This window comes from Pocillopora verrucosa, chromosome 8 (assembly GCF_036669915.1).
Source record: "Pocillopora verrucosa isolate sample1 chromosome 8, ASM3666991v2, whole genome shotgun sequence".
In the NCBI taxonomy this organism is placed as follows: Eukaryota; Metazoa; Cnidaria; class Anthozoa; order Scleractinia; family Pocilloporidae; genus Pocillopora; species Pocillopora verrucosa.
Genome location: NC_089319.1, coordinates 9,670,957 through 9,953,244, shown reverse-complemented (window position 1 = coordinate 9,953,244; position 282,288 = coordinate 9,670,957). Strand labels below are relative to the sequence as shown.

The 282,288-nt window shown below is 38.1% G+C and overlaps 29 protein-coding genes and 2 long non-coding RNA genes across 42 annotated transcripts in view; 20 read left to right on the top strand and 11 right to left on the bottom strand.

The window, feature by feature from the left end:
• Positions 1-7,426: 7,426 nt before the first annotated feature.
• On the top strand, positions 7,427-8,920 carry LOC136283079 (uncharacterized). The gene has a single exon (XM_066171292.1). The coding sequence runs from the start codon at positions 7,613-7,615 to the stop codon at positions 8,486-8,488; it is 876 nt and encodes a 291-aa protein (XP_066027389.1). The 5' UTR covers positions 7,427-7,612; the 3' UTR covers positions 8,489-8,920.
• A 4,162-nt stretch (positions 8,921-13,082) lies between these two features.
• On the bottom strand, positions 13,083-18,451 carry LOC131778954 (uncharacterized). Its single transcript, XR_010718513.1, has 5 exons — positions 18,318-18,451; positions 17,519-17,639; positions 15,021-15,118; positions 14,418-14,515; positions 13,083-13,845 (listed from the first exon to the last, which is right to left on the bottom strand). It is a non-coding gene; the product is annotated as an uncharacterized lncRNA (long non-coding RNA).
• A 5,864-nt stretch (positions 18,452-24,315) lies between these two features.
• LOC131778912 (uncharacterized) lies at positions 24,316-26,748 on the top strand. The gene has a single exon (XM_059095396.2). The coding sequence runs from the start codon at positions 24,683-24,685 to the stop codon at positions 25,583-25,585; it is 903 nt and encodes a 300-aa protein (XP_058951379.2). The 5' UTR covers positions 24,316-24,682; the 3' UTR covers positions 25,586-26,748.
• Positions 26,749-27,353: 605 nt separating this feature from the next.
• Positions 27,354-31,666, bottom strand: LOC131778888 (PIH1 domain-containing protein 1-like). Of its 3 annotated transcripts, none has more exons than XR_009339744.2 (5): positions 31,343-31,666; positions 30,905-31,159; positions 29,234-29,368; positions 28,339-28,482; positions 27,354-27,491 (listed from the first exon to the last, which is right to left on the bottom strand). XR_009339744.2 is itself a non-coding variant. In XM_059095369.2 (5 exons), exons 1-5 carry the CDS (start codon positions 31,650-31,652, stop codon positions 27,453-27,455), a joined length of 879 nt encoding a protein of 292 aa, XP_058951352.2. In that variant the 5' UTR covers positions 31,653-31,666; the 3' UTR covers positions 27,354-27,452. The 3 variants fall into 3 exon arrangements, 2 of the variants coding, with proteins under 2 accessions (XP_058951352.2, XP_058951353.2); XM_059095369.2 differs by having other exon boundaries at positions 29,238-29,368; XM_059095370.2 differs by having other exon boundaries at positions 29,238-29,365.
• A 67-nt stretch (positions 31,667-31,733) lies between these two features.
• On the top strand, positions 31,734-38,228 carry LOC131778974 (centriolar satellite-associated tubulin polyglutamylase complex regulator 1-like). The gene is made up of 10 exons (XM_059095467.2): positions 31,734-31,874; positions 31,989-32,017; positions 32,590-32,663; positions 33,095-33,225; positions 34,156-34,240; positions 34,531-34,616; positions 35,439-35,667; positions 36,168-36,277; positions 36,635-36,689; positions 37,597-38,228. The coding sequence occupies exons 1-10, from the start codon at positions 31,826-31,828 to the stop codon at positions 37,664-37,666; spliced, it is 918 nt and encodes a 305-aa protein (XP_058951450.2). The 5' UTR covers positions 31,734-31,825; the 3' UTR covers positions 37,667-38,228.
• Positions 38,229-38,430: 202 nt separating this feature from the next.
• On the bottom strand, positions 38,431-55,003 carry LOC131778892 (uncharacterized). Of its 2 annotated transcripts, none has more exons than XM_066171464.1 (5): positions 49,285-49,559; positions 45,966-46,937; positions 41,218-45,866; positions 39,957-40,090; positions 38,431-39,301 (listed from the first exon to the last, which is right to left on the bottom strand). In XM_066171464.1, exons 1-4 carry the CDS (start codon positions 49,346-49,348, stop codon positions 39,965-39,967), a joined length of 5,811 nt encoding a protein of 1,936 aa, XP_066027561.1. In that variant the 5' UTR covers positions 49,349-49,559; the 3' UTR covers positions 38,431-39,301; positions 39,957-39,964. The 2 variants fall into 2 exon arrangements, with proteins under 2 accessions (XP_066027561.1, XP_066027560.1); XM_066171463.1 differs by lacking the exon at positions 49,285-49,559 and adding an exon at positions 54,798-55,003 and having other exon boundaries at positions 38,432-39,301.
• A 4,679-nt stretch (positions 55,004-59,682) lies between these two features.
• LOC131779008 (uncharacterized) lies at positions 59,683-65,444 on the top strand. Of its 2 annotated transcripts, none has more exons than XM_059095522.2 (3): positions 59,683-59,848; positions 64,029-64,786; positions 65,228-65,444. In XM_059095522.2, the coding sequence occupies exons 1-3, from the start codon at positions 59,764-59,766 to the stop codon at positions 65,423-65,425; spliced, it is 1,041 nt and encodes a 346-aa protein (XP_058951505.2). In that variant the 5' UTR covers positions 59,683-59,763; the 3' UTR covers positions 65,426-65,444. The 2 variants fall into 2 exon arrangements, with proteins under 2 accessions (XP_058951505.2, XP_066027582.1); XM_066171485.1 differs by having other exon boundaries at positions 65,209-65,314.
• A 7,959-nt stretch (positions 65,445-73,403) lies between these two features.
• LOC136283137 (uncharacterized) lies at positions 73,404-77,995 on the top strand. Its single transcript, XM_066171480.1, has 3 exons — positions 73,404-73,558; positions 75,041-75,798; positions 76,242-77,995. The coding sequence occupies exons 1-3, from the start codon at positions 73,474-73,476 to the stop codon at positions 76,437-76,439; spliced, it is 1,041 nt and encodes a 346-aa protein (XP_066027577.1). The 5' UTR covers positions 73,404-73,473; the 3' UTR covers positions 76,440-77,995.
• A 3,694-nt stretch (positions 77,996-81,689) lies between these two features.
• LOC136282973 (protein rtoA-like) lies at positions 81,690-83,098 on the top strand. Its single transcript, XM_066171139.1, has 2 exons — positions 81,690-82,142; positions 83,021-83,098. The coding sequence occupies exons 1-2, from the start codon at positions 81,690-81,692 to the stop codon at positions 83,096-83,098; spliced, it is 531 nt and encodes a 176-aa protein (XP_066027236.1).
• Positions 83,099-86,171: 3,073 nt separating this feature from the next.
• Positions 86,172-90,877, top strand: LOC131779007 (uncharacterized). Its single transcript, XM_059095521.2, has 3 exons — positions 86,172-86,337; positions 87,830-88,587; positions 89,031-90,877. The coding sequence occupies exons 1-3, from the start codon at positions 86,253-86,255 to the stop codon at positions 89,226-89,228; spliced, it is 1,041 nt and encodes a 346-aa protein (XP_058951504.2). The 5' UTR covers positions 86,172-86,252; the 3' UTR covers positions 89,229-90,877.
• Positions 90,878-98,504: 7,627 nt separating this feature from the next.
• On the top strand, positions 98,505-103,268 carry LOC136283139 (uncharacterized). The gene is made up of 3 exons (XM_066171483.1): positions 98,505-98,690; positions 100,167-100,924; positions 101,368-103,268. The coding sequence occupies exons 1-3, from the start codon at positions 98,606-98,608 to the stop codon at positions 101,563-101,565; spliced, it is 1,041 nt and encodes a 346-aa protein (XP_066027580.1). The 5' UTR covers positions 98,505-98,605; the 3' UTR covers positions 101,566-103,268.
• A 3,545-nt stretch (positions 103,269-106,813) lies between these two features.
• Positions 106,814-108,222, top strand: LOC136282972 (protein rtoA-like). The gene is made up of 2 exons (XM_066171138.1): positions 106,814-107,266; positions 108,145-108,222. The coding sequence occupies exons 1-2, from the start codon at positions 106,814-106,816 to the stop codon at positions 108,220-108,222; spliced, it is 531 nt and encodes a 176-aa protein (XP_066027235.1).
• Positions 108,223-111,391: 3,169 nt separating this feature from the next.
• LOC136283140 (uncharacterized) lies at positions 111,392-116,120 on the top strand. The gene is made up of 3 exons (XM_066171484.1): positions 111,392-111,556; positions 113,058-113,815; positions 114,259-116,120. Exons 1-3 carry the CDS (start codon positions 111,472-111,474, stop codon positions 114,454-114,456), a joined length of 1,041 nt encoding a protein of 346 aa, XP_066027581.1. The 5' UTR covers positions 111,392-111,471; the 3' UTR covers positions 114,457-116,120.
• Positions 116,121-119,702: 3,582 nt separating this feature from the next.
• LOC136282971 (protein rtoA-like) lies at positions 119,703-121,112 on the top strand. Its single transcript, XM_066171137.1, has 2 exons — positions 119,703-120,155; positions 121,035-121,112. Exons 1-2 carry the CDS (start codon positions 119,703-119,705, stop codon positions 121,110-121,112), a joined length of 531 nt encoding a protein of 176 aa, XP_066027234.1.
• Positions 121,113-124,286: 3,174 nt separating this feature from the next.
• On the top strand, positions 124,287-127,351 carry LOC136283138 (uncharacterized). 2 transcript variants are annotated; one of them, XM_066171481.1, is made up of 3 exons: positions 124,287-124,446; positions 125,939-126,696; positions 127,140-127,351. In XM_066171481.1, the coding sequence occupies exons 1-3, from the start codon at positions 124,362-124,364 to the stop codon at positions 127,335-127,337; spliced, it is 1,041 nt and encodes a 346-aa protein (XP_066027578.1). In that variant the 5' UTR covers positions 124,287-124,361; the 3' UTR covers positions 127,338-127,351. The 2 variants fall into 2 exon arrangements, with proteins under 2 accessions (XP_066027578.1, XP_066027579.1); XM_066171482.1 differs by having other exon boundaries at positions 127,121-127,209.
• Positions 127,352-137,342: 9,991 nt separating this feature from the next.
• Positions 137,343-141,854, top strand: LOC136283136 (uncharacterized). Its single transcript, XM_066171479.1, has 3 exons — positions 137,343-137,508; positions 139,003-139,760; positions 140,204-141,854. Exons 1-3 carry the CDS (start codon positions 137,424-137,426, stop codon positions 140,399-140,401), a joined length of 1,041 nt encoding a protein of 346 aa, XP_066027576.1. The 5' UTR covers positions 137,343-137,423; the 3' UTR covers positions 140,402-141,854.
• Positions 141,855-142,290: 436 nt separating this feature from the next.
• On the bottom strand, positions 142,291-146,073 carry LOC131779006 (uncharacterized). The gene is made up of 5 exons (XM_059095520.2): positions 145,910-146,073; positions 145,316-145,498; positions 144,641-144,787; positions 143,662-143,940; positions 142,291-142,825 (listed from the first exon to the last, which is right to left on the bottom strand). The coding sequence occupies exons 1-5, from the start codon at positions 145,934-145,936 to the stop codon at positions 142,778-142,780; spliced, it is 684 nt and encodes a 227-aa protein (XP_058951503.2). The 5' UTR covers positions 145,937-146,073; the 3' UTR covers positions 142,291-142,777.
• Positions 146,074-146,584: 511 nt separating this feature from the next.
• On the bottom strand, positions 146,585-148,735 carry LOC136276807 (uncharacterized). The gene is made up of 2 exons (XM_066171486.1): positions 148,588-148,735; positions 146,585-147,258 (listed from the first exon to the last, which is right to left on the bottom strand). Exons 1-2 carry the CDS (start codon positions 148,634-148,636, stop codon positions 146,630-146,632), a joined length of 678 nt encoding a protein of 225 aa, XP_066027583.1. The 5' UTR covers positions 148,637-148,735; the 3' UTR covers positions 146,585-146,629.
• Positions 148,736-149,312: 577 nt separating this feature from the next.
• On the bottom strand, positions 149,313-157,956 carry LOC131778913 (uncharacterized). Its single transcript, XM_059095397.2, has 7 exons — positions 157,276-157,956; positions 155,464-155,610; positions 153,202-154,452; positions 152,274-152,916; positions 151,552-151,912; positions 151,388-151,436; positions 149,313-151,222 (listed from the first exon to the last, which is right to left on the bottom strand). The coding sequence occupies exons 1-7, from the start codon at positions 157,892-157,894 to the stop codon at positions 150,924-150,926; spliced, it is 3,369 nt and encodes a 1,122-aa protein (XP_058951380.2). The 5' UTR covers positions 157,895-157,956; the 3' UTR covers positions 149,313-150,923.
• Positions 157,957-159,473: 1,517 nt separating this feature from the next.
• On the bottom strand, positions 159,474-166,665 carry LOC136283134 (uncharacterized). The gene is made up of 7 exons (XM_066171465.1): positions 165,982-166,665; positions 165,255-165,389; positions 163,597-164,835; positions 162,766-163,408; positions 162,052-162,415; positions 161,730-161,778; positions 159,474-161,282 (listed from the first exon to the last, which is right to left on the bottom strand). The coding sequence occupies exons 1-7, from the start codon at positions 166,598-166,600 to the stop codon at positions 160,978-160,980; spliced, it is 3,354 nt and encodes a 1,117-aa protein (XP_066027562.1). The 5' UTR covers positions 166,601-166,665; the 3' UTR covers positions 159,474-160,977.
• A 1,004-nt stretch (positions 166,666-167,669) lies between these two features.
• LOC131778873 (uncharacterized) lies at positions 167,670-174,712 on the top strand. Of its 2 annotated transcripts, none has more exons than XM_059095351.2 (5): positions 167,670-168,033; positions 171,555-172,460; positions 172,870-173,321; positions 173,893-174,060; positions 174,464-174,712. In XM_059095351.2, exons 1-5 carry the CDS (start codon positions 167,943-167,945, stop codon positions 174,629-174,631), a joined length of 1,785 nt encoding a protein of 594 aa, XP_058951334.2. In that variant the 5' UTR covers positions 167,670-167,942; the 3' UTR covers positions 174,632-174,712. The 2 variants fall into 2 exon arrangements, with proteins under 2 accessions (XP_058951334.2, XP_066027572.1); XM_066171475.1 differs by having other exon boundaries at positions 172,867-173,321.
• A 1,619-nt stretch (positions 174,713-176,331) lies between these two features.
• On the bottom strand, positions 176,332-178,348 carry LOC136283142 (uncharacterized). Its single transcript, XR_010718587.1, has 2 exons — positions 178,225-178,348; positions 176,332-177,478 (listed from the first exon to the last, which is right to left on the bottom strand). It is a non-coding gene; the product is annotated as an uncharacterized lncRNA (long non-coding RNA).
• A 2,587-nt stretch (positions 178,349-180,935) lies between these two features.
• LOC131778870 (uncharacterized) lies at positions 180,936-189,897 on the top strand. 4 transcript variants are annotated; one of them, XM_066171472.1, is made up of 6 exons: positions 180,936-181,320; positions 182,700-184,184; positions 184,559-184,927; positions 185,924-185,964; positions 186,093-187,280; positions 187,565-189,897. In XM_066171472.1, exons 1-5 carry the CDS (start codon positions 181,230-181,232, stop codon positions 186,207-186,209), a joined length of 2,103 nt encoding a protein of 700 aa, XP_066027569.1. In that variant the 5' UTR covers positions 180,936-181,229; the 3' UTR covers positions 186,210-187,280; positions 187,565-189,897. The 4 variants fall into 4 exon arrangements, with proteins under 4 accessions (XP_066027569.1, XP_066027567.1, XP_066027568.1 ...); XM_066171470.1 differs by having other exon boundaries at positions 185,924-186,544; positions 187,113-187,280; XM_066171471.1 differs by adding an exon at positions 187,377-187,435 and having other exon boundaries at positions 185,924-187,280.
• Positions 189,898-193,982: 4,085 nt separating this feature from the next.
• On the top strand, positions 193,983-202,504 carry LOC136283135 (uncharacterized). 2 transcript variants are annotated; one of them, XM_066171473.1, is made up of 4 exons: positions 193,983-194,348; positions 195,728-197,209; positions 197,584-200,356; positions 200,763-202,504. In XM_066171473.1, the coding sequence occupies exons 1-3, from the start codon at positions 194,258-194,260 to the stop codon at positions 198,051-198,053; spliced, it is 2,043 nt and encodes a 680-aa protein (XP_066027570.1). In that variant the 5' UTR covers positions 193,983-194,257; the 3' UTR covers positions 198,054-200,356; positions 200,763-202,504. The 2 variants fall into 2 exon arrangements, with proteins under 2 accessions (XP_066027570.1, XP_066027571.1); XM_066171474.1 differs by lacking the exon at positions 200,763-202,504 and adding an exon at positions 200,453-200,519.
• A 465-nt stretch (positions 202,505-202,969) lies between these two features.
• Positions 202,970-211,759, bottom strand: LOC131778914 (fatty acyl-CoA reductase 2-like). Its single transcript, XM_066171487.1, has 5 exons — positions 211,642-211,759; positions 206,038-206,127; positions 205,675-205,747; positions 204,490-204,617; positions 202,970-203,771 (listed from the first exon to the last, which is right to left on the bottom strand). The coding sequence occupies exons 2-5, from the start codon at positions 206,067-206,069 to the stop codon at positions 203,612-203,614; spliced, it is 393 nt and encodes a 130-aa protein (XP_066027584.1). The 5' UTR covers positions 206,070-206,127; positions 211,642-211,759; the 3' UTR covers positions 202,970-203,611.
• On the top strand, positions 211,397-218,840 carry LOC131778875 (uncharacterized). Of its 2 annotated transcripts, XM_066171477.1 has the most exons (6): positions 211,397-211,776; positions 213,164-214,240; positions 214,650-215,018; positions 216,185-217,369; positions 217,466-217,532; positions 217,776-218,840. In XM_066171477.1, the coding sequence occupies exons 1-4, from the start codon at positions 211,686-211,688 to the stop codon at positions 216,298-216,300; spliced, it is 1,653 nt and encodes a 550-aa protein (XP_066027574.1). In that variant the 5' UTR covers positions 211,397-211,685; the 3' UTR covers positions 216,301-217,369; positions 217,466-217,532; positions 217,776-218,840. The 2 variants fall into 2 exon arrangements, with proteins under 2 accessions (XP_066027574.1, XP_066027575.1); XM_066171478.1 differs by lacking the exon at positions 217,466-217,532.
• LOC131778877 (fatty acyl-CoA reductase 1-like) lies at positions 218,380-229,042 on the bottom strand. The gene is made up of 15 exons (XM_059095356.2): positions 228,814-229,042; positions 226,792-227,076; positions 226,038-226,213; positions 225,785-225,857; positions 225,023-225,129; positions 224,656-224,833; positions 224,260-224,304; positions 223,604-223,722; positions 222,657-222,724; positions 222,373-222,454; positions 221,960-222,049; positions 221,598-221,670; positions 221,057-221,113; positions 220,391-220,518; positions 218,380-219,622 (listed from the first exon to the last, which is right to left on the bottom strand). Exons 2-15 carry the CDS (start codon positions 226,996-226,998, stop codon positions 219,463-219,465), a joined length of 1,563 nt encoding a protein of 520 aa, XP_058951339.2. The 5' UTR covers positions 226,999-227,076; positions 228,814-229,042; the 3' UTR covers positions 218,380-219,462.
• Positions 229,043-229,105: 63 nt separating this feature from the next.
• Positions 229,106-236,964, top strand: LOC131778880 (MOB kinase activator 2-like). The gene is made up of 5 exons (XM_059095357.2): positions 229,106-229,294; positions 231,900-232,057; positions 232,648-232,744; positions 233,203-233,336; positions 234,735-236,964. Exons 1-5 carry the CDS (start codon positions 229,278-229,280, stop codon positions 234,977-234,979), a joined length of 651 nt encoding a protein of 216 aa, XP_058951340.1. The 5' UTR covers positions 229,106-229,277; the 3' UTR covers positions 234,980-236,964.
• Positions 236,965-237,885: 921 nt separating this feature from the next.
• Positions 237,886-249,325, bottom strand: LOC131778876 (general transcription factor IIH subunit 1). Its single transcript, XM_059095355.2, has 16 exons — positions 249,168-249,325; positions 247,555-247,753; positions 245,882-245,978; positions 244,664-244,723; positions 244,408-244,501; positions 243,825-243,859; positions 243,025-243,145; positions 242,309-242,385; positions 242,074-242,186; positions 241,877-241,952; positions 241,424-241,546; positions 240,913-241,014; positions 240,380-240,470; positions 239,469-239,584; positions 238,902-238,988; positions 237,886-238,571 (listed from the first exon to the last, which is right to left on the bottom strand). Exons 1-16 carry the CDS (start codon positions 249,316-249,318, stop codon positions 238,476-238,478), a joined length of 1,638 nt encoding a protein of 545 aa, XP_058951338.2. The 5' UTR covers positions 249,319-249,325; the 3' UTR covers positions 237,886-238,475.
• A 2,905-nt stretch (positions 249,326-252,230) lies between these two features.
• On the top strand, positions 252,231-273,464 carry LOC131778871 (serine/threonine-protein kinase BRSK2). Its single transcript, XM_066171488.1, has 24 exons — positions 252,231-252,437; positions 252,529-252,623; positions 256,857-256,942; positions 258,187-258,265; positions 259,078-259,139; positions 259,641-259,725; positions 260,556-260,590; positions 260,735-260,768; positions 260,876-260,944; positions 261,712-261,759; positions 262,566-262,664; positions 262,780-262,814; positions 263,271-263,319; positions 263,808-263,920; positions 264,317-264,423; positions 264,840-264,904; positions 265,226-265,296; positions 266,081-266,271; positions 267,215-267,263; positions 267,759-267,825; positions 268,222-268,293; positions 268,931-268,997; positions 269,355-269,465; positions 270,804-273,464. The coding sequence occupies exons 1-24, from the start codon at positions 252,368-252,370 to the stop codon at positions 271,085-271,087; spliced, it is 2,043 nt and encodes a 680-aa protein (XP_066027585.1). The 5' UTR covers positions 252,231-252,367; the 3' UTR covers positions 271,088-273,464.
• A 1,399-nt stretch (positions 273,465-274,863) lies between these two features.
• Positions 274,864-282,288, top strand: part of LOC131778915 (streptococcal hemagglutinin-like) — a 15,228-nt gene continuing 7,803 nt past the window's right edge. Inside the window, exons 1-3 of the mRNA XM_066171462.1 lie at positions 274,864-274,896; positions 275,041-275,142; positions 277,127-282,288. The exon at positions 277,127-282,288 is cut by the window's right edge and continues 17 nt beyond it. Of these exons, the coding sequence (XP_066027559.1) occupies positions 277,160-282,288 (5,129 nt within the window). The 5' untranslated portion in view covers positions 274,864-274,896; positions 275,041-275,142; positions 277,127-277,159. The remainder of the gene's footprint in view (positions 274,897-275,040; positions 275,143-277,126) is intronic.

Here is a 282,288-nt window from a genome sequence, read left to right as displayed (position 1 = left end):
TATGTAGAGCGTCACACGGGTCCTTTTGGCGCACGAGGGCGTAGTCGAAGAGGTGCTAGTGTTTGGAGCGTGGGTACACGTAAGTTTGAGCATTAGTACACGTAAGTATGACTCTCAGAAGTCATTAACATATACATTCTCCCACTAATATCCACACATTATCCAGCGAAAAGGTAATGAGAATAGTCAAACTTATCAAGGAGAAGTTATTATCGTTATTTAAAACCAACTTCATAGAACTAACGTAAAAGGTACGCCGAATTTATCATAATGCATAAATTATGATCTTGTAGTTGTTTTAAAAATGTATTGGGCGAGAACGGCTATTAAGTTCTACTTCTGAATCAACAGGCGTGATTGCAATGCGATTTTGCATATTCATGAGAGTTTGATCAAAGCACTGTTTGGGCGTAATCATAAACTAAGAAAGAGTTGCTTGAAACACTTACAAATGCACGAGGCACACTATGGCCTGCCACTGTGCTATCCACAGCCTTAGAACGATTTGATGGAAACAGAGGGAACATTATGGTCCGATGTGCTTGAAACGTGAGGAGGGAGAGGTTTCGAATCCCACTTTCAGAAGATCATTGAATGATAATTTCATAACAAAACAAAAACTTCCACTTCCGGATTCATTTGCATGCTGGTAGGTGGACACAGACGTTCTGATTGACGGTACGTGAAAGATGTTTCTACGGTAACTGTGTCATAAATCATCACAACGAACCAATCATAATAATCCAAGGACAAGGCCATGCTTCGGTAATCTGGGCGCAGCCAACTGATTTTTCTTTCGTAACATCTTGTTGACCCGTCGGCATCGTTCTTTCACTGAGAGATCTCGTCATGACTTATTTGTGTTGGGTTTTGATTGGCTTTGCAATGATCTGCTTAATCTCCAACGTTTGCTCACAAGAGTGCAGCGACGATTTTCAGTGTGAAAAAGGAGAAGTATGCTGTAAAGACCAGTTTGACAAGGGAGTCTGTTTAGCATCTATACCTTGTCTTCAGAGGTGCAAAGATGACTCCGATTGTCCCTATGGAAAGACATGCTCCAGTCACCTGAGTGACGGCAAGAGTTTATGCTGGGAAACCACGGACGCCACGGACGCCTATCAACCTGAGCCGTTTACCTCAACAGGGGTTGATTTTCCCACCGATATTGAGCCCGTAACTTATGAATGGGATGGTCCTTACCATGATACAGATGATACGGACACAGAGTCTTCGGGCAGTGGAGCACTCTATGTGATCATAGTCTTCGCCGTTATAGCAAAATGTCTTCTTTGTTGTGGGTGCTGGAGGTTGAGATACCAAAGATCCTTTCAACAACGGAGGATGGTGACGCTCATTGTGGCTCATACGGAACAGACTGAAGCGCGTCCAAATACAGCTTCACCAGGTGCTACTTCCGAAAATGAAATGCAACCAGGGAATGCTTATTCTAATGCTGCGGTAGTCGATGTGAGTGATGTTGCTCCTCTTTTGCCATTCGATGCTCCGCCACCTTACAGCCCACCGACATTTGAGAAAAGCAAAAATGTCAATGAAGAACCAGCCAACGTGGTCGAAATGCAAACAGGAAGTTCCACTCCAAATCCGCGCTGCTGGGCTCCCTTCAAAGAGGAAGAAGTGTCTCTTCTCCCAACTATTTCTGGTACACAACCCGAAGGTGCAGAGGAGTTTAAGCAACACTGAGGAATGAAGACAACCAGTAAGAAAAAACGGCCGACGAGTTATGTCGAAGAAGTTTTCATGATGCACACCGGATGTGATATGGTTCAATGACTCTTTTTGAAACCATGCATTGATATCACTTTTGTGTTTTGTCCGATTATTGTAGCTCTTGTATTATTTATCTTTATTACGGTATTCTCAACCCATTAACAAAATTTACGACAATAAATTCAAGTTAATCTTTGCCATAACTTGTGGATTGTCCGATCCTCGTGATGTGGTAGTGCTCCTTGAGACCTACAATAGATCAACATGTGTAGAAAGTTCATATCAGAAATAAAACCAACGGCTTTCATGCAAAAATATCTTGCATATGAAATGATGCGTGAAGCTCATAGTGTTTGTTAACACGTTCGACAAACGCAGAAATTATCATATTTACTCATATTCGCTCGAACGAGGATATTTACATGAGGCGTCATGACGGAATGGTTTTCAATATTCTCGGGGAAGACCTTTTTTTTTTTAATTCACGAGCTCCTTTGTATGTAGGTATGATCAGACTCTACCGAAAATCATTCCGAGGCTTTGATAGGCATAAAACCTTTATATTTCGGTTTCTTTAACCAATATTGAAACTTTGAGTTTTACAACAACATCCTGTATGTAAATAACTTAATGTCTCGAAAGATGCAATGATTCGCCTTTATTGCGAGTTTCAAAGGATTCTGTTATGACCAGCATCTGTTGGCTTAGGCTCAGCTTTGCCTTGGTCTAGTTCTTCAACAGTATCAATAGACAAGCATGCCGTTACGATGAGTAGTGTGAAGGCAGGAATTTTACTGCAGAACCTGGTTTGACGAAGGTGTCTGTGTTGAGTCTTTCCGGAGAAAAGAGATATAAAGGCTTTAGGCTAGATTACGGTAAGCATGCTCATGATCATCGCTGTTTATTTGACAGTTAGTCCTGGGTTGTGGTTCCTGAGGTGGATCTGTGATAGACTTTATTGACAAATGTGGAGTGCGAGGCACATCAAACTGTTATGAAGAGGAGCAAATAAGGGCGAACCCCAACCCAGGACCAACCCAGTTGGTTCTGGGTTGTGGTTTCTGAGGTGGATCTGTGACAGACTTTATCGACAACTGTGGAGTGCGAGGTGCATCAAACCTTCATTACGACGAGCAAATAAGGGCGAAACTGCAACTACCATCCGCACAAGTTATTTTGTTGAAATGCAACCAGGAAAAATGAAATGCAACCAAGAAAAGGGGGTTCTACCCGTGTACCGTTTTCTGCAGCTCTATCCTATAATTCACTGAAATTCAAATGACAAGGAAAAGAAGACTTTCCACTAACAGCAGCAATCGCCGCTTAGTGATGTCGACTAATTCAAATGTATACGTTGTGCGTTGTGGTTTAATAACTGTATTGCATTAATTGATGTGACTGTCTCGTTTTATCCGGATGTTGTTAACGAGTGCTAATACATTTCTTGTAGTGATCCTTGCTTATGTTTGTCTTACAGATTTAAAAACACATTGAATAACTGAACTTTTTTTTTTTGCGAAGTAGTTTTTTTGGTGCGAAACCGATCCTAATGCCTAAATTGAGTGCACGTAAGTTTGACCCTCAGAAATGATTAATTCATACATTCTCCCATTAATATCCATACATTATCCAGCAAACAGGTAATGAGAATAGTCATACTTATCAAGGAGAAGTTATTATCGTTATCTAACACCAACTTCTCATAAATAACTTGAAGGAACGTCATATTTATCATAATGCATAAATTATGATCTTGCAGTTGTTGTAGACCGCTTTGATCCTGAAAAGTAAGTTCTACCTCTGAATCAACAAGCGTTTATTGCTATACGATTTTGCATATTCATGAGAGTTTGATCAATAATCATAAACTAAGAAAGAGTTACTTTTAGAGCATGCAAATGCATGAGACACACTATGGCCTGCCTCTGTGCTCTCCGTAGCCTTGTAAGGATTTGATGGTCTGCACTCTTCATTCTGCAATCTGCATTTTGTACTAACAGGTATCCGTGGCAGTTATTCGTACAACACAAACAATCGACTGCAAAATACCTGTGTGTGAGTTAATTCGACGTCTTCGTTCTTTTCTGCGTTAATACTCTTTTCTTTTGTAAAAATGTAGACATCACTTACAACGTTTCAATTAATCCACCCACACAAAGAAATAACTCTTGCATGCATAGTATGCCTATGTTTGTCCCATGTACTTGAAACGTCAAGAGAGAGAGAGGTTTGGAATCCCAAGTTATCAAGAACTGATAATTTTATGACAAAAAAAAAAACTTTCACCTCAGGGTTCATTTGACATACTGGTAGGTGGACACAGACGTTCTGATTGACGGAATGTTAGAGATGTTTCTCCGGCAACTATGTCGTAAATCATCTGACGAACCAATCATGGATATCCTAAGAGGAGGCCAAGGTTTGGTAATGCAGACAGAGCCAGTTGCTTTTTCTTTCGTAACATCTTGTAGATCTGTCGACATCGTTTTTCCAGAGATCTCGTCATGACTTGTTTGTGTTGGGTTGTGTTTAGCTTTGTCTTGATCTGCTTGATCACCAACGTTTTCTCACAAGAATGCAGCTACGATTTTCAGTGTGAAGAAGGAAAGGTGTGCTGCAAAGTCCACCAGTTGGACGAGGGATTCTGTTTAGAATCTACAGATTTAACATACGAGTATTGTCGTCAGCGGTGCAAAGATGACTCCGATTGTCCCTATGGGAAGACATGCTCCACTCCCCTGGGTGACAGCAAGAGCTTCTGCTGGGAAACGGACGCCACAGACGCCACAGACACCACGGACACCACGGACGCCTATCAACCTGAGCCATTTACCTCGCCGGAGGTTGATTTGCCCACCATTCCCGATGTTAAGCCAGTAACTTATGAATTGGATGGTCCTTACTATGATACAAATGATGCAGACACAGAGTCTTCAGGCAGTGGAACACTCTATCTGCTCTTAGTCTTTGCCGTTATAGCGAAATTTCTTCTTTGTTTTGGGTGCTGGAGGGTGAAATACGCAAGATACTTTCAACAACGGAGGATGGTGACGCTCATTGTGGCTCAAACGGAACAAACGGAAGCGCGCCAAAATACTGCTTCACCACGTGCTACTTGCGATAATGAAATGCAACCAGGGAATGTTTATTCTCATGCTGCGGTAGTCGATGTGGGTGATGTTACTCCTCCTTTGCCATTTGATGCTCCGCCGCCCTACAACTCTTCGACATTTGAGCAAAACAAAGATGTTAATGAAGAACCAGCCAACGCGGTCGAAATGCAAACAGGAAGTTCCACTTCAAATCCGCGCCGCTGGGCTCCCTTCAAAGAGGAAGAAGTGTCTCTTCTCCCAACTATTTCTGGTACACAACCCGAAGGTGCAGAGGAGTTTAAGCAACACTGAGGAATGAAGACAACCAGTAAGAAAAAACGGCCAACGAGTTTTGTCGAAGAAGTTTTCATGATGCACATCAAATGAGATACGGTTCGATGACTGTTTTTTAATCTATGCATTTATATCACTTTTGTGTTTTGTACGATTGTTGTAGCTCTTGTATTAATCACCTTTATTACGGTATTCTCAACCCATTAACTTCTTAAATACTCGGAAAAATATAGAGAAACATAATGATGTAAGATCGCACAGAAACTGAATTTTTATCTTTAGCCCTTTAACTCCTAAAAGTGACTAGCATATAAATCTCTCCTTACAGTGTTAAATCAAACATTAATATGACAAGAATAAAGGAAATGATCACCAACTTAAGAAGCTCTCGGTTGTTAAACAAATTATCCTTATCAGTACCTTAGAAAAAGTTTAGAGAACAGCATGGATATAATTTTCACACTGATGTGAGGGTGTATAGGGCCAAAAAAGTATTGCGTTGCATGCAAAGCTCGAGAGGTTCAATTGAAAAATAATTTCCGTCATTCTTTCCCTCCATTACTACTTAAACGGCAAACAAAAATAAAAAGTTTGGCAAAATTTACGACAATAAATTCAAGTTAATCTTTGCCATAACTCGTGGATTGTCCGAGTCTTGTGTTGTGGTAGTGCTCTTTGAGACCTACAATAGACGAACATGTCTAGAAAGTTGATATCAGAAATAAAACCAAAGGCTTTCATGCAAAAATATCTTGCATATGATTACCCTTATTCGCTCGACCGAGGTTGTTTACATGAGGCGTCATTATGCTTTGTCCAAGTGCCTTCATTGCTACTGTAGTGATCCAAATATCGCCTCATGACTCGCATGTTTTGACTTTCGCCTTGCTTAGACCTCGCAAACTGGTATCGCGTATTTTACCAGTGCGGTCTGTTCAAAAGAATGCAGCCACACGCTCAAATTTTAACGCTGTAGCTCTGTTTGAGCCACGTGACTTGAATTGATCAGCTATAAAAGCCGCATAAAAGAATTTTATTCCATATTCCTCGCGGCAGGAAATTAGTTTTTGGTTCGGTTTCCTAACATGGTTTTGAAGTAGACGGTATCAGCGATAGCGGAAGGCGTGCGTGCGGCGATTCGTACAGTACTGCTCAACTACACCATGCGTTTGCGTGATAAAATGTAACCAGGAACTACCCGCTAAAATATTACTGCTATAGACGCGGAAAACATATCGCTTCCTTTACCACTGAATGCATTGTCACCTCACAGTTTCCTAGAACTCGAGCGGAGAAGAAAAGATACGGAAGATCAACGAGATGTTATTGAAATGAAATGAGAAAGTTCTGTTGCCAGTGGTTGCGTATTTGTTTTTGTGAAGGAGGAAGATTGTCCATTTTTACCGTTTGTTGCTTCGCTACCCCAAAGTTCTGCGGGATTTGAATTGCAAAGATATGAAAATAACCAGGTGAAGTGATCATCTTATAGCGGTAGTGACGAAGAATTCCTTGAGTCAGAGCAAATGCCCTGTGACTAATTATAGCATTGATGTATAGATTCGGCCGTTGCATTTTCACCGATCATTACTGATGAGTGGCACACCATGAACTTCTAGTGCCAATGACTTCTATTCATCGCGAATCATATAAAATCATGTAGGAAAAACATTGATTCGAGCTTTTCTGAAACGATTACCTCTCTCTATAAATTCAGTTGTACTCTTTGAAGCTCTTTGGAGGTATTATTGTTCGGAAGTGTTCGCTAAGCGCATCGAAATTATGCTGATTCTATAGTGATTTATCATGCATCATAAGAGTCCTCGATCATAACTTAATACAAACAGAGCGCTTGTCAGTTCTCTCGCAGTATGTTCCTTTAACTTGTGCTCCACATGACAAAAGGTTGTATATCCCATAGTCAATGTTATATTTAACACTTTTGGTTCATTCATTTTTTTTCGGTTGAAAGACGACTTAAGAATAACAATGTATGCCATTCCCGCGGTGGTTTCAAAGAACTGCTCCCTTTTAAGTCCTAATGTAATTTTAAATGCAAGCAAATATCGAAAACAAAGGTACATTTACCCATGACAGTCAAAACGCAATTGTATCATACAATAATATCTAGAATGGTATACAAGGCTTAGTGTTTATCAGACGTATTTATATGTGGGAGACAAATGACGATCATCAACGTTTGAGGCAAAAATTGATTCATGTATAATGAACAGTCCCTCCACTCTCCTCCCCTCCACCGTGCCAGCGACAACGTCACTTCCGGGTCAGTGTAATGACGCGACCTTGCTTCAGATAGGCAGGATGTATTCACCGATAAATGAAAACAATGTTCCAAGTTTAGAACAGACACAATTGGCAACGAAACAATCACAATTAGTCTATATTGTTATAAAGCAGTGACTCTGTTGTTATAAAAAGGTTATTTACATTGTCACTCGTGCGCCCATCAGTGCAGAGATCGTTATCTCAAATATCACCTAATGGCTTACTTCAAGTTTTTCTCGTTAGCCTTGGCCTTCATCTGTTTTACTTCCACTGTCTTATCTCACTATTGCCACCACGATGGGGAATGTGAGGGAGTTAAAGTGTGCTGCGCAAAGGGTATGTGCACTTATTCGTGGCTTTGCGTCTGGTGTAAGGACGACTCCGATTGCTCTGGCGGGAAAAAATGCTCTTTAGATCTCAGTGATGACCGGAGTCTATGTATTAGTCCTCCAGTAACTCTGGCACCACCTCTCACTCCCTTTACGCGCGCAAAACCTTCAACAATGTCAGAAGAGCATGGACATGATGAAAATTGTTCCACAGACGACGATTGCCTGAGTTCTCATGTGTGCAGAGACGGAAAGTGTGTCCATCCCCAAGAGGACAAAAATCCTGTGAACCGTTCTCCGCTGATACTCGCAGCCTCGCTCATCGTCATTGCCATTTTAATGATTTTCATATTATGCTCATTTTTCTTGCACAAGAGACTCAAAAGAGTCCCACATGAAAGTCACACTGAAATCTCAGGGAATGAACGCCCGGCTGCAAACACAAATTATGAAACTAATGCTGCCCTGCGAGCGGGGGATGTGTTTGTTGATATACCGATGGAAGAAGTTTCTCCTCCGTTGCCGGCCGATGGGCCTCCTTCTTACAATTCCCTAAAATTCGAACAACAAGGACACGGAAGCGACGAAGGAGAACGTGTGAAAATGCAATCAGGAAGTTTTGCTTTTGATGGTGACACTGGCTGTGAAGCAGTGTCCCATCTTCCGTCTGAAGCACCACCACCTTACGACTCATTGGAATTTGAGCAACCAGGAGATGGAGAGAACGGCAAAGATACAGGACCAGATATTACTAAATTGTGACGGAAAACCTATGGAAAATTACCTAGTTCATGCATGCATCTATTTTTTGGCTTGAAATTTCAACGTCGATGAACGCTCAAGGAAATGAAATTGTTTCGAGTTTGTTTTTTGGATTTGTTCACGCGTTTCAATAAATTTTTAATCAATCACGAAATAATTATTTCAATAAGTAGGATTATTTATTTCCCTACAGTTTTTGAAGTTTCAGAATTCTTTCGGTGAAAATTCGTAACAAATTGTAATTTAAATATGATCCTTCTTATCTCTGCTAAAGCTCTCAGCCCGCGTGTATATAACATGTATGAAATAAATTTTTTAGCGGTTGCGCTTGTGAGCAACCGGGGTAAGGTAAATAACTGCTGATTATGTAAATTGGATATTCAAAGTTTATTCATAATTTAAAGGGAAGAAAAGGATTGAATAAACTTAATATTTTAAAAGAAATTTGCCCTGATTTCTTTCTGAGATGAGTTTGGTCGATTCAGTCTTTGCCAACCTTAATTATCAGCCCCCCCCCCTCCTCCCTCTAAAAACTAAAAAATAATAAAAATAATGAAAGGAAAAGTAAATTTAAAAACTCCAGAAAAAATATTGAAAGAAAAGGAAACGTTTCACTAAGGTGTCAACTCATTGCTTAAATGTTTTCTTCGTGCTGTTTGTGAATTTTGTTTTTGGAAAGAAAAGCTCTTTTCACACAGATCAGCATGGGTCTGTTAATTTGTCCTGATATTTTATAGTTAATGAGGTGACGAATTTTTATTTTTATCTTTTTTTTGCATCATCTGATATGGATTTTAAACTAAACAATCCGCCAAAGGTAACACAGAAAGCTAAAAAAATGAGTGTGATAATGGTCACAATGTTTAGCAAACTGCAATTTAAGCCTCGTGAGTGTTTTGGTCACTGACTAACGTTTGTTTCGATGATCACTGAATTGTTTTTATGAGTGTTTTCTACACTCATATTGCATATGGTTCCCTGTTAATCGAATACTCGTTTGAAACACGTATACGATTCATAGAGCGGCAAAATATTTACATCATATTGGCTGCACAAAGGAAAAATGGGAAATATCGTTACCCTATTTTCCAGTTTTGGCAGTGTTTCCTTGGCAATCGTGACGTATTGGTAGGCTATAAAATCAATTTCAAGTTTAATCTTAACGGTTAGGAACTTTTTCTATACTTTAAGTTTGTTGTTTTACGAATACGCCAACAAGTTGATGCATATTTGGTTGGTTTCGCTCGGGCTGATTTTTATCTCCTTCGCCTATAGTGTTCGAAGCTCAGAGAGATGTTATCACGATTGGGATTGTTCCCACTACGGTCATGAAGACGTTTGCTGTTCGTCAGGTTTCTGTAAGTTAAAAAAGTTTTGCGAGAGATGCTCTGGGGATCAGGATTGTTCGTCCGGGAAGAAATGTGTAGCAGATGGCCTCTGTTATGAGTCAGACTCGAATAACTACTACTGCGACGGCGAAAATGCCCGCTGTCTAGAAGGCCATGTGTGTGAGGACGGGAAGTGTGTATCTACCACTTCAAGACCTCCATTAATGGGAAGTAAACTGATTGAAACAGTAATAATCGTTTTTGTATCAGTGGTGTTAATGATATTCATAATTTATTGCCTTTACAAGAGAGATAAAAAACGGACTCGTGATCGGGTACTCGCGACGCGAAATGCCTGGCGAACAACTTTGGAAAGCCGGGAAAGTGTGGCAACAGCGCCAACTACTGTGACCGAAGTTGATATGCAAATAGCCGGAGCCGGGGTTTCGAATGGGGGTTTTGTGATCGATTTGGAACAAACTTCTCTTCCTTTGCCGCCGGATGCACCACCACCTTACAGTTCTCTAGAATTCCAGCAACAACGTGATGACAGCAATGATACAGAACAACCTCCACCGACTTACGACGAGGCTGTCAAGAATTGCGATCTTTAGCGATGATGGCCGATCAGTTTGCTGTTGATCTAAATTCGGCTGCGTGGAGTTTCACGAAATCGTTGCTTTTATTAATTAAGACGTAGCTGTTACACTTCCTGAGCTAGAACTTGACCACAAAAGAGCTATTTTTTTCCTATATTGCGTGGTCAAATTTTCAGTTGTTGATGTTTGAATCGAAACGACTGAAGCCACCAGATCGATTGTTACAAATAACGAATATTTTTCGTCTGATCCTGTTATGGCAAAGATGATGAATCCACAAAAACGGCGCAATTTAAATATACTGTTATACAAAGTAGACCGAAAAAGTCTATTTACGTAACTTTAAGTTGGGAAGGATTAGAGCTAAATCAGCACGTGATCACTTCAGGGCGACATACTGTGCGTAACTCTGTAGACTGTAAGAGAAGTATATATAAATCATTCAATCAGAATTGGTGTCGTGACTTAATTTCATTGCTCCCTTCCAAAACCAACTTTGTCCTTGACAATCAAAATAAAAATTTTTAAACAGGGCTTTTTGGCAAGAATTCGCGTGTTCACAGAAATTGCGTTACATTCACAAACCCCCTCCACCCACGCTATTTATTACGAAGTCTGTAAAATTTGTTCTCAGACTAATAGGTGAATTTTTTATAACAGTAAAAATGGGTTTAAAATTTGATAAGATCACTCGATTTTCACCCAGATTCATTCTACGATGTTAAGTTCGAACGCATTTCAACTCCTTGAAAAAGACACTACATCATATTCTAATCTTACTTGTGTTTCTATGGCAACAGTGACGTAATCGTGGAGAGATTACAAGGCAATTTCTATCGAGATACAACTCATTTCGTTCATTGTTTGTCACTCGAAAACGACTTTCCCGTTGTGCCATTGTAGGGGACGCTTCGTGTTCATGTATATTTGGTTGATTTCGCTTGGGTTGACTTTAATCTGCTCTACTTCCAACGTTAGTTCACAAAGATGTCATAACGATTGGGATTGTAAGAGCAGTCAGAAATGCTGTTTGGGCGACTGTGTTGACAAATTTCTCTACTGCCCCGAATGCAGAGTTGATAGTGATTGTCCATTTACATTTGAAACATGTGACTCTGGCTCCTGCAAACGTTCTGCCATTACTTTAGCCCCTTTTACAACCTGGAATCCGCCGTCAACAGACGAATGCACCTGGAATAGTGACTGTCCTTTAAATCATCACTGCAGCTATGAAAACCGTTGTGAGAGAAACTATAGCACTGGTAGTTCTAGTGGGAGCTTTTGGTCCGGAAGCAGAACGATTGGAATAATTTTCTTCGTCGCTGTTAGTGCAGTTCTTTCATGTTTGTACCACATGTGCAAACGAGCTCGCAAACCACCTAATCGCGCACCAGTGACGCGAAATGCACAGACGACATCAGGACCCTCCGTAAACGAAGCCACGCAAGTAGAAATGCACTCAGGGAGTGCTTTTTCTCACAATAACACTGTGATTGATTTCGAAGAAAACTCTTATCCTCCTCCTCCTCCTCCTCCTCCCCCTTTACCAGCCGATGGACCGCCGCCTTACAGTTCACTGGAATTACAGAGTCAAGGAAATCATGTAAACGAGCCTGAATTACCACCTCCACCAAGTTACGAAGAGGCTGTCAGGAATTCTTCGATGCCTTTGGTGTGACGAAGGGCTTATCCGGTGATGTTTGAAGATGAAATGAACAGCAAATCAAAGTAGTATGTGAATCAAGTTACACAAAGTAGTAATTATGTTCATGATTAAAAGCTTTAGTTGTGCTAGGGTATACGGAGGTGGGTTTGGGGGCTCGACACTCCTATATATGTCTAATCCTCGCGGGATAGTTAGTCTCCCCAGGACTGAATGTTTATAGTTCTGTGCAGCTTAGCTGTACAGTAGTTTTTAAGGCCTACATTTGAGCATGTGATATCACTACAAAGTAGTGTTCTAGTTAAAGCTCTCTTTCTGAAGAGTAGCTTTTTGTTGGGACAACGTTGATTGCAAGACAGGATGAGTCATGCAGAATTTAGTTTAGTACATAGGTGAATCACGCGGATTGACTGGGAAACATGAGTGGGTTCCAGAACCATTGCACAACAGCTTTTTATTTAAAGGAAGTAAGCTACTGAGCTCTCACAATTTTGGGTGAACTAGAGAAATCACAGAATTGGAAGTTCTTCTTAGTTTAGTAAACGAAGGTTTGGAAGACAGAAAAAAAGCAATTTCTAGTAAGAGTTCTTATAACTTGTCTCAAAAAACCTGATCGTTAATTAAGTTTTAGCCATGAAACTATCCAGGCGTCAATGATAAAATGGGTAACTTTTAGGCCCAGGCTTTAGTCTGAGTATCAGTTTTTATCAGTGGACATCCACAATTGATAACCTTAAATTTCAATTAATCTGGGTTTATTGGATCATCACACCATTTTCCATCGTCACTTTAATCAATTGCTTACCTTAGGGGTTGTTTGATGTTACCAAAAAGCCTTTGAAAATGTGTAGGATTATTTATCTTTTACATTGAAGCCTTTAGTCATAAAGAAATCAAAGTGCCTAGCAATTCTTCATTTAGATTTTTAAACTTATTTGAAAATGGAGCAACAGTCAATTAGGGCAGCTTTGTTTTTCATTATACAGAATTTGTAATGCTGATACTTATAGCAACTGAGCTGGTACTGTTCCATAAAAAGTATATCAGCAGCTATTTGCAAAGAAAATTATTTTTTTGTTCTTAAAATTTAGTGTTTGCACTAAAAAATTGAAGAGATGTGTATTTTTCTGTGATAATGTTGAGACTTGTATGACAAGTCTACCAGATGAAAGCCATGGCTTTCCATGAGGCCAAGTTATTCTAGCTAGAAGTTACTGCAATGGAGGCATTTCACAAACAGCCTTGGTCACTTAACACAATCACTATAAGCATTGTTATGTTAAAGGTACAACTGTATTGTTATTGACACATCTTGCAATGTATGTGGTATTCAGACTTTGTGTCACATACATCTTTAAGGAGGAAGCTGTGTCCACTTCCATGTAAATTTTGTCAGTTAATGGCAAAAGTTATTTTATTCATGTTACCCTTAACAATTTAAGTCTCAAAATGAGAAATAGAAGCAAAGGAAAACTATGGAAAATATGAATATAAATATTTTTTATAATAAACTTGCAGTTACAGAACAGATTTTCAATGTCTTGTCATCTTTAAGATATTAGACTGCAGAGTAAACAGCTTTGCATATATCTATCCATTTAAGGGTTGAATAAGGAGGTCATGGTCTGCTGGCAATACTTCTCTTTAGCTCTCCGAGCTATGTCCACTTGGGTACCAATGGTGAGAAGAAAACATTTTGGCCTCCATACTTGATCTGTGGGCAATGTTGCCTATGTGGCAGCCAGCATCTGGTGGTTGGGTAGCAATCTGTAATGTTTTAATTACTGTATTTTTATGGTTGAAAGTTACAACCCATACTGATCCTTTTTCCGTTTTGGTTACAAAGATTTGCCTATTTCTATTAGGTTATCCTTGTACTAAACCTTGAGTTGCCCTGTGAACCTTTTTTGTGGTGGCCAAAAATTTTACATCCGGTGAACATGTTATGATGTATGGTTGCCAATTTGGGACTTTGAAAAAAGCTCCTTATGGAGCTTTCTCTTTGTTTAACCCTTTACACTCTAACCATCAGTATACCTATTCTCTCTACTGTTATCAATACATTTCCTAGGGCACTGACAAGGAGAATTTTTTGAACAATCAGGAGTATCTTTGGCTGGTGATCATTTCTTTTAAGCTTGTGACCTTAATGAGTGATGCAGGGGTGGCTTGTAAGGAGAAATTAGATTCTAGTCACTAAGGGTCAAAGAGTGAATAAAATGAGACGGACATTAGCAATAAAATAACCTGGTATGGTTCCGAGTTAGCTGCTAAGGTAAAGATCCTCTTCTAAAATATTCTTGCTATGCCCCTGCTAACCATGATCAGACCATACTTGCCTTTTTTATCCTCTGGATAACTAGAAAGAGGCATCTTCCACTTGATTGACAGATTTTTGTAGTTCTTCTCCAGCATCATTCCCTACAGTGGATTCCTTCTATAAACATAAATGATGTACATGAGGGGAAGATTAGTTTTACAATCCAAGACATAGCTTGGGGAGGGTGAAGGTGGGGGAGTTCTCAAGGATGCATGTAACATCAGTGTCACCAAGGGGTGATAAATTAGTATTGGTAATAACATTTCACTTACAATTTGGTGTAAATAAGCACAAGTAAAATTTTCAAAGACAGCAAATTTGTGTGAGCCCATAGGGCATTAGCAATTTGTAGTCTTTGGAAAATTTACACGTGTTTATTTGTACCAAAGTGTACTAGAACTCTTGTTCTTACTAGAAGTAAAAAAAGGCTTCACAGAAAGTCAAGACAGTTCAAAACTTTGACAGCATGTGTGCTACATTTAATTTGCACCTGTGTTACAACTTTGCACTCTTGTTAGAACATCGCACCTGTGTTACATGAAAAATGCAATTGTTTTCAGCCAGTCTGACATGCAATATTTCTACATATATATTACTCTACTAATCAAAAAGCTTTTTATACCTTGAAGATGACTAGCAAGTGGCTGCCATGTCCTTCTTTGTTTCACCCTTTATATGCTCCATATGCTCCATACTCTCCTCCAGACATTTCCTAAGATGCTGATAAAGAGAATTTGTTTAACAATCAAGAGCTTCTTCAGTTGGTGATCATTTCCCTTAATCTGGTGACCTTAATGTGTGATTAGGGGGTGATACTGTAAGGAGAAATTAGCTACCAGTTACTTTTAGGGTCAGTGGGTGAAAATTGGTGTATACCACTGATGGGTTTCTGAAAAAAGAGAATCATCAGTGATTGAACCAAAGTTGCAAGTATTAATGTTAACTTGGTGTTTTTCTAGGATTGTTAAAATAGGATGCAAATCAGCAGGATCAGAATTTGGTCAGACTGATTTTTGTAATGGTTTCTGTTGAGGAGGAACATGCAACATGGGTCCGAGAAAAGTATAGACTGATAGAGTAGAATTGGTACCAGTCTCCCTCCAGCCTCCTTCTGTTACTACCCCAGCCACTTGGCCCCACTCTCTTTTTCCACCTCTCCTACCTCTGATCAACAGAGGGGCATTTTGTTGTGCATATTCTGTAAATTATTATTTTAGTTTGATGTGAGAAACCGCTAGCATGCGCCTGCATTGGTAATCAAGAAAGAAAAGAAGCAGAAAAATATGTCCGAAAAGAACAGTGGAGTATTTCAGAAAACCTTTCTTGTTCCCCTCTGTAACTTAGATGGAAGCAGCTAAGTCTTAAAATTATTGTGTGGTGTGTGGAAGGAAGTTATTTTCAAAAAGCAAAAGATTGTACAAACAACTTAGAGTCTTGTCTTGTGATTGTTTGGGCCATCAATGTAAATGATGTTATTTGTGGAGGATGCAAGAGGCCTGTTGAAGAGATCAAATGAATTGGATAGTTTACTTTAATTGTGTCATTGCTATCTCAAGTTAATGTTAATCATTTGAAGTACACACTTTCCTGTGAGCATTTGTACTGCTAGTGCTATGTACTTCCAATTTTAGCCAGAAATTAAAATTTACAGAAGTTAATGTTTTGTTTCAAAAGTTTTTTTGTCATGAATCACAACGTGCAGGGCTGATTACCAAAACAAAAAGGGTAAGTGTCAAGTAAATAAAGGTAAGACAATGTCAGTACTAGAGATACCATCGTTACATCAAAGAGCTTGTTAGAACTGGAGGAACAATTATGGATTATATCGGAGTAAGGAAAAGTCTCTTCAATCATTAGTCCTGGAAATATCATCAGATATGATCAATGATGTGGAGAAATTGTGAATTAAAACAACTACTAGTTTGAGCTTCCAGTGTAATACAAATAGTTAAATAAATCAATTATTTCCTAATAAAAATCATATTCATTTATCATTTCAATTGCACAACAAAATTGTATATACTTTTTGCAACCTTATCCTCCAACCCCTTAAATTACAAGAGTTAGGTGACAATTCGATGGTCTGAAAAAACTCTTATTACATGCCAAACAACAAAGAACCAGTAGGGCTAAAATTTAACAGTGAGGATAAAAAACAAAATATTTCCAAAACAAGGCGTGAAATTTAATTTTTTTTCTGATAGCCACTTAATTGGCTCCTAAATTCTTCAAAGTGATAGCCAACTAAAATAAAGCTGTTTGCCATTTCCAAAGACAAAAATAACCTTTTTTTATGCTGTCATTGTTCTAGAAATTAAGTTAGGGAAAAGATCTTTTATGTGCTTCAAAGTGGGCATTAGGATGGATAATATGCAACGTTCAAGCTCACCTAAATCCAAGATAGCATCTAGTTATTGATTGAGATGCATGTGCTGTGTTTTGGAAACCAAATTAGTGAGGAAGTTTGCCGCGGATTTATCTTTGAAAATCTTTTTTATTCACTATATCTCTAGGTAAGGTTATGATGAAACATTCTAGTTGCCAATTTGGCGACTAATTTTCAGGATTTGGTCACCAAAGTGAAAAATCTAGTCACATTGGCACCTGTATTAGGCATAATTCCATGCTCTGCAAAAGCCTCTTTTTTTTTTCCTGGGAGCAAGACTAAATGAGGTCTGATTAAACTAATGTGGAGAGGTTTGTTGATCTCTTTATGAAAATGGATGATTTAACATCTATCAGATTTTAGAGAAATGAGACTTAAGTCAAAAGGGGCTCGAACTTTGACATTGCACATTCTGCAATAATGGGCATCAGCTTGGATGCCTATTTGAGGAAATTTATAGTTTTCTAGCCAGGAGTTTGGCTGTGCCAATTTTAAGGCAAACAAATCATACATCAGTCACTTAAGCTCTCACTGGAAGCTCAAACACTCTTGACAATAATGACAATATTTCACTTGATCACTCCTCATATTCTTTTCCATTGAAATTTGGACAAAACTTTCAAAACTTTTATGGGTAATTTTATAGTTGCAAAAAAAGTATAGACACAAGTTGATATAGCATAAGCTAGTTGAGGCAAGTTGCTTGAAGAGAACAAAAAATTGATAATTTATACCAGTAGTAAGCTTCAGGTACTAATGACATTCTCTTGGATACCAGCTTGCCATAGTAAATGTCACACCAATCCATTCTGTCCATAGTACCAACTATTTGTAGTGGGGTCACTTCACATCTCCCTAAACAACAGAGAACATAAAAGTTAATTCCTATCATCAGTCTCAATTAGGAAATAATAATTAAAGGATAAAGACATTTTGGCAAAGTGAAATGCAAGTCAAATTAGTTTGAACACATTTTAACCTGAAATTCGCTTTTAAATACGACAGAAATACTGTAGTTAACATTCTAATGAAACAAGGAGTTCCAGCCCCTTGAGTAATTATCCATTTGTTATATCACTCGTCTCATAATAATATTTTAAGAACCAGAGAAAGTTTGATAATTTTAATGTGCGAGTTTCATAGTACAATTCGACTCAAAATCCATTTCGTATGGCAGAAGTATTCTACTGATATAAACAAGACAGAATGAAGCTGGCGCCATTCGTTTCGAATACCACATGAACATGAAGAAAACGGCGCCAGTTTAAACTCATGAGACAAAGCTCACGCATTTTTTGAGGTAAATGAACTGGTTAGACCGAAGGCTAAATAAATAAACAATGAACTGACAGAGGTGAGGGATTTGGGGGCCTTGTCAGCAATAAGTTCCACCGAAGTTTATCCTTTAGTTAGCACTTCAAGCCCAAAGAGGCAATAAGAAAAATTATCACCAAAACACAGAAACAAAATAAGATAAAACCGGAGATGATTGAGGCGAGACTATAACCGTTGTTAAGACACATGCTTACATACCATGTACAACAGATTTGGAGAGCAAAAAGGCCAAAGACAGTTGTGAGCCATGACTTGGAAAATTCGGCTCAACGTCGCAAAAACGAATTCGCCGAAAAGTTCGTCACTAAATGATAGCGAGGGTCCCATGGCCCCAATAGGGTCCTTTAATCCCGCTATCCTTAGGATTACGGGATTAAAGGTCAGTTCGCAATCCCAGGGGATTGACTAAGCCAGACAAGGCCTTTCGGTGGGAGAAGAATTCCTCAACCAGCAATGATCTGTTGAAGTCTTTGGTCACCGTGAGGCGTAAGTTTATCTTTTTTCACCAAAACGATGAAATCGTTAAATTTTAAAAGTTTTCAAAGATCTGCACGAATGACGTACCTCCTCAGGGCCTACGCAGCATATTTTTTAGTGGGGGCTAAAGGTGAACGCATAACCTTCATCCAGCAAAGTACGGGAACGAGGGAATGCTATGCATAAAGCTACAAAAGGTGGAGGCAATCACATAGCTCCATAACAAAGCAAGTATAGAACAATTAACTGAACCCAATTCTGCTGTTGAAGGGTTCTTCCGAAGCGGGAAACTCTTCCGAGGAAAAAATCAGCCTCACGTTCCTAAGATGGAATGTCACCATCATCACGTGCGGTCTCGACTTCCGGAAATGACTGATCCGATTCTTCATCACTGCTTGGGGAATCGTACTCTAATATCTCATCTTCCTCTTCTTCATGTTGCCCCTGTTTTCTTGCTTCCCCTCGATTTCAGAGCGTTCGAGGCTGACTGCTTCACCCGGCTGAATTTCTCTCTAACAGAGGTGAATTGCTCGGTCAGCAAGAAATCAAAGGTCACCATTACAGGACAGGCCAAGGCTCAGAACGTCCAGATATCACCGAGGGGTCGCAATGAAAACAGCAGCGTAGGGCAAAGGCCGTGTGCCTGGCATGTGCCCAGCTAACTCTGTCCTAATAACCTTTGTGCAGCTTTTTTAAGCCTTCCACGAAGGCGTTTTAGGGGGATCGCTTTTCATTTCTGCGTTTGGTGGGGAGAAGGGAATCGCGATCCCCTAAAAACGCCTGCGTGTGAGGCTAGGCTTTTTCGGACTTTGTCGTTGATCAATTTCTGTATAATTTCTCGTCAACGGACTTCCCGGTTCTCGGTTCGTTTAAGAAATTATTTTCCAAATCCCGCCCCTCGAAATCGTTGATTACCGTGATCTGAAACAATCCCGCTTTTCGCTCCCTCCCGGATCCCGGCCTATAAATAAGCCCAATCCCGGATCCCTAAAAACCTACTGGGGACCCTCAATACTGAGAAGAAAATAAAGAACACTTGATTTTCAGTCATACATACTGACTCAAACAGAAAAGCTACCAAGCCAGTATCATCAAAGATCATAGCAGGTTTGCAAACCCGAGGTTATCACATTTTCTTTGAAAGTGTTCATACCTCATAATTGTAAGCATATGCAAATTCGCGATGCCATTTATGAATTAAATTTTAAAAATATGAATTATCTTTGTCTCTCTTTCAAAAGTAAAGTGTCTCTGTTGGCAAATTAGTGTGAAAACAAGTAACTAAATAAAAAAATATTCAGTTGTCAACAGAGGCAAGTGTAGTTTAATGTCGTGAGTCGTCGGTAGAGGTCGTTGATGGCGGGTGCGGGTTGTGGGTAAAAAAAAAAAAAAAAAAAAGAAAGAAAAAAAAAGAAGGAAAGAAAAGAAAAGAAGAAAATGGTATTACAGTTTTAAAATTACAGTCAAGATCAGGGTCATGAGTATGAAATATTTCAAATCCACCAGTCCTCTCCCCCACCCTCACGGTCACCTCGCAGTCAGGCGGATCCACAGAACAAATGATGATCTCCAACCTTCCCCCCTCGCTCCTCTATTCCCCGAAAACGGCTGAACATGTTAGCGTAAACATCAGTGTATCAGTTGAGGATGTTCTTATAGAGCCACACGTATGTTCACGGTATCTGATCTTTTGATAAAGGGAACTTTCAGTCTAGCGCTGACTTCAGTAGTTAATGTCCTTTCGCCGGCTTTTCAGTCACGTCCCTACCGCCCGACGAAAATCATTACCCTTTGCAGCATTGGTTGATTGAATAAATGTTCTCAAGCGTTGCTAATTGTTCTTCTTATTAGCATTTAGTGACAATATCATTAACATACAACGAACGAATACGAATTCATAAGAGTTTATGTACTGCCGCGTGCTGGAGGAGCGCTGCATACCGGGAGCGATATCGGTCACGATATATTAAATTCTCAGAATTTAGGAAGTTTCCTTGATTTTCATGTCTTCGGCTGCTTTTATCAAATTTTTCATAGTCGTCGTCGCATCTAGAGCCTCGATTTCTATCGCTACTCCATGCTCTGAAGACAATGACTGTTATCTTTCTGGGGGAAGGAAGTGTTGCTTTGATAAATGCTCCCTCAGGAAATATTGTGGGAACAACTGCTTTAAAAATGATGACTGCGACATTTCAAAGCAAGAAAACTGCTTCAGTAACAAGTGCACAACGGACACCTTGCCACCTAAGCAATGTCATCACAGTTATGAATGCGATCCAGTGACGGAAATTTGCGTCGATGGAAAGTGCAAGGAAATGAGAAAAGAAAATGACGACACAGATGTGCCAAAATCGGGAAATACACGAACTCTGGTCGTTTCTCTGTTGCCTTTTATTATTCCAGCAGTCGTTGTAATACTTTTGGTGATTGGTGTGTGCTTCGCAAACCATAAGATCCGGTTGATTCGAACTAGAATGAACGAAGGGGCTCAAGATCATCACGAGCAGTCAACAGAAATGCCATCCGTGATACATTCGCTACAACCCCACTACCCTCTACCACGTGCACCACCCCTCCCCCCTTATGACATGTCAAGTGATGGGAAACTCCCATCGCAGGCTCCGCCGTCTTATGAAGACGTAATGAAGAATCGTTACAGTTAATGTAACAGCTACTTAAGGATGGAAGAGTGACAAGGGGAAGACAAAAAACTGACAAGTCGGAGTAATGTGCAGTATTTCTTCGTCGTGCCTTAGTGTACAAACCGTTGACAACTTTTGTGCCTCCAGTTGCGGTTTAAGTTGTTGCCATAGAACAGCCTGTGACATATAGTGCATCACTTGAAACCGATTGTTGCGGTCTTTCTTCGTTGTAACCTTACTAGTTAAATATGCAGTGTGAACTTGCCAGTATTTAAGATATTGTGCTGCCTTCTATGTTTGTCTGGAGTTAAGTAGCATCTGCCGATTTAAGACAGAAAAGGGAGTTATTTATTTAGCGCCAGTAGTCTAATGTTCGAAGGCGCTTAATGATATCAAAAATATCAGAGACTGTAAGCAAGCAACAGACCTGATCCACTGTAAACGTGTAAACAACATATCTCTTGGCTTAAGGGAAAAGCATCAACTTTCCTTTCAAAAACATGGTTTGACAAGAACTAGATTAAGGTAATCTAAGTACTCATGCCCGGATGTGCGGTACACCAGGGTGTGAAATATCAGCGAAGATTCCGATATAAACGAGTTAATAATTTCATTAGTGTTCAGTTCTGTCACGGAAATAGACATGGTGATGGAGAACGATGAATTATTCAGTACTTTTAAAGCTTTGGACAACCTTAATAATTTCTTTGTTGTTAATAATTTTCTTTTCCTTTGCCGTTTGAATTCCTGGTGAATTCGAACGTAGTGGCAGACTAGGGACGGTCCCGTTCTATTTTATGGCACAGTTTCACGGTAGGATTGGTCCCCTCCCTTCTGCCAGTCAAGAGATAATTTTTAATACAAGATCACTCTTTAATACAATCAAATCACTATTTACCAATTGCCAATCTGACACAATCCTGTTTTGCCCGTCTTAAGAAAAATTTTGATTTCCCGATTGATTGATTGATTGATTGATTGATTGATTGATCGATAACTAAATTTTTTCCCTTTACCGCATACCATGCGGAGATACGTGGGAAAATTATGTGCGTTAATTTAACAAAAACACACCCAAAGTTAAGAACCTTTCGAGTTATGGAGGCTGTGAAAAATGTATTTTCTATAGACGTTGAACCCTTTGTGACATGGTAAATGGTTCTCTCGGGGGGGGGGGGGGGCGGGGGCGGGTCCATACTTTGTCTTTCAATTTATTAACGTTTATTTCTGACAAAGGGGTTCACATGCATTTTAAGACCTTACCAACTGTGCTCTTGTTCTCTGCGTCGCTATTTATCATTGCTGACTAGTCTGGTTTCGGGCCTCTGCACCTCAACCTAGTTTTGCTTTAGCGCGGCACTGGCTTGGAAGAGATTAATCCCTTCAGGAAACACCTCGTTATTTTCTTGGAAACTTTTTTTGCCTCAACTCAACTCGAGATCAATCGTAAGATCTAAATCCACTTCACACCGTCTGCGATACATTCTCATATACCCAGTTTTAAGAATTTGGCATTGATCATTCCCTCTCTCCTTATCGCCTTTCTGTTTAAATCATATTTAAAATTAACTGTTTGGAGAAACCACTGTGCAGCAAGGAAAACTTTAAGTTCAAGAGTTGCTTCCGGTGACGTTGAACTGCAGTTAACATTCACTTCCTGTGTTTCCGAGAATCTGACTGCACTGTTAGTTTTCTGGGAATTTAGGGAATTGGGAATTCAATCACTGTTTATCAGTTCTAGATTTGTTTTCGATCCCAAAAGACCTGTCTGGTTAGAAATGAACGCTTGGTCGCTCTTGCTTGGTCTAGTGTTGATCTTTTGCGGTATCTGTGTGGCCTGCCGCGATAATTCACAATGCGTGAATGGCATATGTTGCTCAGGATATTGCTTTTGGGATGTTCAGTGCCCACGACTGTGTTCGGAAGACGCGAATTGTTCTGGTGGCGAGGAATGTATAGATTCGCTTTGTGGTCGACCAACACAGCCCACCAAGACTACATTTTACTCTCTTACTGACATCGTCTCCACTGAAAAACCGTATACACCTCCTTATGTATCGAATAGTTACAACAACAAGAACAACCAGAACTGTGTTTCGGATGGTAATTGCGTAGGAAGTGAAGCCTGTCAAGAAGGAAAATGTGTTCTCGTCGACAATCTCGAATCTACAGGAAAACGAAAGGGAAACAGGGGACTTATCATAACTATAATCGTTTTTGGAGTAGTAGCGACAATTATTTCAATTCTATATTTCTTGCGGGAAAGGAAAGTCAAGCGGCAATTACTCTTGCCTCGAGGCGGTCGAAGGGTAGTCAATACAGAGGGTGCAAAGACAAATGGAGCATCTCATCGAGCGGAAATTAACACTGCAACGGCAGCTTGTAATAGTGCGGCTGTTATTGAGATAGAGGGAATTACAGCTACTCAGCAACCACTTTTTCCTCCATCGTGTAGTTCAATGAAATTTGAGAGACACTTAGACGGACATGAGGAAAACAATGAAACACCAAGATAAAATGACGCATTTTATGGGTTTCAGCCCAAGCGCCAGGGAGAAATGTATATATATTTATAGTTTTTAAACGCATTTTAGTTTGCAGTTGTTTACATTAGACTATTCAAACTTAAATGCCTTAGGAATAAACTGATGTTTCATCGATGGATGTTATGCAACAGTCTGCTTGCAGACTGCCTTCTTCAGAATGAATGGAATAATTGTTGAGCGTGACCTGCCCGATGCCGGCAAGGTCTTGTTTTACTTAGATTTTTATACAGAGAGAAGAGAGAAAATAAAAGGCAGTATTTTTGTTACATGGAGCGTGATTTCAGGGCCTCATGCTACAAAAATTATATTACCCGCTCACCTGGTGGTGGTAAATTACAATAAATTATAAAGGTAGACTTATTAACCATGACTGCTGTTAGCAAACTGTACGGTCACGCAACGATGAAACACAAAAACATGGGTGGTGCAAAGTCCATGACTGAGGTCAGAGTCTCTATGACTAGGCAATTTAAAAAATGTCGTAAAATTAATCGTTTTAACAGTTATAGATGAACTATCTTCGTTTTTTTTAACTCCGATTTACCTCATTTTCATACTTAATTCAGCTCACAGACTCCCTGGGAAACTGGTAATTGCGATCGCGTGCCATTTCCGAGCCGTGACGTTTATTTCAGAAAACGTCCATAATCAGCATTGTTTTTTCGTAAAAACAAGGCTCGCGTTACACCAAAGCAAAATCTGTTGATATTCATAACAAACGCCTGCTTTCCGTCTATTTTCGTGAGCGTGCACCGATCTAGTCATGCTATCTCCACTGTGGAAGAAAGCCAAAGATCAATTTCAGGTAAACAAGATGAAATTTGAACCCTCGCGTGGCTGAAATTTTTTTGCTCCATCTATTGTGCTGATTTGCAGAAGATTCTTTTTTTAACTGTCAATGGCGAAGAAGAAACTTTATGGACTTAATTTGATACTGGTTCTTTCTGTTAGTTTTTTCGTGGAAATTTCTTGCTCGAAATGTTCAAAACGCGCCGACTGTACGGAAGGGAAGATTTGCTGTGTGACAGACTGCCGTGCGGAAAGTAATTGTTGGTGTTTGACAGACAAAACGTGTCATAAAGGAGAAAGTTGCCAACATTCTCGTTGTGTGCCGACTCAGAACTCTAGCGCAACTGTCAAACGTTGTTTTGTCGACGGCGATTGCCATGATAGACGCCAGAACTATTCTCTGTGTTGCCGAGACATGAGATGTTCCACAGCATGCTTTACATCAACTTCAACCTTAACTTCACCTTCGGGACCAAATCGCCGTTTACCTTGCAGAAATTCAAGGGAATGCTTGGACGGAGAACACTGCAGTAACGGAAACTGCGAAAGCACCTCAAACGTCATGTTAACAAAGGCGGGATTCCTTTCCGCTGCTATATTGACCGGATCAATTTTCCTTTTAATACTGTGTTGTTGTTTTGTTCGAGAAAGCAGGTACGCTAGACAAAGAGCCGATCGACAACGTCGGCGGTCGAGAAGGCGAAGTAATCGCGGGAGGCGACGGTCCTCTCATCATCCGCGCTCTAGATCTGGAACTACAGAGTTACGTTCCACAGCTATAGAAAATAGCGCGTTTAGTTTAGAAGACTGTCACTCTTGCGAAGCAGGGCTGGCTATACCACCCCCTGAATATTCTAGTGAGCGAACTGAGAGCACGGCGATTCATGATTTGGTTGAAGAATTACCACCGTCACCACCTCCCTACAGCACCCTTTCGTTTGATCTCCCTCCAACGTACGAAGAGGCACTTCAAACCGACGAGCCAAGAGGCTCCTTGACTGAAGTTGCATAGGAAGCTTTACATTGAGGTGACACTCCTGAACAGTTTGTTTGTAGGACAGATGCAGTCACATGAAAAGGGGTTTGTGTACAGCTAAGCACATGATGGAAAAATGTGAATGAGGCAAAACTCACTGCGTTAATGGGCTACTGTGTCAGGATTAGCAATATAGTAATCAAGTATGCCTAGTAACCCATTTGCGGTCCTTCTCTGAATGATGTTTTGTTAAAGATAAATGACAAATTCCGACCAGACTTGGCAAAATTGTGGACAGATTTAAAGGTTTAAAGAGGCCACTCAGCAGGCCGTGCACCCCATTTAATTTCCAGGGGTCTTCATTTTTTCTCTTCTGTAACCAACGCTTGAGTCATTTAAGCAAATATTTAGGTGTTTTTTCAGTATGAAAAAGGCTGAGCTGAGACATCACTGATTGGACCCTTTCTTTGTAAATTTTCTAGATCCACTCTTTAAATGAAGGTTAATCAGCCCAACAATTACAGGGTAGAGTGTAGCACCTTATTTTTCTATAGTTGTTTTGGAACAGGATCACCTGATAAGTTACTTTTTACTAAAATAGCAATTATCTGCATTAGGAGGCAGACCCATGCCCTCTTTGCTAACAACTGGGGTGGAAGACACTTAATCAGCAATTCATTGGAAATATTATCCAAATCTGACTATTCATTAGAGTACATAATCTTTTCAAAAGAAGGTTATATTCCAACAGTCTCCTTGATACTCTACCACTTCTTTTTGTGGTGTTAAAGTTTCCATCCTACACTCCAAATTATTTACAAAAATGATTGGGTGATTCAGCAGCTCACAAAGTGTATTCTTGAGTACTTCTGTTTGAATAGTCAGACAGCAGTGTATAAAATGACACCAGAAAATAAGTTCTAGCAAAGGTCTGTGAAGTATTTGTGTTTGGATCGTTGGACAGGGGTGTTTCTAGGAAATACAGCAAGCATTCAGCTTTAACCCTTTACGGCCTAACATCAGTATGCAGATTCTCCATACTGTTCTCCATACATTTCCTAAGGTACTGACAAAGAGAATTTGTTTAACAATCACAAGCTTATTAATTTGGTGATTATTTTCTTCTCTCATGACCCTAATGAGTGATTCAGGGGTGATATTGTAAGGAAAAAATAGATGCTGGTCACTCTTAAGGGTCAAAGGTTTGAAAAAGGTGTGTTCACTCTTCATCTCCAGCACCAGTTATCAGCACTTTCCTTCCACATGCCATATCAGGACAAATGTCATCAAACAGGTTCCAAGAGATAACAGATGTGTTGACTGGTATCTTGATATAAAGCCAAATTCTCCCAAGCATTTTGCATGAAATTGTATAGTGCCTGGAGGGGACATACTAATAATAGATATGGGGTTACTGGTGAAGGGTTAGGGAGTTCTGTTACATAGCAGAAATGTACACAGTCACTCGACACCTTGAAACATTAGGATCAATGCTGCACACAGCAGGCATGTTTAAGTGGTGGTGTTATGTTTCTCTAATTAACAAATGATCACTTACAGAAACATTGAAAATTATACAAAATACTTTTTTTACTTAAATATATTTTCTGTTAAAAAAACAAAACAAAAAAAAAACAAAGAACCTCTCACCATGTGATCATTCTGCCACACATTTGCACTCCACTCATTGACTGAACACCTAGCACGGGCTACTGGGTCATTACATAATCTCTCTCAGATATGAGGAACCATTGTACCCTAAACTGTTAATTTTTCATAAATTTAAATAATATTATAAGCATAAAATACATTTATGGTACAAAAAATTTAAGGATGCAATAAGAAAAGATAGCAACTTTAAATTATACATTTCTTAATGATAACAAATTGATTTACTTTGCTGTCAGCTGCTGCTGAGAACATGTAAAGTAAGAGTAAGAACCTGGGGAAAGAAATAAAACATGGCATAAATAAAAGAAAAAGTCCGCGTCACATATAAGGGAGGTGAGGTGACTTTATGATAGGTACATTGTGTTCAAACCCTACTTGGAACTTGTCTTCCTGTACACCGTAAACTCATTTTCAAGTAGGTAAATTTTAACCCTTTACAACCTACCATCAGTTTACATGTTCTCTATCCTGTTATCTATACAATTTCCTAGGGTGCTGATAAGGAGAATTTGTTTAACAATCAAGAGCTTCTCTTGTTAGTGATCATTTCCTTTATTCTCCTGACCTTAATGTGTGATTGCAAGGTGAAAATGGATGCTAGTCACTATCAGGTGTCAAAGGTCAAAGGGTTAAGAAGAAATAGAAATATTAACCAGGCCCTGGTTGTTCAAAGCTGGGTTAAGGTAACCCAGGGTTAGTGTGAAATTTGATTTCAGGTCTGAAAACTTTAAGGGAAATTCAGTTCAAATCTTTTTGCCTGCAATTTGATCATTGGATGTTCTAAAAAGAATAGTGAAAATTTTCCCCAAAACACTTTTGAACAAAGAAATAAAGAAAGCTGGATTAAAATTTAACTCTGGGTTAGAGCTAATCGGCCTTTGAACAACTGGGCCCAGGTGTTATGGATTGACACAACCCCAACAGAATTTTAGTCATGATGAACACAACAAAAAAGATGCAGATAACTGATTTTAAGATTGTGGAGCTAAAAAGGACTAATATGGCCTTATAATGCTAGGATATTTCTGATGTGCTAAGATGGAAAAAAGCAAACAGGCATCAATGAAACAGATGTAACAATAATGAGCCAAATAATATTATGATACAAGGTACCTAACCTTTGTTTTCCTGTTATACTGTGCCCCACATGTGTCATTATCAACATCAAAAGGTAAGTCAAGATCCAGTTGGTACTTGTCAGGATTGACTCTCAGGACTAATCTGTCTTCACCAACATCAAGAGTGGTGTCCTTGGTTGACTTCTGGATTGAATAGGAAAAATATGAAAAAGTTTCAAACAAAATGAAACAATATGAATGTACGCATTCATATCCATTTCTAACCACAACTCCATGAAAGCTCCAGGAAGGATACTGTAACAACAATATTTTGTTTCTATCTTTCAAGAAGAAAACCAGGATTTCTCTCCATCACAAAGAAAAAGCAGTTTCCTTGGACACATCAATTCCAGCTCAGCAGACAGATGGTCTTGCTTCTATTAGATCTCTTGAGGTGCCCAATCATAGGAGCAGGATGTTTACAAGCTATTTATTTATATGAGCAGTTTCCTTTGAAGGAAGTATTAATCTAAGCCTGTCTAGTTTTCATTTTTAAGCCTTCAAGACTAAAACTCACAAACACTGAATTCTTATAAGAAAGAATAAATACATGTAATACAAGCAAGTAGCTTAAACTAATCCCATGAAAAGGTTTAAAACTCACAAAATTTAATATTAACCCTTTCACTGCCAGAAGTGATCAGTATGTAGCCTCTCCCTACAATATTAATATATTATCCAGGAAACAGGTAATGAGAATACTCATCTTGATCTAACACCAAGTTTTGTTATTAGCTTACAAGGAAATGTGTAGCCGCTAGAGGGGAGAATTAACAATCAGATCTTGGGAGTTTAAGGGCTAAAAAGAGAACAAGAAACTTTCAACACCCCAAATAGTGCATCACATCACAGTTGTTTGTCATCTCCACCCTGATAAAAAGTTATTTGTCCTTACTCACAATTCCTGGGAGGTTAATCTCAATGACCAAAAACTCTGGTTTTCCATCTGGTGGCTCCCTTATTATATTATACTTTGGAGTCAAGGCACTTGATTTGGAGTCCTGTACTACCTCTATCATTTTAGGTTCTGCTAAGGAGGAAACAGAGATAAAAAGTTAATAAAGGTGCACCGCAGTACAGCATTTTTAATGTTTCTTAAGAATGATAAATAATTTTGAAAATTCACTCACTGTACAGATAGTTTGTGTATACTGTAAATCTAGTGTGGTTACTTCCATAACGTTAAAGTAACCACACTTGATCTATGGTATACACATTAGTGTCCAGGGAAATTGCGAGCAAGCCATAAAATAAATTAGTTTTTTTGGGTCAAAAAAAAAATTGATTATATGTACATGTAGTAGAAATTGAGGTACAATATGATGAGAGATGATTGATAGCACCAGCATTATTATCATCATCATCATCATCATCATTATTATTATTAATGGTAATAGGACTGAGTGGTGTCCAATTTGGTCTGAATCATACAAGTGATTACCAAAATCAAACAACCACCAAGTGGGAATCCGATTTGTTAATCATGAGCATGATTGCAGACAGAATTCAATGACATGAAGTCCTGTTACCAATCAACCATAAACATTACAATTTCCGAAAAAACAAAAATACATCTACATCCACAAATATTTTGAAAGGAAACGATTTCTTAAGTTAATACTTCCTCCATTTTGGAAATTCTCCAGGTTTTCTTAGGATAAATGGTTGTTGCTATGGTTATTGTGATCAAATCTGTGATTGGTGGATTTAGCTGAGTAGACTTGGTGTGATTGGCTCTAAAATACGTAGTGAAAAATAAAGCAGTACTATTATATAATCATATCCTCCCTGCTTTTATCATGATAACTATTATCATGAAATAATTATCTTGGGTATTTGCAACTCTTGATCTAGTTTTAAAATATCTTGTTATTAACCTCTTATTCTAAAGCTCAAAAATATTTTTCCATTTCTTGACATTTCTCCTTTTTATTAAGTCTTGTTCCTGTTTTAGACCAGACCCCAGCTTCTTCACTGCTGAGTTATTATTCCCTAACCTTTTCCCTAGCAGAACTACGAGAAGTAAAGTGTTGAGGGATTGGTTCATCTTAGCCTTGTGAGCCTGGTGGCCTTTAACCCTTTAATTCCCATGAGTAACCAAGACAGAATTCCTCGATACATTATCATACAAATTCAAGAAAACAAGTTAAGAGAATGAAAAAAAAATATAAACTAGGGGATTATTAGTTGATCCACTATCATATTTTCAGAACTAACATCGTAAGAATTGTGTGGCAGTCAGTAAGGAGAATTACCAATAAGATCTTGGGAGTGAAAGGGTTAACTGAGGTAGCTTGTCTCAGTTTCAAAAGAATAAAGGGCAAAATTTCTGCACAGCCCTATACTATTGTGAAACAAATCTGTTTTCCCAATGGCAATGTATTGTTTTTGTCATTGTTTTCTCTATCCAAGAACTGAATGCATAATGTAGTATGGGGCTGTGCGAAAACTTTACCGAATTAAGTAACAACAAGTATTGTACGCTGCTTGTGTAAAACTGGGTTAGACCACTTGCAAATCACTGGCCCAAAAGGTTTAAATAAAAAAACTTTGCTTCTTATACTACCTGGTTTTGTAAGTGGTTTTGTTTCACTTTCCATTTCCATTATTACTGGTTTACTTTTGCTCCTTATGCAATGGGGCTGAAGAACTCCCATGCATTTTTTGTTCTTCAGTACAGTCCATTTCCTTTCTAGTTCCATATCATATTTACTTTCAAGTCCCTCAAAAACAATTGTCAAGAAGAAGCTTTTGAAGAGTTCACTGTTTTGAATCTTGTTGTAAAACGTTGGATTTATAACCACATCATATGCTGTGCAACCTGAAATGAGCAAAAGAGTTCTAGAAACATCACAGTTAAAAAAAATAGTGAGTGGAGAGCGCTTGAGTATGCAAGTATGCGGATTGATTTATTAAAGTGGCACACAGCATCCACAACAACAGTAAATTAATATAAGACTACGCCTCTGTAAAGAAAAGAACATTCAAAACATAGGACCCTCACCTTGGCCACGATTATCAACTTCGACATGAGGTTCTCCAAGACTCATAGGTACACGATATTGAGTAGGGTCCTCAGATTCCAAAACTTCAACTAAAGTTTCCTCCGTTACATCTTTAGCTGGAGGAATTTTCTCTGAAGTACAAATATTGATAAAGACTTTCTCTTCTTTACTGTTTCGCAATTTCATAACAAATTGTGGAGTTGGTACAAATTCGTGCCTATCAGGAGATGCATTTTCTAGCTTTTTGGCTTCTTCTAACAACAGTTTCTTGTAGAATTCGTCTTCTAAGCTAACACCATCTTCCGCCATCTTTAATTACTCATTTCATTGCTGGCTCTCTTAGGCATGATTTTTGTTGGTACCGTCCGCTGTTTAGTATTGCAGGCCATCCAATATGGCGGGAAAAGGGGCTATTTGAACCTAAAATTCGCAAGTCTTGATGAAATATTTTTTTAAACCTGACAAAGTCGCTCCTTCATGAAATGTCCGATGAAAGTGACAGATTTTCCCTAACGGCTGAACAATATTTAGGTAAGGTAACTTGACAGACTACGCAACGCTATAATTGACAGATGTTTGTCCGATCCATGACAACTGGATAAACAATTTCTCTCGTCTGAGGTATAGGATATGTTTCTCTTTCAGCGAAGTACCACGTACTGACCTACCTTCAGGTAAGATATGCAGATGTATAGCGGAGGATGTGTTATGCAGATTGTAGGTTGCAAGGAGCAGAAAAGGGTTTTTGTGGGGTTTCATTACTTGTACAGCTGAGTCACAGTGAGTCTTCCCACTTCTTCACAAATGTTAAGGAGATTACGTTATTATTATTATTATTATTATTATTATTATTATTATTATTATTATTATACATTCAACTCACCATCTCTTGTTTGATTGGCTGAAAGCGTACAGTGAATTTTCAAAATCAGTGCCTAGGATGTCATCTAGCTGCAGATTGTACAATAATCATGTCGAGGTCACTCAAGGTCATGGGTAATCATCAAAGTGGTGGATATTTACCGAGTAGCTTTGAGGCTAGGCCAATCAATACCATCTTTTCTATTGATGTTTTCATCAAAGTATTATGTATTCAGTACAGGTCAGGGTCACAAGAATTTTAAATGGATGTTAAAATTGATATTCAATTTCTCTAGTAATTAGCTAGCACTATTACAAATGATTAGTGTTGAACTGTATTTTAATGTTTATTTTTCGTGATTTATGTTTTAATTGTATCTGACAGGATGCAGTTGCACAGCTACTGGAGCATAAAGAAGAGAATCCAAGGGTCATTCCAGCTCGATTTCTGAGTGATTAGTGAGTGGTTAATGAAATTCATTTATTTGTTGTATGATTTATTATCCATTTGTATAGTTATCATTGTTTTCATCATCATAATTTTCATTTTTATTTTTATTAATTAAGTAATAGCTGTGGTACTGTATTCAGGTGTTTGTTACTGAGATACTGGAATGCCTTAAGCACAGCCTTATTTTTTCTTTGGCTATGGTAACCTCTTGAGGTTGCATTATCATTTATTATTGCATTATCATTTATTTATTCAGCATGTTGTCATCAATTGGGGAATAGTGCTACTACTAAGAAAATAATCAATGAATCTTGTCTGCTGTCTGCTGAGGAACTTGATTGGTACAGAATTCTTTAAAGAAACTCCAGGTAGAGAAAGTTTTGTCCCTGCAAATCATTCTCTAGTGTCTAATGTATCTATCTACTGTCTTCTTTCATAGCTTCAGGAGTGTTGTGCAAGGGAATCACACTCTATTCAGGGAGTACAGTTATATCAAGAAGACACCTCACAATATTGCCTCTTTTATCAGAGTGTTTTGGAAATGTTTTAGACATATTGGAAGGAATGGAGGTATGATAGAAAAAAAAATTCAGAGCTTGCATGGAAATAATATTGAGTCTGTAAAAGTTGTTGTGTCGTTCTTGTTTTCCTTTTGATTTTAATTTGTTCCTTTTTTTGTGTATTGTCAGTCGTAGTTTAATTTGAAGATGGTGAATTAGTTCCTAATATAATTTAGCCTATATTATGAGTACTGTATTTCCTCAGTTAATCATCAGGCACATATTAAAAATTTTGACCAGTAGGAGGGGTGTTTGTTGAAGGGAGGGGTGTTTGTTGAAGGGAGGGGTGTTTGTTGAAGGGAGGGGTGTTTGTTGAAGGGAGGGGTGTTTGTTGAAGGGAGGGGTGTTTGTTGAAGGGAGGGGTGTTTGTTGAAGGGAGGGGTGTTTGTTGAAGGGAGGGGTGTTTGTTGAAGGGAGGGGTGTTTGTTGAAGGGAGGGGTGTTTGTTGAAGGGAGGGGTGTTTGTTGAAGGGAGGGGTGTTTGTTGAAGGGAGGGGTGTTTGTTGAAGGGAGGGGTGTTTGTTGAAGGGAGGGGTGTGCTTATTAAGACACTATTAACCTGAACTGATTCTACTTTAGTTGAATCCTTAAAAGATAGAAAGAAAGTTTCAACAGGAAAAAATTTTTCTTCTGTCTCTACCTCTTAAGAGAAGTGAAGGAGGAGGGGGCATTCATTTAGGGGGAGGGGGAGGTTGTTTGATATTGTGGTCTTGGGGGGGGAACCAATGTTCAGGGGAGGGCACTTATTCAAGGAAATGCTGTATTTAGTGTCAATAACAGTTATTCCTGGTGAGACTAAAGTTGATGGAAAACTCCTAAGACTAAGTATAAATAAACAAATTATTGAGAGAGCTTTCAGTGCCTGGTCTGCATGCACTACTCTGCAAACAAAAAGAAAATGGGCAAACATCTTAAAAGAGCTAATTTTTTATTGACCACAGATTTGTTATCTGCAAAGGAATATCATTCTCTAGTGTGCCTGTTGTGCCCTGATTTTCCATTTGAGCCAGTTCAGAAGACAGCAAGGTGGGTTATACATGGATCACTAGCATGCTGTTTTTTGTCACTCACTTTGGAACGATCCTTTAACCCTTTAACTCCCAAAAGTGATTAATATGTAAATTCTTCCTATAATGTTCATACGTTATCTAGCAAAAAGGTAATGAGAACGCTCAAACTTATCAGGTGGAAGTCTATATCTTGATCTAACACCCAATTCTTCCAACTAATTTACAAGGAAATGTGTAGCAGCTAGAGGGGAGAATTGATAATCATATCTTGGGAATTCAAGGGTTAAAACATCTGCCTTTTTTCAGGATTATTTTAATGGAAGATGCTATGGATTGTCTGATGTCATTTCCAGATTTTCTTTATGCTTTCCAAACACAGTTCTTTTATGAGGGTAAGTTAGCAAATAGTAATCTTGACTATTTCAGTCTGAAGAGGTGAAAATCTTATCACATGTTTGCAAATTAAAACTACAGCAAATTTGATTGTCTCAGAAGATGCCATTTACACACAAACCTAAACCAAAACTGAATTGCAATCTGGGTTAATTTGCTCTTACATTTGTTTAGCTTTAGTCCTCTGTAATAATTTCCCTAAATAGATATTATTCTCTATTTACCTTTGTCTTCATGGTGGTTTCATAACTTGAGTAATACATTTTTCTTTTTTTGAATAGTTTTTGCATTTGAATTTGTGTTTGCCATTTATTTTCGGCAAATCCCATCTAGTGGAAACATCACCTTGCTTTTCACCCTTTGTTATAATGGACTTCTTATGGGGCTTACATATGTGGAGGGGGGGGGGGGAGATCTGCAAGACTGCATTTGACCCTGTCTCTGGTAAAAAAGAAAAAAAGTAATTTTTTAGTAATGAATAAAACATTTTGGTACATGTTTAGCTCCAACATTCAATAAGATTCTGCTAAAGGTCATCGTACACTTAATCCTACTTATTCCTTTGATTCCAATTGAGCAATGCTTATGTATTTTGACATAATATGTTGAAAATTCATCCTCAAACCTCATTTACAGTTATTTTTGTCCAATCTTTTTCACCTTCTTCATTTCTTCACTTTGACATTCTTCTGATCTTTGTTTTTTGTGGAAATCTATCTTTCTTTTAAATGTTACTAGTCCATACCTCTAAAGAAAGGCTTGGAAGTAAAGTTGATGTTGATGTGCATAAATTCTTTTCTGACAAATAGTTTTTTTTACAGAGTTTATAGAGAAACTTCACAGCACTTATCAAGCCCTGATATCAGGTACTTATAGACCTGGTCAGATAGTGATAGTGCCAACACTGTCCAGGCCCACTCAGCACAAGACACAGCAGCCTGCACACACTGCACCAGATGCTACTCAGGTCAGTCCTGAGGATGGAGTGGAGGTTCATTCTTTCTTGGAGGCCATCCTTCAAATTATTCATACCAGCAATGGCTCCTTCAGGTATACTCTTTTCTAAACTGTTTCTTTATTCTCCCAGATCCATGGCAAATGTTTCAAATCTTTTTACTTGATGAGCAAGTTCCCAACTTTTATCATCTTTCTTAGTACATATGTGTATCTGTACCAGATGTCTTTGATATTTCTGATCTTAGCTACTGCTTTTCTGCCTCTACTTTTCTGTCAAAAAACATTACGCTATTGACATTGTTGATCCTGAAGAGTCTTTGTGGCTCAGTGGTAGAGCATTGGAGTGCAAATCTGAAGGTCCTCGTGGGGACTCAGAATTTTTCTTTGTCCCATGCTCGTGACAAGACGAAAAAACATCCTTCTATAAGTATGTCATTTGTCACTCTAAAGCCTTATACAGCTGTTTCAAATTGATTGCCTTACATTGGATTGACTTTTCCTGAAATCCAAAATAGAGCCTTGAGGCTCAATGATTTAAAAACTTTTTTCCTATTGTGAAGGAATTTACTGTAGTTTGAAAATCATTCTTTCAGTTGTCCACCTGTTGAGGTCATTAAGGAACTGTTATCGTCTGTTGAAAGAGTTACTTTTTATGGATTTCTTATTGGCCTTGCAAAACACCCTGGAGTCAATAACAATGTTGGTAAGAGGAACCACATGTCACTCTTTTAATGCAAAAAAGCCTTTTTATAAAAAGGAAGCCTGAGTGTAAATAGCCATTAGTATTGGAGTTCACTTTTATATATAAATAAGTTCTTATTTCTATGTGAAAGGAGCGATAGAAAGGCTTGCTTTATTTAAACACAGTAGGGTTTAAAGCTCAAAGCTTGTGGGGTCGTGCGATAACAAGGCTAAAGCTGATTTGGAAGTATACTTTTGGATTTATGTAGAATGATATTACAATGCTCCAAGCTGCAACCTTTATGGCCACTCTGGCCGGTACAGAAAATTATTTGACACTAACTTTAAATTATAACCCTATGTTCATTGTTGTTAACAGCAACCCTACCTGATAAATCAGCTATCATGGAAGAAACTGATCAGGAATTGAGCAGGTTTGATGTTAATTTTATGTTTGTGAATAGGGCATATTTTTATTGAATGTTAACTCTTTACACCCTAACATCAGTTTATGAGTTCTCTATACTATTCTCTTTATGTTCCCAATGGTACCCACAAGGAGAATTTACTTAATAATCAGGAGCTTCTTAACATTGTAATCATTACCTTTACTCTTATGACCTTGATGTTTGAACTAGGGGTGATACTGTTAGGAGAAATTAGATGTTTATCACTCCAAGGGTTTAAAGGGTTAAAGTACAAAGCCAAGGAATCACAAACCAGTTATAAAGAAAGAAAGTTTTAAACTTAGCAAATGAGAGCTCAGAGGAGAAACAAGCATCCAGCCCCAAGTTGCCATTTTTTAAATTTTGATCTTTAGTATTGGTGAAGAGTGTGGAGGCATGGTGGCCTCATGGTTAGTGTGCTTGACTCCGGATCGGGTGGTCTGGGTTCGAGCCCTGGCCAGGGTTATTGTGTTGTGTTCTTAGGCAAGACACTTTACTCTCACAGTGCTTCTCTTCACCCAGGTGTACAAATGGTTACCAGCAAATGTGTTGGGGGTAACCCTGCGATGGACTAGTATCCCATCCAGGGGAGAGTAGCAATACTCCTAGCCGCTTCATGCTAAGAAAACCGGAGTTAAGCACTGGCCCCATGGGCCACTTGAGCCTGTATAAAGGCTTAACTATTGGTGAAGAGAGTGTGGTTGGACTTAACTAGAGCAATCACAGAAAGATTTAAAGCCAAGCCAATGCATTCCTAGATTACTGTTGAGAGTTAAAAATAACCCCTAGTAGAGAATGAATTAATCAATAATAATTACTAGTTATGGTTAATTAATAACTATTTATTGATGATTAATTCATTGTCAGAATTAATTTCCTCAAATTATTTTAACAGTCCTTCAACCAGGCCAAAATCAGGCAGACCAAAAAGTGGAATTCCTAATACTACCAAGAAGGCTCTTTGAATTTGTGCATGATTAATTGGTTGATGCATATAATAGAAAAAAAAATGGACATGTAATTTCATGAACTGTAAGTATTGTATGTATCTTTTGTGTAAGATAGCTGAATATTTAGTGTGAGACCATACTTTTTGTGGTCCTGAATTAAAGCAATTTTAGCAATAAATAAATTTGGATTGTCAATTATCACAACTCTTCTTTAAGTGACAACCAATGTGTTCAACTTTAATCCGGAACTCTTTATTTTTATTTTTGTTACGTTATTGTATGATGGATCTTTGCTTTTGGAATAAAACAACAAAACAAAAAAAAACAGTTAAAGTTAAAATTGATTTTTTTCCTTAAGAATGTTAGTCTTTTAAGACTCTCTTTTATATCTAGCAAATGCAGTGACATGCGTACAATATGTATTCATTGGAGTCTAAATTCTTTGGACATAGGCACCTCTAACAAAGGACTATTTTTATCAACATTTGACTTCTAATATTATAAATATTTAATCTAGTTTTATCTGCTATTAGGTTTGCTTAATAAAAGCCCTAGTACCTAAAGGGTAGATCCTCGTGCTGGATATATAGGCGGAAAAATGTTTTAAATCATACTTTGGCCGTGAGTATGTGAGTAGCCTTGATGTAGCATTTTAAGGTCGACTAAACGGTACAGATGAATAATATTTGGTAAAAGCGAAGAAAAAGAAACATCGTAATCACCCCTTATTCCCACTATGGTCAATTCTTTTTCTTTTGTGAAGCTCTAATATATAAGAAAAAACGTGACAAAAACGGTTAGAGGTTCTTTATTAAGGCTATGCTGCGTTATATTTATCAATATTGTGCGCTATTTCTTGGGTATTCTTGCCCTTTTTTTTCTCACAAAAAAACAAGTCTTCAAAGACTCGCCAATATCCCTTGCTAACACTATGACGTACAAAACTTACTCCTATTAAATTGAGCAGAACTTCTCTAGATGAGACACCAACAAACTGCCTCCTATTTCAAAATTTGATCTTCACCATGTTAACATCAATGGTATTGATATTTGATCTAGTTTCATATTTTTTATATTAGTTCTAATGGGTTCTAATCGATGATTTATAAAAAAAAGGGATGTAATGTTTTTTATCGTTTCTTTAGCAAAGTTAACCTTTTTGTATTCCCTGATACAATTCCCCCCCCCTGGGGGGGATTTTTCTTCCAGTCAGTGACACTGTCCTTCTTTATCCTTCGTGACCTATGTAAATGCATGGAGCAAAGTCAAACAGAAGCCGGCATTGAACTGGAATTTTCGTTCAATCTCAATGTACGTGGTCAGTTTCCCTGTAATTTATCCACATTATATCCATTGTGGCCATCCTTCGTTGCAAATGCTAGGGAGAAATTACCAAATGGTGATGAATCTTGAAGGAACAAACTGTTCCCCTCACTCTGATTTTTTCTTTCTTAAGTGTCAGTCTTTTTTTCGGAATTAAAAGACATGCCGTCCTCTGTAACTTGTAGATTACTTGGGTCTCAAGTATAATGTTATTCACGGGCATTTTCCCTGCATCTGTACAATATCTCTAAAATGTGCATTGTGTTGTTCATCTTGAACGCGATATATCTCTTTTTCATTTCGTTTTCATTTTTGGCCATAGCTTATCTATAACAGAGAATGAAATCGGATTAATAATGTTACAGAGTACAAATATCCTGCGATACTGTACGGTTATTTGGACAGTTGGTTGTTTTGGACTGTTAAAAAAACCTGTTTAACCAGTCGGCTGCGCGCGCAACGCTTCTCTATCTGCTTTGCTTTTCCCGCCTTATGAGAAATGAGCCAAAAGAGTTACCAGAAAAAAAAGCAGTTGGATAATAAATAACTTATTGGACGTTTTGGAGCGTAGCATCGCTGAGTATTTGTACTCGTTGTTTGTATTTTAACAAGCCAGTAGGGCAAGTCAAAATACGGCACAACTTGTAAAAATACTCAGCGATACTACACACCAAAACGTCTAATAAGATACATGTAGCTGATAATAATCGTAGCTAGACTTCCTTTCGTCTCATGGGGTTGCTTTGGTTTCGCTTTTTCTTCGCTTAACCGCAAAGCGTCCCATGTTCCTTATAATCAAGCGTCGTTCACAACAACAGTTAAATGTCATCGACCATTAAATGAATGTTTGTTCTCTAGTAAGCATCTTGCCATTTCGTTTCAACGTTTTTACCAGCACTCAGTGCTCCAGGGTTAACTATTGAAATAAAAACTACTACGAAAAACTCTAAAAAAGCATGCAGAGAGTTCGTTGATTTTTCACCTTTTATTTTAGTCATCCTCTTGATGGTTCATGTTCGATTTTCCCACCTGAACTTCCTCCATCGCAATACCATAGTTCTCATATACGTCCAGAAATGCTAGGTTGTGGCTTCGTTTATTTCGCTTTCTACAAGCCTGAGAATAAAAAACAGAATTGATACAAGGAATTGTAATGTGGTAGTTTTATTATCCCGCTTTAAGATAATGGGATCGCCTAAACTTCGGGAGCTTTTCCTTGTCCAGTGCCATACGTTCCGATAGAGCTAGCCAAACAAGGTTACATGTATCTGGTTATATATTTTTATAGCTGTTTGAGATTATTTTAAACAATCTTACAATCTGTGCTTCATCAAACACTGTAGGTTATAAGCCGTATTTTCTTAACGCTGCTCTAGTTTTTGCTAATTTGGAAGCTATATATCGTTTCAGGGTAACCATAAGGGCGTTTCAAGGCAACGTCCGTCGTTTCCAAGGATCCTAGTCAACCTTTGCCGAGGTGCGTAGCTGTAGCAGGGCCGCTCGGTTACCTGTGACCCCACCACCCCTTTAAGAGATAACTCTTTTGTTATTCAAATGCCTGTAAAACATATGATCCAAGTGGCGAAAACGTGCTAATCTGAGGAATGAGCATAGCACGAATCTTATTTGATGCTTCACACTCAATTCATAAGTTTTTCTCTCGTATGGATACGAGCCCGATGCACAAGGTACAGATGCTGTATGGCCAATAAACGTAGGGCGCAGGGAATTCGTAACCGTGAATCTCCCTTTGAAAAATTTCTTTTTACGCTCCTAACCTCGCCCATAAGTTTGTTAACATACGGCAAACCACAAAAATATTACGATTATCGACGCAAATCGACGAGAAAGTAAATGCAAATAATTATAATACTGATAACGTTAAGAGGCGATGACACAATTTACGTGACCTGCGTAGTATACACAGGCAAGGATGGACAAGGATATGGAAGATCGAGAACCGTTATTTAGATAAAAGCCTTTAGATTTTGGCACAGAAAATGGTGGATTTCACGGGGCTAGTGTACCATACGTCACTGTTGATTGCGTCTCTGTTATTCCTTTTCCACCCTATTAGATTCTGCAAAAGGGATCTCCGATTTGGTAGATGCCTGACATCTGCTACTGAGGTCAGAAGATAGATGTTAAAATTATTTTTCTTTGGCTAGGCGGATTTAAAAAATAATTGAGCTCTTCTTTACTATTTTGAATATCAGCTCCCATCCATAATAACTTGATCTTACCAAAAATATAATCACAATTGCAAGCAGCACCATTACTCCCAAGACCGCAATCGCAACGAACAACCAGCTGGGCAACGTTTTTTCTTCATCCCCAGTTTGCTGTTTTGTGCTCGCCCTTTTCTCGACTTGAATCTCAGTAAAAGTGTAATCTCCTATCTCTCCTTTGTTACTTGCTTGTGTTAGTGTTTCTTTTACATCAGCGTTCGTCACCTTCGAATTTTCTTTCGTGATAACGTTAAATTCACATATAACACTACCTTGGCGGAAGGCTATGATTTCCACTCGAACAAACGAAGTTTTATAACTTTCTTCGAATACTCCAGTTAGTAGTTCACGTAGTTTTAAAGCTAAAGTTTTGAATTCCTTGCTAGAGGAGTCTCCAAGGTTATTGTTGTACACCTCGCCTTTTAATGTCGCTGTGACTACAAAAGCGATCTCTTTCTCAGCAGTTGGTTTTTCTGTCTCTGTGTCTACAATAACAACATTCGTTATTTCTAAGTCTCCAAGCTTTTCCCCGAGTGCGTTTCGAATCATTTCTTCCGTGGCGTTGGAAGCTCTGGAGACGACGACTGTTATCTGGCAGTTAATATTTTCACCTTCACTAAACCGTTCCACAATGGAGTAAGCAAATTCCCTGCCGATATTTTCTTCAAGTGCTTTATCAACTGAATTTTTTACTTTCTCTGAAAGAGATATAAATTCGTCTCCATGTTCTTTTTCATAATCCACGTTTGTGATTACAAACGTCACGGTAAATCGCTTTGTTGTTCCTGGATCAGGAGTAGTTGGCGGACTGATGGCTGTAGATGAAGTGATCAACGTTAGCTTTGTAGATGAGGGTGTTGGTGATAGGATAGAGAACACACTCTTGGACTCATGTGGTAAAGATGATGAAGTAGGAAGGACACGGCTTGAAACGGGAGTCCGAATGGTGGTCAACCTGATAGGACTTTTTTTAAAATCTTGGATCGAGGTGACTGTTTCCTGCGTTGAATCTGAGCTTGATGGACTAAATGTCAGTTGCAGCAAGGAACTTGAAATAATCAGAGATGACGAAGATGCAGATGTAGAATATGGGACAGTACTAGATTTTGAAGTCGACGAACTTGTTGTCTGCTCTAGTATGGAACTCGATGATGGCAAAAAAAGGGAAGATGTGGTGTAAGGCACACCACTTAAATCTGAACTTACAGAACTAATTGTTTGTTGTCGTGTAGAACTTGAGATTGTACTAGAGTTAGAACTCAATGAACTTGTTGTCTGCTGTGGCGTGAAACTTGAAATACTCGCTGATGACGAGGTAGGGGAAGATGTAAAATAAAGTACACTTCTAGAATCTGACGTTAATGAACTTTGTGTTATTGGCACCATGGAACTTGAAATCTTCGAAAGCGTCGATGTTGGAGAGGATGTGGAGGAAGGCAAACGTCTAGAATCAGAAGTTAATAGACTTGTTGTCAGTTGCAGTATGGAGCTTGAAATACTTGATGCTGATAAAGTTGGAAAAGATAAGAAATAAGGCGTACTACTTGATTCAGAACTTGATGTACTGTTTGTCTCTTCTAGTACAGAACTTGAAATACTCGAGGACAGCGAAGTAGGAGAAGATGTAGAATAAGTCGCACTACTTGAATCCAAACTTGATGTACTGTTTGTCTCTTCTAGTAGAGAACTTGAAATAGTCGATGATGACGAAGTAGGAAAAGATGTAGAATAAGTCGCACTACTTGAATCCAAACTTGATGTACTGTTTGTCTCTTCTAGTAGAGAACTTGAAATAGTCGATGATGACGAAGTAGGAAAAGATGTAGAATAAGGCGTACTACTTGAATCCAAACTTGATGTACTGTTTGTCTCTTCTAGTACAGAACTTGAAATAGTCGATGATAGCGAAGTAGGAAAAGATGTAGAATAAGGCGTACTACTTGAATCCAAACTTGATGTACTGTTTGTCTCTTGCAGTACAGAACTTGAAATAGTCGATGATGGCGAAGTAGGAAAAGATGTAGAATAAGGCGTACTACTTGAATCCAAACTTGATGTACTGTTTGTCTCTTGCAGTACAGAACTTGAAATAGTCGATGATGACGAAGTAGGAAAAGATGTAGAATAAGGCGTACTACTTGAATCCAAACTTGATGTACTGTTTGTCTCTTGCAGTACAGAACTTGAAATAGTCGATGATGGCGAAGTAGGAAAAGATGTAGAATAAGGCGTACTACTTGATTCAGAATTTGATGTACTGTTTGTCTCTTGCAGTACAGAACTTGAAATAGTCGATGATGGCGAAATAGGAAAAGATGTAGAATAAGGCGTACTACTTGATTCAGAATTTGATGTACTGTTTGTCTCTTCTAGTACAGAACTTGAAATAGTCGATGATAGCGAAGTAGGAAAAGATGTAGAGTAAGGCGTACTACTTGAATCCAAACTTGATGTACTGTTTGTCTCTTGCAGTACAGAACTTGAAATAGTCGATGATGACGAAGTAGGAAAAGATGTAGAATAAGGTGTACTACTTGAATCCAAACTTGATGTACTGTTTGTCTCTTGCAGTACAGAACTTGAAATAGTCGATGATGGCGAAGTAGGAAAAGATGTAGAATAAGGCGTACTACTTGATTCAGAACTTGATGTACTGTTTGTCTCTTGCAGTACAGAACTTGAAATAGTCGATGATGGCGAAGTAAGAAAAGATGTAGAATAAGGCGTACTACTTGAATCCAAACTTGATGTACTGTTTGTCTCTTGCAGTACAGAACTTGAAATAGTCGATGATGGCGAAGTAGGAAAAGATGTAGAATAAGGCGTACTACTTGAATCCAAACTTGATGGACTTGTTGTCTGGTGCACCATGGCACTTGAAATACCCGATGACCTCAAGGCTGGAGAAGATGTAGAGTAAGGCACACTGCTTGGAACAGGCAACGTCGATATGATTTTTGATGATGTAAGAAAAGTCGTGGTGTCCGATACTGACGATGAAGAACGTGAAGATTGTCTTGGTGATAAACTCGAAACATCCAACGGAGAGAAAGGTGAACATGAACTGTAATAAACCAAACTGCATAGAGAGGAAGATCTAGTGGACGATGTGGAATAATTCGCGCTGTTTGGGGCTGTTGTCAATGAAGTTTCGAGTTGTTCCGTGGTAGCTGAAAGGTTACCTGAATGTTGTGTTGTTGTACTGATTGATTGTTCGCTTATCAGGATGGAAGTTGAGACATTTGACAAAGCTGCGCATGCCAAGGAATTGCATAGAGAGGAAGATGTAGTGGACGATGTGGAATAATTCGCACTTCTTTGGGCTGTTGTCAATGAAGGTACGAGTTGTTCAGTCGTCGTAGTTGTAATATTACCAGAATGTAGTGTTGTTGTACTGTTCGATTGTTTCCGTATCATGGTAGAAGTTGAGACATTCGACAAGGCTGCGCATGCTAAAGAATACACGATAGTACATGAATATAATCCTGGCGTGGAAATAATCAGAGATGACGAAGATGCAGATGTAGAATTTGGGACAGTACTAGAATTTGAAGTCGACGAACTTGTTGTCTGCTCTAGTATGGAACTCGATGATGGCAAAATAAGAGAAGATGTGGTGTAAGGCATACTACTTAAATCTGAACTTACATAACTAGTTGTTTGTTGTAGTGTAGAACTTGAGATAGTACTAGAGTTGGAACTCAATGAACTTGTTGTCTGCTGTGGCGTGAAACTTGAAATACTCGCTGATGATGAGGTAGGGGAAGATGTAAAATATAGCACACTACGAGAATCTGACGTTAATGAACTTTGTGTTATTGGCACCATGGAACTCGAAATCTTCGAAAGCGTCGATGTTGGAGAGGATGTGGAGGAAGGCAAACTTCTAGAATCAGAAGTTAATAGACTTGTTGTCAGTTGCAGTATGGAGCTTGAAATACTTGATGCTGATAAAGTTGGAAAAGATACGAAATAAGGCGTACTACTTGATTCAGAACTTGATGTACTGTTTATCTCTTGTAGTACAGAACTTGAAATACTCGAAGATGGCGAAATAGGAGAAGATGTAGAATAAGGCGTACTACTTGAATCCAAACTTGATCTACTGTTTGTCTCTTCTAGTACAGGACTTGAAATACTCGAAGACGGCGAAGTAGGAAAAGATGTAGAATAAGGCGTACTACTTGAATCCAAACTTGATGTACTGTTTGTCTTTTGTAGTACAGAACTTGAAATAGTCGATGATGGCGAAGCTGGAGAAGATGTAGAATAAAGAGCACTACTTGAATCCGAACTTGATGGACTTATCGTCTGTTGCATCATAGAGCTTGAAACAGTCGATGTTGGCAACGCTGTAGATGTAGAATAAGGCGTACTACTTGAATCCAAACTTGATGTACTGTTTGTCTCTTCTAGTACAGGACTTGAAATACTCGAAGACGGCGAAGTAGGAAAAGATGTAGAATAAGGCGTACTACTTGAATCCAAACTTGATGTACTGTTTGTCTTTTGTAGTACAGAACTTGAAATAGTCGATGATGGCGAAGCTGGAGAAGATGTAGAATAAAGAGCACTACTTGAATCCGAACTTGATGGACTTATCGTCTGTTGCATCATGGAGCTTGAAACAGTCGATGTTGGCAACGCTGTAGATGTAGAATAAGGCGTACTACTTGAATCCAAACTTGATGTACTGTTTGTCTCTTCTAGTACAGGACTTGAAATACTCGAAGACGGCGAAGTAGGAAAAGATGTAGAATAAGGCGTACTACTTGAATCCAAACTTGATGGACTTGTTGTCTGTTGCACCATGGTACTTGAAATACCCGATGACCTCGAGCTTGAAGAAGATGTAGAATAAGGCACACTGCTTGGAACAGTCAACGTCGATATGATTTTTGATGATGTAAGAAAAGTCGTGGTGTCCGATACTGACGATGAAGAACGTGAGGATTGTCTTCGTGATAAACTCGAAACATCCAACGGAGAGAAAGGTGAACATGAACTGTAATAAACCAAACTGCATAGAGAGGAAGATCTAGTGGACGATGTGGAATAATTCGCGCTGTTTGGGGCTGTTGTCAATGAAGTTTCGAGTTGTTCCGTGGTAGCTGAAAGGTTACCTGAATGTAGTGTTGTTGTACTGATTGATTGTTCGGTTATTATGATGGAAGTTGAGACATTTGACAAAGCTGCGCATGCCAAGGAACTACATAGAGAGGAAGATGTAGTGGACGATGTGGAATAATTCACACTGCCTGGGGCTGTTGTCAATGAAGGTACGAGTTGTTCAGTCGTCGTAGTTGTAATATTACCAGAATGTAGTGTTGTTGTACTGTTCGATTGTTTCCGTATCATGGTAGAAGTTGAGACATTCGACAAGGCTGCGCATGCTAAAGAATACACGACAGTACATGAATATAATCCTCGCGTGCTGTTTGACTCGTCCAGAATTGTGGCTGAAATATTCGGCAGTGACGAAACTGGTAATGATGGGTTATGGGGTGTGTTACTTGATTCCAAACTCCATGTACTTGTCGACTGTCTGAGTGACATAGTTGATGTATTCGACAGTTTTGCTTTTTGATATGACGTGGAAGCATACCTAGTGACTGAAACTGATGGTGATGATTTCTCCGTCGTCGTAGCTGAAACAACTGCTGATTGTGCCCTTTGCAACGTAGTAGCTGAGGTACAAGGGAGCGAGGTCGTTCCGGTGCTGTTTCCTAAAGCCCCTGTATGTGAAAAGACAACAGCATTGTAAGTCAACAGTTCCAAGTTAGAAATACCATCTTTTGATGCTGGATTGATCTGGAATAAACCTATATTTTTACCCCTGAATAAAATTTAAGATTATAAGAATATGTTCCCCGATAAGTACAGTCTCAAAAAACAGCAAGGATTTGAAAATATCAGCGTTACAGCGAAGAGTTTACATATTACAAGTTTATGTAATTATATCTTAGTCCTTTTACTTTAATTAATGTACAGCCGTCAATCTTTATTCGAAAACACGACATTGTGGTACCTTTAACAGTTGACGAAAACTACATGCGACTCAGATAAGTCATACCCAGTTTTGAATTGTAATCCTGGGTTAGTGCTGCGTCTCTCTCAAACAATGGGCCCTTGAAGAGCCTTGAGGTTTACAACCAAGTCGAAAAGCGAAGGCGAATCAGACCTAAGTCAGACGACATTTACACATTTGTCAATTTCGGCCGGAATGAAAACAGAAATATTCAGGGAGGAGTTTATTTAAAAAGCAATTTCAATTTGTGTGTAAGCCGACTAAAAGGCCTTTAAAGGTTATCAAATTCGGAACGGTAACAAATGTTTTCATGCAAATAATATCTACAGTTTCACAGCTGACGAGGTCAGTAACGCGGAGACAAAATAATACCGTTTGTTAAGAGATTCACATGAGATCCCGTCAGACAACTGTCATCACATGCGTCATTTAACCATAAAAGGACACAACAGATCCGCCTTTTAATCTTCTGAGAATTTTATAAATACTGAGTTTCTCGGAAAACTGCCGGCGGAAAATGAGCCAAAATTCCTCTCACGTATCACACGCTCCTCCAAAACGCGAAACGAGTGAAATTTAGTGCGCGACGTACATAGCGGTAAAAACAGTTGATAGAAATTTTTAACTGCAATGGATAACATGGACATTGAATTTTTATTTGTTTCGGGCGTGGGACAAAAAGGAAAGGATAACGAAGATAAAGTCGAAAGGGGGATTAATTCTCTGACTCTTGTGAACGTTCTCCCACTGAGATAAAATTAACTGCTATAATTAGGACATTAGCTCAATAAAAATTTCGGTCCAAATCTAAGAAATGTGGCTCGTTAGGTTGAAATATTCGACCAAAATAATTTGAAAGAGATTGTAAACCTCTTGAGGAGATGGAATCAAAGAAAAGGGAGAGATTTATCATTTTATTATTATCCGGAACAGGTTTCATGGACATTAAGGCTTTACGCCTTGAATGCAAAAACTGGGTGACTTCATAAATTGTACCGCGAATCTCGTGAAAAAACCTTTTGGACGATTAGCAGTCATACAATACAACTCGCGATTATCATTATAAGTATTTTGATAAAATCAACCCTCTCTGCATGTCTTCAAATCGAACGCCTTTTTTTAATGTACGAATAAAAATTGGCTTATATGCCATAAAATTATTTTATGGCATATAATTTCAAACTGAAAGTGACTTTTCAGACAAATGACTAACGCCGCTATGAATGGTAAGTACTAACACGAGAAATTTTGAGGTAAATACTCACCCACGGACAAATTCATTTGCCCGCCACACGTTTGACGATTCCTATATGTATATGCTTCATATGAGTTAAGATTATGGAAGAAAACCTGCTGATTCGATGACGAGCATGCACTGGCGTTTTCTATTTTATTTGCTTCACGCGGAATAAAGAACCTTTCCGTTACCTAAAAAGCAATAAGGGGTCTTCACGAAGACAGGGGACTCCGATTGATTTATGGAAAAAGTACACATACATTCAAAATGCCTAATCTCTGTGGTGTTTGTGAATAAATAACAAAAGCATAATGCGATAGTGGTCCTCCTCTGTTGTGAAATGGGCTCTCATTTTAGAAGTGTCTGTCGCAATTGCCTGAATTTGCAACTTACAGCATCTGTCAAATTATTCGTGCGGTCGAGAAAAAAAACAACTGGAAAATTCTACTTCTTATTGGGATGGATGAACTTAAAAGAGAGACGCCAGTTTGCCATCTGATCACTGTTTTTTTTTTCAAAGAAAGTAGTCCGGGTATTTTTCAGTTGTTTGTATTCTGTCCAGTGGAAATCAAAACTGGAAAAGCGATATCGCTCTGGAAAAGCCTCTTTATCGATTCTACATTTTCTATCACAAAAGTCCCTCACCTTCGGAGATGAAAAGGCCACCTTTAAAAAAACAACAGACAACTTTCTCGACTTAAAACGACCGAACTCAGCGGAAGGTTCAAGCAAAAAAAAAAAAACAAATTATGCGATGCAGAAACATTGAAAGCGATAAGAATGGATGAGGTTGTAGTAGAAACAGAAGCCATCTTACCTGCATTAAAACCGAAGCGTAGACCAATGAAAAATACGACAAAATAAGCAATTTTTGAAGCCATTCCGATATTTTTCTGCCGATGCAATGCCTTAACACACTCGTTTCGAAGGTGGACGTTTTACTGATTGTACTCGTAGCTGTATAAATAATCCTTAAGATGATCAATGAGCTCATTTAGCACGTGGCCAGCTCTGCTCTGCTCTCGATACACTCAAAGCCTTACACGAAAAAATACCCAGTTGATGAACTAGGAAACTTCGAAACTTCAGAAATACTCTTCGATCGTAAATCAAAAACTTAGATCACAAAAATTTAGAAAGGAGAAGCGCTATGAGATGAGAGGTATGTTCCAGCTACTTTCTGGCGCCGTCTGTGAAATCAAAAACCGATGTTCTGTGTGACATAGATGACACTGCATCCGGCCTCGTTGGGATGTTTCCAGGAAAATAAATTTGAGAATTGTCAAGAATGTTGCTCCTTATTGATTTTATCATATAGAATTATTTGGTAAGCTCGTCACGGGCGATGACAGTCACGCCATTACACCTTAAGACGAGGTCATGTAAGGCAGCTTCACCAGAGTTTGAGTTCAGCTTTCACCAATTTTTTTTCACCAGGATGTTAGTTTTTTTTCAAAAGATGCTTTCAACATATTTTTACACAGAAATCGCATTTGTGCCAACTATATTTGCTCTTACAGAAGTATCTTTCCCTCACAGAAAAATCAAGTCAAGAGACGAGCCTGATCTGTGAAGATCGTAGACCTTTGATGAAATGAATTTACCTATGGCTTTCTCACTTCAAAATCTTGCACTTGTAATGCACGAGTTAAAAACATTTGAAGCAGTTAAAAAAAAACCATCAAAACTTGCTATTTCTGTTAAAAATTAAAAAAAAAACCACTTTTGGTCTGAAAATAGGCATGGAATTTAATCTTTTTTACCCAGATCTCTCGCGAAAGAATGCTATTTTGCCACATACACACTTCGTAGGATGTTATGACGTAAAGGCAATTCTGAGAAATTGATAAAAATCGTCAGAGTTTGAACCCGGAAAATATTTAGTCACGTTTGACGTGTTTACACGTAAATGAAGAGTTGTGTAAAATGTGAAAAACCAAAAACTGAAAAAACACTCTTGCAGGGGTGGGGTGGAGATGTACCTAATTGAGAAGGTCACAGGGGAGGAGTAAGTAGCAGCAAATACGCGGCTAGTATCATTTAGCGTTAGCAAGGCATGTCTGACACATTTTTTTGTGCGTTACACTTTTGAGAATTTTTGCATTGAGAAGCATAGTATTCCTGACCGTCATGCGGTTGGTTGCGTTGTTTTAGTTTGAGTTTTACCTATCTGATTACATATCAGACATTGGTAGAAATCAAATCCTTTACAAACTTGGTTGATGGTTTTCACCGTTATGCCCTCGAAACTAATGTAAAATCCACTGAGGTAAAACCATTGAGGTAATCGGATAGTCTTCAGGATTACCTCATTCCATGGTCTACAAATAGTACCCGCAGTTATTTTGCGGGTTACGTAATATTTTTTCTACGCTTCTTTGGGGCGACAAAAAATTTGAGTGAAGCAGTAGGTAACATGTCTGTTCGTTTAATATATTAAATTATTGAATAAAAGATTTATTATTCCACTATTATCATTTCATTTTCTAGAATTTTGGCTTCTAGTTTTCGAAATACACCTAACGGCCTTGAATAAGCAACACGTCAATCGCCTAAGGCAAGGAAAAAGTTGAAAACAACACAAACGAATCTTTGAACCGTCTAACTATAAATAGCTTATAAAGGAATCCATATTCATATGCTTTTCCGACACAGAAGTAATTAGCAAACCATTAAGAACGCACAGTATTTTCCCAAGCATCGTGTTTTATGGTTTGACAAGGGTATCAAAATGTCACACGACGATTAAATTAATTTCATACAAACGGAACAGCTTTTCAGCTCGTCATTTTGACGTTGCACAGGTCTGGTGGTCTGAAATGGGGACATCTGAAAAACATTTCCTTCTTAAGTGTCAACGGCTAATAGCAGTCTGAGTAAAGTCTCCCACAAAATGTTGTAAAGCGCCATGAGCTGATGGATATAGCGATGTGAAAATCCTTCATTATCATCATCACTATTAGTATTATTATTATTGTTATTGTTATTGTTATTATTATTCAAATCAGAAAGGAAAGTGGGAAGGAGTTTTTAAGGCCAGAAATAAAATGTGACGCGGCGTGAATTTTACCGAAAGGCGAGCGTGATTCGTGAATTTATGATCAAGCACGAAGCGTAATTTGTCTTCTGAAATATGCGTGACCCGTGAATTATTTTCTTTCATTTCGTGAAAGCCTCAAGGTTTCCCTGAAACCTCGCATAAAAGAAGAGAGACTTGAGGTTTGTTCTTTTGAAGTTGAGATGTCTGAAATGGTGTTTTAAAACAAACGTGACGCGTGAATTTTTCTAAAATATGTGCGTATAACGGGATAAGTATCCCACATCCTCCGGCTTCATTTTGCTACCCTCTGTGAGATTCCTATCTCACTGCGAGGTAAGCACTCATCACTTAAAAAAATTGATACTTATGTGTATTCGTTATTTGATTACTTTTGGAATTATAATTTTCCTAATTTTGGCAATTTTTGTTTCCTCTTTCGTCGTTCTTTTAAGGCGTGATTAAGGTTAGATGTAGAATCAGCCGTTATTATCAACGATGAAGAGTATTACGATTATTTTTATTTATTTATAGGGTATTATTTAACGAAAATTATGCTTGTCTGATATCTGCCCCAAATGCATAATAATCTGTTTGGCTATTTTTCTTATTCCAAAAATTCCTTAAACTCGAGATAAAACTCCGTTCTAGAAAGAAAAGTTAATAGATTTGTTTATTTTTTCAAGTATCGTATTTGACCCGAGAACTGCACAAATAGCTACGTTATAAACTTTTTAGATAGCCGAGGTACAAAAATTGCACACATTTAACGAATATTTTTTCAACAAAGGAAGTTTTTCCAAGGTATTTCCTCTGCGGAAACATTTTGCTAAGGAAATAGTTTCCTTCGACTTTTTTTTCTTTTTTTTTTTTTTTAATATTTGTTGTTCTTAATGTACCAAAAATGCCTTTTGTGAGGGCTCTGTCTGACTTCCAGGGTAACAAACCTATTGAAAAATAACAGCTTTGACACTTGCGTTAGCAAGGCATGTCTGACACATTTTTTTGTGCGTTACACTTTTGAGAATTTTTGCATTGAGAAGCATAGTGTTCCTGACCGTCATGTGGTTGGTTGCGTTGTATTAGTTTGAGTTTTACCTATTTGATTACATATCAGACATTGGTAGAAATCAAATCCTTTACAAACTTGGTTGATGGTTTTCACCGTTATGCTCTCGAAACTAATGTAAAATCCACTAAGGTAAAAACATCGAGGTATTCTGGCGGATAGTCTTCAGGATTACCTCATTCCATGGTTTACAAATAGTACCCGCAGTTATTTTGCGCGTTACGTAATATTTTTTCTACGCTTCTTTGGGGCGACAAAAAATTTGAGTAAAGCAATAAGTAACATGTCTGTTCGTTTTATATATTGAATTATTGAATAAAAGATTTATTATTCCACTATTATCATTTCATTTTCTAGAATTTTGGCTTCTAGTTTTCGAAATACACCTAGCGGCCTTGAATAAGCAACACATCAATCGCCTAAGGCAAGGAAAAAGTTGAAAACAACCACCTCCTCCGGCTTCATTTTGCTACCCTCTGTGAGACTTCTATCTCACTGCGAGGTAAGCACTCATCACTTAAAAAAATTGATACTTATGTGCATTCGTTATTTGATTACTTGGAATTAAAATTTTCCTAATTTTGGCAATTTTTGTTTCCTCTTTCGTCGTTCTTTTAAGGCGTGATTAAGGTTAGCTGTAGAATCAGCGGTTATTATTAACGATGAGGAGTATTATAATTATTTTTATTTATTTATAGGGTATTATTTAACGAAAATTATGCTTGTCTGATATCTGCCCCAAATGCATAATAATCTGTTTGGCTATTTCTCTTATTCCAAAAATTCCTTAAACCCGAGATAAAACTCCGTTCTAGAAAGAAAAGTTAATAGATTTGTTTATTTTTTCAAGTATCGTATTTGACCCGAGAACTGCACAAATAGCTACGTTATAACTTTTTAGATAGCCGAGGTACAAAAATTGCACACATTTAACGAATATTTTTTCAACAAAGGAAGTTTTTCCAAGGTATTTCCTCTGCGGAAACATTTTGCTGAGGAAATACTTTCCTTTGACTTTTTTTTTTAATATTTGTTGTTCTTAATATACCAAAAATGCCTTTTGTGAGGGCTCTGTCTGATTTCCAGGGTAACAAACCTTATTGAAAAATAACAGCACTGACACTTCAATTCATGAGGCGTTTGTGCTGTTTATATAGTGATTATAAGATTTCGCTACAGACAGGCAGAAGGGTATGAAAATAATATTTCATTAACTAGCTTGGGATGGATCTGATAGTTATGTTTGTTGCGAGGTTGTTAACAATTATGTCTGTCAATGAGATTTCAAATACACAGAGGTCATATTACTTTTTTATATGAAAAGGAAAAAAAACGAAAAGAGAAAAAGCTCTGTTAAATCTTAAGATGAAAAAAAGCTAAATATAGCAACCCGACGTGGTTTGCTTTATTTGCTTTGATTTTGTTGATCCTTGCTTGACATCGCTTTGGTCGAACATTCACACTTTTTACTAAAAAATTCGAGACAATTCACTCATTAAAACACCCCGCTAGGTGCTTTATTGCTTCTCGGGGAAAGACAATTGGTAACCTGGAGACACCGAACAATAAACAAAGTGGCTGGAACGCCCTTCTCAACAACCAAAACGAAGAAAGGTTTATCGAACAAATATTGATTTAAAGAATAGGCGCGATTTGCATACCTCACTTATGTCCTGAGAAATGTCAACTATCAGCGGAAATGATGCAGTTGGCAAAAACAACTTTGGGAAGATCCGAATAGCGATTGCTCAACCCGGTGGAAAATTGATTATGCGACTAATTTTCTAACAATAGCACAAAAAAAAGAAAGGCATATGTAAAGCTAATACATGGTTTCCGTTACCAACGAGTCTCCAGTAGCGAGACTCAGTTGGTTACGTATTCAACCCACAGCGAAATCGAAAAGTCCTCGGTTGGAAATCTTCCAGAAGCTCTCTAGATTTTTCCTATTGTTTCTTTCATTTTCCTATACGTCATACGTTCGTGAGAAACGTTGGACATTTTCGTCGTCTCGTTAGCAGTTAGAAACTGACCATTGAAAAATCATCTCTTTCCCTTTCCCTGAAATTGCACGGTGCTGTGCATTTTCAAATTAATGATTTTGTCTAGATGCACAACGGTATTAGCATCAATTTGATTTAAAAGTCACCATTTAAAAAACACTTTGAAACACTTTTGCAGTTGCTTTTTCCTGCTGTTAATAAAAGGAACAATCCTAACTCACCTGTGAACATGAAAAGAGTGATGCTGATTGCCATCAAATGGGAAACGCGATATGCCTTCATCTTTACCATCACCATTATAACAAAAAAGGGGCGGCGTTCGCTCTCGGCTTTATAAAAATGAAAGCCTTCCACAAAGATTTTCTTCAAAACTGCGGTTTTAGATTGCGTGAATGGCGCACATGTAATGAAATATCTGCATCTTGCCGAGATGATATGTGGGTTCCCAAGGCCTCTTTGCACTACAGGGACTGTCAAAATAGTTATCTGACAGCCGTTGTTTGTTGTAAATAATTCCAAAAATTTTTTAAGTGTTAAGTCATTTCAGCCCACGGTTTTTTACTTATCATCGATTTGATGTATTTTTTGTCCAGCTTTCCCCCCTATTATTACTTAAATTGCATTTTAGCCGTAAAGGTTAAATCGTCACTTTTTGTCAACAGCAAAGAAAAAAAAAAATTTTTTTCATATATATTATTTGTGACTTAATTTCAATGGAAGCGTTAGGCAGAAAGATAAGCTATTTCAATATTTACTGAGAATTGTTTAAATAATCCACGATAAAATCAAAAGCTGAGTGGAGCTGGTAGGAGTAAATTAAATTGTCTTAATTGAACGATGTTGATGGTGTTATGAGTTCCCGTTTTTTTTTTAGTCGTGTTCGTACGAGCTGTGTTTCAACTACTGTCAAATAGGAGGAAATGTTAATACATGAGAGCCTGCAAGGGTAAAAAATACAGCAAAGAACTACGAATGAGGTTAACAGACGCAACGATTGATAAAGATGCGACAGAAAAAGTTGGATTTAAAATAACAAAGTTTGGAAATGAAGGCTTAAAGCGCAAACCGCACCAGCTTCTTCAGAGTATGTTTTGTCACAGCGGAGAAACTGTCATAAAAGCTAAGAGGAGGTAACAGAAATTCAATTGACTGAATACAAAGAAAAGTTTAACTAAGTGTTGCGACATCCTGTCAAATTTACAAGTGCGAAGTGTCTACCAAAAAATTCAAAGCCACGTACATATTTCTTGATGCAATCAAGAGACGCGCTCTGCGCTAGTTTACCAACTGAACAAAATTGAACAATACATCTCATTTATGAGTTATTGGAGTGGTTTTGTTATTTAGATCTTAGAGGGCGGCTTTCTTAATTAATAAAAAACTGTATCCTCGCTTCCAGTGTGTAGCCAGCTGAATTTTAAGGTTTTCTTACAGATAACAATCACTCATTTCGAAGTTACTTCCTACGCTTTGTTCTGTTTGAAAAAAGCATTTTTTGCGTGTGAGATCGAGCAAAAGAGCTTTCATTTAATCCTGGAAATGACTGTCCGGATGGTTCTCACGAATATAAACAAATAAATAAATGGCGGTGACGTCTATTGGAAATCAATTAACTGGCTCGTTGTGTACCAAAATGGCATGCAAATTAAGTTTGCGCGTTATCTCGACCTGTACAAGTTTTCATTAGCGACGGAGAAGGGCTCGAATCGTAGTCGGAGTTGTGAGGTCACTACCGGACAAGCTAAGATCAGGAGTTTCATTGTAGTAGGAGTCATATAAAGTTTGATGAAACTGGAGCCAGGAGAATCCGAACGGTTTCATTTTCTTCCGAATTCGCCAATGACTACGGCGCTCATGATCTAGTTAACAAGTAGATTTCATCCAGTGTTGCCATGCGTCTGTTCATGATCAGCAATAAATGACAGATGACGTCAAAATGTGTTAAGAACAAGAAAGTTGCATTTTGACGATCTGGTAGAGACCCACGGTAACACTGAATCTATTTGTTTTGTATGATAACAAGGAAGGTTGTTAATGGTGACGTCATCCATACGTAACATAAGTGAGAGCAGATCAAAATTAGATCATCGGTGTTGCAAGCAGAAGCAGAAGAACCAACCAATCACAATGTGAGTTCTCGGGACATCCAATCGCCGACGACTCCAGCGATTTAGCCTTCACAGAGCACAAGCGACGGAGTCACAAGCGGCATCGGTACAGCTGCTCCCAATTCCATTGATGACTGATAACAGGTTTAAAATAATGTTAAACTCATTGAAGTGGCCGGCAGAAATAATCTCAAAAGTAAACAAAAAATTTCACGAGTACGTGTCAGATGTTTCTAGGCGCCAACTAAGTCAAACCATAGAAAAAGACCGAAAGACAAACTTTTAAAACTTAGCTCGTTGAGTAGACATTACTCGTGAATAAAAACGTTCGAGGGTTTTCCAATACACCCAAACCGCTGCGAATCGTCAAAGGCAGTTGACGAATCGTCAAACCGGAAGTCGATTCGCGGCGGATACGCATAACGGAAGTCAATTTGCAAGAGACTTAGAAAAAATTCGTAAGTGTCTGCGATAGGGGGTTGAAGATATTGTCAAATCGAACGACTCGTCACAACAAATGACGACCCGCCATACCGGATGTCGATTTGCAAATCGACATCCGGTTCGACGGATCGTCATTTGCTGTGACGAGTCGTTCGATTCAAGTCGAATTGTGTCGAATCGTCAACATTTGCTACTCTGTATGGTTTTTAGTATTCTGACGATAGACTTGCGGTCGTTTACGCTTTAAGAACGTGGAAGGTTCATGTTGTCATGTTCTCGTACCATGCCACTCATTTTCACTCATTGCCCACGTGCGCGCCTCTCGACTTTCGGTATGTTAACGCACGATTCGACATCCGGTGTAACGATTCGTCAACGACCGTAGACGAATCGCAACGGTCTGGGTGTATTGGACTTGTATGGCAAACAGCATTCTCGTCCTTATGGCTTCTCACTTTTTAAACATTGGCAGACGATGCCGAGGTAATGGATTTTATATGTCGACTACATTTTCTAAATAAATAGAATAAGAAAGACAGTGAGCGGAATCCAAAGGTCTGAGGTTCGATTCCTCATAAAGACTCAGAATTTTTTTCTTTGTTCCACGCTCTTATTAAAGAAGTTACCATAAACAAAAAAAGTGATCTAACAAACCCTAAGTTAGGATCTGTTAAAGGGTAACCGACCTCAAAACCTATTCCAAGCGTTCAGGTTTTAGGTTTACAGACTGCAAGCCAGAATGTTTGAAGAATCTTTTCGTTGGGAGGAGAGCGCTGAAACGCTAGCAGTTTTTTTGCGTGGTTACAGAACCCCATCTTAACACTTATGGGGCTTGGGAGAATTCGTGAAAGAAATCAAACCCGAGACGTAGTGTTTTCGATTAGTCTAAAATGTGCGGAATAGTCCGCGGAGTCACGTTGTTAAAGGTTCATAACACTTGCTACATGGTAAATTATAGTTTTAACACATTGCCTTTCACGCTCTTTTTTCATAAGTCGGGGCTCTATGTGCTCTATCAGGATGGGAACTTTATAGTCGAGTGGAACTGTTTGACTATGATTTGCCAAATGCCATGGAATTTCCGCTTTACATCACTTTCCGTTTTGTATATTTTTGCACCACCTTTAGTTTGCTATGCGCCTTCAAATGGGTTTTTTTCAGGCTCATGTAGTAAAGTGATTTATTTGTTACAATCTATGGAGAACTTTGAAAATAACATGGATGACAAAAAAATTGTTTTAATTACGTCTACATTTCCAGTTCGTTTGCTTCTTTTTCCTGCCACATTTTCTTTGTCAGAGCCTCCCGTATTGCTCCAGCTTTGCGAGATGAATCCTTTCTCTTAGGGCAGTTGCGCATCTGCAACAGATCTCGTATTTCTTCTCTGGACCTTTTCTTTTGTGTGAAAGGATCAATTGACAAATCCAGTTGGGCAGGAAGGCTGTCCTTTGTGGTAATGCAGATGTTGTGAAGTACAATACACGCGAGCGCGGCCAGTTTCACCGAATCTGGTCTACATTCTAACTTTCGATACAAAACTCTCCACCTGCTCTTCAGTTGTCCATAGGCTCGCTCAGTTACCATTCTTGCGCGGCTTAGACGATAGTTAAAATAGCCCTCTTCAGGTGTAAGGTTAGCATTACCATATGGTTTCATTAACCACACTCTGAATGGGAAACGGATGACGTCGCCGTTGTCTTTCCCTGGAAATTTTCTCGAGGAAAATTGTTTTCAGAGCTTTAGCCCGCGCCATGTTTGTTTCAAAATGACACCTCTGACCAGAGACACTGCATTTGGGAAGAGAATTAAATTCGACCGTATTGATTTCGACGCATAAAACCACGCCACGATTTATGTCGACGGAACGACGAATTTAATGGAATTAAATTCGTCTGAATTAAATTCGACTGTAGCGCGACGTATAAACTAGGCCTAAGTATTATAAACAGACGAAAGACTGTTAAATTAAACATAATGAAGCAACAGCCCGTAAAAACTTGGAGAAGAAGTTTGATAGTTGGGCGAAAAAGTTGCCAACTAAGGGATGATGCTTTTAGGCAAAGTATGAATATAAACAGTCATGTTTTTGTTTGAGGGGAAAAAAGTTAAAGATACATGTATTATAAATAAACGAAAGCCTTTGTTAAAACTAATTACAGGGGCGCCATTCATAATTAGCACAGAGAAAACATTATCAGCCAGTTCCAGCTGAAAAACAGACAATTTTGCGATGCTTCACAAACTCTTCGAGACAGTTCTAAGAGAATTAATCACAGTATCTTCTTTGAGTAACGCGAGATTACGAATGAGTTCATCCGGTACCCATATCTTTCTCAACCATTTTTTCAACCAACTGAGTGAGATGTTGGATAGGAAAGGAGGATGAAAACACTAAATAAAAAAATAAAGGTATGAAACATCTGCGTGGCCCGACAATAGAAAACGTCTCGAAACAAAACCTTCACATAAATCCATTAGCATCGTTAATAACTACTTTATGCAACCCGAGGGGAAAACATCTTCAGACTGTCAAAACGTAACCAGATGCAGCTTCAACAAGTTGAAGTAGGGTCCACAAAATTTGTATCCCCAGGTCAAGTTGTCGCCTTAACTGCTTTATCGGAAAAACCTCGTGATGGCTTCCAAGGAAGCATCGCTGAAAATTGTAAGCTATGTCACAGTAATAATGACCATGCTTGCAGCTACAGTTTGGATGTCAGGTAAGGTGTACTGGCGTTCCAATAACTCTGACGTTCTATTCGTCGTTCGATAGACTTTCGCTTTCCCATTTAACTATAAAACCGCTATTGCCAAGAAAACCAACGGTCGATTTTGTAGCTGAATTCAAATATCTGTTCCTCGATAAAACTTGGAATTAACTCGGTAAATTTCAGGCTGTTTCGATGAAGAGGCATTTTTGTTATTATTTTATGTAAGGTATATTCATCGCGTTAAACTCTCCGTTAAATGAGCTCTTGGGCGAATAACTTTCGCTTGGTAACATGTCTAAGGGATTTAAAACTTGATGATTACATGGATCTAAACTAATTCAAACTATTACACAAAAAACCATCCTTGAAAGTGACATCAACGTCTTCAAACAGTTATTAAAATAGGGTTGACTAGGTGGGTAATAATTGGGATATTCAAATGAATTGGATTCAGACATAGTTTGAAGCTACACTGGTTTGCAGATTTAATGAATGTAACCGAAGAAGTTACAATTCATAGACCCAACGTTTCGACACTCCTGTCTAGTGCCTTCATCAGGGGTGATCTAAACGCTGCAACAAGAGGTCCTTTTATATGATCACTAATTAGCGGCCTTTTTTCTGACGAGGTGTAAATAGGCGTCAGGAAGCAGACCGCCATCGTCACGATTTAAAGGAGCGTGGGCGGAGTTAATGTGCCATGCCTCCAAACAAAGACGCTGGTGGTAACGCCGATTAGTGGTGATAATTTTAGAATTATCCCACCCAATTGTATGGTTGGTTAGGCGAGTATGCTCCGATAAAGCTGAATTTTCCTTTTTGCAAAGAAAAACCGCTTTTTGGTGCTCTTTTAACCGTGTACCAAACTGGCGTTTGGTCTGTCCGATGTATTCGTTGTCGCAGTCATTGCAAGGAATAGAATAAATGGCGTCAGTTCGTTGTCCTTTTGTGACAGGATCCTTAGGTTTGGCGAAAATATGCCCCAAAGTCTGAAAAGGTTTTTGAGCAACTTTAACGTTGTGGCTATTCAAAATTCTCTTGATGGGTTCAGTAACACCCTGTATGTAAGGAATAACAGCAAAACCAGTCGCTGGTTCCCTTTCATCAAGAGCGTTACTATTTGTAACTGGTTTTTGGCAGTTACGGAGAAAAGTTTTTGTATAGCCATTTGCCTTTAGGACATTGGAAACATATTTCCTCTCCTCAGCCTTCGAATCGAGTGATGATGGTAGACAATCAGCCCTCCTAAGTAAAGTTTTGGCTACAGACTTCTTATGGCAAATAGGATGGTGAGAATCGAAAGCGAGGTATTTGTCGGTGTGGGTGGGTTTACGGTAGACACTTGTCTCTAAATTACCCTGAACCCCTCTGGACACATTTAAATCAAGAAAGGGCAAATGTCTATCCTTTTCACGTTCAAGGGTGAATTGGATCGACGGCTCTACTGAATTCAAATGCGACAAGAGGCGCTCCGCTTCATTTCCGGATACCGCAGAAATAACATCATCGACATATCGTTTCCAGAAAAAGGGTTTAACCGGTGAAGTGGCTAAGGCCCTTTGTTCCACGTCTTCCATTACCATGTTAGCAATGACAGCAGAAACAGGCGAACCCATAGCTGTACCAAAAACTTGTTGATAGTATGTGCCGTTATATGTAAATTGCGTGGTTTTGAGGCAAAAAGACAGCAGATGAATAATATCCTCCACAGGCAAAGAAGTTCTTTGTCCTAGGGAAGCATCTTCTCTGAGTCTTTCCTCCGCAACCTTGACGGCAAGATCAACTGGGATTTTAGTGAAGAGCGAAACAACGTCGAAAGATACTAATTCTTCACAAGCGTCAAGAGTTTTATCTCTTATGAAATCCGTAAATTCGCAGGAATTTTTGACAGTGTAATCAGTATTCCCAACAACAGGCGACAAAATTCTCGCAAGATAACCAGAAATTGCATAATTCGGAGAATTAACAAAAGAGACAATGGGTCTCAAAGGAATTCCCGGTTTATGAATTTTAGGTAAGCCATAAAAACGTGGACATAAGCCGTCACTACTGTATAACATTTTGTGCGTAGAGTCACTAGTTCTGCCAGCTTTTTTCAAATCAAGCAACATTTTGTTTAACTTTCTTTGAGTTTTACTGGTAGGATCAGAGTTTAAGACAGCATACGTACTCTTGTCATTGAGCAGAGACAAAGCTTTGTCGTGATATTGCTGTTTGTCCATAACCACAACACAATTACCCTGCGAGGATCTTCTAATTTCATCTTTCCACCGCAGTGCAAATATGTGAATTTTCATATATCTAAATCTACAATTATCCTTGTCAGCAGATAATACGAGCCTGTCCGGATCCTTTTGAGAGTTATAAGCGCATTGAAAACATCCTTTTGAATGTTTTTGGGAGGAGGTTTAGCACGCCTGAGTATGCTACTTACTTCTGCTCTTACCAAATGCCTACGATCGTCGTCGAGTTGAGAGATACTCTCCTCAACAGCGGCGACAATTTCGGCGGTCGGTATTTTGCGAGGAGCAATAGCAAACTTTAGACCCTTCTATAAACCACTCCGTTCCAGCGCGGATAATTCCTTGAAGGAAAGGTTCATGACCCATTTATCTTTCAGAGATGAGCCTGAATTAACAGGAGACCTCTTACTGAGCAAGTGACGGAGTTTTCTGTCATGTTTCTCTCTCTGTTTGGTAAACGTCTGCAGTTCTTTCGAATTGCAAATACTTGCCTAACCAACCATACAATTGGGTGGGATAATTCTAAAATTATCACCACTAATCGGCGTTACCACCAGCGACTTTGTTTGGAGGCATGGCACATTAACTCCGCCCACGCTCCTTTAAATCGTGACGATGGCGGTCTGCTTCCTGACGCCTATTTACACCTCGTCAGAAAAAAGGCCGCTAATTAGTGATCATATAAAAGGACCTCTTGTTGCAGCGTTTAGATCACCCCTGATGAAGGCACTAGACAGGAGTGTCGAAACGTTGGGTCTATGAATTGTAACTTCTTCGGTTACATTCATTAAATCTGCAAACCAGTGTAGCTTCAAACTATGTCTGATTGTCCACCTGGTTGCCGTGTGAACTTTAATATATTTTGAATTGGATTCATTGGTTAAACTTCAAAAACAACCTCTCGATTATTATTATTATTATCTTGATCTAACTTTGGCTTAACGAGGATTTTATTAAACATAGGAACCTTCCTTGTCTATCTTGCAGCCATGACTGCGGGATTGGAAGGCCATCTTTGCTCTCTTTAACTCTGAATTAGTTCATAATAGAAACGGAACGAAAATAAAAGCCGTATCTAGCGGTAACACGGTTTCTTGGACCAGTTCCATTTTGATCTTTAAATGACATAGTTGTTGCTGGGGTGATGCTTCACTAAGTTTGAAAAAAGATAAATTCTACGAGTTAGAAAAGTTAAAATTTTTCGTCGCTAGCCGTTAGTTTCATACAACGAGGAGTATTTCGAAACTTCTACCAATCAACCTTAACATCGTAACTTAAGAAGATATCCTCGAGCTACTCTTGTCGAATTTAATAAAAACTTAAAAACTGTCTAAGGACATGTTTTTATGGCTGACGCCAGTAGATTAAACTATTTCACTCATTCGATCGCGTGAGTTGTTTTTATTTTCTTTCTAGTCACAAATAGGTGTTTAATTAGGCATATGGTAATGTGTCAGTGAAATGAAAAAGGGCTTTAATAATTAATAGGGCTTTGTTATTGAATCACTTGTTTCACCATCAGTCGAAAACAGGCTTTCGATTGACTTTAGGAAATTAATATTCTACTCTTTGAATCTTTTCTTACTCCATCATGACTGTTACATATTGAAACACTATGTTATGTAAATTTTGAATTCCATGAACCAAACGGGTTTTTTTAAATGCATGTCTGTATGTGGAATCCCTCGTGTCCATAAATTTGTGGCAAAAATGGACGGCATAAGAAAAAATATATATACCCTGACCAAATGAAGATCATTTTTTATTTTTTGGTCCTGCGTTTATATCTCATCTAAAGCCTTTGTGCTATCTGTTGATGTAATCTTTAATATTATAAAACGCGCTAGTTTTGTGTAATAAATAGTGGGTTCATTGTATATTTACAAGTCACAAGATAATAATTTTACTAAGATCTAGCTTTTTCGATCGTTTTAACTAACCTGCAGAAAGACAAAGCATTACAATTGAGGTGAAATGCAATGGAACACACAGAACTTGGAACGAAACTACTTTGGACAAGAAAACCATGCGGTATAAAATAATGGCTTTGGCTGTGAGAAGTCTGCTGAAAAAGGATCTTGAAAACGTAACGGGCGTTACTGATATTAAAATAAAAAAATTCTTGAAGATTCACAGAAACCCTGGAACGTTTTGCAAATTTGAATTTAAGTCCGATCTTGGAAAAGAAAGAGTCGAAAATGAACTTGACAACGCCCTCGACATTTGCATGGAAAAAGCGTCGATCTTGAACCTTCGACAGAACATGAGCCTCCTGTTGCCTGGTGTAGAGTGGAAGGATCCCTTTGCTGATTACAACAATTCTGAGTACAGAAGAATAAAAACAGCAATAGAAGATGCTCTTAACGAATTCTACCAAGACAAAGACGACGTCGTGGATTTTGAGGTCGTTTCGCTCGCTAAAGCAAATGACGGATGGACCTTAGCGAAGGTGGAGTACTATCTTTTGGCTTCATCAGCTACCAACGCGACAGGAAAAGAATTGCAAGGCACACTTACAACGTTTACAAAAAGTGACACGTATGAAAAGATGTTCCCTGATGCCAAGCGAATACACGAAAAACGAAATACTGCTACTGAGAGTAGTGAGATGGATAAAGAGAACCAGAGGAGCAAATTGACCATAAGCTTGATTGTGGTGGCAGCGATAACCATTTGTGCAGTGATGATACTCTTCCTTATTGTGGTAAGTTCATTCATAAATTCCCAGCTCGTAATCGCTCGCTAAATTTGTTTTTTCCTCAATCGGAGAGTCCTTTCTAGTCAATCTATATGAATCCTTTCCATTCCCAGCCATCTTTGTCCTTCTTTCTTTTTCTGTTGGTTTCCCGTGTCGAAGTTGCTCTCAAAATTGCATAAAACATTCGTGAAGCTGAGCTTGTTGACCAATCTCTATATGCAGTTTGTTTGCGGACTTTAAGTGCAGCCCAAGTAAGAATAGCAAACTGAACGACATTAGAGTAAACGCTGTCATTTTGAACTTATAACATTTCGGAGAGTTTATGTGAGACCTTAAGAGAGGCACAACTTTCTCACTGAAACTTGAAACAGTCAAGAATATCTTCCGGCTTATTTGGAAATTAGAATATTATAGTTTTTTCACCGCAGGTGAATAAAATTTTGACAGGTTATCCGTCAGAGTTGGAAATACATCGGAGAACACGCACCCGAGGTCAAATTTGAGTTGTACCGAAAAAGACGAAACAGGATTAAGAATCTCCCCGAGAAAATCCAGAAGGAAGAGACCAAGACCACACCTGTTAGCAGGGAGGATTGCATTGTTGTGTTAAATTCATATGATAATCCAGTATCTTCTGAATCGTAACTTAAACTCCTAGAGAACGGTCGAGGGAGGGGGTGGGGGGGGGGGCGGGAGTGAGTGGGTACTCCCCTATTTGGGTGTCTTTCTCGATCGGAGGCTTCAGTTAGAGTACGAAAGTAGTCGGTACGCTTTCTAAGCATTTCATGGCATTTCTGCTCCAGCATAGTGTAAAAAGGTCCATCAGATTATTATGGCTCAGTTTTAACAATATACACATAGAGACGGCTCTACTTACGGAAATTGCTTACATTATAAATTGCTCTGTAAACGATGATCAGTCATTTCGCCTACGAGTCGTTACGCCAACGCCTCAGGGCAGCGCCTTGCTAATAAAGTATTGTAAAACGTTTATTGTCGGATCGATTCCATCGGCAGAACTTGAGCAACTTCTCATCTACCGTATGTTCACGGTACAACATTTCATTTGTCACTACTTCGAAGAAAACAAAACTAAAAACAGATGTTATGACATAACCTAAAATGTTAGCGAAGTGACCTGGGTGAGTCGTAAGGCGGAACGACCGGAATTTCTGTAAACAACAATTTACTGTTGCATGTTCATCTGGGAATATGAATCATCTACGGATTTGAAACCTTAAATTAAGATTAACTTCAGGAAATAAACAGGCATACCCTGCGTGCGGGATCTCCGCTGTTCTTTGATGATGAATAGACCATTTCGGATTTTCAACGTTCAAATGAGGCTAAGAACAAAATATTTCTTATAACAACATCTTTCCTTTTGGGATTGAACAGGAAACCATGTCCACATCAAAGACCTCGCACTTACCTACCATTTCATACGGAGGGATTGGGTATGTCGGAAATAGCCTATGATCCCAATTCTTACAGTCCTGTGCATTACACTGTTGCCAGTTCGATGCTAGGAATCTGTCAGTATGTTCTTCAAGAGTTTAAAACCAACAAAACCTCGGCAAAGGCCATAATAAAATGTAAATATTCGTTAATTTGGATGAAGGTCGATGAGTTTTGTAGACATGATAATTGATTTTATGAAAGGCTAAAGAGGTTTCTTAGATATTAGGCCTATTTACCAGCTATAAAAACTCTTTTTAATTAAGAAATACATTGCTTGTAAAAAGGATGTCAGCCAACAGGGGTTTTATGCTTATTTGTATTTGGCGTCTCTGTTTCATGATTAATAGATTCAGAAAATGGCTCCCGCTCTTAACTCGGCCGGTATGCTGTCTGCTGGTTCTCATTACCAGTGTATATGTGGAGGCAAGGTGGCCGAGAGGTTGGGGCGGGGGATTTGTAATCTGGTCGTCCCGGTTAAAGCCCTGCACCCTGCTTCTCACTGGATTTGTTCTCAGTTCCCCCCTCCCTCCCCCTGTGGCTGCAATTGTATATAGTCAACTGGTATGTCACAAGTCAGTTGGGATTTTTAAACTCTATGTTTATTGACACACTATGTTTGTTTTAAATTAGTTTGTAATGGCCTTGAAACCCCCATTGAGAGAGTTATTATCATTATTATTACTACTATTATAACATCAAGGAAAATAAGACATAGTTTGATGCTACACTGGTTTGCAATGGTATTTATTCTATTCCTTGCAATGACTGTGACAACGAATACATCGGACTGACCAAACGCCAGTTTGGTACACGGTTAAAAGAGCACCAAAAAGCGGTTTTTCTTTGCAAAAAGGAAAATTCAGCTTTATCGGAGCATACTTGCCTAACCAACCATACAATTGGGTGGGATAATTCTAAAATTATCACCACTAATCGGTGTTACCACCAGCGCCTTTGTTTGGAGGCTTGGCACATTAACTCCGCCCACGCTCCTTTAAATCGTGACGATGGCGGTCTGCTTCCCGACGCCTATTTACACCTCGTCGGAAAAAAGGCCGCTAATTAGTGATCATATAAAAGGACCTCTTGTTGCAGCGTTTAGATCACCCCTGATGAAGGCACTAGACAGGAGTGTCGAAACGTTGGGTCTATGAATTGTAACTTCTTCGGTTACATTCATTAAATCTGCAAACTAGTGTAGCATCAAACTATGTCTGATTGTCCACCTGGTTGCCGTGTGAACTTTAATATATTTTATCAAGGAAAATAATTACGTCAGTGTAAAACCAGGAACATGGTTGTTTGTACACAGTTAGTGTTTGCTTGCTGTGTTTTTCTCTTTTTGTATGAGTATCTTACAAACAGAAAACTCTATCGTCATAGAAAGCGGAGGAAATATTCATCAAATTAATATAGTCATGTGAGTAGGTCGTATCATTAAAGTTTGTATTTATCGAAGTCTTGATGTGATGTTGAATGTTTTATATTAGGTTTAATTGTGATGCACACTTATGAAACCCACACTATTTTTCTGTCCCATTAAAAAGTATGTTTACAAAATTTCCACTTACCGCGAATTTAGACTTCAAATAGTCATATAACCCTCAAAAACTGTGTGCAAATAATATGCTTGAAATTTTTCCTAAAACGCTGCCATTTTGAAAACATTTTAGTAACCTGGCGGTTGGTTCGCGCATGTCTCATAAAGTCACCTCACTCGTGCGGCCAGGTCATCAACCAAAATTCAAGCAAATTTGCAAGTTAAGGGCTTTCTAGAGAAGCAAATCTTTGCCTGTTATCCAGAAATAGAAAATGAGCTCACTTTCATAACTGGATTCTTTTAAATTGCAGCGATAAATTCAATTGTGGCCGGAATTGAAATATCCTTTATGCTGTGTTCAATAAAAAAAGAGTATTTGATAAGAGAATCCAAAAAAATATGCTTAATTTTCAAAAAGCATGCCTCTGGATATGAGAATTATAAGTGCCATCCTGTTAGAAAGCTGAGTACGCCTCGTTTATTTTTGTCACACTTGTTTTCATACCGCCATTTTATGCGTTATTTTTCAATTCCTACACTGCTCCTTTTGGTCAAACTTAGTACGAGTTTATCACTTATCGAGTCGTGGAGCGAGACCAGTTAGATTATTCTGTAGCACTGTTATCGGTATCAGATGGGCGAAGTGCAAACCTCTGCAAAAAAAAGGTAAACGCTGTCATTATTAACATGTCATAAAAGCTCAAATTAATTCCACCACTCAATCCACTTCCTGGTATCTGTACAGTTTCCGCAAGAAAAATACGGATTAATTGATGGAGCGTTAAAGCCGTTTCAACACTTCAGTTATTAGTAGACATATTTATTCTAGGTAATCATGCGTTGCAGATCTACACTCAGTGGCAAAAAAAGTTGGCATCCCTCCCCTCCCTCACTTGGTGGCCAACAACCCTCCACTCAACATGATGAACAGAAATCTTGTAATTTATCTCCGATACGTCATTGAAAGTCCTCGCAATGTTGTAGGAAATTAGTAACCATTCTGTTTACATCAGGTAACATTGAAATAAGGCAGAGAGGTTGATAAATAACCGACGGTTATACAAAAAATTCAAAATGTAGCAGAGAGCACCAAGACTTTTGCCCCTCATTGTAATTTTCCGAACTTACATCTTACCATATGTATGGCACACTTCAAACCAGAAAATTTCCTTCAATGCCCCAGTACGCTATAAAAAGTTATATCATATTATAGTGTGACTGAAGTTGATTACGCACTCATGTATACATCCATGAGAAGGTGGTTTTGTTCTACCCGACTTGATGAAAAGCTGTTGGTCTACGATGCCCATCACCGCGAAGTGATAGGCTGCGATTTAATCGCAACCTAAGAACTTCTATACCTTTATGAGTCATAAAGGTATAGGATTTTTAAGCGTGGCCAATGTGATTGTATCAGCACCGTAACCACCGTAGGAAGCAGGAAGACTTACCTAAAAGGTTAAGGTAATTATGAACATAGCTCCCAAAGGTAAAAATATTTCAAAAAATCTGAGAAATGATGAAGCCTTCTAAACTTCAGGACCCCTGTCAGTCCAGGCCAATAGCAGCTTGGCCGACATCATCAGTATCGGAAACACAGTTCACCTTAGGTCAAGCACAATCCACATCAGGGGCTTCGACATCAAGGACACAGTCCTCCAACGGTAACAAATGGTCTACCACAGGTGCTTCATTATCGTTAGCACAGTCTTCGACAGGGGCTTCGCAATCTGGTGCGCAGTCCTCCACAGATGGTTCAGTATCGGGAACACAGTCCGCCACAAGTAACCAACCATCAGCACAACAGTTATCCTCTGCACCAAGATCGCAGGCACACACAAACCTGAAAAAAGATGAGTTTCAAGTGGGTGGAGACGATACGTACGAAGAGAAAAGTGACTCTCTTTCTATTTGGTCGATAGTGCTCAAAGCGCTGGCTTTTCTTTCGTTGCTTATCATAATTAAAGCATTTGTCTTTAAAAAGGTGAGTTCGCATAACATAATTACATTCAAACTATTGATATTTTGAATCTTACAAGTAGGGCAATCGGAAAATGCGTTTCATCGAGTTTGCTTGAATTCACCAATGGGAAGAAATGTTGGAAAATGCATGCTTTCGACTGGAAAACTCGACTGTTCTTGTGAACATTTCGTTATGGTTCCGAACAGAAGAAAACATGACATTTTCTATGCGTTGTACGAACGGCAAACACAGGAAATCATTGCGTTTTCCTGCATTTACACACATTAAACTTCCAGGAAAATGCGTGTTTTCAGCCGCTAACTTCGGTGAATACGTTGTTGTACACGGGGAAAACGCCAATGAACAAAAGGAAAACAAGTTGTTTGAAGTGAATTAACCGAGTGGTTAATGTCGGAAGATGATTTCTTTACCTGCATTTACCGCGAAGGAAAACTACTTTATAATGGAACTAATACTGGGATTCACCGATGCGAAAACGCACAGAAAACGTCGGATTTTCCGTACGCAAAACATGTGTAAAAGTTTGTAAAAAGCCGCGTTTTCCGTGAATTCAATCTCGTTTTCCGTACGGTGAACGCTGGTTTTTTGCCGTGATCCCACTTTTGCTCTCACTCTTAGTGTTTATCTCAAATATCATAATGGAACATTGCTTGTTGACATGATACGTCCACAAAGCCTAAGTTAGTTGTAGTAGCTTTAAAGTTAAAGAGAGATATATGCATGTGCATAATTATCAGCCTTTACATAATGTGTTTCGACGAGGTAAAAAAACTAGCACATGATTTGAGGAAAAACAAGTAACCTTGCTAGGGATGACAGAGCTTAAAAAGGCCGACACGTGTCACCAACATTTCCAGGCTAACGCGGAAAATCGATGAAGTTTGAAAAGTGGCTTAGTTTTGCGATCTAGCTTAAATGTACGATAAACTTCCGCTGTAGAAATCCCTGTGAGAGAGAGCACGAAATATCGTTAGAACAACACATTTTCATCTTAGGGCACAAATAGAGATCATGTTAGAAGCTTTAGCATCTCCATTGCATAGGTACAGTTTGTCCAGATCGCGCTTCAGGTAAGTCGATATTTGTAATGAAGAGGGGAAGGTCTACACAGTAGAAGTCGCCTAAATTTGCTGATGTGATGAAAACTTGTGTGGACAGAGAATATCATCATGTTGACTGTTTTCAAAACGACCGCCATTTTAATTTACGATCAAAAGCAATTTCGTAACATGCTTGGTCGTGTTTTTCAGCTCTGACGCTTATATGACGAACACTATTTTGATTAAGTGTTCTTACAAATAAATGAAGGTCATTTATATCTTGAAGAGTGTCCAAACCACTCCAGTAAAAAAATTTTGTTTGCTATTCAATCTCTCATAGAAACTCTGTAATGGGTCACACCTGAAACAAATCGATAATTTATAATTGAAGCGTTCTGATGAAAATCGACATGTTATAAGAACGCGTTCTCACCGTCACCTGAAAGTGACGTTTCATCACGAGAGACGCAAACAACAACCCAGGTTAAAAGGGTCACAAAAGTCTGCTATTGGTATTTTTTCTGCTTCCCCTCCCCGTTCAATGTCAAGTTACGAAGAATTTTATGTCCCCAAGATTGCATTCTGGTAATATCCGACTATGAAAAGAGGAATGGGGTTGTAGAAACCTTTTCAGCTCTTAGTCCAAAATAAGTTTATACAGATTTTCTGATAAAGTTTGTCAAATGCTTTCAGAATTTGCAATTGACTCCAACTCTCATAACTTGAGTGTAAGGTAGAGCTTACTCTCCACCTTTAAATAACTTGCAACTTACAGATAGACTCTCAAACTGATGCCCTTTAGGATGATTACTGTTATCAGGCCACGATGATTAAAACTTGACAATCAAACATTTACTGACATCTTAAAATTAGTCACGGGCCTTTTCCGTAAAATGGAATGATTTCTTATGTGAAACCTTTGATTCCAAGTCACACAGTAAGAAGACGATTTTGTGTAAGAAAAATGCATTTTCCTAAATCTTTGTCAGCATTAAAAATGTTTTGAGCGATTAGTTAATTTTTTTTTTAGCTAGAAGAAGTTGCAATTTTAAGACCTAGCCCTAAGGTTGTCGATATGTAGCTCACGCATATAAAATTATATATTATGAAACAAAAGCCCGTGAGAAATAAAAGCCGAAATTAGTTATCTGGGCGAAAATTGCTGAACAAAGTGATGAACACTTTCAAGTAAAGTGGGAATATAAAAAGTCATCGGTTTGGTTTGGGGTACAAAAAGCTTAAAGGCACAAGTATAGACTTAAAGCTTAAAGGCACAAGTATAGTAAAGACTATTAAATCGTGCAGCCCGAAAGAACTAAATGGCGAAGGTAATTATAACTACCAACATAGCGGATTCGATGCTGACACCAGGAATGACATTTTAATACGCGTTTAATCTGTATTGACTTGACAAGCAGTGCAAAGATACCTTGCGGTAGAGCGATACCTTAGCGTAGCGTGCGGTTAAACTACTGAAAGAAATATACGTATAAACCAACGTTACATTGAAGAAAAGCCCGCGCCGAAAGCGAAACAAAACCTAGATATGGAAATGGATACATAAACTGCACTGTATACTGCAGTTGTGTTTCCAAGTGAATTAAAGCGAACTGAATAACGGTCCTGCCAAGACGACGAATTTTAAACCGCCGAAGCCGCGAGAGCATTTCGAATAAATTACACACGTTAAGGCGTGTAATATATAGGCGCTAACGATCTTACGGTGATAGATGGGCGAACATTGCTCTACAAAGGTATGAACACTTTTAGGCCAAGTATAAATGTAAACAGACATGTGTTGGTTTGAGGAGCAGAAAGCTTAAGGGCACAAGCATTACAAACATACGAAAGACTATATGAAATCATGCATTATGAAACAATAGCCCGTAGGAATGAAAGATTTTAGGCAAAGTATGAATATAAAAAGCCATAATTTTGTTTGCGGAGGAAAAAGCTTAGGGGAGTAAGTATTATAAACATACGAAAGACTTTTAAATTAAACATTATGAAGCAAGAGCCCGTAAAAACTTAAAGACGAAGTGTGATAGTTGGGCGAAAAAGTTGCCAACTAAGGGATGATGCTTTTAGGCAAAGTATGAATATAAACAGTCATGTTTTTGTTTGAGGGGAAAAAAAGTTAAAGATACAAGTATTACAAATAAACGAAAGCCTTTGTTAAAACTAGTTACAAGGGCGCCATTCATAATTAGCACAGAGAAAACATTATCAGCCAATTCCAGCTGAAAAACAGACAATTTTGCAATGCTTCACAAACTCTTCGAGACAGTTCTAAGAGAATTAATTACAGTATCTTCTTTGAGTAACGCGAGATTACGAATGAGTTCATCCGGTACCCATATCTTTCTCAACCATTTTTTCAACCAACTGAGTGAGATGTTGGATAGGAAAGGAGGATGAAAACACTAAATAAAAAAATAAAGGTATGAAACACCTGCGTGGCCCGACAAGAGAGAACGTCTCAAAACAAAAGCTTTCACATAAATCCATTAGCATGGTTAATAACTACTTTATGCAACCCGAGGGGAAAACATCTTCAGACTGTCAAAACGTAACCAGATGCAGCTTCAACAAGTTGAAGTAGGGTCCACAAAATTTGTATTCCCAGGTCAAGTTGTCGCCTTAACTGCTTTATCGGAAAAACCTCGTGATGGCTTCCAAGGAAGCATCGCTGAAAATTGTAAGCTATGTCACAGTAATAATGACCATGCTTGCAGCTACAGTTTGGATGTCAGGTAAGGTGTACTGGCGTTCCAATAACTCTGACGTTCTATTCGTCGTTCGATAGACTTTCGCTTTCCCATTTAACTATAAAACCGCTATTGCCAAGAAAACCAACGGTCGATTTTGTAGCTGAATTCAAATATCTGTTCCTCGATAAAACTTGGAATTAACTCGGTAAATTTCAGGCTGTTTCGATGAAGAGGCATTTTTGTTATTATTTTATGTACGGTATATTCATCGCGTTAAACTCTCCGTTAAATGAGCTCTTGGGCGAATAACTTTCGCTTGGTAACATGTCTAAGGGATTTAAAACTTGATGATTACATGGATCTAAACTAATTCACACAAAAAAATAAATAACACAAAAAACCATCCTTGAAAGTGACATCAACGTCTTCAAACAGTTATTAAAATAGGGTTGACTAGGTGGGTAATAATTGGGATATTCAAATGAATTGGATTCATTGGTTAAACTTCAAAAACAACTTCTCGATTATTATTATTATCTTGATCTAACTTTGGTTTAACGAGGATTTTATTAAACATAGGAACCTTCCTTGTCTATCTTGCAGCCATGACTGCGGGAATAGAAGGCCATCTTTGCTCTCTTCAACTCTGAATTAGTTCATAGTAGAAACGGAACGAAAATAAAAGTTATCTAGCGGTAACACGATTTCTTGGACCAGTTCCATTTTGATCTTTAAATGACATAGTTGTTGCCGGGGTGATGCTAATTCTGCGAGTGAGAAAAATTAAAATTTTTCGTCGCTAGCCGTTAGTTTCCTACAACGAGGAGTATTTCGAAACTTCTACCAATCAACCTTTACATCGTAACTTAAGAAGGTATCCTCGAGCTACCCTTGTCGAATTTAATAAAAACTTAAAAACTGCCTGAGGACATGTTTTTATTAAACTATTTCACTCATTCGATCGCGTGAGTTGTTTTAACTATTTTCTTCGTAGTCACAAATAGGTGTTTAATTAGGCCTATGGTAATTTGTCAATGAAATGAAAAAGGGCCTTAATAATTAATAGGGCTTTGTTATTGAATCACTTGTTTCACCATCAGTCGAAAACAGGCTTTCGATTGACTTTAGGAAATTAATATTCTACTCTTTGAATCTTTTCTCACTTTATTATGACTGTTACATATTGAAACACTATGTTATGTAAATTTTGAATTCCATGAACCAAACGGGTTTTTTTTTAAAAGCATGTCTGTATGTGGAATCTTCTCGTGTCCATAAATTTGTGGCAAAAATGGACGGCATAAGAAAAAATATATATACCCTGACGAAATGAAGATCATTTTTTATTTTTTGGTCCTGCGTTTGTACCTCATCTAAAGCCTTTGTGTTATATGTTGAAATCTTTAGTTATATAAAACGCGCCAGTTTTGTGTAATAAATAGTGGGTTCATTGTATATTTACAAGTCACAAGATAATAATTTTACTAAGATCCAGCTTTTTCGATCGTTTTAACTAACCTGCAGAAAAACAAAGCATTACAATTGAGGTAAAATGCAATGGAACAAACATCACTTGGAACGAAACTACTTTGGACAAGAAAACCATGCAGTATAAAGAAATGGCTTTGGCTGTGAGAAGTCTGTTGAAAAAGGATCTTGAAAACGTAACGGGCGTTACTGATTTTAAAGTGAAGAAATTCTTGAAGATTCACAGAAACCCTGGAACGTTTTGCGAATTTGAATTTGAGTCTGATATTGGAAAAGAAAGAGTCGAAAATGAACTTGACAACGCCCTCGACATTTGCATGGAAAAAGCGTCGATCTTGAACCTTCTACAGAACATGAGCCTCCTGTTGCCTGGTGTAGAATGGAAGGATCCCTTTGCTGATTACAACAATTCTGAGTACAGAAGAATAAAAACAGCAATAGAAGATGCTCTTAACGAATTCTACCAAGACAAAGACGACGTCGTGGATTTTGAGGTCGTTTCGCTCGCTAAAGCAAATGACGGATGGACCTTAGCGAAGGTGGAGTACTATCTTTTGGTTTCATCAGCCACCAACTCGACAGGAAAAGAATTGCAAGACACACTTACAACGTTTACAAAAAGTGACACGTATGAAAAGACGTTCCCTGATGCCAAGCGAATACACGAAAAACGAAATACTGCTACTGAGAGTAGTGAGATGGATAAAGAGAACCAGAGGAGCAAATTGACAATAAGCTTGATTGTGGTGGCAGCGATAACCATTTGTGCAGTGATGATACTCTTCCTTATTGTGGTAAGTTCATTCATAAATTCCCAGCTCGTAATCGCTCGCTAAATTTGTTTTTTCCTCAATCGGAGAGTCCTTTCTAGTCAATCTATATGAATCCTTTCCATTCCCAGCCATCTTTGTCCTTCTTTCTTTTTCTGTTGGTTTCCCGTGTCGAAGTTGCTCTCAAAATTGCATACAACATTCGTGAAGCTGAGCTTGTTTACCACTCTCTATATGCAGTTTGTTTGCGGACTTTTAGTGCAGGTCCCTATTAAGAATAGCAAACCGAGCGACATTAGAGTAAACGCTGTCATTTTGAACTTATAACATTTCGGAGAGTTTATGTGAGACCTTAAGAGAGGCACAACTTCCTCACTGAAACTTGAAACTGTCAAGAATATCTTCCGGCTTATTTGGAAATTAGAATATTATAGTTTTTTCACCGCAGGTGAATAAAATTTTGACAGGTTATCCGTCAGAATTGGAAATACATCAAAGAGCACGCACCCGAGGTCAAATTTGAGTTGTACCGAAAAAGACGAAGCAGGACTAAGAATCTCCCCGAGAAAATCCAGAAGGAGGAGACCAAGACCACACCTGTTAGCAGTGAGGATTGCATTGTTGTGTTAAATTCATATGATAATCCAGGATCTTCTGAATCCTAACTTAATCTCTTAGAGAACGGTTGGGGGAGAAGGGGGGGCGGGAGTGAGTTGGTATTCCCCTATTTGGGTGTCTTTCTCGATCGGAGGCTTCAGTTAGAATAGGAAAGTAGGCGGTGCGCTTTCTTAGCATTTCGTGACATTTCTGCCACAGCATAGTGAAAAAAGCTCCATGAGATTATTATGGCTCAGTTTTAACAATATACACACGTTCTACTCACAGAGATTGCTTACATTATAAATTGCTATGTAAACGATGATCAGTCATTTCGCCTACGAGTCGTTACGCCAACGCCTCAGGGCAGCGCCTTGCTAATAGCGTATTGTAATACGTTTATTGTCGGATCGGTTCCATCGGCAGAACTTGAGCAACTTCTCATCGACCGTATGTTCACGGTACAACATTTCATTTGTCGCCACTTAGAAGAAAACAAAACTAAAAACAGACGTTATGACATAACCTAAAATGTTAGCGAAGTGACCTGAGTGAGTCGTAAGGCGAAACGACCGGAATTTCTGTAAACAACAATTTACTGTTGCATGTTCATCTAGGAATATGAATCATCTACGGATTTGAAACCTTAAATTAAGATTAACTTTAGGAAATAAACAGGCATACCCTGCGTGCGGGATCTCCGCTGTTATTTGATAATAGACAGACCATTTCGGATTTTCAATGTTCAAATGAGGCTAAGGACAAAATATTTCTTATAACAACATCTTTCCTTTTAGGATAGAATAGGAAACCATGTCCACGTCAAAGACCTTGCACTTACCCACCATTTCATACGGAGGGTTTGGGCGTGTCGGAAATAGCCCACGATCCCAATTTGTACAGTCCTGTGCATTACACTGTTGCCAGTTTGATGCTAGGAATCTGTCAGTATGTTCTTCAAGAGTTTAAAACCAACAAAACCTCGGCAAAGGCCATAATAAAATGTAAATATTCGTTAATTTGGATGAAGGTCGATGAGTTTTGTAGACATGATAATTGATTTTATGAAAGGCTAAAGAGGTTTCTTAGATATTAGGCCTATTTACCAGCTATAAAAACTCTTTTTAATTAAGAAATACATTGCTTGTAAAAAGGATGTCAGCCAACAGGGGTTTTATGCTTATTTGTATTTGGCGTCTCTGTTTCATGATTAATCGATTCAGAAAATGGCTCCCGCTCTTAACTCGGCCGGTATGCTGTCTGCTGGTTCTCATTACCAGTGTATATGTGGAGGCAGTGTTGCCGAGAGGTTGGGGCGGGGGATTTGTAATCTGGTCGTCCCGGTTAAAGCCCTGCACCCTGCTTCTCACTGGATTTGTTCTCAGTTCCCCCCTCCCTCCCCCTGTGGCTGCAATTGTATATAGTCAACTAGTCTGTCTCTAGTCAGTTGGGATTTTTAAACGCTATGTTTATTGACACACTATGTTTGTTTTAAATTAGTCTGTATTGGCCCTGAAGAGCCCCTCAGAGAGTTATTATCATTATTATTATCACTATTATAACATCAAGGAAAATAATTACGTCAATGTAAAACGAGGAACATGGTTGTTTGTACACAGTTAGTGTTTGCTTGCTTTTTTTTCTCTTTTGTATGAGAATCTTACAAACAGAAAACTCTATCGTCATAGAAAGCGGAGGAAATATTCATCAAATTAATATAGTCATGTGAGTAGGTCGTATCATTAAAGTTTGTATTTATCGAAGTCTTGATGTGATGTTGAATGTTTTATATTAGGTTTAATTGTGATGCACACTTATGAAACCCACACTATTTTTCTGTCCCATTAAAAAGTATGTTTACAAAATTTCCACTTACCGCGAATTTAGACTTCAAATAGTCATATAACCCTCAAAAACTGTGTGCAAATAATATGCTTGAAATTTTTCCTAAAACGCTGCCATTTTGAAAACATTTTAGTAACCTGGCCGTGGGTTCGCGCATGTCTCATAAAGTCACCTTACTCGTGCGGCCAGGTCATCAACCAAAATTAAAGCAAATTTGCAAGTTAGGGGCTTTCTAGGGAAGCAAATCTTTGCCTGCTATCCAGAAATAGAAAATGGGCTCACTTTCATAACTGGATTCTTTTAAATTGCAGCGATAAATTCAATTGTGGCCGGAATTGAAATATCCTTTATGCTGTGTTCAATAAAAAAAAGAGTATTTGATAAGAGAATCCAAAAAAATATGCTTAATATTCAAAAAGCATGCCTCTGGATAGGAGAATTATAAGTGCCATCCTGTTAGAAAGCTGAGTACGCCTCGTTTATTTTTGTCACACTTGTTTTCATACCGCCATTTTATGCGTTATTTTTCAATTCCTACACTGCTCCTTTTGGTCAAACTTAGTATGAGTTTATCACTTATCGAGTCGTGGAGCGAGGCCGGTTAGATTATTCTGTAGCACTGTTATCGGTATCAGATGGGCGAAGTGCAAACCTCTGCAAAAAAAAAGGTAAACGCTGTCATTATTAACATGTCATAAAAGCTCAAATTAATCCCACCACTCAATCCACTTCCTGGTATCTGTACAGTTTCCGCAGGAAAAATGCGGATTAATTGATGGAGCGTTAAAGCCGTTTCAACACTTCAGTTATTAGTAGACATATTTATTCTAGGTAATCATGCGTTGCAGATCTACACTCAGTGGCAAAAAAAGTTGTCATCCCTCCCCTCCCTCACTTGGTGGCCAACAACCCTCCACTCAACATGATGAACTGAAATCTTGTAATTTATCTCCGATACGTCATTGAAAGTCCTCGCAATGTTGTAGGAAATTAGTAACCATTCTGTTTACATCAGGTAACATTGAAATAAGGCAGAGAGGTTGATAAATAACCGACGGTTATACAAAAAATTCAAAATGTAGCAGAGAGCACCAAGACTTTTGCCCCTCATTGTAATTTTCCGAACTTACATCTTACCATATGTATGGCACACTTCAAACCAGAAAATTTCCTTCAGTGCCTCAGTACGCTATACATTATAAAATAAAAGTTATATCATATTATAGTGTGACTGAAGTTGATTACGCACTCATGTATACATGCATATGACTCCATGAGAAGGTGGTTTTGTTCTACCCGACTTGATGAAAAGCTGTTGGTCTACGATGCCCATCACCGCGAAGTGATAGGCTGCGATTTAATCGCAACCTAAGAACTTCTATACCTTTATGAGTCATAAAGGTATAGGATTTTTAAGCGTGGCCAATGTGATTGTATCAGCACCGTAACCCCTTTCATATCCACTTCTGATTAGGAAGCAGGAAGACCTACCTTGATCACTCCACCTAAAGGTCGAATCTCATGCTCTCTCCGTCGTCGCTCTTCGGAAATGTTCATTTGTTGTGATGCAGTAGCGCTGAGTGAAATATGTCTCAACTTTTTGGGCTCGCTTCTCATTAGTTTGTTTTTATCATTTTCTTCTTCGTCGCTTGTGTTGATAGTTCCTTGTTCAAACGCTTGTACCTGCTGAAGTATCGCCGGAGTATATTTTAATTTGGTAAATTCAGATTCATCGCCTTCTTTCTGAGTTTCTTCATCCTGAGGCCAATCCTACGAAAATATATAAAAAAAAGTCTGCTTAACCCTTTAACTCCCATGAGTGACCAAGACAAAATTTCTCCTTACCAAATCAATACAATATCAAATAGACAAGTGTTGAGAATAAAGAGTAATATAGGGGATTATTAGTTGACCCAATACCAAATTCTCAGAACTAACATCATAAGAATTGTATGGCAGACAGTAAGGAGAATTACCAATGAGATCTTGGGTTTGAAAGGGTTTTTAGACTGATCTCGCATAGCTGCCTAGTTTTTCTTGGTACTGTAATATGAAGTTTCAAAAGGCGCTGTTACTCTTCTTGACTTAATTTTAGTGTTTTGTCAAGTTGTTCTTGGCAAATTGCAAGTACGCATTAAGTTTTTAACCCTTACTAGTGACTTTCATTCAATATCTCCTTACAGTTTCATAGCTGATGAATGTTTCATGGAGAATAAGCACAATTATGTTGGTGTGTAAAGGGTTAAAGGCTTAGCGGAAATAGTAAAGTGCTTCTCCCAAGAACACAACATAATGACAGTCGGGATTCAGGACCCTTATCACAGCTGAATCATTCCTTTCCACATCCCACCTAAGAACAGATATTTTAATCTATAGTTTCAGACCCATTGCATTTGGTTTGATTGTGGGACCAACTTGGGACGGTAAAAAATTAGTTTAGTCTAACTTATAACATTTATTTTACCTCTTTAGCAGTCGACACTGTGTTTTCCTTGGGAGGGCTGATGAAAATTAACGGTTTGCTCATTGCAAAAGGAACCTTTCTTGGATAGGTGTGGTCTCCTGACATCGTGACGTCATCAATAAGGGAGCTTGAAGTGCTGAATTCACCCTGAAAAAATGGCGCAAAAAATAATTTACCACAAAAGATAAAATGAAACGAGTAATAAAGGATCGAATCTTTGAAATCAAGTTATCACCTCATGAAGTGTGACTGTACCCATTTAGTGCGCCGTAATCAGAATTTAAGAAGCCAACTGCCGAACAACAGCGTTTGTGTTTCCTGTTCCTGTTTTTGAAAAAAGTGAGTTTATTCATTCTAAAGTACAATTAATCGATTTTGAGCTTTTAGGCAGTCGAATAATTAAATTCGGGATCAACAAGGTTTGTGCAGAAGCCCTATTTATACTGAACTGTAATAAGGCTTATCGCCCTCCAGTCGAATATTTATGCAAGCGTCTAATATGCGCAATATATGCCGCAGTCTTAATTCAGCCTATTTCTATCCACCAGTAAAATTTATTGCGCTAAAGTCTGTCATTGAACAACGGGTTATTTCTCAGCAGCTAATTTTGACAGTTCTCACTCATCAATTGACTTTCACACGGGAACTAATTATACGAATGTCTCATGCGCTGGTCAGCGGACTTAACAAACAGTTAACAGGAATGAAAGGAAGGAGTGAAAGACTGATAGATTGAAGGAGTGAATTTTGGGTCATAACAATGACTCTGAATGACAGTTAAATTACAATATACCCTTTGACCTTTAGAGTGCCATGCATCTAATTTCTCCTCACAATATCTCCCCTGAATCACACATGAAGATCATGATAATAATGGAAATGATCATGAACTAAAGGACCTCTTGATTGTTAAAAAATGTTTCTTGTAAGCAGCTTAGGAAATGTATAAAGAAGAGAAGGGAGAACATGGATACCGATATTAAGAAAATTTTAAAAAATCTGAGAAATGATGACGCCTTCTGAACTTCAGGACCCCTGTCAGTCCAGGCTAATAGCAGCTTGGCCGACATCATCAGTATCGGAAACACAGTTCACCTTAGGCCAAGCACAATCCACATCAGGGGCTTCGACATCAACGACACAGTCCTCCAACGGTAACAAATGGTCTACCACAGGTGCTTCATCATCGTTAGCACAGTCTTCGACAGGGGCTTCGCAATCTGGTGCGCAGTCCTCCACAGATAATTCAGTATCGGGAACACAGTCCACCGCAGGTAACCAACAGTTTTCCTCTGCACCAAGATCGCAGGCAGGCACAAACGTGAAAACAAATGAGTTTCAAGTGGGTGGAGACGATACGTACGAAGAGAAAAGTGACTCTCTGTCTATTTGGTCGATAGTGCTCAAAGCGCTGGCTTTTCTTTCGTTGCTTATCATAATTAAAGCATTTGTCTTTAAAAAGGTAAGTTCACATAACACAAATGCATTCAAACTATCGATATTTTGAATCTTACAAGTAGGGCAATCGGAAAATGCGTTTCATCGAATTTGCTCGAATTCACCAATGGGAAGAAATGTTGGAAAATGCATGCTTTCGACCGGAAAACTCTTGTGAACATTTCGTTAACCGTGCGAAAAATGGTTCCGAACAAAAGAAAACATGACATTTTCTATGCGTTGTACGAACGGCAAACACAGGAAATCACTGCTTTTTCCTGCATTTACACACATCAATCTTCCAGGAAAATGCGTGTTTCCAGCCGCTAACTCCGGTGAATACGTTGTTGCATACGGGGAAAATGCCAATGAACAAAAGGAAAACAAGCTGTTTGCAGTGAGTTAGCCGAGTGGTTGACGTCGGAAGATGATTTGTTTACTTGCATTTACCGCGAAGGAAAACTACCTTATAATGGAACGAATACTGGGATTTACCGATGCGAAAACGCACGGAAAACGTTGGATTTTCCGTACGCAAAACATGGGTAAAAGTTTATAAAAAGCCGCGTTTTCCGTGAATTCAATCTTCGTTTTCCGTTCGGTGAACGCTAGCTTTTTTTGCTGTGATTCCTCTTTCGCTCTCACTCTTATTCTTTATCTCAAATATCATAATGGAACATTGCTTGTTGACATGATACTTTTTTTTTTATCAAAACTCGTTGATAACGTAGTGAACAATTGTTTGATGTGCAACCTTCAAGGAAATAATGAACATATGGGATAGAATCGACCCAAAAGTATCTACTGTTTAAAATGAGAAAAAGGCTTTGAATCACCTTGAAGGACACATTTTAACCTTCAGAATAATGCAGAATCTTACTTGAAGAATCACATCTTTTTCAGTTCTGCCATCGAAACCAGACTGCTCAGGAAAAGAGAAGACAGGTGTCAATTCCATCTCCAGGAGAAACTGCAGCTTAGCTAATTACAGTTTGCACAGAAATTGACTGTAACAACCTTATACAGAACTTTGGACTGGAGAGTACACTTCTCAACCGTAACAATAAATGTATTTATACTTTTGTGGAGCAAAGTCATTCTCTTATGGAATCTGTATACATGTCTGCAACGTCAAAGGCAGTCGTAAGTCCACAAAGCCTAAGTTAGTTGTAGTAGCTTTAAAGTTAAAGAGAGATATATGCATGTGCATAATTATCAGCCTTTACATAATGTGTTTCGACGAGGTAAAAAAACTAGCACATGATTTGAGGAAAAACAAGTAACCTTGCTAGGGATGACAGAGCTTAAAAAGGCCGACACGTGTCACCAACATTTCCAGGCTAACGCGGAAAATCGATGAAGTTTGAAAAGTGGCTTAGTTTTGCGATCTAGCTTAAATGTACGATAAACTTTCGCTGTAGAAATCCCTGTGAGAGAGAGCACGAAATATCGTTAGAACAACACATTTTCATCTTAGGGCACAAATAGAGATCATGTTAGAAACTTTAGCATCTCCATTGCATAGATACAGTTTGTCCAGATCGCGCTTCAGGTAAGTCGATATTTGTAATGAAGAGGGGAAGGTCTACACAGTAGAAATCGGCCTAAATTTGCTGATGTGATGAAAACTTGTGTGGACAGAGAATATCATCATGTTGACTGTTTTCAAAACCACCGCCATTTTAATTTACGATCAAAAGCAATTTCGTGACATGCTTGGTCGTGTTTTTCAGCTCTGACGCTTATATGACGAACACTATTTTGATTAAGTGATCTTACAAACTGTACTAAATTGATAGAACATTGTACATATATTAAAAAATAAATGAAGGTCATTTATATCTTGAAGAGTGTCCAAACCACTCCAGTAAAAAAATTTTGTTTGCTATTCAATCTCTCATAGAAACTCTGTAATGGGTCACACCTGAAACAAATCGATAATTTATAATTGAAGCGTACTGATGAAAATCGACATGTTATAAGAACGCGTCCTCACCGTCACCTGAAAGTGACGTTTCATCACGCAAGACGCAAACAACAACCCTGGTTAAAAGGGTTACAAAAGTCTGCTATTGGTATTTTTTCCGCTCCCCCCTCCCCGTTCAATGTCAAGTTACGAAGAATTTTATGTCCCCAAGATTGCATTCTGGTAATATCCGACTACGAAAAGAGGAATGGGGTTGTAGAAACCTTTTCAGCTCTTAGTCCAAAATAAGTTTATACAGATTTTCTGATAGAGTTTGTCAAATGCTTTCAGAATTTGCAATTGACTCCAACTCTCATAACTTGAGTGTAAGGTAGAGCTTACTCTCCACCTTTAAATAACTTGCAACTTACAGATAGACTCTCAAACTGATGCCCTTTAGGATGATTACTGTTATCAGGCCACGATGATTAAAACTTGACAATCAAACATTCACTGACATCTTAAAATTAGTCACGGGCCTTTCCCGTAAAATGGAATGATTTCTTATGTGAAACCTTTGATTCCAAGTCACACAGTAAGAAGACGATTTTGTGTAAGAAAAATGCATTTTCCTAAATCTTTGCCAGCATTAAAAATGTTTTGAGCGATTAGTTAATTTTTTTTTTAGCTAGAAGAAGTTGCAATTTTAAGACCTAGCCCTAAGGTTGTCGATATGTAGCTCACGCATATAAAATTATATATTATGAAACAAAAGCCCGTGAGAAATAAAAGCCGAAATTAGTTATCTGGGCGAAAATTGCTGAACAAAGTGATGAACACTTTCAAGTAAAGTGGGAATATAAAAAGTCATCGGTTTGGTTTGGGGTACAAAAAGCTTAAAGGCACAAGTATAGACTCAAAGCTTAAAGGCACAAGTATAGTAAAGACTATTAAATCGTGCAGCCCGAAAGAACTAAATGGCGAAGGTAATTATAACTGCCAACATAGCGGATTCGATGCTGACACCAGGAATGACATTTTAATACGCGTTTAATCTGTATTGACTTGACAAGCAGTACAAAGATACCTTGCGGTAGAGCGATACCTTAGCGTAGCGTGCGGTTAAACTACTGAAAGAAATATACGTATAAACCAACGTCACATTGAAGAAAAGCCCGCGCCGAAAGCGAAACAAAACCTAGATATGGAAATGGTACATAAACTGCACTGTATACTGCAGTTGTGTTTCCAAGTGAATTAAAGCGAACTGAATAACGGTCCTGCCAAGACGACGAATTTTAAACCGCCGAAGCCGCGAGAGCATTTCGAATAAATTACACGCGTGTAATGTAAACAGACATGTGTTGGTTTGAGGAGCAGAAAGCTTAAGGGCACAAGCATTACAAACATACGAAAGACTATATGAAATCATACATTATGAAACAATAGCCCGTAGGAATGAAAGATTTTAGGCAAAGTTTGAATATAAAAAGCCATAATTTGGTTTGCGGAGGAAATAGCTTAGGGGAGTAAGTATTATAAACATACGAAAGACTTTTAAATTAAACATTATGAAGCAAGAGCCCGTAAAAACTTAGAGACGAAGTGTGATAGTTGGGCGAAAAAGTTGCCAACTAAGGGATGATGCTTTTAGGCAAAGTATGAATATAAACAGTCATGTTTTTGTTTGAGGGGAAAAAAAGTTAAAGATACAAGTATTACAAATAAACGAAAGCCTTTGTTGAAACTAGTTACAAGGGCGCCATTCATAATTAGCACAGAGAAAACATTATCAGCCAATTCCAGCTGAAAAACAGACAATTTTGCAATGCTTCACAAACTCTTCGAGACAGTTCTAAGAGAATTAATTACAGTATCTTCTTTGAGTAACGCGAGATTACGAATGAGTTCATCCGGTACCCATATCTTTCTCTTTTTTCAACCAACTGAGTGAGATGTTGGATAGGAAAGGAGGATGAAAACACTAAATAAAAAAATAAAGGTATGAAACATCTGCGTGGCCCGACAAGAGAAAACGTCTCAAAACAAAAGCTTTCACATAAATCTATTAGCATCGTTAATAACTACTTTATGCAACCCGAGGGGAAAACATCTTCAGACTGTCAAAACGTAACCAGATGCAGCTTCAACAAGTTGAAGTAGGGTCCACAAAATTTGTATCCCCAGGTCAAGTTGTCGCCTTAACTGCTTTATCGGAAAAACCTCGTGATGGCTTCCAAGGAAGCATCGCTGAAAATTGTAAGCTATGTCACAGTAATAATGACCATGCTTGCAGCTACAGTTTGGATGTCAGGTAAGGTGTACTGGCGTTCCAATAACTCTGACGTTCTATTCGTCGTTCGATAGACTTTCGCTTTCCCATTTAACTATAAAACCGCTATTGCCAAGAAAACCAACGGTCGATTTTGTAGCTGAATTCAAATATCTGTTCCTCGATAAAACTTGGAATTAACTCGGTAAATTTCAGGCTGTTTCGATGAAGAGGCATTTTTATTATTATTTTATGTACGGTATATTCATCGCGTTAAACTCTCCGTTAAATGAGCTCTTGGGCGAATAACTTTCGCTTGGTAATATGTCTAAGGGATTTAAAACTTGATGATTACATGGATCTAAACTAATTCACACAAAAAAATAACACAAAAAACCATCCTTGAAAGTGACATCAACGTCTTCAAACAGTTATTAAAATAGGGTTGGCTAGGTGGGTAATAATTGGGATATTCAAATGAATTGGATTCATTGGTTAAACTTCAAAAACAACCTCTCGATTATTATTATTATCTTGATCTAACTTTGGCTTAACGAGGATTTTATTAAACATAGGAACCTTCCTTGTCTATCTTGCAGCCATGACTGCGGGAATAGAAGGCCATCTTTGCTCTCTTCAACTCTGAATTAGTTCATAGTAGAAACGGAACGAAAATAAAAGTTATCTAGCGGTAACACGATTTCTTGGACCAGTTCCATTTTGATCTTTAAATGACATAGTTGTTGCCGGGGTGATGCTAATTCTGCGAGTGAGAAAAATTAAAATTTTTCGTCGCTAGCCGTTAGTTTCCTACAACGAGGAGTATTTCGAAACTTCTATCAATCAACCTTAACATCGTAACTTAAGAAGGTATCCTCGAGCTACCCTTGTCGAATTTAATAAAAACTTAAAAACTGCCTGAGGACATGTTTTTATGGCTGACGCCAGTAGATTAAACTTTTTCACTCAATCGATCGCGTGAGTTGTTTTAACTATTTTCTTCGTAGTCACAAATAGGTGTTTAATTAGGCCTATGGTAATTTGTCAATGAAATGAAAAAGGGCCTTAATAATTAATAGGGCTTTGTTATTGAATCACTTGTTTCACCATCAGTCGAAAACAGGATTGACTTTAGGAAATTAATATTCTACTCTTTGAATCTTTTCTCACTCTATTATGACTGTTACATATTGAAACACTATGTTATGTAAATTTTGAATTCCATGAACCAAACGGGTTTTTTTTTAAAAGCATGTCTGTATCTGGAATCTTCTCGTGTCCATAAATTTGTGGCAAAAATGGACGGCATAAGAAAAAATATATATACCCTGACGAAATGAAGATCATTTTTTATTTTTTGGTCTTGCGTTTGTACCTCATCTAAAGCCTTTGTGTTATCTGTTGATGTAATCTTTAATTATATAAAACGCGCCAGTTTTGTGTAATAAATAGTGGGTTCATTGTATATTTATAAGTCACAAGATAATAATTTTACTAAGATCCAGCTTTTTCGATCGTTTTAACTAACCTGCAGAAAAACAAAGCATTACAATTGAGGTAAAATGCAATGGAACAAACATCACTTGGAACGAAACTACTTTGGACAAGAAAACCATGCAGTATAAAGAAATGGCTTTGGCTGTGAGAAGTCTGTTGAAAAAGGATCTTGAAAACGTAACAGGCGTTACTGATTTTAAAGTGAAAAAATTCTTGAAGATTCACAGAAACCCTGGAACGTTTTGCGAATTTGAATTTGAGTCTGATCTTGGAAAAGAAAGAGTCGAAAATGAACTTGACAACGCCCTCGACATTTGCATGGAAAAAGCGTCGATCGTGAACCTTCGACAGAACATGAGCCTCCTGTTGCCTGGTGTAGAATGGAAGGATCCCTTTGCTGATTACAACAATTCTGAGTACAGAAGAATAAAAACAGCAATAGAAGATGCTCTTAACGAATTCTACCAAGACAAAGACGACGTCGTGGATTTTGAGGTCGTTTCGCTCGCTAAAGCAAATGACGGATGGACCTTAGCGAAGGTGGAGTACTATCTTTTGGTTTCATCAGCCACCAACGCGACAGGAAAAGAATTGCAAGACACACTTACAACGTTTACAAAAAGTGACACGTATGAAAAGACGTTCCCTGATGCCAAGCGAATACACGAAAAACGAAATACTGCTACTGAGAGTAGTGAGATGGATAAAGAGAACCAGAGGAGCAAATTGACAATAAGCTTGATTGTGGTGGCAGCGATAACCATTTGTGCAGTGATGATACTCTTCCTTATTGTGGTAAGTTCATTCATAAATTCCCAGCTCGAAATCGCTCGCTAAATTTGTTTTTTCCTCAATCGGAGAGTCCTTTATAGTCAATCTACGTGAATCCTTTCCATTCCCAGCCATCTTTGTCCTTCTTTCTTTTTCTGTTGGTTTCCCGTGTCGAAGTTGCTCTCAAAATTGCATAAAACATTCGTGAAGCTGAGCTTGTTGACCACTCTCTATATGCAGTTTGTTTGCGGACTTTTAGTGCAGGTCCCAAGTAAGAATAGCAAACTGAGCGATATTAGAGTAAACGCTGTCATTTTGAACTTATAACATTTCGGAGAGTTTATGTGAGACCTTAAGAGAGGCACAACTTCCTCACTAAAACTTGAAACTGTCAAGAATATCTTCCGGCTTATTTGGAAATTAGAATATTATAGTTTTTTCACCGCAGCTGAATAAAATTTTGACAGGTTATCCGTCAGAATTGGAAATACATCAAAGAGCACGCACCCGAGGTCAAATTTGAAATGTACCGAAAAAGACGAAGCAGGGCTAAGAATCTCCCCGAGAAAATCCAGAAGGAGGAGACCAAGACCACACCTGTTAGCAGTGAGGATTGCATTGTTGTGTTAAATTCATATGATAATCCAGTATCTTCTGAATCCTAACTTAATCTCTTAGAGAACGGTTGGGGGAAAAGGGGGGGGCGGGAGTGAGTTGGTACTCCCCTATTTGGGTGTCTTTCTCGATCGGAGGCTTCAGTTAGAGTAGGAAAGTAGGCGGTGCGCTTTCTAAGCATTTCATGACATTTCTGCCACAGCATAGTGGAAAAAGCTCCATGAGATTATTATGGCTCAGTTTTAACAATATACACACGTTCTACTCACAGAGATTGCTTACATTACGAGTCGTTACGCCAACGCCTCAGGGCAGCGCCTTGCTAATAACGTATTGTAATACGTTTATTGTCGGATCGGTTCCATCGGCAGAACTTGAGCAACTTCTCATCGACTGTATGTTCACGGTACAACATTTCATTTGTCGCCACTTGGAAGAAAACAAAACTAAAAACAGACGTTATGACATAACCTAAAATGTTAGCGAAGTGACCTGAAAGAGTCGTAGGGGCGAAACGACTGTAATTTCTGTAAACAACAATTTACTGTTGTATGTTCATCTAGGAATATGAATCATCTACGGATTTGAAACCTTAAATTAAGATTAACTTTAGGAAATAAACAGGCATACCCTGCGTGCGGGATCTCCGCTGTTATTTGATAATAGATAGACCATTTCGGATTTTCAACGTTCAAATGAGGCTAAGGACAAAATATTTCTTATAACAACATCTTTCCTTTTGGGATAGAATAGGAAACCATGTCCACATCAAAGACCTCGCACTTACCTACCATTTCATACGGAGGGTTTGGGCGTGTCGGAAATAGCCCACGATCCCAATTTGTACAGTCCTGTGCATTACACTGTTGCCAGTTTGATGCTAGGAATCTGTCAGTATGTTCTTCAAGAGTTTAAAACCAACAAAACCTCGGCAAAGGCCATAATAAAATGTAAATATTCGTTAATTTGGATGAAGGTCGATGAGTTTTGTAGACATGATAATTGATTTTATGAAAGGCTAAAGAGGTTTCTTAGATATTAGGCCTATTTACCAGCTATAAAAACTCTTTTTAATTAAGAAATACATTGCTTGTAAAAAGGATGCCAGCCAACAGGGGTTTTATGCTTATTTGTATTTGGCGTCTCTGTTTCATCGTAAATCGATTTAGAAAAAGGCTCCCGCTCTTAGCTCGGCCGGTATGCTGTCTGCTGGTTCTCATTACCAGTGTATATGTGGAGGCAGTGTGGCCGATAAGTTGGGGCGGGGGATTTGTAATCTGGTCGTCCCAGTTAAAGCCCTGCACCCTGCTTCTCACTGGATTTGTTCTCAGTTCCCCCCTCCCTCCCCCTGTGGCTGCAATTGTATATAGTCAACTAGTCTGTCTCTAGTCAGTTGGGATTTTTAAACGCTATGTTTATTGACACACTATGTTTGTTTTAAATTAGATTGTATTGGCCGTGAAGAGCCCCTCAGAGAGTTATTATCATTATTATTATCACTATTATAACATCAAGGAAAATAATTACGTCAATGTAAAACGAGGAACATGGTTGTTTGTACACAGTTAGTGTTTGCTTGCTTTTTTTTCTCTTTTGTATGAGAATCTTACAAATAGAAAACTCTATCATCATAGTAAGCGGAGGAAATATTCATCATACTAATGTAGTCATGTGAGTAGGTCGTATCATTAAAGTTAAAGACTGGTGTTACTCTCGATGTGATGTTGAATGTTTTATATTAGGTTTAATTGTGATGCACACTTATGAAACCCACACTATTTTTCTGTCCCATTAAAAAGTATGTTTACAAAATTTCCACTTACCGCGAATTTAGACTTCAAATAGTCATATAACCCTCAAAAACTGTGTGCAAATAATATGCTTGAAATTTTTCCTAAAACGCTGCCATTTTGAAAACATTTTAGTAACCTGGCCGTGGGTTCGCGCATGTCTCATAAAGTCACCTTACTCGTGCGGCCAGGTCATCAACCAAAATTAAAGCAAATTTGCAAGTTAGGGGCTTTCTAGAGAAGCAAATGTTTGCCTGCTATCCAGAAATAGAAAATGGGCTCACTTTCATAACTGGATTCTTTTAAATTGCAGCGATAAATTCAATTGTGGCCGGAATTGAAATATCCTTTATGCTGTGTTCAATAAAAAAAAGAGTATTTGATAAGAGAATCCAAAAAAATATGCTTAATTTTCAAAAAGCATGCCTCTGGATAGGAGAATTATAAGTGCCATCCTGTTAGAAAGCTGAGTACGCCTCGTTTATTTTGTCACACTTGTTTTCATACCGCCATTTTATGCGTTATTTTTCAATTCCTACACTGTTCCTTTTGGTCAAACTTAGTACGAGTTTATCACTTATCGAGTCGTGGAGCGAGACCAGTTAGATTATTCTGTAGCACTGTTATCGGTATCAGATGGGCGAAGTGCAAACCTCTGCAAAAAAAAGGTAAACGCTGTCATTATTAACATGTCATAAAAGCTCAAATTAATCCCACCACTCAATCCACTTCCTGGTATCGGTACAGTTTCCGCAGGAAAAATGCGGATTAATTGATGGAGCGTTAAAGCCGTTTCAACACTTCAGTTATTAGTAGACATATTTATTCTAGGTAATCATGCGTTGCAGATCTACACTCAGTGGCAAAAAAAGTTGGCATCCCTCCCCTCCCTCACTTGGTGGCCAACAACCCTCCACTCAACATGATGAACAGAAATCTTGTAATTTATCTCCGATACGTCATTGAAAGTCCTCGCAATGTTGTAGGAAATTAGTAACCATTCTGTTTACATCAGGTAACATTGAAATAAGGCAGAGAGGTTGATAAATAACCGACGGTTATACAAAAAATTCAAAATGTAGCAGAGAGCACCAAGACTTTTGCCCCTCATTGTAATTTTCCGAACTTACATCTTACCATATGTATGGCACACTTCAAACCAGAAAATTTCTTTCAATGCCTCAGTACGCTATACATTAAAATATAAAAGTTATATCATATTATAGTGTGACTGAAGTCGATTACGCACTCATGTATACATGCATATGACTCCATGAGAAGGTGGTTTTGTTCTACCCGACTTAATGAAAAGCTGTTGGTCTACGATGCCCATCACCGCGAAGTGATAGGCTGCGATTTAATCGCAACCTAAGAACTTCTATACCTTTATGAGTCATAAAGGTATAGGATTTTTAAGCGTGGCCAATGTGATTGTATCAGCACCGTAACCCCTTTCATATCCACTTCTGATTAGGAAGCAGGAAGACCCACCTTGATCACTCCACCTAAAGGTCGAATCTCATGCTCTCTCCGTCGTCGCTCTTCGGAAATTTTCATTTGTTGTGATGCAGTAGCGCTGAGTGAAATATGTCTCAGCTTTTTGGGCTCGCTTCTCATTAGTTTGTTTTTATCATTTTCTTCTTCGTCGCTTGTGTTGATAGTTCCTTGTTCAAACGCTTGTACCTGCTGAAGTATCGCCGGAGTATATTTTAATTTGGTAAATTCAGATTCATCGCCTTCTTTCTGAATTTCTTCATCCTGAGGCCAATCCTACGAAAATATAAAAAAAAAAAAGTCTGCTTAACCCTTTAACTCCCATGAGTGACCAAGACAAAATTTCTCCTTACCAAATCAATACAATATCAAATAGACAAGTGTTGAGAATAAAGAGTAATATAGGGGATTATTAGTTGACTCAATACCAAATTCTCAGAACTAACATCATAAGAATTGTATGGCAGACAGTAAAGAGAATTACCAATGAGATCTTGGGATTGAAAGGGTTTTTAGACTGATCTCGCATAGCTGCCTAGTTTTTCTTGGTACTGTAATATGAAGTTTCAAAAGGCGCTGTTACTCTTCTTGACTTAATTTTAGTGTTTTGTTAAGTTGTTCTTGGCAAATTGCAAGTACGAATTAACTTTTTAACCCTTACTAGTGACTTTCATAGCTGATGAATGTTTCATGGAGAATAAGCACAATTATGTTGGTATGTAAAGGGTTAAAGGCTCAGCGGAAATAGTAAAGTGCTTCTCCCAAGAACACAACATAATGACAGTCGGGATTCAGGACCCTTATCACAGCTGAATCATCCCTTTCCAAATCCCACCTATAGTTTCAGACCCATTGCATTTGGTTTGATTTTGGGACCAACTTGAGACGGTAAAAAATTATCTAAGTCTAACTCGTAACATTTATTTTACCTCTTTAGCAGTCGACACTGTGTTTTCCTTGGGAGGGCTGATGAAAATTAACGGTTTGCTCATTGCAAAAGGAACCTTTCTTGGATAGGTGTGGTCTCCTGACATCGTGACGTCATCAATAAGGGAGCTTGAAGTGCTGAATTCACCCTGAAAAAATGGCGCAAAAAATAATTTACCACAAAAGATAAAATGAAACGAGTAATAAAGGATCGAATCTTTGAAATCAAGTTATCACCTCATGAAGTGTGAGTGTACCCATTTAGTGCGCAGTAATCAGAATTTAAGAAGCCAACTGCCGAACAACAGCGTTTGTGTTTCCTGTTCCTGTTTTGGAAAAAGTGAGTTTATTCATTCTAAAGTACAATTAATCGATTTTGAGCTTTTAGGCAGTCGAATAATTAAATTCGGGATCAACAAGGTTTGTGCAGAAGCCCTATAAATACTGAACTGTAATACGGCTTATCGCCCTCCAGTCGAATATTTATGCAAGCGTCTAATATGCGCAATATATGCCGCAGTCTTAATTCAGCCTATTTCCATCCACCAGTAAAATTTATTGCGCTCAAATATATCATTGAAAAACGGGTTATTTCTCAGCAGCCAATTTTGACAATTCTCATTCATCAATTGAGTTTCACACGGGAACTGATTATACGAATGTCTCATGCGCTGGTCAGCGGACTTAACAAACAGTTAACAGGAATGAAAGGAAGGAGTGAAAGACTGATAGATTGAAGGAGTGAATTTTGGGTCATAACAATGACTCTGAATGACAGTTAAATTACAATATACCCTTTGACCTTTAGAGTGCCATGCATCTAATTTCTCCTCACAATATCACTGAATCACACATGAAGGTCATGATAATAATGGAAATGATCATGAACTAAAGGACCTCTTGATTGTTAAAAAATGTTTCTTGTAAGCAGCTTAGGAAATGTATAAAGAAGAGAAGGGAGAACATGGGTACCGATATAAAGAGGTAAAAGGTTAAGGTAATTATGAACATAGCTCCCTAAGGTAAAAAAATTTCAAAAAATCTGAGAAATGATGAAGCCTTCTAAACTTCAGGACCCCTGTCAGTCCAGGCCAATAGCAGCTTGGCCGACATCATCAGTATCGGAAACACAGTTCACCTTAGGCCAAGCACAATCCACATCAGGGGCTTCGACATCAAGGACACAGTCCTCCAACGGTAACAAATGGTCTACCACAGGTGCTTGATCATCGTTAGCACAGTCTTCGACAGGGGCTTCGCAATCTGGTGCGCAGTCCTCCACAGATGGTTCAGTATCGGGAACACAGTCCGCCACAAGTAACCAACCATCAGCGCAACAGTTATCCTCTGCACCAAGATCGCAGGCACACACAAACCTGAAAAAAGATGAGTTTCAAGTGGGTGGAGACGATACGTACGAAGAGAAAAGTGACTCTCTGTCTATTTGGTCGATAGTGCTCAAAGCGCTGGCTTTTCTTTCGTTGCTTATCATAATTAAAGCATTTGTCTTTAAAAAGGTGAGTTCGCATAACATAATTACATTCAAACTATTGATATTTTGAATCTTACAAGTAGGGCAATCGGAAAATGCGTTTCATCGAGTTTGCTTGAATTCACCAATGGGAAGAAATGTTGGAAAATGCATGCTTTCGACTGGAAAACTCTTGTGAACATTTCGTTATGGTTCCGAACAGAAGAAAACATGACATTTTCTATGCGTTGTACGAACGGCAAACACAGGAATCATTGCGTTTTCTTGCATTTACACACATTAAACTTCCAGGAAAATGCGTGTTTTCAGCCGCTAACTTCGGTGAATACGTTGTTGTATACGGGGAAAACGCCAATGAACAAAAGGAAAACAAGTTGTTTGAAGTGAGTTAACCGAGTGGTTAATGTCGGAAGATGATTTCTTTACCTGCATTTACCGCGAAGGAAAACTACCTTATAATGGAACGAATACTGGGATTCACCGATGCGAAAACGCACAGAAAACGTCGGATTTTCCGTACGCAAAACATGTGTAAAAGTTTGTAAAAAGCCGCGTTTTCCGTACGGTGAACGCTGGTTTTTTGCCGTTATCCCACTTTTGCTCTCACACTTAGTGTTTATCTCAAATATCATAATGGAACATTGCTTGTCCACAAAGCCTAAGTTAGTTGTAGTAGCTTTAAAGTTAAAGAGAGATATATGCATGTGCATAATTATCAGCCTTTACATAATGTGTTTCGATGAGGTAAAAAAACTAGCACATGATTTGAGGAAAAACAAGTAACCTTGCTAGGGATGACAGAGCTTAAAAAGGCCGAAACGTGTCACCAACATTTCCAGGCTAACGCGGAAAATCGATGAAGTTTGAAAAGTGGCTTAGTTTTGCGATCTAGCTTAAATGTACGATAAACTTTCGCTGTAGAAATCCCTGTGAGAGAGAGCGCGAAATATCGTGAGAACAACACATTTTCATCTTAGGGCACAAATAGAGATCATGTTAGAAACTTTAGCATCTCCATTGCATAGATAAAGTTTGTCCAGATCGCGCTTCAGGTAAGTCGATATTGTAATGAAGAGGGGAAGGTCTACACAGTAGAAGTCGGCCTAAATTTACTGATGCGATGAAAACTTGTGTGGACAGAGAATATCATCATGTTGACTGTTTTCAAAAACCACCGCCATTTTAATTTACGATCAAAAGCAATTTCGTGACATGCTTGGTCGTGTTTTTCAGCTCTGACGCTTATATGACGAACACTATTTTGATTAAGTGTTCTCACAAACTGTACTAAATTGATAGAACATTGTACATATATTAAAAAATAAATGAAGGTCATTTATATCTTGAAGAGTGTCCAAACCACTCCAGTAAAAAAATTTTGTTTGCTATTCAATCTCTCATAGAAACTCTGTAATGGGTCACACCTGAAACAAATCGATAATTTATAATTGAAGCGTACTGATGAAAATCGACATGTTATAAGAACGCGTCCTCACCGTCACCTGAAAGTGACGTTTCATCACGCAAGAAGCAAACAACAACCCTGGTTGAAAGGGTCACAAAAGCCTGCTATTGGTATTTTTTCCGCTTCCCCTCCCCGTTCAATGTCAAGTTACGAAGAATTTTATGTCCCCAAGATTGCATTCTGGTAATATCCGACTACGAAAAGAGAAATGGGGTTGTAGAAACCTTTCCAGCTCTTAGTCCAAAATAAGTTTATACAGATTTTCTGATAGAGTTTGTCAAATGCTTTCAGAATTTGCAATTGACTCCAACTCTCATAACTTGAGTGTAAGGTAGAGCTTACTCTCCACCTTTAAATAACTTGCAACTTCAGATAGACTCTCAAACTGATGCCCCTTAGGATGATTACTGTTATCAGGCCACGATGATTAAAACTTGACAATCAAACATTCACTGACATCTTAAAATTAGTCACGGGCCTTTCCCGTAAAATGGAATGATTTCTTATGTGAAACCTTTGATTCCAAGTCACACAGTAAGAAGACGATTTTGTGTAAGAAAAATGCATTTTCCTAAATCTTTGTCAGCATTAAAAATGTTTTGAGCGATTAGTTAATTTTTTAGCTAGAAGAAGTTGCAATTTTAAGACCTAGCCCTAAGGTTGTCGATATGTAGCTCACGCATATAAAATTATATATTATGAAACAAAAGCCCGTGAGAAATAAAAGCCGAAATTAGTTATCTGGACGAAAATTGCTGAATAAAGTGATGAACACTTTCAAGTAAAGTGGGAATATAAAAAGTCATCGGTTTGGTTTGGGGTACAAAAAGCTTAAAGGCACAAGTATAGACTTAAAGCTTAAAGGCACAAGTATAGTAAAGACTATTAAATCGTGCAGCCCGAAAGAACTAAATGGCGAAGGTAATTATAACTGCCAACATAGCGGATTCGATGCTGACACCAGGAATGACATTTTAATACGCGTTTAATCTGTATTGACTTGACAAGCAGTGCAAAGATACCTTGCGGTAGAGCGATACCTTAGCGTAGCGTGCGGTTAAACTACTGAAAGAAATATACGTATAAACCAACGTTACATTGAAGAAAAGCCCGCGCCGAAAGCGAAACAAAACCTAGATATGGAAATGGATACATAAACTGCACTGTATACTGCAGTTGTGTTTCCAAGTGAATTAAAGCGAACTGAATAACGGTCCTGCCAAGACGACGAATTTTAAACTGCTGAAGCCGCGAGAGCATTTCGAATAAATTACATGCGTTAAGGCGTGTAATATATAGGCGCTAACGATCTTACGGTGATAGATGGGCGAACATTGCTCAACAAAGTGATGAACACTTTTAGGCCAAGTATAAATGTAAACAGACATGTGTTGGTTTGAGGAGCAGAAAGCTTAAGGGCACAAGCATTACAAACATACGAAAGACTATATGAAATCATACATTATGAAACAATAGCCCGTAGGAATGAAAGATTTTAGGCAAAGTATGAATATAAAAAGCCATAATTTGGTTTTGGAGGAAATAGCTTAGGGGAGTAAGTATTATAAACATACGAAAGACTTTTAAATTAAACATTATGAAGCAAGAGCCCGTAAAAACTTAGAGACGAAGTGTGATAGTTGGGCGAAAAAGTTGCCAACTAAGGGATGATGCTTTTAGGCAAAGTATGAATATAAACAGTCATGTTTTTGTTTGAGGGGAAAAAAAGTTAAAGATACAAGTATTACAAATAAACGAAAGCCTTTGTTGAAACTAGTTACAAGGGCGCCATTCATAATTAGCACAGAGAAAACATTATCAGCCAATTCCAGCTGAAAAACAGACAATTTGCAATGCTTCACAAACTCTTCGAGACAGTTCTAAGAGAATTAATCACAGTATCTTCTTTGAGTAACGCGAGATTACGAATGAGTTCATCCGGTACCCATATCTTTCTCAACCATTTTTTCAACCAACTGAGTGAGATGTTGGATTGGAAAGGAGGATGAAAACACTAAATAAAAAAATAAAGGTATGAAACATCTGCGTGGCCCGACAAGAGAAAACGTCTCAAAACAAAAGCTTTCACATAAATCTATTAGCATCGTTAATAACTACTTTATGCAATCCGAGGGGAAAACATCTTCAGACTGTCAAAACGTAACCAGATGCAGCTTCAACAAGTTGAAGTAGGGTCCACAAAATTTGTATCCCCAGGTCAAGTTGTCGCCTTAACTGCTTTATCGGAAAAACCTCGTGATGGCTTCCAAGGAAGCATCGCTGAAAATTGTAATCTATGTCACAGTAATAATGACCATGCTTGCAGCTACAGTTTGGATGTCAGGTAAGGTGTACTGGCGTTCCAATAACTCTGACGTTCTATTCGTCGTTCGATAGACTTTCGCTTTCCCATTTAACTATAAAACCGCTATTGCCAAGAAAACCAACGGTCGATTTTGTAGCTGAATTCAAATATCTGTTCCTCGATAAAACTTGGAATTAACTCGGTAAATTTCAGGCTGTTTCGATGAAGAGGCATTTTTATTATTATTTTATGTACGGTATATTCATCGCGTTAAACTCTCCGTTAAATGAGCTCTTGGGCGAATAACTTTCGCTTGGTAATATGTCTAAGGGATTTAAAACTTGATGATTACATGGATCTAAACTAATTCACACTATAAACACAAAAAACCATCCTTGAAAGTGACATCAACGTCTTCAAACAGTTATTAAAATAGGGTTGGCTAGGTGGGTAATAATTGGGATATTCAAATGAATTGGATTCATTGGTTAAACTTCAAAAACAAACTCTCGATTATTATTATTATCTTGATCTAACTTTGGCTTAACGAGGATTTTATTAAACATAGGAACCTTCCTTGTCTATCTTGCAGCCATGACTGCGGGAATAGAAGGCCATCTTTGCTCTCTTCAACTCTGAATTAGTTCATAGTAGAAACGGAACGAAAATAAAAGTTATCTAGCGGTAACACGATTTCTTGGACCAGTTCCATTTTGATCTTTAAATGACATAGTTGTTGCCGGGGTGATGCTAATTCTGCGAGTGAGAAAAATTAAAATTTTTCGTCGCTAGCCGTTAGTTTCCTACAACGAGGAGTATTTCGAAACTTCTACCAATCAACCTTAACATCGTAACTTAAGAAGGTATCCTCGAGCTACCCTTGTCGAATTTAATAAAAACTTAAAAACTGCCTGAGGACATGTTTTTATTAAACTATTTCACTCATTCGATCGCGTGAGTTGTTTTAACTATTTTCTTCGTAGTTACAAATAGGTGTTTAATTAGGCCTATGGTAATTTGTCAATGAAATGAAAAAGGGCCTTAATAATTAATAGGGCTTTGTTATTGAATCACTTGTTTCACCATCAGTCGAAAACAGGCTTTCGATTGACTTTAGGAAATTAATATTCTACTCTTTGAATCTTTTCTCACTTTATTATGACTGTTACATATTGAAACACTATGTTATGTAAATTTTGAATTCCATGAACCAAACGGGTTTTTTTTAAAAGCATGTCTGTATGTGGAATCTTCTCGTGTCCATAAATTTGTGGCAAAAATGGACGGCATAAGAAAAAATATATATACCCTGACCAAATGAAGATCATTTTTTATTTTTTGGTCCTGCGTTTGTACCTCATCTAAAGCCTTTGTGTTATATGTTGATGTAATCTTTAATTATATAAAACGCGCCAGTTTTGTGTAAGAAATAGTGGGTTCATTGTATATTTACAAGTCACAAGATAATAATTTTACTAAGATCCAGCTTTTTCGATCGTTTTAACTAACCTGCAGAAAAACAAAGCATTACAATTGAGGTAAAATGCAATGGAACAAACATCACTTGGAACGAAACTACTTTGGACAAGAAAACCATGCAGTATAAAGAAATGGCTTTGGCTGTGAGAAGTCTGTTGAAAAAGGATCTTGAAAACGTAACGGGCGTTACTGATTTTAAAGTGAAGAAATTCTTGAAGATTCACAGAAACCCTGGAACGTTTTGCGAATTTGAATTTGAGTCTGATATTGGAAAAGAAAGAGTCGAAAATGAACTTGACAACGCCCTCGACATTTGCATGGAAAAAGCGTCGATCTTGAACCTTCTACAGAACATGAGCCTCCTGTTGCCTGGTGTAGAATGGAAGGATCCCTTTGCTGATTACAACAATTCTGAGTACAGAAGAATAAAAACAGCAATAGAAGATGCTCTTAACGAATTCTACCAAGACAAAGACGACGTCGTGGATTTTGAGGTCGTTTCGCTCGCTAAAGCAAATGACGGATGGACCTTAGCGAAGGTGGAGTACTATCTTTTGGTTTCATCAGCCACCAACGCGACAGGAAAAGAATTGCAAGACACACTTACAACGTTTACAAAAAGTGACACGTATGAAAAGACGTTCCCTGATGCCAAGCGAATACACGAAAAACGAAATACTGCTACTGAGAGTAGTGAGATGGATAAAGAGAACGACAGGAGCAAATTGACAATAAGCTTGATTGTGGTGGCAGCGATAACCATTTGTGCAGTGATGATACTCTTCCTTATTGTGGTAAGTTCATTCATAAATTCCCAGCTCATAATCGCTCGCTAAATTTGTTTTTTCCTCAATCGGAGAGTCCTTTCTAGTCAATCTATATGAATCCTTTCCATTCCCAGCCATCTTTGTCCTTCTTTCTTTTTCTGTTGGTTTCCCGTGTCGAAGTTGCTCTCAAAATTGCATACAACATTCGTGAAGCTGAGCTTGTTTACCACTCTCTATATGCAGTTTGTTTGCGGACTTTTAGTGCAGGTCCCTATTAAGAATAGCAAACTGAGCGACATTAGAGTAAACGCTGTCATTTTGAACTTATAACATTTCGGAGAGTTTATGTGAGACCTTAAGAGAGGCACAACTTCCTCACTGAAACTTGAAACAGTCAAGAATATCTTCCGGCTTATTTGGAAATTAGAATATTATAGTTTTTTCACCGCAGGTGAATAAAATTTTGACAGGTTATCCGTCAGAATTGGAAATACATCAAAGAGCACGCACCCGAGGTCAAATTTGAGTTGTACCGAAAAAGACGAAGCAGGACTAAGAATCTCCCCGAGAAAATCCAGAAGGAGGAGACCAAGACCACACCTGTTAGCAGTGAGGATTGCATTGTTGTGTTAAATTCATATGATAATCCAGGATCTTCTGAATCCTAACTTAATCTCTTAGAGAACGGTTGGGGGAGAAGGGGGGGCGGGAGTGAGTTGGTATTCCCCTATTTGGGTGTCTTTCTCGATCGGAGGCTTCAGTTAGAATAGGAAAGTAGGCGGTGCACTTTCTTAGCATTTCGTGACATTTCTGCCACAGCATAGTGAAAAAAGCTCCATGAGATTATTATGGCTTAGTTTTAACAATATACACACGTTCTACTTACAGAGATTGCTTACATTATAAATTGCTATGTAAACGATGATCAGTCATTTCGCCTACGAGTCGTTACGCCAACGCCTCAGGGCAGCGCCTTGCTAATAACGTATTGTAAAACGTTTATTGTCGGATTGGTTCCATCGGCAGAACTTCAGCAACTTCTCATCGACCGTATGTTCACGGTACAACATTTCATTTGTCGCCACTTCGAAGAAAAAAAAACTAAAAACAGACGTTATGACATAACCTAAAATGTTAGCGAAGTGACCTGAGTGAGTCGTAGGGCGAAACGACCGCAATTTCTGTAAACAACAATTTACTGTTGCATGTTCATCTAGGAATATGAATCATCTACGGATTTGAAACCTTAAATTAAGATTAACTTTAGGAAATAAACAGGCATACCCTGCGTGCGGGATCTCCGCTGTTATTTGATAATGGATAGACCATTTCGGATTTTCAACGTTCAAATGAGGCTAAGGACAAAATATTTCTTATAACAACACCTTTCCTTTTGGGATAGAATAGGAAACCATGTCCACATCAAAGATCTCGCACTTACCCACCATTTCATACGGAGGGTTTGGGCGTGTCGGAAATAGCCCACGATCCCAATTTTTACAGTCCTGTGCATTACACTGTTGCCAGTTTGATGCTAGTAAACTGTCAGTATGTTCTTCAAGAGTTTAAAACCAACAAAACCTCGGCAAAGGCCATAATAAAATGTAAATATTCGTTAATTTGGATGAAGGTCGATGAGTTTTGTAGACATGATAATTGATTTATGGAAGGCTAAAGAGGTTTCTTAGATATTAGGCCTATTTACCAGCTATAAAAACTCTTTTTAATTAAGAAATACATTGCTTGTAAAAATGTTGCCAGCCAACAGGGGTTTCAATGCTTATTTGTATTTGGCGTCTCTGTTTCATGGTAAATCGATTTAGAAAATGGCTCCCGCTCCTAGCTCGGCCGGTATGCTGTCTGCTGGTTCTCATTACCAGTGTATATGTGGAGGCAGTGTGGCCGAGAGGTTGGGGCGGAGGATTTGTAATCTGTTCGTCCCGGTTAAAGCCCTGCACCCTGCTTCTCACTGGATTTGTTCTCAGTTCCCCCCTCCCTCCCCCTGTGGCTGCAATTGTATATAGTCAACTAGTCTGTCTCTAGTCAGTTGGGATTTTTAAACGCTATGTTTATTGACACACTATGTTTGTTTTAAATTAGATTGTATTGGCCGTGAAGAGCCCCTCAGAGAGTTATTATCATTATTATTATCACTATTATAACATCAAGGAAAATAATTACGTCAATGTAAAACGAGGAACATGGTTGTTTGTACACAGTTAGTGTTTGCTTGCTTTTTTTTCTCTTTTGTATGAGTATCTTACAAACAGAAAACTCTATCATCATAGTAAGCGGAGGAAATATTCATCAAATTAATATAGTCATGTGAGTAGGTCGTATCATTAAAGTTAAAGACTGGTGTTACTCTTGATGTGATGTTGAATGTTTTATATTAGGTTTAATTGTGATGCATACTTATGAAACCCACACTATTTTTCTGTCCCATTAAAAAGTATGTTTACAAAATTTCCACTTACCGCGAATTTAGACTTCAAATATTCATATAACCCTCAAAAACTGTATACAAATAATATGCTTGAAATTTTTCCTAAAACGCTGCCATTTTGAAAACATTTTAGTAACCTGGTCGTGGGTTCGCGCATGTCTCATAAAGTCACCTTACTCGTGCGGCCAGGTCATCAACCAAAATTAAAGCAAATTTGCAAGTTAGGGGCTTTCTAGAGAAGCAAATCTTTGCCTGCTATCCAGAAATAGAAAATGGGCTCACTTTCATAACTGGATTCTTTTAAATTGCAGCGATAAATTCAATTGTGGCCGGAATTGAAATATCCTTTATGCTGTGTTCAATAAAAAAAAGAGTATTTGATAAGAGAATCCAAAAAAATATGCTTAATTTTCAAAAAGCAAGCCTCTGGATAGGAGAATTATAAGTGCCATCCTGTTAGAAAGCTGAGTACGCCTCGTTTATTTTGTCACACTTGTTTTCATACCGCCATTTTATGCGTTATTTTTCAATTCCTACACTGCTCCTTTTGGTCAAACTTAGTACGAGTTTATCACTTATCGAGTCGTGGAGCGAGACCAGTTAGATTATTCTGTAGCACTGTTATCGGTATCAGATGGGCGAAGTGCAAACCTCTGCGAAAAAAAGGTAAACGCTGTCATTATTAACATGTCATAAAAGCTCAAATTAATTCCACCACTCAATCCACTTCCTGGTATCTGTACAGTTTCCGCAGGAGAAATGCGGATTAATTGATGGAGCGTTAAAGCCGTTTCAACACTTCAGTTATTAGTAGACATATTTATTCTAGGTAATCATGCGTTGCAGATCTACACTCAGTGGCAAAAAAAGTTGGCATCCCTCCCCTCCCTCACTTGGTGGCCAACAACCCTCCACTCAACATGATGAACAGAAATCTTGTAATTTATCTCCGATACGTCGTTGAAAGTCCTCGCAATGTTGTAGGAAATTAGTAACCATTCTGTTTACATCAGGTAACATTGAAATAAGGCAGAGAGGTTGATAAATAACCGACGGTTATACAAAAAATTCAAAATGTAGCAGAGAGCACCAAGACTTTTGCCCCTCATTGTAATTTTCCGAACTTACATCTTACCATATGTATGGCACACTTCAAACCAGAAAATTTCTTTCAATGCCTCAGTACGCTATACATTAAAAAATAAAAGTTATATCATATTATAGTGTGACTGAAGTTGATTACGCACTCATGTATACATGCATATGACTCCATGAGAAGGTGGTTTTGTTCTACCCGACTTAATGAAAAGCTGTTGGTCTACGATGCCCATCACCGCGAAGTGATAGGCTGCGATTTAATCGCAACGTAAGAACTTCTATACCTTTATGAGTCATAAAGGTATAGGATTTTTAAGCGTGGCCAATGTGATTGTATCAGCACCGTAACCCCTTTCATATCCACTTCTGATTAGGAAGCAGGAAGACCTACCTTGATCACTCCACCTAAAGGTCGAATCTCATGCTCTCTCCGTCGTCGCTCTTTGGAAATTTTCATTTGTTGTGATGCAGTAGCGCTGAGTGAAATATGTCTCAACTTTTTGGGCTCGCTTCTCATTAGTTTGTTTTTATCATTTTCTTCTTCGTCGCTTGTGTTGATAGTTCCTTGTTCAAACGCTTGTACCTGCTGAAGTATCGCCGGAGTATATTTTAATTTGGTAAATTCAGATTCATCGCCTTCTTTCTGAGTTTCTTCATCCTGAGGCCAATCCTACGAAAATATATAAAAAAAAGTCTGCTTAACCCTTTAACTCCCATGAGTGACCAAGACAAAATTTCTCCTTACCAAATCAATACAATATCAAATAGACAAGTGTTGAGAATAAAGAGTAATATAGGGGATTATTAGTTGACCCAATACCAAATTCTCAGAACTAACATCATAAGAATTGTATGGCAGACAGTAAGGAGAATTACCAATGAGATCTTGGGTTTGAAAGGGTTTTTAGACTGATCTCGCATAGCTGCCTAGTTTTTCTTGGTACTGTAATATGAAGTCTCAAAAGGCGCTGTTACTCTTCTTGACTTAATTTTAGTGTTTTGTCAAGTTGTTCTTGGCAAATTGCAAGTACGCATTAAGTTTTTAACCCTTACTAGTGACTTTCATTCAATATCTCCTTACAGTTTCATAGCTGATGAATGTTTCATGGAGAATAAGCACAATTATGTTGGTGTGTAAAGGGTTAAAGGCTTAGCGGAAATAGTAAAGTGCTTCTCCCAAGAACACAACATAATGACAGTCGGGATTCAGGACCCTTATCACAGCTGAATCATTCCTTTCCACATCCCACCTAAGAACAGATATTTTAATCTATAGTTTCAGACCCATTGCATTTGGTTTGATTGTGGGACCAACTTGGGACGGTAAAAAATTAGTTTAGTCTAACTTATAACATTTATTTTACCTCTTTAGCAGTCGACACTGTGTTTTCCTTGGGAAGGCTGATGAAAATTAACGGTTTGCTCATTGCAAAAGGAACCTTTCTTGGATAGGTGTGGTCTCCTGACATCGTGACGTCATCAATAAGGGAGCTTGAAGTGCTGAATTCACCCTGAAAAAATGGCGCAAAAAATAATTTACCACAAAAGATAAAATGAAACGAGTAATAAAGGATCGAATCTTTGAAATCAAGTTATCACCTCATGAAGTGTGACTGTACCCATTTAGTGCGCCGTAATCAGAATTTAAGAAGCCAACTGCCGAACAACAGCGTTTGTGTTTCCTGTTCCTGTTTTTGAAAAAAGTGAGTTTATTCGTTCTAAAGTACAATTAATCGATTTTGAGCTTTTAGGCAGTCGAATAATTAAATTCGGGATCAACAAGGTTTGTGCAGAAGCCCTATTTATACTGAACTGTAATAAGGCTTATCGCCCTCCAGTCGAATATTTATGCAAGCGTCTAATATGCGCAATATATGCCGCAGTCTTAATTCAGCCTATTTCTATCCACCAGTAAAATTTATTGCGCTAAAGTCTGTCATTGAACAACGGGTTATTTCTCAGCAGCTAATTTTGACAGTTCTCACTCATCAATTGACTTTCACACGGGAACTAATTATACGAATGTCTCATGCGCTGGTCAGCGGACTTAACAAACAGTTAACAGGAATGAAAGGAAGGAGTGAAAGACTGATAGATTGAAGGAGTGAATTTTGGGTCATAACAATGACTCTGAATGACAGTTAAATTACAATATACCCTTTGACCTTTAGAGTGCCATGCATCTAATTTCTCCTCACAATATCTCCCCTGAATCACACATGAAGATCATGATAATAATGGAAATGATCATGAACTAAAGGACCTCTTGATTGTTAAAAATGTTTCTTGTAAGCAGCTTAGGAAATGTATAAAGAAGAGAAGGGAGAACATGGATACCGATATTAAGAAAATTTTAAAAAATCTGAGAAATGATGACGCCTTCTGAACTTCAGGACCCCTGTCAGTCCAGGCTAATAGCAGCTTGGCCGACATCATCAGTATCGGAAACACAGTTCACCTTAGGCCAAGCACAATCCACATCAGGGGCTTCGACATCAACGACACAGTCCTCCAACGGTAACAAATGGTCTACCACAGGTGCTTCATCATCGTTAGCACAGTCTTCGACAGGGGCTTCGCAATCTGGTGCGCAGTCCTCCACAGATAATTCAGTATCGGGAACACAGTCCACCGCAGGTAACCAACAGTTTTCCTCTGCACCAAGATCGCAGGCAGGCACAAACGTGAAAACAAATGAGTTTCAAGTGGGTGGAGACGATACGTACGAAGAGAAAAGTGACTCTCTGTCTATTTGGTCGATAGTGCTCAAAGCGCTGGCTTTTCTTTCGTTGCTTATCATAATTAAAGCATTTGTCTTTAAAAAGGTAAGTTCACATAACACAAATGCATTCAAACTATCGATATTTTGAATCTTACAAGTAGGGCAATCGGAAAATGCGTTTCATCGAATTTGCTCGAATTCACCAATGGGAAGAAATGTTGGAAAATGCATGCTTTCGACCGGAAAACTCTTGTGAACATTTCGTTAACCGTGCGAAAAATGGTTCCGAACAAAAGAAAACATGACATTTTCTATGCGTTGTACGAACGGCAAACACAGGAAATCACTGCTTTTTCCTGCATTTACACACATCAATCTTCCAGGAAAATGCGTGTTTCCAGCCGCTAACTCCGGTGAATACGTTGTTGCATACGGGGAAAATGCCAATGAACAAAAGGAAAACAAGCTGTTTGCAGTGAGTTAGCCGAGTGGTTGACGTCGGAAGATGATTTGTTTACTTGCATTTACCGCGAAGGAAAACTACCTTATAATGGAACGAATACTGGGATTTACCGATGCGAAAACGCACGGAAAACGTTGGATTTTCCGTACGCAAAACATGGGTAAAAGTTTATAAAAAGCCGCGTTTTCCGTGAATTCAATCTTCGTTTTCCGTTCGGTGAACGCTAGCTTTTTTTGCTGTGATTCCTCTTTCGCTCTCACTCTTATTCTTTATCTCAAATATCATAATGGAACATTGCTTGTTGACATGATACTTTTTTTTTTATCAAAACTCGTTGATAACGTAGTGAACAATTGTTTGATGTGCAACCTTCAAGGAAATAATGAACATATGGGATAGAATCGACCCAAAAGTATCTACTGTTTCAAATGAGAAAAAGGCTTTGAATCACCTTGAAGGACACATTTTAACCTTCAGAATAATGCAGAATCTTACTTGAAGAATCACATCTTTTTCAGTTCTGCCATCGAAACCAGACTGCTCAGGAAAAGAGAAGACAGGTGTCAATTCCATCTCCAGGAGAAACTGCAGCTTAGCTAATTACAGTTTGCACAGAAATTGACTGTAACAACCTTATACAGAACTTTGGACTGGAGAGTACACTTCTCAACCGTAACAATAAATGTATTTATACTTTTGTGGAGCAAAGTCATTCTCTTATGGAATCTGTATACATGTCTGCAACGTCAAAGGCAGTCGTAAGTCCACAAAGCCTAAGTTAGTTGTAGTAGCTTTAAAGTTAAAGAGAGATATATGCATGTGCATAATTATCAGCCTTTACATAATGTGTTTCGACGAGGTAAAAAAACTAGCACATGATTTGAGGAAAAACAAGTAACCTTGCTAGGGATGACAGAGCTTAAAAAGGCCGACACGTGTCACCAACATTTCCAGGCTAACGCGGAAAATCGATGAAGTTTGAAAAGTGGCTTAGTTTTGCGATCTAGCTTAAATGTACGATAAACTTTCGCTGTAGAAATCCCTGTGAGAGAGAGCACGAAATATCGTTAGAACAACACATTTTCATCTTAGGGCACAAATAGAGATCATGTTAGAAACTTTAGCATCTCCATTGCATAGATACAGTTTGTCCAGATCGCGCTTCAGGTAAGTCGATATTTGTAATGAAGAGGGGAAGGTCTACACAGTAGAAATCGGCCTAAATTTGCTGATGTGATGAAAACTTGTGTGGACAGAGAATATCATCATGTTGACTGTTTTCAAAACCACCGCCATTTTAATTTACGATCAAAAGCAATTTCGTGACATGCTTGGTCGTGTTTTTCAGCTCTGACCCTTATATGACGAACACTATTTTGATTAAGTGATCTTACAAACTGTACTAAATTGATAGAACATTGTACATATATTAAAAAATAAATGAAGGTCATTTATATCTTGAAGAGTGTCCAAACCACTCCAGTAAAAAAATTTTGTTTGCTATTCAATCTCTCATAGAAACTCTGTAATGGGTCACACCTGAAACAAATCGATAATTTATAATTGAAGCGTACTGATGAAAATCGACATGTTATAAGAACGCGTCCTCACCGTCACCTGAAAGTGACGTTTCATCACGCAAGACGCAAACAACAACCCTGGTTAAAAGGGTTACAAAAGTCTGCTATTGGTATTTTTTCCGCTCCCCCCTCCCCGTTCAATGTCAAGTTACGAAGAATTTTATGTCCCCAAGATTGCATTCTGGTAATATCCGACTACGAAAAGAGGAATGGGGTTGTAGAAACCTTTTCAGCTCTTAGTCCAAAATAAGTTTATACAGATTTTCTGATAGAGTTTGTCAAATGCTTTCAGAATTTGCAATTGACTCCAACTCTCATAACTTGAGTGTAAGGTAGAGCTTACTCTCCACCTTTAAATAACTTGCAACTTACAGATAGACTCTCAAACTGATGCCCTTTAGGATGATTACTGTTATCAGGCCACGATGATTAAAACTTGACAATCAAACATTCACTGACATCTTAAAATTAGTCACGGGCCTTTCCCGTTAAATGGAATGATTTCTTATGTGAAACCTTTGATTCCAAGTCACACAGTAAGAAGACGATTTTGTGTAAGAAAAATGCATTTTCCTAAATCTTTGCCAGCATTAAAAATGTTTTGAGCGATTAGTTAATTTTTTTTTAGCTAGAAGAAGTTGCAATTTTAAGACCTAGCCCTAAGGTTGTCGATATGTAGCTCACGCATATAAAATTATATATTATGAAACAAAAGCCCGTGAGAAATAAAAGCCGAAATTAGTTATCTGGGCGAAAATTGCTGAACAAAGTGATGAACACTTTCAAGTAAAGTGGGAATATAAAAAGTCATCGGTTTGGTTTGGGGTACAAAAAGCTTAAAGGCACAAGTATAGACTCAAAGCTTAAAGGCACAAGTATAGTAAAGACTATTAAATCGTGCAGCCCGAAAGAACTAAATGGCGAAGGTAATTATAACTGCCAACATAGCGGATTCGATGCTGACACCAGGAATGACATTTTAATACGCGTTTAATCTGTATTGACTTGACAAGCAGTACAAAGATACCTTGCGGTAGAGCGATACCTTAGCGTAGCGTGCGGTTAAACTACTGAAAGAAATATACGTATAAACCAACGTTACATTGAAGAAAAGCCCGCGCCGAAAGCGAAACAAAACCTAGATATGGAAATGGTACATAAACTGCACTGTATACTGCAGTTGTGTTTCCAAGTGAATTAAAGCGAACTGAATAACGGTCCTGCCAAGACGACGAATTTTAAACCGCCGAAGCCGCGAGAGCATTTCGAATAAATTACACGCGTTAAGGCGTGTAATATATAGGCGCTAACGATCTTACGGTGATAGATGGGCGAACATTGCTCAACAAAGGGATGAACACTTTTAGGCCAAGTATAAATGTAAACAGACATGTGTTGGTTTGAGGAGCAGAAAGCTTAAGAGCACAAGCATTACAAACATACGAAAGACTATATGAAATCATACATTATGAAACAATAGCCCGTAGGAATGAAAGATTTTAGGCAAAGTTTGAATATAAAAAGCCATAATTTGGTTTGCGGAGGAAATAGCTTAGGGGAGTAAGTATTATAAACATACGAAAGACTTTTAAATTAAACATTATGAAGCAAGAGCCCGTAAAAACTTAGAGACGAAGTGTGATAGTTGGGCGAAAAAGTTGCCAACTAAGGGATGATGCTTTTAGGCAAAGTATGAATATAAACAGTCATGTTTTTGTTTGAGGGGAAAAAAAGTTAAAGATACAAGTATTACAAATAAACGAAAGCCTTTGTTAAAACTAGTTACAAGGGCGCCATTCATAATTAGAACAGAGAAAACATTATCAGCCAATTCCAGCTGAAAAACAGACAATTTTGCAATGCTTCACAAACTCTTCGAGACAGTTCTAAGAGAATTAATTACAGTATCTTCTTTGAGTAACGCGAGATTACGAATGAGTTCATCCGGTACCCATATCTTTCTCAACCATTTTTTCAACCAACTGAGTGAGATGTTGGATAGGAAAGGAGGATGAAAACACTAAATAAAAAAATAAAGGTATGAAACATCTGCGTGGCCCGACAAGAGAAAACGTCTCAAAACAAAAGCTTTCACATAAATCTATTAGCATCGTTAATAACTACTTTATGCAATCCGAGGGGAAAACATCTTCAGACTGTCAAAACGTAACCAGATGCAGCTTCAACAAGTTGAAGTAGGGTCCACAAAATTTGTATCCCCAGGTCAAGTTGTCGCCTTAACTGCTTTATCGGAAAAACCTCGTGATGGCTTCCAAGGAAGCATCGCTGAAAATTGTAAGCTATGTCACAGTAATAATGACCATGCTTGCAGCTACAGTTTGGATGTCAGGTAAGGTGTACTGGCGTTCCAATAACTCTGACGTTCTATTCGTCGTTCGATAGACTTTCGCTTTCCCATTTAACTATAAAAGCGCTATTGCCAAGAAAACCAACGGTCGATTTTGTAGCTGAATTCAAATATCTGTTCCTCGATAAAACTTGGAATTAACTCGGTAAATTTCAGGCTGTTTCGATGAAGAGGCATTTTTGTTATTATTTTATGTACGGTATATTCATCGCGTTAAACTCTCCGTTAAATGAGCTCTTGGGCGAATAACTTTCGCTCGGTAACATGTCTAAGGAATTTAAAACTTGATGATTACATGGATCTAAACTAATTCACACAAAAAAATAAATAACACAAAAAACCATCCTTGAAAGTGACATCAACGTCTTCAAACAGTTATTTAAATAGGGTTGACTAGGTGGGTAATAATTGGGATATTCAAATGAATTGGATTCATTGGTTAAACTTCAAAAACAACCTCTCGATTATTATTATTATCTTGATCTAACTTTGGCTTAACGAGGATTTTATTAAACATAGGAACCTTCCTTGTCTATCTTGCAGCCATGACTGCGGGAATAGAAGGCCATCTTTGCTCTCTTCAACTCTGAATTAGTTCATAGTAGAAACGGAACGAAAATAAAAGTTATCTAGCGGTAACACGATTTCTTGGACCAGTTCCATTTTGATCTTTAAATGACATAGTTGTTGCCGGGGTGATGCTAATTCTGCGAGTGAGAAAAATTAAAATTTTTCGTCGCTAGCCGTTAGTTTCCTACAACGAGGAGTATTTCGAAACTTCTACCAATCAATCTTAACATCGTAACTTAAGAAGGTATCCTCGAGCTACCCTTGTCGAATTTAAAAAAAACTTAAAAACTGCCTGAGGACATGTTTTTATGGCTGACGCCAGTAGATTAAACTTTTTCACTCAATCGATCGCGTGAGTTGTTTTAACTATTTTCTTCGTAGTCACAAATAGGTGTTTAATTAGGCCTATGGTAATTTGTCAATGAAATGAAAAAGGGCCTTAATAATTAATAGGGCTTTGTTATTGAATCACTTGTTTCACCATCAGTCGAAAACAGGCTTTCGATTGACTTTAGGAAATTAATATTCTACTCTTTGAATCTTTTCTCACTCTATTATGACTGTTACATATTGAAACACTATGTTATGTAAATTTTGAATTCCATGAACCAAACGGGTTTTTTTTAAAAGCATGTCTGTATGTGGAATCTTCTCGTGTCCATAAATTTGTGGCAAAAATGGACGGCATAAGAAAAAATATATATACCCTGACGAAATGAAGATCATTTTTTATTTTTTGGTCTTGCGTTTGTACCTCATCTAAAGCCTTTGTGTTATCTGTTGATGTAATCTTTAATTATATAAAACGCGCCAGTTTTGTGTAATAAATAGTGGGTTCATTGTATATTTATAAGTCACAAGATAATAATTTTACTAAGATCCAGCTTTTTCGATCGTTTTAACTAACCTGCAGAAAAACAAAGCATTACAATTGAGGTAAAATGCAATGGAACAAACATCACTTGGAACGAAACCACTTTGGACAAGAAAACCATGCAGTATAAAGAAATGGCTTTGGCTGTGAGAAGTCTGTTGAAAAAGGATCTTGAAAACGTAACGGGCGTTACTGATTTTAAAGTGAAAAAATTCTTGAAGATTCACAGAAACCCTGGAACGTTTTGCGAATTTGAATTTGAGTCTGATCTTGGAAAAGAAAGAGTCGAAAATGAACTTGACAACGCCCTCGACATTTGCATGGAAAAAGCGTCGATCGTGAACCTTCGACAGAACATGAGCCTCCTGTTGCCTGGTGTAGAATGGAAGGATCCCTTTGCTGATTACAACAATTCTGAGTACAGAAGAATAAAAACAGCAATAGAAGATGCTCTTAACGAATTCTACCAAGACAAAGACGACGTCGTGGATTTTGAGGTCGTTTCGCTCGCTAAAGCAAATGACGGATGGACCTTAGCGAAGGTGGAGTACTATCTTTTGGTTTCATCAGCCACCAACGCGACAGGAAAGGAATTGCAAGACACACTTAAAACGTTTACAAAAAGTGACACGTATGAAAAGACGTTCCCTGATGCCAAGCGAATACACGAAAAACGAAATACTGCTACTGAGAGTAGTGAGATGGATAAAGAGAACCAGAGGAGCAAATTGACAATAAGCTTGATTGTGGTGGCAGCGATAACCATTTGTGCAGTGATGATACTCTTCCTTATTGTGGTAAGTTCATTCATAAATTCCCAGCTCGAAATCGCTCGCTAAATTTGTTTTTTCCTCAATCGGAGAGTCCTTTATAGTCAATCTACGTGAATCCTTTCCATTCCCAGCCATCTTTGTCCTTCTTTCTTTTTCTGTTGGTTTCCCGTGTCGAAGTTGCTCTCAAAATTGCATAAAACATTCGTGAAGCTGAGCTTGTTGACCACTCTCTATATGCAGTTTGTTTGCGGACTTTTAGTGCAGGTCCCAAGTAAGAATATCAAACTGAGCGACATTAGAGTAAACGCTGTCATTTTGAACTTATAACATTTCGGAGAGTTTATGTGAGACCTTAAGAGAGGCACAACTTCCTCACTAAAACTTGAAACTGTCAAGAATATCTTCCGGCTTATTTGGAAATTAGAATATTATAGTTTTTTCACCGCAGCTGAATAAAATTTTGACAGGTTATCCGTCAGAATTGGAAATACATCAAAGAGCACGCACCCGAGGTCAAATTTGAAATGTACCGAAAAAGACGAAGCAGGGCTAAGAATCTCCCCGAGAAAATCCAGAAGGAGGAGACCAAGACCACACCTGTTAGCAGTGAGGATTGCATTGTTGTGTTAAATTCATATGATAATCCAGTATCTTCTGAATCCTAACTTAATCTCTTAGAGAACGGTTGGGGGAAAAGGGGGGGCGGGAGTGAGTTGGTACTCCCCTATTTGGGTGTCTTTCTCGATCGGAGGCTTCAGTTAGAGTAGGAAAGTAGGCGGTGCGCTTTCTAAGCATTTCATGACATTTCTGCCACAGCATAGTGGAAAAAGCTCCATGAGATTATTATGGCTCAGTTTTAACAATATACACACGTTCTACTCACAGAGATTGCTTACATTATAAATTGCTATGTAAACGATGATCAGTCATTTCGCCTACGAGTCGTTACGCCAACGCCTCAGGGCAGCGCCTTGCTAATAACGTATTGTAATACGTTTATTGTCGGATCGGTTCCATCGGCAGAACTTGAGCAACTTCTCATCGACCGTATGTTCACGGTACAACATTTCATTTGTCGCCACTTGGAAGAAAACAAAACTAAAAACAGACGTTATGACATAACCTAAAATGTTAGCGAAGTGACCTGAAAGAGTCGTAGGGGCGAAACGACTGTAATTTCTGTAAACAACAATTTACTGTTGCATGTTCATCTAGGAATATGAATCATCTACGGATTTGAAACCTTAAATTAAGATTAACTTTAGGAAATAAACAGGCATACCCTGCGTGCGGGATCTCCGCTGTTATTATTTGATAATAGATAGACCATTTCGGATTTTCAACGTTCAAATGAGGCTAAGGACAAAATATTTCTTATAACAACATCTTTCCTTTTGGGATAGAATAGGAAACCATGTCCACATCAAAGACCTCGCACTTACCTACCATTTCATACGGAGGGTTTGGGCGTGTCGGAAATAGCCCACGATCCCAATTTGTACAGTCCTGTGCATTACACTGTTGCCAGTTTGATGCTAGGAATCTGTCAGTATGTTCTTCAAGAGTTTAAAACCAACAAAACCTCGACAAAGGCCATAATAAAATGTAAATATTCGTTAATTTGGATGAAGGTCGATGAGTTTTGTAGACATGATAATTGATTTTATGAAAGGCTAAAGAGGTTTCTTAGATATTAGGCCTATTTACCAGCTATAAAAACTCTTTTTAATTAAGAAATACATTGCTTGTAAAAAGGATGCCAGCCAACAGGGGTTTTATGCTTATTTGTATTTGGCGTCTCTGTTTCATCGTAAATCGATTTAGAAAAAGGCTCCCGCTCTTAGCTTGGCCGGTATGCTGTCTGCTGGTTCTCATTACCAGTGTATATGTGGAGGCGGTGTGGCCGATAAGTTGGGGCGGGGGATTTGTAATCTGGTCGTCCCAGTTAAAGCCCTGCACCCTGCTTCTCACTGGATTTGTTCTCAGTTCCCCCCTCCCTCCCCCTGTGGCTGCAATTGTATATAGTCAACTAGTCTGTCTCTAGTCAGTTGGGATTTTTAAACGCTATGTTTATTGACACACTATGTTTGTTTTAAATTAGATTGTATTGGCCGTGAAGAGCCCCTCAGAGAGTTATTATCATTATTATTATCACTATTATAACATCAAGGAAAATAATTACGTCAATGTAAAACGAGGAACATGGTTGTTTGTACACAGTTAGTGTTTGCTTGCTTTTTTTTCTCTTTTGTATGAGAATCTTACAAACAGAAAACTCTATCATCATAGTAAGCGGAGGAAATATTCATCAAATTAATATAGTCATGTGAGTAGGTCGTATCATTAAAGTTAAAGACTGGTGTTACTCTCGATGTGATGTTGAATGTTTTATATTAGGTTTAATTGTGATGCATACTTATGAAACCCACACTATTTTTCTGTCCCATTAAAAAGTATGTTTACAAAATTTCCACCTACCGCGAATTTAGACTTCAAATAGTCATATAACCCTCAAAAACTGTGTGCAAATAATATGCTTGAAATTTTTCCTAAAACGCTGCCATTTTGAAAACATTTTAGTAACCTGGCCGTGGGTACGGCCAGGTCATCAACCAAAATTAAAGCAAATTTGCAAGTTAGGGGCTTTCTAGAGAAGCAAATCTTTGCCTGCTATCCAGAAATAGAAAATGGGCTCACTTTCATAACTGGATTCTTTTAAATTGCAGCGATAAATTCAATTGTGGCCGGAATTGAAATATCTTTTATGCTGTGTTCAATAAAAAAAGAGTATTTGATAAGAGAATCCAAAAAAATATGCTTAATTTTAAAAAAGCATGCCTCTGGATAGGAGAATTATAAGTGCCATCCTGTTAGAAAGCTGAGTACGCCTCGTTTATTTTGTCACACTTGTTTTCATACCGCCATTTTATGCGTTATTTTTCAATTCCTACACTGCTCCTTTTGGTCAAACTTAGTACGAGTTTATCACTTATCGAGTCGTGGAGCGAGACCAGTTAGATTATTCTGTAGCACTGTTATCGGTATCAGATGGGCGAAGTGCAAACCTCTGCAAAAAAAAGGTAAACGCTGTCATTATTAACATGTCATAAAAGCTCAAATTAATTCCACCACTCAATCCACTTCCTGGTATCTGTACAGTTTCCGCAGGAAAAATGCGGATTAATTGATGGAGCGTTAAAGCCGTTTCAGCACTTCAGTTATTAGTAGACATATTTATTCTAGGTAATCATGCGTTGCAGATCTACACTCAGTGGCAAAAAAAGTTGGCATCCCTCCCCTCCCTCACTTGGTGGCCAACAACCCTCCTCTCAACATGATGAACAGAAATCTTGTAATTTATCTCCGATACGTCATTGAAAGTCCTCGCAATGTTGTAGGAAATTAGTAACCATTCTGTTTACATCAGGTAACATTGAAATAAGGCAGAGAGGTTGATAAATAACCGACGGTTATACAAAAAATACAAAATGTAGCAGAGAGCACCAAGACTTTTGCCCCTCATTGTAATTTTCCGAACTTACATCTTACCATATGTATGGCACACTTCAAACCAGAAAATTTCCTTCAGTGCCTCAGTACGCTATACATTATAAAATAAAAGTTATATCATATTATAGTGTGACTGAAGTTGATTACGCACTCATGTATACATGCATATGACTCCATGAGAAGGTGGTTTTGTTCTACCCGACTTAATGAAAAGCTGTTGGTCTACGATGCCCATCACCGCGAAGTGATAGGCTGCGATTTAATCGCAACCTAAGAACTTCTATACCTTTATGAGTCATAAAGGTATAGGATTTTTAAGCGTGGCCAATGTGATTGTATCAGCACCGTAACCCCTTTCATATCCACTTCTGATTAGGAAGCAGGAAGACCTACCTTGATCACTCCACCTAAAGGTCGAATCTCATGCTCTCTCCGTCGTCGCTCTTCGGAAATTTTCATTTGCTGTGATGCAGTAGCGCTGAGTGAAATATGTCTCAGCTTTTTGGGCTCGCTTCTCATTAGTTTGTTTTTATCATTTTCTTCTTCGTCGCTTGTGTTGATAGTTCCTTGTTCAAACGCTTGTACTTGCTGAAGTATCGCCGGAGTATATTTTAATTTGGTAAATTCAGATTCATCGCCTTCTTTCTGAGTTTCTTCATCCTGAGGCCAATCCTACGAAAATATATAAAAAAAAGTCTGCTTAACCCTTTAACTCCCATGAGTGACCAAGACAAAATTTCTCCTTACCAAATCAATACAATATCAAATAGACAAGTGTTGAGAATAAAGAGTAATGTAAGTTAGGGGATTATTAGTTGACCCAATACCAAATTCTCAGAACTAACATCATAAGAATTGTATGGCAGACAGTAAGGAGAATTACCAATGAGATCTTGGGATTGAAAGGGTTTTTAGACTGATCTCGCATAGCTGCCTAGTTTTTCTTGGTACTGTAATGTGAAGTTTCAAAAGGCGCTGTTACTCTTCTTGACTTAATTTTAGTGTTTTGTTAAGTTGTTCTTGGCAAATTACAGGTACGAATTAAGTTTTTAACCCTTACTAGTGACTTTCATTCAATATCTCCTTACAGTTTCATAGCTGATGAATGTTTCATGGAGAATAAGCACAATTATGTTGGTGTGTAAAGGGTTAAAGGCTCAGCGGAAATAGTAAAGTGCTTCTCTCAAGAACACAACATAATGACAGTCGGGATTCAGGACCCTTATCACAGCTGAATCATTCCTTTCCAAATCCCACCTATAGTTTCAGACCCATTGCATTTGGTTTGATTTTGGGACCAACTTGGGACGGTAAAAAATTAGTTAAGTCTAACTCATAACATTTATTTTACCTCTTTAGCAGTCGACACTGTGTTTTCCTTGGAATGGCTGATGAAAATTAACGGTTTGCTCATTGCAAAAGGAACCTTTCTTGGATGGGTGTGGTCTCCTGACATCGTGACGTCATCAATAAGGGAGCTTGAAGTGCTGAATTCACCCTGAAAAAATGGCGCAAAAAATAATTTACCACAAAAGATAAAATGAAACGATTAATAAAGGATCGAATCTTTGAAATCAAGTTATCACCTCATGAAGTGTGAGTGTACCCATTTCGTGCGCCGTAATCAGAATTTAAGAAGCCAACTGCCGAACAATAGCGTTTGTGTTTCCTGTTCCTGTTTTTTAAAAAGTTAATTTATTCATTCTAAAGTACAATTAATCGATTTTGAGCTTTTAGGCAGTCGAATAATTAAATTCGGGATCAACAAGGTTTGTGCAGAAGCCCCTATAAATACTGAACTGTAATACGGCTTATCGCCCTCCAGTCGAATATTTATGCAAGTGTCTAATATGCGCAATATATGCCGCAGTCTTAATTCAGCCTATTTCCATCCACCAGTAAAATTTATTGCGCTAAAATCTGTCATTGAACAACGGGTTATTTCTCAGCAGCCAATTTTGACAGTTCTCACTCATCAATTGACTTTCACACGGGAACTAATTATACGAATGTCTCATGCGCTGGTCAGCGGACTTAACAAACAGTTAACAGGAATGAAAGGAAGGAGTGAAAGACTGATAGATTGAAGAAGTGAATTTTGGGTCATAACAATGACTCTGAACGACAGTTAAATTATAATATACCCTTTGACCTTTAGAGTGCCATGCATCTAATTTCTCCTCACAATATCACTGAATCACACATGAAGGTCATGATAATAATGGAAATGATCATGAACTAAAGGACCTCTTGATTGTTAAAAATGTTTCTTGTAAGCAGCTTAGGAAATGTATAAAGAAGAGAAGGGAGAACATGGATACCGATATTAAGAGGTAAAATGTTAAGGTAATTATGAACAAAGCTCCTTAAGTTAAGAAAATTTTAAAAAATCTGAGAAATGATGACGCCTTCTGAACTTCAGGACCCCTGTCAGTCCAGGCTAATAGCAGCTTGGCCGACATCATCAGTATCGGAAACACAGTTCACCTTAGGTCAAGCACAATCCACATCAGGGGCTTCGACATCAACGACACAGTCCTCCAACGGTAACAAATGGTCTACCACAGGTGCTTCATCATCGTTAGCACAGTCTTCGACAGGGGCTTCGCAATCTGGTGCGCAGTCCTCCACAGATAATTCAGTATCGGGAACACAGTCCACCGCAGGTAACCAACAGTTATCCTCTGCACCAAGATCGCAGGCACACACAAACCTGAAAAAAGATGAGTTTCAAGTGGGTGGAGACGATACGTACGAAGAGAAAAGTGACTCTCTGTCTATTTGGTCGATAGTGCTCAAAGCGCTGGCTTTTCTTTCGTTGCTTATCATAATTAAAGCATTTGTCTTTAAAAAGGTAAGTTCACATAACACAAATGCATTCAAACTATCGATATTTTGAATCTTACAAGTAGGGCAATCGGAAAATGCGTTTCATCGAATTTGCTCGAATCCACCAATGGGAAGAAATGTTGGAAAATGCATGCTTTCGACCGGAAAACTCTTGTGAACATTTCGTTAACCGTGCGAAAAATGGTTCCGAACAGAAGAAAACATGACATTTTCTATGCGTTGTACGAACGGCAAACACAGGAAATCACTGCTTTTTCCTGCATTTACACACATCAATCTTCCAGGAAAATGCGTGTTTCCAGCCGCTAACTCCGGTGAATACGTTGTTGCATACGGGGAAAATGCCAATGAACAAAAGGAAAACAAGCTGTTTGCAGTGAGTTAGCCGAGTGGTTGACGTCGGAAGATGATTTGTTTACTTGCATTTACCGCGAAGGAAAACTACCTTATAATGGAACGAATACTGGGATTCACCGATGCGAAAACGCACGGAAAACGTTGGATTTTCCGTACGCAAAACATGGGTAAAAGTTCATAAAAAGCCGCGTTTTCCGTGAATTCAATCTTCGTTTTCCGTTCGGTTAACGCTAGCTTTTTTTGCTGTGATTCCTCTTTCGCTCTCACTCTTATTGTTTATCTCAAATATCATAATGGAACATTGCTTGTTGACATGATACTTTTTTTTTTTATCAAAACTCGTTGATAACGTAGTGAACAATTGTTTGATGTGCAACCTTCAAGGAAATAATGAACATATGGGATGGAATCGACCCAAAAGTATCTACTGTTTAAAATAAGAAAAAGGCTTTGAATCACCTTGAAGGACACATTTTAACCTTCAGAATAATGCAGAATCTTACTTGAAGAATTACATCTTTTTCAGTTCTGCCATCGAAACCAGACTGCTCAGGAAAAGAGAAGACAGGTGTCAATTCCATCTCCAGGAGAAACTGCAGCTTAGCTAATTACAGTTTGCACAGAAATTGACTGTAATAACCTTATACAGAACTTTGGACTGGAGAGTACACTTCTCAACCGTAACAATAAATGTATTTATACTTTTGTGGAGCAAAGTCATTCTCTTATGGAATCTGTATACATGTCTGCAACGTCAAAGGCAGTCGTAAGTCCACAAAGCCTAAGTTAGTTATAGTAGCTTTAAAGTTAAAGAGAGATATATGCATGTGCATAATTATCAGCCTTTACATAATGTGTTTCGACGAGGTAAAAAAACTAGCACATGATTTGAGGAAAAACAAGTAACCTTGCTAGGGATGACAGAGCTTAAAAAGGCCGACACGTGTCACCAACATTTCCAGGCTAACGCGGAAAATCGATGAAGTTTGAAAAGTGGCTTAGTTTTGCGATCTAGCTTAAATGTACGATAAACTTTCGCTGTAGAAATCCCTGTGAGAGAGAGCACGAAATATCGTTAGAACAACACATTTTCATCTTAGGGCACAAATAGAGATCATGTTAGAAACTTTAGCATCTCCATTGCATAGATACAGTTTGTCCAGATCGCGCTTCAGGTAAGTCGATATTTGTAATGAAGAGGGGAAGGTCTACACAGTAGAAATCGGCCTAAATTTGCTGATGTGATGAAAACTTGTGTGGACAGAGAATATCATCATGTTGACTGTTTTCAAAACCACCGCCATTTTAATTTACGATCAAAAGCAATTTCGTGACATGCTTGGTCGTGTTTTTCAGCTCTGACGCTTATATGACGAACACTATTTTGATTAAGTGATCTTACAAACTGTACTAAATTGATAGAACATTGTACATATATTAAAAAATAAATGAAAGTCATTTATATCTTGAAGAGTGTCCAAACCACTCCAGTAAAAAAAATTTGTTTGCTATTCAATCTCTCATAGAAACTCTGTAATGGGTCACACCTGAAACAAATCGATAATTTATAATTGAAGCGTACTGATGAAAATCGACATGTTATAAGAACGCGTCCTCACCGTCACCTGAAAGTGACGTTTCATCACGCAAGACGCAAACAACAACCCTGATTAAAAGGGTTACAAAAGTCTGCTATTGGTATTTTTTCCGCTCCCCCCTCCCCGTTCAATGTCAAGTTACGAAGAATTTTATGTCCCCAAGATTGCATTCTGGTAATATCCGACTACGAAAAGAGGAATGGGGTTGTAGAAACCTTTTCAACTCTTAGTCCAAAATAAGTTTATACAGATTTTCTGATAGAGTTTGTCAAATGCTTTCAGAATTTGCAATTGACTCCAACTCTCATAACTTGAGTGTAAGGTAGAGCTTACTCTCCACCTTTAAATAACTTGCAACTTACAGATAGACTCTCAAACTGATGCCCTTTAGGATGATTACTGTTATCAGGCCACGATGATTAAAACTTGACAATCAAACATTCACTGACATCTTAAAATTAGTCACGGGCCTTTCCCGTAAAATGGAATGATTTCTTATGTGAAACCTTTGATTCCAAGTCACACAGTAAGAAGACGATTTTGTGTAAGAAAAATGCATTTTCCTAAATCTTTGCCAGCATTAAAAATGTTTTGAGCGATTAGTTAATTTTTTTTTAGCTAGAAGAAGTTGCAATTTTAAGACCTAGCCCTAAGGTTGTCGATATGTAGCTCACGCATATAAAATTATATATTATGAAACAAAAGCCCGTGAGAAATAAAAGCCGAAATTAGTTATCTGGGCGAAAATTGCTGAACAAAGTGATGAACACTTTCAAGTAAAGTGGGAATATAAAAAGTCATCGGTTTGGTTTGGGGTACAAAAAGCTTAAAGGCACAAGTATAGACTCAAAGCTTAAAGGCACAAGTATAGTAAAGACTATTAAATCGTGCAGCCCGAAAGAACTAAATGGCGAAGGTAATTATAACTGCCAACATAGCGGATTCGATGCTGACACCAGGAATGACATTTTAATACGCGTTTAATCTGTATTGACTTGACAAGCAGTACAAAGATACCTTGCGGTAGAGCGATACCTTAGCGTAGCGTGCGGTTAAACTACTGAAAGAAATATACTTATAAACCAACGTTACATTGAAGAAAAGCCCGCGCCGAAAGCGAAACAAAACCTAGATATGGAAATGGTACATAAACTGCACTGTATACTGCAGTTGTGTTTCCAAGTGAATTAAAGCGAACTGAATAACTGTCCTGCCAAGACGACGAATTTTAAACCGCCGAAGCCGCAAGAGCATTTCGAATAAATTACACGCGTTAAGGCGTGTAATATATAGGCGCTAACGATCTTACGGTGATAGATGGGCGAACATTGCTCAACAAAGGGATGAACACTTTTAGGCCAAGTATAAATGTAAACAGACATGTGTTGGTTTGAGGAGCAGAAAGCTTAAGGGCACAAGCATTACAAACATACGAAAGACTATATGAAATCATACATTATGAAACAATAGCCCGTAGGAATGAAAGATTTTAGGCAAAGTTTGAATATAAACAGCCATAATTTGGTTTGCGGAGGAAATAGCTTAGGGGAGTAGGTATTATAAACATACGAAAGACTTTTAAATTAAACATTATGAAGCAAGAGCCCGTAAAAACTTAGAGACGAAGTGTTATAGTTGGGCGAAAAAGTTGCCAACTAAGGGATGATGCTTTTAGGCAAAGTATGAATATAAACAGTCATGTTTTTGTTTGAGGGGAAAAAAAGTTAAAGATACAAGTATTACAAATAAACGAAAGCCTTTGTTAAAACTAGTTACAAGGGCGCCATTCATAATTAGCACAGAGAAAACATTATCAGCCAATTCCAGCTGAAAAACAGACAATTTTGCAATGCTTCACGAACTCTTCGAGACAGTTCTAAGAGAATTAATTACAGTATCTTCTTTGAGTAACGCGAGATTACGAATGAGTTCATCCGGTACCCATATCTTTCTTAACCATTTTTTCAACCAACTGAGTGAGATGTTGGATAGGAAAGGAGGATGAAAACACTAAATAAAAAAATAAAGGTATGAAACATCTGCGTGGCCCGACAAGAGAAAACGTCTCAAAACAAAAGCTTTCACATAAATCTATTAGCATCGTTAATAACTACTTTATGCAATCCGAGGGGAAAACATCTTCAGACTGTCAAAACGTAACCAGATGCAGCTTCAACAAGTTGAAGTAGGGTCCACAAAATTTGTATCCCCAGGTCAAGTTGTCGCCTTAACTGCTTTATCGGAAAAACCTCGTGATGGCTTCCAAGGAAGTATCGCTGAAAATTGTAAGCTATGTCACAGTAATAATGACCGTGCTTGCAGCTACAGTTTGGATGTCAGGTAAGGTGTACTGGCGTTCCAATAACTCTGACGTTCTATTCGTCGTTCGATAGACTTTCGCTTTCCCATTTAACTATAAAACCGCTATTGCCAAGAAAACCAACGGTCGATTTTGTAGCTGAATTCAAATATCTGTTCCTCGATAAAACTTGGAATTAACTCGGTAAATTTCAGGCTGTTTCGATGAAGAGGCATTTTTGTTATTATTTTATGTACGGTATATTCATCGCGTTAAACTCTCCGTTAAATGAGCTCTTGGGTGAATAACTTTCGCTCGGTAACATGTCTAAGGGATTTAAAACTTGATGATTACATGGATCTAAACTAATTCAAACTATTACACAAAAAACCATCCTTGAAAGTGACATCAACGTCTTCAAACAGTTATTAAAATAGGGTTGACTAGGTGGGTAATAATTGGGATATTCAAATGAATTGGATTCATTGGTTAAACTTCAAAAACAACCTCTCGATTATTATTATTATCTTGATCTAACTTTGGCTTAACGAGGATTTTATTAAACATAGGAACCTTCCTTGTCTATCTTGCAGCCATGACTGCGGGAATAGAAGGCCATCTTTGCTCTCTTCAACTCTGAATTAGTTCATAGTAGAAACGGAACGAAAATAAAAGTTATCTAGCGGTAACACGATTTCTTGGACCAGTTCCATTTTGATCTTTAAATGACATAGTTGTTGCCGGGGTGATGCTAATTTGCGAGTGAGAAAAATTAAAATTTTTCGTCGCTAGCCGTTAGTTTCCTACAACGAGGAGTATTTCGAAACTTCTACCAATCAACCTTAACATCGTAACTTAAGAAGGTATCCTCGAGCTACCCTTGTCGAATTTAAAAAAAATTTAAAAACTGCCTGAGGACATGTTTTTATGGCTGACGCCAGTAGATTAAACTTTTTCACTCAATCGATCGCGTGAGTTGTTTTAACTATTTTCTTCGTAGTCACAAATAGGTGTTTAATTAGGCCTATGGTAATTTGTCAATGAAATGAAAAAGGGCCTTAATAATTAATAGGGCTTTGTTATTGAATCACTTGTTTCACCATCAGTCGAAAACAGGCTTTCGATTGACTTTAGGAAATTAATATTCTACTCTTTGAATCTTTTCTCACTCTATTATGACTGTTACATATTGAAACACTATGTTATGTAAATTTTGAATTCCATGAACCAAACGGGTTTTTTTTTAAAAGCATGTCTGTATGTGGAATCTTCTCGTGTCCATAAATTTGTGGCAAAAATGGACGGCATAAGAAAAAATATATATACCCTGACGAAATGAAGATCTTTTTTTATTTTTTGGTCTTGCGTTTGTACCTCATCTAAAGCCTTTGTGTTATCTGTTGATGTAATCTTTAATTATATAAAACGCGCCAGTTTTGTGTAATAAATAGTGGGTTCATTGTATATTTATAAGTCACAAGATAATAATTTTACTAAGATCCAGCTTTTTCGATCGTTTTAACTAACCTGCAGAAAAACAAAGCATTACAATTGAGGTAAAATGCAATGGAACAAACATCACTTGGAACGAAACTACTTTGGGCAAGAAAACCATGCAGTATAAAGAAATGGCTTTGGCTGTGAGAAGTCTGTTGAAAAAGGATCTTGAAAACGTAACGGGCGTTACTGATTTTAAAGTGAAGAAATTCTTGAAGATTCACAGAAACCCTGGAACGTTTTGCGAATTTGAATTTGAGTCTGATATTGGAAAAGAAAGAGTCGAAAATGAACTTGACAACGCCCTCGACATTTGCATGGAAAAAGCGTCGATCTTGAACCTTCTACAGAACATGAGCCTGCTGTTGCCTGGTGTAGAATGGAAGGATCCCTTTGCTGATTACAACAATTCTGAGTACAGAAGAATAAAAACAGCAATAGAAGATGCTCTTAACGAATTCTACCAAGACAAAGACGACGTCGTGGATTTTGAGGTCGTTTCGCTCGCTAAAGCAAATGACGGATGGACCTTAGCGAAGGTGGAGTACTATCTTTTGGTTTCATCAGCCACCAACTCGACAGGAAAAGAATTGCAAGACACACTTACAACGTTTACAAAAAGTGACACGTATGAAAAGACGTTCCCTGATGCCAAGCGAATACACGAAAAACGAAATACTGCTACTGAGAGTAGTGAGATGGATAAAGAGAACGAGAGGAGCAAATTGACAATAAGCTTGATTGTGGTGGCAGCGATAACCATTTGTGCAGTGATGATACTCTTCCTTATTGTGGTAAGTTCATTCATAAATTCCCAGCTCGTAATCGCTCGCTAAATTTGTTTTTTCCTCAATCGGAGAGTCCTTTCTAGTCAATCTATATGAATCCTTTCCATTCCCAGCCATCTTTGTCCTTCTTTTTTTTTCTGTTGGTTTCCCGTGTCGAAGTTGCTCTCAAAATTGCATACAACATTCGTGAAGCTGAGCTTGTTTACCACTCTCTATATGCAGTTTGTTTGCGGACTTTTAGTGCAGGTCCCTATTAAGAATAGCAAACTGAGCGACATTAGAGTAAACGCTGTCATTTTGAACTTATAACATTTCGGAGAGTTTATGTGAGACCTTAAGAGAGGCACAACTTCCTCACTGAAACTTGAAACTGTCAAGAATATCTTCCGGCTTATTTGGAAATTAGAATATTATAGTTTTTTCACCGCAGGTGAATAAAATTTTGACAGGTTATCCGTCAGAATTGGAAATACATCAAAGAGCACGCACCCGAGGTCAAATTTGAGTTGTACCGAAAAAGACGAAGCAGGACTAAGAATCTCCCCGAGAAAATCCAGAAGGAGGAGACCAAGACCACACCTGTTAGCAGTGAGGATTGCATTGTTGTGTTAAATTCATATGATAATCCAGGATCTTCTGAATCCTAACTTAATCTCTTAGAGAACGGTTGGGGGAGAAGGGGGGGCGGGAGTGAGTTGGTATTCCCCTATTTGGGTGTCTTTCTCGATCGGAGGTTTCAGTTAGAATAGGAAAGTAGGCGGTGCACTTTCTTAGCATTTCGTGACATTTCTGCCACAGCATAGTGAAAAAAGCTCCATGAGATTATTATGGCTCAGTTTTAACAATATACACACGTTCTACTCACAGAGATTGCTTACATTATAAATTGCTATGTAAACGATGATCAGTCATTTCGCCTACGAGTCGTTACGCCAACGCCTCAGGGCAGCGCCTTGCTAATAACGTATTGTAATACGTTTATTGTTGGATCGGTTCCATCGGCAGAACTTGAGCAACTTCTCATCGACCGTATGTTCACGGTACAACATTTCATTTGTCGCCACTTAGAAGAAAACAAAACTAAAAACAGACGTTATGACATAACCTAAAATGTTAGCGAAGTGACCTGAGTGAGTCGTAAGGCGAAACGACCGCAATTTCTGTAAACAACAATTTACTGTTGCATGTTCATCTAGGAATATGAATCATCTACGGATTTGAAACCTTAAATTAAGATTAACTTTAGGAAATAAACAGGCATACCCTGCGTGCGGGATCTCCGCTGTTATTTGATAATAGACAGACCATTTCGGATTTTCAATGTTCAAATGAGGCTAAGGACAAAATATTTCTTATAACAACATCTTTCCTTTTAGGATAGAATAGGAAACCATGTCCACGTCAAAGACCTCGCACTTACCCACCATTTCATACGGAGGGTTTGGGCGTGTCGGAAATAGCCCACGATCCCAATTTGTACAGTCCTGTGCATTACACTGTTGCCAGTTTGATGCTAGGAATCTGTCAGTATGTTCTTCAAGAGTTTAAAACCAACAAAACCTCGGCAAAGGCCATAATAAAATGTAAATATTCGTTAATTTGGATGAAGGTCGATGAGTTTTGTAGACATGATAATTGATTTTATGAAAGGCTAAAGAGGTTTCTTAGATATTAGGCCTATTTACCAGCTATAAAAACTCTTTTTAATTAAGAAATACATTGCTTGTAAAAAGGATGCCAGCCAACAGGGGTTTTATGCTTATTTGTATTTGGCGTCTCTGTTTCATGGTAAATCGATTTAGAAAATGGCTCCCGCTCTTAGCTTGGCCGGTATGCTGTCTGCTGGTTCTCATTACCAGTGTATATGTGGAGGCAGTGTTGCCGAGAGGTTGGGGCGGGGGATTTGTAATCTGGTCGTCCCGGTTAAAGCCCTGCACCCTGCTTCTCACTGGATTTGTTCTCAGTTCCCCCCTCCCTCCCCCTGTGGCTGCAATTGTATATAGTCAACTAGTCTGTCTCTAGTCAGTTGGGATTTTTAAACGCTATGTTTATTGACACACTATGTTTGTTTTAAATTAGATTGTATTGGCCGTGAAGAGCCCCTCAGAGAGTTATTATCATTATTATTATCACTATTATAACATCAAGGAAAATAATTACGTCAATGTAAAACGAGGAACATGGTTGTTTGTACACAGTTAGTGTTTGCTTGCTTTTTTTTCTCTTTTGTATGAGAATTTTACAAACAGAAAACTCTATCATCATAGTAAGCGGAGGAAATATTCATCAAATTAATATAGTCATGTGAGTAGGTCGTATCATTAAAGTTTGTATTTATCGAAGTCTTGATGTGATGTTGAATGTTTTATATTAGGTTTAATTGTGATGCATACTTATGAAACCCACACTATTTTTCTGTCCCATTAAAAAGTATGTTTACAAAATTTCCACTTACCGCGAATTTAGACTTCAAATATTCATATAACCCTCAAAAACTGTGTGCAAATAATATGCTTGAAATTTTTCCTAAAACGCTGCCATTTTGAAAACATTTTAGTAACCTGGTCGTGGGTTCGCGCATGTCTCATAAAGTCACCTTACTCGTGCGGCCAGGTCATCAACCAAAATTAAAGCAAATTTGCAAGTTAGGGGCTTTCTAGAGAAGCAAATCTTTGCCTGCTATCCAGAAATAGAAAATGGGCTCACTTTCATAACTGGATTCTTTTAAATTGCAGCGATAAATTCAATTGTGGCCGGAATTGAAATATCTTTTATGCTGTGTTCAATAAAAAAAGAGTATTTGATAAGAGAATCCAAAAAAATATGCTTAATTTTAAAAAAGCATGCCTCTGGATAGGAGAATTATAAGTGCCATCCTGTTAGAAAGCTAAGTACGCTTCGTTTATTTTGTCACACTTGTTTTCATACCGCCATTTTATGCGTTATTTTTCAATTCCTACACTGCTCCTTTTGGTCAAACTTAGTACGAGTTTATCACTTATCGAGTCGTGGAGCGAGACCAGTTAGATTATTCTGTAGCACTGTTATCGGTATCAGATGGGCGAAGTGCAAACCTCTGCAAAAAAAAGGTAAACGCTGTCATTATTAACATGTCATAAAAGCTCAAATTAATTCCACCACTCAATCCACTTCCTGGTATCTGTACAGTTTTCGCAGGAAAAATGCGGATTAATTGATGGAGCGTTAAAGCCGTTTCAGCACTTCAGTTATTAGTAGACATATTTATTCTAGGTAATCATGCTTTGCAGATCTACACTCAGTGGCAAAAAAGTTGGCATCCCTCCCCTCCCTCACTTGGTGGCCAACAACCCTCCACTCAACATAATGAACAGAAATCTTGTAATTTATCTCCGATACGTCATTGAAAGTTGTAGGAAATTAGTAACCATTCTGTTTACATCAGGTAACATTGAAATAAGGCAGAGAGGTTGATAAATAACCGACGGTTATACAAAAAGTTCAAAATGTAGCAGAGAGCACCAAGACTCTTGCCCCTCATTGTAATTTTCCGAACTTACATCTTACCATATGTATGGCACACTTCAAACCAGAAAATTTCCTTCAATGCCCCAGTACGCTATACATTAAAAAATAAAAGTTATATCATATTATAGTGTGACTGAAGTTGATTACGCACTCATGTATACATGCATATGACTCCATGAGAAGGTGGTTTTGTTCTACTCGACTTAATGAAAAGCTGTTGGTCTACGATGCCCATCACCGCGAAGTGATAGGCTGCGATTTAATCGCAACCTAAGAACTTCTATACCTTTATGAGTCATAAAAGTATAGGATTTTTAAGCGTGGCCAATGTGATTGTATCAGCACCGTAACCCCTTTCATATCCACTTCTGATTAGGAAGCAGGAAGACCTACCTTGATCACTCCACCTAAAGGTCGAATCTCATGCTCTCTCCGTCGTCGCTCTTCGGAAATGTTCATTTGTTGTGATGCAGTAGCGCTGAGTGAAATATGTCTCAGCTTTTTGGGCTCGCTTCTCATTAGTTTGTTTTTATCATTTTCTTCTTCGTCGCTTGTGTTGATAGTTCCTTGTTCAAACGCTTGTACCTGCTGAAGTATCGCCGGAGTATATTTTAATTTGGTAAATTCAGATTCATCGCCTTCTTTCTGAGTTTCTTCATCCTGAGGCCAATCCTACGAAAATATATAAAAAAAAGTCTGCTTAACCCTTTAACTCCCATGAGTGACCAAGACAAAATTTCTCCTTACCAAATCAATACAATATCAAATAGACAAGTGTTGAGAATAAAGAGTAATATAGGGGATTATTAGTTGACCCAATACCAAATTCTCAGAACTAACATCATAAGAATTGTATGGCAGACAGTAAGGAGAATTATCAATGAGATCTTGGGTTTGAAAGGGTTTTTAGACTGATCTCGCATAGCTGCCTAGTTTTTCTTGGTACTGTAATATGAAGTTTCAAAAGGCGCTGTTACTCTTCTTGACTTAATTTTAGTGTTTTGTCAAGTTGTTCTTGGCAAATTGCAAGTACGCATTAAGTTTTTAACCCTTACTAGTGACTTTCATTCAATATCTCCTTACAGTTTCATAGCTGATGAATGTTTCATGGAGAATAAGCACAATTATGTTGGTGTGTAAAGGGTTAAAGGCTTAGCGGAAATAGTAAAGTGCTTCTCCCAAGAACACAACATAATGACAGTCGGGATTCAGGACCCTTATCACAGCTGAATCATTCCTTTCCACATCCCACCTAAGAACAGATATTTTAATCTATAGTTTCAGACCCATTGCATTTGGTTTGATTGTGGGACCAACTTGGGACGGTAAAAAATTAGTTTAGTCTAACTTATAACATTTATTTTCCTCTTTAGCAGTCGACACTGTGTTTTCCTTGGGAGGGCTGATGAAAATTAACGGTTTGCTCATTGCAAAAGGAACCTTTCTTGGATAGGTATGGTCTCCGGACATCGTGACGTCATCAATAAGGGAGCTTGAAGTGCTGAATTCACCCTGAAAAAATGGCGCAAAAAATAATTTACCACAAAAGATAAAATGAAACGAGTAATAAAGGATCGAATCTTTGAAATCAAGTTATCACTTCATGAAGTGTGACTGTACCCATTTAGTGCGCCGTAATCAGAATTTAAGAAGCCAACTGCCGAACAACAGCGTTTGTGTTTCCTGTTCCTGTTTTTGAAAAAAGTGAGTTTATTCATTCTAAAGTACAATTAATCGATTTTGAGCTTTTAGGCAGTCGAATAATTAAATTCGGGATCAACAAGGTTTGTGCAGAAGCCCTATTTATACTGAACTGTAATAAGGCTTATCGCCCTCCAGTCGAATATTTATGCAAGCGTCTAATATGCGCAATATATGCCGCAGTCTTAATTCAGCCTATTTCCATCCACCAGTAAAATTTATTGCGCTCAAATATATCATTGAAAAACGGGTTATTTCTCAGCAGCCAATTTTGACAATTCTCATTCATCAATTGAGTTTCACACGGGAACTGATTATACGAATGTCTCATGCGCTGGTCAGCGGACTTAACAAACAGTTAGCAGGAATGAAAGGAAGGAGTGAAAGACTGATAGATTGAAGGAGTGAATTTTGGGTCATAACAATGACTCTGAATGACAGTTAAATTACAATATACCCTTTGACCTTTAGAGTGCCATGCATCTAATTTCTCCTCACAATATCACTGAATCACACATGAAGGTCATGATAATAATGGAAATGATCATGAACTAAAGGAACTCTTGATTGTTAAAACTGTTTCTTGTAAGCAGCTTAGGAAATGTATAAAGAAGAGAAGGGAGAACATGGGTACCGATATTAAGAGGTAAAATGTTAAGGTAATTATGAACAAAGCTCCTTAAGTTAAGAAAATTTTAAAAAATCTGAGAAATGATGACGCCTTCTGAACTTCAGGACCCCTGTCAGTCCAGGCTAATAGCAGCTTGGCCGACATCATCAGTATCGGAAACACAGTTCACCTTAGGTCAAGCACAATCCACATCAGGGGCTTCGACATCAACGACACAGTCCTCCAACGGTAACAAATGGTCTACCACAGGTGCTTCATCATCGTTAGCACAGTCTTCGACAGGGGCTTCGCAATCTGGTGCGCAGTCCTCCACAGATGGTTCAGTATCGGGAACACAGTCCACCGCAGGTAACCAACAGTTATCCTCTGCACCAAGATCGCAGGCAGGCACAAACCTGAAAACAAATGAGTTTCAAGTGGGTGGAGACGATACGTACGAAGAGAAAAGTGACTCTCTGTCTATTTGGTCGATAGTGCTCAAAGCGCTGGCTTTTCTTTCGTTGCTTATCATAATTAAAGCATTTGTCTTTAAAAAGGTAAGTTCACATAACACAAATGCATTCAAACTATCGATATTTTGAATCTTACAAGTAGGGCAATCGGAAAATGCGTTTCATCGAATTTGCTCGAATTCACCAATGGGAAGAAATGTTGGAAAATGCATGCTTTCGACCGGAAAACTCTTGTGAACATTTCGTTAACCGTGCGAAAAATGGTTCCGAACAGAAGAAAACATGACATTTTCTATGCGTTGTACGAACGGCAAACACAGGAAATCACTGCTTTTTCCTGCATTTACACACATTAATCTTCCAGGAAAATGCGTGTTTCCAGCCGCTAACTCCGGTGAATACGTTGTTGCATACGGGGAAAATGCCAATGAACAAAAGAAAAACAAGCTGTTTGCAGTGAGTTAGCCGAGTGGTTGATGTCGGAAGATGATTTGTTTACTTGCATTTACCGCGAAGGAAAACTACCTTATAATGGAACGAATACTGGGATTCACCGATGCGAAAGCGCACGGAAAACGTTGGATTTTCCGTACGCAAAACATGGGTAAAAGTTTACAAAAAGCCGCGTTTTCCGTGAATTCAATCTTCGTTTTCCGTTCGGTGAACGCTAGTTTTTTTTGCTGTGATTCCTCTTTCGCTCTCACTCTTATTGTTTATCTCAAATATCATAATGGAACATTGCTTGTTGACATGATACTTTTTTTTTTTTAATCGAAACTCGTTGATAACGTAGTGAACAATTGTTTGATGTGCAACCTTCAAGGAAATAATGAACATATGGGGTAGAATCGACCCAAAAGTATCTACTGTTTAAAATGAGGAAAAGGCTTTGAATCACCTTTTAACCTTCAGAATAATGCAGAATCTTACTTGAAGAATCACATCTTTTTCAGTTCTGCCATCGAAACCAGACTGCTCAGGAAAAGAGAAGACAGGTGTCAATTCCATCTCCAGGAGAAACTGCAGCTTAGCTAATTACAGTTTGCACAGAAATTGACTGTAACAACCTTATACAGAACTTTGGACTGAAGAGTACACTTCTCAGCCATAACAATAAATGTATTTATACTTTTGTGGAGCAAAGTCATTCTCCTATGGAATCTGTATAAATGTCTGCAACGTCAAAGGCAGTCGTAAGTCCACAAAGCCTAAGTTAGTTGTAGTAGCTTTAAAGTTAAAGAGAGATATATGCATGTGCATAATTATCAGCCTTTACATAATGTGTTTCGACGAGGTAAAAAAACTAGCACATGATTTGAGGAAAAACAAGTAACCTTGCTAGGGATGACAGAGCTTAAAAAGGCCGACACGTGTCACCAACATTTCCAGGCTAACGCGGAAAATCGATGAAGTTTGAAAAGTGGCTTAGTTTTGCGATCTGGCTTAAATGTACGATAAACTTTCGCTGTAGAAATCCCTGTGAGAGAGAGCACGAAATATCGTTAGAACAACACATTTTCATCGTAGGGCACAAATAGAGATCATGTTAGAAACTTTAGCATCTCCATTGCATAGATACAGTTTGTCCAGATCGCGCTTCAGGTAAGTCGATATTTGTAATGAAGAGGGGAAGGTCTACACAGTAGAAATCGGCCTAAATTTGCTGATGTGATGAAAACTTGTGTGGAAAGAGAATGTCATCATGTTGACTGTTTTCAAAACCACCGCGATTTTAATTTACGATCAAAAGCAATTTCGTGACATGCTTGGTCGTGTTTTTCAGCTCTGACGCTTATATGACGAACACTATTTTGATTAAGTGTTCTTACAAATAAATGAAGGTCATTTATATCTTGAAGAGTGTCCAAACCACTCCAGTAAAAAAATTTTGTTTGCTATTCAATCTCTCATAGAAACTCTGTAATGGGTCACACCTGAAACAAATCGATAATTTATAATTGAAGCGTTCTGATGAAAATCGACATGTTATAAGAACGCGTTCTCACCGTCACCTGAAAGTGACGTTTCATCACGCAAGACGCAAACAACAACCCTGGTTAAAAGGGTCACAAAAGTCTGCTATTGGTATTTTTTCTGCTTCCCCTCCCCGTTCAATGTCAAGTTACGAAGAATTTTATGTCCCCAAGATTGCATTCTGGTAATATCCGACTATGAAAAGAGGAATGGGGTTGTAGAAACCTTTTCAGCTCTTAGTCCAAAATAAGTTTATACAGATTTTCTGATAGAGTTTGTCAAATGCTTTCAGAATTTGCAATTGACTCCAACTCTCATAACTTGAGTGTAAGGTAGAGCTTACTCTCCACCTTTAAATAACTTGCAACTTACAGATAGACTCTCAAACTGATGCCCTTTAGGATGATTACTGTTATCAGGCCACGATGATTAAAACTTGACAATCAAACATTCACTGACATCTTAAAATTAGTCACGGGCCTTTCCCGTAAAATGGAATGATTTCTTACGTGAAACCTTTGATTCCAAGTCACACGGTAAGAAGACAATTTTGTGTAAGAAAAATGCATTCTCCTAAATCTTTGTCAGCATTAAAAATGTTTTGAGCGATTAGTTAATTTTTTTTTTAGCTAGAAGAAGTTGCAATTTTAAGACCTAGCCCTAAGGTTGTCGATATGTAGCTCACGCATATAAAATTACATATTATGAAACAAAAGCCCGTGAGAAATAAAAGCCGAAATTAGTTATCTGGGCGAAAATTGCTGAACAAAGTGATGAACACTTTCAAGTAAAGTGGGAATATAAAAAGTCATCGGTTTGGTTTGGGGTACAAAAAGCTTAAAGGCACAAGTATAGACTTAAAGCTTAAAGGCACAAGTATAGTAAAGACTATTAAATCGTGCAGCCCGAAAGAGAAATAAAAGAGAAATAGAAGCCGAAATTAGTTATCTGGGCGAAAATTGCTGAACAAAGTGATGAACACTTTCAAGTAAAGTGGGAATATAAAAAGTCATCGGTTTGGTTTGGGGTACAAAAAGCTTAAAGGCAAAAGTATAGACTTAAAGCTTAAAGGCACAAGTATAGTAAAGACTATTAAATCGTGCAGCCCGAAAGAACTAAATGGCGAAGGTAATTATAACTGCCAACATAGCGGATTCGATGCTGACACCAGGAATGACATTTTAATACGCGTTTAATCTGTATTGACTTGACAAGCAGTGCAAAGATACCTTGCGGTAGAGCGATACCTTAGCGTAGCGTGCGGTTAAACTACTGAAAGAAATATACGTATAAACCAACGTTACATTGAAGAAAAGCCCGCGCCGAAAGCGAAACAAAACCTAGATATGGAAATGGATACATAAACTGCATTGTATACTGCAGTTGTGTTTCCAAGTGAATTAAAGCGAACTGAATAACGGTCCTGCCAAGACGACGAATTTTAAACCGCCGAAGCCGCGAGAGCATTTCGAATAAATTACACGCGTTAAGGCGTGTAATATATAGGCGCTAACGATCTTACGGTGATAGATGGGCGAACATTGCTCAACAAAGGGATGAACACTTTTAGGCCAAGTATAAATGTAAACAGACATGTGTTGGTTTGAGGAGCAGAAAGCTTAAGGGCACAAGCATTACAAACATACGAAAGACTATATGAAATCATACATTATGAAACAATAGCCCGTAGGAATGAAAGATTTTAGGCCAAGTATGAATATAAAAAGCCATAATTTGGTTTGCGGAGGAAATAGCTTAGGGGAGTAAGTATTATAAACATACGAAAGACTTTTAAATTAAACATTATGAAGCAAGAGCCCGTAAAAACTTAGAGACGAAGTGTGATAGTTGGGCGAAAAAGTTGCCAACTAAGGGATGATGCTTTTAGGCAAAGTATGAATATAAACAGTCATGTTTTTGTTTGAGGGGAAAAAAAGTTAAAGATACAAGTATTACAAATAAACGAAAGCCTTTGTTAAAACTAGTTACAAGGGCGCCATTCATAATTAGCACAGAGAAAACATTATCAGCCAGTTCCAGCTGAAAAACAGACAATTTTGCAATGCTTCACAAAATCTTCGAGACAGTTCTAAGAGAATTAATTACAGTATCTTCTTTGAGTAACGCGAGATCACGAATGAGTTCATCCGTTACCCATATCTTTCTCAACCATTTTTTCAACCAACTGAGTGAGATGTTGGATAGGAAAGGAGGATGAAAACACTAAATAAAAAAATGAAGGTATGAAACATCTGCGTGGCCCGACAAGAGAAAACGTCTCAAAACAAAAGCTTTCACATAAATCTATTAGCATCGTTAATAACTACTTTATGCAACCCGAGGGGAAAACATCTTCAGACTGTCAAAACGTAACCAGATGCAGCTTCAACAAGTTGAAGTAGGGTCCACAAAATTTGTATCCCCAGGTCAAGTTGTCGCCTTAACTGCTTTATCGGAAAAACCTCGTGATGGCTTCCAAGGAAGCATCGCTGAAAATTGTAAGCTATGTCACAGTAATAATGACCATGCTTGCAGCTACAGTTTGGATGTCAGGTAAGGTGTACTGGCGTTCCAATAACTCTGACGTTCTATTCGTCGTTCGATAGACTTTCGCTTTCCCATTTAACTATAAAACCGCTATTGCCAAGAAAACCAACGGTCGATTTTGTAGCTGAATTCAAATATCTGTTCCTCGATAAAACTTGGAATTAACTCGGTAAATTTCAGGCTGTTTCGATGAAGAGGCATTTTTGTTATTATTTTATGTACGGTATATTCATCGCGTTAAACTCTCCGTTAAATGAGCTCTTGGGCGAATAACTTTCGCTCGGTAACATGTCTAAGGGATTTAAAACTTGATGATTACATGGATCTAAACTAATTCAAACTATTACACAAAAAACCATCCTTGAAAGTGACATCAACGTCTTCAAACAGTTATTAAAATAGGGTTGACTAGGTGGGTAATAATTGGGATATTCAAATGAATTGGATTCATTGGTTAAACTTCAAAAACAACCTCTCGATTATTATTATTATCTTGATCTAACTTTGGCTTAACGAGGATTTTATTAAACATAGGAACCTTCCTTGTCTATCTTGCAGCCATGACTGCGGGAATAGAAGGCCATCTTTGCTCTCTTCAACTCTGAATCAGTTCATAGTAGAAACGGAACGAAAATAAAAGTTATGTAGCGGTAACACGATTTCTTGGACCAGTTCCATTTTGATCTTTAAATGACATAGTTGTTGCCGGGGTGATGCTAATTCTGCGAGTGAGAAAAATTAAAATTTTTCGTCGCTAGCCGTTAGTTTCCTACAACGAGGAGTATTTCGAAACTTCTACCAATCAACCTTAACATCGTAACTTAAGAAGGTATCCTCGAGCTACCCTTGTCAAATTTAATAAAAACTTAAAAACTGCCTGAGGACATGTTTTTATGGCTGACGCCAGTAGATTAAACTTTTTCACTCAATCGATCGCGTGAGTTGTTTTAACTATTTTCTTCGTAGTCACAAATAGGTGTTTAATTAGGCCTATGGTAATTTGTCAATGAAATGAAAAAGGGCCTTAATAATTAATAGGGCTTTGTTATTGAATCACTTGTTTCACCATCAGTCGAAAACAGGCTTTCGATTGACTTTAGGAAATTAATATTCTACTCTTTGAATCTTTTCTCACTCTATTATGACTGTTACATATTGAAACACTATGTTATGTAAATTTTGAATTCCATGAACCAAACGGGTTTTTTTTTTTAAAGCATGTCTGCATGTGGAATCTTCTCGTGTCCATAAATTTGTGGCAAAAATGGACGGCATAAGAAAAAATATATATACCCTGACGAAATGAAGATCATTTTTTATTTTTTGGTCTTGCGTTTGTACCTCATCTAAAGCCTTTGTGTTATCTGTTGATGTAATCTTTAATTATATAAAACGCGCCAGTTTTGTGTAATAAATAGTGGGTTCATTGTATATTTATAAGTCACAAGATAATAATTTTACTAAGATCCAGCTTTTTCGATCGTTTTAACTAACCTGCAGAAAAACAAAGCATTACAATTGAGGTAAAATGCAATGGAACAAACATCACTTGGAACGAAACTACTTTGGACAAGAAAACCATGCAGTATAAAGAAATGGCTTTGGCTGTGAGGAGTCTGTTGAAAAAGGATCTTGAAAACGTAACGGGCGTTACTGATTTTAAAGTGAAAAAATTCTTGAAGATTCACAGAAACCCTGGAACGTTTTGCGAATTTGAATTTGAGTCTGATCTTGGAAAAGAAAGAGTCGAAAATGAACTTGACAACGCCCTCGACATTTGCATGGAAAAAGCGTCGATCGTGAACCTTCGACAGAACATGAGCCTCCTGTTGCCTGGTGTAGAATGGAAGGATCCCTTTGCTGATTACAACAATTCTGAGTACAGAAGAATAAAAACAGCAATAGAAGATGCTCTTAACGAATTCTACCAAGACAAAGACGACGTCGTGGATTTTGAGGTCGTTTCGCTCGCTAAAGCAAATGACGGATGGACCTTAGCGAAGGTGGAGTACTATCTTTTGGTTTCATCAGCCACCAACGCGACAGGAAAAGAATTGCAAGACACACTTACAACGTTTACAAAAAGTGACACGTATGAAAAGACGTTCCCTGATGCCAAGCGAATACACGAAAAACGAAATACTGCTACTGAGAGTAGTGAGATGGATAAAGAGAACCAGAGGAGCAAATTGACAATAAGCTTGATTGTGGTGGCAGCGATAACCATTTGTGCAGTGATGATACTCTTCCTTATTGTGGTAAGTTCATTCACAAATTCCCAGCTCGAAATCGCTCGCTAAATTTGTTTTTTCCTCAATCGGAGAATCCTTTCTAGTCAATCTACGTGAATCCTTTCCAATCCCAGCCATCTTTGTCCTTCTTTCTTTTTCTGTTGGTTTCCCGTGTCGAAGTTGCTCTCAAAATTGCATAAAACATTCGTGAAGCTGAGCTTGTTGACCACTCTCTATATGCAGTTTGTTTGCGGACTTTTAGTGCAGGTCCCAAGTAAGAATAGCAAACTGAGCGACATTAGAGTAAACGCTGTCATTTTGAACTTATAACATTTCGGAGAGTTTATGTGAGACCTTAAGAGAGGCACAACTTCCTCACTAAAACTTGAAACTGTCAAGAATATCTTCCGGCTTATTTGGAAATTAGAATATTATAGTTTTTTCACCGCAGCTGAATAAAATTTTGACAGGTTATCCGTCAGAATTGGAAATACATCAAAGAGCACGCACCCGAGGTCAAATTTGAAATGTACCGAAAAAGACGAAGCAGGGCTAAGAATCTCCCCGAGAAAATCCAGAAGGAGGAGACCAAGACCACACCTGTTAGCAGTGAGGATTGCATTGTTGTGTTAAATTCATATGATAATCCAGTATCTTCTGAATCCTAGCTTAATCTCTTAGAGAACGGTTGGGGGAAAAGGGGGGGCGGGAGTGAGTTGGTACTCCCCTATTTGGGTGTCTTTCTCGATCGGAGGCTTCAGTTAGAGTAGGAAAGTAGGTGGTGCGCTTTCTAAGCATTTCATGACATTTCTGCCACAGCATAGTGGAAAAAGCTCCATGAGATTATTATGGCTCAGTTTTAACAATATACACACGTTCTACTCACAGAGATTGCTTACATTATAAATTGCTATGTAAACGATGATCAGTCATTTCGCCTACGAGTCGTTACGCCAACGCCTCAGGGCAGCGCCTTGCTAATAACGTATTGTAATACGTTTATTGTCGGATCGGTTCCATCGGCAGAACTTGAGCAACTTCTCATCGACCGTATGTTCACGGTACAACATTTCATTTGTCGCCACTTGGAAGAAAACAAAACTAAAAACAGACGTTATGACATAACCTAAAATGTTAGCGAAGTGACCTGAAAGAGTCGTAGGGGCGAAACGACTGTAATTTCTGTAAACAACAATTTACTGTTGCATGTTCATCTAGGAATATGAATCATCTACGGATTTGAAACCTTAAATTAAGATTAACTTTAGGAAATAAACAGGCATACCCTGCGTGCGGGATCTCCGCTGTTATTTGATAATAGATAGACCATTTCGGATTTTCAACGTTCAAATGAGGCTAAGGACAAAATATTTCTTATAACAACCTCTTTCCTTTTGGGATAGAATAGAAAACCATGTCCACATCAAAGACCTCGCACTTACCTACCATTTCATACGGAGGGTTTGGGCGTGTCGGAAATAGCCCACGATCCCAATTTGTACAGTCCTGTGCATTACACTGTTGCCAGTTTGATGCTAGGAATCTGTCAGTATGTTCTTCAAGAGTTTAAAACCAACAAAACCACGGCAAAGGCCATAATAAAATGTAAATATTCGTTAATTTGGATGAAGGTCGATGAGTTTTGTAGACATGATAATTGATTTTATGAAAGGCTAAAGAGGTTTCTTAGATATTAGGCCTATTTACCAGCTATAAAAACTCTTTTTAATTAAGAAATACATTGCTTGTAAAAAGGATGCCAGCCAACAGGGGTTTTATGCTTATTTGTATTTGGCGTCTCTGTTTCATCGTAAATCGATTTAGAAAAAGGCTCCCGCTCTTAGCTCGGCCGGTATGCTGTCTGCTGGTTCTCATTACCAGTGTATATGTGGAGGCAGTGTGGCCGATAAGTTGGGGCGGGGGATTGGCGTCCCAGTTAAAGCCCTGCACCCTGCTTCTCACTGGATTTGTTCTCAGTTCCCCCCTCCCTCCCCCTGTGGCTGCAATTGTATATAGTCAACTAGTCTGTCTCTAGTCAGTTGGGATTTTTAAACGCTGTGTTTATTGACACACTATGTTTGTTTTAAATTAGATTGTATTGGCCGTGAAGAGCCCCTCAGAGAGTTATTATCATTATTATTATCACTATTGTAACACCAAGGAAAATAATTACGTCAATGTAAAACGAGGAACATGGTTGTTTGTACACAGTTAGTGTTTGCTTGCTTTTTTTTTCTCTTTTGTATGAGAATCTTACAAATAGAAAACTCTATCATCATAGTAAGTGGAGGAAATATTCATCATACTAATGTAGTCATGTGAGTAGGTCGCATCATTAAAGTTAAAGACTGGTGTTACTCTCGATGTGATGTTGAATGTTTTATATTAGGTTTAATTGTGATGCATACTTATGAAACCCACACTATTTTTCTGTCCCATTAAAAAGTATGTTTACAAAATTTCCACTTACCGCAAATTTAGACTTCAAATAGTCATATAACCCTCAAAAACTGTGTACAAATAATATGCTTGAAATTTTTCCTAAAACGCTGCCATTTTGAAAACATTTTAGTAACCTGGTCGTGGGTTCGCGCATGTCTCATAAAGTCACCTTACTCGTGCGGCCAGGTCATCAACCAAAATTAAAGCAAATTTGCAAGTTAGGGGCTTTCTAGAGAAGCAAATCTTTGCCTGCTATCCAGAAATAGAAAATGGGCTCACTTTCATAACTGGATTCTTTTAAATTGCAGCGATAAATTCAATTGTGGCCGGAATTGAAATATCTTTTATGCTGTGTTCAATAAAAAAAGAGTATTTGATAAGAGAATCCAAAAAAATATGCTTAATTTTCAAAAAGCATGCCTCTGGATAGGAGAATTATAAGTGCCATCCTGTTAGAAAGCTGAGTACGCCTCGTTTATTTTTGTCACACTTGTTTTCATACCGCCATTTTATGCGATATTTTTCAATTCCTACACTGCTTCTTTTGGTCAAACTTAGTACGAGTTTATCACTTATCGAGTCGTGGAGCGAGACCAGTTAGATTATTCTGTAGCACTGTTATCGGTATCAGATGGGCGAAGTGCAAACCTCTGCAAAAAAAAGGTAAACGCTGTCATTATTAACATGTCATAAAAGCTCAAATTAATTCCACCACTCAATCCACTTCCTGGTATCTGTACAGTTTCCGCAGGAAAAATGCGGATTAATTGATGGAGCGTTAAAGCCGTTTCAACACTTCAGTTATTAGTAGACATATTTATTCTAGGTAATCATGCGTTGCAGATCTACACTCAGTGGCAAAAAAAGTTGGCATCCCTCCCCTCCCTCACTTGGTGGCCAACAACCCTCCACTCAACATGATGAACAGAAATCTTGTAATTTATCTCCGATACGTCATTGAAAGTCCTCGCAATGTTGTAGGAAATTAGTAACCATTCTGTTTACATCAGGTAACATTGAAATAAGGCAGAGAGGTTGATAAATAACCGACGGTTATACAAAAAATACAAAATGTAGCAGAGAGCACCAAGACTTTTGCCCCTCATTGTAATTTTCCGAACTTACATCTTACCATATGTATGGCACACTTCAAACCAGAAAATTTCCTTCAATGCCTCAGTACGCTATACATTATAAAATAAAAGTTATATCATATTATAGTGTGACTGAAGTTGATTACACACTCATGTATACATGCATATGACTCCATGAGAAGGTGGTTTTGTTCTACCCGACTTAATGAAAAGCTGTTGGTCAACGATGCCCATCACCGCGAAGTGATAGGCTGTGATTTAATCGCAACCTAAGAACTTCTATACCTTTATGAGTCATAAAAGTATAGGATTTTTAAGCGTGGCCAATGTGATTGTATCAGCACCGTAACCCCTTTCATATCCACTTCTGATTAGGAAGCAGGAAGACCTACCTTGATCACTCCACCTAAAGGTCGAATCTCATGCTCTCTCCGTCGTCGCTCTTCGGAAATTTTCATTTGTTGTGATGCAGTAGCGCTGAGTGAAATATGTCTCAGCTTTTTGGGCTCGCTTCTCATTAGTTTGTTTTTATCATTTTCTTCTTCGTCGCTTGTGTTGATAGTTCCTTGTTCAAACGCTTGTACCTGCTGAAGTATCGCCGGAGTATGTTTTAATTTGGTAAATTCAGATTCATCGCCTTCTTTCTGAGTTTCTTCATCCTGAGGCCAATCCTACGAAAATATATAAAAAAAAGTCTGCTTAACCATTCAACTCCCATGAGTGACCAAGACAAAATTTCTCCTTACCAAATCAATACAATATCAAATAGACAAGTGTTGAGAATAAAGAGTAATATAAGTTAGGGGATAATTAGTTGATCCAATACCAAATTCTCAGAACTAACATCATAAGAATTGTATGGCAGACAGTAAGGAGAATTACCAATGAGATCTTGGGATTGAAAGGGTTTTTAGACTGATCTCGCATAGCTGCCTAGTTTTTCTTGGTACTGTAATGTGAAGTTTCAAAAGGCGCTGTTACTCTTCTTGACTTAATTTTAGTGTTTTGTTAAGTTGTTCTTGGCAAATTACAGGTACGCATTAAGTTTTTAACCCTTACTAGTGACTTTCATTCAATATCTCCTTACAGTTTCATAGCTGATGAATGTTTCATGGAGAATAAGCGCAATTATGTTGGTGTGTAAAGGGTTAAAGGCTTAGCGGAAATAGTAAAGTGCTTCTCCCAAGAACACAACATAATGACAGTCGGGATTCAGGACCCTTATCACAGCTGAATCATTCCTTTCCACATCCCACCTAAGAACAGATATTTTAATCTATAGTTTCAGACCCATTGCATTTGGTTTGATTTTGGGACCAACTTGGGACGGTAAAAAAATTAGTTTAGTCTAACTCGTAGCATTTATTTTACCTCTTTAGCAGTCGACACTGTGTTTTCCTTGGGAGGGCTGATGAAAATTAACGGTTTGCTCATTGCAAAAGGAACCTTTCTTGGATAGGTATGGTCTCCTGACATCGTGACGTCATCAATAAGGGAGCTTGAAGTGCTGAATTCACCCTGAAAAAATGGCGCAAAAAATAATTTACCACAAAAGATAAAATGAAACGAGTAATAAAGGATCGAATCTCTGAAATCAAGTTATCACCTCATGAAACTCGGGTGATGTACCAATTGACTGAATCCGGGAACTTATACAACGGAGGCGCAAGTTTAGGATGGAAAACTTCCACAAATACCACGAGAAAGCCCGTTTTGGTATGAGACATACAACAATCTTTTAGAACATAAGCATTCTATCGGTGAAAGATAGTGACAAAAAAAGACAGAAAAATCTTTGCACTGCACCCGAACATCAATATGCATTTTCTCCACACTATTCTGTTTACGTTTCCAATGGCACTGACGAGGAGAATTTGTTCGACAAACGGAGCTTCCTCAATTAGAGATCAGTTACTTTATTCTCATGACCTTTACATTTGATTCAACAGTGATACTGTGAGGAGAAATTAGAACTCAAGTCACTTTAAGGGATTAAAAGGTTTAAGTGCACCCACCAGCCCTACGACTGATATGAACTTTACATACCTCATGGGCTGAAACGTTTGATATGACACTGGGAACAGTAGCCGATCCTGAAAAAACTGTAGATGAGTTACGTTCTGCTCGTTCGCCTGTGGCAGTTTTCACCTGATCAGAATCTTTCAAGAGCTCCATGAGTCTTTCCGCTGACCTTGAGGTGCCGATGGAAAATGATCGACTCTGGTATTTCTGATGATTAACGACAAACCGCTCGGGGATTAAGATAAAATTATTAAGGGAGCAATACACACTTTTGTTACTTTACTACATGCAATATTTTGCTCCTCATTTTATGAAGCGTGATTATTAGGCACTCTCGGGAAAAAATGGTTTATTATCTTGTAATTCCTTTGAAATCCAAAGTACTTGAGAAGATCACGAATGCTTTGGTACAGTTTTATACTCATTTTTCCTCTCCGCCTTAAGACTTATTCTCATACTTTAGCATGCCCAGAACGGAAGAAAACTAATTTCCTTAATGTACTGTTTCTTAAGAAGGCGGGGCCACCAGAAGGCACACAAAGGAATGCTAGCACCAGGGCAAGGAATGTGTCACTCCTTCTTTATGGACAAAAATCACACGGATAAAGGTTACTACACCTTTACTTCCTTTTTGCTATCAAGCATGGTCGTAAGTTCATCAGTAGATGACGCAGCCACAATGGACAACGTTTCCCTTGTCCCCTCTTGCTGCAACTGTTGTTGGTGTCTTAGGTCTTCAGTGACACGTCTCTCTTGAGTTAGAGCTTTCTTTAACAATCTGTTTCTTATCTAAAACAAGTTTGTTCAAAGATCGAAGTGGTAGTGATGAGGATTTTAGAGGCGTTGTCGCAACGAAATTGGCTGGGTATCATAAAATGATATTATAACAAGTGGAATGAAAATTATTGCTTTCGTGCTGTTGTATCAGACCTTGCGTCCATACAACCAATCTACACTGCATACAACGGAGGCAGAATAGTTTCGATACACCCTTGATAGTTTGTATGATATAGGCGTAATTTTCACACCAAAAAATTAAAGGGACAGAAGAAAGTTTAAAAAACATTTTTTCAAAGTGCTTTCCTCTCACTTTTCAACGCAAAGTTAGCGCTTCTGTATCCATCCACTTTGGAGAGCCCTGTCGAAAAATTCCATATCCAGGAGCCAATTTATCCGGATTGGGTCGATTAGGTTGTGCATCTAATATCAAATTCTCTAAACTAATATCATAAGAGCTGTAAGGCAGGCAGTAAGGAGAATTATTTATGAGATCATGGAGTAAAAGGGTTGATACATTATTATAATAAACGCTGATAAAAAAAAAATTATCGATCTCTCTCATCTTTTACTTACCAAAAGACCAAGAATGAAGAAGAGAAGAACTACAACAATCACTATACCACCGAAAGTAATTATCATCCATAGCTCGATCATGATCATAGACCCTTTGTTGTCCTCATTTTCTCCCCTTCTTTGGTCCTGCGGTGACTCTATAACAACATTCTTCAACTTAAAATTTGCCAGCGAACCCGTGGACGAAGCTGAGACAATCGCCTTTTGTAACTCTTCAGGGGAGACATTTTCATTTCCATTCACAAACACAACAAAGTCTGTGATCACACTTCCTTTATAGAACCAGCGCACTGCACACATGATATAACCAGGAACAGTATTTTCTAACGAGCTGTCCAATGCTTTCTCGAGAGAGTCTTTGAGAGTTTTGTACTCGTCACTTTTGACATTTGCATATTGGGGTTTGTAATCGATGTTTGTGATTGCAAATCGCCCTTTAAACTCACGTGGACTTACAATGTTTCCTTCTCGGTTTGCGTTTAAATCTTCGTCGTCTTTAATTGGCGATGCGATTGATGACGTTGGCGCCGTTATTGTTGGAGATGGTGATATTGATGTTTTTATGTGTGATACATCGCTTTGATTTTGACGGCCTTGTGTTAAAACTGGTAAAACTGAAATAAAAAAATGGTTGGATACCCGGATAAATGTGACTTTCTGCGTTGCATTGACTTAAGTAACACAGTTCGTGCAAAGCAATTGGTTGGAACACTTGTTAGCGCACGGGTTTAAAGAGCGAGAGTCCGCAGGTTAGAAAACTCTACTAGACCACCAGCTGTAGTTTAATGATATTCCATTACGCAGGAAAAACGTTGAAAGCTTAATTGAAGATCATTCACTGAGCCTCCATTCAAGATTTATGGTGAAGCTGCGAGGGATTCTAAGTGCAATTAGAGCGATTTACACGGAATTTGCTTAGTACCTGGCTACAGATTGTAACAGATGATAAACCGTAACATTGGAGGAATTTCCTACAGCTATTTCGAATTTTCACTGCCCCTCAGCATGTTTTAAAACATGTTTGTTTGGCAAAAACAAGACTTACAAGTGACTAATTAAACCAAATCCGCGGTCTTTTGAGCCGTCGACTTTTGCAACACTAATTTGCTCAATCATCTCTTTGTTTCAACTAGTCATTTCGAAATCCCCTAAAGTAATAGCTGGATTTCTTCTTCATGTTTTATGGCTGCACAGAATATTCAGATGTATCTCGACACCTGCAAACAGGTCAAACTTAAAAGCAGGATTGTTTTGACATTCAATATACGCATACTCAGCGGGCCTACACATTATAATTATGACATCTGTTATTGAAGTTTGCTATCCTTCAAAACTGACTCGATGACATTAGTGATCCAACAATGAGTGGGCTGGAAAATTTCAATAAACAATTTATGCTTTTAGCTAAAAATAAATTCATCCTAGGTTCACTGACTTAAAAAAGGTAATAATGATAGTTTGTAAATGTCCTGAACCTGTCAAAAACTTTTTCCGATGAGATTATGGGGCCGATTTTTAAAAGTTGAACCGAGGGGATTTTCCAGAACGGTGTAATATCCGAAAAAAATTGAATACGGCAAAGTTTCCTTGTGTATTCAAATGTCTTTTACAACCAACAACCATTAAAATAATTTCAAAAATTAGCTTCTACATTTTTCATGGTCTAATCCAAATTCAAAATTTTGCGGGAATCTTTGGAAAATCATCAAGCGAGTCCTATATTTACCTCAGACTTACTTAGCCACCGTTCAGTCTCTGTACAGGACCCGAATTCTGCCTGAGGAAGTCCTTTCCTTCCACGCTTAAAATCAATTTGTAAACGACTTTGCAGAATCTATGTCATGAGGTAGCAGTTATACAGGAAAACACTGCGAGTGGCTAAAGACACAAAGAAATCCCTATAATAAAACGAGAGCAGACATGCCGTCTTGTTATTCACCTACCTTCGGCTAACAAAAATAATTTCCAACACATTCTGGGACACATCGCCATATGCCATCAAACAGATATTTTGGCGTTGTCTCCAGCTCTAAAGGTAAGAATCGATTGGCTAACGGTCAGTGATTTGTTTGCGTAACTTCGTTGCATACAAATTGGGGGAGATATTTAAATTTTGTAGCCTAACCGATGCTTCGATTCCTATACACTTAACAGTAACCTTTGCAAGACAATCAGCCGATTTGGAAACAATCAAAGTATTCTCTCGAAACAATAGATTGCCAAAAAGTCGGCGGATAACATCTGTTCAGAATAATTTAAAGACTAAATTTTATCGCAGAGCACTGGGAAGCTATTCAAAACTAGTAAGGGGAGCATCACCACTGCGAAAGATATTTCATGCATTCAGAACACAATCTAGCTTTCCAGACAATGTATTCATAAAATAAGAAAATTCAACTACTTTTGATCTACGACAGAGCCTAGGTACAAATTATACTTAATGAAAAAATGAAAACAACAACAAAAAAATAAATCGCGAAACATATTTTAAAAACATATTCGGAAATGAATGGTAAGGGACCAGTTATTATTTCTCTCCGGGAGGGGGTGGGGGAGGTTGGAGGATTTTTTGGGGTATTACATGGCTTTATATGGGAACGGAGGGGGGGAGGGGGATCGTCGAATGAAAAGGGGGACTATAGAGAATTGACAGCCAGTGAGTGGGGGATCAATAGAATGTTACGAAGCCTTATTGGGGGATCAGGTAGATTTTATCATGATTCAAACAAAATTCTCTCACCCCCCCCTCCTCCCTAGGCGATAAATAACAAGAGGTCCCTGACAGGTCCCTAGTAACAGGTTCCTAATAAGTCCCTAGTGATAAGTTCCTAAGAGGTCCTTTGTTAAAGATACTAAACGTAGGCCACTCTGTAATAATTTATTGGTATAATTGTTTTTTATATTTCATTTTACAATAGAACTATTTCGATTTTAATTTTGTACGCGGCCTTGGTCGTATAGTGAATTTTGCAATTGCAAACCTTCCGCAAGGTAAAGATCTCACGTGGCATGTCCGATTACAACTCATTACCAGCAATGAATTCCACAATATCGGTCCTAAATTTAAAATATATTTTGTAATTGTTCATTACCCGGTCTGATGAGGAATGCTAGGTGGCGGAAGGGCTGTTTGACCCTTTCTATATAGGGTCATATAGCCCGAAAAAAAAAATACCATTCAGAGACACACACTAAGTTTACTGAAAGTTTCAATTTCCAGGGCTAAATTAACTACCCAATCATGCTACGTGCAAAATTAAGATCGAAATGGTTGTATTAAAACTATACCTTGAAATACACTGTTCTTGAATTTTCCTTTAAAGATCATTTCATACAGAAATAAAGTCTTCTTTCTTCGAACAGATAAAATCTCGAACTCTGCCTTCTCTTTCCTTCACTTTATTTTTGTTTTGGGTTTAGTTTTATGTTCATCAATGTGACTATTGAGAGCACGCCTCATGTAAGATTTAGTATAGGTAATAACATGATTTCGAGTGCAATTTGGTGTAAATAAGCACGAGTTAATTTTTTCAAAGATATCAAAATTGCACAAGCTCGTAAGGCAAGTGCAATTTTGTAGTCTTTGAAAAATTTACAAGTTCTTATTACACCAAATTGTACTCGAAATCATGTTATTACCTGTTAATAATTAATGTTAATGAAAAAACATCGTAGAAAGTCAAGACACACGAAATTTTGCTAGGGCGCGCGCGCTATTTGAAATTTGCACTCGTTTTACAAATTTGTATTCGCGTTACACAAGAATGCACTCATTTCCAGCCAATCTGAAGCGCGTTATTTTTTCATGTACGTTATTATGTAAACTATCACCAGCCTACCATCAAATTTGCCAACCTTGTCAACTCCATGCATGTTCATTCCCTGAATGAACATGCATGGTGGGAAAATGAGAACGGGTATTCTTCATTACTGATGCATTCGCTGCGATAATTAACCGCAATATTTTATCGCTACTATACAGACAGACGTGGTAGGCTGGTCGCAAAATCAAACAATTTAAATTGAAAATTCTATTTCAACCGTATCGGTTTTACTCATGTGAGTACTTACAACCTGGCACTGACATAAAATTAGCTTGGTCTTATTGAAGAGTAAATTTCAAAATTTTCGAGCACAAGAATAATTTATTTACGTAAGATTTGTTGGCACGTGCTTACCAACAAAACCGAGAAAAAAAAGACAAACGGCCTTATTTACGACTCCATTTTTAAAAATTTCAATTAATATTTCGAATTCCTTCGAGAGTGCAGCGGAATAACTAGTTAATAGGCTTAGCTGCCTCGACATGACGATCTCCAAGGTGTCGATCAAATGCCTCCAAAGGTGGAACGTCGCCAATTTCTTGGATCGCTTTCATTAGCTCATGCACGGTACCTTTGGATCCCGTGGCTCGACTCCATCGGGTGAGGACTTGATAAGCTCTCTCTTCCTCTGAATGATTTTCAGTATGAATAGTCTCAATGACTGTGTCTTCTACCGAGAGAGACCTTCCAAGCCACTTCCATTTATAGGCCAGTTCTTTAGCGACTAAAGCAAGGCAGCAAGACTTAACAGGTTCTGGATAACAGAAATAAAAAAAAATTCAAACACAAATCTGCAGAGGCACAATAGGGACCCCTGATATTTTGAATTAAGATTGTATTTACGAAATTAACTTGGCACGCAAGCAGGAGTGAAGCATACGTAAGAGAAGCACTTGGTCTCAGTAAGGTATTGACTTACTTGAATAGCAAGGAGAGTCCTCTGGGACCTTGGAAACGGTATTTTGTGGCTAAGGAAAGAAAAAGAATAAACTTTAGGGCTACAACAGCGATCAGTAGGTATCAACAAGGATAGCTTCAGGAAGAAGAATTCAACGGAGCATTTCTTTTTAAACATTGCCTTGCCTTAACAAGCCACTGCTTGATTTCTTCGAATTCATGGACTGGTGTGGAGTTACACCACAAAGGCCTGGATGCGACAGCCGGGTCTATGTAAATTACGTGATGACGAACACTTTCGCTTGAGGAGTCGACGGAGGACTCCCGCTCACCACACTCGGCCTCATCATCGTCGCCATCATCACTTTCGTCAGAAGAGGTGTCTACTGGAAGAACTATACCTTCGCTCGATGACCCGGGGCAACGTGGGTTGGGACAGGTAGGTCCGAAACTGAACTTGAGAAATCGGAACTGGCGCTGGCAGATGTCTGTCATTATCGACATCAAGATGTTAAACAACTCATGAGGCTTTTTGGTATTTTTGTGCCTGTAGGAGAAATGAAAGAAGACAGAATTAGGCTTAGATTGAAGGAGACCTTTTCTAACATCGATAAGTTTAGCCAAAAACTCATATTTCCCGAGATCTGATATTGAAACAGAAAACGTCCTCAAGAGAATGATTAAATGATGCAAATGAACATGACACAGAAGAACTTATCATGCCACCACCCTGTTAATTAGAACAATTCGTCAAATTAACAGTCTTCATACGACACTAACGCTCTCAAATACTAGAGATGATGCTGTAAGGTTGGAGACTAAAAGTAATACTTTTCCTACTGGATGGGATATTAGTCCTAAATAGGGTATTAGGGATCCACCTCTATCAAGTTGAAAAGAGCACTTACCGGGCCCTAATTCGAATTTGGTTGTGTTTCTGACACATCTCTGTAAGAATGAAGAAACTGTCTCCAAATGAGAATATAGCCATCCTTTTGGCTATGATCGGTCTCATACCATTACTGGATTGGCTTCTAGAGCCAGTGCGAACAATGAAGTAGTGAAAGAGTGCAGGAGGCAGGAAACTACGGAAATCAAACATTAAAACTTTGTCCGAGGTACAAATTTCAGTCCATCTTTTCCGACAAAGCTTATTCCACTTTCCTTTCAAGCATTTATCCTTTAGATGAAATGGTACGATGTATTTGCTGATCTCTGATTCATTCTCATCACCTTTAACTGGTTTAGTACCGTCTTCACGGTCTTCATCCTCTACAGAAGAAGAGATTGGGCACAGCATACCACAAGCTTCCAAGATGCCAACAAGCTGAGTGGCAGGGCTTTTGAAGTCTTTCCAAAGATACTCCAAAAGTTTGAAGTTGGCTACTCCTTGCTCTTGCAGCATCTCCCACTGACTCTGATGTTCACGATCAATATTCAGGTGGTCGGAAATATCGTGTAGGCGGGTCATGACGTCAACGAGATACTGTGGATTGACTACCACTACATCGTTTAAGTCGGAGTGGTGTGTCTTTGGTCCAATTAGCTCTTCTGAAAATAAATTCTAAATTATTATTCTAGTCGAGCTGAGGGGAATATAAAAGTATGACTTAGGGTTTGAATAATAACCTTTTTTTTTGGAAATAAATTAGCCGCGACAATGGCTGGCCTTAACATAACAGCCTAAGTTTATGCTTGTGAAATTCAGAAAATGCGGTTCTATTTTTTGGGGGGATTTCTCTCAAGAACTTGACATAAATATCAATTCAATCGTTTGCATGATATTTTGTGGGACAAGATTAATAAGAAAAGTTAAAATTAAGACTTTTTACTGACCTGGCAGGATGATCACACCACTGTCGTGATAGAACTGCAGCATGCTTCCAAACTCTCTATCATCGATATTACGGGATGTACTCTGCTCCAGCATCTGTTTTAGGTCGGACTTACGGACACATGGCGGGAAGTCTTGGTCCTCTCTGCACTTCAGAATTTCCTCCTCAAAATCAAGCCACGATAGGGGAAACTCCTCATCCATTTTACTCAGGCGTGTTGCTTCATTTTCGATGGCCTTCTTTAAGGCCCCTGCACCGGGATCTTCGCCACCAAGGGTGTTTTCTACTGGAAAGAGAAAACTGTTTTCCTTGCTTTTTACAAGCTGTTGACCAAACTTCTCAGTTAATTTTTCATGAAGCGTCTTCTCTGCTGTTGCCTTGTCTTGCTCGCTTACCTCGCCGCTGTGTGTTCCCACTAGGAACACAGGAGTCGTGTGAGGAGCATGCACGCGTATGGAATTGAGCCAATAATTAATCTCTTCTAAAACTTGGTTGGCACTGTCAAGGTTACACAGCCGAGCCAAATTTAGCACAGCAAGGTAAAAGGAACGCCTGTTTAGGAAAACATGATGCATAGCTTCGTACAGAGAATGGCCAGCAAAGTCCCAAATGCTGATCTTAGCGTACTTCTTTTCGTTCTCACCCAAAGACGTTTCCGAATTCAGACTAAGCCTTCGCATGATCTCTTCGATTGGTATCTCACGTGAAGACCTCCTTTCATGAGTAAGACTGTGCAGTGAGGCAGGTGACTCTGTCACTAAGCTTGTCTGCTCCCCGTTGCTTGCGCTGGTGCTCCCCGAAGTGGATGGACCTTCTATGCTACGAAGTCGCCTTACGTAAGAAGGATGTTGCCCTCTTGGCAAAAAGGACGGTCCTTGGTGAGAATGAGTCAGCCGTCTCCCTCGAATAGGACAAGGATGGCCCACCCTTGGGGAACGTTGAATTCCTTGACAAACTTGATCTACTAAAATTTCATCCACCTGGGACTTGTTCGGGTCTGCGGCATGCCACGACACGTCTAATTCTGTCTTCTCGACCATGGAAGTGTCAATTCCATGAGTTTCTTTTCTTTCTTCTTCAAACTCCTCCCCACTGAGAGAACGTACAAGGCTGGTCTTTCCGACCCCTACATTCCCTATGACAGTGAGCTGCATGCGAGATATGCGTGCTTTTCCCTCACGTAGTGCCTGATTGAATATTTCAACTGCCAACTCACCCCTTGCAAGGACTTCATATGGTTCATTGGAAAATTCTGCATTAATTAAAATGCGTAAAATCATTTATTAATCATTAGCTTTGTTCTAAAAGCCTACACATTTAACGGTCATATTCCCCAATAACAACAACAACAATAACAACAATGATAAACAGTAAGATATTGGCAAGATGATTTTTAATCATTGGACCTGTCATCACTCATTTATTTTGACTGTGGTCAAGCACAGTCTTACTTTGATTCCCAACCGTACTTGATATGCATAATCAATGTGAACAATGTTAAATTCTGAGTCAGTAACTTTATTTCAAATATTACTGGTTAGGCCTCAAATGGTCCAGCTTTAGCAAAAGGAGGGGTTACTTTTTAGACAATAATTTTTTTAATAAAAATTGCACTTGATGGGTAATAGAAAAGCTGGACCCCATTAAGCCTATCTCAATTGTGTATGTAAAATGCTGGAAGGTTGCTAGCTAGACTGCTAAAAAATTGCTAAAAACTGCAAAAATTCAAAAAGTTACGTCTTAAATTTCTTGAAATTTTGATATAAACGTAAATTAAAAGCTTTATTTTTCATTTCTCATGATAAAAGCTAACATCGTTCAAGAAAGATAGCTCGAAACTTAGCTTGAAAAAGTTTCTCGCAGATATGGGCAAAATTTAAGGATACTCCTAAGCCTAGCAGGACAAAACACATGCTTGAATGTAATTAGATCTATTGATTGCATTCTCAGAGTCGAAAACCATATATCTATTGAATTTTTTCATGAAATTGTTGACTTTGTCGTGCTTGATGTGCACTCTAAACCTATATTTTGCTTTAAAATTGCTCAGAAAGGCAAAATTGCTAATGGTAGCTAGCCCCTCAAAACTATGTTGCTCCAAATGCTAAAAGTTGCTCAAAAGTTGCCGAGGACAACCGGGACAGGCCTAAACCCCAAATGTCTACACAGTGAGAGGGAAAGCTGGAATATGGATTCTTTTTTATAGCAATAATCATCCTGGTAAAAAAATACATATTTATATTGTCTTTGCAATGAACTTTACCTTCATTGTTGGATTGACTGATCACCCCACCATGGCATGGGTTTTGGAGTTCCATGACTGGCGAGGAAACCATTGGACTGCTTTCCCCGCAAAGACTCTTCCATACAAGTTCAATTGATCCTTCCACGTCCAGCCTGTATTCTGTCTCTGTAAAAGACCAAACACTTATCATTTCAAAACTATTTTTGTTGTAAACAACGTGAAGATCACATGAAATATCAACCAGAATTTTGAAAAATCACTTAATCAGGCGAATAAGCGTGCACATTTTGATGAAATTGTAATATTGTGTTTCAATCAACGAATGATGGTCTTATGGTCTTGAATGAGCACAGTCACCTACATTTCTATTGCATAAATTTGGTATACAAAGTTCACCTTTTGAATTGGAAAAATGAATAAAAAAATCATCAGAAGGAAAAAAAGATATAGCTAACAGCGTGCACGAAGCTTGTTGCTCAAGGATTCAAATCAGGACCTTGAAAGCAACTACTTGATGACCGTTTTGAAATTGAATGATTTTTGCCCAAATTACATGTTGCATTGTTCCATACGCTCGAGACCTTCTACCTATTAAGCTTTTTTTTTTCAAGTTTAACATTAAATGTACCGTAACCGATGATATCACACGCGTGATTGGTACTAACACAGCCATCAATGGGGTAAGATTGGTCCTGTCACTTCTCTTAAGCAGGCTCCAAAGGGTTTTTTGACCGCGCGAGATCTGAGTACGAACATAGCACGATCTTTAAAAGTGTCAACATGCAAAACAAACATGGCGGCTCGATACGATCGCACGATTGTTATCTAAAAAGGTGTGTTAAAAACAGTTTAACACAATACAGTTTTTATGTGATGGAATCTAGGGTTTCCAGCAACTGTACCCGTAATATTAATAGACTTTCTACGCCTGAAAAAGAGGTCAACCGAAAAGAAAACACCGTGGGAAAGATTTCCAAATTAGCGGGCGACAGATTCGTAAGTCTGCGCTTGCTCAGATACCGATCGTGGCAAAGTTCTATTCCATTACGTAACGTTTTGCGACAAAGAAAATAGGGATCTTTCAAGTAAGATTTATCGTGTTTCCTTCAGCGGAATTTCCTTAGATTAGCTGGACCGTTAAACATGTTTTTACCCTTCCTTGTGCCTGCTGATAATAAAAAATTCATAAGACCAAATTTAAGATAGAGGAAGAAAACACAAAATTGCAAATAGCGAGGAAACTGCCATTATGACCCCTATATTTTTCAGCTTTGAGATGATCTGCGGGTCGATTTTCAAAACTGTGAAAATTTTGAGAGATTTTACCAAAGCAAGTTGAAGAAAATCAAAGGCAAAGCCAAATTACCACTGGCGAGCGCGTCAATATTCAGCAAAAACTCCATGGAGCCTCCTTTAGTAAGCATGGTGACCTATCCTTTTTACTGCGGTTTTCGAAACAGACATTGGTAGGAAACTTTAATGATAATTACAAATCGTTTAATAATTTTTTTACTGAGAAATCACCCTTATGGTGAAGGAACTTTTTTGTTTTTTTGAATTGTATACGCGTGCTTCAATCAAATCCAATTTCGGGCCGGTCTATGCATGTATTACTCTTTCCAGATAATTTTACATACATACTGTACATACATGAGAGGGGTTAATTCGCCAATGGAAAACTCGCGAGGGAAGGAATTCTTGTAGCTTCGTAAAGCTTCTGTTGTTATAATTTCTTCCTCCATCAATATATGACCCGGGTCTGACTGAATAATAAACAAGCGAAAATCAACGGTGGTTAAGATTAAGCTTAACATTAAACATCGTACTTACCAGCTAAATAATAAACAATTAAAGACAAACAAGATGGATCTCTGGCTAAAGAAATCGGTGTTTTTCCACTGAAATCACGTTCACGTAGCCTTCCACCCTTCCTAAGCAGTAACTTGAGACAAACGCCATGTCCTTTCCAAGCTGCGAGGTGAACAGGAGTTCGGCCATCGGCAGGATCAACGACATTTGGGTCTCCATCTGGCCAGCTAAGCATAATTTTTAAGCACTCATCATGTCCACCGAAGGCTGCACAATGCATTGGCGTGTAGCCCGTCTGAGGTTTTGACGGGCGATGAGAATCGCCGGGACAATTTGCGGCTTCAGTTCTCATTAATTGCTCAACGAGTTGAAATTTTCCCGTGCAAGCGGCGTGGTGTAAATCTTTCAAATGGTGGCGATTGTTTTCCAGGTGCTGGAGTAACGCACTCGTGCTCGAAAAGGAACGAACACAATGACCGCAGCTTTCTGGCACGCCAGCTTTGGTGATCTGATGTTTTGAACTGTGTTCTAAATGCTGTATAAAACTCTCTTTAGATTCCTTTCCCATGAATCGCCGATTGCATTTTGCACAGGTGTGAACAGCCCTTGCACAGGACATATGTTTGTCGGCAAATGGCATCTTTGATCCGGGTAAAACACTGAAGGAAAGAGTAGGTGTTCGACGTATTTCTTACACAGGAATATTGGTCCTTCATTGTCAATTTCTAAGAACTCTGGGGCACGTGTTTTCAGAGAATTTGCGGATGTTCCCAATCCTTTTCATTTACGACTTTACGAAAAAAACTGGGAACTAGGAAGTCGGGATCACTTCCGTTTGGCCTGTAGCCCAAGGCATCCGGTCGGTGGAAGAGAATTGGAAAAACCGAACGGAATTTTTTCCACTCCCAAGGAACAGAACTGGATTAAAATTGTTTCTTGAGAACGAAGTTGATCTTTTCCTAAGAGAGAAAACTTGATCAATAAGGCGACTTGAAATTTTTCCAAAAAACTTAAATTAAAGATACAGATGATTGTAATGTGGAAAATGTGCAGCAAATGTGTAGAATGCGTGACAGGGTTTGCGTTTTCGTATAAAGTTTGACATGAGTGGTTTACTCGTGATCACGGAATATATCTTATTCAACCAGCCATAGGATACGTAATAATTTTCAGATTTTGACGTTTACTTTATATAAAATTTTGTTTTACAAACACACTATATATTACTGACATTTGATTAAAGAAGGGATGGCATTCCATAGGGCGAGGATTGACGACCTGTGTGACAAGACAAGTTTTATTTTACCTTGACAAAAAGTTGAATAATACGATTTTCAAAACAAACAGTTACGAAAGGGGCTGTCATACTTTAACTGGCAATGCTAAAAACAATAAAGCAGTTAATGATAATACCGTTCGGTTTCAATCTGCACTTTGAAACTCAACTCGAAATCAAAGGGCTAATTCATGTAATTTATGTGTCTTCCTACAACAGAATTTATCAAGAGTTTCGCTAAAAAAAGTCCCTTTGCTGCACAATCCTTATCATTTCGATGCAAGATATCCCTAAAAATGAACGGCTTGAAAATTTCATTCAACAATTCATCCCTTTTGCTAAAAATAAAATTTTCCTGGGTTCATTGATTTAAAAACAAGCTAATAATGATAGTTTGTAAATTTTCTGTTCGATGAGATTGTGGGCCGATTTCTAAAGTCGAACCAGGGAGATTTTCTGTAACGGTGTGGTATCCAAAACAAAATTAAATACCACAAAATTTCCTTGTGCTTTCAAATGTCGTTTATAGAGAAAAACATTGAAGTAATTTACAAAAATTCGCTCACGGTAATTTCTTCATTTTCCATGGCTTGATCAAAATTCAAAATTTTGCGGGATTTTTTGTGAAATCATCCTGCAAATTCTATATTTACCTCAGATTTCCTCAGCCACCATTCAGTCTCAGAATGTTCTGAATAGAACCTGAATTCGGTATTAGCAAATCCTTTCCTTTAAAGTTTAAAATGGCTGACGATCAAGGCCGGTTTCGTGTCGATAACTTCCGACTCTATGTCCTCTGCGTTGCACATGAATTGGCGTAAGATATTTAAACTTTGTAGCTCAGCCAGTGTTTTGATTCCTATACACATAACATTGACATTTGCAAGACAATCGGCTGATTTGAAAACAATAGATTGCCATTAAGTAAAAAAAATGACATCTGTTCAGAATAATTTCTTGGCTATATTTTCCCGCTGAAAACTGAGAGGGGGAGCATCATCATAGTGCACGATATTTTGTGCACTCGGAAATTGATCTATTTATTAAGACACCGTATCCATAAAATAATAATAATAATAATAATAATAATAAAAAGCATAACTTCATTTGATCTCCAAAGCACATTTTGTAATAAAAAATAAAAATAAACTTAAAACTTCCTCTAACCCTTGAACTCCCAAGATCTGATTGTTAATTCTCCCCTCTAGCTGCTATATATTTCCTTTATCTTAGTTTCGAGAATCTGGTGTAAGATGAAGAAAACAACCTTAAACTGATAAGTTTGAGTATTCTCATTACCTGTTTGTTGGATAATAAATGGCTATTATAGGAAGTAGTTACATTTTAATCATTTCTGGGAGTTAAAGGGTTAAAGACATGTTTGGAAATGAAAGGGAAGCCCCTTTATGATAATTCACCGTCATCTATTGTAGTTTCCATTTTACAATCAATCTATTTCAATCTCAGTTTTTCTTTTCGTGTTGGGTAATAATTTTTGCCCGGGAAATTCGGTAAGGTAAGGATTGCGTATGGCATGTTTTACTCAAAGCATGTTTCTAGAAGCTTTTTTACGCGCCTTTTCTTTTCTTTTTTTTTTTTTTTTTAATCTTGCACTTAGACTGACAACATACGTAAAAAATGAGAGGAAATTCCGGCAAAACTTACTGTTAAATTGTCTAAACAAGGAATAAGACAACAAGAAGGCTTTGAATGGTATCCAAAAGGTTTAGAAAAATAACTTTCCTTAGATCAGAAATGAAATGTGTCTCAATATTTCGCTCTTACCTATTGACAAATTCTCTAGAAAGACATCTAGGAAGATTTGTCTCGAATTTCCGGGCAGTTTTTGTTCCAATCGCGTCTTTTACTCTGCCAGTATTAAACATTCCAAGAATTCAAAAAAGTTATTATGTTTCTGTTCCATTTAAGTCCTAAGTCCTAACAACGAATACAATAGTTTTAAATCATTCTCCGCCATATTCTTATCTACTTTATGAGAAAGTTGGGGAAGTTTCAGTGAATAAAGATAATAATATGCGCTGTCGGCCTTCGTTAAAAATCTCAAATTATGCCTGAATCCTTGAAATTATCTGTTTTTATCAGAAAAAAAAAAAGCCAAAACCAATTTTGCTTTTCTCACGACTGTACGCCGCAGTTGATTGTGTGGTGTGCTTCTCCTAGTGAGGGTAGTCCCTCTTTCTGCATGTCACTCGACAGACAGACAGACAAGGAGAAAGGTGGGCAGAGAAGAGGTCATTCCAATCTAAACTGAGAATTTTCTTACTTGGCCGCAAGGGTTAACTTCAAAATGTTCTAGGAGCATCCTGGTGATTCTCACATGGGATTGCTAAAAGTTCAGGGTACGCGGTGGCGAAAAAAGAGATAACGAGAAAAATTTTGTTACTTATGCTTTCTAATCTAGAAGTCTGTGTGGAGAGGAAAAAAGCCTACTGAAAGGAACCAGGATCGGCTGCATTAACGTGACGATCACCAAGGTGTTGCTCAAATGCCTCCAAAGTTGGAACGTCGCCAACCTCTTCAATTGCTTTTATCAGTTCAAGCACAGTCGCTTTGTGGCCCACGGTTTGCTCCCAATGGATGAGGACTTGATAAGATCTTTCGTTCTCTGAGCTGTTTTCAACTTGGATGTTTTGAATGGTTGTATTTGGTACAAGAAGGGCTCTTCCAAGCCACTTCCAATTGTTGGCCAGTTGCTTGGCGACTACGACAAGACAGCAACTCTGAACTTGTTCTTACGAGGCAAAAAGAGAGCACATAGGTTGAAAAAAGTGAGAAAAATTTCAAACTTTGAACATGCACCCCACAAATAAACATTGAGATCCATTTGATCCAACAATTGATCAAACCGAAATTAGACCAGCCTCAGTTAAAATGAGTTTTGCTGATCTCTTTCTTTAAATTTCATTAGCAGTAGTTCTGAGTTTTGTCATTCAGCATATTCAAAACTGCTGGTAGGAACTATGGTCTCTCCCAGAGGATACTGCTATATTTATAGAATAATAATCATTTGGCTCCATCTCAAGGATCAGCATGATGTTACAAACGCTCATTCGGAAGAGGCATAGTGTGGTTTTGTATATTCTACGTTTATTGTACATTACAAGTCAAGTCAAAAGGGCATGTAGAAAATGGTGAAGTAAAGAGGAAGTTCTTGTTTTCAACATGAAAATTGACTTACCAGAATAACAAGGAGAATCCTCTGGGACCTTACAACTGCCATCTTGCGGCTGCGGAAAGAAAATTCAAGAAAGAGAGAGGAGAAAATTATAACTTTTTCACGAAAAATGAACCAACGCATGGTAATTTTCCGAAACAAAATTGCTTTCTTTTTTTCAAGATCTTTTTAACGGTTCTCTGAAATGAGATCGATTATGAAATAATTTTACGGGAATAACCAGAAAGTCTTTTGACCTTCAACTTCTCTTGCCTAGAATTTACGCCGAAAGAAAAGTCTTTAAGATAAGAAATTGGGGCGATTCTTTGTTTAGATAGTTCCTTACCTCGACAAACCATTGTTTAATTTCTTCAAATTCGTGGACTGGCGTAGAGTTACACCACATGGGCTTAGATGGCACAGTTGGGTCAATGCAGATTACGTGGCGACGAACGCCTTCGGCTGGGGAATGGACAGAGGACACGAGCCCACCACCTTCGCACTCTCCATCATCATCGCCTTCATCACTTTCATCAGAGGAGGTTTCCGCTCGGCGAACCGTTCCGTCACTGGATGACCCAGGGCAACGTGGGTTAGGACAGACAGGCCCAAAGCTGAACTTAAGAAATCTAAACTGGCGCTGACAAATGTCTGTCATTATTGACATAAGTATGTTAAACAATTTGTGGAGCTTCTTGCCATTCTTGTACCTATGAGGGGGGATAAATAAATAAATAAGTAGAGAACCTATACACAAATGGAACTATTAATTAACTTCTACGGTTATGATTTGAAGGAACCTCTTTAATGTCTCGTTCACATGTGGTAGAGCGGAAATCTACAATTCCTAATTTCTAACAATCTCCACGAGAATAATTAATAGATGTGAATGCGTATGACTCAATGACACCGACTGTGCCACTGCTATGTCAATGTATTAAAATTTCGTTGATGAACAGGCTTCAAATGAGAGATGCTGACCCACATGGCAGCCATTCAAACTGCTGACCCCAGGGGGATAAAGTGTGTTGCCCATCAAGAAGGAGGAAATCGCACTTGCCTTGCCCTGATTCGAATTTGGTTGTGTTTCTGACACATCTCCGTAAGAAGAAAGAAACTATCTTCAAATGAAAATATGGCCATCCCTTTGGTGATGATCGGTTTCATACCACTACTGTCTTTGCTTCTTGCGCTTGTACGAACAATAAAGTAGTTAAAGAGAGCGGGAGGTAGGAAACTACGGAAATCAAACACGAGGAGTTTGTCTGAGGTACAAATTCCAGACCAGCTTTTCTGACAAAGCTTTTCCCACTTTCTCATCAAGCTTTTCTCTTTTAGGTGAAATGGAACAATGTATTTGCTGATTTGAGCACTATTCTCGTCACCTTCACCTGGAACGGTGCCATCTTCGTGGTCTTTTACCTCAGCTGAGGCAGAGATTGGGCACAGCATACCTGAAGCTTCCAAGATACCAACAAGCTCAGCAATAGGGCTTCTGAATTTTTCCCATAAAAACTTAAGAAGCTCGATGTCAGCCACTCCTTCCTCTTGCAAGGTCTTCCACTGACTACGGTGTCTACGATCAATATCCAGGTGGTCGGTAACATCGTGAAGACAAGTCATAACATCGACTAGGTATTGTGGATTGATGACCACCAAGTCGTTCAGCTCGGAGTGATACGTCGTCGGTCCGATCAGCTCCTCTGAAAAAAAAAATTACCTCCATTTGAACGGGGTAAAGGTTTCGAAATAGTAATTTAGTTTCGCTTGAAGAGTTTAAAGAATGTTCTCAAATTCCTCAACCAAATCATTGTCACTTTAATGAACATGGCTGGTTGAGATTTATGAGACATGTTACAGAAAGGAAATATCTCTATGATAATTTACTGACCTGGTAGGATTATCACTCCACTGTCATGGTAGAAATGCAGCATGCTGTCAAACTCTCTTTCTTCGACAACACAGGAAGTATTCTGCTCCATCATGCGTTTCAGGTTGATCTTGCGCACACAAGGTGGGAAAAGTGGATGATCCCTGCACTTCAGAATTTCCTCTTCAAAATGAAGCCACAACACAGGAAGTTCCTCCTCCATTTTCCGTAAGAGAGCAGCTTCATTTTCGATAGCTTTCCTTAAGGCTATGGCACCAGAGTCTTCACCACCTAGGGAGTTTTCTACCGGAAACAATAAGCTTCGTTCTTTACTATTAACCAGTTGCTGCCCAAAGCTCTCTACCAATTCATCATAAAGGTCACTCTCTGCAGTAGCCAAATCTTCGTCAGCCACTTCAGCACGGCGCGTTCCTACGAGGAACACAGGTGTCGTGTGAGGAGTATGTACGCGTACGGAATTGAGCCAAAAGTGTATCTCCTCTAAGGCTTGGTTAGCAGTCTCAGGGTTACACAGCCGAACCAAATTCAATACAACAAGATAAAATGAACGCCGATTTAGGAAAACATGGTGCATTGCTTCATACAAAGAGTGGCCTGCAAAGTCCCAAATGCTGATTTTAGTGTACTTCTTCTCGCTATCATTCGGTGACGTTCCCGCAGGGAGACTCAGCTTTCGCTTGATTTGATCGACTGGCATGGTACGTGAAGGGGTGTCTCCAAATAGAAGACTGGGACTTGCAGAAGGAGACATATTTACCATACTTTTTTCATCCGCGTTGCTTCTTATTCCAGTACCTCCTGAAGTAGATGGACCTTCTATGCTAGCAAGTCGCCTGAAATTGGTTGGGGGAAAAGACAGTCTTGACTGAGAACAACCAGGTTGTTTGCCATGAGAATCATTAGACTGGCCTTTTACTGGGGTGCCTCTAATTCCCTGACACACTTTCTCAGCTAAAATGTCATCTACAATGGAATTATTCAGGTCAACCGCATGCCACGACTCGTCTAATTCTGTCATCTCAACCATGGATGTGACAATTCCACGAGTTTCTTCCCGTTCTTCTACAAAATCTTCTCCACTAAGAGAACGTACCAGGCTTGTCTTGCCCACGCCTACATCTCCAATCACGGTGAGCTGCATACGAGGTACACAAGCTTTCCCCTCAAGTAGTGCCTTGTTAAATATTTCAACTGCCAACTTGCCCCTCGCAAGAACTTCATAAGGTTCACTGGATTTGTCTGTATAGGTTTGGGATGCACGAATGAGAAATATTTTCAGTAAAACATTTTATCAATTGTCATTTACGAATTTCCTTTGTATAATTTATCCTTAGGTTTTGTAAATATATCACTTTATTTATTTAAAGAAATTCTCTCATTAGTTAACATCTAGAAAACGTTCAGGTCTTACTATGTGACTGAGGTAGTGAGTTCTACTGATTGGCAACAATAAGGTCTCGTTTTAGGGGAGAGTTGTTAGGTTTTGGTATAAAGTTCTGCTGATGGTGGCTATGGACTATGCGTTTTACCAAAAAAGACCCCACCTTTCAGGGCAAGGGAGAGAAAAGGGAGGAACAAATGCTGCTCATAAAATGATAGTTAGCTTAGTCAAAATCACTTATTGTAAACGTTTCTCATCAATTTTAAGATAGCTTCACCTTGAATATTTGATGGACTCACTTCTTCAGCCTGCCTTGGTTCTTCACGACCTTCGATTTGCGTGGGTACCTCTGCAATATTTACACGGCGTAGATTGTCACATAACGGTTCCATTATCAGCTTGAATTGCTTTGCTGTGAAAAAACAGTACCTCATGATTTTAACAAATACTCCGTTAGACGCCAAGTTAGCTTGAATTGCTTTGCTGTGAAAAAACAGCACCTCACGATTTTAAAAAATACTCCGTTCGACGCCAATTTATCATCAAAGTTGCAATATGATTAGGAAGAAACGAAAAAGGTTGCTGAATTGTATGCCACCAAAGTTATCAGTGTATTGCCAACTCACTGGTGAATCAACGCAGACTGTCACCATCCTATTCTTTTAGTTCAGCACAAGACTAAACAAAAATTTTAGGGTTACAAGCACAAACTAAAAATTAACTTAAATAACCACCAGCTTTATGTTTTGCTCCGTCACAAAGTTCAAAAATAGCTGGAAAACTCGCTCTTCAAACCGCCATCATTCTCCCCTACGAAAGGAATATTTTTTGCACTCTCCAGACTTAGCAAATTAATGGTATTCAGTCATTTAGCCAAATGATATCCAACAACATACATACAATGCATTCTTCCCTACGAAGGGAAAATTTTCTGCACCCTCCAGTCTTAGCAAATTAATGTAATTCAGCCATTTCCCAAACAGTTGAATTAATGCAGCACTCACCAGCCAAATGATATCCAACTACATACATACAATATCTATCTTTTGCTAAAGACATTGGAGTGTTTCCATTGCAATCAGGTCTATTTATATCACCACCCTTCTTGAGCAGTAATCTGAGACAGTTCCCGTGTCCTTTCCATGCAGCTAGATGAACAGGAGTTTTGCCATCTTTGGGATCAACAACATTTGGATCTCCATCGGCCCAGCTAAGCATGATCGTCAAACACTCTTCGTGGCCGCCGAAGGCAGCACAATGCATTGGCGTGAATCCCATCTGAGGTTTCGACGGTTGATGAGAGTCTCCTGGCGAATCTGCCATCTCATTTCTCATTAATTTCTCCACGAGTTGAAATTTCCCCGTGCAAGCGGCGTAGTGCAAATCTTTCAAATGATGGCGACTTTTTTTCAAGTGTTGAATTAAAGCTCTCGTGCTTGAAAAGTATCGACCACATTGACCACAACTTTCGGGTACACTAGCCTTCGAGATCTTATGTTTTGAACTGTGTTCTAGATGCTTAATATAACTCTCTTTAGAGTCCTTTCCCTTGAATGGTCGATTGCATTTCGCACAGCTATGAATAGCCCTTACACAGGGTATATCCTTGTCAGTAATCGGCATTCTCAATCCTAGTAAACCAATAAAATAAGTAGTAAAGGTAGACCTGAATTCCCGTAACTCCGTGAAACACGGTTTTTTCCAGAATATCGCTGCTGTTCCCAATCTCTTTCATTATTTGCTTTGCCAAAAAGCTGGGAACTAGGAAGTCATTGACTTCCGTTTTCTCCAGAGCCTTCGGCTTCCGGTTAGTTGGAGATGTTTCGCATCAACAGCGAAAGAAATCTTCGTCAAGGGGATTAGTACGGGTTTTTCAGCAGAAAAAAAAAATGCTGAAACGCTCTCTTTCCCGAGGGAGTAAAAGTTCTGTGCTGGCAACCGTTAAAGTGCAAACCACTCCTGCACAAAATTGGACAACCATTCAACAAATAAAAATTTAGCTACAAGCTTCCTCGTCCAAGGAAATATGAATATTGATATGCGGCACAACAAGTTTTTCAGTTTCCATGACTACGTTATGCCAGGAGCTATACATTGCAGTGATCGAAAGATTCCGTTATAATTTTGATTTTTTTTTTCTTAATTCATAAACACAATGAGATGTACTTTTTTTTCCCCAAAAAACGTGGTATTTATTGTACATTTTATTAAGAGGTGATGGCATTCCATGGTGCGAGGAGTGACGACATATGTGACAAGACTTCTATATTTACCTTGACCCAAGTAAAATATAACACGATTTCCTCAGCAAACCGTTTGGAAGTCGGCTGTCAAACTTTAAGCGGCAATAATAAAAAATACCTGATTAAACAATGCGTAATGACAACCCACTCGGCGTCAATCCGCACTTCGAAACACAACTCGAAATCGAATCAAACTCGAATAATTCATGTAAGTTACGTGTCGTCCTAAAATAAAACTTAACAAGAGCTACGCCCAAAGAAATGTCCTTTTAACTGCACAATCCTTATCATTTCGATGCAAAATATTCACAATTATGATCAAGGATTACCGATGCGGTCAAGCAAACAATTTTTCCGTCAGTCAACCCCTGAAACACAAAGGCGCTTTTATTTAGTATGCCTTAATCCGGGAACTTATGACAGACAAGCGATAATTTACATCACTTGTTTCCGTTTCTAAAATTGATTCACGTCTGACATTTCTTCCGAAGTAGAGGGATTATTGAAAAAAGCGTGCTCAGCAACGCGCCAAAGCTGTTTTAAACCTTGGTTATAAAAGGTTACGATTACTCTGCCGTGCGGCTCACTGCGTTGCGCTCTAGAGGAATTTGATTGCCTCTAAGCTTCCTCGTTCCGCGGAAGTCTAGGTTAGCGTCGAATGGGAAAACATCAACCTACGTGATTGTATATCGTTCAAGCTCTGTCGTCCATATAAAGCCACGATGGATCAGATCAAAACGAGGATTACTCTGTTGGTTACTATGATGTGGATCATGTCTTTTACGGTCTGTGTGATCGCGACTAGCTCACAAGGTAAACAAATTCCTTAGCCTATTTTATCAAGAAAGCAGAAATATAAAACCTCTTCATGTTTGTTTGCTTCTCTCGTGCAGTTTCGTTTCTGTAATGTCAAGCTGATTTCCTTCAGTTGAGAATAACTTAACATATCGTTTATCTCTTTCACACACAAACTGGTCAGATGTTCCATTAAAGCTTTAGCAGAATTCTGACACACATGCTGACAAGGAGCCCCTGTCAGCAGCGATTTTAACAAAGCCTTGAAGCGGGAGGCCTTCAAGTCCATTAAAGACGACATTTAAAGGTCAAAACACATTAGACTTCACGGATATTCGTAATTAAAACTCAATGGTTGCGTGATAAGATTTACTTTCATAATTTCCTGCATTTCCTTTATCCAGGACGTTGTAGCTCAGACAATTATATAAAGCGACGAATAATGCATTGACTTGTTTATGTTCCAGAAATGTAGTCATGTATAAAACACAAAGGTTCACAATTACTTATGTCAAACATCTATTCAGCTTTTCTTTACGGATCACACGCTCTGCTTCACTTAATGATGATTAATCTGTTTTCCGGGCTTGAGATTATGAAGCAGACGAGCAGTAATACTTTATTTCCTACTTTCAAACCGTTCTGTATGGGCCTGTTGTTAGCTGCATCGAAATCATTCTAGCACTTAATGCATGGCTTTAAGTTTCTGTAATAATGGTTGTCTACAAATATTTAGCGAAATAACCTTAAGATCATCCTTCCAGAAAACTTATTTCTGTAAATTGAGAATTCGTCGGCGTAAAGCTTAAGAACAACTGAATTGATAACACAAGCCATTTAGATTTTAAGTTAGTCGAAAGGAATATTTATTTGCCTCTGACAAAATGATTCAGAGCGATTTGTATGAATTTACACGAACGCAAGTAATTTTTAATTAAGCTTTTGAATAATTCATCGTCGTTCGTCTAGAACCAAAGATTATGAAAGAACCATGTTGACATATATATACGAAAATAGCTAAAAAGAAATTATTTCGTTGAGAAGTTATCCCATGCAGTTATGGTTGATCCGCACATTTTGAAAAAACTGCAAGAAAAATGTCAGTCTAGAAACTTGATTCCTGTGGTGTAATTTTTCAACTAATATTAGAGACAGGTCAACGTTCGCCGTGGACCGGAAGTGCTCACTTGAACAACTTCAATTTCATAACTACGTGACTCCTATCACGAAGTCAAGGCTGGAGAATCTGACTAAAGCGCTTTCTAATGTTGTATGTGGCTGTGTATAACTCAGTATATTTTCACTAGTCGCGAATAATGTTTTCTCTTGGTCCTTGAAACCCGTGTGTAAAAGTGGATATCCATAAAGGAAGTCACAAAAATTAAAATTAAAGTGCTCTGTGAGCAAACCCGTGAATTGACAGATGACTTATATGATTTTTTGGATTATGTTTAATGTTATCTGGTTTAGGGAATTTTTGGTCGATTGTCATATTTAGAGTACGAGCAGTAGTTCAGTGTTCGCTGATGTAGCAAAGAAACAAAGTAACGTTGGGATAAGAAGGCATTACAATTGAAATGATCATGCTATTGCATTTGACAAGGGTGGATGATGTCATGTGTTTTAAACGTATATCATTTCTGTTTCTGGTTCAAAAGAAAAGGTTGGAGGTAAATGTGGGTGAAAAGTGAAATTTACTGTCCTTCGTTGTAAATATTAGAAAATCAAGGCAATACTGTCTTAATGAAAACATTAACGATTCCCTCTTTATCAAATGAGACAAACGGGAACGAGTTTTGAGTGATATAACTAAGCCAAGACTGCCACCGTCATATTTTAGTCACGTGCTAGGCAACGTACCGAATCAATAACAAGATAGAATTTCATTTCAGGCCTATTTATCAATTTTGTGGTGTATAACTTTCGCATTTTAGTACGTAATATTTATTTTGAATCTTCAAATTGTCTTGAAACTTAAAAAAAAATTGTTCTTTAAAAATTCACTGAAAATCGGTAGCTAAAATTGTTTGTTCAGGTGTTATTTGATTTTCGTGTTAACTTGTAATTTCGTTAGTCGCCGGCATCTTGTGTTGCTTGACACAGGAAAAACACACGATACGAAGCGTAATGATCGATTTTTTCCTCAATCTCACGCCGTAGCAGAAAAAGCTTTTGAACATCTGTAAACTCCGAGCGCTTCGCAGTAAAGGATATTTTCAATGAATCTTCGGATTATTTTCAAGTTCAAGGATTGTAAATTACAATTTTATGAAAAACGAAGGTTGTACTGTTATTTCAGTGTGAATCCTTGCATGCTGCCAGTTGCTGGCGCCGCTTGTTGAAACTAAAACGAAAAAAAAAAACTCTTTTAAGATTATCATTGGCTTCTTTGTCACCCCACCACTATTCTTAGCAACAAAGGTCACCATTTCGTTTGTTTTTTGCTCGCCAAAGCTATCAAATGCACTCAAAAGCTTAAAATCGAAAAAAAGTTTACAGGAATCGACCAATCGAGCGAGCGAGCGAGAGAGCGAATGCCATTCCCTACATCGTATCTACAACTCGCTCTTGCGCATGCGCGCAATTCACGAGTTAAAAAGGAAAACAATTGACCCTTTAACTCCCTAGATCTCATTAGTAATTCTCCTAACTGTCTGCCAAATGATTCTCAATAGCTAGTTTAGAGAATCTGGTATCAGCTCAATTGGTAATGCCATAATTGATATTTTTTTTTATTCTCATCACTTGTCTGCATGATATTGTATAGATATAATAAGGAGAAATTTTCTCTTGGTCACTCACGGGAGTTAGAGGGTTATAGACACGTTGAAGTCTGTGTTAGCAAAGACTGGGTGCCCATTTTATAAGGTGACGATGTAGTTCGAGTGAGTCGGACCTCCTCCGTTTGGCTTGTAGCCAACGGCCTCTGTTTGGTGGAGGAGAATTGGGAAACCCCAATGAATTAAGTAAGAATTAAGTTGAAGATCAAGTTAACCCTTTAACTCCCATGAGTGACCAAGACAGAATTTCTCCTTACAATATCAATACAATATCAACCAGATAGCTGATGAGAATAAAGAAAAATATCAATTTGGGGATAATTAGTTGATCTAGCACTAAATTCTCTGAACTAACATTATAAGAATTGTATGGTTGACAGTAAGAAGAATTACAAATTTGATCAGGGAGTTAAAGGGTTAAATGATATTTTAAAATTAAATAGAGCATGAATTTAGAAAACAATTGTTCTTTCATTCATGATGGTACCAGATTATTGCATCAATTTTTACGATTATCATAGTGGAAAATTGGAATGAACATATGTAAACAAGCTATTTCCTCGTGTATTTACATGTAGATCGTAGCTTATGCTGCTTACGCTTTTCTTGCTCAGTTTTTGGCACCCTTTCGCATTGTGTACCGATAAAAATATTTCTCACCCTGTACTTATAACTATCTGTTAAAAAGTTAAAGGTTATTTATGATAAAGACTCAACAGAAGTTTAGATAACATTATCATCTCTTTTATTCCTTACCAGTATCATCATCTTCGCCATCTGCGTCAGCTTCAACATTGCCGCCAACTCCTACAACACCAATAGTATTACTACCGACATCACCTGCAGCGTCAGGATCACCTCAACCATCAGTGTCAGGGTCAACATCACAATTAGCGGCATCAAAACCATTGTCCTCATCCTCAGCCGAAACAACGACATCACCACCAGCATCACCGTCAGCGGCACAAACATTAGTAGCATTACTACCGACATCACCAGCAGCGTCAGGATCACCTCAACCATCAGGGTCAGCGACAAGATCACCTCTAGCGGCATCAACACCAATGTCCTCATCCTCAGCCAAGGCATCGAAATCAGTGGCACAAACATCTATAGTATTACTATTGACATCACCAGCAACGTCAGGATCACCTGAACAATCAGGGTCAGCGACAACATTACCCTTAGCGGCATCAACACTACTCACATCATCACCTGAACCATCAGCATTGACATCAACATCTCCATCACCATCATCAAAGTCGGATTTACCACAATCGCAATCAACGCAACTAGCACCATCATCAACGGGACCACCAGAATCACCATCAGCGTCACTATCGCCAACAATAGTTGCATCAGGGTCATCATCATCAGAACAAGAGTCGCAATCGATATCATCATTAGCATCAAACCAATCAAAAAAACGGACTCCATCACCGCCATCTCCATCACTTCCACAGTCATCATCAGTACTGCAACCGTCATCATCGTCACCACCAGTATCACGAATCCAGTCAACACAATCTTTACCTGTAACATTACCTTCCTCGTCGATAGTATCGACAGGTTCGACAAAACAAACTGTATCGACGACAACAAAAGCAGTTACAAGCACAGTGTCTACGTCACCGACGTCGCAACCACCTACCACATCGTCAAAAGGTAACAGTGAATAAGTAGACCATCCATACTTTGATCTGTTGAAAACTATCCACACCTCATGTTTACAGCACGATATTCATGCTATAGATCTGCTGTATTACATACATAGTTCAGTTCTGTGGTACAACATCTACACTTCAGATCTGTTGTATGACATCTGCACTTTAGATGTGTAGTATAATCATAGCGTTACCCGCTTCTTTAGTTTATACTAACACCCGTTATTATGTTACGGGACTTGAGGGTCACTCCTGACCATATGACATATGACTTCTGCACGTGATTGCAAAGGTGCAATCACGTATCATGGGCTACCTGACACTTTACGTGAAACGTGCTTAAAATAACCCGCAGGAACAACCATTACTGATAAAATTTGTTTCTTTCATTTGTATTATGACTACAGTAGAAGGCGCTAAGAAATTCGATGGAAAAGGCAAAGTGAATGAACTTTGGGACGACGAATATAAAAATAGCAGTTCCGATAAGTACAAAGACCTCAAGAACAGGCTGGAAACCCATTTAAGACGAATTCTCGAAAAGAAATACGGACAGAACTTAATCAATCTTGAGGTGGAAAACTTCCAGGAGGGGAGTATAATTTTCGACTTCACAGTTTTCCTTACATCTACGACGGATGTTAATGCCGATAGCCTGAAGGAGGCAATAGAGAAAGATGAAGGGGACTCAAATTTCACTATATCCATCGAAAGTTTAAAGCAGGTCGCTGGTCCCGCACCAACGACAACGTGTCCGACTGAGCAACCTGAACCGAAATGCTCCGTAAAGGCGTGGATTGTGGTTGTGATCGTACTTGTTATTATAATTCTGGTTTTGCTTGTTTTATTGCTATGGTTAATTGTGAGTAACGATTGGTCCTATAAAAGGTTTCTTTCTAGTAAACAGAGTAATAATAGAAGCTGTAAGTAAGATTAGGTTCTTCCGATAACAATGAGTAAAGGATCGTTATTATTGAGGATCGTAATTATAATCATCAATCAAAGAGAAGAAACACCTTCAGAAAGGGGCAATGAACACTAAAACTGGAGAGAGGTCACAATACCAGCTATGAGCGCGAATAAACGCGAGAAGCAAGTCACGTTAGTTTCATTGATCGAGAGGGCAGCGCCAGCATAAAAACAAATCAAAGAATGGATATAGAATCCAACCAATGCCATCACGAATTTCCATTGTCACTCAGTTGAAAATTGCTCCATTCAGATTTAACCAAGGGTCGCAATGATTAGAACACACAGCTGTTATTCAATCACTTATGACCGATTCTCAACACTATTCTTTGGAAAAACTTCAATCTCCCCAGCCTAGGAGTTACAATAAAAAATGACTTACAGTTCTATATTAGTGACCTCTATGTAATTTCAGTTGAAGTGCATTTCGAGCCGAAACTAATTTTTTGTTTTTCCCCGCAAAGCATCAAAACAGAAGACTGAAAAATAGTTGGAAGGGGAGAAAGGCGTCAGTTCTGCACAATGACAACGATCCTTTTGCACAGCCTCGTATGTACAGCGTCGATTCCAAAGATATGTACTCGTTATCTGGTATATCGGATGGAAGACGAGCAAAAGGTCATGGCTTGACGGTGGGTTTCTACTTTCACCATTGTCCAGTTGTAGTGACCTTTATTACTGTCTGTGCAGCCTTAACAATTAAGCCTCATTGTTAACTTTTTCTCTAAAAATCCGATTTAAACTTCACTTTCTCTGAGCACCTTGGTCGCTCTATCTTGGCCTTTCTCATCACGTGTTTAGTGAATTTTTATCTACTCTTACGATATTTTTTGGCCGGTTTCCTTGGATTATGAGAGATATTTTCTCGATGCTTTATTGTGGGAAACCAAGGAAATCTTTACATAAGATAAATGAAAAGACGTATATTACATCGAGAAAATGCAAAAAGAGGTAAAATGTAAATGTATTGGTGATTTTTTCTGATTTTTCTCTTCAGCTTCTCACCCGTTGCCTTGCTTTGTTTTCGTTACACAGACATTTAACGCGGAGAATGAAGGTTATAATGGCCCGGAAAAGGACGACGAGAAAGCAGAGCCACAAAGCGATGAGCCTATGCAAGCCGACCTCAAAAATGATGTTTCCGAAAAGGAAGACAAAGATGAAGAGAATGTCCAGTTTTTACCTGGAATTGGTTTTTATTAGTGAAACAGCTAAGACAAAAATGTTATTGTCTTCTTATCGATTTAACTACAAGGGATAAACAATGAAGAAATGAGTTTTTCATTCATTCTGATCCCAAGCTCAACCATAACCATTAATGTCGAGAAAGCCTGTGTGGCTAGTGTAGGAAGCCTATCCTTTTCCTTTTATCCAAGTGGGGGACACATGAGTTGTGCGAGGGCTTGGGGCGAAAACCAGCTAAAAGATGACGAAAAGGGAGAGGGCTCTTCGCTTTCAATCCACGCCTTCGCGCGGCTGACGTTATTCTCGTTTGGGTACAATGAAACGGCAAAGCATTTTACGCAGGCCAAGCCAAGCCCTTCCCTTCCTATCTATGTTGTTTAGGGCAGTGAATAACGACAAGAGTAACCAGTATTGTTATATACCTAGACTTTCTCTCAACAAAACGAGAACTGTGATTGGTTGATTCTTGGTTACGTGCCCCTGATCAAATTCAAATGTATCCCGACCGGGATAAAATGCGTAGTTGTTGCCCGCATGCCTAATACAAGAGCACATGATTGTTTAAGAGAAAGTCTAAATGTATGACAAAGCTCTTAATGTATGTTCCCACGGGAAACTAGTTAGTTTTGTTTCCCTCAGGACTATACTTTAAGTGTATAATATCAACTGGAGTGTCTGAGAATAATGTCGCCGATAGCATTACACGTGTGTTCAATTAGTTAATTAATCCTCCCCCCCGGCCCCTAAACAGTGACGTGAGTGTGACAGACTAGATAGAAAGAACAGTTACCTATTTTTCGAAATACTGACGCATGTAGCACTGGATTTAGATAACAGTAGAGTTAATAACAGTCGTTCTGTTTTAAAGTAATGAATGTGGCCTTTCGCACGTTTTTTTGTTTTCCATCCAATATGTAATGGTAGTAGGACTGAGTGGAGTCCAAGTCGGTCTGTAATCATACAAATGATAACAAATCGAACGACCGCGAAGTCTTCTTACCAATTAATCAAAACTATAACAGAATTCTCGAACGTGATTGGTCATCAACAGCCCGATTTGAGCACTAATAGGGGAAAGGACACTGTACGCGTCGTGCTTGTAATTGGACAGTTAAAGGGGCAGTTAACACGTCAACCCTGTGTAAGTGGACAGAACGCGTCATGCGCGCCCTGTTGTCCCGAATTCCGCCGAGTTAACTGTTATTGCTTTCTTTTATATGAAAACGCATGACCGATGTCTAGTTTCTTTCTCAAATTTTGTCGTAGTTTTGATTAATTGGTAACAGGACATCGTGTCGTCCAACTCTATCCGTAATCATACGAGCTATTAACAAATCGGACTCCCGCTTGTTAATCGCTTGTGTGATTACAGACCGAATTGGACTCAACTCAGTCCTTTTACCATTATTAATCATAAAAATTACTGTTTGCGAGAAAAGCAGAATAGCCAAGTTATGAAAGAAAGGGAAAATTTGCATTAGAAGACGGACAATGGAGGCCTAAATTGCGATTGGTTGATTTAAACTACAAATGTGATTTTTTGGCTAAAATTACAACTTTTAATATGATTGGCTTATTGAACTGTCCATATCAAATTGGCAAACGAATTAATGGAATTAAACCAATCACAATCGAGGAAATTGTAGTTTTTTTGTTATTTAATAAGAGCTTTTTTTTTTTAAAGGTAATTGCTAATAAGAGCTTCTTTTTTTCAAAGATTGTTGATAACGAGAGCCTTTATTTTTCGAAGGTAATTGGTAATTTTCATTTATGGCTCGAGTCTTTCCGTGACTCACACGCCTGGAATATGATAACGTAACTATTTGTTCTAAGTGACACTTATTTATTTACTCTTTTAAGTTCACACTCTATTTTATAAATCGAAGAGACAACTATTTCTTTCCATGGAGTGAGTGAGTTTTCAATTGTGTGTTTGTTCCCTTAACAATAATTTGAAAACCCTCGGAGAGTCGATGACCTTTAAATCGACTTTAAATGCCTACTGACTAGGCAATATGTGATACAGTTGTTGAGACTTGAAAACCTCCTTTACAGAAATAAACCTGTTTGTTCTAGAACAAGAGTTGTGCATAAGGCAAAACTTATAACTACCTACGGGCCACGTGTTGTGAGAATTATCGATCATGTTACATTTTATGGGAAAAATAATTCACTAATTTTATTTCAGTAATCACAAAAATACGTCGATTTTCGTAATGTTAATTATACGTGTTAAATACCTACAACTACAATACAATTACAAATTCAAATCACTATTATCTTCCTGAAGAAGCCCCGACAGAGTCAAGAAGAATTCATGGCATGTGTACCAGAATCATTCGATCCCAATGCAGTCCCACTACACAAAATTATCCTCAGTCTTAACATACCATTTCTACGATCTATTATAGAATCAATTTTACAAGAGTCGTACCTAACAAAGGACGTTTAGCCCTGTGATAACAATCAGCAACTTAACGAATCTATCTACCACGAAATCTTAAATAAGTACAAGTCAATTTTAGATTTTAAATTTCAGAAGTTATCTACCCACTATAATTTTTTTGTCTCGGGAAACGTACATTACGTTGTGCGATATATGGCCTACAAAGCCCTATATCATGAAACATTCATGAAAAGGCACAACAATTATCCTGCTTGAATTTCAAGTGCTTTACATTACTTCAAGCTACACGTGGGGACATTCAGTTAGAGAGCTTGAACGGTTCCAGAGCCATCGCCAGCTTGTGAACACCGGATAAGCACTGGGCCCAAGCGGTCTGTGAGGCCGGGAACCTCTTGATAATGAGCCATGACGAAATCAGGAACAAACAGAAGTACATGGACCAACGGATGTTCCGCAATCTGGAAATGAACCAAGGGAAAGCTTAAGGTCAATCTAGGCTAAAGTAAAGAGATCTCTGAATTTATATGAAAGAGAAAGGGAGTCGAGGAACATTTTCAAAAGTATGATTCAGAACATCAAGAAAGCTTTCATTTCTTTCACAAAAGCTAGCCACCAACAACCATCCTAAATACGACACAAGCAGCAACGAAAGATGCTAGAACGAACTATTCTATTTCTCCAGAAAAATCAACGACAAACGTGGTCTCCACCGACTAGCTGGTCGAGGAACGAGAAAACCTCAAACCCAGTACTACACCAAGACATTTACGATATCTCTTCTCTTTATATCCAATCATCAATAAGCATATGCTCCATACTGTTTCTCCATACATTTCCTAAGGTTCTGACAAGAAGAATTAGTTTAACATTTATGAGCTTCCTGAGTTGGTGATCATTTCCTTTATTCTCGTGACCTTCATGTTTGACTCAGGGGTGATATTGTAAGGAGAAATTGGATATAAGTCATTCTTAAGGGTCCAAGGGTTAAGCAGAGGGTAGTAAAAGATTCGGTGTGTCTTGTTTTTTTTCACAAAAATTAGTATCACTCTAAAAATTCACTTTACCCTGTATTTTGCGCATTTAGAATCTCTTGACCCTTACCTAACTAAACCAACAGCGACTTCCTCTAATAAATTCAAAGTGAAATATGTTTTCATATACTATTATAAGAGTAAAAAAACTGATAGCATGTTAAGAGTCTTGCCTGCGAATGCGGCTTTGCGCAACTGGAAGATTGGCCATTTCTTCTTTGAGAACAAATTTCTTGAGGCCGAGAATGAAGTGCAAAAAATAGTTGTTCCAATCCAGCTTCTGCACGTCAAAGTTGAATGTCTGAGAACACAGATAGATCAAGGAAAATGTTAAAATAAGCTACACAAAAGTTGCATCTTACAAAAATGCGTGATATAAAGGTGCCAGCTCCAGACAAGGCGATAAGTAAAACTCGCCAACATTCAGAGCACAATAAGCAATAGAAAATATCCAGTCTTCCTGGTCTTTTAAACCCTTTTCTTCCAGGATCTTAATATCACTTCTCTGCACTGTCTGCCATACACTCCTCATGATTTTGGAAATGAGAATTCTGTGATAAATCAAACAGTATTCCCTGGTTGACATTTTTTACCACCTGGTCGCTTTTAAATTTGAAAATGTATGGATACTGAATAAGGAAATAACTCTTAAGTAAAAAACCTTACGGCTTTACTTTACATAACAGTTTATGTCCCACAAAGTGGCTGAAAACAGTAAATAATTTGTCGTTTCCTCAAACCATGCAATGTTACATGGCTATTTCAGTTCTGTAAATTTGAACTTCATAAGTTACAGCCGAAATTTTGGATAACGCGAGCCAAATTCCACAAGGAACAAGTTTACTAACCTATCTGTCTAAGGGGTTCATATCTTGGATCAGTCCATGATAGTTGTCCATTGAAAACTACAAATAAAAAACATCAGTTGAAATTCAACAAGCTCCTGTGAAATGCTACAGTTGCTTACACTTCGTTTGCGCTCACGGTGGACAGACCAGCACTTATGAGTTTAAATGTCATTTTGGCGGGAGACGCAGTAAACTCAACTCAAGGCGATCCGACAGAGGCCAAAAACCTCCGCAACTTACTGAGTAGTTCTTCTCTTGATAATCCCTGAAGGAAGTGTTCGGTTTTGTTTTTTACGGCCTAATTCATTGTAAAAGTATTTTTATTTTTGACCATCACTCGTAGGGTAATCATGAATACGTCCTTCCCATACAGGACAGCTCCCAAACTCACCCATCTCAATGAGAATAAGTTCGTGTGTCCACATTACATCGATTGTCATTATCAATAAAAATATAGATTTCAGAAACGTGATGTAAAATATAACTATAATCATTAAGTCCATTCTACCTCCCAGCCTCTGGAAGTGATGCTAGAAGATCAAGCTCTTTGTTGCCCGGTCCAGCTTGCCATATAACTTAGTCATTCTGTTGAGATCAAAACATATCATAACATTCTCTCAACAAGCTGATCACATAAGAGTAATTTTTTTCCTTCCTTTTTTAACCGGAGAGCCATTGAAACCAGTTTGTTTGGCAAAATTCATCTTTCTTAACCTCTGTACCTTCAGAAATTGTTTTTTTCTGGCCTAGAAAGAGATTCATGTACAAAACTGATAAAACAGTAACTCGAAGCTAGTTTTGATTACAGCACCTTTGTCTTTGATGAGCCCAAATACAGGTAGAAAAACTTGGGCAAAACCCTCTAACTCACTCACCTTGGTCTTTGCCCAGAACAAAAGGATCCCATGTCAGCGATGAAGGCAGGGATTTTGTAACCAATGTAGCACCAGTAGTAGTGAATCAGTCTGTAAAACAAATGAATGAACAAATTAACCAATTAATTAACAAAACAATCAATCCATGATCAGTAAGTTAGTCAGTCAATCAATCAGGTTGTCAATCTCCCAAATTTCAATTCATGAATGAATTGCATCATTCTGATGATCTATTCATCGACTAAGTAATCTTTCAGTCTGTCAATGTCCTTCCATTAATGTCATACAACCACTCATCTGTCCAAACAAGACTACAGTGACTAACAAACCATGCAAGACAATATTGACTGCAACAATAATTATACAGTAAATTAATGGCTATTTTCTAAATGATAAATTTTAATGCTGAAATGCTCTCTTTCCTGAAAGAGCAAAAGTTATGTGCTGGCAACCGTTAAAGTGCAAACCACTCCTGCACAAAATTGGACAACCATTCAACAAATAAAAATTTAGCTACCAGTTTTCTCGTCCAAAGAAATATGAATATTGACATACGGCACAACAAGTTTTTCAGTTTCCATGACTACCTTATGCCAGGAGCTATACATTGCAGTGATCGAAAGATTCCGTTATAATTTTGATTTTTTGAGTTTTTTTCTTAATTCATAAACACACTGAGATATGCTTTTTTTTTTTCCTAAAAAACGTGGTATTTATTACACATTTCATTAAGAGGCGATGGCATTCCATAGGGCGAGGATTGACGACATGCGTGACTAGACTCCTTTATTTACCTTGACACAAGTAAAATATAACAAGTCAGCAACAAGTAAGTCAGCTGTCAAACTTTGAGCGGCAATAATAAAAAAATGAGACATTGCGTAATGACAACCGCTCGGCGTCAATCCGCACTTCGAAACACAACTCGAAATCGAATCAAACTCGAATAATTCATGTGAGTTACGCGTCGTCTTAAAATAAACCTAAGCAAGAGCTGCACCCAAAGAAATGTCCTTTAACTGCACAATCTTTATCATTTCGATGCAAAATATTCATAATTATGATCAAGGATTACCGATGCGGTCAAGTAAATAATTTTTCTGTCAGTCAACCCCTGAAACACAAAGGCGCTGTTACTTAGTATGCCTTAATCCGGGCACTTATATCAGACAAGCGATAATTGAGATAATTTTCCGTTTTGGAATTGATTCACGTCTGATATTTCTTCCGAAGTAGAGGGATTATTGAAAAAAGCGTGCTCAGCAACACGCCAAAGCTGTTTTAAACCTTGGTTACAAAAGGTTACGATTACTCTGCCGTCCGGCTCACTGCGTTGCGCGTTTGATTTCTTCTCAGATTCCTCGTTCCGCGGAAGTCTAGGTTAGCGTTGAATAGGAGAGCCTCAACCTACGTGATTGTACATCGTTCAAGCTCTGTCGTCCATATAAAGCCACGATGGATCAGATCAAAACGAGGATTACTCTGTTGGTTACTATGATGTGGATCATGTCTTTTACAGTCTGTGTGATCGCGACTAGCTCACAAGGTAAACAAATTCCTTAGCCTGTTTTATCAAGAATGCAGAAATATAAAAACCTTTTCATGTTTGTTTGCTTTCTCTCGTGCAGATGTCAAGCTGATTTGCTTCAGTTAAGAATAACTTAACATGTCGTTTCACACGCAAACTGGTCAGATGATCCATTAAAGCTTCAGTAGAATTCTGACACATATGCTGACAAGGAGCCCCTGTCAGCAGCAATTTTAACTAAGCCTTGAAGCGGGAGGCCTTCAAGTCCATTAAAGACAACATTTAAAGGTCTTCTTTCCAGACTCTTCCCGGATATTCGTAATCAAAACTCAATGATTGCGTGATAAGATTTATTTTTAATAATTTCAGCCATTTAGATTTTAAGTAAGTCGAAAGGGATATTTATTACCTCTGACAAAATGATTCAGAGCCATTTGGATGAATTTACACGAACGCAAGTAATTTTTTCATGAAGCCTTTAATTAATTCATTGTCGTTCGTCTAGAACCAAAGATCATCAAAGAACCATGTTGACATAAATAAACGAAAATAGCCAAGAGAAATTACTTCTTTGAGAAGTTATCCCATGCAGTTATGATTGATCCGAACATTTTGAAAAAACTGCAGGAAAAAGTCAGTCTAGAAACTTGATTCCTGTGGTGTGATTTTTTCAACTAACATTGCAGACAGGTCAACGTTCGCCATGGGGTGGAGGTGCTCACTTGAACAACTTAAATTTTCTAAATACATCTTTCCTGTCACTAAGTCGAGGCGGGAGAATCTGACTAAAGCGCTTTCTAATGTTGTTTGTTACCGTGTATAACTCAGTATATTTTCATTAGTCGCGAAAATTCTGTCTTGGACGCTGACGGGAATTAAAGGTTGAAGGACACGATTAGGTCCGTGTTAGCAAAGAGTGGGTGCCTTTTTTATAATGTGACGATGTAGTTCGAGTAGGTCGAACCTCCTCCGTTTGGCCTGTAGCCAACGGCCTCTGTTTGGTGGAAGAGAACTGGGAAACCCTAATGAATTAAATAAGATTTAAATTAAAGATCACGTTGAATGATATTTGAAAATTAAATAGAGCATGAATTTAGAGAGCAATCGCCCTTTCATTCATGATGGTACCAGATTTTTTAATCAGTTTTGACGATTATTATAGTGGAAAATTGGATTGGACACTTGTAAACAAGCTATTCACTCGTGTATTTACATGTAGATCGTAGCTTATGCTGCTTACGCTTGTCTTGCTTAGCTTTTGGCGCCTTTCGCGTTGTGTACCAAAAAGCATTTCTCACTCTGTACTTATAACTATCTGTTAAAAAAGTTAAAGGTTATTTATGATAAAGGCTCAAGAGAAGTTTAGATAACATTATCATCTCGTTTTTCCTTATCAGCCACATCGTCCTTATCAGCAACATCTGCGTCAGCTTCAACATCGCCGCCAACTCTTACAACATCATCAGGGTCACCACAGCCATCACCATCAGCTTTAGGATCACCTAAGCCATCAGAGTCGGTGAAATATTTAAACACAAGAGAACTCTTTCTCAACACTTCGCTAATGGAATCAACACTATTCTCATCATCACCTGAACCTTCAGCATTGGCATCGGCCGAAGCAACGAGACCACCAGAATCACCATCAACGTTTCTATTGCGAACACTAGTTACGTTACGGTCATCATCATCAGAACAGGAGTCACAATCGATATCAGAATTAGCATCAAACCAATCATCACCACTACGATCTTTACCGCAACCACCGCCGTCCACAACCTCATCAGCATCACAGCCACCAGCATCACCGTCAGCGGCACAAACATCAGTAGCATTACTACAGACATCACCAGCAGCGTCAGGATCACCTCAACCATTAGAGTCAGCGACAAGATCACCTCTAGCAGCATTAACACCAATGTCCTCATCCTCAGCCGAAGCATCGAAATCAGCGGCACAAACATCTATAGCATTACTAACGACATCACCAGCAACGTCAGGATCACCTCAACCATCAGGGTCAGCGACAACATCACCCTTAGCGGCATCAACACTACTCACATCATCACTTGAACCATCAACGTTGGCATCAACATCTCCTTTACTAACACCATCACCATCACCATCATCAAAGTCGAATTTATCACAATCGCAATCAACGCAACCAGCACCATTATCAACGGGACCACCAGAATCACCATCAGTGTCACTATCGCCAACACTAGTTGCATCAGGGTCATCATCATCAGAACAAGAGTCGCAATCGATATCATCATTAGCATCAAACCAATCATCACCGCAATCATCACCACTGTCATCACTAGCGCAATCAAAATCATCACCGCAACCACCGCCGTCCACAACCTCATCAGCATCAAAGCCGCCATCATCACTGGCTTTAGCATCACCACTCACATCAGTATCAGAATCAACCCAAGTATCGCCGCCACCATCAGCGCCAGTGTCAACAGTCCCATCACCATTGACACCACTGCCACCATTCCTCTCGTCATCATTAATGCCTGTATCACCAAAGCCATCAGATTTTCCGTCACCGTCACCATCGGCAGCACCACCAAAGTCTCCATCACCTTCTCCACTGACTCCATCACCGCAATCCCCATCACTTCCACAGTCACCATCAGCACTGCAAGCGCCATCATCGTCACCACCAGTATCACCAATCCAGTCAACACAATCTTTAGCTGTAACACAATCTAATGACAATGTGACACAATCTTTAGCTGTAACACAATCTTTACCATCCTCGTCGATAGCATCAACAGGTTCGACAAAAAAAACTGTATCGACGACAGCAAAAGCAGTTACAAGCACAGTGTCTACGTCATCGACATCGCAACCACCTACTACATCGTCAATAGGTAACATAGTAAATAAGTAAACCATCCATACCTCATGATTACAGCACAATATTAATGCTGTATAACATACATAGTTCAGTTCTGTGGTGCAACATCTACACTTCAGATCTGTGGTATGACATCTGCACTTTAGATGTGTGGTATAATCATAGCGCTACCCGCTTCTTTAGTTTATACTAACATCCGTTATTATGTTACGGGACTTGAGGGTCACTCCTGACCATATGACATATGACTTCTGCACATGATTGCAAAGGGGCAATCATGGATCATGGGCTATCTGACACTTTACGTGAAACGTGCTTAAAATAACCCGTACGTTCAGCCATTACTAATAAAATTTGTTTCTTTCATTTGTACTATGACTACAACAGAAGGCGCTAAGAAATTCGATGGAAGAGGCAAAATAGAGGAGCCTTGGGACAACGAATATGCAAATACCAATTCCGTTAAGTACAAACGCCTTAAGAGCAGGCTTGAAACCCATTTTAAAGGAATTCTCGAAAAGAAATACGAAGAGAATTTACTTGATCTTGAGGTGAACAACTTCCAGGAGGGGAGTGTAATTTTCGACTTCACAGTTTTCCTTACATCTACGACGGATGTTAATGCCGACAGCCTGAAGGAGGCAATAGAGAAAGATGAAGGGGGCTCAAACTTCACTATTTTCGTTGAAAGTGTAAAGCAGGTCGCTGGTCCCACACCAACAGTAACGTCGCAATCACCCACGACATCGTCAAAAGGTAGGATAGTGAGTAAGGAGACCATCCATACTTCATTTGTAGAAAACCATTCGCACCTCATGCTTGCAGCACGATATTCATACTATAGATCTGATGTATAACATTAACAGTTCAGTTCTGTGGTATAACATCTACATTCAAGGCCTATTTGTTCAAAGACCTGGCAACGCTACCCAACAGATGAACTGCAACCCAACAGATAAATGTTAGAAAAACGTCTTGTGCAATCCACCGGATAGAGATTTATTCGGTGGATAGCGTTATCCACCCTTCGAACATCTGGGGCCAGATTTTTTCGTAGAACATCCGCGCTCTAGATCTGTGGTTTACCATCCATATTTCAGATCTGTAGTATAACATCCACGCTTCAGATCTGTAATTTAACATCTATACTTCGGATCTGTAGTATAACGTCTATACTTCAGATCTGGGGTATAACGTTTATCCTTCAGATCTGTGGTATAACATCTATACTTCAGATCTGTAGTATAAGATCTATACTTCGGATTTGTGGTATAACATCTAAACTCCAGATCTGTGGTATAACATCTATATTTCAGATCTGTGGTATAACATCTATCCTTCAGATCTGTGATATGACATCTAGACTTCAGATCTGTGGTATAACATCTATACTTCAGATCTGTGGTAGAACATCTACACTTTAGATGTGTAGTATAACATCCATGCTTCAGATATGTGGTATAACATTTATATTTAATATCTGTGGTATAACATCAATACTTTAGATCTGTAGTATAATATTTATATTTCAGATCTGTGAGGTAAGATCCACTCTTCAAATCTGTGGTATAACACCCGCACCTCAGATCTGTGGTAGAACATCCATTCTTCAGATCTGTGGTGTAACATGTATATTTCAGATTTGTTGTATTACATCTATACGTCAGATCTGTGGTTTAATCATAGTGGGTCTTCAACGCTTTCCCCTGTTGTAGTTTATACTAACATCCTTTATACGTCACGGAACTTTAGGGTCACTCCGAAACATGACTTCTTCACATCATTGCGTAGGGGTAAGCATGTCAGTAGCATTCTATCATTGGTTATCTGACACTTTTCGTGAAATGTTCTCGAAATTACCCGTAAGTTCAGCCATTACTAATAAAATTTGTTTCTTTCATTTGTACTATGACTACAATAGAAGGCGCTCAGAAATTCGATGGAAGAGGCAAAATGGAGGAGGTTAGGGACAACGAATATGCAAATAGCAATTCCGTTAAGTACAAACACCTTAAGAGCAGGTCTGAAACCCATTTAAAAGAAATTCTCGAAAATAAATACGAACAGAATTAACTTGATCTTGAGGTGAAAAACTTCCATATGGGGAGTATAATTTTCGACTTCACAGTTTTCCTTACAACTAAGACGGATGTTAATGCCGACAGCCTGAAGGAGGCAATAGAGAAAGATAGAGAAGGCTCAAATTTCACGATATCCGTTGAAAGTGTAAAGTAGGCCGCTGGTCCTACACTAACGACAACGTGTCCGAGTGAGCAACCTGAGGCGACATCCTCTGTAAAGGCGTGGATTTCGGTTGTGATCACACTTGGGATTATAATTCTGGTTTTGCCTGCTTTGCTGCTGTGTTTAATCGTGAGTAACGATTAGTCCTATAAAAGATTTCTCTCTAGTAAACAGGGCAATAATAGAAGCTTTAAGTAAGATTTGGTGCTTCCGATATCAATGAGTGGAGGATCGTAATTATAATTGTCAATCAAAGAGAAGAAGCACTTTCAGAAGGGGTCAATGAACACTAAAACGAGAAGAGACAGGTCCCAATACCAGCTATAAGCGCGAATGATCGCGAGAAACAAGTCACGTTAGTTTCATTGATCGAGAAGGCAGCGCAAACATAAAAACAAATCAAAAAATGAATATAGAATCCAACCAATGCCATCACGAATTTCTATTGTCACTCGGTTGAAAATTGCTCCATTCAGATTTAACCAAGGGTAGCAATAGTTAGTATGATTAGAACACACAGCTGATATTCAATCACTTCTGACCGATTCTGAACACTACTCTTTGGGAAAACTTCAATCTCCCCAGCCAAGGAGTTACAATCAAAAAGGACTTACAGTTCTATATTAGTGGACTCTATGTAATTTCAGTTGAAGCGCATTTCGAGCCGAAACTAATTTTTTGGTATTTCCTCACAAAGCTTCAAAACAGAAGATTGAAAAATAGTTGGAGGGCGAGAAAGGCGTCAATTCTGCACAATGACAACGATCCTTTTGCACAGCCCCGTATATACAGCATCGATTCCAAAGATATGTACTTGCTATCTGGTATATCGGATGGAAGACGAGCAAAAAGTCATGGCTTAGCGGTGGGTTTTTACTTTCACCGTTGTCCAGTTGTAGTGACCTTTATAACTGTTTGTGCAGCCTTAACAATTAAGCCTCATTGTTAACTTTTTCTCTAGAAATCCGATTTAAACTTCACTTTCTCTGAGCACCTTGGTCGCTCCAATCTTTACATAAGGTAAATGAAAAGACGTATATTACATAGAGAAAATGCAGAAAGAGGTAAAATGTAAATGTATTGGCGATTTTTTTCTGATTTTCCTCTTCAGCTTCTCACCCGTTGCCTTGCTTTGTTTTCGTTACACAGACATTTAGAGCGGAGAATGAAGGTTATAATGGCCCAGAAAACGACGATGAGAAAGCAGAGCCACAAAGCGATGAGCCTTTGCAAGCCGACATCAAAAGTGATGTTTCCGAAAAGGAAGACAAAGATGAAGAAAATGTCCAGTTTTTACCTGGAATTGGTTTTTATTAGTGAAACAGCTGAGACAAAAATGTTATTGTCTTTTTATCGATTTAACTACAAGGGATAAACAATGAAGAAATGAGTTTTTCAGTTATTCTGATCCCAAGCTCAATCATAACCATTAATGTGGAGAACGCCTGTGTAGCTAGTGTAGCAAGCCTTTCCTTTTCCTTTTATCCAAGTGGATAAAACCACTAAAAAATGACGAAAAGGGAGAGGGCTCTTCGCTTTCAATCCACGCCCTCGCGCGGCTGACGTTAGTCTCGTTTGGGTGCAATGAAACGGCAAAGCATTTTACGCAGGCCAAGGCAAGCCCTTCTCTTCCTATCTATGTTGAGTAGGGCAGTGAATAATGACAAGAGTAACCACTATTGTTATATACCTAGACTTTCTCTTAATAAAACGAGCACTGCGATTGGCTGATTCTTGGTCACGTGCCCCTTATCAAATTCAAATGTATCCCGACCGGGATACAAAGCGTAGTTGTTGCCCGCACGCCTAATACCACAGCAAATGATTGTTTCAGAGAAAGTCTAAATGTATGACAAAGCTCTTAATATATGGTCCCACGGGAAACTAGTTAGTTTTGTTTCCCTCAGGACTATACTTAAAGTGTATTATATCAACTGGAGTGTCTGAGAATAATGTCGCCGATAGCATTACACGTGTGTTCAATTAGTTAATCCTCCCCCCGGCCCCTAAACAGTGACGTAAGTGTGACAGACTAGATAGGAAGAACAGTTGCTTATTTTTCGAAATACTGACGCTTGCACTGGATGTAGATAACGATCTAGTTAATAACAGTCGTTCTGTTTTAAAATAATGAATGTGGCCTTTCGCACGTTTTTTTTATGTTTTCCATCCAATATGTAATGGTAATAGGACTGAGTGGAGTCCAATTCGGTCTGTAATCATACGAATAATAACAAAATCGAACAACCGCGAAGTCTTCTTACCAATTAATCAAAACTGTAACAGAATTCTCGAACGTGATTGGTCATCAACAGCCCGATTTGAGCACTAATAGGACACTGTACACGTCATGCTTGTAATTGGACAGTTAAAGGGACAGTTAACACGTCATGCCTGTATAAGTGGACAGAACGCGTTATGCGCGCCCTGTATTCCGCCGAGCCAACTGTTGTTGTTGCTTTCTTTTACATGAAAACACATAACCGATGTCTAGTTTCTTTCTCAGATTTTGTCATAGTTTTGATTAATTGGTAACAGGACATCGTGTCGTCCAACTCTATCTGTAATCATACGAGCGATTAACAGATCGGACTCCCGCTTCGCGGTCGTCCGATTTTGTTAAACGCTCGTATGATTACAGACTGAATTGGACTCAACTCAGTCCTATTACCATTATTAATCATAAAAATTACTGTTTGCGAGAAAAGAAGAATAGCCAAGTTATGAAAGAAAGGGAAAATTTGTATTAAAAGACTGAGAATGGAGGCCTAAATTGCGATTGGTTGATTTAAACTACAAATGTGATTTTTTGGCTAAAATTACAACTTTAAATGTGATTGGCTTATTGAACTGTCCGATATCAAATTGGCAAGTGAATTAATGGCATCAAACCAATCACAATCGAGGAAATTGTAGTTTTTTTGTTATTAAATAAGAGCTTTTTTTTTAAAGATTGTTGGTAATAAGGGCCTCTATTTTTCGAAGGTAATTGGTAATTTTCACTTACGGCTCGAGTCTTTCCGTGACTCACACGCCTGGAATATGACAACGTAACTATTTGTTCTAAGTGACATTTATTTACTCTTTTAAGTTCACACTCTCGAAGAGACAACTATTTCTTTGCAAGCATTGGTTACCACGTAACCAGCATTACGCGGTGAGTTTTCAATTGTGTGTTTGTTCTCTTAACAGTAATTTGAAAACCCTTGGAGAGTCGATGACCTTTAAATCGACTTTAAATGCCTACTGATTAGGCAATATGTGATACAGTTGTTGAGACATGAAAACCTCCTTTAAAGAAATAAACCTGCTTGTTCAAGAACAAGAGTTGTACATAAGGCAAAACTTATAACTACCTACGGGCCACGTGTTGTGAGAATTATCGATCTCGTTACATTTTATGGCAAAAATAATTCACATATCTTATTTCAGTAATCACAAAAATACGTCGATTTTCGTAATGTTAGTTATACGTGTTAAATACCTACAACTACAATACAATTACAAATTCAAATCACTATTATCTTCCTGAAGAAGCCCCGACAGAGTCAAGAGGAATTCATGGCATGTGTACCAGAATCATTCGATCCCAATGCAGTCCCACTACACAAAATTATCCTCAGTCTTAACATACCATTTCTAAGAAGAATCAATTTTACAAGAGTCGTTCTAAACAAAGAACGTTTAGCCCTGTGATAACAATCAGCAACTTAACGAATCTATCTACCTCGAAATCTTAAATAAGTACAAGTCAATTTTAGATTTAAATTTCGGAAGTTATCTAAACACTACAATTTTTTTGTCTCGGGGAAACGTACATTACGTTGTGCGATATATGGCCTACAAAGCCCTATATCATGAAACATTCATGAAAAGGCACAACAATTATCCTGCTTGAATTTCAAGTGCTTTACATTACTTCAAGCTACACGTGGGGACATTCAGTTAGAGAGCTTGAACGGTTCCAGAGCCATCGCCAGCTTGTGAACACCGGATAAGCACTGGACCCAAGCGGTCTGTGCGGCCGGGAACCTCTTGATAATGAGCCATGACGAAATCAGGAACAAACAGAAGTACATGGACCAACGGATGTTCCGCAATCTGGAAATGAACCAAGGGAAAGCTTAAGGTCAATCTAGGCTAAAGTAAAGAGATCTCTGAATTTATATGAAAGAGAAAGGGGGTCGAGGAACATTTTCAAAAGTATGATTCAGAACATCAAGAAAGCTTTCATTTCTTTCACAAAAGCTAGCCACCAACAACCATCCTAAATACGACACAAGCAGCAACGAAAGATGCTAGAACGAACTATTCTATTTCTCCAGAAAAATCAACGACAAACGTGGTCTCCACCGACCAGCTGGTCGAGGAACGAGAAAACCTCAAACCCAGTACTACACCAAGACATTTACGGTATCTCTTCTCTTTATATCCAATCATCAATATGCATATTCTCCATACTGTTTCTCCACACATTTCCTAAGGTTCTGACAAGAAGAATTGTTCTAACATTTATGAGCTTCCTGAGTTGGTGATCATTCCCTATATTCTCGTGACCTTCATGTTTGACTCAGGGGTGATATTGTAAGGAGAAATTGGATGTTAGTCATTCTTAAGGGTCCAAGGGTTAAGCAGAGGGTAGTAAAAGATTCGGTGTGTCTTGTTTTTTTTCACAAAAATTAGTATCACTCTAAAAATTCACTTTACCCTGTATTTTGCGCCTTTAAAATCTCTTGACCCTTACCTAACTAAACCAACAGCGACTTCCTCTAATAAATTCAAAGTGAAATATGTTTTCATATACTATTATAAGAGTAAAAAAAAACTGATAGCATGTTAAGAGTCTTGCCTGCGAATGCGGCTTTGCGCAACTGGAAGATTGGCCATTTCTTCTTTGAGAACAAATTTCTTGAGGCCGAGAATGTAGTGCAAAAAATAGTTGTTCCAATCCAGCTTCTGCACGTCAAAGTTGAATGTCTGAGAACACAGATAGATCAAGGAAAATGCTAAAAAAAGTTGCATCTTACAAAAATGCGTGATAGGAAGGTGCCAGCTTCAGACAAGGCAATAAGTAAAACTCGCCAACATTCAGAGCACAATAAGCGATAGAAAATCTCCAGTCTGCCTGGTCTTTTAAACCCTTTTTTCTTCCAGGATCTAAATATCACTTCTCTGCATTGTCTGTCATACATTCCTCATGATTTTGGAAATGAGAATTCTGTGATAAATCAAACAATATTCCGTGGTTGACATTTTTTACCACCTGGTCACCGTTAACTTTGAAAATGTATGGATACTGAATAAAGAAATAACTTTTAAGTAAAAAACCTTGCGGCTTTAGTTTACATAACAGTTTATGTCCCACAAAGTGGCTGAAAACAGTAAATAATTTGTCGTTTCCTCAAACCATGCAATGTTACATGGCTATTTCAGTTCTTTAAATTTGAACTTCATAAGTCACAGCCGAAATTTTGGATAACGCGAGCCAAATTCCACAAGGAACAAGTTTACTAACCTATCTGTCTTAAGGGCTCATATCTTGGATCAGTCTATGATAGTTGTCCATTGAAAACTACAAATAAAAAACATTAGTTGAAATTCAAAAAGCTCCTGCGAAATGCTACAGTTGCTTACACTTCGTTTACGCTCACGGTGGACAGACCAGCATTTATGAGTTTAAATGTCATTTTGGCGGGAGACGCAGTAAACTCAACACAGGGAGATCCGACAGAGGCCAAAAACCTCCGCAACTTACTGAGTACTTCTTCTCTTAATAATCCCTGTAGGAAGTGTTCGGTTTTGTTTTTTACGGCCTAATTCATTGTAAAAGTTTTTTTTTTTGACCATCACTCGTAGGGTTATCATGAATACGTCCTTCCCATGCAGGACAGCTCCCAAACTCACACATCTCAATGAGAATAAGTTCGTGTGTCCACATTACATCGATTGTCATTATCATTCCAAATATAGATTTCAGAAACGTAATGTAAAATATAAATATAATCATTAAGTCCAATTCTACCTCTCAGCCTCTGGAAGTGAAGCTAGAAGATCAAGCTCTTGGTTGCCCTGTCCAGCTTGCCATATGACTTATTCATTCTGTCGAGATCAAAACATATCATAACATTCTCTCAACAAGCTGATTACATAAGAGTAATTTTTTTCCTTTCTTTTTTAACCGGAGAGCCATTGAAACCAGTTTGTTTGGCAAAATTCATCTTTCTTAGCCTCTGTACCTTCTTTCTGGCCTAGAAAGAGATTCATGTACAAAACTGATAAAACAGTAACTCGAAGCTAGTTTTGATTACAGCACCTTTGTCTTTGATGAGCCCAAATACAGGTAGAAAAACTTGGACAAAACCCTCTAACTCACTCACCTTGGTCTTTGCCCAGAACAAAAGGATCCCATGTCAGCGATGAAGGCAGGGATTTTGTGACCAATGTAGCACCAGTAGTAGTGAATCAGTCTGTAAAACAAATGAATGAACAAATTAACCAATTAATTAACAAAACAATCAATCCATCGATCAGTAAGTTAGTTAGTCAACCAATCAGGTTGTCAATCTCCCAAATTTCAATTAATGAATGAATTGCATCATTCTGATGATCTATTCATCGACTAAGTAATCTTTCAGTCTGTCAATGTCCTTCCATTAATGTCATACAACCACTCATCTGTCCAAACAAGACTACAGTGACTAACAAACCATGCAAGACAATATTGACTGCAACAATAATTATACAGTAAATTAATGGCTATTTTCTAAATGATAAATTTCAATGCTGAAACGCTCTCTTTCCTGAAAGAGCAAAAGTTATGTGCTGGCAACCGTTAAAGTGCAAACCACTCCTGGACAAAATTGGACAACCATTCAACAAATAAAAATTTAGCTACCAGTTTTCTCGTCCAAGGAAATATGAATATTGACATACGGCACAACAAGTTTTTCAGTTTCCATGACTACGTTATGCCAGGAGCTATACATTGCAGTGATCGAAAGATTCCGTTATAATTTTGATTTTTTGAGTTTTTTTCTTAATTCATAAACACACTGGGATATGCTTTTTTTTTTCCTAAAAAACGTGGTATTTATTACACATTTCATTAAGAGGCGATGGCATTCCATAGGGCGAGGATTGACGACATATGTGACTAGACTCCTTTATTTACCTTGACACAAGTAAAATATAACACGATTTACTCAGCAAACCGTTTGTAAGTCAGCTGTCAAACTTTGAGCGGCAATAATAAAAAAATGAGACATTGCGTAATGACAACCGCTCGGCGTCAATCCGCACTTCGAAACACAACTCGAAATCGAATCAAACTCGAATAATTCATGTAAGTTGCGCGTCGTCTTAAAATAAACCTAAGCAAGAGCTGCACCCAAAGAAATGTCCTTTAACTGCACAATCTTTATCATTTCGATGCAAAATATTCATAATTATGATCAAGGATTACCGATGCGGTCAAGTAAACAATTTTTCTGCCAGTCAACCCCTGAAACACAAAGGCGCTGTTATTTAGTATGCCTTAATCCGGGCACTTATATCAGACAAGCGATAATTGAGATAATTTTCCGTTTTGGAATTGATTCACGTCTGATATTTCTTCCGAAGTAGAGGGATTATTGAAAAAAGCGTGCTCAGCAACGCGCCAAAGCTGTTTTAAACCTTAGTTATAAAAGGTTACGATTACTCTGCCGTCCGGCTCACTGCGTTGCGCGTTTGATTTCTTCTCAGATTCCTCGTTCCGCGGAAGTCTAGGTTAGCGTTGAATAGGAGAGCCTCAACCTACGTGATTGTACATCGTTCAAGCTCTGTCGTCCATATAAAGCCACGATGGATCAGATCAAAACGAGGATTACTCTGTTGGTTACTATGATGTGGATCATGTCTTTTACAGTCTGTGTGATCGCGACTAGCTCACAAGGTAAACAAATTCCCTAGCCTATTTTATCAAGAATGCAGAAATATAAAAACCTTTTCATGTTTGTTTGCTTTCTCTCGTGCAGATGTCAAGCTGATTTGCTTCAGTTAAGAATAACTTAACATGTCGTTTCACACGCAAACTGGTCAGATGATCCATTAAAGCTCCAGTAGAATTCTGACACATATGCTGACAAGGAGCCCCTGTCAGCAGCAATTTTAACTAAGCCTTGAAGCGGGAGGCCTTCAAGTCCATTAGAGACAACATTTAAAGGTCTTCTTTCCAGACTCTTCCCGGATATTCGTCATCAAAACTCAATGATTGCGTGATAAGATTTATTTTTAATAATTTCAGCCATTTAGATTTTAAGTAAGTCGAAAGGGATATTTATTACCTCTGACAAAATGATTCAGAGCCATTTGGATGAATTTACACGAACGCAAGTAATTTTTTCATGAAGCCTTTAATTAATTCATTGTCGTTCGTCTAGAACCAAAGATCATCAAAGAACCATGTTGACATAAATAAACGAAAATAGCCAAGAGAAATTACTTCTTTGAGAAGTTATCCCATGCAGTTATGATTGATCCGAACATTTTGAAAAAACTGCAGGAAAAAGTCAGTCTAGAAACTTGATTCCTGTGGTGTGATTTTTTCAACTAACATTGCAGACAGGTCAACGTTCGCCATGGGGTGGAGGTGCTCACTTGAACAACTTAAATTTTCTAAATACATCTTTCCTGTCACTATGTCGAGGCGGGAGAATCTGACTAAAGCGCTTTCTAATGTTGTTTGTTACCCTGTATAACTCAGTATATTTTCATTAGTCGCGAAAATTCTGTCTTGGACGCTGACGGGAATTAAAGGTTGAAGGACACGATTAGGTCCGTGTTAGCAAAGAGTGGGTGCCTTTTTTATAATGTGACGATGTAGTTCGAGTAGGTCGAACCTCCTCCGTTTGGCCTGTAGCCAACGGCCTCTGTTTGGTGGAAGAGAACTGGGAAACCCTAATGAATTAAATAAGATTTAAATTAAAGATCACGTTGAATGATATTTGAAAATTAAATAGAGCATGAATTTAGAGAGCAATCGCCCTTTCATTCATGATGGTACCAGATTTTTTAATCAGTTTTGACGATTATTATAGTGGAAAATTGGATTGGACACTTGTAAACAAGCTATTCACTCATGTATTTACATGTAGATCGTAGCTTATGCTGCTTACGCTTGTCTTGCTTAGCTTTTGGCGCCTTTCGCGTTGTGTACCAAAAAGCATTTCTCACTCTGTACTTATAACTATCTGTTAAAAAAGTTAAAGGTTATTTATGATAAAGGCTCAACAGAAGTTTAGATAACATTATCATCTCGTTTTTCCTTATCAGCAACATCGTCGTCGCCATCTGCGTCAGCTTCAACATCGCCGCCAACTCTTACAACATCATCAGGGTCACCACAGCCATCACCATCAGCTTTAGGATCACCTAAGCCATCAGAGTCGGTGAAATATTTAAACACAAGAGAACTCTTTCTCAACCGTTCGCTAGTGGAATCAACACTATTCTCATCATCACCTGAACCTTCAGCATTGGCATCGGCCGCAGCAACGAGACCACCAGAATCACCATCAACGTTTCTATTGCAAACACTAGTTGCATTAGGGTCATCATCATCAGAACAGGAGTCACAATCGATATCAGAATTAGTATCAAACCGATCATCACCACTACGATCTTTACCGCAACCACCGCCGTCCACAACCTCATCAGCATCACAGCCACCAGCATCACCGTCAGCGGCACAAACATCAGTAGCATTACTACAGACATCACCAGCAGCGTCAGGATCACCTCAACCATTAGAGTCAGCGACAAGATCACCTCTAGCGGCATCAACATTAATGTCCTCATCCTCAGCCGAAGCATCGAAATCAGTGGCACAAACATCTATAGCATTACTAACGACATCACCAGCAACGTCAGGGTCACCTCAACCATCAGGGTCAGCGACAACATCACCCTTAGCGGCATCAACACTACTCACATCATCACTTGAACCATCAACGTTGGCATCAACATCTCCATTACCAACACCATCACCATCACCATCACCATCATCAAAGTCGGATTTACCACAATCGCAATCAACGCAACCAGCACCATTATCAACGGGACCACCAGAATCACCATCAGCGTCACTATCGCCAACACTAGTTGCATCAGTGTTATCATCGTCAGAACAAGAGTTGCAATCGATATCATCATTAACATCAAACCGATCATCACCGCAATCATCACCACTGTCATCACTAGCGCAATCAAAATCATCACCGCAACCACCGCCGTCCACAACCTCATCAGCATCACAGCCGCCATCATCACTGGCTTTAGCATCACCACTCACATCAGTATCAGAATCAACCCAAGTATCGCCGCCACCATCAGCGCCAGTGTCAACAGTGCCATCACCATTGACACCACTGCCACCATCCCTCTCGTCATCATTAATGCCTGTATCACCAGAGCCATCAGATTTTCCGTCACCGTCACCATCGGCAGCACCACCAAAGTCTCCATCACCTTCTCCACTGACTCCATCACCGCAATCCCCATCACTTCCACAGTCACCATCAGCACTGCAACCGCCATCATCGTCACCACCAGTATCACCAATCCAGTCAACACAATCTTTAGCTGTGACACAATCTTTAGCTGTGACACAATCTTTAGCTGTAACACAATCTTTACCATCCTCGTCGATAGCATCAACAGGTTCGACAAAACAAACTGTATCGACGACAACAAAAGCAGTTACAAGCACAGTGTCTACGTCATCGACGTCGCAACCACCTACTACATCGTCAATAGGTAACATAGTAAATAAGTAAACCATCCATACCTCATGATTACAGCACAATATTAATGCTGTATAACATACATAGTTCAGTTCTGTGGTGCAACATCTACACTTCAGATCTGTGGTATGACATCTGCACTTTAGATGTGTGGTATAATCATAGCGCTACCCGCTTCTTTAGTTTATACTAACATCCGTTGTTATGTTACGGGACTTGAGTGTCACTCCTGACCATATGACATATGACTTCTGCACATGATTGCAAAGGGGCAATCATGTATCATGGGCTATCTGACACTTTACGTGAAACGTGCTTAAAATAACCCGTACGTTCAGCCATTACTAATAAAATTTGTTTCTTTCATTTGTACTATGACTACAACAGAGGGCGCTAAGAAATTCGATGGAAGAGGCAAAATAGAGGAGCCTTGGGACAACGAATATGCAAATACCAATTCCGTTAAGTACAAACGCCTTAAGAGCAGGCTTGAAACCCATTTTAAAGGAATTCTCGAAAAGAAATACGAAGAGAATTTACTTGATCTTGAGGTGAAAAACTTCCAGGAGGGGAGTGTAATTTTCGACTTCACAGTTTTCCTTACATCTACGACGGATGTTAATGCCGACAGCCTGAAGGAGGCAATAGAGAAAGATGAAGGGGGCTCAAACTTCACTATTTTCGTTGAAAGTGTAAAGCAGGTCGCTGGTCCCACACCAACAGTAACGTCGCAATCACCCACGACATCGTCAAAAGGTAGGATAGTGAGTAAGGAGACCATCCATACTTCATTTGTAGAAAACCATTCGCACCTCATGTTTGCAGCACGATATTCATACTATAGATCTGATGTATAACATTAACAGTTCAGTTCTGTGGTATAACATCTACATTCAAGGCCTATTTGTTCAAAGACCTGGCAACGCTACCCAACAGATGAACTGCAACCCAACAGATAAATGTTAGCAAAACGTCCTGTGCAATCCAGCGGATAGAGATTTATTCGGTGGATAGCGTTATCCACCCTTCGAACATCTGGGGCCAGATTTTTTCGTAGAACATCCACGCTCTAGATCTGTGGTTTACCATCCATATTTCAGATCTGTAGTATAACATCCACGGTTCAGATCTGTAATTTAACATCTATACTTCGGATCTGTAGTATAACGTCTATACTTCAGATCTGGGGTATAACGTTTATCCTTCAGATTTGTGGTATAACATCTATACTTCAGATCTGTAGTATAAGATCTATACTTCGGATTTGTGGTATAATATCTATACTTCAGATCTGTAGTATAAGATCTATACTTCGGATTTTTGATATAACATCTAAACTCCAGATCTGTGGTATAACATCTATATTTCAGATCTGTGGTATAACATCTATCCTTCAGATCTGTGATATGACATCTAGACTTCAGATCTGTGGTATAGCATCTATACTTCAGATCTGTGGTAGAACATCTACACTTTAGATGTGTAGTATAACATCCATGCTTCAGATATGTGGTATAACATTTATATTTAATATCTGTGGTATAACATCAATACTTTAGATCTGCAGTATAATATTTATATTTCAGATCTGTGGGATAAGATCCACTCTTCAAATCTGTGGTATAACACCCGCACTTCAGATCTGTGGTAGAACATCCATTCTTCAGATCTGTGGTGTAACATGTATATTTCAGATTTGTTGTATTACATCTATACGTCAGATCTGTGGTTTAATCATAGTGGGTCTTCAACGCTTTCCCCTGTTGTACTTTATACTAACATCCTTTATACGTCACGGAACTTTAGGGTCACTCCTAAACATGACTTCTTCACATCATTGCGTAGGGGTAAGCATGTCAGTAGCATTCTATCATTGGTTATCTGACACTTTTAGTGAAATTTTCTCGAAATTACCCGTACGTTCAGCCATTACTAATAAAATTTGTTTCCTTCATTTGTTCTATGACTACAATAGAAGGCGCTAAGAAATTCGATGGAAGAGGCAAAATGGAGGAGCCTAGGGACAACGAATATGCAAATAGCAATTTCCTTAAGTACAAACACCTTAAGAGCAGGTCTGAAACCCATTGAAAAGAAATTCTCGAAAAGAAATATGAACAGAATTTACTTGATCTTGAGGTGAAAAACTTCCATATGGGGAGTACAATTTTCGACTTCACAGTTTTCCTTACAACTACGAATGATGTTAATGCCGACACTTTGAAGGAGGTAATAGAGAAAGGTGAAGAAGGCTCAAATTTCACGGTATCTGTTGAAAGTGTAAGGTAGGTCGCTGGTCCTACACTAACGACAACTTGTCCGAGTGAGCAACCTGAGGCGACATCCTTTGTAAAGGCGTGGATTGCGGTTGTGATCACACTTGGAATTATAATTCTGGTTTTGCTTGCTTTGCTGCTGTGTTTAATCATGAGTAACGATTAGTCCTATAAAAGGTTTCTCTCTAGTAAACAGGGTAATAATAGAAGCTTTAAGTAAGACTTGGTGCTTCCCATATCAATGAGGGGAAGATCGTAATTATAATCGTCAATCAAAGAGAAGAAGCACTTTCAGAAGGGGTCAATGAACACTAAAACTGGAGAGAGGTCACAAAACCAGCTATAAGCGCGAATAAACGCGAGAAGCAAGTCACGTTAGTTTCATTGATCGAGAAGGCGGCACGAACATAAAAACAAATCAAAAAATGGATATAGAATCCAACCAGTGCCATCACGAATTTCTATTGTCACTCAGTTGAAAATTGCTCCATTCAGATTTAATCCAGGGTCGCAATAGTTAGTATGATTAGAACACACAGCTGTTATTCAATCACTTCTGACCAATTCTGAACTCTATTCTTTGGGAAAACTTCAATTTCCCCAGCCTAGGAGTTACAATCAAAAAGGACTTACAGTTCTATATTAGTGGACTCTATGTAATTTCAGTTGAAGTGCATTTCGAGCCGAAACTAATTTTTTGGTATTTCCTCACAAAGCTTCAAAACAGAAGATTAAAAAATAGTTGGAGGGCGAGAAAGGCGTCAATTCTGCACAATGACAACGATCCTTTTGCACAGCCCCGTATGTACAGCATCGATTCCAAAGATATGTACTTGCTATCTGGTTTATCGGATGGAACACGAGCAAAAAGTCATGGCTTAGCGGTGGGTTTTTACTTTCACCGTTGTCCAGTTGTAGTGAACTTTATTAGTGTTTGTGCAGCCTTAACAATTAAGCCTCATTGTTAACTTTCCCTCTAGAAATCCGATTTAAACTTCACTTTCTCTGAGCACCTTGGTCGCTCCATCTTGGCCTTTCTCATCACGGGTTTTTATTGAATTGTTATCTACTCTTACGATATTTTTTTGGCCGCTTTCCATGGATTATGAGAGATATTTCCTCGATGCTTTATTATGGGAAACGAAGGAATTCTTTACATAAGATAGATGAAAAGACGTATATTACATAGAGAAAATGCAGAAAGAGGTAAAATGTAAATGTATTGGCGATTTTTTCTGATTTTTCTCTTCAGCTTCTCACCCGTTGCCTTGCTTTGTTTTCGTTACACAGACAGACATTACAGACATTTGGTGCGGAGAATGAAGGTTATAATGGCCCGGAAAACGACGATGAGAAAGCAGAGCCACAAAGCGATGAGCCTTTGCAAGCCGACATGGAAAGTGATGTTTCCGAAAAGGAAGACAAAGATGAAGAGAATGTCCAGTTCTTACCTGCAATTGGTTTTATTAGTGAAACAGCTGAGGCAAAAATGTTATTGTCTTCTTATCGATTTAACTACATGGGATAAACAATGAAGAAATGAGTTTTTCAGTCATTCTGATCCCAAGTTCAATCATAACCAGTAATGTCGAGAACGCCTGTGTGGCTAGTGTAGGAAGCCTATCCTTTTCCTTTTATCCAAGTGGGGGAGGCATGAGCTGTGCGAGGGCATGGGGCGAAAACCAGCTAAAAGATGACGAAAAGGGAGAGGGCTCTTCGCTTTCAATCCACGCCCTCGTGCGGCTGACGTTAGTCTCGTTTGGGTGCAATGAAACGGCAAAGCATTTTACGCAGGCCAAGGCAAGCCCTTCTCTTCCTATCTATGTTGAGTAGGGCAGTGAATAATGACAAGAGTAACCACTATTGTTATATACCTAGACTTTCTCTTAATAAAACGATCACTGCGATTGGCTGATTCTTGGTCACGTGCCCCTTATCAAATTCAAATGTATCCCGACCGGGATACAAAGCGTAGTTGTTGCCCGCACGCCTAATACCACAGCAAATGATTGTTTCAGAGAAAGTCTAAATGTATGACAAAGCCCTTAATGTATGGTCCCACGGGAAACTAGTTAGTTTTGTTTCCCTCAGGACTATACTTAAAGTGTATTATATCAACTGGAGTGTCTGAGAATAATGTCGCCGATAGCATTACACGTGTGTTCAATTAGTTAATCCTCCCCCCGGCCCCTAAACAGTGACGTAAGTGTGACAGACTAGATAGAAAGAACAGTTGCTTATTTTTCGAAATACTGACGCATGCACTGGATGTAGATAACGATCTAGTTAATAACAGTCGTTCTGTTTTAAAATAATGAATGTGGCCTTTCGCACGTTTTTTTTATGTTTTCCATCCAATATGTAATGGTAATAGGACTGAGTGGAGTCCAATTCGGTCTGTAATCATACGAATAATAACAAAATCGAACAACCGCGAAGTCTTCTTACCAATTAATCAAAAACTGTAACAGAATTCTCGAACGTGATTGGTCATCAACAGCCCGATTTGAGCACTAATAGGACACTGTACACGTCATGCTTGTAATTGGACAGTTAAAGGGACAGTTAACACGTCATGCCTGTATAAGTGGACAGAACGCGTTATGCGCGCCCAGTATTCCGCCGAGCTAACTGTTGTTGTTGCTTTCTTTTACATGAAAACACATAACCGATGTCTAGCTTCTTTCTCAGATTTTGTCATAGTTTTGATTAATTGGTAACAGGACATCGTGTCGTCCAACTCTATCTGTAATCATACGAGCGATTAACAGATCGGACTCCCGCTTCGCGGTCGTCCGATTTTGTTAAACGCTCGTATGATTACAGACTGAATTGGACTCAACTCAGTCCTATTACCATTATTAATCATAAAAATTATTGTTTGCGAGAAAAGAAGAATAGCCAAGTTATGAAAGAAAGGAAAAATGTGCATTAAAAGACTGAGAATGGAGGCCTAAATTGCGATTGGTTGATTTAAACTACAAATGTGATTTTTTGGCTAAAATTACAACTTTAAATGTGATTGGCTTATTGAACTGTCCGATATCAAATTGGCAAGTGAATTAATGGCATCAAACCAATCACAATCGAGGAAATTATAGTTTTTTGTTATTAAATAAGAGCTTTTTTTTTTAAAGATTGTTGGTAATAAGGGCCTCTATTTTTCGAAGGTAATTGGTAATTTTCACTTACGGCTCGAGTCTTTCCGTGACTCACACGCCTGGAATATGACAACGTAACTATTTGTTCTAAGTGACATTTATTTACTCTTTTAAGTTCACACTCTATTTTTTAAATCGAAGAGACAACTATTTCTTTGCAAGCAGTGGTTACCACGTAACCAGCATTACGCGGTGAGTTTTCAATTGTGTGTTTGTTCTCTTAACAGTAATTTGAAAACCCTTGGAGAGTCGATGACCTTTAAATCGACTTTAAATGCCTACTGATTAGGCAATATGTGATACATGTTGTTGAGACATGAAAACCTCCTTTAAAGAAATAAACCTGCTTGTTCAAGAACAAGAGTTGTACATAAGGCAAAACTTATAACTACCTACGGGCCACGTGTTGTGAGAATTATCGATCTCGTTACATTTTATGGCAAAAATTATTCACATATTTTATTTCAGTAATCACAAAAATACGTCGATTTTCGTAAGGTTAATTATACGTGTTAAATACCTACAACTACAATACAATTCAAATCACTATTATCTGCCTGAAGAAGCTCCGACAGAGTCAAGAAGAATTCATGGCATGTGTACCAGAATCATTCGATCCCAATGCAGTCCCACTACACAAAATTATCCTCAGTCTTAACATACCATTTCTACGATCTATTATAGAATCAATTTTACAAGAGTCGTACCTAACAAAGGACGTTTAACCCTGTGATAACAATCAGCAACTTAACGAATCTATCTACCACGAAATCTTAAATAAGTACAAGTCAATTTTAGATCTTAAATTTCAGAAGTTATCAAAACACTACAATTTTTTTGTCTTGGGAAACGTACATTACGTTGTGTGATATATGGCCTATAAAGCCCTATATCATGAAACATTCATGAAAAGGCACAACAATTATCCTGCTTGAATTTCAAGTGCTTTACATTACTTCAAGCTACACATGGGGACATTCAGTTAGAGAGCTTGAACGGTTCCAGAGCCATCGCCAGCTTGTGAACACCGGATAAGCACTGGGCCCAAGCGGTCTGTGCGGCCGGGAACCTCTTGATAATGAGCCATGACGAAAACAAGAACAAACAGAAGTACATAGACCAACGGATGTTCCGCAATCTGGAAATGAACCAAGGGAAAGCTTAAGGTCAATCTAGGCTAAAGTAAAGAGATCTCTGAATTTATATGAAAGAGAAAGGGGGTCGAGGAACATTTTCAAAAGTATGATTCAGAACATCAAGAAAGCTTTCATTCCTTTCACAAAAGCTAGCCACCAACAACCATCCTAAATACGACACAAGCAGCAACGAAAGATGCTAGAACGAACTATTCTATTTCTCCAGAAAAATTAACGACAAACGTGGTCTCCACCGACTAGCTGGTCGAGGAACGAGAACACCTCAAACCCAGTAGTACACTAAGACATTTACGGTATCTCTTCTCTTTATATCCAATCATCAATAAGCATATGCTCCATACTGTTAAGAAGAATTAGTTTAACATTTATGAGCTTCCTGAGTTGGTGATCATTTCCTTTATTCTCGTGACCTTCATGTTTGACTCAGGGGTGATATTGTAAGGAGAAATAGGATGTTAGTCATTCTTAAAGGTCCGAGGGTTAAGCAGAGGGTAGTAAAAGATTCGGTGTGTCTTGTTTTTTTCACAAAAATTAGTATCACTCTAAAAATTCACTTTACCCTGTATTTTGCGCATTTAGAATCTCTTGAACCTTACTTAACTAAGCCAACAGCGACTTACTCTAATAAATTCAAAGTGAAATATGTTTTTATATACTATTATAAGAGTACAAAAACTGATAGCATGTTAAGAGTCTTGCCTGCGAATGCGGCTTTGCGCAACTGGAAGATTGGCCATATCTTCTTTGAGAACAAATTTCTTGAGGCCGAGAATGAAGTGCAAAAAATAGTTGTTCCAATCCAGCTTCTGCACGTCAAAGTTGAAGGTCTGAGAACACAGATAGATCAAGGAAAATGTGAAAATAAGCTACACAAAAGTTGCATCTTACAAAAATGCATGATAGGAAGGTGCCAGCTTCAGACAACGCAATGAGTAAAACTCGCCAACATTCAGAGCACAATAGGCGATAGAAAATATCCAGTCTGCCTGGTCTTTTAAACCCTTTTTTCTCCCAGGATCTAAATATCACTTCTCTGCACTGTCTGTCATACATTCCTCATGATTTTGGAAATGAGAATTCTGTGATAAATCAAACAATATTCCGTGGTTGACATTTTTTACCACCTGGTCACCGTTAAATTTGAAAATGTATGGATACTGAATAAAGAAATAACTTTTAAGTAAAAAACCTTGCGGCTTTAGTTTACATAACAGTTTATGTCCCACAAAGTGGCTGAAAACAGTAAATAATTTGTCGTTTCCTCAAACCATGCAATGTTACATGGCTATTTCAGTTCTTTAAATTTGAACTTCATAAGTTACAGCCGAAATTTTGGATAACGCGAGCCAAATTCCACAAGGAACAAGTTTACTAACCTATCTGTCTAAGGGCTCATATCTTGGATCAGTTCATGATAGTTGTCCATTGAAAACTACAAATAAAAAACATTAGTTGAAATTCAACAAGCTCCTGTGAAATGCTACAGTTGCTTACACTTCGTTTTCGCTCACGGTGGACAAACCAGCATTTATGAGTTTAAATGTCTTTTTGGCGGGAGACGCAGTAAACTCAACACAGGGCGATCCGAAAGAGGCCAAAAACCTCCGCAACTTACTGAGTACTTCTTCTCTTAATAATCCCTGTAGAAAGTGTTAGGTTTTGTTTTCTATGTCCTAATTCACTGCAAAAATATTTTTATTTTTGACCATCACTCGTAGGGTTATCATGAATACGTCCTTCCCATGCAGGACAGCTCCCAAACTCACCCATCTCAATGAGAATAAGTTCGTGTGTCCACATTACATCGATTGTCATTATCAATCCAAATATAGATTTCAGAAATGTGATGTAAAATATAAATATAATCATTAAGTCCAATTCTACCTCCCAGCCTCTGGAAGTGAAGAAGATCAAGCTCGTGGTTGCCCTGTCCAGCTTGCCATATAACTTATTCATTCTGTTGAGATCAAAACATATCATGACATTCTCTCAACAAGCTGATCACATAAGAGTAATTTTTTTCCTTTCTTTTTTTAACCGGAGAGCCATTGAAACCAGTTTGTTTGGCAAAATTCATCTTTCTTAACCTCTGTACCTTCAGAAATTGTTTATTTCTGGCCTAGAAAGAGATTCATGTACAAAACTGATAAAACAGTAACTCGAAGCTAGTTTTGATTACAGCACCTTTGTCTTTGATGAGCCCAAATACAGGTAGAAAAACTTGGGCAAACCCTCTAACTCACTCACCTTGGTCTTTGCCCAGAACAAAAGGATCCCATGTCAGCGATGAAGGCAGGGATTTTGTAACCAATGTAGCACCAGTAGTAGTGAATCAGTCTGTAAAACAAATGAATGAACAAATTAACCAATTAATTAACAAAACAATCAATCCATGATCAGTAATTTAGTCAGTCAATCAATCAGGCTGTCAATCTCCCAAATTTCAATTAATGAATGTATTGCATCATTCTAATGATCTATTCATCGACTAAGTAATCTTTCAGTCTCAATGTCCTTCCATTAATGTCATACAACCACTCATCTGTCCAAACAATCAATCAATCAAAGTTTATTGTCTAACGTGAGGCATGGTTGCCCAATTGCCCGAGCCAGAGGCTCATGTATAAAACGGTAGACTATAAATTAACTATAATTAAAGGTACATTATAAGAAGTACTTATAAGTCAAAATAAATTCCAGCATGTAACTAACTCAACTAACACAGGCAAAAAGGAGAAGATTTGAGCTGAAGGCAAAAGCCCAAACACACGCGACAATGTCAACTGAATCAGATAAAAAAAAGTAAAAAAAATAAAAACTTTATAGGTAAAAATATATAAGTTTAGAGTATGAATAATAATTGTGAATTTGTAGGTAATTAATATTGATAGTTAAAGGAGTCTAAACATTATTTTCGGTGAAAGATATTGCAGTAGATTAATATGAATAAAAATGACAATGTATGTGTATATACAATGAAAGTCAAATACATGTATTACATTTACAGATAGGTCCTAGTGTGCTGAAATCGAAAGTCGTAAGTTTGCAACAGAAATCGCTAAGCTTAGATGCTGTTTTAATTTCTCTAGGTAAACTGTTCCAAAGGTGACTAACTTTATATGTAAAAGAATTATGATAGAATATATTATTATACCCTGGTTGCACTAGATTTACGCCTTTATTCCTTAAATTATATCTAGATTCCCGCAATTGAAAAAAGTTTTTAATATATTCTGGACCTTTCCATTTCATACATTTAAAAAGTGATACCAAGGAACTATAAAATCGCCTATGTTCTAGAGTTGTCATGTCGCTTTTAGCTAAAATTGTATTGTAGTCAACACTATTGCCGAGATTAAGCAAAGTTTTAAGTGCATACTTATTGACTGATTCCAGTTTAGAGCTCAGTGTTTTATTTATTCCAAGCAATAGCGGACTACAGTATTCCAGGTGAGGAAGTATGTAAGCCTTATAGAGCGATAGGGAGACATCTACAGGCATAAGTTTTTTGAGTCTCCTAAGGGCACCAATCTTGGCATAGACTTTTTTTATGACACTCTGTATGTGATCAGCAAATGTTAATTTGTCGTCAATTATGACCCCAAGGATTTTGTGTGAGTTAGATAATTCGACTCCAGAGTCACCAATGATAAATTGAGGGACGTAAGCAATATCTCCAATCATCATAGCTTGGGACTTTATGTTGTTGACCATAAGATAATTACGAGAAAGCCAAGACAGGAGGATGTCAATATCATGGTTCAGGGAGATTTCCAAGAAAGTGATATCGTGATGAGATCGATAAGTTGTCGTATCATCGGCATATAGACGCAAGGAAGCGATCTGGCCAGCAAAGTTTAAGTCATTCATATATATATATTAAAAAATAAGGGACCGAGAAGACTACCTTGAGGCACACCACATTGAACGGGAAGCCAATCAGAGAGTTTGCAATTATATTTAACTCTTTGCTGTCGCTCGGTCAAGTATGACTGTATGAATCTGAGGGCATCATCATTCAAACCATAAGCACGCAACTTGGCTAGGAGTAGGTTGTGACACACAGAGTCAAATGCTTTGGAAAGGTCAATGGCAATAGTTCCAGTGACTTTCTTAGAATCCAGGGCTAGTCTCCAGTCGTCAACCATTTTTAGAAGAGCAGTGCAACATGAGTGCCCACTTAAGAATCCAGACATATTGAGAGAGAAGTGAGTCTTGAAAGTATCATAGAGCTGATCATACATAACTTTCTCAAGAATCTTGGGAATGGACGACAAGATACTGATTGGTCTGTAGTTTTCCACAAGAGAGCTATCATCCTTTTTATAGACTGGAGTAACATTACTTAATTTCCATTCCTGTGGCCACGTTGAGTTAGAAAGGCTGTAATTAAGGAGCTTAGTCAGAGGCCCTTTGATTGTTGATGCAGATAGCTTAAGAATCATGAGAGAGATATTGTCAGGTCCACAAGACTTGTTTGTTTTAAGGCCAGTGAGCAATTTACCAATGTATTCCGTACTGACAGGTTGAAATGAAAAACCAAGATTTAAATTGCGCGACGAGATTGAAGTCACACCCGGATGATTTTCGAAATCTTCAACAGAATTAGTCAAAACAGCTCGATCAAGAACAGGTGAAGAGAAGTGTTCATTGAAAAGATTGGATGGATCACTTACAACTGCACCCCTATCCATTATGCATGTGCCATCGCTGTTATCTTGTCCAGAAGACGGTAGAAGAGGCTTTACCCGCTTCCAAAAATCTCCAGGAGTTGTCGTGTTAACCGAAGAGTGTAAAAAGAACCGTTTAATAGATATTCGCTTAAGTTTGGTAACTAAGTTCCTTTGTACTCTATAACTTTCCCAAGTTTCGTCATTCCGACTAAGGCGATATTTGCGGTATAGTTTGTTTCTCAGTCGAATTGCTCTTTTTATTTGGACATTGATCCACGGAAGTTGGTTTGCGTGAACCCTTTTTTTCACAAAAGGCGCATGTTTGTCTATTATGTCTTTGTAGAGCTTTGACCAGTGGTTCCAGACATCATTAATATCGTCATAAACAAAGGCACTGTCCCATGGAGCAGTAGATAAATCACAACAAAAAGAGGCTTCATTAAATTTCTTCATACTTCTGGACTCAATCGTTTGCACTTTCGATTTCGGTAGACGTAGTTTTCTCACAATGTATACAAGATCGTGATCACTTATTCCAATTTTCAGCGTGCCACTCTTTGTCCATCGCTCAGTTCGATTAACTAGGATCACATCAATTAGGGTTTCACTTGTGTTAGTAACCCTTGTTGGTTCAGTTATTGTATTCGAGAGACAATAGCGATCGCAGAAATCAGCCAAAGGATTATTCGTATTATGCAAATTCCCATCAACATGGTCCATCATATCAAAATTAAAATCTCCAATAAATACAATTTCATTCCTGATTTTTAGCATGTTTTCTGCAGCAGTAGAACAGGCAGAGATGAAGTCAGTGACTTTACACTTACTTGGAGAGCGATAAAAGGCACAAACGAAAAACCATGTATTTGTATTCCCCTTTACGTTGAGGCAAATAGATTCTACACCAGTTGGTTCAAGCTTGAGTCGTCTTCTCGCAGTTAAAGAATTGTGAATATAAGCTAATAGACCACCGGCACCCCTTTTTCTATCATTCCTGATGACACGGTAATGTGGGTTGGATAATAACTTTGTGGAAACAGACTTGTCAATCTTCGTGTCAGAGATAAAGAGAATGTCAAAACGGCATTCGTTTAGTAGATCCAAAATCTCATCTATTTTGCCAATGATACTGTTTGTGTTAAGGTGGCCAATCGAGAGATTTTTCTTGTAATAGCCTTTAATATTTTCTTTATACCATTCGACTGGGGTGGGCGATAAAGAAGAAAGCAAACTAGAGTCCCCTTCTTCTCCTTCAAGAACGCCAAAATGAGAATCTTGTGAGCTGTCGTTGAGAGATGGTAATGATGCGAAAGCACATCGATTACAAGTCCACGAAACGGGCGATGAAGCAGAGAAAGTTCGAAAATCAGCCATAGAGTTTGAACATTTAACATGCATCATATCGTGACATATCCAACAGATAAAGCGTTTATGATTTTTTGCAACTGCTTTCTCACAAACAGGACACGTTGGAGCAGTAGACCTTGCTTGCTTTCGTTTACTCACAAGTCCTGGATTTACATCGACATCACCGCAAATGATTAACAGCTCCGGTCGAAAAATCGCATTCGAATTGGAGTAATACGCTACAGGCCTAAAAAAGCCCTTGCGACGAAATTGTGTACAGGTATTAATGCAACGTCGGCAACACGATAATGAACCAAGATGGCGGCTGGCCAATTTGCTAATGCTTTTCGAAGAGTTGATATCTGTCCAGTCAGCCAGAGTTCCTAGCGTTGCAGATGGTGCAAGATCATGACTTGGTGTGATTAAAAGACATCTCCAATGCGATATTACAAGTATCACACAGATAATATTAGGAAACTTTATAACTTTCCGGGAACTATTTGAGAAACGTCTGACCGCCATGACTCCTGTACTCCAAAACCTATATAATAATATCTAATATGTAGTTCTCTCTCAATGAAAATAGCTTAGATTTAGCCCGAACTATTTACATTGAGGGCAATTTACGTTCCAAAACAATGTATGAGAACAAGAGTAAATAGTTTCTCTTGATGAGAACCATGCATGCTAATTGCATTTGACAAAACAAGACTACAGTGACTGACAAACCATGCAAGACATTATTGACTGCAACAATAATTATACAGTAAATTAATGGCTATTTTCTAAATGATAAATTTTAATGCTGAAACGCTCTCTTTCCTGAAAGAGCAAAAGTTATGTGCTGGCAACCGTTAAATTGCAAACCACTCCTGCACAAAATTGGACAACCATTCAACAAATAAAAATTTAGCTACCAGTTTTCTCGTCCAAAGAAATATGAATATTGACATACGGCACAACAAGTTTTTCAGTTTCCATGACTACCTTATGCCAGGAGCTATATACTTTGCAATAATCGAAAGATTCCGTTGAAATTTTAATTTTTTGAGTTTTTTTCTTAATTCATAAACACACTGAGATATACTTATTTTTTTCCTAAAAAACGTGGTATTTATTACACATTTTATTAAGAGGCGATGGCATTCCATAGAGCGAGGATTGACGACATATGTGACTAGACTTCTATATTTACCTTGACCCAAGTAAAATATAACACGATTTCCTCAGCCAACCGTTTGTAAGTCGGCTGTCAAACTTTGAGCGGCAATAATAAAAAAATTAAACATTGCCTAATGATAACCGCTCGGCGTCAATCCGCACTTCAAAACACAACTCAAAATCGAATCAAACTCGAATAACTCATGTAAGTTACGCGTCGTCTTAAAATAAACCTAAGCAAGAGCTGCACCCAAAGAAATGTCCTTTAACTGCACAATCTTTATCATTTCGATGCAAAATATTCATAATTATGATCAAGGATTACCGATGCGGTCAAGCAAACAATTTTTCTGTCAGTCAACCCCTGAAACACAAAGGCGCTGTTACTTAGTATGCCTTAATCCGGGCACTTATATCAGACAAGCGATAATTGAGATAATTTTCCGTTTTGGAATTGATTCACGTCTGATATTTCTTCCGAAGTAGAGGGATTATTGAAAAAAGCGTGCTCAGCAACGCGCCAAAGCTGTTTTAAACCTTGGTTACAAAAGGTTACGATTACTCTGCCGTCCGGCTCACTGCGTTGTGCTCTAAGGGAATTTGATTTCTTCTCAGATTCCTTGTTCCGCGGAAGTCTAGGTTAGCGTTGAATAGGAGAACCTCAACCTACGTGATTGTATATCGTTCAAGCTCTGTCGTCCATATAAAGCCACGATGGATCAGATCAAAACGAGGATTACTCTGTTGGTTACTGTGATGTGGATCATGTCTTTTACGGTCTGTGTGATCGCGACTAGTTTACAAGGTAAACAAATTCCTTAGCCTGCTTTATCAAGAATGCAGAAATATAAAAACCTTTTCATGTTTGCTTGCTTTCTCTCGTGCAGATGTCAAGCTGATTTGCTTCAGTTAAGAATAACTTAACATGTCGTTTATCTCTTTCACACGCAAACTGGTCAGACGATCCATTAAAGCTTCAGTAGAATTCTGACACATATGCTGACAAGGAGCCCCTGTCAGCAGCAATTTTAACTAAGCCTTGAAGCGGGAGGCCTTCAAGTACATTAAAGACAACATTTAAAGGTCAAAACACATTAGACTCTTCCCGGATATTAGTAATTAAAACTCAATGGTTGCGTGATAAGATTTACTTTAATAATTTCAGCCATTTAGATTTTAAGTAAGTCGAAAGGGATATTTATTACCTCTGACAAAATGATTCAGAGCAATTTGGATGAATTTACACGAACGCAAATAATTTTTTCATGAAGCCTTTAATTAATTCATTGTCGTTCGTCTAGAACCAAAGATCATCAAAGAACCATGTTGACATAAATAAACGAAAATAGTCAAGAGAAATTACTTCTTTGAGAAGTTATCCCATGCAGTTATGGTTGATCTGCACATTTTGAAAAAACTGCAGGAAAAAGTCAGTCTAGAAACTTGATTCCTGTGGTGTGATTTTTTCAACTAACATTGCAGACAGGTCAACGTTCGCCATGGGGCGGAGGTGCTCACTTGAACAACTTAAATTTTCTAAATACATCTTTCCTGTCACTAAGTCGAGGCGGGAAAATCTGACTAAAGCGCTTTCTAATGTTGTTTGTTACCGTGTATAACTCAGCATATTTTCATTAGTCGCGAAAATTCTGTCTTGGTCGCTCACGGGAATTAAAGGTTTAAGGACACGTTTAGGTCTGTGTTAGCAAAGAGTGGGTGCCTTTTTTATAATGTGACGATGTAGTTCGAGTAGGCAGGACCTCCTCCGTTTGGCCTGTAGCCAACGGCCTCTGTTTGGTGGAGGAGAACTGGGAAACCCTAGTGAATTAAATAAGATTTAAATTAAAGATCAAGTTGAATGATATTTGAAAATTAAATAGAGCATGAATTTAGAGAGCAATCGTCCTTTCATTCAGGATGATACCAGATTTTTTAATCAGTTTTGACGATTATTTAATGGAAAATTGGATTGGACACTTGTAAACAAGCTATTTACTCGTGTATTTAGATGTAGATCGTAGCTTATGCTGCTTACGCTTGTCTTGCTTAGCTTTTGGCGCCTTTCGCATTGTGTACCAATAAATATTTCTCACTCTGTACTTATAACTATCTGTTAAAAAGTTAAAGGTTATTTATGATAAAGACACAAAAAAAGTTTAGATAACATTACCATCTCTTTTATTCCTTATCAGTATCATTATCTTCGCCATCTGCGTCAGCTTCAACATTGCCGCCAACTCCTACAACACCAATAGTATTACTACCGACATCACCTGCAGCGTCAGGATCACCTCAACCATCTGTGTTAGGGTCAACATCACAACTAGCGGCATCAAAACCAATGTCCTCATCCTCAGCCGAAACATCGACATCACCACCAGCATCACCGTCAGCGGCACAAATAAAAGTAGCATTACTACCGACATCACCAGCAGCGTCAGGATCACCTCAACCATCAGGGTCAGCGACAAGATCACCTCTAGCGGCATCAACACCAATGTCCTCATCCTCAGCCGAAGCATCGAAATCAGCGGCACAAACATCTATAGCATTACTACCGACATCACCAGCAACGTCAGGATCACCTCAACCATCAGGGTCAGCAACAACATCACCGCTAGTGGAATCAACACTATTCTCATCATCACCTGAACCTTCAGCATTGGCATCAGCCAAGGCATCGAAATCAGTGGCACAAACATCTATAGTATTACTATTGACATCACCAGCAACGTCAGGATCACCTGAACAATCAGGGTCAGCGACAACATCACCCTTAGCGGCATCAACACTACTCACATCATCACTTGAACCATTAGCATTGGCATCAACATCTCCATCACCAACACCATCACCATCATCAAAGTCGGATTTACCACAATCGCAATCAACGCAACTAGCACCATCATCAACGGGACCACCAGAATCACCATCAGCGTCACTATCGCCAACACTAGTTGCATCAGGGTCATCATCATCAGAACAAGGGTCGCAATCGATATCATCATTAGCATCAAACCAATCAAAAAAACTGACTCCATCACCGCCATCTCCATCACTTCCACAGTCATCATCAGTACTGCAACCGTCATCATCGTCACCACCAGTATCACGAATCCAGTCAACACAATCTTTACCTGTAACATTACCTTCCTCGTCGAAAGTATCGACAGGTTCGACAAAACAAACTGTATCGACGACAACAAAAGCAGTTACAAGCACAGTGTCTACGTCACCGACGTCGCAACCACCTACCACATCGTCAAAAGGTAACAGTGAATAAGTAGACCATCCATACTTTGATCTGTTGAAAACTATCCACACCTCATGTTTACAGCACGATATTCATGCTATAGATCTACTGTATAACATACATAGTTCAGTTCTGTGGTACAACATCTACACTTCAGATCTGTTGTATGACATCTACACTTTAAATCTGTGGTATAATCATAGCGCTATTTGCTGCTTTAGTTTATACTAACATCCGTCATTATGTCACGGGACTTGAGGGTCACTCCTGACCATTTGACACATGACCTCTGCACATGATTGCTATGGGGTAATCATGTACCATTGGTCATCTGACTCTTTACGTGAAACGTGCTTAAAATAACCCGCAAGAACAGCCATTACTAATCAAATTTGTTTCTTTCATTTGTACTATGACTACAATAGAAGGCGCTAAGAAATTCGATGGAAGAGGCAAAGTGATGGAGCCCTGGGACAACGAATATGCAGATAACAGTTCCGATAAGTACAAAGACCTTAAGAGCAGGCTTGAAACCCATTTAGGAAGAATTCTCGAAAAGAAATACGGACAGAATTTACTTGATCTTGAGGTGGAAAACTTCCATAAGGGGAGTATAATTTTCGACTTCACAGTTTTCCTTACATCTACGACGGATGTTAATGCCGATAGCCTGAAGGAGGCAATAGAGAAAGATGAAGGGGACTCAAATTTCACTATTTCCGTTGAAAGTGTAAGGCAGGTCGCTGGTCCCACACCAACAGTAACGTCGCAATCATCCACTACATCGTCAAAAGGTAAGATAGTGAATAAGCAGACCATCCATACTTCATTTGTAGAAAACCATTCGCATCTCATGTTTGCAGCACGATATTCATACTATAGATCTGATGTATAACATTAACAGTTCAGTTCTGAGGTATAACATCTACATTCAAGGCCTATTTGTTCAAAGACCTGGCAACTCTACCCAACAGATGAACTGCAACCCAACAGATAAATGTTAGCAAAACGTCCTGTGCAATCCACCGGATAGAGATTTATTCGGTGGATAGCGTTATCTACCCTTCGAACATCTGGGGCCAGATTTTTTCGTAGAACATCCACGCTCTAGATCTGTGGTATACCATCCATATTTCAGATCTGTAGTATAACATCCACGGTTCAGATCTGTAATTTAACATCTATACTTCGGATCTGTAGTATAACGTCTATACTTCAGATCTGGGGTATAACGTCTATCCTTCAGATCTGTGGTATAACATCTATACTTCAGATCTGTAGTATAAGATCTATACTTCGGATTTGTGGTATAACATCTAAACTCCAGATCTGTGGTATAACATCTATATTTCAGATCTGTGGTATAACATCTATCCTTCAGATCTGTGATATGACATCTAGACTTCAGATCTGTGGTATAACATCTATACTTCAGATCTGTGGTAGAACATCTACACTTTAGATGTGTAGTATAACATCCATGCTTCAAATATGTGGTATAACATTTATGTTTAATATCTGTGGTATAACATCAATACTTTAGATCTGTAGTATAATATTTATATTTCAGATCTGTGGGATAATATCCACTCTTCAAATCTGTGGTATAACACCCGCACCTCAGATCTGTGGTAGAACATCCATTCTTCAGATCAGTGGTGTAACATGTATATTTCAGATTTGTTGTATTACATCTATACGTAAGATCTGTGGTTTAATCATAGTGGGTCTTCAACGCTATCCACTGTTGTAGTTTATACTAACACCCCTTTATACGTCACGGAACTTTAGGGTCACTCCTAAACATGACTTCTTCACATCATTGCGTAGGGGTAATCATGTCAGTAGCAGTCTATCATTGGTTATCTGACACTTTTCGTGAAATGTTCTCGAAATTACCCGTACGTTCAGCCGTTACTAATAAAATTTGTTTCTTTCATTTGTACTATGACTGCAATAGAAGGCACTAAGAAATTCGATGGAAGAGGCAAAATGGAGGAGCCTAGGGACAACGAATATGCAAATAGCAATTCCCTTAAGTACAAACACATTAAGAGCAGGTCTGAAACCCATTGAAAAGAAATTCTCGAAAAGAAATACGAACCGAATTTACTTGATCTTGAGGTGAAAAACTTCCATATGGGGAGTACAATTTTCGACTTCACAGTTTTCCTTACAACCACGAATGATGTTAATGCCGACACTTTGAAGGAGGTAATAGAGAAAGATGAAGAAGGCTCAAATTTCACGGTATCCGTTGAAAGTGTAAGGTAGGTCGCTGGTCCTACACTAACGACAACTTCTCCGAGTGAGCAACCTGAGGCGACATCCTTTGTAAAGGCGTGGATTGCGGTTGTGATCACACTTGGAATTATAATTCTGGTTTTGCTTGCTTTGCTGCTGTGTTTAATCGTGAGTAACGACTAGTCCTATAAAAGGTTTCTCTCTAGTAAACAGGGTAATAATAGAAGCTTTAAGTAAGATTTGGTGCTTCCCATATCAATGAGGGGAAGATCGTAATTATAATCGTCAATCAAAGAGAAGAAGCACTTTCAGAAGGGGTCAATGAACACTAAAACTGGAGAGAGGTCACAATACCAGCTATAAGCGCGAATAAACGCGAGAAGCAAGTCACGTTAGTTTCATTGATCGAGAAGGCGGCACGAATATAAAAACAAATCAAAAAATGGATATAGAATCCAACCAGTGCCATCACGAATTTCTATTGTCACTCAGTTGAAAATTGCTCCATTCAGATTTAATCAAGGGTCGCAATAGTTAGTATGATTAGAACACACAGCTGTTATTCAATCACTTCTGACCGATTCTGAACACTGTTCTTTGGGAAAACTTCAGTCTCCCCAGCCTAGGAGTTACAATCAAAAAGGACTTACAGTTCTATATTAGTGGACTCTATGTAATTTCAGTTGAAGTGCATTTCGTGCCGAAACTAATTTCTTTGTATTTCCTCACAAAGCTTCAAAACAGAAGATTGAAAAATTGTTGGAAGGCGACAAAGGCGTCAATTCTGCGCAATGACAACGATCCTTTTGCACAGCCCCGTATGTACAGCATCGATTCCAAAGATATGTACTTGCTATCTGGTTTATCGGATGGAACACGAGCAAAAAGTCATGGCTTAGCGGTGGGTTTTTACTTTCACCGTTGTTTAGTTGTAGTGACCTTTATTATTGTTTGTGCAGCCTTAACAATTAAGCCTCATTGTTAACTTTCCCTCTAGAAATCCGATTTAAACTTCACTTTCTCTGAGCACCTTGGTCGCTCCATCTTGGCCTTTCTCATCACGGGTTTGTATTGAATTTTTATCTACTCTCACGATATTTTTTTGGCCGCTTTCCATGGATTATGAGAGATATTTCCTCGATGCTTTATTGTGGGAAACGAAGGAAATCTTTACATAAGGTAGATGAAAAGACGTATATTACATAGAGAAAATGCAGAAAGAGGTAAAATGTAAATGTATTGGTGATTTTTTCTGATTTTTCTCTTCAGCTTCTCACCTATTGCCTTGCTTTGTTTTCGTTACACAGACATTTAGTGCGGAGAATGAAGGTTATAATGGCCCGGAAAAGGACGATGAGAAAGCAGAGCCACAAAGCGATGAGCCTTTGCAAGCCGACATGAAAAGTGATGTTTCCGAAAAGGAAGACAAAGATGAAGAGAATGTCCAGTTCTTACCTGCAATTGGTTTTTTATTAGTGAAACAGCTGAGGCAAAAATGTTATTGTCTTTTTATCGATTTAACTACAAGGGATAAACAATGAAGAAATGAGTGCTCAATCATAACCATTAACGTCGAACAGTGACGTAAGTGTGACAGACTAGATAGAAAGAACAGTTACCTATTTTTCGAAATACTGACGCATGTAGCACTGGATGTAGATAACAGTCTTAGTTAATAGCCGTCATTCTGTTTTAAAGTAATGAATGTGGCCTTTCGCACGTTTTTTTATGTTTTCCATCCAATATGTAATGGTAATAGGACTGAGTGGAGTCCAATTCGGTCTGTAATCATACGAAAAAAATGTGATTTTTGGCTAAAATTATAACTTAAAATGTAATTGGCTTATTGAACTGTCCGATATCAAATTGGCAAGTGAATTAATGGCATCAAACCAATCACAATCGAGGAAATTGTAGTTTTTTTGTTATTTAATAAGAGCTTTTTTCTTTTAAAGGTAATTGGTAATAAGAACTTCTTTTTTTCAAAGATTGTTGGTAATAAGAGCCTTTTTTTTCCGAAGGTAATTGGCAATTTTCAATTATGGCTCGAGTCTTTCCGTGACACACGCCTGGAATATGATAACGTAACTATTTGTTCTAAGTGACACTTATTTATTTACTCTTTTAAGTTCACACTCTATTTTTTAAATCGAAGAGACAACTATTTCTTTCTAAGCATTGGTTACCACGTAACCAGCATTACGCGGTCAGTTTTCAATTGTGTTTGTTCTCTTAACAGTAATTTGAAAACCCTCGGAGAGTCGATGACCTTTAAGTCGACTTTAAATGCCTACTGATTAGGCAATATGTGATACAGTTGTTGAGACTTGAAAACCTCCTTTACAGAAATAAACCTGTTTGTTCTAGAACAAGAGTTGAACATAAGGCAAAACTTAACTACGTACGGGCCACGTGTTGTGAGAATTATCGATCTCGTTACATTTTATGGCAAAAATAATTCATATATCTTATTTCAGTAATCACAAAAATACGTCGATTTTCGTAATGTTAATTATACGTGTTAAATACCTACAACTACAATACAATTACAATTCAAATCACTATTATCTTCCTGAAAAAGCCCCGTCAGAGTCAAGAGGAATTCATGACATGTGTACCAGAATCATTCCATCCCAATGCAGTCCCACTACACAAAATTATCCTCAGTCTTAACATACCATTTCTAAGATCTATTGTAGAATCAATTTTACAAGAGTCGTACCTAGCAAAGGACGTTTAGCCCCGTGATAACAATCAGCAACTTAACGAATCTATCTACCACGAAATCTTAAATAAGTACAAGTCAATTTTAGATTTTAAATTTCAGAAGTTACCTAAACACTACAATTTTTTTGTCTCGGGGAAACGTACATTACGTTGTGCGATATATGGCCTACAAAGCCCTATATCATGAAACATTCATGGAAAGGCACAACAATTATCCTGCTTGAATTTCAAGTGCTTTACATTACTTCAAGCTACACGTGGGGACATTCAGTTAGAGAGCTTGAACGGTTCCAGAGCCATCGCCAGCTTGTGAACACCGGATAAGCACTGGGCCCAAGCGGTTTGTGCGGCCGGAAACCTCTTGATAATGAGCCATGACGAAAACAGGAACAAACAGAAGTACATGGACCAACGGATGTTCCGCAATCTGGAAATGAACCAAGGGAAAGCTTAAGGTCAATCTAGGCTAAAGTAAAAAGATCTCTGAATTTATATGAAAGAGAAAGGGGGTCGAGGAACATTTTCAAAAGTATGATTCAGAACAACAAGAAAGCTTTCATTCCTTTCACAAAAGCAAGCCACCAACAACCATCCTAAATACGACACAAGTAGCAACGAAAGATGCTAGAACGAACTATTCTATTTCTCCTGAAAAATCAACGACAAACGTGGTCTCCACCGAGTAGCTGGTCGAGGAACGAGAAAACCTCAAACCCAGTACTACACCAAGACATTTTCGGTATCTCTTCTCTTTATATCCAATCATCAATATGCATATTCTCCTTACTGTTTCTCCATACATTTCCTAAGGTTCTGACAAGAAGATTTGGTTTAACATTTATGAGCTTCCTGAGTTGGTGATCATTTCCATTATTCTCGTGACCTTCATGCTTGACTCAGGGGTGATATTGTAAGGAGAAATTGGATGTTAGTCATTCTTAGGAGTCCAAGTGTTAAGCAGAGGGTAGTAAAAGACTCAGCGCGTCTTGTTTTCTGCATGTGCATTCATTAAAATTTCACAAAAATTGGTATCACTCTAAAAATTCATTTTACCCTGTATTTTGCGCATTTAAAATCTCTTTACCCTCACCTAAATAAACCAACAGCGACTTACTCTAATAAATTCAAAGTGAAATACGTTTTTATATACTATTATAAGAGTACAAAAAAACTGATAGCATGTTAAGAGTCTTGCCTGCGAATGCGGCTTTGCGCAACTGGAAGATTGGCCATATCTTCTTTGAGAACAAATTTCTTGAGGCCGAGAATGAAGTGCAAAAAATAGTTGTTCCAATCCAGCTTCTGCACGTCAAAGTTGAAGGTCTGAGAACACAGATAGATCAAGGAAAATGTGAAAATAAGCTACACAAAAGTTGCATCTTACAAAAATGCGTGATATAAAAGGGCAATAAGTAAAACTCGCCAACATTCAGAGCACAATAGGCAATAGAAAATATCCAGTCTGCCTGGTCTTTTAAACCCTTTTTTCTCCCAGGATCTAAATATCACTTCTCTGCACTGTCTGCCATACACTCCTCATGATTTTGAAAATGAGAATTCTGTGATAAATCAAACAATATTCCCTGGTTGACATTTTTTACCACCTGTTCACTTTTAAATTTGAAAATTTATGGATACTGTATAAAGAAATAACTGTTTTAAAGTATAAAACCTTACGGCTTTAGTTTACATAACAGTTTATGTCCCACAAAGTGCCTGAAAAAAGTAAATAATTTGTCGTTTCCTCTAACCATACAATGTTACATGGCTATTTCAGTTCTTTAAATTTGAACTTCATAAGCCTTACAGCCAAAATTTTGGATAACACGAACCAAATTGCACAAGGAACAAGTTTACTAACCTCTCTGTCTTGAGGGCTCATATCCTGGATCAGTCCATGATAGTTGTCCATTGAAAACTACAAGTAAAAAACATAAGTTATAATTCAACAAGCTCCTTTGTCCTGCTACAGTTGCTTACACTTCGTTTGCACTCATGGTTGACAGACCAGCATTTCACTAGTTTAAATGTCCTTTTGGCGGGAGACTCAGTAAACTCAACTCAGGGCGATCCGACAGAGGTCACAACCTCTGCAACTTACTGAGTAGTTTTTCTCTTAATAATCACTCTAGGAAGTGTTAGGTTTTGTTTTTTTACGGCCTAATTCACTGTAAAAGTATTTTTATCTTTGACCATCACTCGTAGGGTACCATGAATACGTTCTTCTCATGCAGGACGGCTGCCTGCCTCCACCATCCCTCTAGGCACCAGCTCCCAAACTCACCCATCTCAATGAGAATACGTTCATGTGTCCACATTACATCGATTGTCATTATCAATCCGAACATAGATTTAAGGAACATGTTGTAAAATGTAAATACAATCATAAAGTCCAATTCTACCTCCCAGCCTCTGGAAGTGAAGAAGATCAAGCTCTTGGTTGCCCTGTCCAGCTTGCCATATAACTTATTCATTCTGTTAAGATCAAAACATATCATAACATTCTCTGAACAAGCAGATCACATTAGTGTAGTTTTTTTTCTTTTTTTTAAACTGAAGAGCCATTGAAACCATCTTGTCTGGCAAAATTCATCTTTCCTATTCTCTGTACCTTCAAAAATTGTTAATTTCTGGCTTAGAAAAAGATTCATGCACAAAACTGATGAAACATTACTTCAAAGGTAGTTTTGATTACAGCACCTTTGTCTTTGATGAGCCCAAATACATGTAAAAAAACTTGGGCAAAACACTCCAACTCACTCACCTTGGTCTTTGCCCAGAACAAAAGGATCCCATGTCAGCAATGAAGGCAGGGATTTTGTGACCAATATAGCACCAGTAGTAGTGGATCAGTCTGTAAAATAACATGAATAAACAAATTAATCAATTAATTAACAAAAAAATCAATCTATCAATCAGTAAGTTAGTCAGTCAATCAATCAGGCTGTCAATCTCCCAAATTTCAATTAATGAATGTATTGCATCATTCTGATGATCTATTCATCGACTAAGTAATCTTTCAGTCTGTCAAAGTCCTTCCATTAATGTCATACAACCACTCATCTGTCCAAACAAGACTACAATGACTGACAAACCATGCTAGACAATATTGATTGCAATAATAATTATACAGTAAATCAATGGCTTTTTTCTAAATGATAAATTTCAACTTGATACCTTCTTTGCTCAAAAGCAAAGTTCGGTCTCCTGAATACTCCTTCAAATGGATAATTCTGGAAATGCTTACTAACCATGGTACCTGTCAGTAAATATAATTTAAATAATGTATAATTATTATAAGTACATAATGGCCAGAAGAAGACAGCAGGTCATGAAAAGCAAAGCCATAAAAATAAGTAATTTAATTCAAGACAGGAAAAAACAAGATTAACAGAAAATTACTTCACAACATTTCAAGCTATATACAGAATGATTCAATTGACAGATTCAAATAAACTTACACAAATTGCCCCAAGTGCATCCATTCAACGTGCCTGTGGTTAGATGGTAGACCGGAATACTTGAATGACTACAAGGAAACAAGACTGATTACAATTCTGTGCAAGTAACAATTGCATTTAAGGCAGTTTATGGTACTTCATCCTGCACATGTCACTAAATCAAAGTTGCTTGTACAGTATTTTTAGACCTGAGCCAGGAAAACTGGACTATCCCTTCTAACTAAATAAAGCCAGAGTAACCTTCATTAGAAAATAAAAGGCATTTTAAGTTTCCTCTCATAGTCTCATCACTTGGATGACCTCTTTTTTTATTTTTCTAGTTTCTGTTTCTCATGACCTTTTAGATGGTAATCTAAAAAAAGTAGCTCAAAAGTAAGATGAGACTTCACTCTTTGCATTTCTTTTAAAACCACCCCTTCATTTGCTTGACTCAATTTTTCATATCAAATGTGGGGCAGCGCTTTAATGGAAATGGGTTAATCTGCTCTGTTGATCAGGCCCTCATGACTCTTCAAAGATTTCAGTCATCTATACCTCTATCCTGTCACACCTTCATTACTTTCATTAATTTGGAACTCTCTTCCTGTTTCAGTCACTCGTTCATCAAAGCTTCTTAGCTTTAAGATGAAAATGCTAGAGTTTTTACTTATATAATCACTGAATTGGCCAGCTGCACATTTGCAGCACTTTTTCTTTACTTGATTTATTATTACAAGTGAGGCGGCTCTCCCATAAGCCTGGTGGCTTCCTGGGTCTCCTTGCCTTCTAGCTATTAACGCTGTAAATAAATTTTGTAAAATGAAAATAAGGCAAATAAAAGATGATGATTATGATGATGATGATTACAGTATGAACATGAATGCTTATCTACATGTATTGGAAACATAGAAATAGAGCTACCAACACTTCCTTTGTACCTATGCAGCAAAAATAAGACATTCAACTACCTTTTGGCAACTCTGTGCCAAGCAATGGCAAGCAACATATTGGCTGAGTAGTCAACAGGAATAATATCTGCAATGGCATTCCAATCTCCGATCATTGACCGCAGCATTCCTTTTCCAGCCTACAAGTAAAACACATTTTATTTACAACTATACCTGAAAAAGAAAAAAAGGCCTTTGTCTCTATCCATGGAATCTTACCAGTCCTTCACTCAGCTACTACAAGTTCAACAAAATCTAAATGTTTCAAAGATGAGAAAATTACTACCAAACTTGCCACCATTTATGTTGATTATCTGTAGAGATGTTCCATTTTTTCACTTTGCAAGTACATAAAAATGTATAGTGATTGATTTTACAAATACAAGATAAAAAAAGAAACACAAGTCTGAGGATAGGAAATTGTGTAACGATAAACTATCACTGTCCTGACATAGGGAAGTGATCATTTGAATTGTTTGCACCCTTTGATTGTAGTTCAAAAAAAGATTGATACCCTCTAAATATGATATACAGAAACATGCCTTTGGGTGAAAGAACAGTATGACCTTTGTGTCCTTAAAATTCTAGATTTATGGCATTGCACACTGAGTAGCAGCATGAGCAGAAAGTACATTGTACATAAAATGAAGGAAAAGAAATCAAAAGCAACAACTCACAGCAACAAAAAGACCACTAGGCCCGTTGAAATTGTCCACCCAACCCTGAAAAAAAAATTTACCATCAAATGCAGGGATTTTTTTGCTGCTGGAGAAATTGTAAATCATTATAATATAAGGGGAATTACACTATCTATACAGTTTCCAGATCTCTGACACACACAAACACTGCCGCAACAACTGAATTTGCAAATCAAAATATCCTTTAATTATTTATTGATTCATTAAAGTAAGTTATTGAGGGTATGTCTGACCTGTTTCAGAATGTCTGCAAGAACATATCAGCAAATTAATCTTTTAAATGACCAGCACAAAGTAATGTGTGTTTGCATGTAGTGCAAGTACTTGACAGAAGTTTTTATTAGGTGGTTAACAGAAAAGCATGACACAACTCACTTCCAAGGGTTCTTTCCAAGCTGCACCAATGATTGAAGGCCTGAAAATTGCTATTGGGATGTTGTCAGCCTCTTGAAGTAAGACATGCTCAGCCAGACTTTTGGTGAAAGTGTATGTGTTGGGTCGCTTGCCAATCAAATGTGGTGTTAGAGAATTCACCATGTCATCATTCATCCAGCTGATCACAATAAAAAAGATTGCATCCAAAGAATTACTTTTGCAAGAGCCTAGCACAAGAACATAACCTAAAGAGGTAATTATGAATATCTTTGTTCAGCATGCATGTGTTTGTGTGGAGGAAACATCTTTGAATATACATCATATGCTACATGAATAATGTACATAGAAATCTTTGTCACTTTGTTACCCAATAGATGAGGAAAGCTTGTCAGGGTCTACTGAAGGAGGGTATATCCTTTCATCAATGACTTCCCTGTCACAGTTAGCATATGCTGTGGAAACATGAACCAAGACCTGAAGAAAAAATTATGGAAAATGTAAATAAGAGATATTTGTATATAGTATTACATGTATGTTATGTATTATTAATTCAAATTGATGCAAACTTTACAATTAGACCTCCCCCCTAGTAGATAAATAAAAGATTAAAATTGCGCTTGATCTAAATTCATCTGAAGTTAGTTCTAACAGGATTCTTGATAAGCAAATCTGAAATTTAAAGAGAAACTTTTTAATATTCTTTTGGTAAGGAGAGGAAGGTGTAACAGGGTCAATTTATTAGGCCAAAAGTATGTGAACAACATGGCTATAGGAGTCTTCAAAAGAACTAATACACATAATATTACTCTACTATCTACATAAATCAAATCATTTAAACTCTTTTGCTGCCTTGTTCTTAATCAAACAAGTTTCTCATCTTCCAATTAAAACCCCCAGGTTTGGATCAGACAAAATAACCCACACACATTACTGAAAGATGTAAAATATTGTGTATTCTAAAAAAATAAAAATAAAAAAATAAAAAAGAAACATTAGCTACTTTTTTTTTATTGTTTTGACTGTAACCTAACATTTGAGAATTTAGTCTCATTCTAGTTTCCTTGCTTTGATTTTCCCTGCTATCAATTCTGAAGAACACTGCCCACCTGAAAAATCTAAAAATTCTCACCTCAAGACGTTTCATCCCACGGCACAACCCAATGACATTTTGAGTTCCATATAAATTCAAAGTCATTGCATCCCTATGGAAAGATATCAGGGGCACTTATATACAGACTGCAAAATTGAAAAGGGGATTAAATTCGAGTTCTTAACAATGCAGCATGTTTAAGTACTATAACTGGAATAAAAATAAGATGAAAATGAAAAATGTGAGCTTGGCTTGGTTGTTTCGGTAACTAAATTCAATTCCTGATGCTTACTTCAGATCTTCATCAAATCTGACTGTTGCCGCAGAGTGGAATACAATTTCAACATTTTCTTGAAGTGTTCTCCAATCCTCATCTGACATTCCAAGTTTATCTTCAGCAATGTCCCCCTTGATGGGTACAAGTTTGCTTCTCCAGTCACCACCCATGTCTCTTACTCTGTTATAGAGCTATAAACGAGATATAAATTTACAATTTGTTACTGACCTAACTAAAAATTTTTACTCTAATTAAACATACTGCATATATCAATACAGAATTGTAACAATTGATTGTTACATAACCAGGTGTTTTTTGGCTTCAGGAGATTTGAGGATTACCACGCAAATATCAAGAATTTCCCAGCTAAAACTAATGGCCTCAAAGTAGAGAATCCTCTCTTTTATCTATTTACTATCCTCTTTCAACAGAACTTCATCTCTACATAACAGATACATAGTTACATAATAGTTACAGAGCTAATTAAATCACAGTTTCTATCCATAAAATGAGATCAAAAACAGCCATAATTAGGAAAAGCCGTTGCAGCATCTGAAAATGATCAGTACTGTAAATCGCAATTACAATATAACTGTGTGGTGAGCAAGTGTCTCAAGTGGTGAAAAGAGTGAGCAGTTTTTCCATTAAAAGTTTATCAGCATTTAACTTTTGATGATAGTTCTGAACTGAATCTCTTATGAGAATCAACTTTAAAGTTAATGACATCAGAAATATAGTAAAAAAAAGAAGAGTCATAAGAAAAACCTACCATTCCATCTAACAAGTCATCAATTCTCTGTTGGGGGCTAACACCACGTCGGCTTCTTGCCAGAAGATAAATCTTTTTCACATGAGGACATGCCCTTAAAAGTTTTTCTATCACGACTTTACCAAGAAATCCAGTAGCCCCAGTAATAAATACTGTTTTCTGTGCGTAAAAGTCACTTATAGACAACAGATCCTTTGCTTCTGACATTCTGGCTTCAAAGTGTTTGGCACCAGCTCAGACTTGTTCACAGCACAACCTCTTCTCTGATAATACTCCCTCCAGACACTGCAAACAATTTATAACACAAGAATCATATAAATCGGTATTGAGGGTGAAAATTGAGTGTTTATAAACACAATGTCTTGTTGAAATGTGGTATCCAACTGAGAGTGGGGCAGAGGTTCTAATAACCAGGAAAGTTCCACGTCTGGTTTTAAAATGTGTTTTTTCTTGTCCTCACAAACTGAATCTTGAGATGAAAAGAGCAGGGGCTTTAAGCTTTGAGCTCTGATACAATAAAAATTGATTGTAAAACACAATCACTACTAAATAAAAACTTTTTCCTGCTCTGAATTAAAGATTACATAATACAGTATCTTATATAGCTAGATGACTACATACATGTTTATATCACTCATCAGTCAACAATTTAGGGCACAATATTTTAGAGTCTCATGCAAAAATGCTATCAATCTGATACAGGACCAGATTGAAAAGATAAATAATCTCAAGGCAGCCTTTAAATGAAGTAGTTCTAAATGGTTGGTAAGAAAATGCCTATTCTTAAACTAAAATATAAAACTATTCAAGTTACATGAGAAATTGAAGACAGAGACTGAAAGCCACACAGACAATAATGTCTTGGTAAAGAAAGCAATAGCATGTAGCTAACATGTGCTGCTAACAACAGGACACCAGTGAAGACCACAACAATTACTTAATCACTGAAAATAACGTACAGTTTTCAACAAATTATTTTCTATATCATCAAAAAAATTAAATTTTCTTAAGAGAGTGCTGAAAATAGGCTTTATGTGAAATAATACAGTGTAGGCAGTCTCTTTTCCTATTATGATCACAACCAGAGGGTTAAAGTCACAACAATTACATAATAATCACTTCTTTTGTCTGAACCACCTCCTGTAACATTTAACACTCATTTGACCTTTACATTTGCATGTGACAGCTAGTGGGAATGAATGTGATGTAGACATGTAACCAGGACAAAGTCCTAGCTTTAGGAAAATGTTCATTGTCTTCAAAAATAGCTCAACACTTCGTAAAATTGACACCAGATGTAATGAGCTAACCTTTTAAAAAAAATTAAGACTCATTTTCAAAGTGGAATCCCTGTGCTGGAAAAAGATAACCCTCTCCTGACAACAACCACAGCTTACCAGCTCCTTCTCAATTAATACTTCACTGAACAGGATTAGTACTGTATCAACAAATGAGACTCTTATATTGAAATTATCACGTCTTCATTAAATCCAGCTACAAATTATGAAAATAGAAAAGAGTTCAATTGTTTTCCTTTTGTTTTCAGAGTAAACTGAGAAAGCGGCGAAGCGTTTCCCTCGATATATCACCGACATTCTGCAAGAATGCGGATGTGTTTTTTTAACAGCGACATGTACAAGCTTGACCAAGCGAGTCACGATAGGATTAACAGTACAAAAAAAGAGAGAATTCAGTAAAATTAAATAACAGTTGGAACGTTTAATAAAGCCAAAAGTAGCCCTCGAAACAAGTTTCAGCACGTAGAGAAGCATTGCTGGAGGTATTGTAGCGGTGTAAAACAAGTCCTGCTAACGAACCGATAATTACGAACCGTTGCGATAAGATTATTACAGCTTCAAGTTTTTCACAAATACATGTAGCTACAGTCTGAGTAACTAAGCGGGCTATTTAGCGGCTTTGGAGGTGCAGTGGTCTCAAGATATAACAAATTCAATAGAGTTAAAAAGACTTTATCATTCACATGTGGCTAGTTGTTTCTCAATATGGATGATTTTATCTCACCTGCACGCATGGGCTAATTCATCCGATACGCTGGCTTTCAAAGCCTCCGTTCCTCATACAACTATACCTTTAGGCCCGAAATTAGGGAAAGCTGCGATAACTTACTATTGGGAATAACTCGGTTCAACCGAAAAAACTTTGAAAAGTTGAAAACTGCCTGACCCCTCGACACGACTTCTGCAAAAGCTTAACCCACTTCAGCACTTCAGGACAACAAGTAAGAAATAATGCGCCGCCTCATTGTATCGAGCCAGCGGAAACCTCTTCATTTTATAGCCAAGAGCCTGGTTCCCAGTATACTCGACGAGAAATTTCTCTGATTATTTTCCTTTTACAAACAAAAAGTTTACGAAGTCTTACAGCCATTTATCTCACTGTTTAAAGCAATGTAGCAAACACATTTGGCTGGAAGACTCTTCAAATGTGTGAACTATATAAAACTGCCCGTTCAGCTCTCCAGAAACATGGACTGGTTGATGGGGTGAGTTATAAGCCGGTGTTGTGTTGTGATCTCGTGTCTTCTTTACTTTTCTTCCGCGGTCATGTTGGGTGCGGTCTGTACAATAATTATGAAACAAAGAAACTGAAATAGTGTTTACTTGTTATTAAATCAAATGACAGGAAATTGCTAAGAAAAATTTGGGCGGAAAGACCTCAAGAAAGCGCATAATTGTGTGGCGCGGCGGCTCGATGACTCGTTCACTTAGTATTGAGCACGAATATCGTTACAGTCCGTATCAATTTACCAAATATCGCCATGTGAACCTTTTCTTCCGATTGGACTGTCTTAGTGAATATAGAGATTTGTTTTAAGTCAGTTTTGAATCCATTTTTTTGTTGTGTGGCTTAAATATTGTCTTGTTTTTTTCCCGGACATCCTATTCTATCTTGGAAGTGATGGAGAGCCTAAAAACTTAAGTTGTAGCGATATTTAAGTAAGACAAAATATACAGGTGCGATAAACGTCTGTCTGTTTTGAAACAAGAAAAATGCATGTTAGCTTCTGTTTCGAAATGATTTGCATGCTTTTCTTCCAACAAGGAGCGAATGCGGCGGTAACATTAAAATTCAGGTGACATAATTCACAAATACATCAGTTCTATATTTTAATGTAGAACTGATATATACATGCAAATTATGCCTCTTAAATTAGACATGCATCGTAAGTTTAGTAAACATGGGTAGGGATCAGTTCTGACTATGAAATAACAGCTATATTTTACAATGTATGTCTAATTTATATGTATTTTCACTGTTTTTTCCTTGTTTTTGGTTGGGGGTAGCATGTCCTTTGAGGCTTTTTGAGGAAATGTCATCACAACAATGATGTAGTTGAAAAGACAAAAAGAAAGAAAAGAATTCCAAAAATCCAGTAATTGCTGTGTAGCAGTCCAGTGTGCATTGTTTGAAACAAACAAAACACTAATTCATGTTTCATAATCTTGAAAGGCTTTTTGTTTATAAACTAGCAAAGGTAAAGGTAGATAATTAATCTTTGTGAAGTTATAATGGGAATCAAATTTATGAAAAATACAGGAACAATTACTTGTATACAATAAGTTTAGAAAATATTGGATAATGGATATTGAATAATTTATCTTTGATATGCACATTAGGATTTTCTATTAATTGACTGTTAATATTTTGTGCGATCATTATTATTTCACTTTTATTATGTGCTAATGTTACAAAATATTCAAATTATATAATTGCATAATGATGTTGAGCTTTAGCTGTAATCAGAGTGTGCTGGTTTAAAATTTTCTTATTAATTCTAGTGTGCATCATGCATATATTGATCTAAATGTAAGAAATGGTTTGATACTAAGTTCGTTAAAATCTTAGAAGACATCCAAAGCCTTTGAATTTTTATTGTGACTCATCTTTACTTTTTCATTTTTGCTTCACTTTTTACTTTTGGTGTATTGAAATTTTTCCCTTTCTGCTATAAAATATTTCAACCATTTTTCAACACTGAAGGAGTTATAGACCTTTTTAGCTACATGGTCACATGGTTTGAAATGGATAACAAAAATTCCAAATGGCTGCTCAAGTATGTGCTTCAGATGATGTCTTATAACTGCTTCTTTTCTTTCCGAATTGTCCATTTTCACTGATAACTCTGCACTCTAAAGACTGTGGTAATGTAGAACAAAAGAAATGAAGTTTATAATTGAGATTCTAATCACCTCATGCTGGAAAAGAAATTTTTGAGTACATGATCTTAAATGATGTAATGACCAGTAGTGGCAAATTTTTCTGAGAGTTTTCATAAATTGAGAAAACCTTTAGAATCTAAAATAGGAGGAGATTTATAAATCTCGTATCTCATGCTTGGTTTTTTGCTGACTCAGAATACTTAGAAATTGCTTGATATCAACTGCTGGTCATGTTTCTCTTATAACTAAATAACCAGCAGTGATTAATTTTACTAGGAATTTAAGAAATCGAGACAACCTTCAGAGTATTCCATCCAACTATACCTATTTTAATGAGGAACTGACAAGCAATCTTGACGCTTAGTGTATGCAGGGCTTCTTTACATGTTAAAAGAGATACAGGGAATGAAACTGAGCAGTAGAAGGTTTGGTATCAAAACACCCCCTACCATAATAGTGGCCGCTGTCAGATTTTTGAGATACCTCTAATTTCCCTGACAAATGTAAATTTCTCTGACCAATTGACTTAACAATTTCATGAGCAAATCAATGATTTTTTTCAGCAAATTAGACTTAAATACTTTCCCTAACTGAAGAGCAAAAGAACAAAATTTTTAAAAATTTTAGTGACAGTGTAAATGTCCAGAAGTAAGAAAGAGGTATTAACTTCTCTCTATAATATCTCTACATTATTTTGATCTAACACCAAATTCTCATAACTGATTTTACAAAGAAATGTGTAGCAGCCAGAGGAGAGAATTGAGAATCTGCCCTTGGGAGATAAAAAATTTAAGTCCAGGAGCAGCTTTCTTGCAGACCTTTTGCAGTTCTGTTGTTTATTATTATCCAGAGCCTTTGGGATCGTGGTATAAATTAAACATAGTAGATGTGTTGTAGTTAACTTCAAATTTTTCTCCTCATGTTAAGGAAGGGGAAGAAAAAGCCTGCTGAACCAGAAGTAAAAGAGAACAAACCATACTTAGAAGAGGAATATGTTAAAAGTTTTATCAGAGAAATATCAGAAGTCAGAGAACTTGTGCCTCTCCCACCAAGTATTGACCTTAATGAATGGCTGGCATCAAACAGTTAGTATGACTGTAGATTGTGCTTTGATTGAAGGGTGAACCTCTGAGATAACTACAGGAAAACTTTTATTTCTGAAATTGAGAAGAACAAGCTCATCAGATTTGAGAAAACTTAACTCCAAGCAGTAAACTTTATAAGTTTGTGGTTTCCTGGTTTTTCGATTGTTCTGATCATGTGTGATTTTCGATCACACATCAAACATCCATAACATATCTCGATGTTACAGTTTTCTTTGGTTGACAGTAATTTGAAACATTGTAGATCTCTTCCATATGGTTGGCCTTATAAACTCCAATTCTTTTGATTACAGCTGTAAATTACATTGTATCTCCACCAACCCTATCCATCAGTCATGTTCAGTTCAACAATGATAGAATTTTCACTCCAAAACAAGGACTATGAGGATTGTTTACCTGTAGATGCACTTAACAGAGTTCTCATTAGGATAACTATTTTTCAGAGGTCAATGAAATGGGAGCTACCAGTTGTCATATGTTTGTCCCTTAATGACCTGTTTCAGTTAATAATGCTGTTTAATTTGCAGATGAACCAAGAAATAGAAATGTATATTTTTTCATCCTCTTTGTAGCTTTAGCCTTCTTTAACCAAATTGACTTATTGTATGGAAGTGTCAGTGAGAGATGTACCACAACAACCTGTCCTACCATGTCAGCACCTGGCTCTGTGTAAGTTAGATGAATCTTTTGAATTCAAATCAAAGTCTTTATGTCGTATATGTACTGTATCAATAATTATTGCATAACTGTAGTATTTTTCTGTCATTGAAAAACTACATTTATGACCATTCATTTTCTATGAACTAAACAGAATGACCTAACTTAAGTACTACCTTACCAGCAGGTCAGAACCAACTTATTAATCACAACTCACCTAGGCAGCTTTTCAAGAGTCTTACAACCAACAGCATCACTGCAAAACTGACCAATAATATTAGTTTTCAGGAACTAGACTTATGATGATATTTGACTGACAAACAACTCCTTACGTATCTCTGACAATGACTCCTGCTCATGTTAATGAAACACGGATCACATCAACTGACAACAGTATTTTTAAGTATCACTCTCTCTTGAATGATCATACTACACATAAAAAAATTCTAATCATCTCAATTGATTTTTAGAACTTACTTTTGGCATGATGACAAAGGAAAGAAAACTACCAAAACAAATGTTTCTGCACCTCAGTACATTGATTTGGTTTTGACATGTAGTCACAAGTATCTTCATGATGATGCTGTGTTTCCAACAAAATATGGTAAGTGTAATCCTTTAACCCATTAGGGTGATTGACATTTTATTTCTCCTTACAGTATCGCTGTTGAATCAAACATGAAGGTCATGAGATTAAAGGAAATGATCAACAGCTAAAGAAACCATGTCTTGTTAATCCTTTAACTCCCATGAGTGACCAAGACAGAATTTCTCCTTACAATATCAATACAATATCAACCAGATTACTGATGAGAATAGAGAAAAATATCAATTATGGGATAATTAGTTGATCCAATACTAAATTCTCTGAACTAGCATTATAAAAATTACATGGTTGACATTAAGGAGAATTACAAACTTGATCTGGGAGTTAAAGGGTTAAACAAATTCTCATTTTTGACACCTTAAATGTATGAAGAACATTATAAAGAATAGGCATGCTGATGATATTATGTTAGTAATAAATGTTACTAGCAGTGGCCTAGATCAAAACAAAGTACATATAAAAGTCACAATTAGCCAATGATAGCCAATAATAAATGGGTTGTACCATGTAATATATAGATTTAGCCAAGCCTAAAAGCGGAGCTCTTATTAGTTTATTTTCCAGCCCTATGTTACACTGAATAAAAACAGTAATAAAACTATCTACTGGCAAGTCTTTGTATTATATTTCAACCCAACCATTTCCTCAACATATAAACACTATTATAAAGTAATTAGTCAAGGAAATGGAAAACTTGTGGCATATACACCATGTTTGAAATGCCATGACCATAGTAAGCTAACAGGATTGAGGAGGATGTATGTGGGAATAGGCCTTCTTGTCTTTATCAATAATTTGGTAAGGTGACTGACAAACTACATGTGATGTAACAATTAAAGGGCATGTTAAAAAATCAAATATTTGTCAAATTTTTAGACAAATTTACAGTTATGCCTAAGGTATTAATTTGCCCTTTAATTAATTCTCTTTATATTTCTCACTGGTTTGCATTTTGCTTTCAAGATACAACTTTGCATTCACAAATGTTCCCTTCTCAAAGAAAATATTCTCCCTTTTAATTGTTTTAAAGAAGTTGCTGCCCTGTGATACTGACCCTTTAACTTCCACAAGTGATTAACATGTAACTTCTCCCTTTAATATCCATACATTATCAAGCAAACTGGTAATGAGAAGTTTTTATCTTAATCTAACATCTAACTCTCGTAACTCATTTAAAAGGAAGTGGGGGAGCCAGAGGGGAGAATTAATAATCAAATCTTGGGAGTTAAAGGGTAAAGTACAACAGGATCATACAAGGAAATTGTTTGGTTCAAATTACAGGGATCAACTGAAGAACAAGAAAAACCAATAATGAAAAAATTAAATCTTACTGTTCTCTAGAGTGAGAATTTTATCTTAAATCGATACTTCCCTCTTTTTATCCTCTCTCAACAGGTCTGACATTTCCGGCAACATTTCTGACAACAGTGCGGAAAATTTTCAAGCTTCTATTTCATGTGTTGGCCCACATGTACTATGCACACTTCAACAACTTATTAAACCATGGACTACAATCTCACATTAATACAGTTTTGATGAACTTTTTTTTGTATCACCAAGAATTTAACTTGTTGGATCCAAAGGAAACTGCACCATTGGATGACCTTCTTCAAGCAATGGGTTTAATAAATCAAAGTTAGTTTTTTAAAATATCTTGTACGGGTACAGCTGTATGTATTTTAGATAAAAGATCTGTCTTCATTAAGTAACTATATTTTCCCAATTGGTGGTGTTCATATTTGTGAGAAGCCCTGAAACAAAAGTTGCTCCAAATTTTAATTTAATTCTAAAAAAATTAAAGTTTGTTTTATTTTTTAGCATTAGACAAGTATGTTTTAAATTGGCTACTGTTGAATGATAATTTAATCAGGTAAAGGTCTCATCTCTCTCTCTCTTAGGAACTTAATATTGTTTACACCCTTACTGTGTGCTCAGCACAGTAAGTATACATTTCTTGCATTTTGCTAATTCTTAGAGTTTGGCTTAAAGGAAACCTCCACTGATGGAACAAACTTTTTGTTTAATTATCAAACTTATCTTTTAAGTTGAAAGTTTTTGCCTTAAATAGAAATTAACTACAGTTGAACCCAGCAAATTCAACTTTCTTGAAGGGAAACAAAAGGTAGAGCTAGTGGGAGTTTGAGTTAACCGACAGTAAATGACTTTAAAAATTGGTGGTAGGGAAATGGGGTTTTGTTCAAGTTACCCAATGGTTTGACTTAGTAGAGTTCAAGTTAGTGGGATTCTACTGTACTTTGTGCAAGATAAATTGGAAAAAGATGTTGCCAGTTTTCAAACTGGAATTCTGTGTGTGTTTCCATGTTGAATTGTGTGGTGTGTTTCGGATGCCACTGTTATCTGCAGGATACCCCTTGGACTCTGTGGACAGAAGAGCTATAACATCAAATGTGCCAAAATGGTGCCTTCCAGGAAATTCAAGCACAAGTTTTGCTTATATTTGTTGACAGGTTTTATACATTTCAATTCTTGTTTCCCAATTCTTCAAGGTTGGAGGTTTCCTTTAAATTTAAGAAGATCTTCCTAACTATATATTTGTTTTGTTTTCCTCTGAGTTTGTGAGTCGTTTGAATGAGGATTTTTCACTACTGTAACAATATTATTTTTAAATAAGTTTCTAATATTGTTCTCTCCTGATAGTGAAAGGTTTAGTCATGTATACTAATTTTAAAGGTTGATGTAGTTTTAAGAAGTAAATATTATTTATAATAGTTATTAGCTCAAAATTTGAGGGATTCTGGTGATAGTAAACATGTACTATGTAGATTGGTCAGTTAGACCTTGTTAACTATCAGTAGTTTATGTTTGGCAAAAGAAATGCCTTTCACAACAACTTAGTTGGTGTCTGTTTTAGAATTTGTTACTGTCCAGTTTAAAATCTTTTCAAAACATGATTCTGCTTACTGTAGGGTTAACTAATGTCAGCCTTCAGTTCTACTTTGAGATATCAGTCTGATTGATTTTCTACAAAAGGGATTTATGTACTTATCAGCTTTAATTGTAGAGACACTCTTGCTTGTTGATTTGAACTAAATGTACCCTTTAACTCCCATGATCTGATTGTTTTTTCTCCCCTCTAGCTGCTACACATTTTCTTGTAAATTATTTACTGAGAATTTGGTGCAAGATCAAGGTTGCAACTTCTGCCTGATAAGTCTGAATATTCCAATCACCTGTCTGTGAGATAATGAATGGATATTATAAGGAGAGGTTGCATGATACTCAGTCATGGGAGTTTAAGGTGAAGAAACATTTGTGAAGAAATGGTGATTAAGTTGCTACTGTAAGTTATGCTTTAGAAGCTCCTCACTTCAGTTAGTTTCTGCTATTCATAGGTTTAAGTCAAGTTCCTTGTTTTACATTTTAAAGAGCAATTCAGTAGTAAGGTGTGTCAGATAACACATGCATGGTTGTGCTTCACCTTGATGGTGGAGTGTTTTTGTCGCTGGTCACGACAAATGCATGAAAATTGACAATGTCATCTTCCTCAACTGATTCTTTTTGGCCAATATGTTGATTTTTCTACTCAGGCATGCTTTGCTTTGTAGTTACAACCCTGTGGCATTACACCTACGGTTTGCGAAGAATAAAGTCAGTGAAATGAAGTTATGATTGTTTTTTTTGGGGTGGGGAAAGAAGGAGAATTGCCTCTGGATGTGGCTCCCTCAGAGGATATTACCTGAAAAATAGGGTGAAGGTGTGACAAAATTGATTTATATTTCCCTCCTCACTAGTTTCTCACCCACCTACTCTCAAGCAGATAAGTATGAGCTCTACTGATAAGATTTCCTTTTAGTAAGAACATTGCATTTTATTTATTTGTCATACCATGATGCCCAAATTATTGATGTCTCATTTTGACAACCTGAGATGGTCTAAGTTCACAAAAGAACACAAAATCCTCCTCAATCCTGTGTGCTCTCACTGGTGATTTTAAGTTCAGTGTTAATCCTAAGTGGTAATATTTGATTGGTGGGCAATGTGTGAAAGCTAAAAACATTTGATGATTTTGTTGATAACAAAGATGTGGCCGTGGAAGGTTTCCTTTGTACAAATTTTTTTTTCTTTGACATTTTTTACCCTAACATCAGTACACATATTCTCCATAACATTCTTTAAACATTTTCTTAGGTGCTGACAAGGAGAATTTGTTTTATGATCAAGAGGTTCTTTAGTTGGTGATCATTTCCCTTAATCAAGTGACTTCAGCCCTTTTACTCCTTATAGTGACTAACATCTAATTTCTCCTTACAATATCACCCCTGAATCACACATCAAGGTCACAAGAAAAAAGGAAATGATCACCATGCAAAGAAGCTTTTGATTGGTAAACAAATTCTCCTTGTCATCACCTTAGGAAATGTAAGGAGAACAGTATGGAGAATATGCATACTAACATTAGGGTGTAAAGGGTTAATGTATGATTCTGGGGTGATATTGTAGGGGAAATTAGAAGCTAGTCACAAGAAAGAGAAATCTCAAGGTAGCTGTTCCAAGACCGCCAAGTTGAAATTGCCTCACCCAAAAGAAAACTAAGAGCATCTTTTATTTCCCCTTTTAACTCCAAAACACATGATGTGAGGAACTCTGTTCAGTTGCCAAACGTACAAATAGGCACACGATTTACAGTATGGAATTTATCATGTCTTTCGGACGCAAAAAATACAACTATTTACGGAAGTGGCTTAAGAGTTCTTTTACTCTAATTTACTTTTAGCAAAAAGGAATTGAAATGGAGAAATTATTTACATTATTCAAAATGTTAAACTGATGAAAACAGTAATCGGTTGAATAACGATGAAAAACACCTTTCAAAGTCCAATTCAGACATCGGGTTTTCACTGTCACAGCGTTAAAAGGTGGAACATTTTGTCAAAGAATGTCCCAATATAAACAAAGCGAAGTTCTTTAATTATCTGCAAACAATTATCTCAAGTTGCCAGTAAAGAGAAAGACACAACTCAATCCGCTTTTTTTCTTGAACAAGGCGGAAAAATCTTGAGTGTCACTTTGGTGACCAATGTACGAAAGAAGGCCGCCTATTCGCACTCCACCCTCTCCTCCCTTCACTCTTGCATCACAAAATACTGAATTGCGGCGAGTCTCCTGCATTCACGGTCAGCTACTAGAGATCTTAGCGCCTGACTTCTTTTCCAGCCACGTTCTGTACTTTGTAAGCGCAGTGTCTAGCATCTCTACTAAGTGATTGGCCAGCTAAATAAGGACAAGGAAAATAAGAGTACGAATAACATAAAGAGACGATGAGGAAATAAAAGAACCTAAAACCTGAAAACTCCCTGCTGATGAAATTTAATCATACTATATCGGAGAAAATGTGTGTGTAACGACGTTTCCGATTACAAAGCTGTTTTTGTCTTCTACGGTACTATCATACCAACATTAAAAAACGAAAGGAGTAACGACTGATCTAATCCGCAGTTTTATGACAGATTTAAGTGAAACTGAAAGATCAGAAAGGACTGCACGATGGCGAATGTACACTGCAGTGACACGAAGCTTTAAACGTTTAACATTTTTCCTTACATGAGCCTCTTCGGCGGGAAGTTGATTGCGGAATTGCTGCAGCTTGGCATCTCTGTACTTTTCTAGGCTTTGGCCCATTTTAACCATCTGTTAACCAAGAATTCACACATCAAGCCATTTCATCTCAGCATATGAATGTCAACTTACATCACGTTGTGTAAAAAACAAACAAGAATAATGTATATCCTCAAATAAGTGCCTAAGTGCTTATTTCAAATTTCGGCTATAAGGAGGGGCGATTATCGGAAGGGGGTGCTTAATCGAGGGGTGCGCTTATCATTCTATTACACTGATTCCACTGTTTATGAAGCTTAAAAAGCTTTAAATAAAGTGAGAGTAGAGGCTTGTATCCCTACTATTTAAGAAAGTGAGGGAGGAGGGACCGAGGGGGCTTATTCGAGAGGGGCGCTTAGGGGTGGGTGCTTACTCGGGGAAGGGCACTTATTAGAGCGTGGGCACTTATTTGAGGAAATACAGTTAAATATCATACAATAGCCAACTATTGCCTTTCAGACATCTGGTTGTTAGGAAAAAAACCTTACAGTTTATTACCCGAGCTTGTCTCACCTTTTCCTCCAAGAATTGTGTCTTGATTGGAAAGCATGACCAAAAGTGTCTCAGCAGCTCGGACAGTGAGTTGTACTGAAGCTTAACTTCCGCCTGAACTGACGAAGACACTAAATCTGTATGTTAAAACAAAAAAAAAATCTGCTCAGTTAAATATTCTCTCCTCGATGAAAGATGGAACAAACGCTAGAAAACTCAGAGTATCTAAAAAGCCGTTCTCGCAAATCCAGAAATTTTGTCAAACACGTCGTTTTTGCCATTAAGACTGATGAAATGTTTCTGGTTGACAAATTGTTTTCGTATCGTTTTCATTAAAATGGTAGTCCAAGCCAACAAGTCCATAGCCAATTAGAGCAAAGATTAACAACAGCAGAGGAAACAAATGAATGCTCAGAGTGAGCTCAGGAACACGTACGCTACCAAGACGCAACTGGTTTTCTATTTACATCTGATCGGTTGAGAGGGTAGCACGAGTTTGCTACACAATGCAAAGCAATCAACCAATCAAACAATCATTTATTCAGTCCATCAGTCAGACAGTCAGTCAGTCAGACAGTCAGTCAGACAGTCAGTCAGTCAGACAGACAGTCAGTCAGTCAGACAGTCAGTCAGACAGTCAGTCAGTCAGACAGTCAGTCAGACAGTCAGTCAGACAGTCAGTCAGTCAGACAGTCAGTCAGTCAGCCAGACAGTCAGTCAGTCAGACAGTCAGTCAGTCGGACAGTCAGTCAGACAGTCAGTCAGTCAGTCGGTAAGTCAGTCAGTCAATTAGAGAATCAGTCAGTCAGCTGGTCCGTCAGTCAATCAATCGATCAATAAATCAATCAGTTCGAGTAGATATTAATGACATTGATGCAATCACAGATTACTTTCGACATTCTATTCAAAATTTGCACTGATTTCATATTTACGTTGCATGCTTGTCTCAGAAGTTGTGCTCATCAGAGATCCACCAGGGGACATTTCTGTAAGGACGTGACAAGCCATGTCACTGGGAAGAGTCTAAACAGTAACAATGAAAAGTTCCCAGTTATTTTTATCACGCACAACAGCGCAAAAGAAAAGACTTTCCGTTGTTTTGGTTACACACAACGACCCAAAAAGAAAAGACCTTTCTTCTACTTTTGTCACGCACGATAGCACCAAAGAAAATGGTTTGTGTTATACCAGACACGCACAACAGTGCAAAAGCAAAGTTTTTGTGTTCCACTCGACTACGCCAAAAATTATGCTCTACCTCACTTTTGCCTTGCGCGGAGTACAACAGAAAGGCTTTCCGTTACCTTCGTCACGCTAACAGAGCCAAAGGAAAAGGCTTTGCGTTACCTTTGTCATGCTAACGGCGCTAGAGAAAAAGGCTTTGCGTTATTTCTGTCACCCACGTTAACAAGATAATATCTCTTAAATGTGACTTAGGAGGGCATTTAAAGCATACACTACTTACCCCGGGTAGGTTTGGTCGCCAATATTCAACCTCCCTTTGGTTACTCTGGATGGCTTTGGAAATGTCTGTATGACTGAGTTTGGAGTGAACTGATCCCCTTTCCTGTAGAAATCGAGACGAAACTACATTATGAACAAATTAAAACTGATACCTAACTGAAAAAGAGGCTCAGTTGCAAAAGCTTGGTATAGAAAACCCTATGCCACGTTCCTATGCTGCGTATTCCGATTGGCTGTCGTAAAGCCAATCGAAAGCAATCACGAAGGCCAATCAGAGCAAAAAAAAATGACACAACGAGCCAACGAGAACTCAAAGCAATTATACGTATGCGTCATAAAGAGGGAAAAAACGAGAGTGACCACCTCGCGATAGATTATTAGTTTTGAGTCTAATTGGCTGAGAAAGTGGAGCGAGTTTTCTCGACCAATCTCACCACGTCGCAAAGCAAACCCGAAAGAAGCCCGGCTTTCTTTTGCTGCTCAATTGAAAATTGATCCATGGATTGTCTTACCTTTGGGATAGCCGGTATCAGACCTTGCGAAAACTTTGACGAGTCAGCAATTTTTAAGCTCGGGAGCTCTCTGGATTGTTGCTCAGACAAATCGTCATATTCCACCATTCCTCTGAGACGACTCTAAAATATAGAAATTAAATAGTACATGAAACTTAGTACTAGTGAAGTATATTTGTTTTTCAGACAGAAAACTATGCAAAACAAAAAGTTGAGTATTAGCCTTTCAGTCAAGTACTGAGCTGATAAGTTTGTCACTCTCATTAAGAAGTGAGTGTTAAATCTTTAACTAAGACGACAAGGACTTATTCCTCCCCAACGTTCCCTATATTTTCCTTTTAGCGGTGATAAAATGCTTCCCTCTTCAGTAAAATTAGAAAACAAATTGTTACATGCACAGAGCCTCTACGTTGGTTAAAGAGGGAGAACCACTGGCAGGAACAATTTGCTAACCTTTTTAGCAGGGGAATCTGCTTCATTCATTTTGCCATTCTTTCCATTTTTCTCCTTTTCTTTGTTTACGCTGGAACTGAGGAGAATGGTACAAAATTATACTGAATCTGTTCAGTATTAAATCAAATAAGAGACAAACGAGGCAGAGGCGAGTGTGTCACCATGTTGATGGTGTCACTTATGTTGTGACTTCTTACCCAGAAGCTGTGGCTTGTACCACCATTAAACTGTGGTGATTCAGCTTTCTAAACAAGGACTGAGTTACTGCGTTGTTCTTAGGATCTACCGCTTCTGCAGTTAATCCATATCCCTATTTAAAGAAGAAAGACAATTAATAATTTGCTCCTCAAAGTCGTGAAAAAATAAAAAATAAATAATTAGCGCACACTGACTCGTTTCTTGTTATACTTGATCACAGCACTGTTTACAGACCTCTTCAGGAACTGGTGACGCTCCTGTTAAGTCCAACAAAGGATCATTGAAGGTTGCAAGTTTCCTTGACAATTGCTCTGTGTAGGAGAAGGGTGCAAGACACCTTGATTTAAACTGCCTTTAGATACAACAAATGGACAACAAACAGTTTTTCATTTGGTTCCAATGAAGAATTTATGAAAAAACAACACAGGTCAGGAACAAGAATGCTTTCCCTTACTACCCTCTCCTAACGATCACACAAAATTCAGAGTAAATGAATACCTCTTTTCGAATTAAAACTCCAGTCTCTTATTGACGTTTCCTGATAATTACCAATTGTCAGCCACACAAAACACATTTGGCACATAAAATAGATAAGATTTTAGCAATGGCACATCTTCAAGGCATGGCTGATCATCCTCTGTTTTAAGGAGTTAAGTTTCTAAAGAAACTGTGGTGTTGCGTTAGTGGAAGAGTACAACAGGGTAATTAATTTTTACCAATTGAGTTGATAACAAAATTGGCCTCCGTAAAGAGTTTAAAAGCTGATGTATCAAGTGTTAGCCCTTCATCATTGGCTCTGATGAAGGGCTAACACTTGAAACATCAGCTTTAAATCCTTTAAGGTGGCCATGCAATTTATGTTTACTTATCAACTCATAGTTGATAATACTAAACTATCCCGTTTTCCTCTGTTTTAGTTTGACTGGAAGGGAAGGCTATCATTCTTTTACCCTGTTCATCCTCCTTTGCACATTCAGTGAAGATGTCACCTGACATTGCCCTTGTGGCATTTCTGTCTCGGTGGAAATAATGCGACTGAAAAAACTTTGTCCAAAAGTCTTTCTCTGGCATCTGCAAACAAGAAAGTGGTATTATTGAATGTTTAAAATTATATTCAAAATAGACATTCCCACACTCATTGTAAGTTGCAACGAGCACTGTATCAGGTGAAAGGCACTTGGTAGTTGTCAAGGGATACAGTAGTAGACTGACAATTCCACCAAGATGCACATTCCTGCTTTTTTCCATTGACCTAAAGCCTTCTTCAAAAGTACATGAGGTGCTATTTAGAAAGGTATTTCTCATCTATGAAGGGATCTTTACACCTTTCTTTGTATTTACAATCAACGATGAATGTCAGTAGCCAACAGTAACCACCCATATACAAAATGAAAGAATGGACACTTTGTGATTTTTCCACAAGTAAGCTAATCAGAGAGTAAACTTCATTTCACACATACTGACATTTATACTGTGAAGTACTATTGTTTGTGCCTCTGATTGGATAAACAATGTATTTCAGTCAGTCAGCCTACTTCACAGTGTAAATTTCAGTATGTATGAAATAAAAACATAATACCATGGAAAGCGCTTGAACAATTTTTTATTCACTTGCTGAAATGCATAAAAAACTCACTCGTTCATTGTGCTCACTCTTTCGTTCTTTTGATACATTGTAACTTGTGAATTGAAAATCATTTGAGTGCAGTTTTCATGGAATAATATCTATTTCTCAACATAAGACAAATACCTCATGAGGAACAACTTCCTGGTGTTTTCTTTTCACTACATAAAATAGATTGAAACAGCCAATAATTAATTAACTATTTTAGTAATTAATTGATAAGTAATTCACTGCTAAATGTTCTTACTAATTGATTTAAGAATGGTTATGCCCTGGAAATTAACCCTATCTTGTTTTGAGTGATTATCAACCATAGAGCCATTTATCATTACAAAAATTCTTTAACATTCTTCTGTTAACTAATGAGGGAGAGTTTTATCATAAATTACATAAGTCAACAAGTTGTTATTCACTGTGTCTTTTGTCTAAGACCTTTACCAATAAGGGCTTTAAGTAATAGAATTTTAGTTGCCTAGAAAATAAAATAGTGCATTTTGAGCAACATCATTCATTGTCATACAAATGTTTATGTCACTTCAAATTTGAACAAGAAACACCAAGCAAGAAAAACATTTACAACTTGCCACATGACCACAGACCACAAGTCCTCAATTTGACTTTTGCTGCAAATTTAGCCACTGAAATTTTTTAGACTTGATCACAGCTTGGAGCACTGAAATATTTAAACTGTATGTGTCTAACTCTTTACCAGCTGGATATGTCTTGAATATGGCCTCTATAGTATCCACATTTAAATTGTATTTGACTTCATTGCAGCCTGAGCTCTCTGGTTGCATATCTGCCTAAAGAATAACAAAACAGAATTTCAAACACCAGTTTCATAACAGCAACTGTCATAATTCTAAATAATAAAGAGATAATTTAATAATTTCAAACAGGACAAATTGTCATGCAAAAATATTTTCTAAAGAAATAAGCAGTACATGTAGATGTATTCAACATACAAGCAATGCCGAAGACAAACCAATAGCCTGATCTGACTGTACTACTTGGGTGTCCTGATTCTGCAAGGAAAAGACCAAAAAACATATTGCAAATTGTTGTACTTTAACTTTAGTGTTGCATGCTCCATAGTCACCATCATCATCATCATCATCATTCAACTGCTGTCAAGATCGTAAACACAAGGATATGCTGCAGTGTCTTATTTGAACAATTACATGTCCAAGTTTGTCCCAGATGAGGCAATTGTCTCTGTTTATGGTACCAGGATTTGCTCAGGGCTGTCACTAAGTTTTGAAGCAGCCATTACATAGGAGATAACACCCATTACTGTGTAATACATGCCCAGGTGTAACTCAACAGCAATTGACCTCTTCACTCACACCATCAAGTGTTAAGGCTAACAACCCTTATTAACAACCCTTATTAACAGCCCTGATGCTAATCATTTGCCACCCCTGTTCAGGGGAAAAGACTACTAAGAGTGGCTTTGAGTGGTATGTGAGAAATTTACCTGTACACTGTAATAAACAGTATACCTTTATTTGGTTGTCAGACGAGGCTGCTTAGTTTGATTGTGTGATCTTTGAAAAAACTTCACGAATCTGAAGTCTCAAAACTTAATCATTACAAGGGGCTTGGAAGAGACAGTCCTTTTCAGTAGTTTCTTAACATGTTGCATGAAATGCTGTCACCCATTAGTTGGAATCCGTCAAGATCTGGTGTACCCCTGAATCCCTTATAACTGTTTTCTTGATACATTACAAAGAGATTCCAAAGGACTGTACACAGATGAACATGAAAGACCTTTCACAGTTAAACAGCAATACCAAAGTAAATATCCATTAAAAATATATATACATTTATATTTACTAAGAATTTTGCGAATGGATAAATGTGTGTAGTGTGACTATTTTCTGGTGCCACAAGTTAACATCAGAATAATGTATAAGAGCAGCGTTGAGTTCCACATGGAAACTTTAATAATTTGCCTTCAAGGTTTCCTCTCTTAGACCACCCAAATTTTGATGATTTCATGTTGTTATTTTGCAGAGGACCACAAAGAAATGAACACAGTTCTAAAACACACATGCTGAACTATAATTGTTCTGCTCATTAAATATTTGTTTTGCCATGTCCTAATTGCTGTGGTTTGCTAAAGGTTCCCAAGAGGAAAAGGGACAATACATGAAAATATATTTTGGAAACTATACTATTACCTTTGCTCTATTTGCCCAGAATTCTTCAGCAGTAATAACTCCACTGACAACTAGATCTTTATACAGCTGATACAACTCAGGGTTATCTTTCAGCATTCTGAAATAAATAAACAAGAGCAAAAGTTTATGTTACCAACTTCATTTATGTAAGGTTGAATTAATCAAATACCTCAATCATTGAGGATCTTTAATTAAACTGTACTAATATCATTACTGATAAAAAATACTTGTCCTCAAAGGACAGCATTTAAATCATCTTTGGTATTAAAATGCCGATACCTCTGCCATATCACAATCAGGACCTCTCTGAAAGTAAAGGACAATGTGGGCAGTGGCGGACTCAAGGGGAGAGGCATGGGGAGCCCATGCCACCTCCTTTTAGGTGGGCCAAAAATTAATATCAGTGCTGAACTGAGTTTTTTCAAATCAAAACTAACTCTCACTGTAAGAAAGGTTCTAAAAAATATTATCAGACAACTTTCAAGATGTAACCGGCATCAGTTGTGGCCCAAATCTTTGCAGTGTAACTATTCTACCTTGCTCTAATGCAACATTACTGATATAAAGCTATTTCTTAAAAGTTAGTTGTCAAAAGACGCCCTGGTGATGCAACTGATGACATTATTCACCAATGATATGTATTACTATAAGTTCAGTTGTTGTAAACACGAGACAAGATATAATTGTTTTTTTTTTTCGTTAGTCGTTTCTTTAACAGTTGACTGGCTCATGGCATGGTTGTATTACTCATGGACAAAAGACTGAGCTCACCTAGCCCTCATGAAGAGCTAGATTCAGCTTAGTAAACAATTGTCTCCAATTTCACTGATTCCAGGAAGTATTTATAGAGCAAAGTCCTAGGGAGTCAAAGCTACACAGTCAAGGCAAAGTCAAGTCACAGTAGTAGACACATTCAAATTCAAAACACCAATCCCCATGGACCAAGATGCTCAAACCCTCCCTTTTGACAATATGCTAAACCTATTTCTTTGTGAATTAGGTTTTTTAATTCATCATTTTAAAGAGGCTTATGAGCAAGAAATTGGTCTTAAAATGCTGGAAATGGCCATTTAAGAGACTCAAATTTTCAAAATTTTCTGGGGGAGCATGCCCCCAGACTCCCCTCGAAAGCCTGCAACTTAACAGCACTTGTGGTGCCCCCTCCCCCCTCCCCCCCCCCCACCTATTTGAAAATCCTAGATCTGCCCCTGGTGAGGAACTTCATGTAAGTTCTACTTCAATGTAACCCTCTTCTTTAAAGTATTGTTCTTCAATGTGGAGTGCAGATAAGGTTAACCTTCAGACAATTAATGAGCAGCACAGTGGTGACACATGACCCTTCCTTAAAAGTACTTTGCAATCCTATTATGATGTCTTGCGTTCAAATTATTTTGATGGCTGAACTGTGAAAATGTTTTACTCAAAATCCTAATCTTTTTCCAGGTAGTTACAAGAACTGTATTTGGATTTTTGGTAGTCACTGACAGTTGAATGATATAGCATAACAATGCCTTTGTATAGTGTTGACAACTTGAAGAGTTCCCATGGATACCTCTTTCCCATAAATAGTTTGTAACTGTCTTGGACAACTTTCTAGCCACTACCTCACAAGATCATCAAATGCAACCTGACATATCAAACAAAATATAGCTTTGATAACTTCAAAATTTTACCTGTTCTTTTCCTCAAGCTCTTTATTGGCTTTTTTTCGATGGACTGGGATAAGCTGAGCAAGGAGGTCTTTAGCATCATCTCTTTCTTTTTTGGCATTTACGGCTGAGTCATTTGTAAACTGGAAAGTGAAGGAGTTTCCATCGTGGAGAACAATCTGTATCTGTATTTTTGAGCTGCCCTCTGGACTTATTCGTTGAACTGTTGACAGAACTTATTGCTTTAGACAACCTGTTCATAAATTTGGTATTTATTCTTTACTTATGACATCACTAAGAACAATAAGTGGAATTATTAACCCTTTGACCCCTGAGAGTACCTAGCATCTAATTTCTCCTTACAATATCACCTCTGAATCAAACATTTAAGTCATGAGAATAAAGGAAACAATCATCAACTAAAAACATACTGATTGATAAACACATTCTCCTTGTCAACACCTTAGGAAATTTAAAGAGAACAGCAAGGAGAATATGTATACTGATGTTAGGGTGTAAAGGGTTAAATACCACTTCAGTCACTGAATTATTTATATTTTGTCAATTTTTTATGGAAAATGGTGTCTGCCACACAAGTTTGACACAAGCTCATTTGGTGGAGCTCACTGCTCATATTTTACCTTGCTCTTAAAGGGGCTCAGACAAATTCTAGGAAAACTCCCACAATATCCATAGGTGGTGCATGGTAAACCATCAGATAGAGTGTATCATTTTATAAAATAACAGAGATACCATACACATTTCCATTTGTCAAATTCTTAGCGCTAATTGTTGCAGTGAGCCGCCATTTAAGCATTTGACTCTTGAGAGAGACTACTGTACATGTAACATCTAACTTCTCACAACATCAACCCCAAATCCAACATTGAGGTTACAAGAGTAAAGTAAATAATTACCAACTAAAGAAGCCCTCGATTATTAAACAAATTCCCCATGTCAGCACCTTAGGAAATGTATGGTGTGGAGAATATGCATGCTGATGTTAGGGTGTAAATGGTTGATTAAAACAACAGAGTGCACCTCCTATTGGTTTACAAGAATTAATTGGCCCCAGTAGGGATGCTAGGATATTTCACTTGAAGAATTGTACAAGTCCACCCTTGGCTCATAAATTTAAAAAATTCTCATGTTGCGAACCTGACGGAGAGCATGGTTAATCACTAAAAACAAGGAAAAAGTGAGAAAAAATGTGAAAACAAAAAAAAACGTTTGAAAAGCTGAAGGGAAACAGAGTCCTTCAGTTGAATCTGATCAGAAGAGTGTGGACATGTGAAAAATGATGTATAAAACCGTACATTTCGAGGCGTTAAAACTATAGCCATGCATATATGATGCACTCTCAACCCTATTTCCATGTCATGGCATCCGCGACCCATTGGTTAATGCAGTTAACATCGACCCAACAACTGGACGATTGTAATATTAGGAAAGAAAACTCCAGTGATAGCATCAGTCTACAAGCGCAATGATCGAAACACGATATCATACAACGCACCACTTTTCGAATTATAATCACATGGTAGGATCAGTAGCAATATACCGGCTGATGAAGACAGGCCGTACACGTGACATAACTTCAATAATTCAATCGAATCAAATCGGTTGGTCAATTTTACCTTTGATTTCAGAGTATGCACATGACAGTTTAGGATTATCTGATCCGTAAGGTATCCAAAGCAGTTCATTGGACATGAGACGCAAGGTTCCACCGGTCTTTTTGTGCTTGGTGTTTATTACCTCCAGAAGAACAGTCTCGTGGTCCGCCATCTTGGATGGCATTCTAAAACTACCCCGCTGGCTAAATATTTTTGCACAACGTGGTCGCGTGGCGTTTGATCCCAGTTTCCGTTGGATGGAGTGTGGTGCTTTAAACAGGTTATAGGGAAATTCGCAAACATATATAAAATGTATTACTGGTTTATATCTGCTATAGTGTCTTTCACACCTTCCTGTACGCAAAGAGCGGGCGCCAGTTTTGTTTTAGGAAATATGCCTTTCTAGATCGCGTTTTGTTTCTCAATGATAAAATAACAATGGTTGCTTATACCAGAGAAAAGACAACTGAACTTACATAAATTAGTACAAAAAGCTTTGTAAAGCTCCGTTTGGCTGAAATATTTGCGCTAAAATATACATAACCCATCAAGGGACTTAAGATCCACCAACAGCACTTAAGTACTTGAGCGAGAGAACTTCAGTCGAGAAGGAAGAGGGAAGAGGGTGAAGTTTGAAGTAGTTATTGTTCGGGAGGAAATCGCTTGAAATTGTAATCATAGGGCTATCCTTCCAGGTCAGAATATTATACATTTGATGGTCTCTTTTAGGTTGTTGGCTTTCGCCAGGCCCTGGCCCTGGAAGCGGCAAGTAGAGACAGTGGTTGATCAATCAGGACAGCGCATTTCTCGATTGTTTCCGTTAACCGTGAGAGCTTAGCTCAGACTACAAATCATGGAAGTTGCTAACGAATAATTTGTGTAATAGATAAATAAGTACGAATCGAAAAAGGCTCGCCTTCTTGTCACATTGCTTTCTTATTGATTACTATAAAATCACTCCTAACGCTTCTTTGTCCCCTTGATGAATCATAAAACCATGAATGCTTTTAAATGACTGTAAATATATGGAAATCGTATATGCGGACTGCGGTTATAGAAATGAATTTGAAAGCAATCTTCGCAGTAATGAACGCTACTTAAGCAGTAGTGATTTGAACCCATCACCTCTGCGATACCTGTGCAGTGCTCTACCAACTTAGCTAACAAGCCAACTGAGAGCTGGTCATAATGTTGGTTCGTAGCAAACCAGTAAAGAGATGAATAAATGACTGTAAACATGTGAACATCATATCGATGCTTTTAGCAGATACAAGAGATCCTTATGACTCTTGGCAGGTATTGACGTCAATGCCGACAATTTTGGCCAATGTTTTTAGAGTTGTGATTGGTTCAATAGCTAAATAACATAAACTAGAACGTCAAGGAGACAACCTATTGTAACCACACTGACTTCACAATGAATCATCAATTATTATTTCCGTAGGAAGACTGCGCGTAAGACTGACTCATATAGCTGAACATTTCTGTCCTATGAAGCATACTTGAGCTACTTGGTCTATCACAAAGAAACCCACCTTTCCCCCTCATCAAGGATTTATCAGATTTCCGTCATAAGGATTTTCTTTTTGTTCGTCATTAGATGCACCATTTGTGAAGGAATGAAACGAAGCTGTACGCCCTACAGTAATAGAAAGAGTTTTTTGGCATTTAACATTTTGTCTCAGAATAATGACTTGGCAATGAAAAACGCATAAATAGGTTGTGAAGCTGCATTGCTGCTTAGAATACTGAGCGAGTACTAACACTACAATTAGCAACAGACTGACAACAAAGGATGCATGCTGGTGCATGCTGAGATTGGGGAAGGGTGGTTGTGAGAATTTGGTGTCCGCCGTGGTCCAACGCAAGGCATCTGGCGCCTCTGCAAGAAAATCTATCTTGGTCTAAAGATCCAACAACCTGGCTTAAATCAAGTGGTTCGGAGCTTAAATTTTAATAACGTCGCACTCTTCTGCACTTCAAATCGATCGACGAACGGGTCAGAGAGCGAATGACCTCGATTAATTATGGAGGAAAATCAACTCTTGCTCATATTTAAGAATTTTTTTATCTTAGTGATCATTAGACCAAGTCCTCCAAAGGGAAGTTAATTTCAACGGAAGATTTATATTTCATATAGTTAAATAGCCGGTTAGACAAGCGCCCGCACTCCTCTTGATCAGCAATGTCGAAAGAGTCGCGATGCAAATAGAATTAGCCGGATAAAAACTTCTGAGCGCGATCTTCGAATATTCAAATTAGGAGCCACTTAACATTAATACTTTTATTACAATTTTATTGTTAATATTATCATAATTGCTGTATTATTATTTTTGACCTTTCCTGGTGAGACTTTGTGGGTATAATTAAATTATTACAACGAGGGGAATCCGAAATACTAATGGGTGTCGGCAGCTTGTATACTAGATTTTGCTTGTCAGAAATCTTCTTTACTCTGACCTCTATGATACCTTCGAATCTTCCCAAATATACGTGTTTTAAATACCATAGGGTAGAAAAATGAAAAAAATTTTTCTGCTTTTTTTTTCTCGGCGTTTTTGTATTTGCGTGACTACATAAGACTAAATCTTATCATTTCATTTAAATTTGTGGTAATAACAAGTTGCAATAGGTTTAAATCTAGAAAGCCAAATGACGTTTGTGCCAAACAAATAGATTTTTCTTTAAAAAACACAGCCACTTTGGTCAAATTTACATTTTTCCTCATATTGCAACAGAAATTTTACGACCTCTTGAATTGGTTTAACTTATCATTTTTTATCATAAAGACATCTGCCTCTCAGATTGGAGGTTTTTCGGTGTGTAGAATACCAAAGTGGTGAAAATAACATTTCAATTAAATAAATCGCAAGCTTCTTGTCAACACAGAAAAAAATACGCCTAAAAATATCGTTTCGCGGCCAGGTGCGGGAACGAAACCGTGATCCCAGCTCATTTGCCGCGAAAAAAATTGGTTGTTCGTTGTTTGTTTGTGAAAATGGACGCTAACCAATCACAGTCAATGAGGGAACAATAGGATTTGATTGACAGATGTAGTATAATGAGGTTCAAACTGAAGCTTTTCAAAGCTGGAGTTTGCCAGTTTTTGTTGAGAATATCGCACAGCTTCCGAAATGATGCTGAAGTTCGGCAGATTTGGGGAGTATTTGCGTTTCTATAAATCAGTTCTGCACCACAAGTGTTGAAAATTTTGATTTGCCATGGCAGGATTTGAAATACGGTCTGTGGGACCCTACATTCTCGAAGGAACTTTGGGTAGAGGGCAAACCGGTACGAACAATGATTTCGCGCTCTCTAAATTTTGTACTTTCATTTTTTTTTTATTACAGCTCGCTTGACTGTTTTTGTTTCATTTCAACAGGGCTCGTGAAACTTGGAATTAACTGTGTCACCAAGAAGAAAGTTGCAGTTAAAATTATCGACCGTACGAAGCTTAGCGAGCAAGTTTTAAGCAAGGTAGGAACTTCTCACAAATTGGTTGTTTCAACGTAAATAAGAACTTTAGGGAAAATTGAAAGATTCTAGAATATTCCGACGATGTAAACATGCAATTTGCATCTGATTGTGCGATGAAAATAACAAACGGCTTGACAGATCGCCATTTATTTCCACATTATCTTGTAACGGGGTTATCTTCATTACGTTGCAGCCAACATCCTTGTGCAATACGAGAAGTAAATCAGCTTATTTACGCGTCGTTTGCCAGTAGTATCGTACCATTCCTGTTTGTTTCTAGTGAAGCGATAAACACTGAAGTTTCGTCTTAGTTTTTGCCAAAACTTCCCTGTTTGAAATATTGATGAGTTTCAGGCTTGCTTTGTTTCCCTAGGATATTTGGACTATATTTTTCGTTTAGCCTGTTTATTGAGGTTAGGGTCAAAATTTTTTTTTTGTTTTAAGCAAGTTTGTGCGCTTGAAGTGTTTCGTAAATCTTCCGTGACAAATAAATTCTTCCGCCAACTACATGACAGATGACGGTAATTTCGACATAAGATAAAACTCAAAACAAACATTCGCCTTTTCTATTTCACAGTAAAACATTGTCAGTTGTTGTGTTCTGTATTCCTTAAAGAAAATATGTGTAAACTTAGGTTTATGGTTCGCTTTGTCCGTCGACTGACAAACGTTATTTCGGAGACAGTGCTTCTTTTTGCAAAAGAAAAAAATATTTAGGTTCGGAACAGAACCTTATCCGGATAAATAACTTCTTTGCATACGCTAGAATTTTTAGAAATTGCTTCCGTTAATCTACACGTTGTATTTGTTAGTTTTGGGTGACTATCTTATGTCAACCGGCCAATTAGGGGATTTTTATTACAAAACATGCAGATGTTGTTTTCGAGAGTTCGAAACCGAAGAACACTATTTTGTTCGATGTGAGAACTTACGATCTCAGTAAGATTCCACGAGTTTGCGAAATTGTGGTACAAATTTGACCCTTGAAATCGATTCAACGTTACCTTGTAAACAACTTCTATCAATCACAGTCTGACCTAATTCTCAATTCGCCGTTTGAGTCTCACTTAAAAAAGTTTTGTACTCTAATCTAATTCATTTAAAAAGGTGATAAAAATTTATCTTTTTTCCCCATCAAAATATACCATGTTTTCTGAAATGTGTGAACATGATCAACTTGTCGACATGTCTATTTCTTGTCAATTTTGTTACATTTCATCGGTCAACACCATCACAACGGGGCTCTTCTATATTTGCATAGTACATGTAATAATTGCGCCCCCAATTGTCAGATTTGAAGAATTTGTTTTGTTTTGTTTTTCTTGATGCATAAAGGAAATTGAATAGTACATCATGTTCGCACTTGAAGCTGTATTGAGGAAATCAAATTATCAAGTGCAAATAAATCTAGTCAGACAGTCTGCAGGAAGTAGAAATTTCGTCATGTCACTACTATTACTTCTGAGAAGATTGTATGGTTAACTCTCGAAGTTGTTTTTTTTGTGCTTCATTCCTACTGTGCTCTTATTTTTTGGCAAAACTTCTTCAAGGAAGAATCATTTTTGCTACAATTTTATACATTATATACAAGTTACATTTATGATGTTAAGGCTCATGTTTGTTGCAATTATTGCAAAATGTTGATTTTGAGAAGACTTGATTTTGCAGAGCTTGTGTTATTCCACTACAGCAGTAATCTCCTGGAGATATTGCAGTATTGATTATACTGCTATTATAAAAGTTCTTTATTGAATAAGAACATTTCTTGGGGTCTTAATTTTAAGGGAAAAAATTTTTGATGAAACCTCTTACCTATACTTGGGTGGGATGACTATTTTCACTCCTTTTTGTCATAAGCTAACTTTCTCTTCTTGAGTTAGTTGTACTGCTGATACCATTACTCCTGTATATAAAAAAAATGTATCTTTTGGGCTTTAAATTGAGTTGATGTTTAAGAAAAATGTCCACTGCCTAGTGATATTGCTCACACAAGTAAATATGATATATTAAGCCTCCTGTTCAATGGGATGGTCTTCAGGATGCCGAATTCCCCACCATCTCTCCCAGAAGCAATTTCTCAGGTCCCCCTGCCATCCTTACAGATCACTAAGATCTTGCGTGAAGAACCTTCTGTAATGGTTTTTGAGCAAATTATTCTTAAATTTACCTTAAGGTTAAATATGAGGTTTTGTGCTGTGTGAAAAGGTAATTTTGTAGTCAGAATGATGTGGTATGAATGTCAAATTTGGGATCAATTTAGAAATTGGCTCAAAAAAATATTCTTCACAAGATGAGAACCTAAGGTTTACACAGATTGATGTTTTACAGTATTTCCGTGCTTGTATGTGCAATTCGGACATGATTCATTATCATAAATGAATGGCAAGGGAAATAATTCCTTAAGTTATTTTTAGAATCAAGCTGAAATAATCAACAACAACAAGACTGTATTTCTGTACATTGTATTGGTAAAAGTTTCAATTTTTTAAAGCCAGCATCAGTTGATTATCTTAATGAAACAAATACATGAAGTTCAAGTGAAGATTTTGGTCTCTCAAGCATTGCATGACCTTAAGCTATGGTGTGATGTAAATACAGAAACCACTTATTTTTAATTTCCTGCACTGATAATAAAAACATGATAAAATTTGGTCCTTTTTAAGTAAAAAAAAAAATTATGAAATAGTTTCCTTATCTAATATCCTCTTAGTAGTAGAAATAGGAGATACTGTTGTTATTAAATAGATCCCAATTTTTTTTTTCCAAATTATAGACTGAAATAAAGGATGAACCTGTGTTTTTTGGCTTACCATGAACATATTTCTTTAATGGCAAAATTTGCATTTATCAAGTGAATAATTCTGATTTCCCATTATGATATCATTTGTAAGAGTTGTTGATTGAATAAAACAAGTAGATTTTTGTATGAATTCAGCTTTTCTTATTAATGCAGTCCAAAGTAAAAAGCTTCACTGATTTTGCCACAGTATTTCCTCATCTACTTGTGTGTGTGAATCATCAGCTCGAGATGTGGTTAAGTAGACAACACAGATTTATTGTAAAACTTGATTTCCAAGGCCATCCATATTTTGTAGTATCTATCTACTTCAAAACTTGAAGAAAATTAACCTTTTCTCAGAAAGGAAATTGTAATCAAGGAATTTACTGACCACTGTTTTTAATTGTAGTTTGATTCATTTGACATGATATTTTCATAAAGGAACATGTGGATTAGACCTTGGGGAATAGTGTAAATTCATTTGTAATTCATGTCATCCCACCATACTGTGTTTATTTACATAATTGTGCATGATGTGTTTTTTTGGTTTAAAGTAAAATTGCGCTGTTTTGTTTATCTTAGTCCATTTTCAGCTTTTGACAGGTTTGATTGAAGTCCAGAGAAGTATTTTTTTGTACTGGATAAACATGTAGTTCACAGATTTTGTCTAGTAAAAGGAAAAACCAGCATGTTTCTCAGAAAAGAGTGTATTTTTTTTCAGAGAGTATTTAGGTACATGTGTTCGTGAAATACACATAGTTGATTATTTACTATGACCCTGAGAGAGTGGTTTTACATTTGACTTAACCCTTTCACTTCTAAGATCTCATTAGTAGTTCTCCTTACTGTCTGCTGTAAAGTTCTTATGATGTTAGTTTTAGAGAATTTGGTTTTTAACTGGCATTTTTCTTTATTTTCATCACGTGTCTGCTTGATATTGTATTGATATTTTAAGGAGAAATTCTATCTTGGTCACTCATGGGAGCTAAAGGGATAAACTTCCTCTCTAAATATTTTTACATTTGACTTAAACTTCCTCTTTAAAATTTGAAAACTTAATAGAAAATGCTTTTAAATTTAAGAGTATGCACAATAACAGATTTAAGTGCTCTTTAAGGCATAGTGATATGAATGCAGAGATTATATACTGGTACAATGCTACTTTAGCATTGCTCCTGCCATTCCTGTGTGTTTTTCTTACGCGATAAACACTGCAGTTTCAGCTTAGTGTTTCCCAAACCTCTCTGTAAATGTCTGAGGGGTTCCATGAAGTTTGCACAAACCTTTGAGCAAATTCAGAATGTAGAATTGATTCACACATTACTCATAACTGGGAAATGGCTTTGAAACAAATTTCTTTGATAGCATTTCAATGATTGACATGCAATTTTTTATTTGTCACATGCTGAATGATGCTGATTCACATGTGTGTATCTTGGTTTTCTTTGTTCCAGGTTGAAAGAGAAATTGCCATCATGAAGCTTATCGATCATCCTCATGTCCTTGGGCTATACGATGTTTATGAGAGCAAGAAACACCTGTGAGTTTACTGATATTGCCAAACTCTTGCTTTCTCTGCCGTTGTTAACTTTCAAATATCTTCCATGATAATATCAAGGTCCTCAAAGGACCTTGTTGAGATCTTAGAGGTCCCACATAAAGATATAGGGAAACGTAAGGATCGTGGCAACTTCTGTCACTTCATCGACTAACTGGTCAATAGTTGATGGATGTAACCAGGTGTTTCATTGAAAGCCTGTTAGCAGTGGCCAATTACCCCTACCTCTGCCTATAAGCCCTTTTATCACTGTTTATTTAAACTGCATGCAAGCAGGTTAGTCTTTGGGTTTCAGCCCATTGTAGCCCCTTTCATGGCACAACTGCCTATGACACCATTGGCAGCTGCTTGATATGGAAATGCCTCTGCACCAGTAGATAGTCAACAGATAATCGGAGAAAATTTGATGATAGTCAACTAAAAGTTGACAGACTCGCTTGTGATGTATAATGGCAACTCAGTGGTGGGGTTTTTACTGCCATGATAGTTGACTGATACTCCACCAATACTTGATTGAAATCACTAGTTACTGACCTCAGCTATCATTATGACACTGCTTGTAATTTTTTCTTCTTTTTTTCATCATTTAACTCTTTTGACCCCTTTAGAGTGACTAGTTTCTTATTTCTTCCTACAATATCACCCCCAAACTCATTAACCCTTTCACTCCCACAAGTGACCAAGACAGAATTTCTCCTTACAATATCAAGCAGGCAGGTGATGAGAATAGAGAAGAATATCAATCATGGGATTATTAGTTTATCCAATACCAAATTCTCTGAACTAACATCATAAGAATTGTATGGCAGATAGTAAGGAGATTTACTAATTAGATCTTGGGAGTGAAAGGGTTAACTCCCATGAGTGACTAAGACAAAATTTCTCCAAGTACAATGTCAATACAATATCAACCAGATAAGTGATGAGAATTAAGAAAAATATCAATTTGGGGAAAATAAGTTGATCCAATACTAAATTCTCTGAACTAACATTATAAAAAGTATATGGTTGACAGTAAGGAGAATTACAAATTTGATCTGGGAGTTAAAGGGTTAAGGTCATAAGAATAAAAGAAATGATCACCAACCATTAAGAAGCTCTTGTTTGGGGAACAAACTCTCCCTGTCAGCTCTTAAGGAAATTTATAGAGAGCAGTATGGAGAATATGCATACTGATGTTAGGGTATAAAGAGTTAAACTCAAATGTATCTTGCTCTTTCTTTTAGATTTTTAGTGTTAGAACATGTTTCTGGTGGTGAGCTTTTTGACCACCTGGTCAAGAGAGGAAGGCTTCCTCTGGGAGAGGTAACATGTTTAAATTATTTTTGCTTGAGCACAAGCTTTAATTTTTACTGAAAATGTAACTCAGCATATTTTGGATTATTATATCTCTCAGTTAGTACGTGCACTATGATTGGTCCATTTTGCAGGCTATATTTCACTGTATGGCCTACTTAATTCAAAAGTTTGTTTTGATTGCCAATATGTCTCTTGAAGAAAAATTTGAAACAGATTTCAGGAAAACTACGCAAGTGAGAAAAATAAAGCAAAGCTCCCAAACTTTCCAGTTGGAGTCTTAGAGTTTTTTTGAAGAAGACAAGTAGCAAATAAAGAAAGATGACCATCCACGATGAAGACTAAGTACTCAAAAGGTCGTCAAATACTGTGAAAAGACAAAATATATGTGGAGAGAGTTTGAAGGGTTTTGCAAACAGCAGGTTGATGGAAATATTATGGACATACTTGCTGCATTGTGTTAAGATTTGATGCACATCAATCATCAATGGCCATTCTGCTTGAATTGAAATCTTTCCCCCTTCTATTTTAACCCAGAGATAAAATAAACATCTTGCTAACCTTGTTTTTCTTGGTCTATACTGTAAGTTACAGAACCTTGCTTTTTTCACATAATGTATGGCCTGGGCATTTCATGCTTGGGCCATAAATCTGAGCAGAAAAAACTTGGTCTGTAACTTACAGTAGGGCCCTTGAACTCAGTTAGTAAGAGGTATTTATACCCTACTTTATTGAAAGTTATGTTTAAAGTTTTTATGTTAACTTTGCTTTTGGAAAAATAATTTTCAGGGAGCATACTTTCATTTTTCTCTCTTAATTAGGCAAGAAGATTTTTTGCCCAGATGATCTCGGCTGTTGATTTTTGTCACAAGCATTGTGTTTGGTGAGTGCATGTTTAACATATATTTTTGCACCAACCAAGCTTTTCTTTCAAACTCAGAAAAACCATTTAGACTTGATATGTTCTGATTTTGGTCTGATCTTCTCAACACATTAAATACTCCAGAGATATTTCTGGTGTTCACAGTTTCCTGACTTCTTTTCATGTTTTTGCTACCTTTTGGTGTTGTTCAAAGAAAATGTGTACATTTATAGACAGCCAATTAGAGTGCACGTGAAAATTTCTATAATGTCGCTTTTAATGATGTATGTACTGTAACTTGTGTTTGGTTTCACTTATCTCCAAGATGTTACAGTCAAGTTTTAATTATTTCTTGTAAATGTGAGCAATGGCTTTTTAGAGGCTAAAATTAATTCTTAATCTTGTCTTGAGTGAATTATTTCTTAAGTTAAGTTTTGATATCATGTTCTTGGAGAGGTCTTCTCTTAATTATGAGACTTTTGGCTTTTGTCTGCTAAATTCAAGTTATAATGTATATTTTAGCCACAGAGATTTGAAGCCTGAGAACCTTCTTCTGGATAAAAAGATGAATATAAAAGTTGCAGACTTTGGAATGGCATCTTTACAGGTATATGTGTGTGTTTGCACATAATTCTAAAGTATTTTGACAATTATGTGTCTTTTTATTTATTTTTGTTAACCCTTTACACCCAAAGATCAGTGTACACATTCTCAGTTCTGTTTTCTGTACATTTCCTAAGGTGCTGACAAGGAGATTTTGCTTAACAATCAAGAGCTCTTGTACTTGTTGATCCTTTCCATTATTCTCATGACCCTAATGTTTGATTCAGGGGTGATATTGTAAGGAGAAATTAGATGCTTGTCACTCTTAGGGGCTAAAGGGTTAAGCGTCTCAGAAATTGCAGTGCTTATTTAAGGGAAAATGTGTCTTTGTTAATCAAAAAAGAGGTTAAATCTTCGAGTCTGCCTCTTTCATAATGGAAAATGTTCCCACTCTTCCTTCATGTGCATGCAAATTAGTCCTATTCATATCACTTTTGATTTAAAATTTTATGGTTTTTATGGGGTTGGAAAGGCTTATTTACATGCATTTAAGAGAATTACAATCAGCCCTGCCATTCTTCTTCAGCCCAGAACTGTTTATAGGTGGACCAAGGAAATATATTCTATTCTTCTGTCCATTGCAAGGGAGGGTTGGGGTGGGGTGGGGCTATTCCTTCTGTTCATTGCAAGGGTGGGGTGGGATAAAAAATGATGTGGCCCATTGATACTCCTTCATAGCAAGAGGTATTGTAAGGAGTAAAAAAATTAGTTCAAGTCAAGAGATAATGTGACTCAGACTGATCCTTCAAAAAACAAATCATGAAAATAATGCCATACAATGTTCATGCTTACATTCAATTTTTGTAACAATGTTTGGCCTCATTTTATTGGCAGGTTGGAGATAATGCCATGCTTGAGACCAGCTGTGGGTATGCTACATATACTGTACTTTATATCCTTTCTTTAAATGTTGTATAAAATGATAGTAATACACATTTTATAAGTGCATGCTAGACAACTTCAAACTGTCATTTTGTCATTTCTCAAGTATTTTCTTTTTCATCTTCTGCCAGGTCTCCACATTATGCTTGCCCAGAAGTCATTCGAGTATGTACCATCCAAAACTTTCATAGTATGCCTTGTCTAATATAGTTTTATACTGTTCATTTTTCAGTCTGCATTGTATGTAATTTGTGAGGTGATTTGTATTTTAGGGTGAAAAATATGATGGTCGAAAAGCAGATGTTTGGAGCTGTGGCGTTATCCTCTATGCTCTGCTTGTTGTAAGTTATCACTTTAATAAGAGCACAATCTATCCTATGTAAAAGATGTACAATTGAGTGTCAAAAGTAATCTGGGCTTTATCTTGTTTTTCTTTCCTTTACTGTGTGCTTGTTCCAGAAAACTTGTACCATCCTCTTAACCAGTTAGATTCAAAACCAAAAGCAATGTCTGTCAGCATTGTGCTTGATTTTACTTTGCATTCTGATTGGCTCTTTGTGATCTTTTCTTTTCTTCTGATTGGCTGTTTCAATCACTTTGGTTTTTGTTTTGTGACAGTCTAGGGAAAAGCTCTCTGCTGCACCACTTGTGAGATATACACTTCTATTTTCTTCATTCTCTTACTTCCCCCCTCCCTCCCTCCTCTAGTTGATGTCTGTTTTTCGACTGAATGATGGTGGCAGAGGTGGCCAAAGTCACCCAGTCCATTGCCTACGTGCCTTCAATTCAGCAAGGCTATGCTCCAACAGTGCTTGATAACCCACTGAAAGATACGTCACTTTACATTTGGGGAACTAGGAAATTATCCCCAGCACAAACCGTAGAGTATATGTTGGGTACCCTAGATGCTCAAGTTTAGAGGTTTAGGGATCCGGGAACTTTTCATAAAACTCTTATTATCAGCACAACACCATTTTGCAGATTGGTTAAATGTACTCCCATAATCAAAGATCTAGCAATTTTTAATTGCATTAAAAGAAAAAAAAAACTAAGAAAACCAAACGAGAAGTTTCTTTCTTATGTGTTCTACTCTTCTTCTTCTTCTCAGGGAGCACTTCCTTTTGATGATGAAAATTTAAGAAATCTGTTGGAGAAAGTGAGTGTATAGTACTTACTGGTCAGAGTGCTTACTATGATTTTACTTTTTAATCCTTTGACCCAATAGTGACCAGGATCTAATTTCTCCTTACAATATCACCCCAGAGTCAAACGTTAAGTTTACAAGAATAAGGGAAACGATCACCAACTAAAGAACCTCTTGATTGTTAAACAAATTCTCCTTGTCAGTACCTCATGAGTTGTGTAGAGGACAGTGTGGAGAAGATGCATATACTGATGTTAGGGTGTAAATGGTTACTGGGATTTAAGAAATTTCTCTGCCAAGTAGGACCAGTCCAGCTACATTGGTTACGAAAGTTCAGTCCTTGTTTTCCAAAGCCGCGTTCTAAACAATCAGTTCATCATTATGTGAACGTTGATTTTTTATGAGAAGTAACAAAGTTGTATAAGGCTTTGATTGGAGACATCTTTTTTCGCTCAAAAATTTTTTTTTCATGAAGATTAGAAAACTTGAAGTCCATCGACTGTGTAATACCCCAGCCTCAAAAAGTTTTCGTCTAGACACGTGGTTCTAAGTCTCTCACGTAACGCGGTAATGCTTATATCGAATCGCCCTCCCTCACTCTCTCCCAAACAACATTGGATTTTGTGTGCCGAGTAAACCGTACCGAAACTTGTTGACTGTTTAGTTTTACAAACATTATTACAAAAGGGAGAGGTTATTCTATATATACGCCAGAATCGGCAAAAAGTGATCTTTTGTAATATATTTGGGTACAGGATTTGTTTTGAATAACTGTCCCAAGAAATTTTGACATCCATGGCATGTTTGTCTTCTTCCAGGTGAAGAGGGGACATTTTAGCATCCCAGTCTTCATACCAACTGATGTTCAGGACATGATCCGAGGGATGATCAATGTAGACCCAGCGAAAAGACTTACAGTTGAGTAACAATGTCTGTTGCCCTGATAGTGATGTAGATAAATCGTGAGGGAAATCATCTTATTTCTGAGATTACCAGAATGATACTGATGGCGTAATCCGTGTTGTTTTGTAGATGGAGGATGTGAAGAAGCATAGTTTTCTTAACAGGTGGGTGATTTTTGGCGCAAGGTAATAGCTCGCTATTCGATTGAGTGTCTTAAAACCAAAACCAGTTAAAACAATCTCAACAGGTAATCAGAAAATAGGAAAATACCTTTAAGAGCCAATGATTACTCAAAGTAAAGCCAACCAAACTGCCCAAAGCGCGGGAAAACGCGGGTGACCAAGTCGTGATTGCTTTTACTTTTACATCTGATTTGTTGAGAAAGGGGCACGAGTTTTCTGAACCAATCACAGAGGGAATTAAAGTAAAACTTAATCAATCCAGGATAATTTTCAGCACTCGAATGAAAATTGCTCTTAGACTAAAGATTATGTCATAGCCAACGAAAAATACACGATGGTGGAGACAGAGATTGAAATTCCTTAGTGGAGCCGCTCATTATATTTCTTTGTTTACACACCTTTTTCCGATTGAATTCAATGTGTGTGATCTATTTGCAGTTTTAAAGATGAACTGCCTTTGGAGCCTCACGTTGTCGACATTGTCAAGGTACTTCCCTTTTTGCCCTTCGCTGCAAAACGTAGTGGAAAGTGCTAATTCGTACAGAGGTCAAACGTTGGGCATGCTTAAGAGGATCAATTTTGAAGATATGTACGCTAATGTCCCTGTAAATTTACACACTCTGAAGCACGCTATTTCGCCTCTACAACGTTCGCATAGGCGAATACGTTTTACAGCTGTGTTTCCACGAATAATATGCGAATACGTTTTACAGCTGTGTTTGCACGAATACTAATCGGCGCGATAACTAGAGATTGTTTTTAGAAATGGGCCTACGCCTCAAGTGGCGAAAATAGCGCCAAAAACTGGATTTACTCCATTATTTTATGAATACTTTGTCAGTAATAAAACCTTTGCATTTAGTTATACCAGTGATTATGAAACGACGCGGTTATCCGGTGTGACTATCATTGATTGTTATTGTGGGTAAGAATATTGTAATGATGATTATATGTAATGTTTTCTTTTCCATGCAGACGGAAGTTATCCCAAGTAAAGATGAAATTGACCCTGATGTGGTACACAGTATGTCTTCCTTGGGCTGTTTCAAGAATAGAGAGAGACTTCTTCGTAACCTCTTGAAGCAAGAGTAAGTCCTTTTGAACGGTTGCCGTAGAATTTCATGGGAATAAAAGTTTTAACCCTTTTACTCCCAAGATTTGATCGTTAATTTACCATTCCAGCTCTAACCTTCAATTTTAGGGGGCCCTTGCTCAAGAAAGGGGACGTAAGAACTGAAAAAGTGTTTGAACGTTACTGTATAGTCTTGTCAGTGAGTAAGCGAAAAAGAGAAAGGCGGTTATGACAGTGAGAGGCTATATAGCAGCCGTAACATCAATCCTGTTGTCAATTATGTTGCGAATGATTAAATCAAATGAATTTAGTACTTAGAAATTGTAGTTATCCTTGGGCGCAATATTTTATGCCCCATATGACGCTAAGACTTTAGGAAGAAACCCTGAAGTTGGATTCATTTATCCTTTAGAAAGACGATAGAAAAAGTCATCTACTTCATGCTACTGGAGAGGAAAGAGAGATCACCGACTCACGAGGATTCTGCAGTGGCAACGATAAAGAATTTAAAAGAAATTTGTAAGGTTTTCTGCTTGGCAATAGTGCAATTTTCATTTAAGTGTCGTAAGCGATCTGAGATTGTTTTGGTTTTATTGTACTATGTCGTATGATTGGTCCGGAAAACTCGCGCCATCTCAACCAATCAGAGGCAATAATAAACCAATGGCGACTGAGTCTTTGTTCAGTTTATCTGACGCTGCTTTAAAATTCCCAGTAGCTCCTTCTGACAAATCATTTTTGTCCTAACAGAGTTAGGCAAAACATGGAGTCGAAATTAACTTCATGATAGGCCTATTATGTGTTAGTTCGCTTGCTGTTTGTAGTTTAGAAAAGGAAGAGTGCAGATGAATTCAGAATTTTAGCCTTTGAAGGTGTGTTTCAGATTGCCCTTTTTGTTCTGACCCACGTTGTAATACGGTTGTTTTGTTTTATAGTGGAAGACGCCCCAAGGAAAAGAGTCGACTCCTGTGGATCTCCCAGATTACAACGACCAAGGTCAGTATATTCACGAAAAGGGTATTAACGACACCGATGACGGTTCACGAAAACTCGAGATGTATAGCGCATCTCGAATAAGTGTCGTGGGATTAAAAGCAATTTTAACACGATAACCAATTGGATGAAAGATTAATGACTCGAGGAACCGGTGAGAACTGAGGGTTGATTATTTAAAGTGCTGGAAGTGCAGGAAATCGGGAATGGAACCGTTGATTATTTGACTTTTGAAAGGCTGGCGCAAGTTTTGCAAACCAAACCCGCAAAATTATCACCCTTGAAAACCTTTGTAGTCATTGCCATGTGTTCCATCCTCTGTCAACAGAAAACGTCTCTGACCGCTTCACCGCCTGTTACTCCAAGGACAAGAGCTGAGACCTATTCCGGGGTCGTAAGGTAGAGCTGTTTGACAATATAGCAAAAGCGTTATCGAATCTTTACTTAAAATGGAGCAATGCTGTCAGTTTTACTAGACCTTTTAATTTCGATTGTCAAATGACTGCAGCCCTCGGAGGCGCATTCGGGATCGACTGAAAAGTTGATCTTGACAACCATAGAATTAAAGGAACGTTTTCCCTCAGATCATAGAATCAGGAAAATATTCGCGATAGATTATAACCTGTTTAGTGCGTATTTGTCTTCATGTCTTTTCTGTATCTGCTCATGTATAATCTTTACTTTTTTCATTTGTTTTATTCCCCTCCATGTGTGAGTACAACTAGTTTACAGGTGCACCAGGATAATCATTATCAATAGAGTAGTACACATGCGCATTATGGGGTATAGTAAATAAGGGTACAGGATTTTGTACAATGTGGTACAAAATTAACCAATAGTTTGGCCAGATTGCCATCCAAGATGACGATTTGATTTGTTAAATTCTCATCATCTCGATTAGGTCAGTAAAAACCGGTTAGGCGGCAACACACCAAGGCAGTGCACACTAGGTGGTTCAAAATCCTTTCACCCGATTGGTTATTCATAGTGCCTACGTATACTACTCAATAGCACTGTAGCATTCACACCGCACTGAGAAGGAGTGTTCCAGTTCGCATGGTGCTTGTTTTATCCCAGTTAACGATACTTACTCGTGTTCTGTTTGTTTAGAGGGAGGTGGACCTTTTCCATCATGGAACTTTGTCTGCCATCGTTTCACTACTTTTTATTTCAATGTTTGTAGTCCTTTGGTGCAAGTGAGTCCCCGACATCAGCCGTATACCGTGCATCAACAAGAAAGTCCCTTGTCTACCCCTCCTGAATCACCCACGCACCACGCCACCTCACCACCAGGTAGCCCCTGGCGGACACGACTTGCCACTTTTAAGAACGCGATTGTGAGCTCGCCAAGATTCCACAGAAAAAAGTTATCGAGTAGGTATTGAGATGCCAGATAAGGTGAACTGTGTGTAGACGTCTTCTATTTTGTTTCCTTTCCTTCTCTACTCTACTCTATATTAAGCAATGCAAAACTATTTTAATGTACACGAGTCAGTTGGCAATCATTACGTGGTAATAATCGCATTTCGACTGAGTTTGGTAAAACCAAACCAAAGTAATCAGAAGGGAAAAAAAACATCACAAGAAGCTAACGCGAACTCAAAATAAAAACAAGCAATCGCCTCGAGGCACCTTAATCCTTTACACCTTAACATCAGTATTCATATTCTTCATACTGTTCTCTGTACATCTACTGATGCGCTGACAAGGAGAATTGGTCTAACAATCAAAGAGTTTCTTTAGTTGGTGATCATTTTCTTTATTCTCATGACCTTTAATGTGTGATTTAGGGGTGATATTGTAAGGAGAAATTAGATGCAAATCACTCTTTGGAGTTAAAGAGTTACCACGCGAGGAACCAAGTCGCAATAGGTTTTGAGCTGCCGGCTAAAATTGCGCAGTTGTAGCCCTTGAAGGGAACTTCATTTAGTTCGAATTGAACGACGTCAAGAATGTAAACATTTGTACCGTATAGTGAAAACACAAACCAGCAAGGGGAGGGGAAAAAAACAGCTTTGGCATTTGTCTTGTACTCAGCGTATAGGTTGCGTTATAATGGTCAGCGGTTGTTAGATTTTATCGTTATCTTGTTGGTAAAGAAGAATTTTGACTTTATTTAGTTGGCTGATAAACATAGCACAAGTAGTTTTCAACATCTGAGCTAATGTGTCTTCCGACTTCATGCTAAAAAAAATAAAAGTAGACAAATTGATGTAGACTAGCCCAACAAGGAAATCTTCTTTCCTCTAATGAAAGGAAGAGTGGTGGCTTCGAATACTATTGAATGATAAACTTGTTTCCGTCTGTTGTTTCTTAGATTGCGTAGAAAACAGCCCAGTGTCCGCCTCGCCTGACTCGTCTCCTGAGTAAGTTTCAGTGTTTAAACTCTGCATCTTTGGTAAAGTCGAAAGACAAATAATCTCACCCCCTTTTCGCCCCCGTTTTTTCGCCAACAATATTGCGGTGAATTGAAAGATTGGTCATATATCCGAAGTGAGGTGTTAACAGAAAACTGAAAGCTAGTTTTAAAAATTCCCTGTCGATTTTCGGCCTTTGAAAAATGGGCTAACTGAATTTTCTGAGCCAGATTTTGCAACGTTAATTATTTAAACGTTATGCGAGTGTCAACTAGGGAAAGCACAAGGTTAGGAAACGAACGATTTGTTCGTTATCATTGCTTTAGTTTAATAAACGTTTTGCATCTTGTTGGACAAACCCGTGCATACAACTCATGTTTTCTTGTTATGAATTTAGTGGGGGGTTATATTCTTTTACACTGTTTCTAAACGTGTATTAAGGTGATTTTTATCTTTTTCTTCATTTGTTTATTTATTTATTTATTTATTCATTATTTCATTCAGCATCGTTAAACGTTCATGGTTTGGTCATTTAGTGTTAGGACACCACAACTCGCACTCGAAACACGAGGTAAGACGAGTTTTAATTTATATCTCAATGATGTAGAGTTAATTGAGAGTTGATGTTGCACCAGTAAGTTTTCAGTCAGTATAATTTTAGAACAAAACTTCTTTTGGAATGTTTGCTTGTGTACACAAAATCCTTTGCCCCTTACATATGTATGTATACTCTCCATTCTGTTTTCTATGCATTTCCTATGGTTCTGACAAGGAGAATTTGTTTAACAATCAAGAGCGTCTTTTGTTGGTGATCATTTCATTTATTCTCAAAACCTTAGTGTTTTATTCAGTAGTGATACTGCGAGGAGAAATGAAATGTTAGTCATTCTTTAGGCTTTCGCGTTCCGCTTTGATATACTTATTGTTCAAACTGATACCAATTCCTCTTCTTTTGTTGTCCCTTTAGCCTTTCTTTATCGTCACAAGAGAAAAGCCTTTCAGCACTGTTAAAGCGGATGTTGTCCATGCATTTTTATCAGTGAGTAAAACTTGAATGTCGGTAGAGCTGTTTTTCTTCAAAGCAATTTTCAAAAAGTGTCATTTAGAAATGCGGAATTCCTTTGTTTTTGCACTACTTGGCTCTGTCCTCGATCTGGAAACCTCGTACCACGGTCTAATCCAATCAGTTATGAAATTAAAACCGTGAATGTCTTGGTCACCAGTGTCTAACCACTCCTATACAAAGAGATTGGCTTTTGTTTGTTTTGCTTGTTCTGGTTCCCATGTCCGTCATTCTTACTTTGTTTTAGCTCTCCGACAGTAACCAAGTATAGGTGACTAAAAGGCGGTTTACACAGTAGGAAACCCGGGGACGGACCCGCCAAGAAAGAAGTACGAGCCCAAAATTGGTGTAAACTGTCAACAATATGTTTTTTTAGAAACGTACCTATCTTTCTTAAAGTTTTGGGGCCAAAGGCAACTATGGCCTCAAAACGTGAAAGAACCTGGGTCCCTGCCACTCCCTTGATATTTGACAGGTCCATACCTGATTTTCCTGCCTTGTAAATGGTCTTTAACTGATACTTGTTTCTGTGTGTAGCAGCCATGATTCAATATCAGTGGCCGATTAAGCCGTAATGTTTCAGTGAACTGAAAATGAGTAACTGGTTTTGTAGGTCAGCCATTTGACTCACTCCGTTCTCTCACAAAACGGCTTTAAGGCAGAATACAAAAAACCAGGAGGTATGTTTGGACAGGTGTTAATGAATTTCAGTAATTGTATTGTTAAATTGGAAGAAGTTGTAGTCTTTCTGTTTCCCCCCCCCACCCCCCCCCTCCTACTCTCTGTCGCTGAATGAAGGCATGAGATCGTCCTTTAGAAATACCACTGTCCAGCTGGAGAAGATGCGTTTTTTTAGTCGATATGTAAACATTTGAAGATACAGTTCAGTTTCTCTGTATTGTTGAAACCAAACACCATCTTTATTGTGCCTGATTCGTGAAATCTTTTCCTCTGGATTTCCCTCCCTTTCAGGTTCTCCATTTGGAAGAAGCTATAAACCCCTGGTTTTATATGCTTTTTCTCTTTCATTCTCCTAGGAAAGACCATGTTTAATAAGGCGGTCCACATATCTGTGAATATAAGTCCGACAGACCAAAGTAGAGCAGATAAAGTTCCGTTCACACGGTCCTCGATAGTTCTTGAGTCAGGTTGGTATTGAAGCTTAACTTTCTCACTTCCAAGATCTCAGTAGTGATTCTGCTTACTGTTTGTCATGCAATTCTTATGATGTTAGTTCCGAGAATTTGGCGTTAGATCAACTATTATCCCCTAATTGATATTTTTCTTTATTCTCATCACTTGTCTGCTCGATATTGTGTTAATATTTTAAAGAGAAATTTTGTCTTGGTCACTCATGGGAGGAAACTGCCAAGATTCTCGCCAATGTCATGGCGGTTTCATTTCAAAGCTACATTTTGCCGCCATACTTTGTGCAAGGCTGCTCTTTCGTTTTTTGCCTTGTTTTGGTGTCTGGGAGCGAGTTTGAAAATGTAAAAAGAAAGGATTTAGCCTCTTGTGCTGACGGTTGTTTTAGGCGCTTGCTTAGAATAAAGGCAGCGGTCATTTGGATAATCCGCCGTCAAAACGCCCGCGAAACAGCTCGCTGCCGTAGGCTACAAGAGGCTTTGGTACGATAATCGCGAGATTAGTACTGGAACAAAAAATATCATTTGCCCAACCAAAATGTTTTGCACTCAACCATTTCTTATCGTAGTAATTAAACCGAGTGTCTTTTCTAGATGTTGCAAGACGTGCGTCAAACAAGGGACATTTATTTCCAATCATTTTCCCGATAAATGACAAATTCCCAAGTTTGTAAACTTCGTAAATTACTTTAGCTTAGCTTTCTTGCAAAATCAGAGGATGAAAAACTAAGTGTTTAAGGTAACTTTGTAGAAAATGAAAAAAGAAACGTATTGATAAAGTTTGCCATGTAAAAACGAAAGCGTTTTCATTGATCTTTGGCGATCGTGACTTGAATTCATTGAGTTATTAATATATTAACACTGTTTTGACTGTAGATGTTTCCGGTATTAACTTGCTTGTGTTTTTTAATTTAAGTCAGTATTCTAGAAAATCGTTGATAACATGTTTACATGTCGCTGAAACAGATTGTCAACTGTGCTCGATATGTTTTTACCGCAAAGCGACCGTGTGTTATTTCCATCTGTTCTCGTCGAAATGATTAATACTAGGCTGACGATCAAGAATATTTTTTACTCTCTAGATAAACACGTTACGCCATCTACCGGCGTGACGTCTTTACGGGAGACCGCTGGTAGAGTGCAGTAACCTTTGCTAGTAATGTGATCACGAACGATAACATTTCATAAGGAAATAGACTATTACACCTTCTTTTCTCGAAAAAAAAGTTAGTCTCCTAATTTCAAACAATGAGTGCTTATTATAAGCGAGAGTTTCTCTACTGAGCTATCAAAGTCTGACGGATTTAGAGGCTAACTCTTTTTCTGTCTTCTTAATTGTAGGACCGGTTCATCGTTTTAAGAAATTATGCGAGAAACTCCAGCTCATTCTCTTGTCGAACGCAAGACGAAGCACTAGTAACTGCCGCGCGGAAGAAGAGAACGCCGACGAAAAGTCCCTATCAGATGACAAAAGGTCTTGTTCTGAAAACTCTAAGCTACACCTCGCTCAGTTATCAGATACTGAAAGTGAAGGCGAGCTTTTGGAAGGTAAAGACAGACCCAGAAAAAACGAGAACACTTTGAAGAAGACCGTCAATGGAGGCAATAGTGAAAAGTTAGTTTGAAAAATCAAAATATGGAAAAGATGGAGAGGGTATCCTTAACAAAATCGAAACCTAGACGAAAGTCAAGAAATTTGTGGGAAGAACGAATTGAAGAAAAAAGGGAAAAGAATTGTCAAGAATGAAATTACACACAACCGCTGAGGGTGTAGATCCACCATAATAAATGCAGTTAGTATCAAGGAATTTTAAAATTGTTGATGAAAGCGAAGAAGCGCACTCAGTATTTAACAGTCGAATGATTCAGTGAGGGTGAAAATTATTTATTACTGTAAATCCACTACAATTGAATTAAGATTTTTTATGAAAACTATTTCAATCTTAAAGGGAAAAATTTACGAAACCTACTGTCGAAAACGGACAACAGGCGGATCGAATTCAATTAGAGAAAAGGCAAGCACCTCGTAACCTTTAACATCGCAATGTTTGATGAGTGGTTCCCAATTGTAGGTGTTATTCATTTCTGTGTACAGTGAAACCGCTATCAAGCGGACGCGGACACTAAAATGAATTGTATTTGAATAATTTCTATTGTTAAAAACCTCTATTAAGCGGACATCCTCGGAACATTTTCTAGTGTCCGCTACAATTTATTTTAGTGTCCGCGTCCGCTTAACAGAGGTGTCCACTGAATTGGGGTTCGTTGTAAAAGGAAATATAAGACATTTGTTTCCGAATTCGGCTTGGTGTTCGCTTAAATGAAGTATCACTGTAATAATTTAAATCGAGATAGAACTTACTTGCCGATCCATGTGTCTGTTCTCATCACCTCTTTGTTCGGTGCTGTTTTGGAATCGTAAGGGGAAGCTAATAACGTGTACCTCTGGAGGCAAAATTAGTGTTATTTATGACGATGGGTAAAAGTGACGATGATGATGAGTATGTTGAATACGTTGATGGTTACGACGATGATGACGTTGTTGGTGACGTGAGTGATGACTGCGTTGGTAACGGTGATGCTGATGAGTGATTATTTCGTATGATGTTGACGTTGATCGTGACGTCAGTGATGACAATTATAGTAGTTATGATGATGACGTTGACGATAATGTTTATGATGTGATGATGATCATACTTCCAAATTGAGACGCATTTCTTACTGTCAGAAATGATTATGACGTTGACAATGAAGTATGACGACAGCTACGTCTATCAGCAGCACTGTAAAATGTTACAAATGAAATTTCCAAGTGGATGGCTCGATAAAGTCTATCGGAGGTTTACTTAGAAGTTAACAGTATGAGATATCTTTATGATTCAATCCTAAACCCTTTCATGTTCAGATGTTAAAAAAAAACTTGGTTGTCTTGTACTATCCACTTCGATTTGATAAAATTTTACAACTAATTATCTCAGGACAGGTTGCGTGAAAAAGCCTCTTTTTCTATTTAATTAGGTCTGCCAAGTTTAACGAGCTTTATTTAAAAGATGGCATGATTTTGAAAACCGAAGCAGCTTGTCCCAAACTAGACTTTGTTATTCACTCGTTTTGTAAGAATTTCACACTCTGGTAATTCTTCGACCATTTTTCGGAGCCTTACGCAATCACCACGGCGACGCTGAGAGAACTGGTGTTTAAAAAATGAACTTAAGTTCCCCTTTGCGAGTTTCTCTTTCATCTTGCTATCTTTAATGGCGTCAGACCTCATCTTCAGCGTAGGATCTAAAGGAGTCGTTCGAGTTCCAAGTGGAAGCTTGAATGATTTGTTGTAGGGGCTCCCATTCTTGGACCACGCAATATTGTGTGATTGCATGTTTTATCGCAGCAGATAGATAGGAATTGTACAAAGATCTAAAAGGGGTGTGTAGAGCTATTATTCTGTCCATTAAACTAGGTTTCATCGCGTTCTTGTTGCCATTGCCGTCCTGGTTTGCCTAAGGTTCCCAAAGAGTGAACTCCGAGATCATCGTTGTAAACGTGGTTGACTTTACACCTATGTTGCCAAATGAAACGGCTCTGTGATTCATCTAAGTTTTCCGCCGAAAGTGTTAGCACCTGGTAGCTAAATTTGGCAGACAAAAATTTATTCCCTTTTTCCAAATTTCCATGTGATGATTCATTTGAGAGGATACAATTGCTTTGTTTTATACAAAGCCCCTTATATTTCGCTGCGTGTGGTGGAATAAATAATCTTAACCTCCTAGAGGAGTCATCTCCTGATGAGTATTGAGTGACGACTACAGTGCTGGAACGTTTGTCAAATTTGTTTATGGCGCTTCTAGGAACACGTTAACCCTTTAAAATTTGGGTTTGAAGGTGCTCGGAGTTCATCCTCCCTCATTATAACCAGTCAGTCTACTCTTTGTAATTAGTTCACTCGTACCCTATGACTCTACTCAATCTATTGTAAACATTTACTCAATTCGAATAACTTCATTTGTAATCGTATTTAATAAAGTATTTACGAATTTTAGCAATTTGACTTTTTGTTTTCCAAAGGACCTTAAATAATTTTTAATAACGTGGTGGTTTCAGAGAAAGCTCAATTCTGATTAAAAGTTTATCTGATTCAACTTCAAGAAAGGTTTGCCGAAGGACTTCGACTTTTGTAGAACGAGCTACAAGAATCTGTTGCTATGGCTCGTCCTCTCATTGCGCATGCGCTTCCCAAGCCCCCATTCCTTTGGCAGATGAGGATTCACTAAGGCCTTTTATTAACTTTTTCTACGTGGCTGCCGATTTTGAAGTAGACCGCTGTGCCCAGAAAAGAGACCGTAAGGCGAAACCTAAATACGTGACCTGCTCGCCAGCTCAGCAGACGGCGGTAAAAGGTATTATTGGCAGCTGTAGACCGCCGGTAAAACAGACTTTTTTCGAAACCCCTGGATGAATTCATAGAAATTTCCCCCTTGGTTTGAACTAGATCGCTAGGTAAATTCATACTAAATTAATCTCAATAATAAGGGCATGTGGTCATTTAAAATTGAAAGGCGTTGAATAAATACTCTTGCACAAACACGTACTAGATTTTATAACTTCGTGCTTTCCGTAGCTACTCTGAAAAACAAGAATATGAAATTGCCAAACTTTGCGTCTTCAGGGAGGAGAAATTGGGACAGGAGTAATTGACGTTTCTATTTGGAACTCGAAGTCGCCTTCAAATGAAATCAGGCCAGAGAGGTTGCAGGTCTGGCGCAGTTAGAGGTGGTAAACACATCGAGTCACAAGAACGCAAATTACTTATCAGAAACAAAATGATCTTTTTAACAATGTATCTCTTATGTGTCGTCGCCGAGTCTGATTGAACTCCCTAATGTTTGTAGCGTTTCCACTGGAAACGAAATTTAATTACGTATAAACTTTCTTTTAATGGTCTCGAACCATAATAATGGAAACATTTGCTCAAAATTACAAGAATTCAAAGTTGAGCTTGTACGAGGACGAGACACTAAACTGGGTTATTGTTCGTTAAAGAGTCCTCCATAAAATTTTAAAAGAGGTGACTCTTTATGATTATCGAACAACGTTCGTAATTGTATAGGCCTGGTGCTATTATTACTATCAACTCAGCTTGAATTATGCATGTCTATCGTTTCATTTTCTTGCCCACCATTAAAAAAATTCGTAAGATTCTTTTCTTAATTTGTAACTCCCTCATTTGTTATTGAAATTGGTTTTAGTTAAGATTTTTAAAACAAAATTTTACCCTTTAATGAAGTCTCAGTTATTACTGGTTGTCACCATTGTGCCATCATGAATTATTCCTACTTGTAAGAAGTTTCTAGGAAGGGTTAATTATGCAAAGTAAAGAAGTTTGATAAACGACGCTAACCTGGGGCAGAAAAGTCAGAATAAATTTAGCAAAACCTTTGTACGCTGGTTTGGTGATTTGTCATTGAAATTATTTCTAGTTAAGATTCTTGAAACAGAGTGTTTACACTTTAAATAAGTCTCAGTTATTACTGGTTATCACCAATGTGCATCACGAATTTTACACTTTCCTACTTATTTGAAGTTTCAGGGAATGCATTAATCATGTAAAGAAGACTGGCAAACGACGCTAACCTGGAGCAAGAAAGTCAGAATGAATTGAACAAAACGTTTATATGTTGGTTTGGTGAGTTCATGCTTCCTTTTTGGGTCTTACTTTGGGTTTGAGCTAAGTAAACGCACGAACCATTTTAAATAGTTAAAGTTGGAGAAAGTGTTGAATAGCTATCGATTTTTACCACGCACCACACGGAAATAATGAAGAGGATTGCGAAATTCGGAATTCCTCAGTCCATGGAACATAGTAGACATTATTTGCGCAGCAATAAGAAATACTGTCGCATTTGTTCTAAAATTCGATATTTAAACAGAGCATTGTAAATTAATGGTTTACAAGATCAAAGGTGATGTGAAGTATGATTCTCTTAATGCAGGTGCTTAACTGTTTTGCGCGTCTTTCACTAATGATCAACTGCTGTGGTGATTTAGTGATATATAAATGTCCCTTTTCTTCAATAGCAAGTCCATTGCAAGTCTTAAACGGAAGGAAAATTGTATAGGTAAATCCTTTGAATGCAACAGATCCTTTATTAAAGTATTATAGATATCAAACAACTAAGGGAAATTAATGAGTAAATTAAAAAATATATTCAATCGAGGTAACATACTGATAACAAGTTTGGCCCTCGAGAGATGTTGACAAGTTACATACGACGAAGCTTCTTTGAAATTTCAAAGGCAGCTTTTACTTCTCTTCCATGCAGCCCCAAGGCAAGGATTTACTACAACATCATAGGTCGGATTTGAGTAAATATTTAAGAAAATAAGAGTGAAATAACACTGCTGAAAGATAAGTGAAAACACTCTGGGAAGATAAAGTGCTGTGACGGAAAATATCAAAAATGTTACTGTAAGCACTAATTAGACATTTTTTCCAAGAAAAAAGGCTTTCATCCTCTTGAGGCGTACAGTCCTGACTGTAAACGGTAGAGACTACTTTGGTAATTTTTATTCTGTTTGTCGTGTTATTGTATCTTTCTGGGTTTCTCGTTTGCTTATATTTCCCTGATTAAAGGTGATGTATCAGATAGTATAATTTTTCAGCCTAAATTTAGCACACTAGTAACAATTTTAAACAGCCTTTCAGCAATAACATCTAATCGGTCAGCGGTCAGCGAGTATGATGGCCGCGTGTTTTGCTGGCTCTGCCAACTTGAGATAATTTCTTGCTTTTTTCACGTAAATCTTACTTTTTCTTTTACAAACTTAACAAACAAGTTAAGTTGAAGCATTATGTATCAAAAGCAACACTTATTAGTGTGTATTATTCTCTTATTTATCCTTACCTTACTTATGCTTGTACACTTTGGGGAAATAATTATAATGCTCCATTGTCTCAAGTCATAAAGTTACAAAACAAAGCGGTTCGAGTTATAAATGATGTTCCTTTAATGGAATCAATAACTCCACACTATACATCCTTAGGCCTTCTGAAATTTCCTGATATTGTTAAACTGAAAACATGTATGCTTTTTTATGATTATTTCCACCTTGAAAAGTTTCCTAATATACCTGTTTCATTAGTATCTGAACTACATAATTACAGTACCCGCAGTGCATCATCCAATCAAGTTGCAATACCTTTATTTTGAACTAATCTTAGGGGATTTTACCCCAGCATTATTGGAAGTTTCTTTTGGAACGATATTCCGCAATCCATTAGAGACAAACCATCTAAAAAAATGTTTGGAAAAGCACTTTTGCGCTGGTACCTTGCTCAATACTGATGAAACATTATCTCTTTTATAATTTTCTGAGCTATTTTTTCGTTTTTCTTTTATTTTTTTTTTTTATTAAAAATCTCAAGTCCTTTGTTATACATAACTTTAAGGGGCACAATATTAGTTTATCTAGATGTGCCCCTCTCCTCTCCTTCAATATACAATGTAATTCAATTTAAGTGTTGTAATTTCTGTTCTACGCATTTTTCCTTCATAAATCTTTATCTGATACTAAGTTATATACAGAGAATCTTAAAGACTGATCCATGGGAAGAAGACGATATTTTTAGGACGACATTATTGATTGGTTCGTGTCTCTTCATCTCACAGGTCAGCCGGAAAGTTTTTGCGCAAACTCCGTCAATGGCAGCACAACCATTTACAACTGTACCAATCTATTGTACATGCATCCTACTCCTTTTGAAACAAACAAACTTGTTTGGCTCAACAACAGGTTCTGAGATGAACAACACGTCATCTACTACGAATTTTGAGCCAGGCCTCACAACTACAGGAAGACAAACATCGCAAATTGCTACTGCTGTCGCTCTTTCAACGTTTGTATCACAAACACCATCATTGTCTTCATCGCATAAAGCAAACGCTTCCCTAAGTGTTGGAAGTTACAGTAACAAAGCGAGCACAGCAATTATGTCAACACTGTTGTCTTCCGCAAGCCACACATTAAAGGCAACGAAAAGTGTATTTACGTCAAATGCAGTAAAGCCAAAATCATCAACTTCTGTAGAACATGCAGCCGACCCCACCACAAGTGGTGTTCAGTTCCCAAAGGTATCTACAATGAAAAGGCTACCATCGGACACTACGACAACTGTTGTCTTATTTTTTACAGTGACATCAACTGAAAACCATACATCAGCTGCTACTACCTCAAAAATTGCCCCATCAACGACCGTAACACCAAAAACATTAACTTCTGCAAGTCAAGCATCAGATGCTATCACAACTGTCGTTCCAACCTCGGCAGTACCAGCAGAAACATTGAAAGCGCTAACTTCTGCAAGTCAGACATCAGATCGTTCTCGCAGCGTTGTTTTAACCACAGCTTCTGAAGTTCGCGCAACAGACCCCACTGAAACTGTTGCTCCATCAACGCCAAACTCATCAACTTCTGCAAGTCAGGCATCAAGCATAACTTCCTCTGAATTGTCAACTATCCTAAGTTATACACCAAGTGCAGCCACAAGTGTTGCAATACCAGCAAGAGTAACACCATTAACCTTTTTGAGCCGGTCATTGGTTTCTGTTACGGGTGTCATTCCATCGATGACAACAAAATCAGAATCATTAACTTCTGCAAGTCAAGAAATAGGTTCAACTACAAGTTCTATTCCTGCCATATCAACAACAACAAAATCGTCAAGTTTTGAAAGTCATGTATCAGATGCTTCTACAAGCCTTCTATTATTCACAGTAAGAACATCTGAGTCATTAACTTCTACAAGTCATACATCAAACAATACTATAAGCGCTGTTTCATCAAAGGAAATGACAAGACTATTCACTTCTGCGACTCAGACCCCCAGTGGCACCACGTATGTTATTCCAAAGAAAGCGGAGTTTTCAACCCCTTCAGTTCAGGCACCAGATGCTACCAACAGCGGTGCTTCATATACGGCAAACTCATTAACCTTTGCGAGTCAGGCATCTAACACTGTTACATCTTTTTATCCATTTACTGCGGTAAACTTCGAATCGCCAACACCTGCGAGTCATACTCTAACGAATTCAGCGAACGCTGGTCCATCAACGCCTAAAACGTCAAAATCATCATCGCATGCAAGTCATGCACCATTCACTACCTCGAGTATTCGTTCATTAACGGCAGTAACATCAAAATCATCAACATCTGGAAGTGAAGAATCAGACGCTATTACACTTGTTGTTCCATCCGCGGCAGTCACAGCAAAAGTATCAGCTCTTGCCTCTGAGAAATCAGATGAAGTCACAGCTGTTGTTCCATACACTGTAGTTACATCCAAATCGTTAACTTTAGGTGAAGCATACACCACTACTACAGTCGGCATACCTATGGCAGAACAATCAAAATCATCAGGGTCTTCGAAACAGGAATCAGACACTACTTCAAGAATAGTTTCCTCTAAAGCATTAACATTAAAAGCGCCAACTTCTGCAAGTCAATCATCAAATGTTTCTTGGAGCGTTGTTTTAACCACAGAAGGAACATCTACACAATCAACTCCTACTATTAATTCACTAGAAAGTACTAAAAGTGTTGTTTTATCTTTGGAAGGGACATCAGAATTATCACTTTTCGCATTTCAGACTTTAAAAGGCACCACATATGTTAATTCATCCACGGTTATGAAACCAGAATCTCAAACTTCTGAAGTTCGCGTATCAGACTCTACTGAAAGTGTTGCACTATCAACGCCAAAATCATCAACATCTTCAAGTCGGACATCAAGTGCTACTTCAACTTTTCGTCAAATCACCTCGATAACCTCTGAATTGTCAACTATGCTGAGTTATTCACCAGGCGCAACCACAATTGTTGCAATATCAGCGACAGTAACACCATTAACCTTTTTGAGCCGGTCATTGATCTCTACTACGGGTGTCATTCTATCTACAACAACAAAATCAGAATCATTAACCTCTGCAATTCAGGAGCTAGGTTCAACTACAAGTTCTATTCCTTCCATATCAAGAATATCAGAATCGTCAAGTTCTGAAAGTCGTACATCAGACGCTTCTACAAGCCTTCTATTATCCGCAGTAACAACATCTGAGTCATTAACTTCTACAAGTCATATATCAGACGATACTACAAGGGCTGTTTCATCGAAGAAAATGACAAGACTTTTCATTTATGCAACTCAGACCTCCAATGGCACAACATATGTTATTCCAACGAAAGCGGAGTTTTCAACCCCCTCAGTTCAGGCACCAGACGCTACCGACAGCGGTGCTTCATTTACGGCAAACTCATCAGCCTCTACAAGTCAGGCATCTTACACTACTACATTTTTTGTCCCCTTCACTGCGGTAAACTTTGAATCTCCAACATCTTCGAGTCATACACCAACGACTTCAGTGAGTGCTGGTCCATTAACGCCTAAAACATCAAAATCATCATCGTATGCAAGTCATGCACCATTTACTACTTCGAGTATTCGTTCATTAACGGCAGTAACATCAAAATCATCAACATCTGGAAGTGAAGAATCAGACGCTGCTGCCAGTGTTACTCTATCCACAACAGATACATTAGAATCATCAGCTTTTTCAAGTCAGAAATTAGATGCTATTGCACTTGTTGTTTCATCCACGGGAGTTACACCAAAAAAATCAGCTTTTGCCTCTCAGGAATCAGCTGTTGTTCCATACACTGTTGTGACAACAAAATCGTTACCTTCGGGTCAAGCGTACACCACTACCACAATTGGTATACCCATGGCAAAAGAATCAAAATTATCACGGTCTTCGAAACAGGAATCAGACACTACTATAAGTGTAGTTCCTTCCAAAGCAGAAACATCAAAAGCGTCAACTGTTGTACCATCTATGGTAGTAACTCCTAAAATATCAGTTATTGCAAGTCAGGCATCAGATGCTTCTAAAATTTTCGTTTTATCCACAAGAGGAACATTAGAATCACTAATTTCTGCAGGTCTTACACCAGACCCCACTTCAAGCGTTGTTTTATCCACGACAGTGATTTTTAAATCCTCACTTTCTGCAAGGCAGTTATCAGACACAAGGACAAGTCTTTTTACATTTAGAGTAGCAACATCAAAATCGCCAAATGCTGCAAGTCAGGAATCGGATGCAACTTCAAGCGTTTTTCTGTCCATGGCGGTTGCACCGATATCATCAAGTTCTGTAAGTCAGGCATCAGTCACTAATAAAAGCGTTTCTCCTTTCAAGGCAGGAACATCAGAATCATCAAATCCTGCAAATCATACTCCAGAAACCACTGCAAATATTCTCCCATCTACAGTAGCAACATCTAAATCATCAACTTCTGTGAGTCAAACGTCAGACGTCGCCAACAGTGTTACTCCTTCATTGACAGTGACAGTAAACTCATCGCCTTCTGTGAGTCAGGCAATAGAAATTGCTACAAGCTTTGTTCCGGCTGTAGCTGCAACAACTATCTTGATAAGATCAAGTCAGGCATTGGGTGTTGCCACGAGTGTTGACTTATACACAGCAGCAACAGCAAAGTCACCAAGCCTTGCAATTCAGGCATCAGACACACCTGACGCAAGCGTTTTAACATTTATGGCAGTTACGCTGAAATCAACAACATCTGCAGGTCAGGTAACTGAGGCAACTACAAGAGTCTTTTCATCCGTAGTTGTAACTGTAGATTCATTACATTCTACGGGTAAGGAATCAGATGCTACAACAAGTGTGGATGCATCTATGGCATTATCACTAATATCATCAAGGTCTGAAAGTCAGGCAACATATACTACAACAGGTTTTGATTCTTCTAGAGCAGTGACATCAAAAGTGTCAAGTTCTGCAAGTCAAACAACAGATAAAACAACAGATTCTTCCCCATCTATTGCTGTAACATCTAAACCATTAGGTTCTGCACGTCAGGAACCAGACGCCAAAAGTACAAGCGTTGTTGCATTCATAGCAGTAACAACTAAATTTTCAACATCCGTAATTCAAGCAACACGTGTCGATCCATCTATTTCACAGTCATTACGGTCTGCAGGTCGGGCATCAGACGCTACATTAAGCGTTTTTCCGTCCATGGCAGTAGCACTAACAACGACGAGTTCTGTAACTAAGGCATTAGACGCTGTTAAGAGTGTTGCCTCATCTGTAAAAGTGATACCAGAATCATCAAATCCTGCAAGTCATACACCAGGTACTTCTCCAAGAGGAGGCCTCTTCTCAACCACTTTTGAATCTTATATACCACAGGCTACCACGAGTTTCCCTCATTTCACGTCGATGGCAATAAAATTATCAATTTCTGTAGGACAAGCACCGGATTCCTATGCTGGTGATGCTCCTTCAACAACGACAGCATCAATTTCATCAATGGTTAGAGGTCAAACACTGGACACTGCGGGAGTAACTTCTACATCTTTAAGCTCTGTTAGTCAAAAATCTGACGAAACTTCGAGAACTGTTTCGTCTATGGTAGTAAGAACAACATCAATTACTTTTGTTAGCCAAAAATCTGATGCTACTGGAAATGTTGCTGCATTTACGGCAGTACCATCACCTCCATCATATTCTGTAAGCCAAGCATCGCATGCAACTACAATTGTTGCGCCAACAGTAGAAGTAACATCAGTGCTATCACCATCTTCAAGTCTTGCAATTGACGATTCCAAAACAATGAGAATAGTAACATTAGAACCATCAACATCTTTGATTCCTGTTCTTTCTACCACAACGAGTGATTCAGAAGAAAAACAACCATCATCGACTACTGTTAGTATCACAGAAGGCTCTACATTGCCAGCTCCGTGTTCTGA

Excerpts from the sequence above, each read along its gene's own strand:
- LOC131778876 (XM_059095355.2), bottom strand. The coding sequence starts at position 249,318 with ATGGCGGACCACGAGACTGTTCTTCTGGAGGTAATAAACACCAAGCAC. Across the intron at positions 239,585-240,379 it reads TTCTGAGACAAGCATGCAAC|ATTTAGTGTCTTCGTCAGTT; the intron begins GTAAATATGAAA and ends TTTAACATACAG. Across the intron at positions 238,989-239,468 it reads CACAATTCTTGGAGGAAAAG|ATGGTTAAAATGGGCCAAAG; the intron begins GTGAGACAAGCT and ends CTTGGTTAACAG.
- LOC131778880 (XM_059095357.2), top strand. Across the intron at positions 232,058-232,647 it reads TGAATGGCTGGCATCAAACA|CTTTAGCCTTCTTTAACCAA; the intron begins GTTAGTATGACT and ends TCCTCTTTGTAG. Across the intron at positions 233,337-234,734 it reads TGTGTTTCCAACAAAATATG|GTCTGACATTTCCGGCAACA; the intron begins GTAAGTGTAATC and ends CTCTCTCAACAG.
- LOC136276807 (XM_066171486.1), bottom strand. The coding sequence starts at position 148,636 with ATGGCGATGTGTCCCAGAATGTGTTGGAAATTATTTTTGTTAGCCGAA. Across the intron at positions 147,259-148,587 it reads ATTATTTTTGTTAGCCGAAG|TTTTACCAGTTTTAACACAA; the intron begins GTAGGTGAATAA and ends TTTTTATTTCAG.
- LOC136283079 (XM_066171292.1), top strand. The coding sequence starts at position 7,613 with ATGGCTTACTTCAAGTTTTTCTCGTTAGCCTTGGCCTTCATCTGTTTT.
- LOC136283137 (XM_066171480.1), top strand. The coding sequence starts at position 73,474 with ATGGCTTCCAAGGAAGCATCGCTGAAAATTGTAAGCTATGTCACAGTA. Across the intron at positions 73,559-75,040 it reads AGCTACAGTTTGGATGTCAG|AAAAACAAAGCATTACAATT; the intron begins GTAAGGTGTACT and ends ACTAACCTGCAG. Across the intron at positions 75,799-76,241 it reads TGATACTCTTCCTTATTGTG|GTTATCCGTCAGAATTGGAA; the intron begins GTAAGTTCATTC and ends AAATTTTGACAG.
- LOC131778974 (XM_059095467.2), top strand. The coding sequence starts at position 31,826 with ATGTCCGATGAAAGTGACAGATTTTCCCTAACGGCTGAACAATATTTA. Across the intron at positions 32,664-33,094 it reads GCTCGATTTCTGAGTGATTA|CTTCAGGAGTGTTGTGCAAG; the intron begins GTGAGTGGTTAA and ends CTTCTTTCATAG. Across the intron at positions 33,226-34,155 it reads ACATATTGGAAGGAATGGAG|ATTTGTTATCTGCAAAGGAA; the intron begins GTATGATAGAAA and ends TATTGACCACAG.
- LOC131778875 (XM_066171478.1), top strand. The coding sequence starts at position 211,686 with ATGGATCAGATCAAAACGAGGATTACTCTGTTGGTTACTGTGATGTGG. Across the intron at positions 214,241-214,649 it reads ACCTACCACATCGTCAAAAG|AAGGCGCTAAGAAATTCGAT; the intron begins GTAACAGTGAAT and ends TGACTACAATAG. Across the intron at positions 215,019-216,184 it reads ATCCACTACATCGTCAAAAG|AAGGCACTAAGAAATTCGAT; the intron begins GTAAGATAGTGA and ends TGACTGCAATAG.
- LOC131778871 (XM_066171488.1), top strand. The coding sequence starts at position 252,368 with ATGGCAGGATTTGAAATACGGTCTGTGGGACCCTACATTCTCGAAGGA. Across the intron at positions 252,438-252,528 it reads TTTGGGTAGAGGGCAAACCG|GGCTCGTGAAACTTGGAATT; the intron begins GTACGAACAATG and ends TCATTTCAACAG. Across the intron at positions 266,272-267,214 it reads CCACAGAAAAAAGTTATCGA|ATTGCGTAGAAAACAGCCCA; the intron begins GTAGGTATTGAG and ends GTTGTTTCTTAG.
- LOC131778892 (XM_066171463.1), bottom strand. The coding sequence starts at position 54,873 with ATGGTGATGGTAAAGATGAAGGCATATCGCGTTTCCCATTTGATGGCA. Across the intron at positions 45,867-45,965 it reads TTTGGATTCAAGTAGTACGC|CTTATTCTACATCTACAGCG; the intron begins CTTATTCTACAT and ends CAAGTAGTACGC. Across the intron at positions 40,091-41,217 it reads CAATTGTGATTATATTTTTG|GCTTGTAGAAAGCGAAATAA; the intron begins GTAAGATCAAGT and ends TTTTATTCTCAG.
- LOC131778873 (XM_066171475.1), top strand. The coding sequence starts at position 167,943 with ATGGATCAGATCAAAACGAGGATTACTCTGTTGGTTACTATGATGTGG. Across the intron at positions 173,322-173,892 it reads TTTTATTGCTATGGTTAATT|CATCAAAACAGAAGACTGAA; the intron begins GTGAGTAACGAT and ends TTCCCCGCAAAG. Across the intron at positions 174,061-174,463 it reads CAAAAGGTCATGGCTTGACG|ACATTTAACGCGGAGAATGA; the intron begins GTGGGTTTCTAC and ends TTCGTTACACAG.
- LOC136283138 (XM_066171481.1), top strand. The coding sequence starts at position 124,362 with ATGGCTTCCAAGGAAGTATCGCTGAAAATTGTAAGCTATGTCACAGTA. Across the intron at positions 124,447-125,938 it reads AGCTACAGTTTGGATGTCAG|AAAAACAAAGCATTACAATT; the intron begins GTAAGGTGTACT and ends ACTAACCTGCAG. Across the intron at positions 126,697-127,139 it reads TGATACTCTTCCTTATTGTG|GTTATCCGTCAGAATTGGAA; the intron begins GTAAGTTCATTC and ends AAATTTTGACAG.
- LOC131778870 (XM_066171470.1), top strand. The coding sequence starts at position 181,230 with ATGGATCAGATCAAAACGAGGATTACTCTGTTGGTTACTATGATGTGG. Across the intron at positions 181,321-182,699 it reads GATCGCGACTAGCTCACAAG|CCACATCGTCCTTATCAGCA; the intron begins GTAAACAAATTC and ends TTTCCTTATCAG. Across the intron at positions 184,185-184,558 it reads ACCTACTACATCGTCAATAG|AAGGCGCTAAGAAATTCGAT; the intron begins GTAACATAGTAA and ends TGACTACAACAG.
- LOC136282973 (XM_066171139.1), top strand. The coding sequence starts at position 81,690 with ATGACGCCTTCTGAACTTCAGGACCCCTGTCAGTCCAGGCTAATAGCA. Across the intron at positions 82,143-83,020 it reads AAGCATTTGTCTTTAAAAAG|TTCTGCCATCGAAACCAGAC; the intron begins GTAAGTTCACAT and ends CATCTTTTTCAG.
- LOC131778888 (XM_059095369.2), bottom strand. The coding sequence starts at position 31,652 with ATGGCGGAAGATGGTGTTAGCTTAGAAGACGAATTCTACAAGAAACTG. Across the intron at positions 29,369-30,904 it reads AAAACCACTTACAAAACCAG|CAGAACCTAAAATGATAGAG; the intron begins GTAGTATAAGAA and ends TTTCCTCCTTAG. Across the intron at positions 27,492-28,338 it reads AGTATAACAGGAAAACAAAG|GTTCTTACTCTTACTTTACA; the intron begins GTTAGGTACCTT and ends TTCTTTCCCCAG.
- LOC131779008 (XM_059095522.2), top strand. The coding sequence starts at position 59,764 with ATGGCTTCCAAGGAAGCATCGCTGAAAATTGTAAGCTATGTCACAGTA. Across the intron at positions 59,849-64,028 it reads AGCTACAGTTTGGATGTCAG|AAAGACAAAGCATTACAATT; the intron begins GTAAGGTGTACT and ends ACTAACCTGCAG. Across the intron at positions 64,787-65,227 it reads TGATACTCTTCCTTATTGTG|GTTATCCGTCAGAGTTGGAA; the intron begins GTAAGTTCATTC and ends AAATTTTGACAG.
- LOC131779006 (XM_059095520.2), bottom strand. The coding sequence starts at position 145,936 with ATGCTTGATAGCAAAAAGGAAGTAAAG. Across the intron at positions 145,499-145,909 it reads ATAGCAAAAAGGAAGTAAAG|AAATACCAGAGTCGATCATT; the intron begins GTGTAGTAACCT and ends GTTAATCATCAG. Across the intron at positions 143,941-144,640 it reads CAGTGTCGACTGCTAAAGAG|GATTGGCCTCAGGATGAAGA; the intron begins GTAAAATAAATG and ends ATATTTTCGTAG.
- LOC136283140 (XM_066171484.1), top strand. The coding sequence starts at position 111,472 with ATGGCTTCCAAGGAAGCATCGCTGAAAATTGTAAGCTATGTCACAGTA. Across the intron at positions 111,557-113,057 it reads AGCTACAGTTTGGATGTCAG|AAAAACAAAGCATTACAATT; the intron begins GTAAGGTGTACT and ends ACTAACCTGCAG. Across the intron at positions 113,816-114,258 it reads TGATACTCTTCCTTATTGTG|GTTATCCGTCAGAATTGGAA; the intron begins GTAAGTTCATTC and ends AAATTTTGACAG.
- LOC136282972 (XM_066171138.1), top strand. The coding sequence starts at position 106,814 with ATGACGCCTTCTGAACTTCAGGACCCCTGTCAGTCCAGGCTAATAGCA. Across the intron at positions 107,267-108,144 it reads AAGCATTTGTCTTTAAAAAG|TTCTGCCATCGAAACCAGAC; the intron begins GTAAGTTCACAT and ends CATCTTTTTCAG.
- LOC131778912 (XM_059095396.2), top strand. The coding sequence starts at position 24,683 with ATGGCGAAGAAGAAACTTTATGGACTTAATTTGATACTGGTTCTTTCT.
- LOC131778914 (XM_066171487.1), bottom strand. The coding sequence starts at position 206,069 with ATGGGATCCTTTTGTTCTGGGCAAAGACCAAG. Across the intron at positions 204,618-205,674 it reads TCACTTCCAGAGGCTGGGAG|ACCTTCAACTTTGACGTGCA; the intron begins GTAGAATTGGAC and ends CTGTGTTCTCAG. Across the intron at positions 203,772-204,489 it reads GCGCAAAGCCGCATTCGCAG|ATTGCGGAACATCCGTTGGT; the intron begins GCAAGACTCTTA and ends GTTCATTTCCAG.
- LOC136283139 (XM_066171483.1), top strand. The coding sequence starts at position 98,606 with ATGGCTTCCAAGGAAGCATCGCTGAAAATTGTAATCTATGTCACAGTA. Across the intron at positions 98,691-100,166 it reads AGCTACAGTTTGGATGTCAG|AAAAACAAAGCATTACAATT; the intron begins GTAAGGTGTACT and ends ACTAACCTGCAG. Across the intron at positions 100,925-101,367 it reads TGATACTCTTCCTTATTGTG|GTTATCCGTCAGAATTGGAA; the intron begins GTAAGTTCATTC and ends AAATTTTGACAG.
- LOC131779007 (XM_059095521.2), top strand. The coding sequence starts at position 86,253 with ATGGCTTCCAAGGAAGCATCGCTGAAAATTGTAAGCTATGTCACAGTA. Across the intron at positions 86,338-87,829 it reads AGCTACAGTTTGGATGTCAG|AAAAACAAAGCATTACAATT; the intron begins GTAAGGTGTACT and ends ACTAACCTGCAG. Across the intron at positions 88,588-89,030 it reads TGATACTCTTCCTTATTGTG|GTTATCCGTCAGAATTGGAA; the intron begins GTAAGTTCATTC and ends AAATTTTGACAG.
- LOC136283135 (XM_066171473.1), top strand. The coding sequence starts at position 194,258 with ATGGATCAGATCAAAACGAGGATTACTCTGTTGGTTACTATGATGTGG. Across the intron at positions 194,349-195,727 it reads GATCGCGACTAGCTCACAAG|CAACATCGTCGTCGCCATCT; the intron begins GTAAACAAATTC and ends TTTCCTTATCAG. Across the intron at positions 197,210-197,583 it reads ACCTACTACATCGTCAATAG|AGGGCGCTAAGAAATTCGAT; the intron begins GTAACATAGTAA and ends TGACTACAACAG.
- LOC136283134 (XM_066171465.1), bottom strand. The coding sequence starts at position 166,600 with ATGCCGATTACTGACAAGGATATACCCTGTGTAAGGGCTATTCATAGC. Across the intron at positions 165,390-165,981 it reads AGTTGGATATCATTTGGCTG|CAAAGCAATTCAAGCTGATA; the intron begins GTGAGTGCTGCA and ends GTTTTTTCACAG. Across the intron at positions 161,779-162,051 it reads TTAAACAATGGTTTGTCGAG|CCGCAAGATGGCAGTTGTAA; the intron begins GTAAGGAACTAT and ends TTCTTTCCGCAG.
- LOC136283136 (XM_066171479.1), top strand. The coding sequence starts at position 137,424 with ATGGCTTCCAAGGAAGCATCGCTGAAAATTGTAAGCTATGTCACAGTA. Across the intron at positions 137,509-139,002 it reads AGCTACAGTTTGGATGTCAG|AAAAACAAAGCATTACAATT; the intron begins GTAAGGTGTACT and ends ACTAACCTGCAG. Across the intron at positions 139,761-140,203 it reads TGATACTCTTCCTTATTGTG|GTTATCCGTCAGAATTGGAA; the intron begins GTAAGTTCATTC and ends AAATTTTGACAG.
- LOC136282971 (XM_066171137.1), top strand. The coding sequence starts at position 119,703 with ATGACGCCTTCTGAACTTCAGGACCCCTGTCAGTCCAGGCTAATAGCA. Across the intron at positions 120,156-121,034 it reads AAGCATTTGTCTTTAAAAAG|TTCTGCCATCGAAACCAGAC; the intron begins GTAAGTTCACAT and ends CATCTTTTTCAG.
- LOC131778877 (XM_059095356.2), bottom strand. The coding sequence starts at position 226,998 with ATGTCAGAAGCAAAGGATCTGTTGTCTATAAGTGACTTTTACGCACAG. Across the intron at positions 225,858-226,037 it reads AGATTTGATGAAGATCTGAA|GGATGCAATGACTTTGAATT; the intron begins GTAAGCATCAGG and ends ATCTTTCCATAG. Across the intron at positions 224,305-224,655 it reads CTTGGAAAGAACCCTTGGAA|GGTTGGGTGGACAATTTCAA; the intron begins GTGAGTTGTGTC and ends TTTTTTTTTCAG.
- LOC131778913 (XM_059095397.2), bottom strand. The coding sequence starts at position 157,894 with ATGCCATTTGCCGACAAACATATGTCCTGTGCAAGGGCTGTTCACACC. Across the intron at positions 152,917-153,201 it reads TGGTGTGATCATCCTGCCAG|AAGAGCTAATTGGACCAAAG; the intron begins GTCAGTAAAAAG and ends ATTTATTTTCAG. Across the intron at positions 151,913-152,273 it reads CAAATTCGAATTAGGGCCCG|GCACAAAAATACCAAAAAGC; the intron begins GTAAGTGCTCTT and ends TTTCTCCTACAG.